Source organism: Aphidius gifuensis, linkage group LG5 (genome assembly GCF_014905175.1).
Source record: "Aphidius gifuensis isolate YNYX2018 linkage group LG5, ASM1490517v1, whole genome shotgun sequence".
NCBI lineage: Eukaryota > Metazoa > Arthropoda > Insecta > Hymenoptera > Braconidae > Aphidius > Aphidius gifuensis.
This window is the reverse complement of record NC_057792.1, coordinates 8548054-8836411: the sequence shown is the minus strand read 5'-3', so window position 1 is coordinate 8836411 and position 288358 is coordinate 8548054. Positions and strand designations below refer to the sequence as shown.

The window sequence follows — 288358 nt, the reverse complement described above, 5'->3', positions numbered from 1 at the left end:
TTCGTCCTCCTGTTCGGTCTCTAGACATGACATAAAAAAGTAAACAAATAAATAAACATCTCACCCAGGTTTCCGAAATATTTTGATATTAACCAAAAATGTTTGTTTATTTCAATTATAATTGAAGTATAATTATTTAAAAAATTGTAGCTTTCATGATTAATCATGAAATTACAACCGAGTTATTCGCCAGAGGATGTTATTGCTTTTTTCTGATGGTGGCGCTTGTAGCTTCTATGTAAAATCTATATAAAAAGTTCACAAGCGCCGCCATCGGAAAAAAAAGCCCTAATGAGAACATCCTCTGAATACGGGTGCAGGCCGAAACTCAAAAATCTGCAAAAATCTGTTTCTGCGCATGAGAGAAAAATCTACAGCTAGGGAACATTTAGTGCTATACCCCTGCGTCGGTGATTACTGATTGCCGATTGGGCGGCCAAGATGGTTGTCAATATTGATATGTGTAAAACTGTAAATCGCTTGCTAGTAATGAGTGTATAAATATAAAAAATAATACAAAATTAAGTGAAAAAAGTGAGACATTAAAATAGAGGAAATTTTTTATCAATTCTAGACTTTGTAATTTTTATCTACTAATAAAAAGTCTCAGTCTAGATTATGTAGCCCCATATCATAACGCTTAAAGCGTTGACTAAGGAGTGTCAGATACCTGACATCAAACAAAACCAAAAATATTATTGTAAAATAGTAATATAAAAAAGATTAATATAAAAGCAAAGGAATAAGTAATGTTGAAGAAAAGGTTAACTTTTTTTCTGTAAAATGAGGTGAGTAAATAAAGTAACAAGGTTGTCTCGTCGAAAGTTGTCCTATCGAGGAGGAACACCTTCGTTAATCGAGGGTTCATGTGCTGGTTAGAATGGCGGACAACGATGATCCTGAACAGGATATACGACGTGCACTTTGTGATCGTGAATCAATGATTGACATATCTGCAGATAGACTTGAGGGTTTGAGAACTCAGTGTTCAACAACTGCTGAATTGACTCAGCAAGAAATACGAACTCTAGAGGTAATGAAAAAAAAAATCAGTAGGTATAATTGAATCAATGAATTCTATTTATTAAGTATTTGATATACTTATACAATATTCATTTAATAAAGTTAATAATATAGTTAAATTTAAATAATTAAAATATCTTATAAATGTATTTTTTTATTTTGTGCATGTAATAAATCTACTAATAACGTCTTATTTTTTAAATAAAAATTTTAATAAATCAAAAATCCAAAAACTAAACAAACCCATAAAAAACTAAAAAATTAAACTACATTTATTTACAAATTTATTTTCGCTAATAAAATTCGCTCATATTGTTTATATTTTCAGGGAAAATTGATAAAACTTTATTCAAAACAATTAGTAACAAAATCAAAACTACCTCTAGATTCATTGCCATCCGAAATGCGACAATATCCTTCACTTCAGCAATGGCTTAGGGTAGTTGGTCTTACACAAGAGTCAATTCAGGTAAGTAATCTAAAAATTCAACTCATTCAAAAAATTATTATTAAAAAAATCATTATTATTATTTATTTTTTCTTTTTTTTTTGTCATAGATTGTATGTTCAAAAGCTCACACTCTCGAAGCACTAAAAGAAAAATCAGAACGTGAATTGAGTTTCATGTTAGGCGATAATAATTTGCGTCGTGAAGAAGAATTACGACGGCTTTGTCGTGCATTACACAATTTACGTCGTTATATTGATGTTTTATTGCATGGTGATAAAGATAATGTTGAGATGAATCTATATTGGGATTCATGGGATAGACATCATTTGAAAAGTGGTACATCTCCACATCCAGTACGCTCAAGAACAACAAAATTTCCAGTACCATCTGAAGATACTATTTCTTATAATAATAATAATAATAATAATAATACGAATAATGACACACTCGGTCAATCATCATCAATTATCTGTTTGTCAACAAATAGCCCACCATCAACCCTAGTATCAATAAAATATAGTAATCGAACAATATCAGAATTTTCAATAACACCACCATCGAGCAGAAAAAATCAAAAATGTCTACAAATAATATCAAATGAACCTGATGTATTTCCCTTAACAAAATCAAAATCTCATGAATCTCAATTAGCAAATCGTTTAGAAAATGGTGATACAATAAATTGTGGTAATAATACAACACAACATCATGTTAGTGCACGTCGTTCACGTTTACCAACTGAACCAGGTATATGTAGTAACACGACAGATATAATAAATGATAAATTAATATCAACATCGTATTCACCCATTATATCACCACCATATTCAAGTGCTGAAAGTGATGATAATAGTTTTAAAGGTACTACAACAAGTTTACAAATACCAAAATCACCAAGAACACCAACAGTTACACGTGGTATGGCACATATTATATCACATAGATTCACAAAAGCATTTGTCATGATGACGACATGTGATTATTGCGATAAACAAATATTTATGGGTCTTAAATGTAAAGAATGCAAATATAAATGTCATCGTGATTGTGAGTCAAAAGTCCCACCATCATGTGGTTTACCACAAGAATTATTTGATGAATTTAAAAGGACATTACAAGGTGATGGAATGGCTACTCATTCACCAGTACTCAATAAAGCTGGTATAATGTCACCAAATTATATATCAAGTTTAATAAATTCATTAAATCGTAAAGATCGTAAACGTTCACATCCACATCCATCAAGTCATCCAGCATTTCCAGGTGCTGATTCAAGTTCAAATACATCAAGTTGTAATAGTTCAACACCTTCAAGTCCAGCATTATTAACGGGTACAACAACAACACAACATCATCAAACAACAACAAAGCAACAATTTCATTTTCCTGATGTAACATTAAACGATAGAAGTTTAATAAGTAATCATGGCCATAAATTAGAGGGTACAATATCAAGTGATAGTGATCGTACTGTTAGTGTATCTGGTTCTGGTAGTGTAAGTACTGATTCTGAAAGAACACCAGTTAGAGTTGATTCACAAGATTCACAAGTATCTGATGGTGAACCAGGTGATAGTCGATGGCCCCGACAAAATAGTTTATCAATGAGAGAATGGGAAATACCATATGATGAATTAAAAATTGGTGAACCAATTGGTACCGGTAGATTTGGTACTGTTTATAGAGGTAATTGGCATGGTGATGTTGCTATTAAAGTTCTTAATATGGATTATTATTCAGATGATGATAAAACGCTCGAAGCTTTTAAATTAGAAGTTGCTACATTCCGTAAAACAAGACATGAAAATTTAGTGTTGTTTATGGGGGCTTGCATGAAGCCACCAAGACTTGCAATTGTAACAAGTATGAGCAAAGGCATGACATTGTATACACATATTCATTTAAGAAAAGATAAATTTAATATGAACAAAACAACTATTATTGCTCAGCAAATTTCTCAGGTAAAAATAGATATTCTTTTTCTTCATATTTTTTAATTAATTATTGTAATGAATTTTAAAATTTTATGAATTTAAATAATTATTAATAGGGAATGGGATATCTTCATGCGAGGGGTATTGTTCATAAGGATCTAAAGAGTAAAAATATATTTTTAGAAAATGGTAAAGTTGTAATTACTGATTTTGGATTATTTAGTGTCACAAAGCTTTGTTATGGTAACAGGTGAGTGCTTATTTATATTATTTAAATTATGAACAGGTCAATAATAATTCATTTAATTCATTAGAAAAAGTAATGGATTGAGCATACCACCAGGCTGGCTGTGTTATCTTGCACCAGAAATTGTACGTCGACTTCGACCTCAACAAACACGTGATCAAGAAGAACTTCCATTTACTGAATCATCTGACGTATATGCTTTTGGGTAAATATTAATTTACAATATTTAAATCTTTTTTTAAATAATATTTTCATTTTCACACATTATTATTAAGGACTGTGTGGTACGAATTACTATGTGGTGAATGGCCATTCAAGGGACAACCTCCAGAAGCAATTATCTGGCAAGTTGGTAAAGGCATGAAGCAAACACTTGCAAATCTTCAAGCATCTCGAGAAGTCAAGGTACTTGTTTTTTTTTATTAAGAAAATAATTTTTCAAGCCGTTCATTGAGTCGTTGTTTTAAAAAACGACTAACATCATATTTTTTTTTTTTTTTTTTTTCTACAATGATTCAGGATATCTTGATGCTTTGCTGGTCTTATCGTGCTGTCAATCGGCCAGATTTTTCAAAATTACTTCAGACACTTGAAAAGCTGCCTCGTAAAAGACTTGCACGAAGTCCATCACATCCAATTCATCTTTCACGTTCAGCAGAATCAGTTTTCTAAAGTTTTAACAGTTAAACTATTATGAAATTATTAAAAAAAAAACCAATAACAACAATAAAAATTAAATGAACTGAATAGTAACGGAACAAGAATAATAGTAATAACTTTCAATGAAGATTTAATTAAAATTAATTAAACAGTTATTTAAAAAATGTAAATAATCAAGATAGCTACTTAAAAATTTTTTTTTTCTCCGGTCTAGATAAACGTGCTTGTTTTATGCATAACGACTATAAAAAAAAATCTGAAATATAAATGTAATTGATTTAAAAAAGTTATTGACATATTATCAAGTGCTTGTTCGTAAAACAAAAATTAAAATAAATTCAGGTAGTCCTAGAATTTTTATAAATCTTTTACAATAATAATTAACAGTGATACGTATCAATTAAGGATTATAAAAGTCAAATAATATCTGTTAAAAAAATCTATGAATTTTTCAACACAAGTATTGACGAAAAGTATTAAAATTCTTAATTAACATTTTCGTTTTTAAGATAGAATTAAAATGATTTAATTGCTGATTTAATGAATCTTTGAAAGTTAATTTTGCCATTGCAATGCTCAGGTATAATTGACTTTTTTGCTGGCAAATATTATCAATATAAATATCCAATAATGGAGTAAATTTTACTGAAAGAAAAGCAAAAAGAATAAAAGTAGAAAGCTTTTTCAGGTAAATAAATTTTTTCTAAAGTCATTCACTCATTTACATGAAATTGATATGGATTGTTGAAAATTCATTCAACTACTTATGAATTAATAGCTAAAATATTATAATTATAATTAATTATTATTTCATTTTGGTATGATCATTGCATTGTGAGTTTTATTATATAACTGATCAAATAAACTTCCTAATTTCTATAATCTGACAAATTGCCATTCGATTCAATTGCGGTATGCTAAAATTAAATACAATTGAATCGCAAAATAAATAAAGTCAACATTTCAATTTGCAATTATAAAATAAACTTTTACTAGTCATTTTTTTTTTTATCTTTCATTGAAATAATGAATAAATTTTATTTATTAACTATAATTTAATTTTATATTTATGTACTATCAACTTCGTTATGTTTTTTTAAAAAAATGCATTTAATGCACATTATTAATTAGAAAAAAAAAAAAAAAATCGACGATATACAATAAGTATATCCGCAATATTTTTTAGATTTAAAATTTTATTTTCTTCTGTATATATAAGTATCTGAATTCATAGGTATATATATAAAATCAATGAAAACTTTTGCTATCAAAAAATACATCAATTATGTTGTCTTGAATAATCATGTAAGCAACTAATAAAATAAATTCACTTGCGATTTTTTAAACTATAAGTGAAGTTAAGAAAAAAAACTTCTCAACACTCCTGTCAATAAAAAATCTTTTCATCTAATCTAAAATTATTAAAATGTAAATATTTCGTAAAATCACAATATAAAAAATCAAATAAAGAATAAAACTATTTGAACCAGCTTCTGTGTTTTAGGTTGATTTTAAGGTGGTTTTGACTTTTGACGAGATTTAAGCGGTTTAAGATGATAAAACCGATCCCTAAACTGTATTATAAGGTTGATTCCAAGTTTCATCGTCGAAGTAATATTGATGCATTGAAGAGCCCGTATGTTAATTATCAATTGTTATCAGTCAGTAATTATGCTATTGTTTATCCCCTTGTCCTAAAACTGCCTAAAATTTTCGACATGGCTGGACCTCAGAGAAAGCTGTCATTTGCACATGCATATTAATAAATCTGCATAGCCTGCATAGTCTGCGCAGAAAAAACGTGGCTAAGGAAAGCGTTTATTGACGATGAAGATCAAGAGAACTAACTCCAGTGGTCGGGGTTATTAGAAATACGGCGGCTATCTAGAGTATGCTACTTTTACTAGAGTGGGTATAAGCAGAGTGAAGTCATAGATGATTTTTACCCCGGAAGTGACGGAAACTTCTTATACCCACACTGCAAAAACTGCGCCTTTGGATTATAGGCACTGTTCCATTGGATTCATGGAGCACATTTTATTGAGCGCTGCTCAATGATATTCAAGGAGCACCGATATCGGTCCAGTTGCTCTGTTAATTCAAAGGTACTGTTCAACTGTATTCGTTGAGCAGCCTGAGCCGTCACTCGAATTAAGAAAGAAACACGCATACACATAACATAACCTCTCTATATCAGTAACTATTAAACAATTAACATATATATGAATGCATATATGTTAATATCCGATTCTACGTAATTACAAAGATATAGGAACTTAGTAATAATTTATAAATAATGAGAATATTATGACGATAAAGATCGATACAGTAACAGTATATGCGTATTAATATAGTTTTGACATAGTACAATATGAAACGCAGACTCAGAAAAACTGATCATGATATCAAGTCATAGATAACTAAAGATATATAGTTATAAATGAATATTTATGATGTAAATATCATGACTAACAGATATAAAAGTACAATATAATGTATTTGCATGCCTCCGAAACGCCGAAATCTGCTCAACAAATATATAGGTACAGGACCAAGAAATCAAAGGAACAACTTTAGCGGAGCAGTGCTCCATGAATCCAATGGAACAGTGCCTATAATCCAAAGGCGCAGTTTTTGCAGTGCACTCCATACAACGAGCACAAAATGTCGGACTCTGGTAAGAATACTTCTCCGCCGTTTCTCCACTTTTTTCCGAAAATAATCCATGGTTGGAGAAACGAGAATGTTCCCTGGTGAAAATATTTCTCCGTATTTTTCCGAATTTCTCCGTGATTACTCGGAATTTCTCCGCGATTACTTCGAATTTCTCCCAAATTGACCCATGCGGAGAAATGAGTGGAAAAATTTTCTCCCCGTCGTTGATTTCGGAAGAATTTCTCCGCGGTAAAATTATTTTTTTCACATGTTTCTCCACGTGTGTTTTTTTTCACGAAGAAATATTTCTGAACGTTTCCTTATCGTTTCGACGGAAAAATTTCTCTTCATCGTTGATTTTAGAAAAAATAAATCATCTTGACTCAAGTACTTTCAATGGTTTATTAGAACTTAAAAAGCTTTCTTTAGATGATAATCATCTAACAACATTGCCAATAAATATATTTAACGGTCTTGATAAATTAAGTCCTAGACTTAAATTCAAACTCACTAAATGATCTTGAGTCAGGTACTTTTAATGGTTTATTGGAGCTCATAACTCTTCGTATAAACAACAATCATCTCACAACATTGCCAAAAAATATATTTAATAATCTTACCAAACTATCAGTGGTAGCCTTCGATTTTAATCGACTAAATCATCTTGACTCAAGTACTTTTAATGCCCGAGTGGAAATTTAGTTAAGGTTCTGATCAGAACCGGATCAGGGAACCTGATTTCAAATCAGAACCGGATCAGGAATCCTGTTCAGGAATGGATCAGAATGTAACGCTCTTTTTAAGGATTCTGATCAGAACCGGATCAGGAAACCTGGCCAGATTGTAGGGTTAGAGCCAGGATACCTGAACAGGAATGGATCAGGATTCCTGACTAGAATATAACCAGGAATCCTGTTCAGGAACGGATCAGAATGTAACGCTTTTTTTTAGGATTCTGATCAGAACCGGATCAGGAAACCTGACCAGGTAACCTGATCAGGAATGAAACAGGATTCCTGATCTGAAACGGATCAAGTAATTTAAAAAAAAAATTATTTGATGTTTTGTAAATCGGTTAACTAATTTACTATATAGCAATGTTAATGATGAAACAGATTGAACGATAAGATTGTATATACGTAACATAACTTATAAATTACATCAGCTAAAAAAAACTTAAATTAGAATTTGCGACGTAAATTTAACGTAAAAATAAAATATAACAATTTGTTAAATTGTCCGTTGTCATTTTGTTTTAGAATTAAAATTAAAATTAAATCCAAAAAATATTTATCCTGATAGCATTCTTGTCAGAATCTCATCAGGATTCCCTATTCAGAATACGTTAAGGTTTCCTGTTCCTTTTCTGAACAGGAAAATTGAGTAAAAAAAGTCAATTCAATTGATATATATATCCTGACAGTATTCTGGTCAGAACCTGATCAGGAAGCCTTATTCAGGATATGCTCAGGTTTCCTGTTCCTTTTCTGAACAGGAAAACTGTGTGAAAAAAGTCAATTTATTCAAAATATTTATCCTGATAGTATTCTAGTCAGATCCTGATCAGGAAACCTTATTCAGGATATGCTCAGGTTTCCTGTTCCTTTTCTGAACAGGAAAATTGTGTGAAAAAAGTCAATTTATTAAATATATTTATCCTGATAGTATTCTAGTCAGAACCTGATCAGGAAACCTTATTCAGGATATGCTCAGGTTTCCTGTTCCTTTTCTGAACAGGAAAACTGAATCGAAAAAAATAGATTTTTTTTATTCATTTACCCATAGTATTCTAGTCAGAATCTGATCAGGGAACCTTATTCAGAATTCGTTAAGGTTTCCCGTTCCTTTTCTGAACAGGATTGAATAAGGTCACCTGACTTAAGAAAATCTTCAGGTATCCTGACCAGATTCGAGCCAGAAATGAGTCAGGTTTCCTGAATAAGGAATCCTGATCCGTTTCCTATCAGGTTCTCAGGTCAAATAGGAAATCCTGAAAATTTTTCCACTCGGGTAAACTTCGTTACCTCAATATGACAGACACCAATCTAATAACAACTTCTAAAAATATATTAAAGAAAAAATATAATTTTTCGGAATTTTATGTGTGACGATATAAAATTGATAAAATTACATTATCAACAATTTTGACCTTTTCTTTACTTTCTTTTGAATAAATAACGAGATTAATTTAAAACAAAATATCATTTAAGGTTGTATGTAAATCGCATGATCGGGCGACTTTTTGGGTCCACAAGGGTGCTTATAAACTCATATTAAAAAAAAAAAAGATAGTCAAGTTCCCCAAGGTGCACCCTGAGTGTTCCGTAGGATTTTTTCTTTTTTTTTTTCTTGCTGTTTACAAAAATATTGTAAAAAAACAGTTTGTGACACTACATGTCGTTGAATAAAAAAAAAAATAAACGAACGTAAAATTTGAAAAAAATATCGTAGAGTCTACAGAGGATGCACCCGAATTCAGTGCCGTGGCCCCCGTGGTGAGGGACGTGACTTATCGTCCATACTGGTCTTCATGACCGTCCGTTGTCATTTTTATTTTTCGACTAGTTTCGTCTAGTTTTGCCATGTTGAAAATAATGTACTTAGAAAAAAAAGGAACTCAGCTTAGCCTTAGATGAAGCGAAGTGAAAAATCTAGCTAAGTAAAATAATGTAGATATTGATTGTTCGGCTACAATTACAGCTAATTAAAAAATCTAGCTAAGTGAAAAATCTAGCTAAGTAAAATAATGTAGATATTGGTTGTGTGGCTACAATTACAGCTAAGTAAAAAATCTAGCTACACTGAAAAAAATTTTTTCTGTTTTTAAGGATAAAACTTCTATCTGATAGTTAGGTAGAATTAGGTAATCGTAGGTTCGAATCTCGGTCGGAACACAAAATTGTTTATAAAATATTAAGCAGCTGAAAAATCAAACAAGTATAACACTCAAATGAATAAATTAATAATATGATAAATTAAATAAATAATTTTTTTTTATAATTAAAAAATTTATTTTATACTTTTGCGATTTGAATTATGACATAAAGTTATTGTATCGAGAAGTCAGTTGATTTTATTTAAGAAGCGAACTTCTAAAATTAAGGTAGATAGTGATTTGAATTGTTACATAAAGTTATCGTATCAAGAAGTGAGTTGATTTTATTCAAGAAGCCAACTTTTAAAATTAAGGTAGCTTTTGATTTGAATTGTGACATAAAGTTATTGTATCGAGAAGTAAAGTGATTTTATTTAAGAAGCGAATTTCTAAAATTAAGGTAAATAGTGATTTGAATTGTTACATAAAGTTATCGTATTAAGGAGTGAGTTGATTTTATTCAAGAAGCCAACTTCTATAATTAAGGCACTTTTGTCACAAATCAAGACATCGACGTATTATTTCGAATTATTTATTCTTTAATACAATACGTTTAATAGTCATTAATTCAAGAAGTTTTTCTTTGATACAAGAACAATATTATTCTTATCAAATGCAATTTACTATTAATTCAAATCAAATATTTCACAATTCAAGAAAATTCACGGTTTTAATTAAGAATTTTTTTTTTTGTTTCAAGACATCTTTTTCATAATTCAATACTAAAAATTTACAAGAACAAAAATTATATATCAGATAGAAAATTTTTTTTTCAGTGTAAGTGAAAAATCTAGCTAAGTAAAATAATGTAGATATTGTTTGTGTGGCTACAATTACAGCTAAGTAAAAAATCTAGCTAAGTGAAAAATCTAGCTAAGTAAAATAATATCGATATTGATTGTGTGGCTATAATTGAACCTAAGTAAAAAATGTAGCTAAGTGAAAAATCTAGCTAAGTAAAATAATGTAGATATTGATTGTGTGGCTACAATTACAGCTAAGTGAAAAATCTAGCTAAGTAAAATAATCCAGATATCTAAATTTTTTTTTTTTTAAGGGACTTAGTTTTTTTTGTAAAATTTAATTTTTTTTTCTAAGTCCATTGTTTCAACATGGCAAAACTAGACGAAACTAGTCGAAAAATAAAAATGACAACGGACGGTCATGGAGACCAGTATAGATGATAAGTCACGTCCCTCACCACGGTGGCCACGGCATTGAATTCGGATATTCCCTCTACAGATGAAGCGTCGTCGATTAAAACATTGCCGGAATTGATCGGTCAATATTTGGAATTGTGCCCTGTCCAAAAATGGGCATATTAAATCTAATACGGCCCCAAAATTGGAAATAAATATGACGATTGCTTTTGGCCAAAAAAAATAAAGAAAATGAGCATCTTACAAGCCAATTCGATTCAGGACTTCACGTTTTATCTCGAAATAACAAAAAGTCACAGAAAAGCGAAAACATAAGTGTCCTGCGGAACACTAAAAAAAAATTATAGCGCCCTCTCATGCCTAAAATCTTTTCACTTTACTGATGCGTCATAAGTAGTGTGAGTGTTGCCGGCTTATATTTACAGATACTAATACTATAGTCCAGCAATAAACATTCAGATTTTCAATGTAATTCAGCCGGCTGAAACCGGAAATATCGAAATTTAAATTAAGAGTTTTAAAAAAATACAAGTGCAAACGTACCTATACTCCCTATGCTTGCGTGTTAAAGTTGCCGACTTTGACACTAATTATCTGGATTTTCGCGAAGAGGAAAATTACGAAAAAATTCCACCAAATAGACAATTATTTCATTTAAACATTTAAAAAAAAAAATCGAAAATTAAATTCAGGGAAATCCATTTACATGCAACCTTAATTTTTACAACTTATTTTAATTTTTTCAACAAATTATATTTCATTATCGTATAATGGATAATAAAAAGTAGTGCAAATATTTTCATAACTTGTAAACCAAATAAGACATTTAAAAAAAAAAAAAATACAAGCAAATTTTTGAATTAAAAAGCTTCGATAGATCCATCATTAATTTGAGTGAAATAAATTTTTTTATTTTTTTATTCATACGATATATAATCTTAAGGCGACATGAAACGCGATTCTGCCTTACCACCTTGAAAATTTTCGAAACAACTTTTTTCAAAAACTACGCGTCAAATAATTCTGAAAATTTAGCTGCAGGTGTATTTTAGTATTATCTACTGCACTCAACTCTTTTTTTTTCAAAATTCAAAAATTTTTTTTCAAGTCGATAATTTTGAAAAAAATTTCGAAACAACTTTTTTCAAAAACCACGTGTCAAATAATTCTGAAAATTTAACTGTAAGTGTATTTTAATATTATCTACTGCACCCAACTCTTTTTTTTTCAAAATTCAAAAACTTTTTAATAATTATAATTATATAAGATATTGTCAACACAAGTTACCCTTTTTTACCGGCAAAGCCCATTTATTTTATATAAAAAAAAATTAATATAGTATTTTTTTGTATAGGAAAGTATACAGGACAGACAGACTTTACAGGAAAACTTGTGTCAATTGTTGAGTTTTTTTTTTAATTGACGTTTAAAAAAAATTTCGAATTATAAAAAAAAAGAGTTGAAAAAAAATAAGAAATTACCACAATGAGTTTTATTTTTTCGCGCATGCGTGATTGGATAATTGTGCTTTCTGTCTCTTTTTAACCTGTCAAGATGGCCGTCCAATTGACACAACGCTGCACCAAGCAGAGATACATGCTTATACTTCTCCAATATAATAAAACAATTAAGGGAGTTCGAACGAAAAAAGTACAAACAAGAAATGTGACCTAGTGGGCCTCTCAATGCTATAGTAAAAATTTATAAAATTTTATGCGGCACCCTTCACTTTTTTCTGCGTAGACGGTGCTGTTTTCCACCAATACATGTGCGATTGTGTGTATCTATATGCACACAAACGTATTTTGTTACCTCCACTCCTTCGCTCTTTGACTTTTTTTTTTTTTTTAAACAATGATTGTTCAACTTTCTAGCCGGGAATTTGAATTTTTTTTTTTTCTATAATTATTCTAAGATTTCAAAGTTTCATACAGATAGTTTTTTATTTAGGTGTGGAGACAAGAACACGGTAAAAAATTTGATATATATTGTTTTTTTTTTAACATTTCACGATTTTCCCGTAAACGTACACGCTAAAAGTTGTTGACTTTAAATATTAATAACTATTTTACTAGCGGGGATAGACTTCTGAAATTTTGGCATAAGATAGATAACTATTTCATAAACCTATACTCTGAAAATTTAAAAAAAAGTTAAAGATAATCAAGTGTCGTTCGAACTCCCTTAAAAGCAATAATTACTTGATATAAATTAAAAACTCATTAATAATAAAAGCGTCATTGGAGTATGTATTTAAAACATTAACCTGATGGAACAATCAAATCAACTTGAAGTGTCATTATTATTGTGTCATTGTATTTGGTGTCAACATGTTGTTATTCAATTATCAGTACATCAACAACAGCATACACAACATTAAAATATTAATAAAACAAATGAATTACATAAATAGATAAGTTAAATAATAGTATAAATGGATCAGTAATGTCATCAGTTAACAAAAAATTAACAAAAAATACTTGATATGTTATAGGTTATGTTGTGGAAAAATATGAGTTGTCAGATTGTATTGATCAATTTGGAAAATATATTTATTATAACAATTTATAAGAAAAAATTCATTTATCCATTAAAACAAAAGGTATTGGATGGATTAGTTGAACTTACAATAAATTGTAAGAGGTATGTTGAAAAATCCATAATTAATTATTGGTTGGACATAAATATTGAGTGTCAACATCATTATTTTAAATATATCATGGTTGTTTTGGTTCAATCAACAGTTGTGGATGATGAATTATCAATATTAAAAGCTAATGGTAATTTTAGTTATAATAATTGTACTTATAATATTGAGAATATATAACTAAAAGTTCATGTATACATCATATCAAAGGATTAGAAACTAAGTTACATAAAAAAACATCAATTCATTCATTAGAAGTATAATGAGTTTGTAAAGAAAAATAATTTAAAATAACGTCAGTCTATGAGTTGATAGATTGACATTATTATTTTTATAATTATTATTGATAAATAATAACTGTAGTAAACACAGAATTATGCATGTCGTAGTATTTGGGATTCGGAAAAGAATCATTTAATTAAATTATTGATATAATTATTATTGATAAATAATAACTGTGGTAAACACAGAATTAGTATTTGAGATGAATCATTCGTATATATTTTGATAAATTCTGGTAAAACAGAATTAGAATGGAATTTGAATTTGAATCAATTATAATATTATTATTGAGAAAAAATTACTGTAGAAAACACCGAATTTAGTATCTTGTAAATTTAAGATTCGAACAAGAATCAATGGCTCAATATAATTATTGGTAATCAATAATAACTGTGGAAAACACAGAATTTAGTGTCTTGCAAATTTTGGATTCGAAAAAGAATCAATGATTCAATATATTAATATAATAATATTAATAATTATTTTAATTAATTAATAATATTAATTATTAGACACTTGTCGCATATAAACAAAATTCATATGCTTTATTATTTTATTGTTGTTAATAATAACAGATAATAATTTTAATAATTCATTGTAAACAGTAATGTTTGTTTACAATAAAAATAAAGAGAGAAATCGCTCTTTCATTAGATCTTAAGTTGTCTCTTAACCGATCGGTAATACTCGTCTTTCCGATCGAAGTATAGGGTTCCAGTGATGCCACTGGGGACCTATAGATGGAGCGCACGGCACCCCGAGATAAGGCAGAATCGCGTTTCATGTAACAATTTTTATATTTTCAATAAACAGCTTGAAAAAATTAAATCTAATATGCTGTAATTTATTTGATTAATTTGTTCAACCCGAGTGGAAATTTCAGTCCGATTCGGATCCAGGTCGGATCCGGTTTACCTGATTACATATCCGAATTGGATCCGGTTGCAATAAGGACACCGTGGCTACATCGGATACCAAATTATGTATCCGAAATTACATTTAAATCGGATCCGATTTTATGCTTAAACTGGATCCGAATTTCTATTTAAACCGGATCCGAATTTTGTTTTAAAAAAATTTTGATTTAAAAAAAAATATATATTTGCTTTTTTCAATTATTTTTTTTAACAATCATTATTAACAATATTTTTATCTTAGAAAATTCAACCTAAACTAAACTAAAATTCCGGATTTTGCGGGGATCGATCTCGGGGCTATTCTGTTCAAAGTCGGCAACTCTATCCTATTAACCACGGTGGCGTACGTGGAATCGATGAAATCCTTTACAAGTGTAGAAAGTTATTTCAAAATTACAATAGAAAAACTCGATATGATTAATACTATATATATGCAACAATGTATTTATTATTATCAAAAAATAAAATGACATTGTGAAATTAATTTTTTTTTTTTTTTTTCAAATACTTCTAAGTTGGATCCGTTTCAAATCAGGGAAACCGGATCCGGCTTACCCTAGCCAAGCCTGACCGAATCCGGAAGTTAACTTTGAAAAAAAAACAAACTTCAATTAAAGTCCGACATTCCGGATCCGATTCAGATCAGGATAGAGTAAGGAAAACCGGATCCGCTTAGCCTTAGCCAAACCTGACTGAACCCGGAGATAACTTTGAAAAAAAAAATAAGGTCCGATTAAACTCCGGCAATCCGGATCCGATTCGGATCAGGATAGAGTAAGGAAAACCGGATCCGGTTAGCCTTAGCCAAACCTGACTTAACCCGGAGATAACTTTGAAAAAAAAAATAAAGTCCGATTAAAGTCCGGCAATCTGGATCCGATTTGGATCAGGTAAGAGTAAGGAAAGCCGGATCCGGTTAGCCTTAGCCAGAACGGATCCGAAAAGGGTCAGGAAACCCGGATCTGGATTACCTTAGCCATACTGGATCCGATTCGGATCAGGATCCGGCCAAGCCGGATTCAATTTCCACTCGGGAAGTACATATGAAAGACATTATCATAGAAAATAAAATTTGTAATATCGAATTAAAATTTTTTAATCAAGAAAACTAATGATAAAAACAAAAAAAAAATGTTTATAATAATATATGTGATTCATTTGAATAGCAAAGTTAACTTTCTAATATAATATTAACGTTATGTGATTAAAGAAGCTATTTGAATTGCACATAATTTAATTTTCTCAAATATATTTGACGTTCTATTTCAGCATCAGTAGAAATTTTAAGATGAGTAGATTTAGATATTCCCGAAGATTTCCTGACTAAAGTAACACCAGTTTTAAATAAATAAATATTTTCAATGTTAGAATTTTTAAATGAATCATCCTCAATGCTGCTTATATTATACTAGTGTTGTTGACGGCCGCAAGCGGCCGTTTCCGTTGGTCAACTGTCAATGATAAGACAAAAAACAATTAATGAAATTTTTTATACAAAAAAAAAGGATTCAAAATAAGTTGTGTTACCGGTATAAGACTTTGTAAATTTTAACTCGAGAAAAACGAAAAAAAAAAAAAAAATTACTTAAAAATGATCATATACAGATGCACACCTTTTACATTGAATATTTTCGATTGTTTCCCTATATTTATTTGAAGAGAGCGAGGGATCATTTGAACCACTAAAATCAGAATTTGATCCTAAATAACAATAACAAATTGTAAATTTAAATTCTGGAGTAAACTATTGTTTTTTGAATAATCTTAAAGTACGAATCCTGCTTTCATTGATTTAAATGAGCTCACGACTTTCTTTTCGAGAATAAATAAAAAATTATTCACCATTATTTATTATCCAAGGTGCCAAGCAATTGTTAATAAACATTTTCATCGAACAATTTTTTTATTATTTTCCATTGAAGGACAAAATCAGTTATTATTAATACAAATTAACCCACGACTTTTCTTCTAAGAATAAAAACAAATCATTTAATAATATTTTTTTCCGAAGTGCCATGTGATTGTTAATAAACAATTGCATGAAACCTCCAAAAAATAATCCTTTACAGATAATAGTTCGTTCTTCAGTGGAAAAAAAATATAAAAAATTGTTTATTAATGATTGCATGTCACCTCGAACAGCTGTTAATATTTATTAATAAATATTGTTGAATAATTTTATTTTTCATTTTTGAAAAGAAAGTCGTGAGCTTATCTAAACCAATAAATGCAGATTGCAGGATTCATACTTCAGTAATGATTTGAAAATAAAAATTGGTTACTTCAAAATTTGAGTTAACAAATTAACAAAACTTTTGGAAAAAATAAGAAGCCCTGTGGTCTAGTGGTCAAGGCGTTTGCCCGGAAAGCAAAAGACCCGGGTTCGATTCCCGGCGGGGGAACTTCGTTGTTTTTTCTAAGTTTCTGGTTTTTTTCAACTTCGTTATTGTTAATTATGTACAAATTTTGATTTCATTAATACAGTAAAAATATAAAAATAAAAAAATAAATATTTAAAAATTAATTTCCTTTTTTTTTTATTTAAAATAAATTTATTACTTTTTATTACAGAGAGAAAAAAAAATAATAAAAGATAATTCAGTGACGTCAGGCGGGAGTGCATAGTGAGCGCTAATGTTGTTTTTTTTTTAAGAAAGAGAAAAGAGAAAAAGGGAATGAGAAAGAGTGAGTTGTGTGAGTGTGTGAGTATGTAAATGACGACCAATAAAATGACTGGAAGCAGCGTTAGTCATCAACTTTTTATAAAGGGATTATTTAAAATTTTACAACACAAAATAATAAAAATTATAATAATAAAATAACAACAGCAAATAAATTGGCTCATTATAGTGTTGAAAATTTTATTTAAGAAATTAAAAAACGTATTAAATCACGTATAGAACTTTACAATGAAATTCGACAACTTGAAAAAGGAAATTTTATAAATTCAACTGTACAGCTAATGCCACAAAAAATAACAACATATCTTTATAAATTCACATCATTAAAAGATCATGTTTTTGATGATAATGCTGCTAATGAGGAATCATCAGTTGATATTTTTTTTTCGTTTATACATTATATTTAATTTAACTCCAGCACGATATTGAATATATCTAAATATTTTTCCTCTTTATTCATTCATTGTAATTTTAATCATTCATCTTTTTCTTTACTTTCCTCTGAATAAATAACGAGATTAATCTAAAATAGAAGATCATTAAATTGTATTACAACTTATTTTAATCTTTTCAACAAGTTATTTTATTATAATGAATAACAAAAAGTAGTGCAAATATTTCCATAACTTGTAAAATAAAAAATAATTAAGTAATCAATAATCATTAAAAGAGAACTATTCGTGAAATTCGATTATAACACCTCAATTATAATAAATATAGATTACAAAATATGAATACAATGTGTCTCGTATTATTCAAATAAATAATAATATCATTTAAAATGTATTCAATGTTGTATTAATATATTTCAGATAATAATTTTCTATTGAAATAATTACAAGGCTTTTTTCATCAATTCCTGATTAAATCAGATTTGATATTTGTTAATTGTTATGTTCATATGACGTATCTTACCTTGTCAAAAATATACTCGTTTTTGGTTTCATCTAAAAATTCTGTCAGTGTATAAATTACGAATTTAAAAAAAAATTTTCAATGGTCATCATTTTCATAAGGTTCAAACAAGTAAAAATAAAAAAATGCGTTAGTAAAATTTTATTAATTTCATGAATGTATTTATTTTTTTCAATTAACAAAGCTGGTTCTAGACACTTTTTTTATTATTACAATTTTAATGAACACTTTTACAAATTTTATCATTGTGTGTAATAATATATACCAGTGAATAATTGTAATGATTATAACATAATAGAAACATTGATTTAATCTTGACCGTTTACAAATGTTTTAATTGGCGGGAAAATTGAAAAGAATTCTGTCCAATTTACAGTACCATCAGCTCAATGTTCAAATCCAAAAAGTTGTTTGCTTAATTATTCTTTTATGGGAACTCCCATTAATTTTTGTTTTGCTGATGCAAGAATGCTGTATATACTTTCCATTTCTTTGTTTCGTACTATATCTGTGTTCAGACCGTTTTTTGACAAAGAGCCGTCAATATTAAACATATTAGGAGGACACGATTTAACTGTGCAAGCTATGTTGCGTCCATCAGCAGAACAAGCACAGGTATTGCAGTAGTGGTGAAAAAAAAGTAAAGGTGGGCAAGGTTTTTCTTTTCTAGTATCATTTCTATCTGGGTCATGTTTTAATTGTTTTACTTCAGTAGGTGCTGAACAACCGAATTTTATACTGCATTTAAATCCCAAACTATTTTCCAGACATTGGCAACTTTTGCAGGCCATTTCAGAAAAGTTAACTTTATCACCACACACAAGATCCACCATTTGCATAACCCCACGCACAAAACTTGGCTCAGTAACTTTGACAAGAGCATCGAAGATCGGTGTCACTGCCGTTCCAGTATGTATTAATGGAACTGAAATGAAATATAAATATAAAATATATTATATCTTATTTAAAAAATACAAAATAAAATAAAAATATTAAAATATTTTGCAAGAAGTTAGGAACACACTTTTGTTATTATTCATTGATTATCTGCAAGATTAATTATTAAATCAATCATTAGACAAAAGTTGTACAGTCAATACTAACACAATAGCAAGTAAAAAAAAAAACATCATTATACTAAATATTCGTAACATCCCCAAGTAGAAATGAAAGTCAATTTTTTGACTTCTCATATCAAATTAACATGCGAAGTCAATAAGTGACCTCAAATTGACTCTAAATTCTACTAGGGTATGCAGGGAAAAATTACAGTAGTATTTAGCATAGAATATAGCAATAATTCAAGTTTACAAATAGTCCTGCAGATAAAAGTTACAATCGAGATAAAATACAAAAAGAATTACTAAATTAATTTTTTTCTATTCACTTTTAAATAATATTGATTATTAACATGAAATAATTTTTTATTATGTTTATTATATTTTCAACTTAATTTTATCCTTTCATGAAGATTCAAATTCTTTATGGATAATGATTAATGACTTTTTTCAATTGCAATATCTTATCCCTTTCAATGTTAAATTTTAAATCTACTATACTTATAGCGCAGCCATGTATTCCGGCTCACGTGGTTACGCCCGCATGTTACTTCCTAATATCGAGCAGGATTTAGTCGCTTTAATAACGTCAGCTACGATTTGTACTACATCACTACAGTAATTTTTGCTGTGGTTTTCTCTCTGTGTATATCAATTTTGATTCTATTGTAATAACAGTATTGACGTTACCACAAATAAATGTCAAACGTTTCCTAAGTTCTGCCATCTCGAATTTTTTAGACGGCTTTGTAATTTAGTAATCTAAATCTTCGATCTTCCTTATACGCAGACAGTAATATACATTTTTACATGGCAAAATGTTGCAATAACGCAAATAAATATTTTTCAAAATTGTTGCAAACATGATAATTAGTAATCTTATCATTTTATCAATATGTAAATAAATTTAAATTGTAATTCAATGTAAATACATATTTATTAGGACGTGCCATTTGAACTCTTTTAAATGAGTTCGTTGGTGTGAGTTACCACGATACACCTTATTCTAAAATATTATTGAGTGAAATGATAAGATGAGAAAAATGCGGTTAGTGTCGAAATAAAAAAAAGTGTTGTTCACGGAAGACAATTTTATTTTTGATACTGTATCTCTATTAATAATAAAATACATTAAAAAAAATTAATATTGTTAACGAATAAAAATATATATAGGTATTAATACATAATTATAGCATCAAAACAATAATCTTTAATTTTTGTATTTGTATACAAAAAACAACTTATTTTTTCCAATTTTAATGACCACAATATGTGAAATAAAAAGTATAAATAAGAAAAATCAGGTAGTTACCTCAACATTAAATTTACCAATTATTTTAAGAATCCCACCTGAATTTTTTTTATTCATACTTTTTATTTCACATATTTTGTTTATTAAAATGGGGAAAAATGTTAAATGAATTACTTTTACGTAGGTGGGACGCTTCGCGTTACCTACGTATTGGTTTTGTCTACCGAAAATTAAAAAACGCTCTCATTTCTAAAGTAATTGTCAGAGATACTTCGTGTTAGAACCAAAAGAAGCGTATTTTCAATCTCTTTAATTTGTATATTTTCGATTTTTTCTCAAATAATTATTAAAGTTGCCAGTGCCAAAAATGTTAAAAACCTAGCCTTAGGCATATAATAGCTAATAAACAGCTATTTAAAATAGAAAAATTTTTGTTTCTAACAAAAGTGGCTAATAAGTAGGTAAATGTTAGATTCAACGATTAGATTCATTTTATTCTGAGCGCCCTCTGTAACTAGTACCACTATGATTATTTTGTATCTAAAATATGACCTATAAAATAGCTAATAAATAGGTAAAAATTGTACTGCTACATATTTGTTTAGTTTTAGTGCTCCAGAGGGCACTGGAGTAAATTTACAGACTTACAGAGGATTGTGTTTGAAAACTGCAAGAACTTAGAGTCCATTTACAGCTGTCAGCGAATAACATTAATTATTTTATTTAATTTACAATCAACAAGAAACATTACAAAATTATTTATTTTCTTTTGAAGGTGAAAAAATAAAGTAAGTAAATTTTTAATATGAATATTTTATTTAATCATTATTTTTTTAAATTTGTTTTTTTGTAAATTTTTTTTGCAGTTACTTGAGTAAAAAATTTGAAGGTTAAATGTCGTACCTACACCATCATTTACCATAGTAATATTTTTTTTTTAAGTGAAATTATTTGTCATTTATTGAAATGTGAGTAAATAAAATATTAAATACAGTTCAATCATTTTGAGTTTTTTAGTAATGTTGATTCCTGTTGTTTAGGTACAAAATATCTGGAAATAAAGATCCAACACCATGAAGCCTTATTTAATAAAAATCACAAGTGAAGGAAGACTTCTGAAACTGAATCTATTGAGCTACTAGTAGTTGTCTTGGAATGAAATATGAATGAAATGCAGCAAAAAATCAAGTGAAATATTGTAAATTTTTATTATTGCAAAATAAAAAGAAAAAAATTATTATCAGTATTTTTATTATTATTTAACCCATATGAAATACGAATTATTAGCTGAGAAATGGCTATTTATGAGTCTAATAGAAATAGCCATCTGATGGGAAGATACCGCTTACATTTCGCCCTCATAATCATCTAAGTATTCGTCTAAGAATTAGCTAACTGTGAGTTTGAATCTAATAAAAATAGCTAATTATTAGGTATGTATGAGACAGGATTTCTACCAGGGCTTTTTTTCTTTTTTTTTTTAAATATTAAATAACGTTTTATCTGTAAGCGTGATCGATTTGCACCGACTAATTAAAAGTTTCTTTTTATTTTGATCTTTAAATCGCCGCTACTTTGAAAACGATATCTTTAAAACTCATGGAGTTATCAAAATACTAATAGAAAAATTTGATATGACTGTTTTTTTCCCGATTTACATTGGAACCCAACAAAATCATGTTTTGTGGAGATTCGACGCGCAGTGTTGGCAGCCCTGCTTAGTTCATCTCACTCACACAGATAAACATATGTTTATGATAAAATTTCGTATTGTTGTGACTAAAAAATATAACATTTTATTTGAAAAAAAAAAAATGACACTAACTAATACTTGCACATAATCCACCGGAGTATTGAAAATTTTAATTTTCGTTATATATGATTTTTGTATACAATTTTTTTTCTCCTATTATAAAAAGGACACTTGACCGCTTTTTATTCGTGATGTGATTGGTCGAAATTTTTTAGCATTTGTTTATAACTAATATTTTATTATTTTCTCTCTCATACTAACACGTAATTGCTACGGGTTGTTATATGGTTGCTATGTTTGTTCATTTTCGGCAATTAATTTATTTGAGTTATCAAAAGTCATATTACAGCTTTTCATTAAGCTCTATATATTCGAATTGAATAAAAAAAGTATTATTATATTTATTTATATTTATGAATACAACTAATATATATTACTAAATTAATATTTGAATAAAAAAAAGTTAGGGTGGTTACTACGTTATGGTTACTATACGTTTATCAAAAACCTCATATTTATTAATATTATAATATTAAGTATACTTAGTTAAAATAATATATAGATTTAAATATTTATATAAATAAGTAAACAAGTAGAAAAAGTTAGTGTGTGGTACGTACGATTGCTAATTATATTTTTTCATCGAATATAATAATACAATTGACTTTATAAAAAGCTGCAATATGACTTTAAGGTTGATTCTGGAAATCTGAAATCGCAACAGATTTTTTTTTTTTTTATCTTATGTTTAAATGAAATAATTATTACATTGTCAATTTTTTTTTGTTCGGTTTTTTTGAGATATTTACTGTCAAAGTTGACAACTTTAACACGCAAGGTATAGGCGGTATCTCATATTTTTATTAATAACTTTTTCAAAACGCAACAGAAAACGTTAAATTTCTATTAGTTTGTACTGCTAGAAAAGACAAATTTTTTGATATAAATTTTTAGTATTTCGTCTTCTGCGTTTAAAAAATAAATAACTTTGAAATTCAAAAATTTCGCGAGAAGCGCAACACACAGACATCAACACAAGCATGGCTTCAGTGTACGATGTAATCTTTGCTCGCTAGTGTGTAGCCACGACACACATACTACTAAAGAATTTGTTTTTTTCATCAGTGGCGCCACAAAAAATTTTAGGACACGGGAATAAAAAATAGCGTTATTGATATACGGGCCCTTCGTGGCATAAATATTGGTTCGGTGATGCGACTGGGAATCAACCTTAACTAAACACAACTAAAAGATTTAATAATTGTTTATAATTAGATCAAATGATATTTTTATTCATTACGATAATTATAAGATTGATAATTAACTTCAAATAAATATAGTAATTCATGGAAATAACAGATAAGAAAAGTACTTCACGTGATTAATAAAAATTATAATTATGATGAAGAAAATAGTATTAATAAACATATAGAGTGAAACTGGCAGAAGAAGATCATGAGAAACCATATGCACATGCGCGAATATGGAAGCACACAAAGGCAAATTGTATATATGTGTGAACAGCTTCATTCCCCCACTCACAATTCTTGTACACACAGCATACAATTTGTCTCTGTGTGCGTCAATATTCGCGCATGCGCATAACATACCTCGTGAACTTCTTCTGACGGTTTCACTCTACACAATAATATATACAACCATGCGCCGGAGGTTTAGAGATGCCGCGATACGATACGATACGATAATTGGCTGATTATCGTGTCGCGAAAGATGATTGTCGTTATCGTATCGTGTCGTCTAAAAATTCGACAAAAAATCAGATTATCGTGTCGTCTTATTATCGTATCGTCATAGGCGTTGTCGTATCGTATCGTGCGTTATCGACATTATCGACGATATTTTTTTTTTTCGAGTATAAGTTCCAGTGAAATTTTCAAATATTTTTGACATACAAAAACATTATAAAAACAGGAAGAATCATCTTAAGGACAATAAGTAAATGAGATGAATGATCTAAGTAAAAATTATTATGCTAAAAGTTTATTATGTTTAAATTCATGGTTTAAAAGCTCATTGGCAAATGATATTGAAGAAAAACTTGAAAAACAAATAAACAAAAATATATTATAGCACATGCAACAACGTTTTATATAATTTATATAAAATTATTATCAATTATCATATTATTATAATTTATATTAATTTCATATTGTTAGATTAATATATCCAATATTATATGTTGCAGTAATATATTTTTTCTTTAATTTAACATTTTGTGGAGTTTAACAATACGAGAATTTTATCGGTTATTGACAGTCAAATATCGTATCGTGTCGTGACGATACGATAAAAAATAGCATTATCGTATCGTCTTGTCGCGATATTATCGATTATCGCGGCATCTCTACGGAGGTTTGATAATTCAAAAAAATTATAATTCTATGTATTGAAATAAAATAAAATTTAAAATAAAAATTATTATTCTTTGTATTGAATAAAAAAATTAACATTCAAATGATAAAGTCTGCCAATGTTAGTCTACCATTATGTTTTCTTTGAGATTGTTCAAGTTATTTTTTGGAAAATATAATAATAAATAATTTTTTTGAACTTATAATCTTTTGTATAATTTATATAATTGCTTCTTCTTTAATCAAAAAAATAAGCATCACAATTTGTCATTAGTTACAATTAAAATTTTATTTACCAGTTTCTGTACTGTCAATTATGTGATTATAAAAATTATACAATCATTAAATAATAAAGAAAGTGTGTTTCAAAATGTTGAAACTTTTGATCAATCGCTCATACTCGAGATATGTGTTGTGTTACATGAAATTACATAAAAAAACTTCAGTGTAAACACCCAACTTCATGATATACTTTAGATAAATAATACGAAAAAATATTATTTATACAAAAAAAAAAAAAAAAACATAAGCAAACACGCGCCGAAGGCGCGTAATCGGTTTCGTTGTATACAAAAATTAAGAATTTTTGTTACGATGTTATTTCACTTCTTTTGTTTAATTTAATTATTATTATTATTGTTGTTTATTTCATCAGAACAAAAAAAAAAAAAAAAACAAAGTTTTTTCTACAAAAAAGAGTCAAGTGTTCGAAATTGTCACTATAATTGTAAGTATATTAATTTAGATATGACACTAAAAATTCAAGAAAGAAATATATATTTTTGACGCATGTAATTAAGGAGGTTATGCACAAATTACTCTTTTTTTAAAAAATATAATGAGAATGTTCTGAAATTTTGTACACAAGTAGATCTTTTCATTCTGAATACAACGGTATAATTATTTTCTTATGTTGATCGGTTAAATTTTTTGTAATTAATTATTGAAAATAATATTTAACATTGGCTTTTATGGAGATTTCAACCATTTTTTTCGGATAGAAAAAATGATGAAAAAGTCTTGAAAAAATCACATATACTAGAAACCGAGTTTTATTAATTGCGCGAAAATATTTCATATGTTGATCGGTCAATTAATGAGTAATTAATTATAAACTTTACAAAAATTAGATGTGGCAACGTATGGCATGTTCAAACACACACACATACCCGCAATCCCATATATTGTATATGGGGCGCAGGCGCTTTTCACTTTATTTTTTTACAGTGTAGTCGGATTTCAGTTTTGTCTGTGACGTCAGAAGCGCCCCGCAACACCCGCAATGAATTTGTGCATAACCTCCTTAAGTCTGAACTATTGAAAAAAAAAAATCTTAAACTTGACCCCACCTGGTTTTTCCCAAATAAGATTTCAGTATTGAAGATATATATTTTACATCAGGTGGGGTCAAGTTTAACATTTTTTTTTTTTTCAATGGTTCAGACTTAATTACATGCGTCAAAAATATATATTTCTTTCTTGAATTTTTAGTGTCATATCTAAATTAATATACTTATACAATTATAGTGGCAATTTCGAACACTTGACTCTTTTTTGTAGAAAAAAACTTTGTTTTTTTTTTTTTTTTTGTTGTGATATGGGCCGGTTTTGTAATTCACAGTTACAGTTTTTGGTATAGTCAAACGTTTCGCTTCCCTATACTATACTATACCATGTTGACCTTTTCACATCTTTTTGTGAAGTCATTTGGTCATATCAAATTTAATAGATCCAGCATCAAAATTATTGTTTTGTAACTTTGACACATTTACACATTTGTTTTGAGTTCGACACATAATTCACAAAAAGTTGTTACCAAAGAAACAAAAGAATCTCTTGATACTAATAAATTAAAAAGAAGTAGAGAGAGAGATATAGCGAGTAATAAGAAAGTATGAGAAAGATAAAAATTTTTCTGTCCTTAAACGTGAAAACGCACAGTCGAAAAATTCATTTAATTATTAAAAATGAAATAAACGACTAAATAATTTGGTTTTTTTTTATAGCAAAGCTTGATACAATAGAATTTTAAATTATAAAAATCATTTATTTTTATCGTCATCATCATATTTTAAATAAATTTTTAAAAATTAGCGAGGGATGAGGAGGATGAGGGCACCTTTATTTGATGTATATTAGGCTCAGTAGTGTTTTTGCGCTTTCATTTTTTTTTTTTTTTTTCGGTATTATTATTTTTTTTTTCTCACACTTGACACGAGGCACTACCATGCCTCTCGATTAAAAAAAATTAAAATAAATAGTAGAAACTTAGAAAGGGATGGGCACGGTGAATGACAAAATAAAGATTTATTGATCAATTTTTGATCAAGTTTGAATCAAGACGCCCTTATCACGGACAAGTTGAAGTTTTTTTGATCCTATCTTGAGTAGGTTTTTCTTAATAAAGCATTTTAACTCGGGCCCTACCCAAGTAGAAATTTAAGTCAGGTCCTGATCAGGACCTGATCAGGATATCCTGATTTCAAATTCATTCCGGATCCAGATTCTGGATCCGAAATGGATCAGGATGGTAATGTTTTTTGGTAAGGTTCGGATCCGGAATGGATCAGGATACCTGATCAGGCTGTAGTAAAGATATATGATCCATAATGGATCCAGAATCTGGATCCAATCCTGGTCAAGATACATGATCCGAAATGGATCACGATAGATTATCAAGACCGGATCCGAAATGGATCAAGATGGTAATGTTTTTTGGTAAAGTTCGGATCCGGAATGGATCAGGATACCTGATCAGGCTGTAGTAAAGATACATGATCCATAATGGATCCAGAATCTGGATCCAATCCTGGTCAGGATACATGATCCGAAATGGGCCAGGGAACATTTGCATTTTTGAAAAAAAAAAATTTTTTTTTTTTCCATATTTTTTCTTATAACATATAGTGGTTAATATATGACGGATGTATGAACGTTACATTATGGAACTAACCTAAACCTGAATATTCTGCTCTTAAACCTGACCCAAATTGATTTACAGTGACCGGGTCTCGAACCCTCGAACGCGGAATTGAAAATATGCGGGCGACGCTCTACCAACTGAGCCATTCTGACAAACGATACTCGGGAAGATTTTTTCATTCGTATGAATTAATAAATAATAAATAAATGAGTTAGTAGATAAATAAACAAAAAATATAGATAAATAATAATTAACTATTAAAAATATAAAGAAATAATCAAAACATAAAATAATTATTTTGTTTGTACGTGTTCAGTCCGGAATATATAGAAATTACTTTATCAGTTTGAGATCAAGACATAATTACAATAAAAATATGAAATTCAGCCAATTTTTAAATACATAATTACATATGAATACATAAATAAAACATTATGTTTATGTATAATAAATGTATATGTTGAGGGTGTAATAAGTTATCCTGATACTATCTGTAACAAGAAGATGGTGAAAAATTAACTTATTCTTTCAGTATTTTTACTTCAGCAAGTCTGGATCAAGATTGGATCAATATATCCTTAGTAAGGATAAGTTAAGGTTATCCTGATCTAGAATGGATCAAGCAAATGGTATTGAAAGATATAAATTATGTGATAATTTTTACTTGATCAAATCTGGATCCAGATTGGATCAAGATGTCCCTGTTAAGGATAAGTTAAGATTATCCTGATGCTATCCGGATCAGGCAAATTGTTTTTAAAAAAATAAATTATCAGATAATTTTTACTTGATCAAGTCTGGATCCAGATTGGATCAAGATATCCTTAATAAGCATAAGTTAAGGTTATCCTGATCTAGAATGGATCAGTTTGTGATGGAGATACCTGAATAGGGAAAGCCTTATCATATCCTTATCCAGATTGGATCAGGATGTGGTAAGGATACCTGAACAAGGATAACCTTACGATTTCCTGATCCGATCCGGATCAGGGTTCAGGCTATCCTGAACACATTTCTACTCGGGTACCGGGTCTTTTGATATATTCAAATAAATAATTTATATAAATTGTAATATCTATTCCTATTTGAACTGTTTTGAATGTTGGTGTGTTAGTGTGAGTCACAATGATACAAAAAGCAGAGAGAGAAAAAAAAAGACAATAGATAGCGTTGCCAGATAAAAATTGTCAGTAAGGAGGGTTTAATAGAATAAAAAATTATGCTAGCTAGTGATTAAGAAAAAAATTATAGAACTGGAGGGAACCTTAACAACAACCTTAAATTTATGTAACTATACGTTCGCTTTTTTGACATTAAAAAAATGGTATATAGCGGAAAACTTCTAACTTTTAAAATTAAAGTTTTTGGCAAGAAATTGTTTAAAAAAAAAATATTTTTTCAATCAATCGATATTAACAAAAATCAGTTTGTTTTATAAAAAATGAAATGAACTTGAAAGAAAAATTTGTTTATATTATTCGGATTAGATTGTTATCTTAAATGATAGATAGAACGTGAAAAAGAAAAAACTTCTAAACTTGAGCTACACTATTATCATTATTACAAATGAATAACTTCTTTTAATAAATGATATACTGTTTGTAGTGATTGTTACAAAAAAAACCTTGAAGCGTCATCCACAATAAATTTGACAAAAAATTCTTGCCTACTCAGTTCAATAGATATCATGTTTGATTTGAAATACTGATTATTTATAACAAAAACTCTTCGTATGAGAAAAAATTAAATACTTTCAAGTATAAACAGTAAAAATTTTGTAAGAAAACACGTTCAATTAATTCAATCTTATTTTGTTTACTCATCAAATAAATGAAGGTTTAGACTGTATGTGAGACGCAAGGTAGGACGACTTCTCAGGTTCAATGAGGGCACCTTGTAACCATATACTTTCAAAAAAAAGCTATCACCTTCCATGTTTGAAACTTTTATACTTTACTGGCACGTCGTAACTAGAATGAGTGTTTTGGCCTATATTTACACATACTAATACTACTTCAGCAGACTTTTAATGCTTTGTTAGCTACCTTTTGACCATGAATTTTCAGACTAGTTAATTAATTTTTTTTTAAACAGCTCGGACAAAATAGGTCATTTCCAGAAAATAAATTACGTAATCTTTGAGAAGAATAAATAATAATCTGTAGTAAATAAAAGAAATTATAATTTCGTATACGTGAACGAGTTTGACAATATAAGTATGGACGTGATATACCTCCTATGCTTGTGTGTTAAAATTATCAACTGTGATTGTAATTATTTCAATTTTACTACTGACGAAAATTAAATTGATGTTTATTTCACTTAAATATTGACCCTAAGTTGAGTGAAATTACTGAAAAGGGAATTTTTTCTTGGATTATCGACATACAATCTTAAAGCTGAATGTCAAAATATTGAAAAGAAATTCCCTCTCACAGATTTTGATCAAAGTAGGCTCATTTTTTAAGTGAAATAAAAATCTATTTTATCAATTTTTTTTTGTAATTTTCTACCACGATTTGACCGAGATAATTAGAGTCAAAGTTGACAACAATTTAACACTTTAACACACAAGCATAGGAAGCACGTTTTCACTTCTATTGAAAAAACGCTCTCACAGAAAACCTTCATTTTACTACAGCTTATATTACTTTAAATTAGGGAAATAATAAAAAAAAAATCACCGATTTCTACCACGAATTTTAAAAGTTATTAATTATTTAAGACGAAAATTTAGCGTTAAAAACAGCCAAAAAGTACCGGGCGAAGCATTAAAAATCTGCTGAAGTAGTGTTAGTGAGTGTAAATACAAGCCGCCCACACTCATACTTCTAAAGACGCGGCAGTAAAGTATGAAAATTTTAGATATTAGAGGGCGCTTATTATTTTTTTAAACTATGGTTACAAGGGTGCCTCTTTGAACCCAAAGAATTGTCCTACCTTGGGACTTACATTCAGCCTTAATAAAACATTTATTGATTTAAATAACAGACAAAAAATTAATTTATTCGTATTTATTAAACAATAATCTAACTTTTGGAAAATTTCGACTGTTTTATAATAAAAAGTGAACATTTTTTTTTCCATACAATTAGTGCTTGTAATAACTAAACCGTCATTTTAATCAATTATAATTTCTATTAAACTAAGTATTCGAGAACTTTTTGTAAACAATAAACCTAGGTCCGCGGTTGAGTCAAATATACTTTAAGAACCGATTTTCTGGTAGCAGTTGTTTTTTTGTTTAAAGCAAAAAGCTATTTGTACTAATGATAACGGCGTTTGAGTCTAGAAGCAGTGTGGTACAAGTTTTATCTATCATTTAAACAATAAGCTATCTAATAACCAAATTTTTTACTAAAATTAGACTTTTTTTTTTTTGATAATACAAACTGATTTTTGTTCTTATCTATTGAATTTTGTAAAGAAAATCTTTACCAAAAATTTTCAAACAATCAATAATAATTTTTCTGAATGATATACTCACATGCCACTGCGACGGTGAAGAAAAAATATTTCAAAATCATCTTTGAATAAATTTTTTCTCAATTAATAATTACAATATAAACGTTCGTAGTTGATTGAAATTACAAAGGCTTGATCGGTATTTAAATAGTAAGAAAGGAGATAAATATGATTTGTCTTTAGCCAATCAGTAAGTTCGCTTCTATCTGTTGGATTTATTGTCAAATATATAAATATTTGCTAATAAGACATAGAACGAGATATTCGTATGTAAAATAAAACGTATTTCAGTTGTTTAAGCAATGCTGATAAGATTATTGCTTTGGTACTGCTAAAAAAGGGGTGAGATTGACAAATAAATATCTTTAATACTACTTCCTTATATTACACTAGTCATCTATTTCCACGTCACAGTAATGGGCTTCGATATGAGATGAGACCTATCAACTAAATGTTTATTAATCGCTCCACAAAAACACGTAATTGTTAAACAACACAGCAAAGCTGATATAAAAAGGAGCGAGCGTGAATAATCAATATTTATTCACCAAAAAGCGAGAGATAGCTGTGAAACATTTGGAAGACACGTAAAAATTCGTGATAAAATTACCCAATATTTTCTAAATATTTAAATAAGTCGTGGCACACAATTAATTCGATTGTGTGAAATCCCTGATTATAATAAAAAACATTAAGAACTCGAAGAAATAGTTAATAAAAATGAATATGAAGGCTTAAAAAATCCGTATCAAAAAGAACTACAAAGTGATAAAAAAAAAAACAGCAAAATTTAATAGAAATTTTTTTAAGGTATAACTTGCCAAAATGAAAAATAGTCTGAGGCTCATGAAATTAATAATTTAGATAAATGAAATAATAATGCATCTTTTTGTCAATTCAGTTTTTATGTTATAATACTTTTTTTTTTTTAATAATTATTCAAAGTTGACATAATTTAGAGAGGTTAAACATGGGCTCTTATGGGAGGAGGTGTTAGAAAATATCTACGAACTTAACAAAACAATACTTGTTTTAGTCTCACCTATCCCAAAAACTAATAGATAATAAAAGAAAAAATAAGGAATTTTTTGATATCAGGATGAAATGGGCTTATAAGACTAAATCTCACGTAATTAATAAAAATATAAGCTAAAAACACGATTTTTAGCAATTTTATGAGAACAAGTATTGAGGCTCTGGCAACAGCGCATTGAAGCGGGAAAATTTAAACAGCAAATTTAGCAAAATTTAGCATCCATGTTTAGCTTTTACACAGCATACACACACATACATTCATGAAATAGATATTAAGATGGCGTCAAGATCAGTGCTGCAAACTGACAAAAAAAGCACTATTGCCGGGGTCATTACGAGAAAATAAAAACTAATTAAAATTGTTTAAATTACAAGAATATGATTTATTATGCAATAAAATAGACGAAATGATAAGATTCTCTAGTAAAAAGTATTATTAATAAGCCACAAACCACCGAGAAAAATCTATTTTTTTAGTTATTTGGGGTTGGCAACGCAAAAACTATCCATGTAAAAGCATAGGCAGTATATTTAGGACACGCCCCCAAAAATTTTGGCAAGTTATACCTTAACTACAAGCGTAAATGTGTGTTCCGTACCTATCCCTGTGTGTTGAAGTTATTAACTTTGATATCAATTATCTTAAAAAAAAACTAGCACGAAAATTAAAAAAAAAAAATCATCAAAATAGATAATTATTCTGGCTTTCATTTGAGACCAAAAAATCAAAAATTTAATAGAGGGTAAATATCCTTTACCTTCAACCTTTAATAATTGTGAAATAATTTTTTTATTAAATCATTAAATTTTTGGAAGTCTCGGTCGGGTATTGGCAGTCAATGCTTGGTCCAGTATTGGTAGCCAAGTCTAAATTGATATCACTCCCCAAGTCTGGGTTGGGCATGAATTCATGTTAACCAAGACCTACAGCCAAGCCTTGGCAACATTTCGCCAGGCTTGGGCTATTGCTTGGCCATGTTGTATTCTCCTACACAGGAAACTTTATTTCATCATATGTATATTAAAACCGCCAGCTAAATTTTGAGATCAGAAATAAAACCGCAATAAGATGGGAACATATTTGCAATATATATAAAATTCAATTTGCTATATTCAAGACACTTTGATTACAGCTTGGAAACATTTTCCTTTGGATGTCGTTGCTAGTATATACTCGAAATCTTTAATTATATACTGTCGATCATTTGCAGACGAATATCGTATATTTCGTATGAACTTTCAGCCATGAAAATGAACTGAGCTGGAATCTGAAAATTGAGTTTTTGGTATTTAAATCAATGCCAAATACTCCAGTTATTGCGGGGGGAATAAAATTTATTTTAAAAATATAAGTTTTTTGTTTTAATTGTCCGTGAAGAATTACTGAGCAAACATGCCGTTATCTACACAAAAAAAAAAAACGTTGTATGATTAAATAACGGCACGGAGAAAAAAAATAGCTGAGGATTAGCGAATTTTTTCACGGAAATTTTAAGCTTTAAATATAAAAAAAAAATTCGTCTTGATTTGAGAACATTTTTTTATTTAATTAGGACAAATTACATTTTTTTTTTTAAATAAACATTTAACTCAACAAATAATCAGATAAACTTGAGGTAATTTTATTTTTAATTTAAAAAAACAAATTTTCCAATCAAATGATAGTTGTCTCAATTTAAAACAATACTGATATATATTTTAAGTAAAATATTTGATAATTTAAACAACTTGAGCGAAATAAATAAAAGCAATAAGCAATCAATTTGAGAAAAATTTTGTTCAAATAAAGTGACATTTCTCTTTATTGAAATAATTAGTCACACAACTCAAATAGTTCTTGTCTCAACTTTAGTTAATAAACAATCAAAAATAAAATTAATAAATTTTTTTAATGAACAGTGAAAAAAATTTTGAAGTTTTTGAGTTGAATTTTTTTTTTTTTGTCCGCCGACCGGGATCGAACCTATCTACCTACAAACTTAATACTTAAAATGTTATCAAAATTGCAAAACTTTGTAATTGTGCTCTTCTTTAATTGTGTACATATCAAGAATACTTTTAATTAATAATATATTCTTATTTTCTGCAAAATATAGTCGCGATATCATTTCTGGTTCAATACTTGATTTAAAAAAAAATAATATAAATTAATTTTGTTGTTATTTTCTCTATACATTCACTGAGAGAAATTTTAACTAAAAATTACAAACGTATAAGAAAAAATTACAAAGCGAATAGTAAAAACTGCGTTCCTCCGATTATTTGTAAGAATTATTCGTATATTGATAAATAATTTTTACAATAAAGTTATGTAAAAAATTTGGCCATTGACTATATACAATACTAAGCCATAAATTTTACAAGCAATACGTAATAATTTTTCTTTAAAAAAAATGACTAAATTCACGATACTCACAAGTAAATTCTAGCAGATTGAGAATTTACGCACTACCGGTTTTAGAATTTACTATATTTTATTATAAATTTTATTTAAAAGTTGGACATTTTTTGTGTTAAGTTCGGCAGTTTGTGCTAGATTCACGGAGAACGGCAATCAATTCCCGACAACATTTTTTCTTTTCTGTTTACACGCTCAAAACTCGAAAACTAATTGATAAATAGAAAAAATTCATTCTTGATAAATTGTTTAGAAATAAATTACCAACAATAAACCTCGCTTAACCCCATACCTAGCTTCAACAGATAAGGCTGTAGAAATACTTGAAATTACATGACAATTCAATCATTTGTTCAATCAGTCAGCCATCTTTGTATTATTTCGCCCCACAACCAGAATTTTTACAAAGCGATATAGTAAAAAATATTTAAGTCTATGCTAACTTTTATCTGTGTACATGATAAATTTTATTATATATATTAGAATATTTATTAAATTGTTCAGTATTTTTTATTCGAACTTATAATATTTTTTATCGTTTCCACAAAACATGTATGTGCTTTATTTTAATTAACTCATAAGTCATTTTCTAAGGGATTAATCGAAAAAAGTAATTCTTTATAAATTGTTTAGAATTGAATTCTCGACAATTAACTCCACTCAACCCCATGTCTATCTGCAATAGATAACGATGTACAGAGACTTAAAGTAACATAACAATTTTTTGACATTGTGTGACATTTTACATAATTTTATTGTAGAATATCATCTCTCGCGGCCAATCCCAGAAATAAAACAAAAATTACAAAGCAGTATAGTAATTTCTATTCAACATGGGTTTTAATTTTTAGTTAAAATTTCTCTCAGTGTTATAATTTTAATTATTTAATTTATTTATAAAAATATTTATCATTTTGTATGCATTGAAGGTCTTTCTTAATGAAGACTTAAATTGTCCCTCTTCCATGTTAACGTGCGTAGGCTCAGGGGGTAACACACTAGCTGATTACGAATTAGGATTCAGATAGGTTCGATCCCGGTCGGCGGACAACAAATAAAATTTAACTCAAAAACTTATAAAAAAATTATTAATTTGATTTAATTTGATTGTTTATTAATTAATTTGATTTGATATATATATATAAATATATTGTTTATTAACTAAAGTTGAGACAAAAACTATTTGATTTGTGTGACTAATTATTTGAATAAAGAAAAATGTCACTTTATTTGAGTAAAATTCTTTTCAAATTGATTGCTTGTTGATTTGACTTGATTCTAAAGTTATTATAATTGACAATATTTTATTTAAAAATAATCAATATTGTTTTGAATTAAGAGAAATGTCATTCTATCACAATCAAATTTTGGTATCAATCAAATGGTAGACCCCTCCCTGAAAATTTTCTAAGTCCCTTAATCTAAATACGATAAATATGAAAAATACCATTAAATACAAAGGAAAATATAGAAAAATCACAGAATATAAAGAAAAAAACGATAAATATGGGAAAATATCAGTAAATATAAAGAAAAAATTGCTGAATATAAAGAAACAACCGATAAATATGGAAAAATATCAGTAAATACGAAGAAAAAATCACTGAATATAAAGAAAAATACGATATATATGGGATAATATCAGTAAATATAAAGAATAATGTAGAAAAAAATAGGAAAATATTAAAGAAAAATCAGTGAATATAAAATAAAATTACGATAAATATAGGAACACATCAATTAAGTTCTCCCCCCTCCCCAACTATAGTAGATCCCTCGAAAATTTTCTAAGTCCCTTTATTAATCTGAACACGATATAATGGGAAAATATCAAGGAAACATCGTAAACATAAGGAAAATATAAAAAAACATAGCAAAATATCATGAAAAAATCAATGAATATAGAGAAAAATATGATTAATATGGAAAAATATGAAAGAAAAACCACTGAATATATAAAAAAAAATATGATTTCAATTATGTTACCCCCTCCTAATATGCGAATGGAAATCTAAAAGAAATTATCAAATAAATCACAAAAAAAAATAAAAATGAAATGACAAGTTTAAAAAAAAACAGAAAAAATAATACAACATATGTGACCTAAGATATAATAATGTAAAGAATAGTCAGAATCCATTTCAGTCAAATGAAAAACAACTTATAATAACCAAAAATTAATGACATAAAAATAAAAACAAAAACAATGCAACAACATCATATCATCAATAGAAAAAAAAAAATCTATCATTTTTAACCAATTTGAAAACAGATATAACGAAATTTTCAAAATTATAAGCCACTAAAATTGAAATGGGTAAAAGAAAACAAGAAGAGAACAATCCAAAAATGAGGAAAAAAAAAATAAAACTGAGTGATAAAAACACAACAAAAAATACATTGATGAAAAAGGAAATTACAAAAATAAATTCAAAATTAAACACAATATGGTAAGTCAAAAATTAGAAATGAATATAATTTACATAAAAAATTAAATTAAAAATTCAATACAGTGACACAATTCGAGCACGAATAATGAATAAAAGTGAAATAAAAGAATAGAAAAATGAACGAGGAACTGGTAAAAAATTTACGATGGATATATGTGATGAAAGTGACAAAATAAGATCTATTTTTTTTTTGAAGGAGCTGCAAATAAATATCATGAATTGATTGAGGTACCGTTATCAAGAAAATGTATAATACAGAAAGGAAAATTATTAACATATGATAAATTATTAAACATTCAAGTTGAACAAAATATATATGATCACTGGAGGATTAGTGAGAAAAGTTAATGAACAATACTCGTCAATAAATAATGAAGAAATAATGATACCAGTAGAGGCTAATATAAAATTCGAAGACGATGAGGAAAATGAATATATATTGAAAATTAATTTCGAATTCAAAAAAATACAAGAAATCATCTACCAATTATTTCATCTGCAGGTAAAATTATTTAAGCAAAAAAAAAAAAAATAAAATAAAACTTTTCAATACTGATAATGTTATTACATAGATATCACCGCAATCATAATAGCAATAAATGAAGTAGAATTTATATATGCAATGACAGGACGTTTATTGAAAAAAAAAAACAATAATATTAGCAGACGACAGTGATTATGAAGTAAAATAAAATTTGAATAAAAAAAATTTAATAAACCGAGTAAAGATACTAAATTTACTAAAGAAAATATGGAAGGAAAAAACAAAATGGATGAATAATTTTTAGTTGTAACAGTAATCATTGTAACAATAGAAAATAAAATAAATTTGTAATCACGAATTTCAATAAAGAAATTAAAATTCCCCCCGCAGGGCAGGCACAGTTGCTTCAGCAACTGTTTCATCATTTTTTTTAAAAATATAATTTGTCTCAATTAAAAAAAAAAAAAAGTTCTCAAATCAAGACAAATTTTTTTTTAATTGATAATTTTTATTTTATATTTAAAGCTTAAAATTTCCGAGAAAAAATTTACTAATCTAGAGAAAATATTTTTTCAACAACTGTAAATTTTTTTCTCTGTGGAAATATACATTCTCTGCAGTGTCTACGTAGGAGAATGCAACATGGCTGAGCAATGGCCCAAGCCTGGCAAAATGTTGCTAAGGCTTGACTATCAGTCTTGGTCGATGCTTGGAGATTGACACCACTTTAAGCTTGGCTACCAATACTGGGCCGAGCATTGGCCGCCAATACTCGACCAAGACTTCCGAAAATTCAATAATTAAAAGAAAAATCATTTTACAATTATTTAAACAATTTAGTTTCTTTTTATAAATATACAATGATTTATTAGAACGATATATTCACACTATAAATAATTGGCATCACCTGGACTTGAACCCCCGTGTAGGAGAACACAACACGGCCAAACAAAACTCTGCCATTAATGGGCCACTCATACACCAGGCCCGGAACACCATTTTAATATTGGCTGCCATGAATAGCCCATTAATACTTACCAAGACCCCCCACGAAAAAATATATATCCGAAAGTGCGCTACTGGTGTTATTCTTGAGAATTTCCAAGATATATCCGATTGGCGTATACCCTGGCGGAAATGACAAGAGTTGATTTCGGCGCTTTTACAAGAACGAATCAATAGCTATCCAAGAGCAAATTAAAATTAATATTACAGAACCCCTAATTATAATATGAACCATTAAATACCATAATAAAATATTAAAATATTCTATTGACAGTTTAGACACATTAATTTAACGTAAATTATCTTTCATTATTGATAATTTATACGATTCAAAAACATAAAATTAAGAGGTTAGGGAGCGAGCTGTCAAACAGATTTCAGACACAAAACACAAGACCTCCAATAGCGGTAATTTATGAAAACTTACCACTAAAATCAAAAGCAAATCAATAGCAAAACAAGAGCGAAACAAGAACAATGACATACAGTTATCAACAATAAGTTTATTTATTAATTTTTATGATTTTTTTTTTGTTCTTGTTTCGCTCTTGTTTTGCTATTGGAACGTTCTGGTTTTGTTCATGTTTTGCTCTTGTTTTGCTATGGATTGGATACTCCGCAGACTAGGTGTTCTTTTTTTTTTTTTATATATATATATATATATTTTTTTTTGGTTAAAATGACTAAATAATAATAATAAATATGATAAAATGACATACACTTATCAAAAAAAGGGTTAATTTATTAATTTTCATGATTTTTTTTTTTTTTTTGTTTCGCTCTTGTTTTGCTATTGATTTGCTTTTGATTTTAGTGGTAAGTTTTCATAAATTACCGCTATATTGGAGGTCTTGTGCTTTGTGTCTGAAATCTGTTTGACAGCTCGCTCCCTAACCTCTTAATTTTATGTTTTTGAATCGTATAAATTATCAATAATGAAAGATAATTTACGTTAAATTAATGTGTCTAAACTGTCAATAGAATATTTTAATATTTTATTATGGTATTTAATGGTTCATATTATAATTAGGGGTTCTGTAATATTAATTTTAATTTGCTCTTGGATAGCTATTGATTCGTTCTTGTAAAAGCGCCGAAATCGTTCTATAATAGCTAATGAATTGCTCTTGTGTGTTCCGCCAGGGTATCCAGGATATATATTTTTTTGAGGGGGACTTGCCCATTAATGTTTGCCCAGATTGGCTCATTAATTGCGATTTTATTTATTAAATTCTTTTTACCAACAAAATAAAAAAAAATCACATGTGACGAAAATTGAAATTTTCAATACTGCGATGGGTTATGTGCGATTATTGTGTGTAATTTTTTTTTTTTTTTTGAATAAAATGTCATATGCTTAAATAGGTTATGCCGTTCAGCCACTACACTACGAAATATTATTATAAACATACGTTCATCTGTGTGGGTGAGGAAAATTAAGCAGGGCTGCCAGCACTGTGCGTTGAATCTGTCTTCAATGTGATTTTGGAGGACTCAGGGTACAGGAGAGGGGTTTATATGACACCAAGAACAATGTTATTCAATTTGTACACCATTGTGCTTAATATCAGGCTAAGTCTATTTTGCCTACCTCTACCCTATTAAAGCCTCCATTACTTTCAGTAAAAGCCGTATCGCGAATATTGAAAACTTCGTACAATAACTTGCTGTCTTTTCTGCCCCCCTCGTCACATTTGCGACATGTGCCGTTTCGCACTAGACCTATCTTTATCAGATATGCCCTGTTAACAGTCCCACTACTAGCCTCAGTTAGTCATACTCAGTAGCTAGTGAGCTACTTTCCGGTCAGATTCACCTGAAAAACAGTGAGTCTGCTTCGCTTTAGTTTCCTCTCTCTTCATAGTTTTTTATGTACCACCAGACACTGCAGCAGTGGAGATAGGAGTCCCCCTTGCAGGCATCTTTGGTTAACGATGGTTCTCAGCGTCTCCCTCAACCCGTTCCATACAGATCAACCAATCAGAGAGCATGTTCTCATTGTGGAACCTATCCCAAGTTTTTTTGCCGCTCTATCAATGGCCTCTATCGGAGACTTGTTGAGGGCCCTCTCTATACTCATAGAAATGCTCACCTCCGGATCTCGTCTATCTTTAGCATCCTTCACCTTGCTCCAGATGAAGTGCCGCATCAAGTGACTTCCCCGGCTGGTAGGCGAATTGTAGGCTATGCAGCGGTTCACTGATCTGAATCTCATCTCTTAAATATCTATCCAGTGCCTTGAGCCTATAAGACTGATCGGTCTACACGGTCCAGGTTGGTCTATCAGCCCTACCCAAGTACCTGGTTTAGGTATGAACACTACTTACCTTTCTGACGGTATTGCCTCGGTATGTAACCTGACGCAATACACGCCCTGAAATTCTTACTAGGCGGAACAAGTGTATGGTTCAGTTCTTTTTGAAGCATGATCGGTAACACTCCATCGGTCCCTGGGCTTTTGTAAGGTTTAAAATCATTCACAGCTTATTCGACTCTATAGACGTTGGCTACCCTCAACGTGCTTTCCCAATCACGTCATCTTTTTTCGTGGTTAACTCATTTTTCTATCGATAATGTAGAAGCGTCGACTACTATGAAATCAACGAGGATTTCTCACTATCCTCATCTCTTACGAGCCAGCTGGTATATAACGGCAACCAACGGACCATGGGGTAATATCGGGAGCAATGGCCACCGACGGCCATTTCGGTAGCGACTAGTTCAGTAAGAAATAGTAGAGGGGCGCGGTCCACCATATTGGTTTCAAAACGTCACTCGGGGGCCATTACCAAAATGTATAGAGTTTTGGTATTGGCCGGGAGCGTAATAACCTAACCCCGCGGCAGCGGTTATTACCGTGAACATTAACTTTCGATTAGCTAACTCGCATGACCTAAGTCAATACGAGAATGAGGATATCTGTACCTCGCAGGCTTTACCAAATATCCTCCTGATGCCTACTCACTCTAGTCCACCAAGTAGTCAAACACAAAGTCCATCCGCAGCTTCGTCGGTCCTACGCCGGACCACTTTGTGCAACTGACTACTCGATTATATAAGTTACCCTGACAGTACCCTGGTGGAAATAATTTCTCCGTAAAACTCCGGAAAAACTCCGTAAAATTCCGGAAATACTCGGTAAAATTCCGGAAATACTCCGTAAAAGTCCGGAAACACATTTTTTTTTCTTCATTTTACACAGGAATTCGAGTATTTTGGAATTGCAACCGATTTTTCGAATTTTTTCTAAGTGAGCCAATTCCGGAATAATCCGGAGCAATGCCGGAATCGACCGGAGCAATTTGGAATAAACCGGAGTAATCCGGAGCAATTCGGAATAATCCGGAGCAATCCGGAGAAATTCCGGAGAAATATTTCCACCAGGGTAAGTAACTACACTAGTGCGAGAGAGTAAGTGACAACGTCCTACCTATGTAGCGTAGCGACATCGTAAATCACCCTCGGGAGCATGTACCATACATCGAGAGCAACATCAACTGGTTCCACCCTAGGAACCTATCGACATCACGCCCCCCTGGTAGAAATAATTTCTCCGTAAAATTCCGGAAATACTCCGTAAATGTCCGGAAATACTCTGTAAAATTCCGAAAAACTCCGTTAAATTCCGGAAATACTCCGTAAAATTCCGGAAAACTCCGTACCGCTCCGGAATTGGCCCATTAAAATTTTTTGGTCATTTATTTTCCTTCATTTTACACAGGAATTCGAGTATTTTGGAATTGCTACGGATTTCTCGTATTTTTCCGCATTTTTTCTAAGTGACCCAATTCCGGAGTAATCCGGAGTAATCATGAATAATCCGGAGCAATTCGAAATAATCCGGAGCAATTCCGGAGAATTATTTCCACCAGGGCCAAGTCGGCTAACTCCACCAAGAAGTCAGCCAGCTTCAACAGTGACATCAACTAGATCCACCATAGGAGCATGACGACGTCACCAAGAAGCCAGCCAACTACCGTGGCTACCCAGTCCGTACGAACTTCAAAATGGTGACGAAAAAAATGAAAATCCTAATAATGTTAAAAGTTACTATGATACATCACTATAGCCAGAGAGAAGTCCAGAGATTTATAAAAATTTAAAATATTAAGTATTACTATTTTTTTCAGGTTTAAGTTGACAGAGTTTTTATTTAATTATTTCAAATCTGTCAAATAAATTGGCTAATGTCAAATTTGATCAGATTGTTTTCAAATGAAAAAAAAGACCTGGTAACGTTTGTTGGGGCGTGTAGCCCGCGTTACCCGTTGAAAATTAAAAATTTTCAATACTCCGGCTAGGGCCATGATTATTTCAAATTATTGCTGAAATATAATTTAATGGTTTATCAACAATAACATTACTCGAATCAAGGCTTTTTTTTGGAGCCTTATAAACATTTTATTTCAACTCTATGATGACATTTTTTGGTCCGTTTTTTTGATTTTTTTTTCGGCGAGTCATAACTTTTGTTATAATCAAGATAGGAAGTTCGTATTAGGCTCAAATTATGCGCCTTAAAAAAATCTAGTGACGGCATTGGGGTTTTTTTTTTCTCTCAATAACAGTTTTCGAGCAAAAAAATTAAATATCCGAATTTTTTGTCAAATTTTGAAGTTTTTTTTTTTTTTCTCAAAAACTATTATAGATAGAGGAAAAAACCCATTATGCGGGCGATAGAGTTTTTTGAGACGCATAATATAAGCCTTATATGAATTCTCTTTTTTGATTTCGCGTTGAGTTATTCATTGCGTCGTTTTTCAGTTTTTTTTCGGCGAGCCATAGCTTTTGTTATAATCAAGATAGGGAGTTCGTATTAGACTCAAATTATGCGCCTCAAAAAAATCTAGTGACGGCATTAGGGGTTTTTTTTATCTTTCATCAACGGTTTTCGAGAAAAAAAATTAAATATCGGAATTTTTTTTTTCAATTTTATAGTTTTTTTTTTTTTTCTCAAAAAACTATTATAAATGGAAAGAGATTTTGCAAAGCGGGCGATAGAGTTCTTTGAGACACATAAATTGAGCCTAATACGAAGTCTCTACTATGATTTTGCGTCGAGTTATTTATTGCGCCGTTTTTATAACTTGTAAAATTTTCACATAAAAACGTATGTACTATTTTAAGTTACATAAATAATAATTTAAGAATAATGAAATATAAAACAGAAAAGATTTACGAACAAAAAACCTTTGGTGATAAATACTCTCTGATGAATAGTTTAGACACCACAAATTTTTAAGTAAGAAAAAAAATTTTTTCGAAATTTACATTTTAATTTTTTGATTAAAAACTATTATCAATAGAGAAAAAAACCTATTACGCGGGCGATAGAGTTTTTTAATGGGCTTCTTTTGAGCCTAGTACGAAGTCTCTCGGTTACTTAGTTCGTAAGTTATGAGCGTTTTTTTCTTTTCGCCGATGAATTCAAGACTGCGGCTGAGCCTATGGCTCCTAGCCTCCGTAAAATCAGGTCTACCCCAACAAAGGATCGAAATATTTCCAAAATCCGCCATTTTGAAGTTTGTACCGACTGGATAGCCATAGAACGCACCCCTGATGCGACTTTCTGGTGGGAGTGTCGAAGTCGGGGATAAGAATCTGACACAGCCAGTAGGCATCTGGATTATCCGCTTATGGTGAATGTCAACACTGATATTCAGGCGAAAATAGATGTCACCTCCGAAGCCACCCACCATGGAGTTTAATAAGGAGGGTAATCTGTGACGTCACACTGTGTATTGGCATAGGGAGCTGTTGAAGTTCACGGAATGGATCAAGTCAGTACATTTTTTTGCCGGTGATGACGCTAGTAGCGAGAAGATCCAAAGTCACATGGTGTTTTTGTTTACATTTTTTTTGTCAAGATCATGGAGTGATCCATATGATAGGCAAAATAAATGGACTACTATACTAACAAAATTCAATTTTCAATAATAAATAGAAAAATAAATTACGACTAGAGTAACTAATAAATAAATTGTAATTTTTATCTTTGAATAATTTTTTATATTTAATATTATTTTATATATAATCAATACTCATCAACATCATGAGCACCTCAGACCTGGTACACGGAGAGAAAAAAATATTATGTTTTACTATGCTACTGTAGTACTGGTGGATGTTTTCGGATTTTTGATAAGATATAATATTTTTTTTATATTTTTTATTATTTATTTTATATATTTTAATAAAGGCACATAGTAAATTAAATCATTTGTAATCAAACTATGGAACAAGATTTTTTTTACTGAAGACATAGTCAAAAGTACTAACGAAATCTTTTTTTTTAATAAACTGTAGATACAAAGTGCTATGTGTAAATTAATGTTTATTATGTTAGCATAGTAGAATTGACAATTGACGCTCGTTAAAATAATCATTCGGTACCTAAATTCGAACAATGTTATTTATACTACTCATCAATTTTAGAAAGATTTCGATTTAATTTTTATTGTGTGTTTTATATTAATTACGATATTTGAAGCGAATTTTACTATGTTCACATGGTAAAAAATGCAGAAAGACGAAATATCAAACAAAAGAGTCAATTTTACATTAATTCCAGTTTAGTCTCGTAGCTGAGCGGTCTAAAGCGTATCCGACACCACGTCAATACATACTTCGCCGGTTCGATCCCCGGTCAGAGTGTGAAAAAAAAAAAAAAAAAAAACAAAACAAAACAAAACAAAAGCTTCTGCGTTAATAATACAACAGAAAAAAAAATAACGAATTTTTAAAGTATTTTTTTAATCAAATATATTTTTGACTATACAACATAGTACTTTTTATTTTAAACATGGCCATTTTTACGATTGAGTATTATGATACTTACTACGCCTGATTAAAATTCTCAAACATAGTAAAACTCACTGTTTACATGATAAATGTTGCTAAATTTCCCAAAACATCCACCAGTACTATAAAACATAGTAAAATCCAGCGTTTTTTTTTAGTAAAACCTAATATTTTTTTCTCTTCGTGTACCTATGAGCTAAATGCTGACGGTTTGTTCATGTAACATTCAGAAAAATATATGTTCTGATTACCTTTATTTTTTATTATTTTTTTTAACATAAAAGACATGAATATAATACATATCAATATACTTGACTACTTAAAATTGCATACTATAATTTTGCTATTTTCGTATACATTTGCATTTTTTCTCTTTTTGATGATAAATAAATATTATTATAACGATGGCAAAGTGTATTCATACGAAATATTATAAAGAAGCTTAGAATTTGTGATCTTAAATCATGATCTTCACAGCCAATATGAGGAAACTGAGTATCTTCCATAAGGTTTAAAATTTGTGATAGCAAGTTGAAAGATAAATCTTCATCATATACAACACGAAGAATCACGTTTTCAGCTATTGCTATTGTTTGATATAAACTATCACTTGGTATTAGCAACTTTCCTCTACTTTTTAATTCTATCAGCCCTGGTGAAAATAATATGGCGGATTATGTCATAATATGCCATAAAATGACAGGAAAATTATGGCATAATATGACATAATCTGACATCTTCTGTCATTATTACTTTTCAGAATTTGTCGGAAAATGCCGGAATTTCTAAGGTTATTTGGACTTCCGACAAATTCTTACAAGATTTTTTTTTGGGGATTATGTCATATTATGTCATAATGCGCCATTTTTTAACGTCAATTTATGGCATTTTATGTCATAATATGACATAATTTACCAACTTTTTATGGCATTTTATGGCATCTGGCGAATTTCTGATATTTATTAAACATAACTATTTACGTATTATTCATTTTTACTTCTTTCAAACAATTACGGAAAACATTGATTATTTAAATTTTTGTATTATTATATCGTCATATTTTTTGGATATGAATATGATGGATCCATATCGTATATATAAGAACTAGTTGTGAGATGACCACATGCGAGAAACTTCAAAAAGCAATGTACAAGAAGAAATGTAAAAAAAATGGTATCACTCAAAAAATTTCTTGCGTAATAATTTAATAACAAAGTCACATAAAAAAACTATTATCAAAATGATTTTGCCATTACAAACTTTTTAGATGTCAGAATATGGCATTTTCTGGCAAATGAAGTTTCCATATTCTGACATATTCTTACATGATTTTTGAATGCCAGAATATGCCATTTTCTGGCAAATGAATTTTTGTCGGAATATGTCAGAATATGGCATATTCTCACATATTCTCACATGATTTTTGGATGCCATAATATGCCATTTTCTGGCAAATGAATTTTTGTCGGAATATGGCATATTTTGTCATATTATGTCAGATTATGTCATATTATGACATAATCCGCCAAATTATTTTCACCAGGGAGTTTGTCTCTAGTAGATGATACATCTGTTGTTAAACTTGAAATACACTTTTCACATTTTGTAAATTTTTGTATTCTTCTAGCGACATACCCTGAACTTAAGTCCGTACAATTATTTAATAAATTATTATTATCCGGAGTCATACAAATGTTTGAGGACAATGGGACAGCTTTAAGTTTTAAACGTTTTTTACCATAAGGTAAAGACCAAGTTTCTGATGGTAATTTTTCAATGTAATGTGATATGATATCACTTGGATAGAAATGTTTTTCACAAACATAACTTGATACACTAAGAGGTTTCCTGAGTCCTTGCAGATTTGATTTCCAGGCATCAAAAAGTACTGGATCTTATTGTTGATAAAAAAAATTAATATTAAATTTTATATGATATTAATTAATTATTGTCAGTATAAATTTCATTTGATTAAAAACCTCACCTTTGGGACAGAAAAAATAGCAACATTGTTTTTCGTTTTTGCTTTAGAACAACCACAAGCAATGCATGTTTTCACCATATTTCCTGTTGAACAGAAATTGAGCTAAAACTCCAAAAATATATAGACATAATTTAAATTTGTTTATTATTATGAAATAATTGGAATTCCACTCACACACGCAAACATACATACATACAAAATTATATATTGGAACCTGGTGATGTTGTTGACGATGGTGATGCACAAGACTTTGGTTGATCGGACCAAAGGTTGATGAACTGATTGATGATGGTTGAGTCCACAATAATTAACAATTTTTCAGATAATGTTGATGATACACGAATGGCGGTGATGTTCACCAGGAGCACGCCGTCCTGAGTTGCTTCGTTGATATTAATTTTGCTGATATAATTGTGTACTATGATTGACTATAATTCATGTTTTACACGAATTGATTATTATTGAATTAAATTTTTGTTCTTTGACAATTTGATTTCTTGTGCCGTGATTTTAGCTGTTTGCAACAAAACTTGTTGATCGCCAGCACAAATCAGACTGACTCCCTTTTCTTTCACACACATAAACAACTCACACTTTCATACTATTTGCTAAATGGCAGTACCATATGCATATGGATAACCCAGCTCGCTACAATTTTTGAACCTTTTTAGACACTTGATTTTCAATTTGCGTCAAATATGATAATAGAAGACGTTGTAACTCTCTACTAAGCCAATACACTTGTCATTATTTTTTCACAGTTCCTAATTATGAAAGATGCATAGAGTCTCTTACAAATATATAAATCACTCCCTGGTGAAAATATTTCTCTACGATTTCTCCTGAATTTCTTCGCGATTACTCCGAATTTCTCCCAAATTAACCCATGCGGGGAAATGAGTGCAGAAAGGTGTCAAAATTTTTTTCCGAATTTTCTCCGAATCGACTTGGGTGAGAAACGTTCGGAAATATTTCTCGGCGACAAAAACACGTGCAGAAGTGTGTGACAAAAATAATTTTACCGCAGAGAAGTTATCTCCGCGTGTCTTTTAAAAATAATGTCTTCGAATTTCCATTTTTATAAAAAAAAAATGAACATTTTCATGCTTTGCGTTATGTAACAATTAATAATTAGTCATTTTTTTTTGAAAAATTGAAAATTGAAAAAGTTGGAAAAAAGTTGAGCAAATGGTGGAGAAAAGTCGGAGAAAGTTGTCAGAGAAACGTGTGAAAAAAATAATTTTACCGCGAAGAAGTTCTTCCAAAATCAACGACAAGGATAAAGTTTTTCCACTCTTTTCTCCGCATGGGTCAATTTGGGAGAAACTTGGGGTAATCGTGGAGAAATTCGAAGTAACCGCGGAGAAATTCAGAGTCATCACGGAGAAAGTTGGAAAACTATTTTCACCAGGGCTACCATTAAATGATTATCTGAAAAATTCAAAGAAGAATGATAAAACGAAGATCGAGTGGAATGGTACATCAAATAAAGCATTTAAAGATTGTAAAAGATGTTTAGCTAGTGTAGCACAATTATCGTATCCCTCAGCAACAGCACCAGTGGTGCGTACATACAGGTTTATGTCAGAGAGTGAGGTTGGGCTAACTTAACACTAAACTAAGACCCCAGCCGTTCGTTAAAAGTAGAGTTAGTGTATTTAGTAGACGCATAAGAAAAGTCTTATCTTTTGAAGAACGGCTAGTGTTTCAGTCTGGTGTGAAGTTAGCCCAGCCTAACTACCGTATAAGCCTGTATTCAAGAAGGCACCACTGGTATTATTTCACTCGCCGATGACGTCCTGGGATAAAAAAATCATGTATTGAAAGTGTATTGAAAATCAATACCACTTTCTTTGTATTGATACAAGTATTCCTGGTTGCCAAATTCCATACTTTTCCAATACTGTTATAATTTAAGTTTGCTGTCTGGGTATTGAATCTCAATACTCATTCTTTACCCTGAATTGTAATTAAAAAAAAAGTTTAATATTCGGTATTTTATATTAACACAATATTGTATACTTGAAGATGACAATCTTACATAAATTTTTTCCTACCTGGATTTGATCTGATGGCTACCTAATCACGAAACCGATACCCTATCGCGAGACCGTTTTTACAAGTTGATTATATTTGAAATTTTGTTCACATAAGCTACGAAGTCCATCAATACCGTATAATTGATTTAAATGCATGAAAAAGAGGTCTTAGAGAGCATCTTTATTTTATTAATTGATATTGAATTATTCACGAATAGCTTTTAATTTATTAAAACAAATTAATTACCAATGGCAAATGGCTAAGGAAAAGATGTGGCTTACCTGTTAATTTTTAGAGTCAGTCATAAATACATCAATAATGTATTTAATATATAAATTGAACTTCTATTGGAAAAATGGCTGAGGAAAGGATTCAACTTACCTGTTGATTTATTTAGCTACATTATTATCTTAGAAATTAACACACTCAGAGAAGGATATGTTAACAGTTAACATACCAATATGTTTACATTAAACATACAAAAGTTTAATGTTAGGATATATATAGGGGAAAGCGGGGCAAAATGGAACACCCAAAAAAATATTTTGACTCACATTTTTTTTCATTTTTTCGTCACTCTTCGATTAAAAAAGCCGGAAGAAAATAGGTGCAATAAAAAAAAAAATTTTTAGAAAATTTTTTGAGTATTTTTTTTAAGAACAAAGAAAATTATTTTTTATATGTTTTTTTTTGTTCGTCGAGAAAAATGGTGATAAATTAATTTAAAAGCAATTGTTCGTAATTATAAATGAAGAACAATAAAAAAAAGTTGATTTTTGTGATTAATATCACATTTTATTAAACAACGATAAATAAATTTATAATAATAATTTTTTTTTTTAATTTTTAAAAATTATTTATGTTTTTTTTATTAATAAGTGAGAAAAACTAATCGGAAAATACTATTGTCATACATCGATTTATATTTTTTCCTTAAGTGTTCCATTTTGCCCCGCTTTCCCCTATTAACAATAAACATAGATATCTTAAGGCAGTATGTCAAAATATTGAAAAAAAATTCCCTCTCACAAATTTTGATCAAAGAAGGCTTATTTTTTAAGTGAAATAAAGATCTATTTTATCAAATTTTTTTTGTAATTTTCTACCACGATTTGACCGAGATAATTAGGGTCAAAGTTGACAACAATTTAACACTTTAACACACAAGCATAGGAAGCATCGGCACGTTTTCACTTCTATTGAAAAAACGCTCTCACAGAAAACCTTCGATTACTACAGCTTATACTTCTTTTAATAACAAAAATAATTAAATCATCGAAATCTACCACGAATTTTAAAAGTTGTTAATTATTTAAGACGAAAATTTAGGGTCAAAAACAGTCAAAAAGTACCAGGCAAAGCATTGAAAATCTGCTGAAGTAGTATTAGTGTGTGGAAATACAAGGCGCCCTCACTCATACTTCTAAAGACGCGTCAGTAAAGTATACAAATTTTAGACATTGGAGGGCACTTATTATTTTTTTAAGCTATGGTTACAAGGGTGCCTCTTTGAACCCAAAGAATTATCCTATATATACCTTGGAATTTACATACTGCCTTAACTGTTAACATACGTATGTTTATAGTTAACATACGTATCTTTACGCGGCCAAATATTTTGATGCGCCAGTCTACTTCTTGTAATCTTTTTTTTTTGACATTATATTGTGATACTATTCTAATTGTAATATAATATAATATGTACTCGTGTTGTCATAAATTTATTTAAATTTAGTTTTTTTGTAAATTCATTCTTAATTTTACATTAAATTTTCATATTTACATACGTAAATGTCCTCAACTATCAACCTAACCTTCAAATTGTGTCAATTACAGATATCTTAATAGTTAACATACGCATATTAACTATTAAGATACGTATGTTTAATGTTAATATATATATCTTTGATGTAAACTTATCAGCCACCACCTATTTTAACATGGCATATGTTAACATTAAACGGGATATGTTAACTGTTAACATATCCTTCTCTGTGTGCAGGTGAGCAATAACTATTTGTCACTATCTATTTAATTCATTAATTATGAAAATTATAGATAAGAAAAGGATGTAGCCAAATAAATTAACTTGTATAGTCTAGATTAATTCCTCAGCAATATTTTCCATAATTATTTTAATTTATTATGGAAAATATATATTGCTGAGAAATTAATGGACTACTAATTAATTTACTTGGCTACATCCTTTCCTCAGATAAATTTGCCAATAGCATTTTTATCCATTTTGCATGTATTATATGTAATATGTATTATTGCTTAATAATGATTTTAACGATAATAGTTTAATAATTAAACAACTTAAATTAGAGTAAATTATTCTCAGTTTTTCAGGGGACTAATACTTTTACAGTATTGAGTTTCCATATATTTTCAATACTCAGGATAACCGATTATACTGAGTTTTCTGTTTTCAATACTTTGAATCATTAGTTATACTGAGTATTGACTTTGAATACTCTTTCAATACTCAAGACGGGTCCTTGAATCACAAAAAAAAACCAAGTATTGAGAGAGTATTGAAAATTCATACTATTTCAATACTCTTTATATATTTTAATACTGTTTTCATACATTTCTAATACTTCTATATACATTCTATACTTTTTCAATACATGATTTTTTTATCCCGGGAAATGAATTTTTGATTGTCACTATTCGTTTCTTCTTCATCAATATTTTTTTTTTTCTCGTCATCTTGAGTTTTTGCTGCATTGTTCTTATTCTATTTGTTTTCGGTAGATTTCATTTTACCCTAGCGGTTTTAAAAATACGTTAATCATACCCAAAATTTACCGTTGTCATCAAGTATAAATAGCGTATATTTTTGGTATTTTACCGGAAAGATACCTAAAACATACCGAAAAACAACCGTATGTTTTTGACTTTTTCAGACCCAAATCATACCTTAAAATTGCGCATTCAATACCATACCCATTTCATACCTAAATTATACCGAATCAGAAAAAAAATGATAATATACCCAATTTTCTACCTAAATCATAACCAAAAAATGCGCAATGAAATACTAATTTCATACCCGAAATATACCTGAAGCAAAACAACATCTTTTTCAGAGAAATAAATCTTTTTTTTAAGTAAAAAAAGAACAATTGGGAAACAAATAAATTATGGGAAAATTATACATCAATGTTTTTTTCTTTTAATAGCATTTAGAAAAATACAATACATAGTACAAAATATTTAGCATAGTTTCTAATACTGTACACAGTACATAATATTTAGCATAGAAATTTCAATTCATATGAATTTTTTCAACATGCATGTTATAAACTAATCTTTTATTTTTACAACTTATGATACTGCTTCTCACATAGACAATGGAAAGTCTTGATTTACTTCGATTTCTTTATCTTGCAATATTTCAAAAACTTGGCTATCTGTACGTTCTTCCTCTTCTGCATTGTTATCTTCACTTACAGATCCGGTTTGCTCAACATCAAAATCGCCAGTAATCGTATCATCTTTCATAACTTCTATTCTATCAAGACTCGACCTTAAATTTTTATTAGTATCCTACAAAACAAATTTATCAATTTTAAATTATAATTAATAAGTTATTTCAAAAAAGATAAATGGTTTTATGTCATAGTGTAATGTCCAGCCTTATTTTGTTTATTCAAGCATTTGCGTATTTTCAATGCAAGTTCAGTTTGTTCACCACCACAATTTACATTATTACTATGATTTTGTAAAACCGCCATAACTTCCTCGTCTTCAATTCTACTGACAATCCACTTTAAACTTTTATCTTCATCCTGTAAGAAAAAATTAGGAATATTTGTCGTATTATTATATTGATAATTTTATTGAGGAAGAATAATTTCGAAATTCAGAGTTTAATTATGTTCAAACCTTTTTTGGTTTTACCAAGTTTTTGCGTCTGTTCATAGCCGCTAATGGCTTTATTGGTGTCAAACTAAGTCTTTTTCTAATTTGGATTCGTTTAGATCTGCCAAGTGATTCTCGATTGGTTCGAAGTATATCTCCTTTTGTGTCTGAAAGAGTATTGTTAAATTTATTGGATAAAGTAATAATATTGGATTTTCAAATTGTAAATGGTCAGTATTGTGAATAGAACTTTCAATTCCGATTAATTAAAAGAAAAAAAATTAATAACTGCTTACGTTTGTAAGTGATCATAGTAATAGGAATCTCATCAGCTCCTGACTTAAAAAACAACGATGCGTTAGAAGATGTAATATCTTTTTCTGTGGCAACTCGGACAATTCCATCGGAGTTTTTACAATAAACATTGTGTGAATATACGATCAAATTATGTCCAGTTGTTAAATTTTTTACTAAACAACGATCAGCTGTCTGCATCGTGCTAACCTGCAATATATATATGCAATATTACTATCGTGATTTGATGAATTTGATTAATTTCGTTGAAGAGCACAAAACTAACCTGTTATCTGTTATAATATGTTGTTGTAAAACAATTAGTCTTATTGTTTTTCTTTTTACTGTGCCATGAATTGTTATTAAAATATATTGAGTATTACGGCATGTACATACACTCCTTACTGTTCTTTACAATACACACATTACCTCGCAACGACTGGATGTAGTCAGTAGCAGTGCATAGCAGTGTAGCACTGTAAATAGCAGTCAGCTGTGTTCGATGGTCGTCTCGGCTCAGTTCCGTCTCACTTACGGCTCACTTATGGCGCTAGCGACGTACGGTTGTTTGAAGAACTACAAAGGCACAAAATCTCAATACAGGTGCTTATTTATATCATCAGTCATCACTGTATTAATGCCCCAATAAATATTGTTTATTTACTTTATGCAAACGGTGTCATCATAATAATCTATTACAATAAATTAATAAATATATAATCAACATGAATATAGATAATATAATTCAGGTAAGAGCAAATAGTAAATGAAAGAAATAGAAATAAAAATAAAAATTTTAGGGATGATATAGATAGGCACCTGTATTGAGATTTTGTGCCTTCGTAGTTCTTCAAACAACCGTACGTCGCTAGCGCCATAAGTGAGCCGTAAGTGAGACGGAACTGAGCCGAGACGACCATCGAACACAGCTAATATGGCGCATTCCAGACCGTTTTACTATAGTATGTTATCGTCAACAAACTATACTATAAAAAATTTTTTCATGTAGTTTCAATGGTCTGGAAATAGTTCACTGTGCGCCACCAGATGCCATGGTGAATAGGTCAGATCTAGAGTGGGTATAAGCAGAGTGGTGCCAATAGCAAAAAGGTGCCCAGAAGTGACGTCACTGTGCCTATACCAACTCTATACAAAAAGCACGATATGGCGGACCTGAACCCGCTGTTGGCACCACTCTGCTTATACCCACTCTAGTCAGATCCCTATAGTTCGGCTCTTTTCAGCTCTTTTGGATTTTTGCAATATTATACGCATTTTGTATAATATCTATTATACGCATTTTGTATAATATCTATTATACAAAAAAGAAGTCGGATTCGGTGATATCATATTTTTTGTAGCATTTGAATTTAACAATCAATGGAAGTCGGGAGTTTTTGTGAAAAAATTAATACAGTTGAATAATTTAAAAACAGCCCGATATATATTTCAAGTAAAACGATCCAATGAAATCCATTTTGTTGAGTTTAATAATATACTTGGTCCAGGTATGAAAATTGTACATAATGAAAAATTATACGCTTTTAAATTAGCAAACTATTGGTCAACTGATTAATTTTGAATATTGTACATAAAAACCGGAAATCGTCAAACTGCTTTTAATAAATATTGTATTTGAAACATCAAAGTATAAGAATTTTCATATTTCTTTATTAGTACAGTAATAAAGCCATCAACGAGAAGAAAAAAGATTTTTATCATCAGAAAAAAATGGAAACTATGAATTATATGTTCGATTTTAATCCATAATATGTGAACATATATGAAGAGAAATAAAAAGTGTTCACGGCGCATATATATGTAGATTTTAATAAATATTTGTGTTACTGCAGACCTTAAAACTATTTGTTTATCCGTATATATTTTCATTCAAAATTTTTATTGATTTAAAATGTTGATAATACCTTTAGTTATATTTTGAGTATGGAATGGTTCTAATATAGGTATAAAAATGGGTATACTATCATTTTTTTTCTGATTCGGTATAATTTAGGTATGAAATGGGTATGGTATTGAATGCGCAATTTTAAGGTATGATTTGGGTCTGAAAAAGTCAAGAACATACGGTTGATTTTCAGTATGCTTTAGGTATGTTTCCGGTAAAATACCAAAAATATACCCTATTTATACTTGATGACAACGGTAAAAAAAACTTACCGAAAAAATACCCATTTTACCGGTATTTTCAAAACTGCTAGGGTATCTGCAAGGTGTTTTTTTTTTAGCTTTAAAGCAGATTCAATAGCATGATTATTCCAGCGACTCATTTCTTTAGTTTTAGCTGCCCTTATGTAACCATTATCGTTTTCTTACAAATCTTCTTCTTCTTATCTTTCTTTTTGTTCACTAGAGCTTTGTTCATTTTTCTATATTTGTTAATTATTTCTTGATCTACTTTGTCAGTAACTTTTCTTTTGAAGCTCTTGATTTTCTAAAATACGAATTCAAAAAAAAGTATTAGTATAAATAATAATGTAATTATTGATATGATAATAATTTAGGTAATGAGCACTTTTCTTTCATTTTTTACTGATTCACTGTCAGACAAATCGGAAGTTGATACATTCGCCATCGGGCACTATCAATCTCTGAATTTGACAGTTTTGGAACGTGAAATCGTTGACTATTGCTGATTTGTTCATTATCAATAGCAGAGTTTTCAAATCGAAAATAATTCATATCGATATTTAATAATAATTTTCGAAAACAATGAATAAAAATAACATCAAGAATTATATTTAGCAACAAACCTGCGATAGCTAAAACCTGACAAGTGTCACGAGAATCATCCACCTGAATAAGTACATAAGGAACTTGAGATCTTGTACTTTTGGAATCGAGTTCGAAGCTAACCGTGTTGAATTTTTTAATTTGGTTAGCTTTTACACATTTGTGCGATTTCTTTCCGTTTTTTTCATGCACATATACGTACGCGAAGCTCATTTTTCGTCAGTTACAAATAAAGGAAACGTTTATCACAAAAATTAATCTTTAGTTTGTTGACTTCAACTGTCCCGACTGTCGACAATGACAACGATTCAAAATCATTAGTACAACACTGCATACCAAACTACAAGTGTGTGTTCGTTCACTATTTACACCGAGCGTATGCACACTCTGGTGGAAATAATACTACGGCATCACTCCGGCATTTCTCCGTTTTTTGCTTATTTCTGGAGAAATTACTCCGGCATGGAGTTGGTGGTGGAGAAATTACTCCGGCATGAGGTTGATAGCGGAGAAATTACTCCGGCATGGAGTTGGTGGTGGAAAAATTACTCCGGCATGAGGTTGATGGCGGAGAATTTATTCCGCCACTAGTTTTATTCCGAAGCATTTTCTCCAGCATTCATCTTATGCCAGAATAATTACTCCAGCATAACATTCATTTTTAAACTAACCATTACATTTAATGACTCAGAAAAAATTAAAATTTATATTTTTGGAATGTGGTACGTTTATAATTAACTGCTTTTTGAAGATCTGTAAATTTATCATCAACCATACAACGTACACGCCATGATGGATCAGCAGCACATTTACGTAATTTTGGCATAACAAGTTGTTCAACATCTTCTCATTTAGTGGTCTTCGATTTTTGCCGATGTATCGACAAGCCGATTTTAAATCGGAAAGTATCGAGTACTTTTACTCGATACTTTTTTTGGGCCGATGTATCGATTCTCGATACTTTTTTTCAAGAATCGGAAAAAAAAATCGTGTGTACTGAGCCAAGAAAAAATATGAAATCACTTGGTTAATTTTTTTTATTTTGGATTTGTTTTTCTATTTTTATTTGTTTGCAAACTATGGTTCTATTATATTAGAAAAAAAAAATAGTGTTTTTACCATTTTTCACTAAAGTGATGATTTCTTTACCTACCGAGTAACGTATGGCCTACCGTGAAATGGAATTTTTTTTAATTCAATAAACAAATCAATAAATAATTATATAAATAAATAAAATCATTTTTTTTTTTTTTTAAATTTTCTGAATTTTCTCATGAATATATAGTTAAAAAAAAATAAAAATATTATAATCAGATGATAATTCATTCGAAAAAAAAAAAAAAAAAGTACTCGATACTTAAGTATCGAGTACTATTTTTGGCCGATGCATCGATTTTCCGATTCTTAAAAAAAAAAGTATCGATACTCCGATTCCGATACTTTTTTCAAGAATCGAAGACCACTATTCTCATTGTAATAATGTTGCGATATACTAACGCATGCATCAACAGCAAATAAACGAACAGAATCTTGTTCATCTTGTGCAAGTATAGCAAACATTGGAATTGAATCGGATTTTAAATATTCAATTTCAACAACTTTTCGAATTCTCCCAATTTTAATGCTGCTAAACGTCGCCTCATTGGTGTATCATCTTGACATAAATTACAAAAATGATTCTTTAATTCAGCTTCTTTTGTTGCTGTACTTACACGTGCACAGTAAAAAAAAGTTGGTAATTCGTTTGTAATTTGTAGACTTCAGTCGTTTGTCAAATTTTTGTTTGTTAATTTAACAAAAAAAAATTTGTAAAATCTTTTGACAAATTTTATTTGTTAATTTTACAAACAAAACTCCGTTTGTTAATTTTACAAATTTTTTTGTGTTAAATTAACTCGTAACATATAAATGAAGATTTAATGTAAAAATAAGAAGAATATCTGAAAAAATCTCGCATACGGTCGGATTGAGTCGGACGATGTGTGTTTTTATAAGCAGCTGATAATAGACAACACGTGAAGTATTTTTTTTCTTCAAAAACAAATAAATAATTATTAAATTATAATTATATAAATAATTAATTAAATAATAATAAATAAATAATTCGTGTTTCCGATAACTTCATCAAGTAAGTTAATTTAAAGCGATTTATAAATCCCTTCAAGATTATTTATAAATGTTATTTTATATTTTTAATTAATTCTTAATTAATAACTTAATAACAATATGCTTTTTGACATTATTTTCGAAGCTACTTACTCGATAATTTATTAATTGTTAAATATCAGGTAATATTGTATGAATATGAATGGATTAGAAGAATTTCCTGATCAATGTCAATTCTCGAATTAGCAAATGTCATCTCCATCTGTTTTTATCATTGTTCAGTATAAAAATGAAAAAAAATGGGTACAGCTATCAGAGCATTTTACATATGCTGATATCATTCACAAAGGTTTATTACTTATTTATTTTGTTTAATTCACTCAAGAATTTGTTTGATTTATAAATATTTTTTTCAATTTTAAAGTATATAAAATATTTGCATTACCTGAGAAGCAAGATATTGAGATGACTGATCTAAATGATGTTTTAATTGATAAAGATATATTGTGTAATTTTATACGTTCAAGTGGTCATAGCTTGACATCTAAACTTAGACAGAAAATAGTCAATTTGCTAGATATATGTAAGATTTTTTTGCTTTTTTATTCTATTGAAATTATTTACTGAAAAATTGATTATTTGTTGACATTATCATATTATGTGATGTTTTTCATAAAAATAAAATTTGCTAATGTTACACAAACTCATGGATTAAAGCATGCTGATGGTAGTAGAACTGCTGATGTTATACCAGTACCATCAGATAAACCAATTGATCTCAATGATGACAAAGAGCCTTTACCAAAAAAACCAAAATTAAAAAAAAAAAATAACTGATGACGTGGTTTCAGCTAAAGTTAGTTGTTAAGAAAGAATTTGAATTGTATTTTTTTTTCTTCACTTTACTGAATATTTAGATATTTTTTTATTTTATCAAGCAATTGAAAGAACTTCTTATAATCACACTCATATGGAGATGAAATAGTTGAATCATACAATGATTTAGGATATTTAACAAAAAAAAATGTAGAAAAGTTATTGTCAATATTGTGGCAAGTGAACTTTTAAAACATAAAAAAATAACCCAGAGATGTGGTTTTATTTCAAGATAAATTTCATCAACAATGTTTGTAACTTTTGTATACGTTTTGTACTTAATAATTATTATCAGCAAATTTTTTAGTCAAAGATGGTAGTGTATTGAAAAATAATACATTTTTTCAAATAAATAAAATTTCAATTCATCTACAAATTTATTATGACGAGTTTGAGGTTTGCAACCCTTCGAGTCCGAAAGCAGGTATACACAAAATTGGTGCTTTTTATTTTTCCATTTTAAATTTACCTTTACATATGCTTTCAAAATTAGACAATATTCGTTTACTTGCCCTCGGTTATGATTTTGATATTTAAAGTTTTGGTATAAATCCAGTTTTAAAAATAATAGTTAATGATTCAAAAATTTTAGAAACAGATGGTATATTTATAGAAGGACTTAATTCTTTTGTCAAAGGTAGTTTAATATCTGTAAGTTGTGATAATTTGAGAGGAGCAAACATAATAGGTATGAATGAATCTTTCGTAGCCACGTATTCTTGTAGAATTTGTAAAATAACTATAAAAGTAAGCATACTGCTTGTATTTATATGGATAAACAGACGCGCGACCATAGGCGTTCACGAGAGAAGGGGCCGAAGACCACGCATATATAGTCCTAACGGCAGCTCGCAATTTGTTGTTAAATTAATAACTCGGTAAATAATTAATAAAAATATCTAAAAATTCGTATAAAACTTCTTGATATACTGCTGAACAATATTGCCACTGACAAGTTACTCAGTTTTTAAATTTCTTCGACTCTTTTTTCATTCAAAGTTAGACAGATTGAATTTTTCCTCGACGTTAAACAATCATATAATAAAAATTAAACAATATAAATAAATGAGTTTTTTGCTTATACCGTTGTAATTGGCAGCTTATAATAAAGCTACAGTCAAAAATTCAAGTCGATTTATTAATTTTTAAAGAAGTTGTCACGAGTTATATGATTAAAAAAAAGTATTTTTCTCAAAAAAAAAAATTTTGTTTTTATTTTTTATCACGTTAACTAATTATTATTTAAAAAAATTTATTTGAAGAAAAATATGTACTTTTCAATTCTATTAACGACTGTATTTTTTATTTTTCTGATTTATCAATTTTAATTTTTCTTATTTTCCACCCACCGAAACATAGCGTTTTCTTGTCTTCGAGCGCTCAACTGGTTATTGCATCCGGACCCTCAATTGTTTTTGCTCCAAAAGAAAGCTATGATATGTTAGATAGACTAACAGTTTTAATTAAAGATCATCATAGTCTTATTATTAATGAATTTAATTCATCATTGATAATGAAAGATCATTTGATAACATGTTATGTGCACATCGAAAGTAAAAATGGATTTTTAAAAAGTTTCGTATACGAGTTGAAAAATTTCAAAGACAGAACACATACATCATAAATGTATTCTACAATCGTGGAATAATAGAAAACTATATTCTGAAGACGAACCACAAATTAACAACACAAAAATAATAAGTTCAAAGTCAAGTTAATTTTGTAATATTATTAACAAAATAACATTAAATATAAATTCAAATAATTATATTTCTATAAGTAATAGTGTTGATATTCGAGGTGAACATTTGATAATACAAAAATTTATTTGTACATCAAATACTAATAGTTTTCGACTTTCGGAAAAATCCTTATGATTTTTTCACATAATTTGAAGTTTTATATCATTTGAAGTTATCAATCTACCTCATACAAAAAGTTGGAATATAGACGAGTCTATAGATAAAAAATTAGTTACTGTAACAGATTATTTTTTGTAAATTTTGTAATTGATAAAATAATAATTGTATAAATATTCATATGTATTGTAACTGATTTTTCCACCGATAAAGTAGAGGCCTCAGTTACTATGGGGTCAACGAGGATTTCTCACCATCCTCCTCTCTTACCGCCAGGAGGGAGCCAGCTGGTGTATAACGGCAACCAACGGACCGTGGGGTAGTTTCGGGAGCAATGGCCGCCGACGGCCATTTCGGTAGCGACTAGTTCAGTAAGAAATGGTAGAGGGGCGCGGTCCACCATATCAGTTCCAAAACGTCACTCTGGCACCATTACTAAAATGTATATGATTTTTAATATTGGCCGGGAGCGTAATAACCTCACCCCGCGGGGGCGGTTATTACCGTGATCATTAACCTTGGTTTAACTCACTCGCACAACCTAAGTCAATACGAGAACGAGGATATCACGTACCTCACCGGCTTTACCAAATATCCTCCTATTGCCTACTCACTCTAGTGCACCAAGTAGCCGAACATAAAGTCCATCCGCAGCCACGCTGGTCTTACGCCGGACCACTCTATGCATCTGACTACTCGATTATAGGTTACCCTGACAGTAAGTAACCACACTAGAGCAAGAGAGCGAGTGATATACAACGTCCTACCTATACAGCGTAGCGACATCGTAAATCACCCCCGAGAGCATGCACCACGCATCGGGAGCTTGGTTGGACTCATCAGTGACATCAACTAGTTCCATCCTAGGACCCAGTCGACGTCATCCACCAAGGAGTCATGCCAGCTTCACCAATGATATCAACTAGCTCCTCCATAGGAGCATGTCGACATCACCAAGTCACCAGCCAACTCCACCAAGGAGTCAACCACGGACTGTCACCAGTCCCGGTGCCATCAGCCAGCTCCGAGAGCCGGCCGACGACTGGCAGCAGGGGGGTAGCACTACGTGTATTTTTTTCTGGGCTTATTTTTTTCCCTAACTGAAGATTTTTCCCATGCGCAGAGACCGATTTTTGCGTTTAGGTGGAAGGAGGGGAGAATGTGGATAATATGACAATAATATCTTTAATATCGGCCCGAACTATGCTACCGACTGATTTATATTATAATTTGAAATGTGATTAATATTTTTTATTTTTATTTATTTATTTAATATCGTATGATAAATAGAAAGCTATTGGAAAAATGTCTATGGAAAAGATGTAGCCACATGTTAATTAATATAAAATTAATTTTGCCAAAGGAATTAACATGTAGGCATCCTCTTTTCCTTAGCTGATACTTTTCCCATAGCGTTTTATTAATTTAAAAAAATGAATGGTCATAGGAAAAATGGTAGCTAAGGAAAGGATGTTGTCACATGTTAATTTATACGAAATATATTTTGCCAAACAAATTAACATGTAGGGCAACCTCTTTTCCTTAGCTACTGCTTTTTCTTGGACATTTGTATTTTAGAAAAATAAATTTATATATGTATTTTATTTATAAAATAAATGAAAAATGTCCAAGGAAAAGCAGTAGCTAAGAAAAAGATGTAGCTAAGGAAAAGATGTAGCTAAGGAATTAATGTGACTAATGAATTATTTCCTTGAAATATAATTCTTTGGCAACATTAATTCCTTAGTCACATTAATTCCTTAGCTACATCTTTTCCTTAGCTACTGCTTTTCACTAGTTTTGTATTCAAAAAAATTTATGTGTATTTCATTTATAAAATAAATAAAAAAAGTCCAAGGAAAAGCAGTAGCTAAGGAAAAGATGTAGCTAAGGAATTAATGTGACTAATGAATTATTTCCTTGAAATATAATTCTTTGGCAACATTAATTCAACTATCTTTCCTTAACTATCTTTCACTTAGCTACTGCTTTCCTTGGACATTTGTATTTTTAAAAAATTTACATGTATTTCATTTATAAAATAAATAAAATGTCCAAGGAAAAGCAGTAGCTAAGGAAAGATGTAGCTAAGGAATTAATGTGACTAATGAATTATTTCCCTGAAAAATAATTCTTTGGCAACATTAATTCATAACTATCTTAACTATCTTTCATAACTACTGCTTTTCCTTGGACATTTGTATTTTTTAAAAAAAATTTACATGTATTTAATTTATAAAATAAATAAAAACAGTCCAAAGAAAATCAGTAGCTAAAGAAAAGATGTAGCTAATTCATAAATTATGTGAGTAAGGAATTACTTCCTTGAAATATAATTTTTTGGCAACAGAAATTCCTTAGTCTGTTCCTTATAGCTACTGCATTTTCTTGGACATTTTTTATTTATATTATAAATAAAATACATGTAAATTTATTTTTTAAAAATACAAATGTTAATCAAATTAATTGTATGGTTTCATTATATATTTAAATTTATTATCCATTCGAGGAAAACTGCAATTTAACTGGTAAGGAAGAAACGAGATAGATAACGTAGGAATTAAAAAGGTTTTTATCATGTGACTACAAAATGGCGTTCCGTTACTAGACTTTTTCTGGGGAATCGACTCATCTAGGGTGACAAACTACAGCCCATAAAAATACATGTAGTGCTATCCCCCTGACTGGCAGTGAGATGCCAGCGATCACCAGTTTTATGGACTCTCTATCCCCACTCCCGTTTGACCCACTCCATACGACCATCTGTGCGCACACCTCGATGCGACTCTCCGGTGGGAGTGTCGAAGTAGGGGATACGAATCTGTCGTAGCCAGGGTAGGAATTGATTATCCACTCGTGGTGGATGTCTACCAAGTCAACACCACTGAAATATAATAAAACTGGAAGGTGAACTCCTATGCTTAGCCAATGCACGGAGTGTCACTAGAGATAGCAATATATTGGATGGCTTTCCCTCTCACTCACGCATGCGCACATTAAATCTTGTACAGTCAACGTCAAAACAAACTAGTACTACACGATATAAAAGTTACATTATATTTCAGTACAGTCTCAACCAACTTTAGTTGACGTGACTGTACCGACAAGGACAAAAGCCCATCCATTGAATCTCTCTCTCGGCGACGCTAAGTTCGGCTTCCAGTTTTATTATATTTCAGTGGTCAACACTGACATTCAGGCGAAAATGGATGTCACTACCGAGGCCACTAACAAACCGGTGGTATTAATTAGCGTCTTAGTCGATAAAACCCCTCAGACCAGACCTCTAATTATTTTCGGGAGCGCGAGATCTGCCAAATCTCGTTACAGTATAGAGTGAATCATTTCGTTGTTTGGTTATGTGAAAAATAATAAAATTTACGTATCAAAAAATATTATATAAATGAATATACATTTATTTTTTTGCTTGTACAAAAAAAAAAAAAATTTTAACAGAAAGTATTTGTTAAATTAACAAACAGCTGTTTGTAAATTTCATTTTACAAACAAAAATTTGTAAAATTAACAAACAGCTGTTTGTAAATTTTATTTTACAAACAAATATTTGTAAAATTAACAAACGTTTTGTTGGTGGACCTAAATTAACAAACTGAATTTGTTAATTTTACCAACTATTTTTTACTGTGTAATAAAATGACTTGTTTATCATATTTACATTTTAAACAAATTGCCGGTCAACTGATATGATAAATTTAATAAAAAAAAACCGCCGCAGTTGTAACCTTATTGTTACAAGCACTTACTGGCTAAGATCGAGTTGTTTTTTTTTTTCAAATACATAAAAAACTTTGGTAATATTTTCAAAAATAATAATTATTGTACTTACTTGTAAATTTTCATTTTATAATCCGTCGATCAAAACTGCAATTGGATAAAGACTGTCGTTCGTTGATGAGTCGGCTGCAGCTATTTTGCTGAACTACAAATTTATCCAAGCAGAAGTTATTTATTCTTAGTGTTTTGATATAAGCCCTGGGCACAATACTGCTTTTTTTTATTATTTTATTTTGTATTGATATGATTTTCCATTGCCTTATACACTACATAGGGCACAAAATACGTATGGCCATCCATTAATAAAAACGTAGTTAAATGGGCCAAAGAATGTATTGAATGTCAAAGAGCAAAAGTTCAAAGACATATCAAAACAGTCTGAGAACAAATGGTAGTACCAGATGAACGATTCAGCCACATACACATTGATATGCTACCAAACGTAATAATGAATGTCAATACTAGTGGTCTTCGATTTTTGCCGATGTATCGACAAGCCGATTTTAAATCGGAAAGTATCGAGTACTTTTACTCGATACTTTTTTTGGGCCGATGTATCGATTCTCGATACTTTTTTTCAAGAATCGGAAAAAATCATTATTGTACTGAGCCAAGAAAAAATATGAAATCACTTGGTTAATTTTTTTTATTTTGGATTTGTTTTTCTATTTTTATTTGTTTGCAAACTATGGTTCTATTATATTAGAAAAAAAAAATAGTGTTTTTACCATTTTTCACTAAAGTGATGATTTCTTTACCTACCGAGTAACGTATGGCCTACCGTGAAATGGAATTTTTTTTAATTCAATAAACAAATCAATAAATAATTATATAAATAAATAAAATCATTTTTTTTTTTTTTTTTAATTTTCTGAATTTTCTCATGAATATATAGTTAAAAAAAAATAAAAATATTATAATCAGATGATAATTCATTCAAAAAAAAAAAAAAAAAAGTACTCGATACTTAAGTATCGAGTACTATTTTTGGCCGATGCATCGATTTTCCGATTCTTAAAAAAAAAAGTATCGATACTCCGATTCCGATACTTTTTTCAAGAATCGAAGACCACTAGTCAATACTGTCTAACCATCATTGTCAGGTTTACAAGACGGCCGGTAGCTATACCCCTTAAAAACATCACAGCTGAAACCATCACAACAGCTTTCTTTGACAACTGGATAGGTCAATTTGGTACTCCAGTCACAATCACATCATATCAAAGAATACAATTTGAGTCAGCATTATTCCAAGCCTTGGCAAAATTCGTCGGTGCACATAAAAACAGAACAACACCATATCATCCACAATCAAATGAACTGGTCGAGAGATGGCACAGAACATTAAAAGCAGCACTCAAGTTGCCAGAATTGACTAACAGTCCTGTGCCCTCACACCATCTTTTCCATAGTGCGATTCTGGATCTGCTACAGGCAGTAATCACGTCCTCTGTGGTCACTGCGATCTACTCAAATTGAATGTACTGGTGATCCAATAGCTGAGAGCTATGGTGCAGATTAGTTTGGACGAAAAGAATTCGTACTTCCGTTAGGTCGCCTGCTCCCCCCCTAAGTCCATCTTTACCGTGTTCTTAGAGCCCTCTTAGAGTGAAACCGGCAGAAGAAGATCATGAGAAACCATATGCACATGCGTGAATATGGAAGCACACAAAGGCAAATTGTATATCTGTGTGAACAGCTTCATTCCCCCACTCACAATTCCTGTACACACAGACATACAATTTGTCTCTGTGTGCGTCAATATTCGCGCATGCGCATAACATACCTCGTGAACTTCTTCTGACGGTTTCACTCTATAATGAATAACTCGGTTTCGTATTATTGTATATTCAGTTAATTATCTATTAGCGTGCGCACCACAGGATTGTTGGAATAGGAAGAAGGATGTACAGGTTGATAGAAGAAAATTATAATAATCAACATGGGCAAAGTAGAGAATCCCAGGAAAAAATCGCGTAGATCTACGTATATCAAATTAGATCTAACTAGATATAATAAGATCTAATTAGATATAATTAGATCTAAAAGCAGCAAGATCTAATTATACACTGAAAAATTTTTTTTCTATTTATAAGACTTAAAATTCTTAATAATAGAAAATTTCTTCTTGCAACAAAATGTATTTGGATTAAGAAAAAGTTGATTTGAAATTGGCTGCATAATTGCAAGGAGTCTCTGAGTTGTATGAGGTGGTAAGCAAGCCGTGATGATGTGGTGACTTTGAGCAAATTTAAGAATAACTGAGCTGCTAGTGTATAACTTAAGTGTTCATCTAACACCAGCATCACAGGGTCATTTTCAGTTGGTTGGACTTGTATTGTATTGTTTATCCAACCGGAGTCACTAACTATTGCCCAAGCTCCAGGCATTGTACCATTCAATAATTCAGTTTTCATTCCCTGGTAGAAAAAATATCCCGGCATATACCGTAATTGACCTATTTATCCTGCAAATATACCGCAAATTATTTGTATCGTTACTATTTGGCGTTGACTGTTAAAACGCACTCCTTGTATTTCATTTATACATTTATAAAGAAAAATATTTTGTGACGGCATATTGGCGGGTTATTGGTGGATACATAATCCACCAAAATTTTGTGGCGGGATTCATAACTCGTTGATATGTTGTTGCAAGATACATAACCCGCTAATGGGTCAATTACGGGATATGGCGAGATATTTTTTCCACCAGGGTTCTTTTTCGTGGAAAGATGAAAACTGGAGGCAAGAAATCACCATCAGCAGCTGAAATACAGTAATTGTCCTACCTCTGCCTGATACTGATCTTTTGCCCATTTACTTTTTTTCTTTTTTAGCAATGATCCTTCCAATTGTTTTTACATTGACTGAAACACTTAATTGTTTCATCAACATTGAAGAGTCTATTGCAAGGAACGTAAAACGTATTTATTTTGTTTTCATACAAAGTATAAAAACTATTAATAATAATTTTATTGAAATCTCTCGCTCGAGCTTCTGAGACAGCTTCAGGTTTACGTAATCTCCTGCCTGACCAACTTGAAACACATGGTCAATTCGGTTTTCTTCAGCCAACACTTAGAGCTCCTTAATTTCCAATCCATCTAACTCTTCCTTTTTCTTCAACAAATATTCAGCAAGCTTTTTTTATTGTTGAATAGTGAATACTGAGAGTTTACATCCCATCCCTTAAAAATAAAAAGACAAACATAATAATTAACAAGTGATCCCTGGTAAAAATATTTCTCAGAATTTTGACGAATTTCTCCACGATGACTACGAATTTCTCCCAAATTAACCCATGCGGAGAAAAGAGCGGAAAAACTTTCTCCTCGTCGTTGATTTCGGAAAAACTTCTCCGCGGTAAAATTATTTTTTTCACACGATTCTCTGCGTGTGTTTTTTTCGCGGGGACATATTTCCGAACGTTCCTTCACCAAAGTTGATTCGAAGAAACGACGGAAAAATTTCTTCTCGTCGTTGATTTTAGAAAACATTTCTCAGCAGTAAAATTATTTTTTCACACGGTTGGAGAAATGGCGGACAACTTTCTCCACCCTTTCTCCAGCTTTTCACTACCATGTGTGCAACTTTTTTCCAACTTTTTCAATGTTCGATTTTTCGAAACAAAATGACTCATTCTTAATTGTTACATAACGCAAAGCATGATAATGTCCATTTAAAAAAAAAAAAAATGAAAATTCGAAAACACTATTTTTTAAAACAGTTGATATACCTGAGGTACTTGGTCTAGAAAACTCCCGTGATCGTTTCATCAAATTGACTAGTGTGGGGAAATAAGTGGGAAAATTTTCCTCCGTTGTTGATTCCGGAAGAATTGCTCTGCGGTAAAATTTTTCTTTACATGTTTCTCCACGTATTTTTATCGCGGAGAAATATTTCCGAACGTTTCTTCACCTAAGTCGATTCGGAGAAAATTCGGACGAAATTTCTCTGCGTAAAAGACACACGGAAATCGGTTCTCCGCGGTAAAATTATTTTTTGCACACGTTTCTGCACGTGTTTCTAATTCGCGGAGAAATATTTCCGAACGTTTTTCACCCTAGTCGATTCGGAGAAAAATTCGGAAAAAAATTCGATACCTTTCTTAACTTATTTCTCCGCATTGGTCAATTTGGGAGAAATTCGGAGTAATCGTGGAGAAATTCAGAAGAAATCGCGGAGAAAAATTTTACCAGGGATGCTGAACAAAAAAACATAAGAACCAGTTAAAAAAATTCATTACCTTTCATAACAGCCAGTTCAATATCATTTGATTGTTGGAATAGTTTTATACGACGTCGTAATGTTGATCGTGGTACATAATAAGAGTCGGCTGCTGTTTTTAAATTTCCATTATCATTTACGACAGTGATAATTGCTTTTGCCATTTGTTCTTTTACCCATGATTGTCGGGTAAAAGATAGAAGTATTTGTTGTTAATTACTATAAAAAATCTTTTTAGGGTGTCCATTTTACCCCCCTTCTTCCCTACATTCATTCATACATACATACATATACATACATTCTCAAGCCACAAACCAATCAGGATTATTCTGATTATCATCATCATCTTCTTTATCCTCCGACTCTTCCAAACGTTGAACTTTGCGAGGGAGAAGATCTTCTGAAATTCCTTCTGATAGTGGAGTGGGAATTATAAGTTCCTGGATCTTCAAACCCGTGACGTCTTCCAGAATAGACACGTCTGATGTCAAGAAGAAATTGGGTTATCTGGAAACCAAAATCGTCTTCATACTATGTCTCCAATACCTGGCGCCTGTAGTGAAACAGACACATGTATTGGTGAAAGAGCTTATCAGTCCGTCGATTAATAATCGACTTTTTGAAAAGACGACTTTGGTTTCCCAAAGAATTGATCGTATTTCAGGGATCATTTTCATCCACATACTGTCCAATACTATGATTGGTAACAAAGTGCACAGTACCTTCGTTGAATAGTGCTTAAACATTATGGTACTATGCACGGCCACAAACCCCTCTCGCACTTCGAGGCTACCCTGAAAAACCGACTGCTATTTTGCTCGCGATAATACATCCCAAGTACTGTAACTGTCATTTGTTTGGTATGACGGCTTTTGTTGTACTTACGTTTTGCTAAAAACGTTGGGTCAACTTTTACCGTCATACCAAGACCCCCAATTTGAAGATCACTGTTTGATATGATTACTTCAGCTATTTCTCTCCAATAGCTGTAGTAATCAACAATTGTACCCGAACTTAATCCGGAATCATCGCGGGATAATTTCCTACGATGATTTCTTAAATGTTGTAGTTCATCAGTGACCTTCACTTTGAGGACAAAACAAATGATAGTTATCAGTACTTCGGATATAATAATACGGCATACTTTCCATCAGCCGGGTTGATGATTTTACCATAGCCTGTATTTTTGTTTTCTTCATCTTTTTTTACCTTTTTATAATCCTTGTAACAACGCCATACCCAACCTAATTTACCATGTCCAGGTTTTATAGCCATGAAAGGATCACAACACCTGGGGGGGGGGGGAGAATTTCGGTTGGGGATGAGCTCAAACTCTTCTAGAAAAGTTTGAGCGACAACGTCAGTTGAAATAAGATCATTAAAAGACGAAAAAAAGTTAAAGTGCTTCAATTTCTCGTGTGTCAGGGGATGCATAGCCATTTCATATTTTTTTATTATTATCAGTCTTATTACCAGTATTATTTCTTTTTGTTTTCCGAATTTTTGTAATTTGCTGGAACTCGGAGCAACTAAGTATCTTGGGTATATCAACTTTGAAAAAATGGTCTTCAAAAAAGAACTGGAAATGTCACAATGTTATCTGTCACTGGCTTTTTCAACTCTCATGAGTTAAATTCACCTGATTCGATTTCAGAATAGTTATATCTGTGGTCATATATAAAACATTTTTCATGATGTGTATTTCCTATAATAATGATGCTTGGTTGTTCAATAATTTTACCACAGAGAAATTATCTCTGCGTGTCTTTTACGCGGAGAAATTTTTTCCGAATTTTCTCTGAATCGACTTGGGTGAAGGAACGTTCGGAAATATTTCTCCGCGATAAGGATACGCGGAGAAACGTGTGAAAAAAAAAATTTTACCGCAGAGAAATTCTTCCGAAATCAACGACGAGGAGAAAATTTTTCCACTCATTTCTCCCCATGGGTCAATTTGGGAGAAATTCGGAGTAATCGTGGAGAAATTCAGAGTAATCACGGAGAAATTCGGAAAAATTTGGAGAAACATTTTCACCAGGGATAAAATTCTAGTAGCAAATGGAAAAATATATTGTATACAAAATTTTTATATTGTTTATCTGATATCATGTGTTTTGATAAAATAGGCCCAGCATATAAAGAGCCAAAAAATTTCGATTCTATTGTTTTATATTTGGGAAATTCTAACGACGTGCGTATTTTCATTAAAAACTCAAATGGTATTTGTTTTTTTATTGAATGAAGTCTCATGGACACCTCATATTTGTACCTACGGCTGGTTCTGAATGCTTTATTTCTTTTCTTTGAAAATCAGTATTCTAACAACTTAAACATTATTCTCGAATGCTATATATAGCATAGTTTTTTTTCAGTCACAAATTATCATCTGAAAAAAGAAGTCTGTTAATTTTAAAATAAATAATTCAAAATCAAATCCAGCCTAAAAGATTTTTTTTCATGTTTTTTTAATGTAAGGTATAATGAATTTTTATTGTTCTTATAATTAGAGTAATAACAATCACATATTGTGTCTAAGTATCAATCAACGATAGATAGTTCAACACACATGAATTTTTTTGTTCATGATGAGACATAAATAGGTAAAATCGCATCTTTCATTAGATTTTCACAATGTATATATTCATACTTTTTCATAATTACGATGCACAGTGTGCTTAAAAATCACGTAACATTGAAAATATATATATATGAAGAATATATATATGAATAATATATATATATATAGTATGTAAAAATTTTCGGGTCATTATTTTAATAATCAATTATATTTATTAATAATAATCAATCAATTGTTTTTATCTAATGTTTCAATTAATTTCTTTATGTATTTTTTTATTGCTTACAAAATAAATATTCATTTATAGAAAAAAAATTTCGCAAAATTAATCAATTAGTTTGATGATCAATTGATTTACAAATAATGTTTGTTCATTTTGCTCAATTTTTTCATAACTAAATTTTCGTAATTTTATTTTTTTTTTAAATTTATCATTATTTTTTTAGGCACCAATGGTATGCGGACCCTGTCTTTGGTACATACGACCGATTCTCTATTTAAAAATTATTATCATTATTATTAATTTAAAAAACAAAAAAATAATAAAAATTACAATTGAACAAGAGTCAAAGAGCCAACAATAACTTTGTCTCTATATATTGACAAACGAAAAAGAAAATAACTAGGGTGGGGACTTAATATATTTTTGTGAGTCAATTGTGTTTTTTTTTTCTTTTACTTTAAAAAATATATAGACTCATTTATCACCGACCACATTTTGTCCCGACATTTTTTTACTTTTTTTTTTTTTCTTTTTTTCTCGAAGGAATTATTAATATTACTGTTTACGGCGAGGACACGAATTTTTTTTTTATGTGGTCAAATCCAACGGATAAAGAAGGTATCTTTTGAAGTTTATAACACTAACAATGAAATGAATCTGATTGTAGTGAAGTTGGAAAATATATTTTTATAACATTTTTATTGAGACTTGAAAAGATACGCATTTATTAGCTGGATTTAGGCTAAACAAGGGACATTTTATATCTGAGCCGTAAAAAAACAATTTCAGTCTTCTTCCTTCTTCTCAGGTTTCAAGTCCACTATTGCATGAAGTTCTTCAGGACTGCATCTAAAAATAAAATATAATAAATTAATATAAAGTAAAATTTAATATTAAATATATATAATATAAAACTTGAAATTAATATTTACCCGAGAATACTCTGGAGATCACAAACAAAGCGATAGACGTATCTTTTACCAGCCGTTTTATGAATAATATTTTTATCATAATAATAGCGTAAACCACGACTGAGTTTTTCGTAATTCATTTTGGGCTTATTTTTTCGTATACCCCAACGACGTGCAACTTCATCAGGATCAGTTAATTTGAATTCCCATCCATCGCCAGTCCATGATATAAAGCCCTGACATGATTTATCAGTCAATAATTCAAGAAGAAATTGCCACAATTGTATTGGACCCGAGCCAGTAAAACAAGGACCAGCACCTTAATAATAAAAGAAACACAATAATATTAGGATTTATTATAAATTTTCAAAATAAAAATTAATTTTATCGAAATATTTACCAGCATAGCCAGTGAGCATTGTACTTTGTAAAAGTGGTTTTTGATCTGGATTATTGCCAATTGATGATGGATGATGTGAATTTGTCGTATCACGTGGTCCTAAACTTGCTAAAAATGCACCATGATGTGATATATGTTCACCAAGTTGTGAAACTCCCCATTGTTCACCGGTAACATTGGGACCATTTCCACTACTTGGATTACCACTACTAGGAACTGTTTGAAATGATGTTGTGTCATACTGACCATATCCATTTTCAGTATAACCCTCATGATAACGTCCTCTTGGATAATTTTTAAATGTTGGTGGTGGTTGATACTTTTGCTCAAGATGTATACCACTTGAACTATAAAATTCTGGTGAACCATCCAAATTATATGAATGAGGTGGTGGTGGTGGCGGTGGTTGTTGTTGTTGCTGTTGCTGATGTTCTTGAGGAAGATTGTGATATTCAGATGGCTCATCATAGCCAGAGTAGTGAGCTGGTGTCATATAACTGTCTGTTTGTGCACCATTATTAACTCGTAAATCATTTTCATTATTGCCAGAACCAAGATCATTGCCACCGTTATTATTTTGCAAATGTTCAGCTATATGATGATTGTTATAATTCGATTCTGCTTTGAGCTGATTTAAGTTTCGTAAATGTATATAAGCATTACTACTACTATTACTATTATTATTATTGTTATTATTATTATTGTTATTATTATTATTGTTATTATTATTATTATTATTATTATTTGCAGTTGGTGTTGATGTATGTGAATTTGGTTGTTGAGAATTGTGATTGTGTGATGGTGGTGGTGGTGATGTTTCATCTCTTTGATTGTCATCCTGACATACTGGACTGCGAAGATGACTGTAACCACCTGAAACAATGAATAGAAAAATTAAAATTAGATTTATGTTTGTTTTATACAAAGAAGGCGGTTAATTTTCATCAGTGGGCGGTGACCAACAACGATTGGTTAATATACTGTAGCTCCACCTCTATTCCTTATCCTTTCCCCGCGACATTACAGATACGCAATCATATTAAGCATGTGCAATTTTTTTATTATCTATTATTATACATATGACCATTTTATTATTTATTTTGTATAACTGTAATTCTGTTTAGACATTGTTTGATTAATCCAAAAAAAAGCCCGGGAAAGTTCAAATAAATCAGTTATACAATTTTTTTTTATCGCAGTACAAATACCTTTAATTTATATTCAATTATTTGGTATTTGTATAAGATTCAAAAATTTCATTATTAAAACATATTCAAAATTACGGCAAATATTGCTCCTTTTGTTACTTTGACTTTCACTCCATTTATTTTTTCAAAATATTTTATAAACTCATGAATGTATATGCGCATATATATATTCTTTTGATGCTTGGATGAAGTTGGTTTGCATGGGTCGGTTGAACTAAACACCTGCGTGTATGTAGCTGTTCTACCTTATGGACATGCCTTCCCACTTTTATATTTTTATTTATTACAACGAATTTAAATCAACCATTAAATTAAGAAAAAACAAAAATATATTTGTATATGTATTGATAAATAATTAAAAAATTTGAAATATTCGATTATATTTAAAGAATATTTATTCATTTGAAAAGATATTTATAAATTTTCAAAAAGACATATTGTTGAATTATATATTTTTGTCAGGTAGAAAATATTACTAAGAAACAAAGTTAATTCTTATGAAATTAATTTTTATTTAAAAATGATAGAGTGTGAAAGAAGTTATAGAGAATTTTGAGTTTAAAAAAAAATAAAATAAAAAAATGCAGCCCCGCATATCAGCTGGAGAACAGGTGCCAAAGGCATCGTCTCAAAAGACATCGAGAGCACGCGCCAAATGAACACAGCTGCTATATCCAATACACCAAGTCCAAGACACCGTCTGCCTCAACATTTTTTTAACTCAAAAAAAAACAACTATTTAAACTTTTACTTTTTATGAAATATCAAAAAATTAGAACACAGTAATAAATGAAAAAATAATTTAAGATTGAATATCTATAAATATGCAAAAGAATTGTTTAAATAAAAAAAAAAAAACGAATATTGTCCTCATCAGTCGACTATTGTTCTTCAGTCTGGTGACCCACGAACTATCCCACACTCAGTTCGTCGCATTCAAAGACAAAGAAATCTCATTATATTGTTATTTTATTTTTTTTTACTTTAGAGAAGGAAAAAATAAAAAATATAGCAAGAAAATCAAGTATATAAGACACAACTTTTTTATTTATTTATTTATTTATTTATTTGGAAAAAGCAGGTGATTAGACAATGGCACGTGGCTGATAAATCAAACAGATCAATTGCATACATAAAAAGTAAGTCGTTAAAGTAAAAATTGGTCTTGCAAAGTCGGCGCTTAAAAGATTACAAAGCTTTTTAGCCAAATATGATCAGAGTAATCTAAAATTTTTATGTATAGTTGATTTTTTAAATATACTATCACTATACATTCAATATAATTTTTTGGAATTATTTAGAAGATGTTTGTTTTTATATTGATTATGAAAGATGACTCCATTTGACAAACCAACGAGTCAGAAAAAATTAAAAAATTTTATAAATAGAATTCGAACCTGGTGTATGCGTCGTCGCATCAAGTGATCCTGGTAACATAATACCACTTCTTGTTAATTGATGATGTAGTTGATGATGACTAACAACATCGGATTCTTGATATGACGGATAATCTGGATAAAATGGTTCCTGGGCCGTTACCAGTGTATCTAACATTTGTAACACCATTTCCGAGGACGTTGTGTTTTGATGATTTGTTATTAAATCTGTTTGATTTACAAATGAACCAATTGTTGCCTCGTTTACTGTCAGCCGATGGTCCCGCGAATGGGACCCCGACGTATCGAGACTCACAACTCCCGCCGTGACAAAACCACGATTTAAAAATATTTCGATAATTATTTGAGACCATCAGTTGTCAAAAATATTCAAAAATTGTAAATACTAAGAAAAAAATATATATATATATCACTTTTTTATTTTCAATTACAATGATGAAAATATCACAATAAATATAGTAATCCTCTGAAGAATAATTATCCTCATAACTGCATAAATTAATGGAATATATGAATATATAATTTCTCAAAGACCAAAAAATAACACTTCACAAAATATTTCAGAAGAAAGAAAATTAATTCCAAATAAAACCACTAAATTATATATTTAATTAACTTTTTCACATAATCCAATAATTCCAATCCTGATGATTATACTTTTTAAGGATAATGGAAATAATTGCGTGACTGAGAGTAACAACTATACATGTAAATTTAAAAGTTTGAAGACAACCTCCGCTTGAAGTGAGTGCGCGTGTCACTGTGACGATCGTATAGATCGTTTCCGCTGTAAGGCCACTGCTGTTTTTCTCCCACCACCTTGCAACCACCTTGTCATGCCACCGCCCCATACATTTAGTCCTGGTGGTGGTAGTATCCCAGTAAGCTTGATAGGCATACACTATGAAATAATATATCTATAATATTCCATATATATATATATATATGTATGTACAACAAGTAGATGTTTGATTGCAATAGTGGTGGGATTTTGATGGAGGGACAATAACTGAGATTGTTTTTCTATTGTTTTCAGTGTATGTAGAGACTGGTTTTTATTGTTTTTTAATTTTCTATATATCATTCTTAAGTGTGGGGGTTGTGATCAAACACCTACAAATGCAGTTTTTACAACCACCTGCTGCTTCGAGCTACATCAACGAAACAATGACAATTTGCACGAAAATTTTTATGAATTTTTAGTTATATATATATACAGTTAATAAATATACATGTACAAGGTGAGCAATTTCAACCAAAATTACAACCACGACTCCAAAGTACTTTTAGCAAAGTCACTTTAGTCGTTGAGCCTATGCAAATGAATCTTTCAAACTATATCGAAGTGAACTAGAAGGTTTATCATTTTTCACCAACGTCGTTTAGTACACAAATGAGTAATGTAAATAAACATCGTACATTTCAAAATTGAAAATTCAGCGAATTTTCATAAACTGACTGCAGAGAAAAAAATTTTGAAAATCATTCTCTGTACGTTACCATTGTTACCAATAAAAGTTGAGTAATTTTTGCCCGATATTTCTCTCAGAATATGTATATTTTACCCAGCTAAATATTCTACATAAATGTATGAAAATTTTTTGCTATCAAAAACAATATATTTTGATTACATCTATGATCTTGAGATTTTTTTTACATTTTTATTTCAGATTGTTTAGCCGGGAAGTGTATCCAGCCACATCCGCTCCTCAAAACATGGGAATTTATTTTGGCTGGGCTTTCCGGTCTGTTAGTCCCAGTGTGTGTGAGTACATGAGTGCCGAGAGACCAGGCAAATATACCATGGGACTCATAATATATATTTAAAATCAGAAAGAGGAACAAAGTGCCTTAAATCATTACCGCTATGTATATTCGACTCATTTCAACTAAATCATCAAAAATTTTAAGTAAAAAAAAATTGTACGCTCATGACAAGGCAATAATATATCGAGAGAAGATTCTTCTTCTTTTTCTTCATAAAAAAAAAAACCAAAAAACCAAACAAAACAAATAAATAAGAGGATTAGTGCGCGGACACCCACAAAGTTTTCAAACGGATCCACTAAAATTAATACGTAGAAACGAAAATTAACAAAAAAATAAATAAATAAATTTGAAAATAATAAAAGTTTATAAAACATATCTATTTATTTTCCTTTGAATATAGAGTTTTGGGTCAAAATTAGGTCTAAGTGAGACAACGTTAATGCGAGTAATAACCAAGAAGCAAGACAAGATAGAATAAAAATTATGAAAAAAAAAAAATAAAAATTATTAGTATGGTGGGAGAGGGAAAGTGTTGGAAAGAAGGAGAAGCTCACCGGATGCGGGGTGAGCTGAAACGCAGGGAACTGTTCCCTTGGTGTACACATAAACACAGTGGCTCGCACGTGATACAGAGAGGCCACCGGAAGTCCTTACCCCCTCACCGCCTCTCTTCTATCTTTTATTGCATCGACAAACTTCTTATTCTTCTCTTTTTTTAACTCGCGTATATATATAATTTTTATAAAAAAATTTCCTTTCCATTTCGACCATGCACGTTTTATTTCGTCTTATACAAATAAGACTCACGTTTTTATGTATATATAAATACACCCTCTCTTCACCATCCCCTGTAAAATACTGCAGGCATGCCTATATATAGAAAAATAATATTCTCAGCTTATATAAATAATCTATAAATGTTTTCTAAATTTGTTTATCAATATATAATAAAAACAAATTTCTTAAAGTTTTCTAACTACAGTGTAATTAATTTTTTTCAGTATGTTTTACTATTCGAATTTATATAGGTTTTACGAGTGAAACCAATGGGATTCAATAATTCATAACTTATTTTTAAACGATCACTGTATGTTTGAAAAACATAAAGCTCAATACGTATTGTCATTCACAAAATTTCAAACGATATTTTCATATAAGTTTACTATTATTATAGTGAAATTAAATGAAAATAAATTTTTGGACTTCTGTCTCAAAAGTTCAACAAGACGTTTATATTGTTCATTGTTTCTTAAAAATGAAAAATCATATTTAATTAAATTAATTAATTTCTTTAGCTTTTTTTTTTATTACACTTGTAATTTTTTGTAATTGTCATAATTAGTCAAAAAATTTTCAATTATTTTTTTAGTTATTGTTATTTTACCGTTTAAATTTTCATCTTTCTACTATTATGATGGCTCATATGATTTATTGGTAATAAGACATATGTTTGAAGACAGTGCGATTTGAGTATGTATTTTTATTAATAAAATTTTGAAATAAGAAAAACGTATATATATATACTTATGATATATGCTTCCGTTGATTGGGCACCGAACAAGGGGAATACGTGGCAGGGATATATATATTATATATATATCTATATACTATACACTCGATGATGAATGAAAGGTTCTATCAGTATAGGGGAAAAGTACGAGAAGAGAGAGAGAGAGACTGGTCTAGAACGAACACCATTCATTTTCGATCACTCTCTTATACATCAATATATATATAATGGTCTCTCTTCTCTTATTATTTCCTTTATCGTTTGCAGGTTGTATTCAGCCGTTCTCTTCATTCATGAACCTTGGTAAACACCAGCTTCTATCCAAAACTCACTATAAACTAACCATCTCTTTTTTATTTTATCCATATATTTATTTTCTCTCTCTCTCTCTCTCTCTCTCTCTCTCTCTCTCTCTGTGCAAGTAATTTTTTTTTTTTTTCAACCAAAAAAAAGGCCACGTAAACGGCGCACGCTACGCGATTTCTATAATGTTCTATTGCGTTTGAATAAATAAACGTGATACACGTCTCAGATCTCGCATTACAACCGGAAGTAGAAAAAGAGGAGGAATTAACAAAATATACACATCAAGAGGGTAAGATAGTTTAATAATGTCCTCAAGTGCTCCACCCTTAATGCAACCATTGAAATCACCAAGTTCTCCAACTGGATGAGCTTCTTCCAATTGTAATGTTCACTTGGATTTCTTTTATTAATATCATATTTTTTTTTTAATTTTATACTCACAGTGCCCCGTGCCTGTATCGAAAAGGAAGAAGAATGAACTCCACCCCTCGAAAATCTAGCCTACTTTTTCATCATTATCATCATTTTATTTTGGGGAGTGGACGTAGAATTCCATTTTTTTTTTTTTTTTTTTCTTATCCCTCCTGCAAAGGAAGTAGCTGGAGCAGATGCATATAAAGACATGAAACTTGTGTGTCAAGCTAGGGCTTGTTTTTTTTTTTCTTTCTTATTGATGAATACGTTTTACTTTGGCAGTAAAGTATATACACGTGCCATGATTATTTTAAAGAATTAAAAAAATTATTTTTGAACGTTGATGAAGATAAGACTGTGATCGGGACATGTGTCTCAAGCTAACAAAATTCGTTTGATGTGTCTTGAGAGATGGTCGCTATAGAGATATACACGTCGCATTTTATTTTCAACTCAATATGGTGTTGGTGGCGTCATGATAACCATTCTTGGTACAAACTTATTTCGTTATTATTATTATTAATATTATATATATACGTGACTTTAGAATACGTGGTGTTGATGCCAATAAAAAAAAAAAATTTATATTAATAATAATAATTTACAAATAAAAAATTTGTCCTTGATCATCAGACATTGGTGGTTATTAACCTGTAGATTTGAATATTATTGTTATACTTGAAAAAATTATTTATCAATCCTTTTTATGATCTAATGAAAATAATTTTGATTAGGCTTTCTCTTTGAACATGTTGCATAATTGTAATAATATTATATGTCCATGGTCAAACTAAATGACGCAAGATGGTCTACGAACCAAATAATCGTTACCTACGCTACGTCGAGCCGACTTTGTAACGCCCCTATTCGCAACTTTTATGTTCATTGATAAATTCTTATTTTCTCTTTTGTTTTCATGCGATATTTTTTTTTTTTTCACATTCAATAACTAATATATAGGTTTTTTGTTTAACAAAGAAATAAAAATAGAGATGATTTTTTTATATTTTTTTATTTTGAAGGGGGGATAATGAAAGAGTCCTGTAGTAATATAGAGATCCTATCAAACTAAATAGTTACGTAATAATGAGAAACCTCGTCGCAATACTTTTGTTTGCAATTAAATAAATAATGAATGGATTTTTTTTTAAATGAGGTTTTTTTTTCAAATAAACTTGACTTACCATCGTAAGATCTTGAAGACAATGTTGAAAAATTAGTCAATGTTTGAATTCCAGAATTCTGTGAAGTTGAATTTCTTGAACCTGATGTTGATGATGATGTTGAATTTGCTGGTGTTACTGGACTCTTATTATCCGATGTAGCAACTGAATTGTTTGCACTTTGATATCCCAAAAAATCACCAAGATCTGGTACACATACACTCTCGTATAAATTTGCTGGCATATTTTCAAGTGAAGCTTTTTCACCTTCATCCTCTGTAAGATAATAATCAAATATTATTGTGAAAATAAATATAGAAAACATGTAAAATGCGAAAGCGAATCAGTGTGTAACATGCACGAAAGGGTGAATAGTTTTACTCGAAGGCCATCACTATTTCGTCTCTCTAAACCTTTATTATAATGTAATTATTTTTTTCTAAATCACATTAGATTTGGTAATATCCGTTCTTCTTTTGTAGTAATCAAGCCAATTATTTTGTAATTTTTTTTTTTATTATTTTTCTTTTGTCACTTTTATTTTATATATATGTCAAAACTAAATATAATATTTCATTATTGTGTTTCTATTTTCATTGCATTTTGGATTTGTTATTTAAAAAGAAAAGTGGTGATTTTAAGATTAATATTCTTGAAAGTTTATTTATTTTTATTTTTTTTTTAAACTTAAATTTTGAAGGAAAGTATATAGACAAGCAGTCGAGTGGCTTTGAAAGACACATCACTATTCACAAGCAATAACACAGGACATCCGGGGGGGGGGGTCGACAGGGAGAGTATATTATATTGCCTTTTTTTTTTTTCTTATTTGAACCACCCACTTATATACCCGCGACATTGTCCTTTGCAATTTTTCGTTTATTTATTTATTTTTCCAATCAGAAATATGTTCTTTTATTTATTTTTTTTTTCCTTGACGATTTTTTATGAGAAAATTTTTTCAATGTGTTTAGAATTTTGCGTGTAATATCGCAAGGACTATACACAAGAAGTGGCCTTTCATCGCCATGAAAATCGCTTGAATTGATCGTTTCCGGTTGAAAATAAAAAAAAAAACCAAATGAAAACCCCAGGTGTTATCTTGTGATCCGATCAGTGAAACACTACGATTTATGAAGGCATCAGACTCAACATAATGCCATTGTGAACGTAGAATATTTTATCGTATAATGCAATAAAAATAAAACAAGTATCTTAGCACTGTTAAATCTTAGAGATATACACAGAAAAAAATATTTAGTATACTAGCAGTGTAAACTTGTGTTACTACTCACTATTTTGGTAAACTTAACAATGAATCACATTTGTGGTATAATTCGTAATATGAATATATTTCAAATTATAAAACTGTCCGGATAAAAAAAAAAATAAAATTTTCAAAGACCAGCTACGGATCGGTAAAGGTACTGATTATGTCTACACTCTGCCCAGTCAACTACAATCTGACACAGTCTTAAAAGATCGACGAAGATCTTTTGATAAATCTATAAAAATTTTTGAAAAACACAACAATATCAAGACAAAAGCGAAGTTATTATTATTTTTATCAGCAGAAATTAGTCATTTTTTGAGGCATTCAATTTTAATCCAATATTTAATCATTTGTGTTGTTTGTTTATACAAATTTCACCGGGCTCAATACTTAATATTATTTCATTTGATATTACATTACAAATTTTGCAGTTCCTGCTTAGTAATTTTTATAGTGCTGCTCAATAATTTTCATATTCTATTATATATTTAATTTTAACGTCAATATAAAAATAATGATGATATATCATAGTTATAATAAATAAATAAACGAAGAAAAAACAAAATAAGAAAGCTCTGATATATATATATATATTATATATATAATTTTTTTCTTTGCAGTTGTCATTCTTTTTCTTGAATTTCAGAAAATTTCATTAAGCTGATAAATTTACGTTGGAAAATTTTGTTTCAAAAACGGTTTACATTTTTTCCAGTGTATACACTAGTCCGCGCCTTTGAAAAATATGTCAACTTTAATAAATATTTTCTAAATTTAGAAAAAAAAAAAAAAAAATCTCAGTCGAGGGAGACTCACTCTTAAAATCTGGAGTATATCAAAAAAGTTATCTCATGTAATTTAATTTTTCAGAGACCTATCCTAGATACGGTTAGAAAATAAAAACTTGATTTTTTATGTAATTGTTTGGGGTCTAACGAAATTCATTAGTTATGTACTTAAACTTTTTTAGATAACTTTATTATAGTGTGGTACAGTCGATTTCGTTCGTTTTCGTATACACGAAGAGAAATTTTTTTATCAAATGTAGCCTCTAAAGTCTAAATATTCATAGTGATGGATCAAGACTCTTAATAATCAATGAATGATTACTTGGAACCTTTTAAATTACCTATGTGTCTTCGTGATTAACTATAATCTGGTGTACAACAAATTAGCTACACTTTCTGATGGTATATATTTAAATTCATATAACTATATTTACCTTTTTGAAGAAGCTCCAAGTGTTCCCATAAAATGTCACCCATAAAAGCTGGGGCACGTGCCAAAAAAGATTCTTTGCCCATTGCACATATTTGTTTGCCTGTCAAGTGTTGCCAGGGTTGCATTGCAACACCCTCAAGTGAAAATTCACGAATTGCCCAGCGAAGCCAGTGAGAAACATCTGAATCCGTCCATTGTCTTGGATCTACAAGTAACAAACAAATAAACATAAACTAATAATAATAATAATTTTATTTTTATCAAAATATTATATAAAAGAAACCTATTGTCTCAATTGAATTTATCACAAATACAACAGGTACATATTGCCTAAACAAACAATCAATTCTCAAATAAATAAAATATAAAAAAATAAATAAAAAAAAAGATTTTATATTTCGATTTGTAACTCACACCTGTTCAATTTGCAAACATTGAATCACAGGTGCGAGTCTTCTTATCACGTATTTTTTCAGAACTTGATTCAACTAGACGTCTTTATTTTATTTTACTTTTTTTTGAAGCGTGAAAGCAGTCTGTTAACAATGAGTGTTGTGGAATAAAACGTTGGTCAAACATTGAGTCTCGATTCTCAAACAAGTTGTCGGTGTCCTTTGATCCATCCGTTAGACACTCTCAAGTGTTCTCAACATTTTTAAAAATCTTTGTTTACTATTTATCGTAAAACAACTCAAAAAGTTTAAATAATAAAAAATAAATAGAAAAAAAAAAAAAAGTTTCACTTATTTTGTTACGATCGTGCGAGTCTGATGGAGTTTCCATGAACCACTGGATTTCCATTCATAAAAAGCCCTCGTCCGAATCGAACAAGTTCCTTTGTTCTTTTCTGACAATTTGCAATCAGATTGTTATTATGTTTTTTTTTTTTTTTTTTTATTTAACAAGAGTTTTGGATTTTTATCAATTATTTTTTATACAAAAATTTCTCTTGAATTTTTTTTTTTTTTTTAAATTTCACAATTTTATCATAAATTGAAATAAATTTATTATTTTAATATACTATTTTGGAGAATGAATATTTCCAATTCAAAATAGTTTTTTTTTTTAATGTCCAGATTAATTTATTATTCCAATGTCAATGAAGCCAACCGAGGGCATCGGCTCGTCCAGTATAGTTATCTGACGACAGCGGCTGTACTTTAACACGATACCACGAAACAATGCAATACTCCCCTTCCCACATATATTTTACAGGCAAATATGGGCGCGATACTCAAATGGGACATTCTACATACTGATTCTCGGTATGACACTTTGACTCGAACAAATTTATTTACCTTTTTTTTTTTTTTTTCTGTATATAAAATAATCAGATATAATCGTTTTAAATATTGTTGATGACATTGATTTTAAATCTTTTTTTCTTTTCATCAAAGATATACTAAACTTATATAGGTATTTCCATATAAATATAAACATTTTTTCTATTAGACTTGCAAATATTTAGTTAATGATTTGTAAAGTTAAAAATAATCAATATTTAAAAACACATCAATAAAGCAATTTAACTGTTTTGTTTAAAATACTAATTTATAGGAAAGCTAGATAATTAATAAATGACAACACGCCTAGCTTGTTTTTATAATAGTTGAAAAAAAAATAAAAATATATGTGAGAGTTGATGACAATATTAACAAGTCAGTAAACAATAATAAATAAGCCAATTGGCTTGTGTATATGTGTGTGTCGTGCAATCTGTGTATATCGTGAATGCGTTGTTGATGGGACAACTCTTGATGGGGAGCCGATGCCATACATCCGGTATGCGCATTGAAAACCACACGGGTGTGACGTTACTTCCGGTCTACATGCCCTAACTCACTTGGTATATTTAACTAACCTTCTGAAAAAATACCTTAACCAAAAATTAAAAAAAAAAAAAAAAACACTAAATGAGAGAAAAATCAAAAATGAAAGAAAGTAAATTGCATATTCTTTTTACAATTTAAAAAAGTTTGCAGCAAGTAGTCTGATCAGATATATGTTTCTTTTTGTCCATAGCATCATGTACCCTTCTTCATTCTTTTTTGTTGTTTTACATTATACAATACAAATGACAGCACGTGTTCATGGACCATAAGATGTCGATCACCCTTTTCTTAATTTATTGAATCAAATTTCATTTTGTCAATTCAATTTATACGTAAGGAGCAAAAGAATTGGGAAATTTGAACTTGTTTCTTTGAAAAATAATAAGAATAATGAAAAAAAAAAAAAAAGGGTTGGCATCGAAACAAAAGTTTTAGAGATTCTTTAACAACTCCACTCAATAATTTTTCATTTATTTTTTTTTATTCTATTCTATACTTCTCCGATTGACAACTAACACTAGATCTAGACAAAAATTATTACGTCTTTGTATTATTATTATTATTTTACGAAAGAATAATTTTTTTTTTTTGAATTTAAAATACGATTGCAGCATGGATCATAAAAATCAAATATTTTTATGATGCAGCTTTGGGCTGCCTTACATTTCACCCTATTCAAGATAAGTATATATATACCAGATGAAATAATGTTTGTATTTTTTGCAAATTAAATTCTCTACAAATTAAAACAAATGGATATTTATATGTTTTTCGTTAGTTTTCAAACTATCGGAATACGAATTGTTTTTAATTTTATTTTTTTCACTTTATAATTCGTCAATCAAAAATGTCTGGTCTGTAAATGCATAAATGTGTGGTACTATACAGACTATACCAAATATTCGTAACATCTGGCTGGAAAAATAACCCGAGACTTTAGTAAATTTGAATACCAAGTATATATATATATGTATATATATATAGAGCATTAACTCGAGGCTTAAAGTTTTACTGAAAGCTATGATAAGGGTGCAGAGTACGTAGAAAAATTATTAAAATAAAAAAAAATTGGTCTCTTTAATGACATCAAAAACATGTCAGTTCGTTTTACTAAAAATTTATTTTCATTTATTTTTGATCAATTATCAAGAGACCCGGTAGGATCTGCCGCAATTTTTCAAAACACAAGTGTTCTTACGGGGTATTTTTCTCCTCATGCATATACGTTTATGTCTGAAGCATTTTTTTATGACAATAATTTTTGAATTTAATTTTTAATTATGTTGTTTTCGTTGTGACTCATTTTTTGTATCCATGTCGTGCATTGCTGAAGAAGAATATTTAAATATATATATGTATATATGTATATATGTATATATATGACGATTGAATACGTTAATTTTGTTTTATAGTAACAGAAAATGTATAGAGGAGGGTGATCACTATCCTAATAACACAATTTATTTTTTCATTTTTTGTATAAATAAAATCAAAAAATTTTCATCTATATACCTTTGGTGATATTCATACGTAGCTGCTCTTTTTCCCATGACGCAAATGAGGCTTTCAAAGCCTCTGTCATTTTTTTATTTGTTCCGGGCGTCAACGGTGGCACTTGGGCCGGTATATCTAAAACAAAAATAATAAAACAATAAATAAATTTAAAAACATGATAATTAAATGATTATTATTTAACACTTAGTTTAAATACACGATAAACATGGAAAGCTACTGTCGTGAGAAATTTTTTATGCAAATTACAGATCGATATATGCTAAGTGAAACCGGTGTGTCGTTTTCATATCGCGGTCAAGTATATATATATATATATATATTTTATAAACATATTATGTATAATTGCGTATACACATATAAAGTATAAATAATTATTGATATTATTTAATTTTGTTCGATAATAATAAATAAAAATAAAACTATTGTATTAAAAAAAAATAATAATTTTTGTTCGTTCCCATGAAAATAAATATAATGGAATAATTATTATCAACAGGTGGACAATATATATGATGGGATGCCTATATTTGACTATTTATATAGCAAAAAAAATGAAATTCTCCCATGTTTTTTGGATTGGATAAATAATAAAAGTGCGTCAGGTGTGACAGGGGGTTCAGGGGTTGTGCAACATATATACATGCTTGCGTTTGTGTGCAAGCAAGCACATGCTTGCTGTTGAAGCAATAATATATATAAGAGAGAAAGAGGCATCCTAGATAGAGATCGTCCTTTTGATTGGAGAGGAGGGGACACAACTGCCAGACAGGTGCAGGTGCATTAAATTATTTTTTATTTTCATATCTATTTCTTTATGACGATTCATATATATATATACTTTATTAATTTTTTTTCGTTGAGCACGATAATATTTGTTATATAATAAGTTATTAATTATTATTGATATTTTAATATAAATTTTTTGAATACAATAATAATAAAATATAAATTTTTAAAACTTCAGTTTTACTGAGACAAACAAAGAACCTATTTAATTATCCCAAGCGCATTTTAGAATGTAAATTAATGTTTGACCTGAACGATCCAAGTGACGCTCGACCCCGCCAACATATTCAACATAAATTTGCATATAACACTTGAAGGATTGCGTTGTTTTATAAACCTTTTATAAAATTTTAATATTCAAAAAGTAAATATAAAAACCAAACCATCGTGCTCAATAAAATTTTTTTTCGATGAAAAAAAAAGGGGAACAAAAATTTAATGTTATTTTAATAAATTTTTGATCTTGTGTGATAATTTGATATTACTTAACATGAAGGTATTAAAAAAAATATATTAGCTTAACCTGAAACTTGAGAATATTAATGAATTGATAGAGACCCAGATGACTTTAATCACTCGTTAAACATATATTTAAAAAAAACGGAGCTTCTGAGCCCATAAACCAATAGAGAAGCACGTGCTATTTAAAGTAAGAAAAACAGCAGCCCAACAACTGTTCCAGCTGTCGTTGCTGACCTCAACTTAGTCCTCAACAACATCCAGCTAGATTATAAATCCAACTTACGACATATGGCTCATCGTCGTCTTAAGGGGTCAAAGGGAATATAGTTTAAGTTGTCTCAAGACAACTGTAGATGAAATTGGTTACCCCTCAACGTTTCTCAGAAATAACTAAAACTTGAATAACCGTTTATTTGTAATTAATTAATTCATTTTGTTTTTAATTTATTGATGCAAATTATAATAAATTATATTATTTATTGAAAAAAACAAAAATTTGCACCTGTTAAATTTTAAAATTCATTTTATTATGATTTTATAGATAGCATATTGTTTTTCAAATAGATATTCAAATAATTATTAGGGAAAAAAGAAGTAGTAAAATTTCGGATCTCCTGATAAAAAAATTGCAATTTATAAAATTAGTAACCAAAAAAACGGCTCGAAATTTTTACAAAAAAAAAAGAACATCAATTAATTCCAATTTCTTTTTAGTTTAAATGTTTAACAAAAAGTAGACTTTTTTCACTTGACAATTTAAAAAATATCAACTTACCGAAAAAATCATAGAGATTGTTTATTATTATTTAAATTAATATATCATTATAATTTGTGAGGATAATACGATGATGTTTATTGTTTTAATTTGTACCAACTCGTCAAAGGTTTTTATAATAAACTTACGATTATAATTTATAACATTTTTTTTACACATAAGCAAGTTCATACACAAATTCAAAATTTCCGTTGAAAAAGGAAACTTTTCTTATCTCAGTTACAAGATCCTTTATCTTGTATTTCAAGATTGTGACGACAGGCACACATATGCAATAAAATATATAGAAAGCACAGTTCACTAAGCTGCAGGGTGTATTAATGACAACCCGAGATTTGTAAAACCAGTGTGACTGAATATTTCGTAGAAAATATCATGACATTCAAGTTAAACCATTTTTAGAAAAAATATATGCTTTTATTTGACATGGGAAATTTTTTTAGTGGATAAATCGTCAAAAAACTCGATTTTTCTGCCAAAGTGATTTGATACTAAAATGTAGCTGAGTTTGTAACTTGAGGTCGACACTAAACAGTAGATGTTGAATGACATAATTTATTGGACTATTTCAAGCCAGATGAGAAGAGTAAAATATAATAAATATAAATAGGGGTAATAACTGCAGTTGATATTATAATAAAGTATAAACAAACTTTTTGTTGTTGTTAAAATAATAACTTCCAAAAAATAAATTCACTTTTTTTAAAAAACACTTTTAATTCAAACGAATAAGTTTATTTCATACGGCTCAAATCTATTGAGGTCTGTTGAGATTTTGCAAATTTGATTTGTAATTGTTAATAAAAAGATTTGGGAGCGTAAAAAAAACCGCTGTCAATGTTTTTTCTTCCTCTTTTGTACTTGAGGCTCGTGATAAAATATGTAATCTGAGAATTCTTTTTTCATTTTCAATATTTGTTTGAAAAAACAAAAAATATTCTATATAAGAATAATTTTTTCTAATCTTAAAAAAACAGAACAAAAAAAAACCAATTATAATTTATTATCTTTTTTCCACACATGTTTATGGTAATCAAAACAAATGATTATCGTCATCGAAACAGACCATGATAATTTTAAATTGACTGACAGCTAATGTCACTCTTTTTGATATTTTTTAAAGTCGTAAAAATTAATCTAATATTATTATCGTAGTTTTAATAAATTTGACAACTAAATTAAAATTAAAATTATTTGAAAGTTTTTAAAGAAAAAATTAAAATTCAAATTATTTGAAAGTTTTTAAAGAAAAATTTTTAAATAAAAAATATAAAACAAAGTCGACTTTGTGTGACACAAAAATAAAGAAAATGATCAAGTTGGTCAGATTGATAATGGTGTTTGAGTGAAATAGCGGGTGTTTCACCGAGATATAATACAAAAAAACCACAAGTGTGCGGTGTTGATAATGGACAAATAAACAACATCAACTTCCGTCCAACTTGGCCTCGCAATACATTTACAATCTTGATGATAACATCAAAACAAGTTCTAAATTAAAACAATGAAGTCATATTTGATCTGCATTTACAAAAAACTGAGAACAATTTTTTACTGATATATTTATTCATTTTTTTTTTTCAACAACTACGTGGTAGAAGTTAATTATTTATTTATTGATAGAGCTCCCTCAGAAAGTTCTATTGTGCAAATACATCAAGGATTTTGAACAATGTGTCATCAATTGTAATATATATTGGGTTGGGTATCGATTTAAAAGTCACTCAATCATATCAAAATATATATGTATGATTTTATAGATTAAATCTGATTAACGATTCAAAATAATGACGATACAAACTCCCGACCTAAAAAATCCATATTAAATTTTGCTACTCGGTTCATTGACATAAATACATATTTTAATTAAATATTTTTCATCCTATTAACAATCAAAGAGGCAATATTTCATATAAAAAAATGCAACAGCAAGTCTACCAGATAAATAAGTAGAAGCTGAATAAAGTAGAGCCTTTTTGTTTTACTGTTTATGGCCTAAAATTTTTTTTTGTACATGCACTCCTCAGCAAATGTGACGTCACTATGAGAGTAATTAATTTGAAATTAATGCTTGTGATTTTTCCTTTTACTAGTAATTTTACATCTGACTAGTTAGTGATAAAACTAGGCTTGATGAACAATTCCCAAGTGGAAAAATATTCAGTTTTCCCTACTTGACGTCTGATTCTGATTTTTTAATTGAATCATATTATTATTACTTTAGATAATTATGAACTATAATTGTTTAAAAAAAAAAAGTTAAAAATAAACAATTCAATAATTTGGTATATTTGTTTTTTTTTAGTTTGCGTAGCAACACTTTTATCGTCAAAATAAGAAGAAGGAAATAATTCAATGTCCATTTTAACTGACGTAGTTTATGCATTCGAAAAAATCATACCAATCATTGATAGTCGAAATGACCCGAGCGAACTAAGGCCCGTCGTAGCCGAATCTTAAAATTGAGCGTTACATACCGATCCGATCCGCGGATCCAAATCTGACTTGAATTTCTACTCCAGAAAAAAACTTTACCGCTAAAAGTGCTCTTCACGGAGAGAAATCTTTTGTTGTACAAACTTTTACTGTGGTTTGCAGGAATATTTGAAGTCTTGAGTAAATGGTATATACTTTATGCTAAATATTAATGTAGTTTATAGTAATTTTTCCCGCCAGATGACATAAGTATTTAGTATAATCTAGTGTGTTCCTAACCTCTTTTAAAAAACTTTATTATTTTTATTCATGAATCTAAATAAGAATGCGGTGAAGCACATGACAATTATATAATGGTTTATTTTTTTTTAATTAATAAATACCCAGGTAGAAATGAAAGTCAATTTTTTGACTTCTCATATCAAATTAACATGTGAAGTCAAAAAGTGACCTCAAATTGACTCTAATTTCTACCTGGGCATGTTACATTTTTATTTTGATGGCTTAAATAATGAGTTCTTATTCAATTTTTTTGTGATTAATTTGTACCGAAGTGTAGTAGGAAATTTCAGTTAATCCTGGTGGCCTCTCCAGAGAACTACTAAATTTTACTGTATACTACAGTAAAATTTACTTGAGTATCTACAGCATTTTTTGTTGCGGATTTCTCTCCGTGTATAAATTTATAATTATAATGTATATGAGTTAACATATCAGTAAATTTTATTGCAAGGTGCTAATACGTTGGTTCAACAACGACTAGCATTTAAGGTATATACCGGGAAATAATGACACGCGTGAAGCTGGCTTTTTTCGATATCAAAAAGTTGAGAACATTGAAAATTATGTGCTATTTAACCGAGTATTGGATTGTATTTTTCCCAACAAAATTATCGTATTGATGCCCGAATCTTTTTTCCATGGCTTGCCATCTCTATGTAAAATTCGACATTTTTATGTTCATCGTGGGCCGTGGAATTTTGATCTCAGTGAAGTTGGCTACAAATTCAAGAGGTGGGAAATAAGACGGCTATAAATGCAAAATGTCATATCTATACTATGCCAACCGCAACGAGGATAAAAATAATGTACAAAGTCAAAAAGAAAAAATGTGACACTGCATTATTGACTGCAAAAATATAATGCTGGAAATATTATTTTGATGTATAAGGCATCAACGTTAGCGTGGGCCAAGCACGAACGGACATTCTTTTTTCTAGTCACGTACAAAACACAGAGTTACATTGAGTGTGTTCTTCGCTTTTCAAGCATCACCAACGACTTCTGTTTATTCCAACAAACGCAATAAAAGTAAATATTTTTTCATTTTAAGTTTTTTTATATTTTTTTTTAAATATATGAGAGAAATAATATTTTCAAACAGCCACCAAAAATATTCTACACTATACGCAGCATTGACGAGGTGCATTGATGCCTACAAATAATCAATATTCCAATTCTTGTAAATTATTGAATATTTATATTCGAATGCTAAGAAATATTTTAAAAAGTTTAGCGTATAGCTGGCAGAATCTAAATTTTCAGTTTACAGACGAGTTTGAATATGTATAGTCGAATTTCTTATAAAGCTTAACTTTAATTTTAAATTACTTAGAAGCTTTGATGACTATAATTTCAAAATAACAACCCAGGTTATCATAATTAACAACATATCAAAATTTTAAAACTTCCTGTGCATTTTCATATTTTCGCTGAAATATGATAAACAAATGTTAGTTTGAGTTCCATGTCAAGTAGCTATACCTCTTGAGATATCGAAGGTTAAATGCGAGCAATCGCATTTATTATTTTTTAATTTTTCCTTCTTTAGGGTGTGATCCCCACAGGCCGTTTCCGTTAATATCTCTCTCTTTCTCTCCCTTTTTTTTTCTACATTCACAGTACTTTGCCTTGATACTCATCGAAACGTGCTGGCGCACGTGCGCGCAACTCCAGCTCTCTAAATATATCCCAACGACGTACAAAAATACTTGTGTAAAACGAAACAAAAAAAGCAACTGAATGACACAAACCGTTCATGCGACACCGTTCTTTTTTCTTTTTTTTTTTCATGTATTTAAAAAAAAAATGTGCCTGGAGGTTATCATTAAATGGCTTTTCCTCTAAAATAAAAAGACAATAAAATAAACAAAAAGAAAATAACTAAAATTCATCATTTCTGCAGCATCTTAGTTGTTTTACAAGAATATAATATTAAAATTAAATTCTTTTTATCAGTTGTTTTATTTTTTTATTGATTAATTGGTTCTATCAAAATATTAAGTGTGTGTTTTGGTTATTTATCATCAACCGCACTAGGTTAGTCGGGTATGTTAGCCACGCGCCACTCCCACTTTACTTGCACAGCTTGACAGGAAGTAAGCACTGCAAGAGACTTCACCAACTGCATCATTGGTGCCCAAGTTATGAACCAGATTCGGCTAAATTCTGTCGATTTCTTTGTACAAATAATAACTAACATAATACTTGACTAAATTTAATGGAATAACCGGGAGACTTCTGTACAAATGAAAAATGATACAGAACCTTTGTACTTTACATAAAGTGATCAAGTTCAAGTTTTGTTTACCTCTTGGCCTGCCAAATGACTTCATGGCCTTAATTCCCATTCCGATATATTGTTGTGTCTCACTGTAATCGACATACATCTGTACTCATTCACTTTTACTAATATTACACAAAAATTTCTATAAAATTTCATCACAAAACTCATTTTTCTTTCATTGGCTTTTATTATTTATCCCATATTTGTTAATCCAAAAATGTAGTTTAACAATAAATAAAAATAATCACAAGTAATCACAGTGAAACTCTATAAAATGAGAATAATATTGCTTGATTTGTTTTTTTTTATTTTAAATAATAAAAAATAAAACACTCAACACAACAGTTTCCTCCGCTCTATTGCTGCTGCACAAAGAGGGCGCTAATGTTGACAAGAAATCACAACAATAAAAAAAAATAATGATAATAATAAACAACTAGTGGAGGGGGAAAATAATAATAATAATAGTAACAATAAAAACACGCGACACTGACGTTTCTTGTTCGGTTTCAACAGTTGTTTTTCCGATTGGATAAACTTTCTTTTAAAAACAAAGAAAAAAATAATTCACACTGGGAATGTATTAATTACAAGAACAAATTAATTTTTTTTCGATTTTATTGAGAATAATGAAAAAAGAATATACGGACTTGACATAGACGCGAACGATGAATAAATGCTGAACCACGCGTGTATGTGAATGCGAAGGGCAGAAAGGAGTTAAGAAACCAGCGGGGAGACCGCTTGGATGATTCTCGCGAGTAGAGAGGGAGTTTGTTCGGTCGGTGGGGAAATACGCCGATGGCTTCACCTGATCCTCCAAAAAAAAAAAAAAAAAAATACAAGAAAAAAAAAAAAGAGCCGAGAATGTCTAATGAATAAAGATGAAATAAAGGAAATAAGTAAATAAACAAAGAAAAAAAACAAACTATGAAAAACGATTTTTGTTGTCATTGAAATATAGCTGAAAAAGAATGAGAAATAAAAGACTGGTAGTCTTGAGCGTGCAGATCAGTGTTGGTGTACATTGGCTGACAAAAATACAGCAAATCTTTCAAGAGTTCTCTTTCTCTCTTTTTCTTTCTCTTAAAAAAATCTACTGGATAGGGAGGGAATAGTAAAAAAAAACATTGCTATTCGAGCAAAGTAACAAAGGAAGCGAGTTCACCTTAATGCGCTCTCAATCCTCTGAATCGCCTTATCCCCTTCCTTCACCAACGATCTATAGATCATCGCAAGTCTTTATTTTATGAATGAATTCACTAGCCGATCTGTTGTTGCCTTGCGATCACAGCGCCGCTCACCAAAACATACGTAATAGCAATCACCTGTTTTTATTTATTTATTTATTTATTTATTTATTTATTTATTTATATGTTAGTTCATTTGCAAGTTTTTCCTCTCACTCCTCGTTTCTTCAATAATATTTTTCATTCGTGATTTTATGTTTGACTCTAACGTACATGTACATTTTATTTTATATGCCTATGTGTATGTGCTCATGTATATGTGTGCGTCACATCCGTTTTTACTCCATCACTTTGCAATTCTCATGAATGAACCGAATCCCCGACTATGCCCGACTTTATTTCTGTGAATATAGAGAAATGTTTTTTTTTTCTTTTTTCTTCATTTTTTATAAAACATTATGTGTTGACTCGAACTTATTAAGAGTCATTATTGAGAAGTGGAATTAATGAAATTTTCTATTTTTTTCTGCACAATGTAATTTTTTTTTTAGATTTTTATTTTTCTGAGATACTCGGAAAGCGATGATGAAAAAAAATTCAAGTAAATATCTTTGGTAATAAAAATTGGATGGCTGCCAACTGTTCACGTATTTTTGGTTTTACATAAAATATAATCACACTTTATTGCTACACTTGGGGAAAATATTTTGAATAATGTTAAGATATTCCTAATTGAAAAATTAATAGTTTTAAAAGAGCTTAAATAATAATAGTTGAGACAAAATTTGTGAAAAATCTTTCACAGCATTGTAAAAGACTATTTAACGATAATTATAATTTTATGGAACTTTATGGTATTGTCAAAGGATTTTTGATACGTCTTTAAAAGGTCTTTTCAATCTGTACGAATGATGAATGAACAAGAATTCAAAGTAATCCTTTAAACAACATAATAGTTAATAATTAAATTTAGTTCTATACTCTTTTTTTTTCACGGATTAAAATGTAACTTTTTTTTATAAATCAAAGTTGTTAATTCAAGATTATTACTTTAAATTGGTCTATTGTGAGACTCTATTCGTTTATTATTATGACTTTTGTTTTGATGATAATGACTTTGAGTGATAATAAATGTAAAAAAAATTTATTGTATAATTATAAACTTTGTTTTTTAATTAAATCTTGTAATTTTTTAAGGTAACATTATATGTTTTGACTTTGTTTTAGAAATTGCAGTTGTGCAGTTAATTTACTACAAGGACAATTCAAATAATAACTTGTAATATAAAATAAACCGCAAATATTGAAATCATATAACTAAAATTAAATACACTAACTTTAGAGAAAACCATTACATTAACTATACATTCCATTACTTTCCTTAGTCTAAAAAATATTCATTTTTCCACTTTTTCTTCTCTTCTTTTGATATTATATTTTTCTAAAAATATATTCTGTTGATTCGATAAAACTTAATAAACTGATTACTTTTATTTTTAATCAACCTTCTCCAGTATTATATATAAAAGATCTTTAACAGATCATCGTTAAAAGATCTCTTGAAGATGTTAATTTTTTTTTTCTTAAAAATTAAGAATGATATACATAAAATAAATGATAATTGGTAATAAAAAAGGCAAATGAGATGTTTTAGAGTACTGTAAAAAAAAAAAAAATGAAAAGAAGTTTCATGTCAAGAATATATGAAATGATTAGTGAGAGAAAAAAATAAAATAAAAAATGTCATGGAAGTCGAAGTAAATAGTACCTGAGGCCAAACAAGTTTTTGCTATAATTTTTTTATCAACTTTTTTAGCACCTTCGTTACAACTAGGAAGCCAGAAAGTCTGCGTGTTCTTCAATATCTCATTTTCAACATCCTAATAAATCCAAAGATTGAATAAATACTACGATTAAATTTTTAATTTTTCTATTGATATTGTTCTTTCTCAATTAAGTGAACTATGCCCGAGTGGAAATTGAATCCGGCTTGGCCGGATCCTGATCCGAATCGGATCCAGTATGGCTAAGGTAATCCGGATCCGGTTTTCCTTACTCTATCCTGATCCGAATCGGATCCGGATTGCCGGAGTTTAATCGGACCTTATTTTTTTTTTCAAAGTTATCTCCGGGTTTAGTCAGGTTTGGCTAAGGCTAACCGGATCCGGTTTTCCTTACTCTATCCTGATCCGAATCGGATCTGGAATGCCGGGCTTTAATTGAAGTTTGTTTTTTTTGTCAAAGTTAACTTCCGGATTCGGTAAGGCTTGGCTAAGGTAAGCCGGATCCGGTTTCCCTGATTTGAAAAAGTATTTGAAAAAAAAAAAAAAAAAAATTAATTTCAGAATGTCATTTTATTTTTTGATAATAATAAATACATTGTTGCATATATATAGTATTAATCATATGAAGTTTTTCTATTGTAATTTTGAAATAACTTTCTACACTTGTAAAGGACTTTTGATTTTATCGATTTCACGTACGCCGCCGTGGTCAATAGGATAGAGTTGCCGACTTTGAACAGAATAGCCCCGAGATCGATCCCCGCAAAATCCGGAATTTTAGTTTAGTTTAGGTTGAATTTTCTAAGATAAAAATATTGTTAATAATGATTGTTAAAAAAAATAATTGAAAAAAGCAAATATATTTTTTTTTTTAAATCAAAATTTTTTTAAAACAAAATTCGGATCCGGTTTAAATATAAAATCGGATCCGATTTGGATGTAAAATCGGATCCGATTTGAATGCAAAATCGGATCCGTTTTGGATGTAAAATCGGATCCGTTTTGGATGTAAAATCGGATCTGTTTTGGATGTAAAATCGGATCCGATTTAAATGTAATTTCGGATACATAATTTGGTATCCGATTTAGCCACGGTGTCCTTATTGTAACCGGATCCGGTTCACCGGATCCGATTCGGAGCCTAGCCGGCGTTACATTTTCAGTCCGAATCGGATCCGGCCAGCCTGATCCGATTCGGATATGTAATCAGGTAAACCGGATCCGTCCTGGATCCGAATCGGACTGAAATTTCCACTCGGGTGGTTTTCGAATTACTAATATAGTTATACTAGTTTTAACAACAAGTATATTGATGCATCGTCATTATATACTTGCAACGATTTATCGTGATCAATCAATCTTACTTCAAGAGTGACATCCGGTTGTTCTTCATGACCTCTCAGTGCCCATGAACCTCACCTTCCGTTAAGTTTCAAATTTCGCTATGCTTTTTATTTTAAAAAATATATATCTTGTCCTAAAATTATATAGATGAATAACGATGGCTCATTATTATTCAGGTTGATTGTGGTTTCAAATATATATATCTTATTTATATTTTATTTTTTTATTTATATGCGTGATCGGAAAAGGAAGATAACGGTCTGATCGCACTGTGGGTATATTTGGTCGCTTCTTTTTTTACAAACAGAACAAGCTTATTTTTAATGGAGGACAAATTGCATGACATTTATATAAATAACATATTACAATAAGTAAAAAAAAAAAAAGACAAATCAATTTTGGTTATGAAAAGATTAAGAGATAAAAAAATGCACATTGTAATTATGAACAAAATCAATAGTCATGCAAAATCATTGAGACCCGTTACTTTCTGGATTTAATCTTATATGCAAATTTGTGTCGCGATTCGTTAAGACGCCAGAGCTAATTACAAGGCTATCAATGCGATCTTGATTATCATGATCAATCTATCGGGTCAAGTGTAATCCGGCAAAATTCAAAAAATAAATAAATTTAATCAATTATAATTATTTATCGATTGATTATGAACAGTTTTGATGAAGAGAGATAAAATGTTTTTACAAGTAACCTGTTAATTTAAATATATATATATATATATATTAAAAGAAAGTAGGTTTTTGGTCACAGGTTGAAAAAGGGATCAGCAGAGTGGCTTTGTCTATAGATGGCAGGAAATATATAGTATAGTATAATATAAAATGGAACGACGACCGGAAGCCATTGAGGGAAGCCTCTGGACAGTGAAGGGAGAGAGAGAAAGAGAAAAGAGAAGGGGTTAAAGACCGGAAGTGAGAAGAGGCATGTTATGAGACTATAACACTACACTGGGTCCCAGCAGCCAAAGAAAAGCAAATTTTATACCTCAGTATTTTTTGGTTTACACATTTTTTTTTTTTTCAAATATATGCCGCGCTTTCCGATTGCAGCAAGTGACATACACGCGATGCTCTTGAGTATATGTGTCTCAACGTGTTAAAAATTTGTTTTTTTTACATGTCATTCATTCAATTTGATTTTGATTTTTTTCTTTCAACTTTTTTTTATTTTTGTAAACTTGGGGAAAGTTTTAAGTGTTGGGTGTCAAAAAGATTTGAGTAGGGAATTTTTTTATAATAAAATTGGATAAATATATTTATGTTTCTCGCGATCAGATACATATCATATATTGAAAACTAAAATTTCTCTTCTAATTTATACTGTGATTTAGATTTGATTTTTTATTATTATAAACCTTTTTCTACATTAGCTCGTTAACGTAAAAATTATATATCCACAGTTTTTTTTTTTTTTTAATGACTTATAGTAATTGAGTATACATGAATTATTTTGTTTTGAACCGATTTATTTACATAGAAATAAAATTATATGAACTTATTTATCTATATTGTATAGAAAAGTAGAACAAATAAAATTAGTCAGAAAAATATAATAATTAATTAATTAATATTATTATTATTCTCTGGACTTGTCTGGTTTTCTTTACTGTATTGGTTTAATTTATACATATAATAGCAATGACTAGCTGTTGGATTAAATTTATTTTATCGTATATATACAATTGTGCAGTTGATGAAGCTGAGTTTTCATTAATTACTCCCAATTATAATCACTGGGTACCAATTAAAACTAACATTGGATGTGCAACCTTTGAGCATTAACAGAACAAAGTGATTAACTACAATAGTCGATTTGTAAAAATTTTTTTTTTATAAGTAATAAATTATTATTATTATTACTAATAATAATAATAATAATTAAATATATTACAAGTTTAAGTTGTTGAAAATCTTTATATATTATTCAAAGTTCATTTGTTATCTATATAGCATCATAAAAATTTATACGATCAATTTTAGAACAGGAGTAAATTTATTTTTTCCATTAGGATATATCAGCTATAGGTATAAATGAACGATCTGATCTTTGTCTTTATTGTGAATAGCTTTAGCACCCTGAAGCTATATTGACTATTTCGCGCCTCCCTAGAGGTAATTAATTTAGGTCGTATTAGTTAAAACAATTGCGTTGTTGTTGTTGTTATAATAAGAGGTTAAAAAAATTTTTTTTTTTTAATTTTTAATAATTTGGACGCACCCGAATTCAGTGCCGTGGCTCCCGTGGCGAGGGACGTGACTTATCGTCCATACCGGTCTTCATGACCGTCCGTTGTCATTTTTATCATTTTTATTTTTCGACTAGTTTCGTCTAGTTTTGCCATGTTAAAAATAATGTACTTAGAAAAAAAAAGGAACTCAGCTTAGCCTTAGATGTAGCAAAGTAAAAAATCTAGCTAAGTGAAAAATCTAGCTAAGTAAAATAATGTAGATATTGATTATGTGGCTACAATTACAGCTAAGTAAAAAATCTAGCTAAGCGAAAAATCTAGCTAAATAAAATAATGTAGATATTGATTGTGTGGCTACAATTACAGCTAAGTAAAAAATCTAGCTAAGTAAAATAATGTAGATATTGGTTGTGTGGCTACAATTACAGCTAGTAAAAAATCTAGCTAAGTAAAATAATATAGATATTGATTGTGTGGCTATAATTGAAGCTAAGTAAAAAATCTAGCTAGATATTGATTGTGTGGTTACAATTACAGCTAAGTGAAAAATCGAGCTAATTACTTAGCTAGATTTTTCACTTAGCTGTAATTAAAATAATGTAGATATCGATTGTTTGGCTATAATGGAAGCTAAGTAAATAATCTTGCTAAGTAAAATAATGCAGATAATGATTGTGTGGCTACAATTACAGCTAAGTGAAAAATCTAGCTAAGTAAAATAATCCAGATATCTAAATTTTTTTTTTTTTAAGGGACTTAGTTTTTTTTGGAAAATTTAATTTTTTTTTCTAAGTCCATTGTTTTCAACATGGCAAAACTAGACGAAACTAGTCAAAAAATAAAAATGACAACGGACGGTCATGGAGACCAGTATGGACGATAAGTCACGTCCCTCACCGCGGGGGCCACGGCACTGAATTCGGATATTCCCAATAATTTTTTGTAATCAGTTTTAGTTCATGTTGCCTGATCCTTTCCTGACTAGGCCGGACCTGAACGCTAGACAAAGCGTTAAATCCTGATCCGTTTTGAGAACCTGACCTGAATTTCCACTCAGGTTTTTTTATCTATCCAAAATAAGACATTTAAGAGAACTATCTAATTAAACATATACTTGGAAAAAAAAAATATATATATTCCACAGTTGTTTGGTGAGTTGAATAGTCTTTGATACGTAAATGTGTTTTGACGTAATTTTGTTTATACATTGAGTTGTGATAGAAAGGAAGATGAGCGTAGAGACAATGTACAATATTTGTTGGTGTCAAAATATATACTGTTTAAAATGCTTGAAATATTACAAACACGTTTTTTTTTTTTTTAAGTAATAGCACAGGAAATAGCTAGTTGTTAAACAATAATGTAGCGAGGTTAGTGAATGCAGTGAGTTATAGTGAATGAATGTCGTCAAGAAGCACAGGGACCTGTCATTTAATTCTCGGCATCAGACACAAATTGTCAGTTGCATACAAATAGTTTATTTGTTTATATTTACGTTTATAAACATTTTTTTTTGTAAGGACAACATATTATACATAAAAAACAAAATCCACAACTTGAAGATGTAATATATAAATAAAAAATTTCAACAATAATAAATTTTTTTTAAATATAATATTTACATTTCGCTTCTTTTTGTCAAAATTGTTATTAATGTAATAAATTAATGCAAATAAATATTTAAATAAAAAAAAATGAAATTAATTGCTTTGTATTGCACGCAATATTATAATGAAAGTATCAATTGGACAATTTTATATGACGTAACGGACTTTTGCTTCAAGAAAACGATGGTAAACTTAGCGAGGCATTACAGAAAAAAAGAGAAAAAAAAAGGGAACTACGTCATATTTCCACGCTTCTTCTTTATTATTGTTGTTATTTTTGTTTAGTGTTTCACGACAGCAGTAGACCAAAGAAAAATACAAACTTTACTTTCAGTTCAACTCATAATAATTGTCTTATTGACCTATTTATTTACTTTTCCATTTACTATTTAAATTATAATGATTTATTTATTGAAAATTGTACTTGAGCCAAAGTCCCTAGCAGAGCAATTTAAAATATTCGAATTTAATCAATTTAAATTAAAAATTAAATAAGATTTATAACTCGTTAACTCGAATATTGAAAAATAAATTTAAAAAATTAAATTACGAACTGGTTGAAGTTTAAATTTTTTTTATTTGTTTTTTTAAATGCTGATGCTGTATAATATCAAAGTTTTGTTATTAAATAAATAGTTTTAATCATCAATCATAAATTTGTAGTAGTTTTAAGCTGTTAATTTCAACAGACAAGCTGTTTGAAAATACAGTACTATATACTAATAAAAAGTGATTGGTGGTTGTTAATAGCTGCAGTTTTTGTATTTAAAAATAATTATAAAATGTCCTGTGTCAAAATGTCTTGGCCCGAACCTGACAAAAGTGGATGATAACATCATTTGGGTCTGATAATACTCACATGACTCTTGGCTCGATTCTAGCTTACTGACACTTATATACTAATGCTTGATTAATGACTTGTACAAGATGAGCTAGTCAAGACTTGGAACAGAAATCAGAGCCAAAGGCCCAAAGCTCAGCTCATCAATGGCTGACCACCCATTGACTTAATATTTATCGGACAAGTGTTTGTTGATCTCTATATATAGTTGGCAAGGGGCTTGGAACTGACGCCAGAGAAAAAAAGCATTCAAAAATTTTCTACCTAATTTTCCTTCGTGTGATCCACTTATCCTAATATTTATTGTTTCATGAATAAAATGTGGCATTTCACGTAATGATTTCCCTTCTTTCTTCACCATAATATTTTATAACAAATAATTTGTCATTTGATCCACAAAACGTTATTTGTTTAAATAAAAAATGTAAAACTCTTTTTTGGAATTTTCAACGAACGAATTTGAGGGAATATTGGTTGTAACGTTGGGTCACTACTATAATAGCTAATAAACTGGCAGCCGAAGTTATTGAGTATCATTACATATATAACTTACTCAAGCATGGACTAAAACTTGGCAGAATTTTTCCAGGCTTGGGCTATTGCTCAGTCATGTTTTATATTTTACACGGGTATTAGCTTTCCAACAGTCCTGGTAGAAATTTACCAGTTAAATCGACTTAGTATCGAGACAACGTGTTTAACCTAAAAATTTTTACGTATGCTTATATACATTTTATCTCGATGATAAGTCAGGTCCGATGTCGATTCGACAGAGCATTCCTGGCATTTCTACAATAGGAAGCATTTTATTTTTGTTTAAAACTATTCCAAATTTTTGACTACTTACACTGAGAAAATTTTTGGTTAAAAATAAGAAAAAATATTCTTGTAGTTAGAAAAAAACTTCTTGGCAATATTCTGTTTGAAAAAAGAAAAAAATAGTTTATTATAGGGATCTGACCTATGGGCGGGGTTTAGTAGCACGCACACACACTAACCGTGTCCGTGAGCCAATATGGCGCATTCCGGATCCTTTTTGGCGCGTCATTTGAATAACAAATACAGTATTATTTAAGTGTTATATTTTTATCATGTTATTATTGATCATTCTTGATAAATTTTTCCACACTAAAAGACGATCTACTGTTTTCAAGTTTTTGTTTTTGATTAGGCACTTATTGGGCTCTCAAAAAATATGAAATTCTAAATTAAAATTATTTTTAGCGTGACTGATAAAATTCTCTCCTGAACATATATATACCTATGTATTTATTTTTTTTTATACGCTCTAAAAATATACTAGCCTCGACAATCATTTTTTAATAATCAATTTATTTATTAATATTTATAATATTAAATCTGTATACACGTATTTTGACACTTGGCTACGACTCACTACCACCTCACTATTTGTGTGTGTTGGTATGTCCTGTACGTATTATATTATTATCATGATTCCCAGATCCAGAAATAGTTTTCTAATCGGCCACCAGATGCCATGGTGAATAGTCAGAACCCTATAAACAATAATTGGTTTGTAATAAGAAAATAAAAGTCTTGTTATAAACAATATTCTGTTTGTTTCATGAAGATGGTGTCTTGTTTGAAACCATAAATGGTTTGCTTCAAGAAGAATACTTCATCATCATTTACTTTTTACTGATATTTTAATTATGAATTAATTTAAAAAATTAGTTTTATTTTCAAAATAGTCATTTCTTAAAAAATTAAATTATGTCAGTTTATCTAAACTTGATGAAATTCGAATTAAATATCATTTTTTAACTGTATTGAAAATAAAACTAACTTTCAAAATAAATTCATAATTAAAGAATCCTTCCTATTATAAAAAAAACACTTGACCGCTTTTGATTCGTGACTTTGATCGAGCAACGACGCAACTAAAATGGTATAATAATTCTTTATAATTTCATCAGATGATATTTCTATTCATTACGATAATTAATATTGATTATTCATATGAAATATATATAGTTGTTCATGAAAATTAAAAATAAGAAAGGCAAGAAAATAAAATGGTTATAACGAACATACACAATAATATATACAACTACGCGCCGGAAGCGCGGGGTCGCTCTTGTCATAGTAAAAAGTAAATGATAATTATATATATGTTTTGTATGTAATTTATTGATTCTACCTAAACGTTCTTGATGTATAACAAATAAACTTCGTGAATCACGTTCGGTTCCGTGGCGCATCGGTAACGCGTTAGATTCCCATTCGGTTAGGCCCTAGTTCGATTCCTGCTCGCGGCAGTTAGGTTCGGTAATTCATAAAAAAAAAAAAAAAAATCGTCTTCATCAACTTGTCTAATCAATGTACTACAAAAATAATATCAATTAATTTTTTTTTTTTTTTTTTTTAATTTAAATATTTAATCGATATATTGTTTGTATTAAACATTTTGTTGTTTGAAATAAGTAGTTAATTATCTTGCTTTAAACCATCGACCGTTTGTAACAAGAAGCTAGTGGCATATTTTTAAAAGTATTCTTCTTGAAAAAAACCATCCTATCGTTTGAAACAAGACGCCATCTGCATAAAAAAAACAGAATTTGGTTTGTGTCAAGAAGAAATATGGTTCACGTTTAGAAGTATTCTTCTTGAAGCAAACCATTTATAGTTTCAAACAAGACACCATCTTCATGAAACAAACAGAATATTGTTTATAACAAGACTTTTATTTTTCTTATTACAAACCAATTATTGTTTATAATAAACTATTTTTTTCTTTTTTCAAACAGAATATTGCCAAGAAGTTTTCTTCTAAAAAATAGAAGAAATTTTTCTCAGTGTTATCAACAAAGAGCCAATCCGGGTTCTGAAAAAGAGCTGAAACTCAGTCAAAGATTGATGATAAAAAAAGCTGACCACCTCTGAATGAACAAAAAAAAAATCAGATGATATATACACGCTTGTATATATATTATATATATATGTATATATACCTATATATATATGTATATATATTATGAAATGAAGATACCGTCGGCATCAATCACTTATTTTTTGGTATTAAGTATCTCATATTTTGATTGCTGATATATTCATTGAAAATTTAAACAAGTTATACAAAGCTACGGCATCTGCGCTTTCTTTTCAAAGGAAATATCATTTTCCTTGAAAATTTGTGATACTTTCATCTATTGCTTTTTGAGTGTTTTTTATTTTCAATGAACTAAAGCGTTGTGACGTCATCAAAACCCTAAACATTTTTTGGCGATTTTCGGATGTTATATGGCGTCATGTTTTTTGGTGTTGATGTCACCGGCAAGCGAGAAAGAGAGAAGGGGGTTGAGAAAAAAAAGCACAAACAATAGGAATTAAGATTTCCTAAAAATTAATAAAATAGTTTTAAATAAAATCAACTGTCTTATTATACATTAAAAACAAAGTTTCGTGAGTTGGATTTATTAATGACAAATGTGTGTAATATAATGGAAGACATTAAAAATATACAGCAGCGGTCGAAGGTAGACTCTCCTGTTAAAGAGGGTGGTGAGGATAGACAGAAGAAAAATTTGCAGTAGAGTTCTGGCTGGGTGAGCACGCGTCCGGTTATTAACGGAGCTTATCTACATGAGCACACCTCGGACTAACACAACCTCGGTTGCTAGTTTTTATTTATTTATTATTTTTTTTATTTTTTTTTTAAACTTTGTTCACTATTATGAATATGGATGATGTTCTTTTTATAAAACATGAAATTTTAATTTTTCATAAAGAATATATTTTTTGATGTAATTTAAAATAATGACAACAACATTATTCTTTTTTTCTCTTTTTGTACGATATTAATACATATGTATATTCAAAATAATCATTACCAAAAATAATAATAATAATAATAATAATAATAATAATAAATTTTTTTGTAGTAATAATTTAAAAAATTCTGTTAATTAGAGCTCGAATAATATATATTTTTGAAAAATAATATGACTAAAGAAATTCCACAATCGTGGGCAGTGAATTTAAATGACTTGTATGTGTGGCTGGTTACGATGTTGACTATATACATTGTTGCTTTCGTGTACATAATGAAAAAGACAAAGACGAAGGTCAAAAGCAACTAGTGGAAGTACGCTTGGTTGCATACAAGCGGGAAAATAAAAGAAGCGTTGGTTTGAGCCGTCAAATAATAAAACTGGGTGCGTCATATATCGAAAACCAAATAATAATAGTGAATTATAATTTTTAAGAAAATAAAAAGAACAAAAAAAAATAATACAATTATATTCAACAAAACTAAAAACTTTTACAAAAAAAAAAAAGTTTACTTTGCACCTATACACTGTATAACGAACTAAAAATTCTTTGATAAGTATAGTGACATTGAATTTGACGTTAATTATGGTAGAAATTGAGAATGGCCCATGGGCATGTAAGCAGTGAAGTTACAAGTGTGTTAATTAAATCGTAGCAAACAGAGTCTTCTGACGAGAGATTTCAAAAATTGCCGTAAGGTATTGACGCTTGCTTTTGCACATATCCTATAGCCGTCATATTATCTAGTAAATGCGACAAACAGAAGCTTTTACACTACTACTAATCGTTACCCCTAAGGCAATCATTACTTTTCTACTATACAGTAATCTCTCTCACCACTTATTAATACTCGGTATATAACTGAGGTATAAGACCATTTTTTTGTTTTTCTTTTTAGTATATCAATTATGTTTTTTTTTGTCTATCATTTTTTATGTCTAATTATGTCAACCTAAATCTAATTTTTCCGCTGGTATTAGAAAATGAAAAATTGAATATTCATTCGATAAATCATTATCATTCTTATCAATACATTTAAATATATACATGAATAAATATGAATCCAAGATTATAAATACTTTCATCTTTTTTACTTTGTATAAAATCAAGCTGCAAAAGATCTAAATATGGAATCTTTACAAATTTAACTTCAAAAATTCTTATGATTCTTTTCTAATACCAAAAAATAAAATTATAATAATTTTTATAGGTTTTAATTTAACTTGAGAATAGAATCGAACTTGAGAGTATATTGTAGATTTTACAATAGTTATGTTGAAAATTGGAATGTCTTCATCTAAAAAATTCAATGCACCATAAAGCAATTTTCATCTACCACTTGCCGCGATTCTCGTTGTTACCGAATGCAGTATTCAAAGCCTATGTTAATATGGGCTTAGCGAAAATTCTAATGTACTATAGTAAAAAATTAAAATTACTGTGCGGCCATTATTCTGACCATTCAAATTCCAGATGATTTTAGCTTCGTCTGCCTTTGTCGATAATCGATTCTTCTGATCAGACGTGACACAGACATGAAATAAATTTTAACGGCGAAATGTAATGTGCTTGATTCAAAGTCAGCCAGTGTTACTTTTATTGAAGTTATCAAGGATTTTAAAAATATATTTTCTTTAATTTACAAGTGAAATTTTAATTTTATTTAAAAAAATATAAATGATATTCTATAGAATACCGTAATATGATTGATAACACAATACAGTTAACAATAACTAAAAGAAAATAAAAAGTTATTAGGATGAACACTTTGATGCATATAAATTAATCGACTCAAATGATACTGAACTAGTTTTATAGTTTTATTCCACACCACAAAATTATTGAGTATACATCAGTTATAACGTCAGAAATTTTAACATCTCAAGGTTTTTCTTTTATACCAAAAAGTTGGATGTAAAAATATTATTATTATTATTATTATTATAATTATTCTATAATAAATTATCGTCTGAACGTTATCTGTGTATTTATTTAATTTTTATTCTATTATAGTTACCATGTATTTACCCCGTACTGCCCTCCCCCCACGAGCGGGAGGGGGCGGCGCGGGGTAAAAAAATTTATAACTATTGTAAAATTTGCTATTGCCTATTTTAATTTTTATTATGTTTCAAACAGATTTTTCGAGTGTACATATTTTTTTTTTAATTTTCTACATTGTAAAATTTACGATTTGTCTCATTAAATATTAATATTCACTTCTTTAAAATTTGCATTGTCAATTTCCAATATTTAGTATTGGCTTCGTACATTTTTCATATGGCTGTTTCAAAAATTACTACGGTACAAGGGTAAAAGTCCAAATTGTCGTTAGGCGGCGCTCATCGAGAAAAATTGCTATGGCCCATATCAAATTCTAATACATTTCCCCCACGTTTCCAGATTGCTGTGGGCCATCGTAAAAATCGCGGTGTTTTTTTCGTAAAAAAAAAAGAAAAAATCTATCCGTGTATGTCTAATTATGTCAACCTAAATCTAATTTTTCCGCTGGTATTAGAAAATGAAAAATTGAATATTCATTCGATAAATCATTATCATTCTTATCAATACATTTAAATATATACATGAATAAATATGAATCCAAGATTATAAATACTCTTCATCTTCTTCGATCACTCTTAATACAAGCTCAAGCTTGCAAAAGATCTATATACTATTGTCTGCAAAACTTCAAAGCATTCTCATTGATTCTTAAAATCCCAGGATATATCCATAACCACATTGATCAGAAAAAATATAACATTATAATAAATACATACTGAGAATATAAATGAAAATGAAAAAAAAAATTATCATGTGAAGTTGGGAACAAGTCATTGAGTGGCGATTAATAAGCAAGAAAGCAGAGGGTTCGCGTTGATTCCCACACCACAGTTTCTCTTCTTCTACCCTGAAGGCCTATTCTCGCCGAAGAACAAAAGAGAAAATTCACATACCACGCGGTTATTCAACGAAGTGCACTTGGTTCGAATATTGAAGTTCGTTGACAAATGTCATCGGGGCTGTGTAAACATCATTTCGTGACCAATCAAATGTCTAGAATAAAAATGTTCAAGGTACCCCTATATTTGACCTCCAATCCTGATCAGGAACGGATCAGGCAACCCTATTTCAGGAAACTTGATTGAATTCTGACCCAGACTGAATACCTTAACTGAACCTGAATCGGGAAACCTGATTCAATCTTGAACATGATGACATCAGATATGCCTTAACAAATAACTAATATACGGTTTACCTAATCCATTCCTGACTAAAATATTATCAGGATAAATTTTTAAAAAATTTTATATATTTTTTCCTGTTTAGGATAACATCAGGCATACCCTATCAAATAACTAATAGACACAACTATATCGTTTTGTACATCACGCAGATCTACTGGGCAGTGACTGGAAAAAAAATTATTTCATTTTTTTTTTCAAACAAGCAAATAGGATATGTTTTCATACTTTTTTAAGAAAAAAACCAAAAAAAAACTTTTGGAAAACATTCTATGACATGTACAAAAAGACGAATAGTGAATTCAACTTGTGAATAAAGGGTTAGGTGGGTAAATAGATATATAGATATATTATGGACAATGCGGGATATTGTGGGAGCTTGTATGCAAACGCTCCCACGCTCTTTGTGTATATTATTTACACATTCTGAATTTTGATTTCGAGAAAATTCTTTTCAACTACATGATAATATGTGTAATACTTGTACTTTTTTTGTGATAGTAAGGGCTATATTTAGTTGTTAATTAAGCTGGTAGGAATTATCCCTCGAATCGAACTGGGATCGACCTACTATATTTTAATAAAGAAATATATAAAATTATTGAAAATCGTTTTTTTTTTTCAACTTTTCTATGAAGTTTATTTGTAAAAATAATTTATATTTTCCATCAAATTATGTCAAAATTTTAATTTAATTTTATAAACTTAAAAATTAATCATTTTACTGTTTTCATTTTTTTACAATTACACTGAGTAATTTAATACTTTTTGTAGCAGTTCAATTTATAAAGTCATGTGATCGCTTTAGAAAACCGATTTTGGTCAAAGTCTAATTCATCTGCTTCAGTACACTAGTATTGAATGAACAACACTACAGCCCGTGTAGGAATCGCCAAGCATGGAAACATGGCCATACACTGGCCGATAAACGGCAGCCCTTGATTGGTAGCCAAGCAAGGGCCATTAATGGGATATACTTGGCAAACGATCGGTCCATTATTGTGTTGCCAAGATTGGCAGTCTTGTCTTGGCCAACGTCTGGCCATTAATTGGCTGGCCATTCAATGGCTGCCATTCATCGGCCAATTCATGGTAAACGCATTGCTGGCCATTTAATGGCTGCCGTTCATTGGCCGATCCTTGGCAAATTCATGGCTGGCCATTTAATGGGTACCATTCATCGGCCAATTCATGGCTGGCCATTTAATGGCTACCGTTCATCGGCCAATTCATGGCAAATTCATGGCTGGCCATTTAATGGCTGCCATTTATCGGCCAATTCATGGCAAATTCATGGCTGGCCATTTAATGGCTACTGTTCATCGGCCAATTCATGGCGAATTCATGGCTGGCCATTTAATGGCTACTGTTCATCGGCCAATTCATGGCAAATTCATGGCTGGCCATTTAATGGCTACCGTTCATCGGCCAATTCATGGCAAATTCATGGCTGGCCATTAAATGGCTACCAACCATCAGCTAATTTTTGACAAAAAAAAAACAAGACAATAGAAAAAAAAAAATCAACAATGGAGCATTAAAATTAAATGAATAAATAAATATGTTTGTATTTGAATAATCATCTTCAGAAAAGTCTACCAAGTCTACGAGTGAACTTAATTACTACAAGAGAACAAAAAACTTCCGAAATATATATATCGCGCTCGTGGCTCAGTTAGTTAAAGCATAGGTTTGGTGTAGGTTTAGGTTTTCGGTCGAGAGTTCGCGCCCGGCGAGAGGCAGGAAAAAAAAAACATTTATTATAAAAAAAAACTCGAAAGAGAAAAGTTGGACTCGATAATCTATATATGCAATTGAAAAAAAAAATATTTTTTTTATTTTTATTTATAAAAAAATTGATTTCGCAAGTAATGGGCCAATCTTGGCAAATGTTAATGGGCCAATCTTGGCAAATTTTAATGGGCCAATCTTGACAAATGTTATTAAGCCAATCTTGGCAAATTTTAATGGGCCAATCTTGGCAAATGTTAATGGGCCAATAATGGCAGCCAATATTAGAATGGTGTAACGCGCCAGGCCCGGCGTATTAGTGGCCCATTAATGGCAAAATTTCGCCATGCATCGGCCGTTGCATGGCCGTGTTGTAGTCTCCTACACGGGAGCTGACATAAACGATAGAGTATAGGGTTCTGACCTATTCGCCATGGCATCTGGTGGCGCATAGTGAACTATTTCCAAATGATTGAAATCACATTGAAAATTTTATATGGTATAGTTTGTTAACCATAGCATACTATAGTAAAATCGTTTGGAATGCGCCATATTGCTTCACAGATATAAGCTTTTACACAATAAATGTGTGCGTGACCGGTCAAACCCCGCCCATAGGTCAGATCCCTATAGCAAGAGATCTCTACGAGCTGTTCACTGATCAGGATACATAGCCCAGGTAGGAAGTGACGACGGGCACAAGCCTGGGACAAGCCTGATTACCCGGCTCTCGGGCCTGTGTCAGGCCTGTGACACAAGCCTGTGTCAAGTCTGGAATGTTCACGATGTATTTACTGGTGTCGGACTAGTGTATCAGGCTTGGCACAGGCTTGTGTTCCCAGGCTTGACACCGGCTTGCAAAAAAAATTATAAAAAAATATAAATAAACAATTATTATTAATTTATTAATTTGACATTATTATTTTTTACGCGATACAATTTGAATTAACGATGATTATATGAACGAAAATAAACGGCGTAACGGGGGATCGATCCTAGGTCTCTCACGTGGAACTCCAATGCTCTATCAAGTCGACCACGGGGGATTCATGAAAGAGTCAGTCAAAATTTTTTATATGAATGAATTTATTCGAGAGTCAATACACAGTCCTTGTAAAAGCCTGGCACGATAGTCAAAACCTAATAATTTTTATTTAAAATGTCTATTTACAATTTATAGATCTAATTAATTAATTTTTTTTTTTTAATTGAATATATGCACAAGTCAAGTCCCGTGTGAGGCTTGGTAAAACGGGCTTGACACGAGGCTCGTGTGAGGCCGGGGAAAACAAAAAAAACAGGCTTGACACCGGCTTGGACGATTGAGGCCTGTGTGAGGCCGGTTGAAAACAACGGGGACAGTCTTGTGTCAAGCCTGTGTTAACGAGGCTCGTGTGAGGCCGGGGAAAACAAAAAACACAGGCTTGACACCGGCTTGAATTATTGAGGCCTGTGTGAGGCCGGTTAAAGACAACGGGGACAGTCTTGTGTCAAGCCTGTGTTAACGAGGCTCGTGTGAGGCCGGGGAAAACAAAAAACACAGGCTTGACACCGGCTTGAATTATTGAGGCCTGTGTGAGGCCGGTTAAAGACAACGGGGACAGTCTTGTGTCAAGCCTGTGTTAACGAGGCTCGTGTGAGGCCGGGGAAAACAATGGGCACAAGCTTGTGTCAAGCCTGTGCTCCCCAGGCTCGATACACGACCCTCGCACAAGCCTGGCACAGTTGTTCAAGCCCGAGAACTCCTACCTGGGAAGACTGAGCCATTAAAATATATGTTATATAAATTATTTAAGGACTTTTTAACAAATGATGATTACAAGTAAGAAAACTGGATTTACGCACCTTCAATATGTATAGAATGTGCTGTCAAATTTTCATGAAATGAGTCAGTAATTTCACAGCGGTAAACGACAAAAAATTATATATATGTATATAATAATTAACGAAGTTATATTTGACTTATTAAAATATCATCAAGATACCTAGAGATTCTGATTCTCAACAATTTTAACTACATCCAGAAAAAAGTTATTAAATATTTAAAAGCTTTAAAATCTAGAACCATGGTTGCATAAAAAACAAGAAAAATAAATTTAAAAAAAGCATCATCAATTGAAAAGTAATAAATTTCTTCGATCTTTAAATTTTTTAAAAGTTTATAAAATGACGTTGAGTTTGTTACACAAAATTAACAGGAGCAGAGACCACATAGGGTCTATTCAACATTAATCCCCCTCTACTCGTACTTTTACTTGATGGGGAAAAAAATGTATGTATATATGTTTCAACGGCAGAGCACCTGCAAAACAATTTCTCACGCATTATTATGCATGCATGTCCGCTTGAAACACCTGTAGCACATGGCATTAGGGGTCTCGCCAATACATATATATATATATATATATATGTACATACATACCCCTTTACATTTTAATTTTTAAATTTCTCACAGTTATTTATATGTCACTATTGTTTTGTTTGATTTTTTTTATTCATTTATTTATTTATTGCTTAATCATAATTATCAATCTGAAGAAAAAAATTTTTTTTTTTTTTTTAACTGACGATTTCAACGACCAATGAATTGGCGAAACTGGTCGAAAGAATAAAGAATATTACTGCCGAGCAATACACCGAGGTCGTCTTGCGTTTAAACAGTTTGTGTCTTGTTTGGTGACGTCACTGTGTCACGGCTGGCTGGGCACTAGTCACGCCATTAGCATCAACAGTCAACACGACCATAGAAAAAGATACATGAATCAACATGTAGTCATTTTTTTAAATTTATTTATTTTAAATAAAATAATTTTTGATGAGGAAAAAAAAAGTTTATCCTCAATTTTGAAACTTTAAATTTATTATCATATGTGTATATGAGTAATTTGATATTATTAAAACTTTAATGATAAATTTAATTGAAATATTATTTTGTTATCTTATAAAAAAAATGAGTGATTCTTGTGTGATTAATCTATTATTCCACCATAATGAAATAAATGATAAATAGAATAACTATGGATGCAGGTTGGACTGAGATAAAACGCGGGTGGAGTTTAGATTGTCCAATGGACGATGATCAATTTCCTCCACATGACTTTAACTAATTCCCCTTCTCCGATAAAATACATAAGCGCCCCCCTGTAGAGGCCCCTTGTTCTCCAATGCAAGATCGAGATTTGCGGTCCCGCCTGCGCGATCTCACATCACGCCGGCGCGATACAACAACACCTACGCACTTTGGCTTTTTATTTTTTTGTTATATGTATATGTATATACTCAATACAACAAATAATGTTGATAAACTGCAGCAAGTGATATATAACAACAATACCGTTGACTATACAGTATTTTCAATTTTTGTCTAACACGCAGATTTACTGCACATTTTAGTTTTTAGTGAGTGTTTCAAACTTAATACTTATGTATTAAACTGCAAAATAATATCTTTGTCAATGTCCAGGCAAAAGATAAATAGGGTCATAAAAGTATATTAACTTATATAGAACCGAGCTTCATGATGAGGGTCAGAAAATTCAATCAATTCATCCTCAGACGCTGGTATACATCTAGAAAATATATCAAACTTTGTTATATCTGAGGACAATATGCTTATTGACTCAATCAATATTCAATACAATATACATATATCTACAACATATGTACAGCAGCAGAGAAACTTATATAGAGCAAGAATTCATACCAGCATAATACTGTAGTTAGTATACAATGCATGAATTACCAACATCTTCAATACGAACATGAACAATAAACATCTTGAAATTTAACAAAAGGATTCTTTTTGTTAAATTTCAACATGATTCGTTCATGGTTTAAAGTTTTTACCATATTGACATTTATATCAATGTACAGATGAAAAAAATTTATTTTATTTCAACAATAAGATAATTTTTTTGATAAAGAATAAAATTTAATTGTCCTAATAAATAATAATACAAAGATTTTCTATAATTTGACACAAATATAAAAATCATTGAATTTAAATACTACTCATATTTGTGACTGTATAAATATAAATGAAAAAATGAAATTTATTTGTTGATTCTTGGGAATAGAAAGTGTGATAAGAATAGTGTAAAGAAACAGTGAAAGACGATGGGCGTGTAACGTTATATATACTGATTTGCCCTAAGGCAAGAGGGAGCCACCATTTGGGCCTATAACTCAATTGTATGATTCGTTTCAGATTATGTCTGAAGTATCATATAATTTTTCTATTGGATTGTAATTTTGTATTGCCAACAAATTATGATGTATGCACCTGTTAAATCCTATTTCTTCAAATAAATAATGATATCGTATTATCGTTGCTTCAATATAGATTTTTCATAAATTCAAGTGTATTAAATTAAGTTTAATTTTTGATTGATTCCAGATCTGGATTACGAAATAACTCGAATCTGCAAAGACCTGAACTTGATATATGCAACGTGACATATATACTTTATTTGGTTTGCATATATAATAAGTTTCAGTAAACTATACCTGAACTTGTTAGTTTCGAATAAAGTTCGACTGCTCCACTGATACATACAGGCAAACTACCTATTTTTTCTTTTCAATGAACTAGATATCGAAGGATTCATAAATTTATTTACTTATATTTCTTAATCAATCTGTATTTGTTATTACAGACAGTAGTTATGTTTGAACTTTGAATGCTTGATCAAGGTATTTGATGGGCAGGGGACTCGTAGAGATCTCTCTCTTGCTGGGGATCATGTCTACCACTGATTGAAATGACCATGGACTTGCATGTTGACTTGATGCTGTTCGTATAAACACAAGGCAGACCAACTTTAGTTGATGCATATATATCTATGTGGCTATGTATATACACACAAAATTCATAGATATTATCAAACACGCTTTAGCCAGGATAATTTTTCAAAAATTATTACATCACTTTAAAAATTAAACTCTATACAGATTGCTGATTTGCTTTTTTTCTTCATTTTACAAGTGCCAATACAGCAGCATGAACACACTGCAGAACCTGATAGCTTATAAAACCTGTTTTTCATTCGAGAGAGTAACACAACGCATCATCAAAGCACCACACAACGTTTATACACGCCAAGTTGATGTTAATTTATTTTTTGATTTAATTTGATATATGTTGTTTTTGCTTACAATATGTATAAGCTATAAATTTTATAAAAAAATTTTTATTTTTATTAGTTTAAGTGGGTTATATTGTTGATAGTAATACAAAAAAAAAACAATAAATGTATCATGTTTATATATATTGATAAGAAATACTCTCGATCCCACGATCGTATGTTATATATGGAGTAGTATTCATTTTTTTAAACCGGATATCGAAACGACGCAAGAGTGAATTATAAAGGATCTGTACGTCCGGAACAATTCTGATATATTTATACTGTATATAGTAGGCAATGAGACTAAAAATATATGTGAAATAATTTTTCTCAATATTTATTTTGCTTTCTATAGATAAATATAAACATAAAAGTTAAGACTTAACAAAGATTCAAACCTTTTTTTTTTAGATAATGATATTCTTTGTTCTCCATCTTTTTTGAGTAATAATTTATAGAAGATAATGACGAATTAATAGTTATGTATTATAATTGCATATAAACATGCACTGAGTAAAATTTTTCCATGATTGAAAAAAAAATCTTTAAAAGATTTTTAAAATTCAAAATACAATCATATTTTTGACAAAGATATTATTTTTTTTGAATTTTAGAATAACTAATAAGGTTTTTTTATTAATTTTTTTTAAAATAATGCTCTATAATTTTTTATGATAATGCTCTATAATTTTTTATGATTAAATTTTAATTGAGCTTCAGGTAAACTGAAAGATTCTTGAAAATAACAAAAATTTTATAAATGAATATCGTAAACTTTCAAAAACGAGTTTTTTTTTTTTTTGTTTTTTTGTACTTTAATTTTTGCAATATGAATTTGAATAATTTGAATGCTAACTCAAAGACTCAGAAATTTTCAAATTTCCTTATGAATGAAGAAATTTTTTTTTCAGTCATGAACAATATTTTTCTCAAGTTCCCTGGTAGAAAAATTCCGACTTATTGGCCCGACTTTACATGTATAAGCAATTAAGCATATATATGTATATGCTTGTACAGGTTAAGTCGGGCAGCGCTCACAAATTTCTACCAGGGTTATAACAAGATTTTTGAAATTTGATAAAGCATCAAGCTGCAATAAAACAATTTACAAATAATACAATTTATATATATATTTATATTAGTTACCGGAAATGCATAACTGCATTGAGAAAGCGTTTTCTATCGTGAATCAAGCAGTGCGTATATTATGTTGTGTATATATGTATTAACTATAAGAGTTGAGATAAATAAAAAGAAAAAAAAAAAAAATATGAGAGGTTGAGGAGAGAATTTTCAAGCAGATGTTGGCACACAGAAAGAACGAATTCAGCAAAAGGAAGCTGAAGAAAACGAAGGAAAAAAAAATGAGTAAATAAATAAGAATAAAAAATAAAAATAAAAGCAAAGAATATATACAGAAGAGCGGTGAAGTGAGCACTACTCGACTTGAAAATAAATCTCGATCGCGTGGCTGTCATCTCTTTTTCTCTCTGATCCTTGGATCCAATGCATTTCTGACCCCCTATCCTCCTCTTACCCCCCACTACGTGGAAAAGATCCACGCGGACGCAAATACCGCTTACTTTTTTGGTTCTCAAAGCCGGTTGAACAGGTGCGCTATTAAACGATGTAACCTCACCACCAACATCAGACCCCCTTTCCCTCTCCTTCACCGCCAGTATCATTATCATCATCATCATCATCTTTTTCTTTATAACCACTGGAAACAGCTCGATATGTATGCATGTTCATCGATATTTTAATCTTTGTCGCAGAAAAACTAAAAATATATCAGATTTATATCATAAAATAAAATATTGCTGTTTTGCAAATGTTTATTGCAATACAATAAATTGAATAGACTATATTTAAATTTAAAACATGTAACGTACATGTACACATAGTTTTGCATAGTATATTACACTATATAATATTTCATTGAATAAATTTCTACTTTAAATAAATAAAAAAAAAAAACATTCTATTATATTTTAGTTTATTTGTATATATAATAATTTTTCTAGATTATATTGAAATTGAAATAAACAGCTTTATAACAAATTTGATATTGTGAGCTTTTTTTTAAATAAATTTATAAATTAATGACTTGTACGAAAGATGATGTGTTTTTCACAATACTTGGTAAGTTAACACGAGATCTATATTCAGCCACTACTTTCTGGATGACCTTACACTCATCCTCTTTGAAAACCTGTTCGACTTCCCCTCAGATATACACAACACATAAATGCATCCACCTGAGTTTATGTATCTACTGCCGCACCCGGCTTTAAGAATCTGATGGCGTTTGCAAAATATCATATTCTTCTTGATGCACTTGCACACTTGGACGACTGGCTTGCGGCTGAATCAATTATGTATTTTGTTGCTTCATTTGAGCTCAAGAATATAATATCTAATAAACGACACCATATTCCTATAAATTATTTATCAGTGAAAATCATGGAATTATTGTAAAGTAACACCGATTGGTTATGGAAGAAATTATATATATAATTTTATTTAAAAAATTCATGAGTCAATTTCCAGCTATTTAAACATTTATGTGTATTTTTTGTCAATACAAGAAAAACTTAATCACTGAATCAGTCTGAAGACTGAACAATTTTTATATTCGCATTCGATAACTTTTAGTATATTATTAATAAAGTTGTGGAATATATTAGCTTGCGCTCATTGACAGTCATATTTTTTGTAATCATTTACCTATGTGTTGTCATTGTTTAACACCAATCACTGTGTTGAATTTTTTTATACTTTCAAACAACCTCACTAAATACTATATGTATATACTAAGTAAATTTCGCAACGCTTTCAGAGATATCTAAGTGAAATAAGCGATAATGTACCGCAGAAAATATAATAGGCCTGGTAATAGACAGACGTGTAATAATATATATATAAACTTATATTTTCTTTTTTATTGCTGTTTTATATCATTATTTATAAATTGAAATATTGAATAAACGAGAATATTGCTTATAAAGAGCTTAATGACAATGAAAAAGACTCTTTAAATTCATTTATATATATCAAACGGATGTCAGCTATAAGATATTAGACCAGCTCTTCGCATGAAATCCCTTTATACATGTATATTGGAATATAAAATGAGATAAATAAAGACAAAAAATCTTTTGCACTTGTTGAGGATATAGATGTATGGTCAACATCAAGACTATTGAATTGTGTTGCGCAATTGCGAAAGTCAAAGAGTATGAATGGTGAAAGGGAAATGACGTTTACCCGGGATACAATTCTCATGCCAAAAAAAAAAAAAGAAACAAAAAACGAATAAATAAAAAAGTAGCCAAGAAACTGTTTACATGAGAGCACGATTTTTAATGAAGAAAAATAATCTCGAAAAAAACGATGAAAAACTCGTTCAAGAGGAAGAAAAATGTCATATAAATTTGTAAATGTATTTGTCAATTTACACTCTGAAGTTATTGAGAATCAAAATTATTTTGATTATTCATATGATGAATAATTTTCAAAAAACACAAGCTATGTTTCTCATAGGAGGTGCAGTACAAAAAAATTACTGAACAAATAAGAACAAAACGACTATAAAAAAAAAAAAAACCTACTTGATAATTTTGAATATTTAATTTTGAAATAATATTAATGTTAGGATGAATAAATATATTAAAGCCTATATACTAGCTGTTAACATATCACGATTTGTTATTTTCACTGTCAATAAAAAATTCATTTTTCAATTAATGCTTCAATGATAATCTTTGAACAAGTTTTCATGTCACTTACTTTTTAATATAGAAACAGCTATATTTAGTTTTAAAACTTTGTTGCACAAATATATTTTTTTTTATACATTGATGATAAATTAATTAAGCCATCCACGCTTTTTCAAATTTTAAATCAGTCAGTATATGATAAAGTATAGATAAATCCACTATCTTGATGGAATTTTTATTCGAAAATTTTATTTTTTTCTTATTTATTTATTTATAAAAACAAAAAACAAAATTGAGCAATTTTTGCGTGTGATTACGTACGAAATGAGCATAGCAATGGAGGAAAAAAAAATAGAAGATAATCGTTAAGCCTGATTAAAGTATCCTCTTGACCATGAAACGAGGTAAGGCAACAAGTTTTATAAGTATATATATAGGTACATATTCTATATAGAATGCAGCAGCAAAATGGTAGCTAGAAAGAAAAAAGAGAGAGAGAGAAAGCGAGTGTGCAGAGTTGAATGAAACTCGGCGAGATCTGGAGCAGCACGTGGTGGTAGATATCCTCACTCACTTGTTCGTTTTTTTTCCTTCACCTTTCGTTTATGTATTATCAGAAGCTGCGGATACCAATATAACGATGGTAGCAGTCACGTAGGCATACGGCCATCAGGTCTGCAATTTTCCGTATCATAAAATTGAGTAAAAGAAAAAAACAGTATGGAATGAAAATAAAAATAATAAAAAACAAAAACAATTCACGACAATGCTTTGAGTGGTTACCTCTGGCTATTGAAAATTAAAACGTAATTATGGTACATATACATTATACATATATATATATATAGATGTTCCATACAGTAGCCTCAGGAAAAGCAATAGCTATTGCCATGGTGAATTTTGCACCATGCAATCATCTTGAAAATCCGACCTTTTGATACTCGCAACACAAATTATTATTCTCTCTTAATATTCTTCTTCTTTTTTTATGTTCAACATATATTATAAAAAAAAAGCGCGATCAAGTTTGATTAATAATTATTGAACAAGATCAAGAACTTCACGATTAAATAATATCAAAATAATATAATCCAGCACATTATAATTCTGAAAATTCTATATTTTATATATATTGAACTTATATTCATTTATTTTTTTTCTTCTATAAATATCAAACTGGATTTGAAAAACAGCTTCTGGTTTCGAAATAATTAATCTCAATTATTATAAGTGAACATAAAAGATCATGAAAAAAAAAATATATGTTATTTCAAGATAATTTTTTTTAAATCATTATTATAATTTGTTAAAGCAAATAAGTATAAAATTTACAGAAAAATTAAGATAGTTCATTCATCATTTGCACTCAGTTTTTCTTACTAATTTTTTTTATCAACAATAAACAATTTTTTATATTGAAAACATTCTTATAAAAGTTGTTAAGTTTCAACAGTTACTATCTAGGAAATATATTGATTACTGAAATACACAAAGATTTTTTTTTTTTTTTTTGGCATTCATTGTTAGTAAAAATTACGAGAAGTATTTTCAAATTGACAAAAGAATTCAACGTATACGGCCATATCAAAAATATAATTTCATTATTGTATTAGAAAAAAATTCAAGTAAATGTTTAAACATAAAATTGAGAAAATCATTAAAATTAAAAAAAATAATATTGAACACAAGAAGCAAGAAATTATTGCGATGCTAATATACATAGAGGGGATGATTTCAATGCTTCTACATATATATACGTAATTTAAAAGTTGATCGCTTCGAGGTACGTATACCAATACATGTATACAGATGCATTCATAAATTATAATACTAAGGAGAATCTGGTGTGGCTAGTTTTTTTCATTTCATTTATATATAGTATATCTAAGTGAAGTATAGGATGAATAAACCCAGTAAATTGTTGGAAGGAAAACAGGTGTAGAGATATCAATTTTACCACATAAATACTGTATACATATGTATGTATATGTCCCATTATATCTTGGATATCTGGTATTTTGCCTCATACAATATATATGTATACACATATCGATTGAAGATGTGATCGTTTTGTAAGTAATATCATAGCCGCAACAACTCGTTGTCGTTAACAACTACTATATATTTTTATCACATCAACTTATTTTGAAAACAAAGAGTCAATTAAAGGTTAATGTTTATAGCTACTGTGACTCTTGATTGTGCAGATGGTCGTGATTTTCAACCTTTTTGTCATCTCAATAACATATATATACATTACCATTTTTTTAAGTACAACTTTTTTATTTATAATTGACAACTTTATCGAAATAAAACTCTCTCTATATATATATATATAGGTACTTTTTAAAAATTTATTTTATATATATTTTTTTATAGTTTATTTTTTTAGAATGGTTGACGTGTAATCTTCAAAAAAAAAGAAAGGAGGAGAACAACTATAGATAAGTTTTAGTTAAAACTCTAACTTTTTTTTCTAAATATGAGATTTAAAAGAAAATTTGGCTATATATTTTTGTAAATAAAAAAACCAAGGTTATATTATTTGTTAGATATAGTATATATATACACTTAATGACAGAGATGATAAAGATAGGTTCCACATCAACTGATGAAAGCGGAACTTTGAAGGCGTTGTAGATGGGCCAAATAAAAGTAGAGGCGCCATGTCTACAATACAATCAATCACACTATATGATGATCAACCCACAATGCCGAAACACATTATTCCGACCACCGTGTTATTAATACCTGCTTTAATAGCATCTAATTCTTTTTTTTTTCCATCGGCACAAAAAACCATGTCATCATGTTTTAGGTAAATACCCCCCTTTGAACACACACAATTGTATAACTGGATTTTTCCGGATATTTAAAAAAGATTATGTGTAAACTCCGAAAAAAAAAAAAAAAAAAAAAAGAAAAAAAAATAGAATCGATGTGTGGGAACTGACTATACGTTTTCATTTTTTTTTTAAATTATAAAAGCATAATACCGATTACGATTATTTTCGGTTGATATACTGGAGCAAGTTATTGGCAAAAAACGATGGAGAAAAAAAAAAAAAAAAAAACTAACTCTGTTGTAATGAAGCCTAATAGCGGCATACCAAAGACGAGCATAAATATTGGACTCTTTGAATTGCCCAGATGCTATATATCTATACAAGAATATAATAAATATAGTGTAAAATCGTTTACATAGAAAAAAATATAAAGAAAAAGAATAAGCATTAAATTTTTCTAGATAATCATCCGAGTGATATTCTGCACTTGATGCATATATATATATACGAGTGAAGTTGAGGAGGCATTATGTGTTATAAAAAAACGGGTAATATAGCCTGAAGCTGCAGGTTCAATGAAGAACATGGAGATGATACTTTGAGCTTTATATATCTACCACGAGGGCGTGATTACCAGTCATGAAATAATGTATTTTACTAGTCAAAGTAATGTTCAAATAACTTTATGATTTTAAGTTTTGTCGATATACCAATTTTATTTTATTTTTTTTAATTTATAAAATAAAAATGGAAGTATTTAAAGTAAAGTGTCATTCTATTCATCTTTATAATAAAAAATAAATATAATAATAATTATTGAATTATTATATAATTGTTAATAATCAACGTATTTAAAGTTATATGATTGAAAAATTTTAAATAATTATATTATTTCAAAAAATTAATAATGTATGTATTTTTAAGAATGACAATGATTTGAATTTTTTTACATGAATTATTCATCAATTGATTGATATAAAAAAAAATGTTTTCGTTATTAAAACTATATGTTATATATGAAACAAAATGGATCCATTATCGATAATGATTCTATGATGGTATTTTTTATATTTATATTTAGTTGATTTCTTCCTAGATGACAAAATAATTGTGACGAATTATTTTGTGACGGTCTTTTTCAAATCCACCCAGTTAACTTTGTTTATATAGTAACTAAAACTATATAGCAATACAAAAAAAATGAATGTCCTGTGTGGTCTTTCTTATAGTTTATTTGCTGACCAAATGAAAAAAAAAAAAAAAAAAGGTATGACCGTCATTCACATCAGTCGTTACGTATATACAAAAAGAGACTAATCAGAGCTTTTTCGGCAGAATGACTCAATGGATATATGAAACAACTAAAAGTATATAATTTATTGCATTATATTTACTATAATTATAATATGCAATATTTTTAATGCGAAATATACATTATAATTATTCGGAGAAAAATTATTAACCTGTTAATTTTTTAAAAATTTATTTAAACTTTTTGAACTGAAATATGAAAAGAGAATAAAAAATAATTAAAATAAATATATATTAAACGCCAAGAATTCAGTGAGTTGTAGAAACCAAATACTGTGCTACTTTAACCGAACCGATTCTCTGCCACAAATTTTTTTGCAGCGATTTCATTCGATAAATATCTTTTCATGTAGCAATTGATTAAATTATCGATAATGTTATATATATATATATGTATGTATATAACAACGGTGTGACATATTAAATTAATTGAGAAAAAAAAAAGAGAAAAAAACAATTTAATTTAAACGGCGGATGTAAAAGGTCGCAAAATATCAGCAAACAAGACGTCCGTACAACAATGTTGGATGGCTTCCGGTGTGGATGTGACGTAACTTGTATCAGCCACTGTACCCAAGACTTATAAGATGGCAAAGAGGGTGGACATAGTGAACAGGTACATATAACAAAAGTGGGGAAATAAGGTAGGTTTACCATGTAGAAAGTTGAGGTGGGAGAGTTTGTAAAATACATGATGGAACAATAATGCGTTCCCACGATCTCATGAATGAACTCGCGTGGCCAAACCTGGTGTATAGGGCAAAGCAAGATGTCTGAGGAGAAAAAGAGAGGTTGAAACGAGTCCAAGAATATCAGTTTTTTTTTTTTTTTTTTTTTTTTGAACGGGACAGAACAAGATAGACCCTCAAGACATTGACGTGGTGTTATTTCTTCATTATATAAAATTTTCTCCTTAAAAATATAATTATTTTTATTAACTCAAATACATGATGCAATCAACAACCTGCTGTCTTTTTGGTATTACATTAATATAATTTGTGTTTATAATATTTTTTGTCAAGCCTTTTTTTCCATCAAAATCAAGATGTAATTAAGATTAACCCGGAAAAAATATTGTGTGTGAATATGAAGCAAACAAAGAAGACTTTGCCATCGATTCAGTAAAATAAAAAAATAATTAAAACTGGTAATATATACAATCAGGATTTATTATTTTTTATTTTTCTTTGTAGAACCGGTTTTATTTGACTAACAAATTGTCGTTGAGGTTGTTATATTTCTATGGATATTCGGTGCAGAGAAAGATATTGACGATATGCGACATACAAAAAAGCCTACCGGCATAAGTACTTTTTATGAATGAACTAGCTTCGAAAGTCACGTGGCACCGTCTTGTGACGTCACATAACCTGTTGCTGCGACCTGTGGTAATCTTCTATTCCTTTTTCACCCACCCTCAGCGCCGCAATCCGTAGATAATCGATTAAACTAAATAAACTACAGACAAATGATATAATGCTCATCAAAAAAATTCTAAAATCTAATACGATCCAAAAATGATTTTCTTTCTTTAAAAACAATTAAAAAATGTCGATAATGTAGATTAAAAATATACAAGTAATTTTTTTCTTAACATTTACAAATTCGTAAATAAATAATAAAAAAATAAATATAAATTGGCGCATTACAACACAATTTTCATGAATGAAACAAAAACCTGGAATTATAATTGAATATATAAATATATTTTTTCGTTTACACAACTTAAATAGAAAGTTGTAAATGCATTGAGGTCAATGTAGCAAATTTAATATAATCTTATATTACAATTTTTTATATTCTTTAATTTTCTTTGTTCAATTATAATTCAAACTTTATTCTGTAAAGTTGATAATTAAAAACTAAGAAATCCTCTTTACCGACGTGACAAATCGCTTTTTCATTTTCTTAACGCCGTCTATCGACAATTGGCTGAAGTTTGTTGAAAAAAAAACTACATCAAACTCATGATAGATGGCAATAAAAGCATTTTAAATCGGTCAAATGAATATATATACAATTACGAAACTTATTTCTAGACATTGATTGATCAATTTAAATAATATTCAAAAATGGCATTTCTATCAGTAAAAAAAAAAAATATAAATTCAGTTATAAAAAAAAAAAAATGATAAAATTTTAAATTTTCATGGTCATTGACAAAACATGTGGGCCTTGTTTGACTCACAATGTTTGTCTCCCTTTCAACAGTCTGATAATACAATTAAACAAAACAAAAAAACCAAAAGTCCTCGAAAGTTTTATTTGCGATTGTAAAAAGTGTTGACTGAGGTACTCTGTAAACTTTAAAAGAGAATTCAATCTTTTTAATATATTTATATTTATTATGAGAAATCTTAGTCGTTTACTATATAGGTCTGGGATTTGGAGATGATGCTCCTGATGGCATCATGATATATTTTTCGACCACGCCACGCACAGCTGTGGTTACATATTCCATGCAATGTGCTGACCACCTTGTATATATGCTCTTCACTTAACTTTTTCTTTTTTTTTTTTTCTTCTCATTTTTTAAAATCGACAGTTTCACACGATGATGAGAAGGCCCCTTGACCATACGCACATACTCGAGAGGGCTTCCAATCAACCGTTTAAAATTACTCTCTGACCATTTTTCACACGATCTCAAAATAAATTAAAAAATATATAATAAAATTTTAATAATGTATATATAATGTGGGATTGCAACCAGTATGTGTTAATTCACTGAAATCTCTAATAATCACTTCTTCGAAGTATATGAATCTGATTATGATTACTCAGAATTTAATTTAATTAAAAAATTCAATAATAAAACAAATAATCATTATTGCTTGAAGAGCTATTTGTTTGAGATGGTTTGTTTACACTTGAGATTATTATCTATAGTTTTTTAATAATAAAAAAAAATTAATAAAACTGAAAAAAAAAAAAAAAAAAAACCGAGTACCAAAAATTGTTGAAGGTAAAAATAAAATAATATCATTTTTAAGAGCTATATGTGCGCATTTTGTGCGCGTGATATATGAAACTTGTAGAGTGAGAAAAACGATCAAAGTGATATATGCTATGTGAGGAATAAAACAAACGTAAGCCAATGAAATTATAAATAAAATATGCACAAGTGTTTTTTTATGTTTTTTTTTTTATATAGAAAAAAAAAGAAAAGGAAAAAAGTGAATAAAATAAATATTATATTTTGTCAGGTAAAGTTTTAAACATGATGAAAACCCTTGGTTAATCTAGGCACGTAAGAGGACAGTGAGTCGTGTCCCCTTACCTCTTCATCCGGTGTGTACTATATGCTCGGTTGCGTTGAATAAATCGGTGCGTACATCATATCATACGTTTATGCCCTTTCAACTCGCCAGTCAAATGACACACACACATTGACACTAGGGCTATTTGCTACTCACATGGAAATGAGGAAGAAAAAAAAAAAAAAAAATAGACAGAGTAAATGGCTTCCCAGAATGACAAAACATCTACATTTTTTTTCTTTTTTTTCGGGTTTGTGCAGACAAACTATTTTTGATTTATATATTATATACCTCTTTTATTTTTCAAGATTTTTTTTTTTTTTATTTAACGACAAGGGCGTGATCTGGCTACGGATATAACACGGATGAATGATAAATTCAAATTTTATAAATTATTTACTGAATTAACAGAGAATAACAATGATTAGGTGTCAATTTCTTTGTTTTTTTTGTAGAGTTGAAAATCAAAAAAAAAAAAAAAAAAATCAAGTGATTTGTTTGCCAAAGGAAATAAAAAGACATTTGTTTTGATGTCAGTGTATTCTTGAGCTGAGACAATAGATAGAATAATCATAAAAAATTCAACAATTGCATAAAACATTTTGATCTGAGTTTTTCTATATCGATTTGTCCGATCGTGCATAACAATAAACAGAATATCTTTTTATGAATAATTCAATCAGTTAATATAAAACTGTTGATATATAAAGTAAAAGTGTGTATACCAGAAATTTTGTATAAACTTTAAATATTGTTTTAAAATTTATTTATTTATTTTTTCAAAGTTTAAAATAATTCTTATTTATTTTTTGTAAAAGAAAAAAAAAAAAGGAAAATTTAAGCTCTAAACATAAACTTTTATTGAAATTGGAAAATAAAAAAAAAGGAGTATTATATATTTTCAAAAAGTTGTAAAGATAAGATTATTTATTTATTTATTTATTTATTTTTCACCGGATGTTTTTTTTTTTGTTTAACATTATTTGGATCTATATACTACCTATAACGGAAAATTGAAGAGGCAAAAAAAAAACTTGAATTTAAAAAAAATTATAGGACGTGAGAAAAAAAAAATGTTGATAAAATTAAGAGAAAAGAGAAGAAGGTGGAGGGATGCATTGATATTAACACGAAACATAAGCCAAAACACCAGTGGCACAGACACACCGGATGCAACTTCTGGTCATGCCTTCAGGCACAAGGTTGGGCCACATATTATATATATATTTATAAATTTTATTTTATTTTTGAATTTTGATTCTTTAAATAAAACCTTCTATTTAATCAAAATTACAAAAAAAAAAAAAAAAACTATACTATTGTGTGTGATAAAGGCTTTATAAAATTTTGCATATAGAAAAAATTGAAATGATTATTTGAATAGTGAACAAGTGTGTGGACAACATATAATATTTAGTTGAAGGGAAGACGGAGGCGTATGTATTAGTGGGGGAATACTTAATGAGGATGCTGCTGATTATCCAATTTGTAATATTCTAGCTGTATATTTTCATTGCGTTAACAATATCGGGCTACTACAACACTCTACAACCATCAACTTGTTTTCTTTGTTGATTTCATATGTCATTTAAAAATCTGATATGTTCTTATAGAATATTATCTCCAAACTATACATGTATACTATAATTTTTAAATTTTTAAAATACAAATTATCTATAAGTTAATTTGTAACTCATGATATAAAACTAAAAATTATATTTTAAAAATATAAAAAAGCTTAGTTTGCTTGTTATCGCCTTGCTATATATATATATATAATATCATATCACAAATTCCTACACTAAAAAAAAAAAAAAAAATTCTGGTCAATGTCACGCTACATTTATGTAGAGTCAAAATGACTATGTTTTAATACATTAAAAAGTTGTTTTTATGGCTACAGTATAGTCATAGATATAATAATGGTAAAATATAAATTATTAATTGATTTTTTGAAGTAAAAAATTTGCACCTTTTGACCAAAAATTTCTCAACATTGTATATAAGATCAATATGCAGTAAGTGTATATCAATCATTATTTTTGAGCATTTTAGAAAAAATTATTATTATCAAATTATTAATTTTTGGCTTTTTAAGTTGATTTGGTAAAAATTTGACTTTTAATCTTTAATCTTCCAACTACAAATTGGCTATATAAAGTTGTACAAATTTAGAATTTTTTATAAAAATCATGACTTCTTTTTTTTACGAGTATAAGTCACACGTCAGGTTCAAGAAGCCCCAGAAGATACTCTATATTTGCATTGTATTGACCAAATATATGTGACTGGAGCAGACTTACTTTGAATCAAAACTCAGTTAAACTTTTACGTCAAAAGTCAAAACACAATAGCAAGAATCATGATACGTATATGGTATAACTATTTGAGTGTACTATACTTTTATTACCCATACTTTGTACCGTGACATTGACCAGAAAGTCAATAAGTATACATACACCAAAAAAAAAAAACTTCATAGCTTGAAAAAATAAAAAATATAATATAACTTACCTAGCGAACTGTCTGGATCCGACAAATCTGACAACGATGGTACTTTTCTCATTGATGTAAATCTTGCTGGCAATGTTGGTACCAAACACTCTTCTTCAGCATCAGATGCTAATTCTTGTTTCATGTATTTAGCCATCATCATCATAACACCACCACCACTGAGACTAGTACATCCCAAAACTCCATTCTGTCCACGTGCATCTCGCTATGAAAAAAAAATACAAATAAATATAATATATTATTATCAACAAAGAAATTATTTTAATTCATTTGTAGAATTTTTAAAATAATTACGAAAAACAACAAATTAATAACAACAAAATAATTATATTATCTTTGAATTGTGATCCAAAGTCTGTATTTTCTTATTAATTATAATCATTTTTGAAAAAAAAAAAAAAAAACAAGAATGATGGCAAGTGGCTGGCATGAATGAGTGAAGCTGCCTGCAGTGTATCTAGACACAAGAGGGGAGAATTTGTAAAAGTCTTGCAACTGGTCGAGTGTAAAAAAAAAATATTTCAACCGTTGCTGCAACCATCAACGACAAATAAAAGAGATAAAAAAAGAAAAGGAAGACGAAGGGCAAAAGAGGGATTTCGTGGAAAAAAGAAGGACTAGTGAATCGAATGAGAGTGCAGACGAGTACTGAAAAAAGACAGAATTATTGTAAAAAAAAAATTGACAGAAACGCACAACGAGTAGTAGCAACTTTCAACCGCTTGACCTTCATGTGCGCAACACTGAATGAAACACTTTGCTGAGACATATATACACACAGACACATACTTTTTAATATATTATATTTGTGACACAATAAACGTATGCCAATGTTAACTATCAAATGATACCGAAATCATTTAATTTCAAAGAAAATTTGCTCAACTAAAAATTAAAAAATTTAAACTGTCGATTTGTATTTCATGTCAAATATATCGGCTCCGTGAAGTTGGCGCACAACTTCAACGTAGAAACTTCATATAGGGCTTAAAAGAAAGCTCTTAATTTGTAGTATTTTAGATAAAATTAATTTCAGTAAAAATAAGGGTTGGGTTAAAACCAATTTTCTTCAAAAATTCGACTAAGGACGTTGTATATAGGTCAAAAATCTTTGTCAGAATTTGTAGTAATTTGTAGTGAAAAAATTAGAATTTGTAGTTCAATGGTTTTCCCGGAAAAATAATTTATTTATTAAGGTATTTATAAAACAAGTTTATTTTTCGTGAAAATTATCAAACTATAAATTATAATTTTTTCACTACAAATTGCAGTAAGTCTTTCTGCATTAAAAAAATATTACAATTTTCATTTTGGACAATAAACAAAAAAGTTATGCATTTGTTTATTAATATATCAGATAATAATTATTAATTAACCTTTTTATTTATTATTTAAAATAAAAAAAAAAATGTCTATTCAATGCAAGGAAACCTGCTGCAATTTGTAGTAAAAAAATTAAAATTTGTAGTCTCATAGTTTTCAAGAAAAATAAACTTGTTTATAAATACCTTAATAAACAAATTAATTTTCCGGGAAAACTATTGAACTACAAATCTAATTCTCATATTTAGAAAGCCTTATTTCCAACTGACATTATAGAATAATATTATATTGATAATAGTTATATTTATTAAACATTTTGAGTAAAAAAATAAAAAACCTATCTTCCGGGGAAAATTTTTTTCCGAAAGATAGATTCAACTACAAATTTTAATTTTTTCACTACAAATTGTAGCTGGGCTCCCTGCATTAAAAAAATATTACAATTTTCATTTTTGACAATAAACAAAAAAGTTATGCAATTTTTTATTATTATATCAAATTTTAAATGTTAATTAACTTTTTTAATTATTGTTCAAAATCAAAATAAAAATGTCTATTCAATGCAAAAAGACCTGCTGTAATTTGTAGTGAAAAAATTGAAATTTGTAGTTGAATCTATCGTTCGGAAAAAAATTTTCCCCGGAAGATAGGTTTTTTATTTTATTTTTTTTTTACTCCAAAATGTTTTAATAAATACAACTTTTTTTATTATCAATATAATATTATTCTATAATGTCAGTTAGGTGCAGGAAGGCTTCTAGAAAATTGTAGTGAAAAAATTATAATTTGTAGTTTAATAGTTTTCCCGGAAAATTGATTTGTTTATTAAGGTATTTATAAACAAGTTTTTTTTCCAAAAAAGTATCAAACTACAAATTCTAATTTTTTTACTACAAATTGCAGTAAGTCTTTCTGCATTAAAAAAATATTACAATTTTTATTTTGGACAAAAAACAAAAAAGTTATGCAATTTTTTATTATTATATTAAATTTTAAATGTTAATTAACTTTTTTAATTATTGTTCAAAATCAAAATAAAAATGTCTATTCAATGCAAAAAGACCTGCTGCAATTTGTAGTGAGAAAATTATAATTTGTAGTTGAACTATCTTTCGGAAAAAATTTTCCCCGGAAGATAAGTTTTTTATTTTATTTTTTTTTTTACTCCAAAATGTTTAAATAAATATAACTATTTTTATTATCAATATAATATTATTCTATAATGTCAGTTAGGTGCAGGAAGGCTTCTAGAAAATTATAGTGAAAAAATTATAATTTGTAGTTTAATAGTTTTCCCGGAAAATTAATTTGTTTATTAAGGTATTTATAAACAAGTTTATTTTTCTTGAAAACTATGAGACTACAAATTTTAATTTTTTCACTACAAATTGCAGCAAGTCTCCTTGCATTAAGTAGACATTTTTATTTTGATTATATGATTAATAAATAAAAAAGTTAATTAACATTTAAAATTTGATATATTAATAAACAAATGCATAACTTTTTTGTTTATTGTCCAAAATGAAAATTGTAAAATTTTTTTAATGCAGAAAGACTTACTGCAATTTGTAGTGAAAAAATTATAATTTGTAGTTTGATAATTTTCACGCTAATTTTCTATTAATAAACTCGTTTTATAAATACCCTAATAAATAAATTATTTTTCCGGGAAAACTATTGAACTACAAATTCTAATTTTTTCACTACAAATTACTACAAATTCTGACAAAGATTTTCGACCTATATACAACGTCCTTAGTCGATTTTTTGAAGAAAATTGCTTTTAACCCTTTTTTTAACCCTTTATTTTTGAACTACAAATTCTAATTTTATTACTACAAAATACTACAAATTCAGACCTTTCTTTTGTGCCCTATATGAAGTTTCTACGATGAAGTTGCGCGCCAACTTCACGGAGCCATAAATATCTGATTATATCTGATTAATTTCATGTTTTTTTTTTTATAATCAGCTCCAAAATTTTCTGAATTATTTTAAATAGTATAACTCCAAATAAAGCTAATTTAAAAATACAAAAAACATTTAGGGTTCAGAAAATACAATTTCTCAGTGACCCAGATGGGGTAAATTTGTTTTAGCACCAAAAAAAAAACTTTTAAATCATTAGAAAATAGTTTTTTAATTCAATAGATACAGAAGAAATATACAAAAACAATCTTAACAAAATTATTTTACCTTGATCTTTTTTTTTTTTTATCGTGAAAATAAATTTTTTTTAATAATCTTATTTAAGATTTGAGACTAGACATATATATGTCAAAAGATTATTTTAAATAATTTTTTTTTTTTTTGGCAAAAATCCCAGATAGTCACTTATAAGTAGGAAATTATAAAAAAAACAATTAGAGCTCGATAAAAATAAAATCATGAATTTAATTAGCAAGGGTTGCGGGAAATGACTGCCATTTTTCTTTATATACGTTCAGTGCATGTATATAAACAACGGTATGTACATACATGGGGTTTTCTATACCAAAATGACGAGTAATTTTTATCGTCTATCGAAATGAGATATATTTGTACAGAAATTTTTAACGATCCCCTCTTTAGATGGATAGAAATTTTCCATTAAAAATACTTGGAAGACAATATTTTTAAAATTATAATTTTCTTTTTCAACAGTAGGGTGTATTCTGAAGCTTTTCTGAGTCATAAATATATAAGAATAATATACATATTTATAAATTGTATTTGATGTTATTTTATTTTTAATATTTACCTTTTTAAATAAAATTATCAAAAATTATAAAAAAAGGTCAAAGTATTGTAGAATAACGTCAAAAAATTTCACATTAATTTTAGAATTTTATCAAATTCAAATTAGTTTTAGTAAAATGCTATATATTTAAGTTTATCAAATTATCAAATACTTTAAATACTATTCATTTAATTTTAAATATTTTTTAGTTATAAAGTTCATTGCTCTACACTAAGAGAATTTTTTATAAATATGTATATAGAATAATATATTTATGTAATTATTTATTAAATTTATTTTTAAACGATTGAAAACAAAACACGCTCAGTTTTTTTTCTTCTTTTTTTTTTTTAGTATAAATTAAACCACTCAAGTATCAGGTATTACGAGTTTTTATATACTATATATAAGAGCCCTAACGTTGGGTTCATTTGAATGTCAGTATGGACGATTATATGATCACTCGGTCTACTGCTGTAAGCAGTTAGGAAAATTTTTATGGGAGGGTTGAAAAGCCAAATGAAAAAAAAAATAGTCTTAAAAAAAAAAACATAATTTTAAAATACGTTCAGATACAAGCGTTGAACCTTGAAGACGTAATTTTTATTACTTTATATTATTTTTAAGAGCACAAAGCAGTTAAGTTAAGTAAAAAACAAAAAATAATTATATGAGTTATTTCAACAGTTACCGTCCGTTTTGAAATAAAATGCCACATATATATATATATATATAAAATTAATTTTTTTTTGTCTATTTTTCAAATATATATTTTTAAGGAGGTCAAAAAACTTGGTTATTCATAAACTATATTTAAATGTACGATTTTTTATCGTTGTTTTTATTTTTTTTTATTTTGTGATAAATAAAATATAAAAATAAAAAAAGTTAATAAATCGCTTGAAATTATATATATTGACTTAAAAGCTATTCATGATAAAGATGATGATGATGATGATAATTATTTTTTTTTTATGATTATTATTATTTTTATCATTATTAATAAAATAATTTTTTTTAGTATTGAGGGAGGTTTGTGTAGTGCAAAGCTTGAGTCAAACTTAAAATCTATTTTTGAATGTAACTATTAATAACTGAAGAACGAATGTGCATTTAAAGCAGCAGTTTTAAACCAAATAAAATAATCAATTCAAGAAATAATTGAAGCAGAAAAAAAAATATTATTTCTTTTATTTTTTTTTATCCAAAAAATTGTGAGTAACACACAAAAAAAAACAAGTAAAGAAAGGGATTTGAAAATAAAGACGGATGTTGTGTGTTGCGTTGAATAAACAGGGTTGTTAAAACGTGACGATTTCCGCAAGATAATAACTAATATATTTAGTTATATATAAAGGACAAAATGATCGTTATTAAAGTCGTTAAAAATTTGTCATTAAATAAAAAAAAAATTGTTCGATTTAAAAATAATATTTATGTCATTTACAAAATTTTGTTTATTTTTTTTAATCGTAATCTCAGTAGGTCACCAAAAAACTTGACACATTTAATTTTATTTTTAACTATTATTTCGACAATAAAATAATTTATTGGTATCTTAATATTACACACAAACATAAAAAAAAATTTATTGATAAGACTGGCTGTGAACAAAACTTGAATTTAAATGAGTTTATCAGTTTATTGTATCAAAATAAAAAAATAAATCTATATTTTGCTAATTAAAAATAAACTAAAAATATTTTAAAGAAAAAAAAAGACATTGTTCGTGCAAACCAAGTCAACTAATAACTATAAAACGTATACATAAAAATAATATTACCCTGAGCTTGATTTATTCATTTTTTTACTTTAAACAAATCAGAACAATAATATAAAAAAAATTAAGTTATCGCATGAGAATAGTAACACATGGGGTATGAAAAATAAATAAAACAAACTGCAAAATTATGTGATGAATCGTCGAATGACAAAAATATATATATATATATATCATCGTAATAAAATCGCTACTAAGTAAAAGGTTTAAGCATTGCATATAATCAAACCATTTATGGAACAGTGATTCTGTATTTTGTATACAATTTTCTATAGATGTATGATGTCTCACATAAATGTGTTCAATTACACGCCTAGATCGTAACCAACACCTGCATATGTATGCACATTTTGTTTATATTTCTCTTTGATTATATCATTATTTCAATCTTGTTTTAATAATAATTCAATCTATATATATATATATATTCACAATTATCGATAAAATTCTGTATAAAATAAAATCATTCACTTTATTTTGAAAATAGATAATTTAATTATATATTTTTTTTTTTAATTAAAACTGAGGTCGTTGTTCGCTTTGTCCTTATTAATTTTTTATTTTTCACTTATATTATTACTATCGATCGTTTTTAGCTAAATTTAATAATTCATATTCATTCAAGTATCTCAAATTTGATTTCGTAGGTAGCTACAGATTAAAAAAAAAAATTAATAATAATTATGATGATGGTTGGTTGACAGTAATCTGAAATAGACTATCCCCCTACTTGAATTATATATATTATACATACACATACACACACATGCACATATATAAATAATAATAATAATAATAATAATAATAATAATAATAATAATAATAATAATGTGCAGTTTAAGCATCTAGTCATTTTAATATTAGGCAAACAGAAAGGAGTGAATAATGTGTGGGTGAGTTAAAAACGAAAGAGAGAGAGAAAAATAACACATATGCACACACATGAAAAATTATATTTTAATATGTCGACATTAAAAAGAGATAATAAAAAAAACGTATGCATAACAGAGGCTACGTTCATTCAAGAATAGAAGAAGGTTTGATCGTCACAGCACAACTTGAACGTATTACTATATCAGCCAGCAACAAGCCAGATTTAAATATGGTATAAATAATTATTGATTTATTTGATGATAATAATGATAATAATAATAATACTTTATATCGGTTTTTTAAATATTTTTTTCATGATAATATAAATAATTGATTTACAAAAAATAACGAAATATCCTTTTTTGTTTTTATAAGAATTACGAGTATTAATGATATTGTATATTCAAATTTATTATTTATTATTTATTATTGAATTAGTTATTTGGATCAAAGACATATACTAATCTTACAACTACAAACAGTTTATAAATATTTGAAAAATAAAATATAATTACCTTGAGGGCTCGATGATCAATTGGATAGCCTTTTCTAGCAACGTTTTCTTCATAAAAATCTTGTTCTTCTTCTTCGTAATCGTAGATGGACTCGATGTCCATTTTTTCTCAATTAAATCTGCAAAAATAAAATTATTATTTTTCAATATATTGAGATTTAAATTTTTCAGAAGACACTACAGGGTTTTTTTAGAGAGTAGAGAATGAAGAAAGAAAAAAAAAAAGAAGACAAAGTATCATGTTACCCAGACACACCACCCGTACGACAGATGGTAGATGTAAAAAAATGCTTCAAGTTTTTTTTTTCTAATTTTGTATACTCTGTCCATGCATCCTTAAAAACCTGCCACTATTCTCACGGGCTTTAACTCGATACATTTATGCATTACGTTTTATTTTATATTATATTATTATATACACGATAAAAAGAAGATGAGACAGAGGTTTGCCACTTTCTTTTCCAGTCTTTTGTGGTTTTTTTTATTTTAAATCATGTGATCGGATATTGGGGGGTATGTCATTACATATTTCTAGATTTATTTACAATTTTATCATTATTTTTTTTCATACGAAAATTTTTATATTTTGAAAAATTACTTAAAATAAAATAGTGCAATATGATGTTACTATTACACGATATTCCGTTAACAAATAATCCAGTATGACCTAAACTGATCATGAAAAAAAAAACAAGAAAAAAAATGTAAAAACTCGTCTTGCTTATTTAGAGAAAACAACAAGCCAAATCAATCACGTAAACTTAGAACTGCACTTGATCTGAGAAATTCTGAACAATAATTGTTAGAAGCACTTTAATTTGTAGTTGAAAAATCATTTAACGGGATAATATTGACCTTTACGTTAAATCAACTTGAGGAGATGAAAATAATAAAGTTATAATTTATATAGTTTGAAAATATAAACTTAAGAAAAATTAAAAATAATTGTTTCTTTTTTTCAATATTCTCGGTGTTTAAACGCACAAAAAATTGACATCATCTCGACCGTCTTGACGAGGTTTTTATCCATATCGAATACATCAAAAATTTTCGTATCGCAATGAACTGTTTTTATAAATAAATAATAAGTATATATCTCCTATACTTCTATATGATATGATTCTGTGCTCTAGATATGATGATTACAAAATTCATATTTATCCGTTTTTCTCATTTTTTCGAGGTATATATTTTTAAAATTAATAGTGCAGTGCTTTAGAAATTAAATATACAGCAAGAACATTTAAGTTTGCTGATTTAACAAAATTATATCTTTATTTCCAAAACACAGCAAAAAACCAGCAAAACTAAATAGCAACTTAATTTTGACACCCACTTTTAACATCTACTTGGCTAAATACGCTCAGTGTTCTAGAAAATTTAACTTAATGACATTTATTATTTTTTAGAAAACTAAAAAATATATAATTCAATTTTTATCTGGATCAGATTAAGGTTGCTTGCAAGGGACATAGACCTTATTTCATAATAAAAAAATGTTTATAGACTTATTTTATTTAAGTTTATTTATCCAAAATATCATTTACTATAACTTAAGGTTGCTTACAAGGGACATAGTCGTACTATTATTTAGGCTTGGAGGACTACGTTTATTTTGTGGCCTCTCTTTAAAAATTTTGTTACGCTTTTATCTTAAAAATCGTAGTGTGTGTGTAAACAGATAGGCACCAACACTATTCCAGCAAGCAAAATGGAAATCGTGAGACACTGTATTTTTTTACATACTACCACTACTACAGAGCATCATTGTGTATGTCACGTTGGTGTATAACACCCCGCTCGGCAAGTGAAAAGTAAACAAGGAAGAAGAGAGCAGTGTTGCCGGATCGCAATTCTTTCATGTCCTCTTGTTGCGAGAAAGACGAAAATTTCAAAATTTAACATTAAATATCTTTAAAAATCAACGTCAGAAAAAATTCAAATTTTTTTATCGTATTCGTCTTGCCGAGCACTACAACTTGATAGTAATTTAAAAATTTTTTAGTGAAAAACGAACTCGTTAAAAATAAAAATGTACGGTATATCAACTTATAGTCCTATCCTCGCGTATAAAAGTTGTCAACTTTAACATTAATTATCTCAAAAAAACGACGTCAGAAAAAATTGAAAAAATTATTTATTTCATTTGAAAAATGAGCCAAAAAAAAAAAAAAATTGAGTGACGATTTAATTATTTATAAGCAACCTAATTAATACAAGTTTTTTTCGGTAAGAATTAATACACTGATAAAAATTTATACTATGATTGGAAAAATTTTCCTTTGTTGAAGAAAAACGCTAAAAACTTTAAAGGCCCAACTTTATAGGAGATAATTAGTAACGAAAAAAAAAACTTCTAAATCCAAGGATATTAGAAGTGGCACCAGGGGGGCTATTCTCGAATTCATACGAGTCGACTCGTTCACACGGATCGAGGTCCGTGAACGGATCTCACATCTCTACTCAAGGCAAGATCCGTCCACGGACCTCGATCCGTGTGAACGAGTCGACTCGTATGAATTCGAGAATAGCCCCCCAGACACGAGAGAAACGAGACAAGACGAGAAATCATTGGCAAGAGACGAGACAAGATGAGACGCTGTTTTTTAAATTGAGCCGAGATGAGAAAAGTAGACAAAAATGGCTGACAAAATATTGATTATTAATATCAGGTTGAATAAAAATAAATTTGTTAATGCTAAGGAATTGTTTTATTTAACATGAGTAAAAAAAAAGATGAATTTAATAAGCAAATATAGACACAGTTTAATTTTTTAATTAATTTTGTTTGTATTATGTATCATATTTTATTCTCACTACATGAAAAAAAAACAAAGACAGCACGTAATTCAACAGGGCCCGCAAGTTTTGGTCTTTGTCTGACATATATATGGGCAGTCTCAATTAACTCGATCAATTTTTTTTTCCATTAGGACACAGCAACCGTCTCTATCTGTGCTTATATATGGGGCATTCTGAGTCAATTTAGCTGGTCATCTGCCTGACCCTCTCGGATTGAGTTGAAAATTTTTTTATATGTTGTTTTTGGCTTCTTATGCAGCCTGAATTTTTTCGAAAATTTTGTGACGTATTTTAGTCGGTAAAGTAGAGTGTTTTAATGTTATTTCTCTTCTTTCATAAAAAAAGCCCCAATTTAAATACATGAAATTTTTTTCATAAAATAAGGTACTCAATCCACGTGTGTTCGATTAAAAATTAGAGTGGGCCGAGACGTTTTTATGCTTTTTTTTTTTTTTCAATTTTTTTTTTTCAAAATATTTTGAAAAAAAAAAAAAAAATTAAATTTTTAAATACAAAAAAATAAAACAAAATTAAAACATATCTTGGTAAAATTTCATTTTCGACATATTTTAAAACTAAAAAGTGGAAAATTTCACGAACATTTCGTCAAAAATTGAAATGAAGATGAGAAACTGCCTTCTTGTTTCACAGAATCACAAGTTAATATTATCTTTTTGCAAGAAACTTTTTTGATCTGAGTAAAAACTACGAGCTTGAAAATAGAGAAGATATTTTCAATTAAGTCCTGATTCAGAAAAATTGTTCATAAATGAAAAATACTATTTAATTCAGGAAAAACATTTTTCAATTATAGAACAAATTTTTATCATATGTCTTTAGTTAGCTTTCGAAAAAAAAAATCATTTTTCTTGGGATTTGTAATGTAAGAAATCATATTCGTAGTTTCAAAAAAAATTCATTCATTTAATTAGATATTTATGATTAAAATAAAAAAGAGAAATAGTATTCGATTCGATTCGAACACTATTCGCACAGCTCTAAAATATATTTTTTTTCATTAAAAAAATTCATGAAAAATACATAATGAGTCTATATTTAAGTATCAAAAAACGAGCGAATCAAAAAAAAAAAAAAAACTGAGTAAATCGAAGAAAAGTATAGTAAGCCAGAGTAAATTGAAGAAAAATTAAGATTGATCGGCCAAAAATCAAGCAAATTGGAGAAAAATTGAATATAAATAAAGAAAAATTATGGAAAAAAATCGAAGCGACCCAAGGCCATTAATATTCATGGTGTCACAATCGCTGGAAGCCGACTGCCAAATGGTTGGCAGTATGGACAATTTTTGTGACATCTATTTGACGTGATGACGTCACAGTGGAAGTCATTGATGGTCTTTGTTTTTTTTATACTTGATGGACATTAAACTATATTATGTTTTAATTTGAAATTGAAGCTTAATAATTACTATTATAAAAGGGACATTAAAAGTTTTTTAAGAAGTCATTTTGGCAGTCATTGATGAAAAAGTGAAAGCCGACTGCCACTTTGCAGTCGTGGTATCCCTCGAAACTTTGATGAATAGCCCTTCAGATTTTTTGTCCGATCCAATTTTATTTACTCTATTTTTCTTCGATTTACTTAATTTGGTTTTTGTTCAGTGAAAAATGTGATAAATAAAAAACACAAAAATCAGAGAAATTATTTTTACCATATAGTTGTAGGACCAAATCATTTAAGAATTCAATCAAAGATTGAACAACACTAAATAATCCATTTAATTTTTCAAGTTATTAAAAAATTATTATTTTTTGTTTTTATAGAATATAAACTAGTATATTATAAAGTACTTTAATTAAATAACTATGCCAATCACAAGATTTATTTACAATAATACAATAACATCAATAAGTTTTGTTAAAAAAACATATATTGATGTAAATATATATTTACTTTATTATTGCATCGACCGATTTGTCATTTTAAAACTTATTTGATTAGATAAAATGACCATCAATTTAATCTAATCTATACTTAAGTATCTCATTTTTTTGTATACGAAAAAAAAAAACTACACAACTCATATTAATAATAATAATAATAATAATAATAATAATAATAATAATAGATGAATAAATAAATAAAAGGGGGCGAGAAGGGTACGTGAGGATTTTAAGGAAATTAAAATTTTCAAAAAGTAGTAAAATACAAAAAAATAAATAAATTATCGTGTTTAAAAATCAGGAGGGACCTAGCCAGGTAGTCGTTTACAGGAAAAATTAACCTTGCACATGATTATATCGACGAAAAAAAAAAATTATTATCAATTCGTATGCAGGACAGTCAACAAAATGATTATCAATGTGTTTTTTTTTGTCTGGATAAATTTATATAGATTTAAATGATTAACAAGTAAATATTTTCTAATGCACATATTGTTTTAAAGACATATTATTTTTTTTTTTTATTCAATAGGGATCTTTTTTATTTATTTGTTTTTTAGACTCATGTTGGCCAGATGCGGGCCAAGTAAGTATTTTTTTTTCCAGCAGTTAGACGCTACAAAATTAAAAACAAATTTTTTTTTTCTCTTCAAACCCCTATTGTGGCTATCAAAATTTATGATTTTCCAACCAAAATAAGTACAAATTAATAAAGTATTTAAACATAAGTAAATTGTTTTCTTTTTTTTTTTTTTTGTCTATTAAATCAACCATGTTGGAATATAAAAAATAAATAACAAAATTTTTATTTAGGATACACGAAGCAGCAGACAGAGAAAAAAAGGAGCAATCTTTTTTTCTTTTTTTCCCATCTCTTGGTCGTCTTTCATTCGTTTCGCCTTTTTCTCCTTCATCATCATCATCCTTCTCTAAAGCGAGATCATCCCGTCTCTGAGTTTTACTGTAAAAGCATCATTCAACACAAAAAAAAAAAAAAAATCCAAGAAAACTATAAGTTGTGTGTGCCCCGCAGCGTTGCCATGCTGAGCGCCGCAACATCCCGAGTAAAATTTGACAAAAAAAAAAAAAAGTTAGATAAAAAAAAACACAATAGTTAAATATACTTAATTGTTGTAAAAAAATATTCATTTGTTTTAAATGCAAGAAAGAGGTGTGTTTGACGCAAATTGATAAAAATGGGATAATTTTATTTGACCTCAGCACGCCAACTTTAAAAAAAAATGAAAATTCATTGCGAAAAATATTTGAATGCATGTGTCATCATGATTTTTTTTATCCCAAATTATTACGCAATTTAGAAATATATATATTTACTTATCGATTTGCTCGATCAACATGAGGATATTTTATTTATTTATTATTTTAAATAAAAATATTATTTACCTTTGTTTGAGTATCACAATTTGACGTTTTTTTTTTTTTTTTCTATTTTTTATATTTTGGAGTAAAAATAACAACACAAAAGTTTTTATTAGTTTTTTAATCACGTGAGATTATAAAAACAGATACGCAACACATCAGCAACCGGTCACAAGAAAAAATAATAATAAAAAAAAATAATCACTTTTACTCTTATTTTGTTTATAAACTTATTGATAAAATTGGTATGTTAGTAAAACTTAATTCCCAATGCATGCACTCACACACATACACAATGCACTTTTGAATGACTTTTGAACAATGATTGACAATTGTTATTTAATGGTTATAAATGCAAAAAAAAACTAATATTTTTATTGTCCACAGTGCTGATGACGATCATGAATGAAACTGAAATCCGAGGCAATCGGCAGAGGCTGGGAACAAAATTTTCGAGTAGGGATAAAAAGAACCAGCTTGTGATTGGTGAAAAATCACAGCCGCGAAACAATTTCATTGGTTGAAAAATTAAGAGTAGGAAAAAAAACAGTGTTACCAAAGTTGTAAAATAAAATTATTTTTTTTCCCTATTAAATAATACAAAATAATAATTATGAACAATTATGAATAACTAATAATAAATATTACTTGAAATATATTTTTAAATATTTTATTTTTGGAATAAATTATTAGATAACAAAAAAAAAATCTTTAACTTATAAACAAATACTGGTTATTTATTAATTATTAAAAATAAAAAACGACAATATATAGGTTATAAATTATTTTACTAATATGATTAATTTATTTATATTGATGATTTTAATATTTCTTTTACATGAGCTGGTGTTTTTATTCTTTTTCTTTTTCTAATTTTGCCTGAATCACTTGATTCAGGTTTATTATTATTTATCTTATTCTTATTATTTTTTTTCTTCAAGCAACTCAATGGATTTGGACCTTTTTGTTTACGTTTTTTTATACATTTAACTGATTGTGGTTCAACTAAACCAGTTTGTTCTTTCAAAGTTTTCAAGGTTTTTTGTTGATCAACAGTCATGACAAGACCCTTAATTACTTCTTGAGCAGCTTTTTTACTTGCTTCAGATGGTGCTTCAAGTGTTGGTGTACATCCATGGAGATAAAGCAAGGGAACACCTGGTATTTTACGCACTTCTTCTTGAAGTTGTCTATCTTGAGTAGCAATCATATACCTAAATAATAATAAATAATAATAAACAATTTGTTATAAAAATATTGTTGTATTTGTTGATACAAAAAAAATATAATAATTTACCTTGATGAATTGTTATCACCAATCATTGATTTAAGACACTTGGAACCACTTACTGGATTTTTATCATGAAGACATTTGTGAACTGGAAATTTTTTAGTAATCAACATTGCACCGTTGACTTTTTTTCCTAATTTTTCTGTTTCCATTATAATACATGGTGTTGTTAATATTTTTGTTGTTGCATGAAAGTATGTTGGTATTTGGTCTTGGATATCAAATTTATTCTAATAAAAATAATAATTAGTTTGATATTATTAACCGACACGTGGATTTTTATTAAAATTTTTATTTACCTCAATTGCTGCATGACAAAATGTTCCATCAACAAGTACCTGATATGGCTCATGAAATTTATAATTATTTTTATAAAATGACAGAGTTTTTTGGGATTTTCTATATCTTACTATCTTCATTGTGTTTATTTACGTATTTATCAATGATTTTTTAACAATTCCAGAAATGTATTTAACAACACAATTTAGTCGACATTTGCCATTACCATTTACCATGTGACTGGAAATTGGAATGCTTTACACAATTGGAAAATTTACACAGCTTCACATGGCTTTACAATAACTTGTTTTTTCTAAAGTTGGTGCACATGCCGGTACGTACTACAAAAGACAATTGAAAAATAATAATAATAATACTAAAAATAATAATAATTTTATTAATCATTCATTTCCAAAAAAATTAATTTTTTTTTTCCTTGTTTTCTTTAAGCATAATTTATATTATAAAAACAAATTATACTGTTTTAAACTATTGTTGACTAGTATAGTTGTCAACTTGTCAGCCATATTTTAATTATTATTATTGTATTTATGTTATAGCACATATCTACAGCTGTGAGCTGATATTAAAGTCAAAGTAATTTCCAATATCAGTGAGTAATAAGTATTATTATTAAATATAATAAATTATTTTGAATTATTTATTTATAATAGAAACTAATTTTTTAAATTATTTAAGTGATTTTTTTGTAAATTTTTATCTCAATCAAACTTAAAAATAATTTATTAAAAAAATTGTTAATATAACCTCAAACTGTTATTATATAATATAAAAAATAAAATTTTTATTAAACTTATTATTACAGAAATCATGTTGAGTCCACGTATCTACAGTGAATTGCCAAAAATTGCAAAACGTAATTTTGGAATAATGGTACCAGCTATGCAAAAAGTATCTGATCCAATTCAACAACTTTTTTTGGACAAAATTCGTGAATACAAGTCAAAAAGCTCGTAAGAAAATTGATAAGCTTTCTAAATTTATTGATTATATTTATATATTATCTTTATTATTTAATTGAGTTATTAATATTTGACATTTTTTAAAGGGGTGGTAAAATGGTTGACCCAACACCAGAAACCCAGAGACAATTGAAAGCTGAACTTGAAAGAGTAGCTGCCCAATACGGTGGTGGTCCAGGTGTTGACATGACTAAATTTCCAACATTTAAATTTGAAGGTAAATAATCATAAAATTTTAAATAAAGTTTTTATCTAAAATCAATTGAACTATTTTTTTTTCCAGACCCACAAGTCGAGGTCAATATAACATCCAAGTAAAGAATAAAATTGTTTGTTAATTAAGAACAAAAAAAAAAAAATCAATAATTGTAGCATTATCATCGAAGAATAAACAGTATGGAAAAATAATTTAAATCTTACAATTTGAGCAAAAGCATTTTATTTACATATAAAAAAATAAATACATAACAATCATAGCATGGTACATTTAATAAGATCAGCAAGACGATTCATCTGGCATTTTTTTGATATCGCTCTCAATATTTTGATAGTTTTTAACATGTCATCTTTAGACATTGTAAGTTTAAATTCACCAGCACAAGTACAATTACTCATTATATTTTCTCGTTTAACTTCACCACATTTTTTACATCTTAAATCTTGTAATAAATAAGCCATGCTTTTTCTGTTTAACATGTCAATTAGTAACATTTCAATTTCATTATTATCGTAACTTGTTTCACAACCAGGACAAAACCAAATGTGAATTCCTCCAATGATCGTTTGATTAATATCTTTGCAAAGATCAACATCACGTGTATGATTACATGCTTTACAGATAACTTCAGGAATAATAAAAGATATACATGGATCTTTCCATTCACATGTTGAACTAAAACAACCAATATTTATGATTCTCAGAAGATTTTTTTTTAACTCATAAACCTCGTTTTCAACTTCTTTGTCCAAGGAAAATACTTTACATATTGACTTGATAAACTCTAATGCTGGTACAATTTTCATGCTGTCCGCACCAGAAAAATTTAAGTTTGGACATTCTTCAATTGTCAACAAAGTTTCTGGATTTTTTTTGTGAATTCTTTCGACAATTTTTAATAATTTTAGGGTAAGTTCACCAGATATTAAATTTTTAACATACTCAGCAGTGTTTTCAAGTGATCCAAGACCATTTTGAGATCCAATTTTTTGTGATAAAAAACTCTGTCTTCGTCTTTTTGGTTTAGGTGTACCAAAGACTGGATCAATGTCATTCATAACTTCTTTAATTGCCTCGATATAACCACCAATAACTTTTTCAAAATGATTATAACACGATGGATTTTTTGATAATATTTCAGCTAAATTCCAATTCATTGTAACTGGTACTTCATCATCTTCATCTTGATCTTGATCACTTGTTTCTTGGCTCATTTGCTCAACTTGACCTATAACACCAGCAAAATTTGACTGATCCAACCACAATAAAAATTCCCATGATTTTAACAATGATATTCCAATACCATGTAAAAGTTCTTTATCACATATTGTCTTTAACACAAATTTCGTATATTCAAGTGCTTCATTTATTTTTCTTTTTTTTGTACAAATAAGTATTCTATTAAAATCAGAAAATACAATGATAGATCCAAGTCTTTTGAATTCAGCAATTAATTGGACAAATAATTTTTTCATGTAACTATGAAGAGTACGACGAAGTGCAGGATCATAGAGCAATGAATTTGGTGATCTGAGCCATCGATAAAAATGAATAAGTTGTTCATCAGCAAATACATTTTTGTACTTAACAACGGCTTGGAGCCATTGGCTAACTGTTTGTTTCAATACGCCAAATGCCTTGGAGCATAAAGCCGTTTCATCATAAGATGGCAAAGCAATATTACCTTCACCAGTTGCAATGTCTTGGAGACTAGCCTGTGGTTGATTATGATAAGCAACAAAATTACTAGTTCCATCAATATTATTAACTTTTTGCGATTGTAAAAGAGCTGTTATTGCTAAACTTTCAATTTCCAACTCAATGCAAACATTCGAATAGGCACCGGATTTATTGGTGACACATCCAGATGCTTCTTCAAATTCTGTTAGTAATCTGTTATCGTCATCTTCACTGCCACCAAGATCTGGTCTCTCAGTTTGTGAACACCAAGTAACAAAATTATGACTTTGTAAATTTCTTGCATAAAAAAGATCAGCTGAAAATAATGTTGAATCAGCTGGTATATTGCCAATTGGTGATGAAAAAAATTTTGATTGTTCAATTTTTAAATTTAATATATCATTAATTTTTAAAAAATGTTTAATCATTGATTTTGCTCCAGTTTTTTGCCATTCCAGTGTACTAAATAATTTATCTGGCTCTTGTATGTTTGTATTTATCACAGGATAGTCAGCAAGACCAGGTATTTCAGTCAATAAATTTGTCATTTCCATTGATGATTGAAGCAAGACAAAAGTTGCACCTTTCATTTCATTTTTATAAGACTTCAATGCTGTTTGTAGATGTTTGTTAACCGATTGTTGACTTGTTTCAACTCGAACTTCAAAATGCAATTCATCAATAATATCAATATCTGGATTTTCATTTCTAATTAATGATTTTTCTGTATTATACAGTGTTGACATATTTGGCATTTGATTTGTTCTAACAGAATCGACCACATAAATATGAGCTCTTTTGCTTGGACCCAAAAATAATCCAAACATACTTCTTTGCTTGTTAGCTGACCAATGATGATACAAATAAATATATTTAAATGAATTTCTATCTCTGAGATAGATACTATTTGTCTCTTTGATAACAAGTTGATGTAAATGAAATGTATCTGAACCATCAGCCATTGTTTTTGCTGTTCGAGGATCAACAGTACAAACACAACCAAGATTTAAAATTGCTCGAAACATAAGAGGCATTTGTGTTTCATAAATTCCCTCGTTCTCTGGGTTGGTAACATCTTCCATTAAATTTTCACTGTGTTTTAAATAAAGTTCCTCTGGGACAGTGTACTGATAAAGATGATAAACAGTTCGAGACCTTGGCAAAATTTTTGAACACTTAGACCAGAGTTCATTGGCTTTTGGGGCATCTCTTTCTTTTTTTGTATTTAAATAAAATATCCTCGGAACAATTAAACGAATTTGATTTAATTCATTATCAATAAGTACCCAGAGACGAAACATACCTGGTTCAGATGTTTCGGATATTTGTATTATTTGCCATGGTGATTCCAATAATTTTCTTTGATTTCGTCGAAAAAATCCAGTAATAGTTGATGGTTCAGAGTGTCTAATAAGACCCCTAGGAATTTCCATGTCATTTTGTACCATTTTAGCTCGCTTACGGAGTCTTTGACTTCTTTGTTGAGCCTGAAATGCCCATTTTTTTTTGTGAAATTCTAACCAAGCTGTTTGCTCTGCTCGTGTAGACCCCTGTGATGGTGGAGAGCCCAATACTTCTTTCCAACTTTTGCTCAAATCACTATCCTCCTCTTGAGATACACGTTTACGTTTTGTCACAACTGGAATTGGTCGATTTACAGTTGATGAGCCACCAGCAGAGTCTTCAATGTCTTGAATATCTTGGTGTTGATCATTTTCATTAGTTTCTTCAACTTGTCTTGGTTCAAAGCTAAATAAATCTGTTATTTTACGCTGCTTATTAGTATTATTTTTTTCTAAAAGGCGCTTGTGCAACCAGTCTGGATGCTTGACTCTTGGAACTGGATTTGCAACACCCTGCATTGCTGCTGGTATTGTAATGATTTTTTGAATTGTACTACTAAGTCGCTCGATATAATAATTCCAATCAAGTACTTCTCTTATATCAAAATTTTCTAAACCAGGTTCTTTAAGCCATTTTCGTAGATAATGCCCTTTGACATTGTTGTCAGATTGGAATATTGCAAGAGGAATTGCACGCTCAGCAACAGGTGCACCATATGGTTTTTTCGATATGATAAATTTACATGCCAAACCAGCATCTTTAAGCATTTGTCCACCAAGAAATTCAGCGAGTCTCTTGGCTGTTGATATTGACGTTGATTTTTGAGATCCATAGTCTTCCAATTTTTTTGACATTGATTTGTTTTCTGAGATAAGCTCAAAAAGTTCAGCATCTGGTATATCAGTACCCTTGCTGTATAATACATCCAGCCAGTAATCAGCAACTTTGGCAACAGACTGATAACACTCTTCAAGTGTTTTACCTTTTAAAAATGAATCAAATACAGAAGATTGAAAAATTTTAATTAACTGCAATTCACCACGTCGTTTTACTTCAAATCCTTTCAGCTCAGCAAGAGTTCCATCAAAATTAAAAACAGCATAGCGTTTTTTCAATCTTTTACCTTCCTCTTTAGATGATGGCAATACCATACCAAGATATGGTCCATCAACTTCAAAAAAAATTGAATTTTCCTGTCGTATTTCATATGTTCCTTCAATGGGATCAACTAGTTCATGATATTGTGAATTTGTAAATTGATCTTTAACCATAAAATTTAAAACCGCATTTGGATATGATATTGTTACTTTTGTTTTTTTTTTATGATTTGTAGTAATGACATAATTATCAGGAAATGATGCAGGTAAAATACACCAAATTCCATCTGTATCAAGTTCAAGTGGTCGACCAATTTTTTCAACAATTTCACGAGCTTTCATGATAATATGGGCTCCAGTAAGACAAACAATTCCACCCATTTCCATACTGAACCAACGTGATCCTCGTCTCATTACGTAGCCATAAAATGAATTTAAAATACACTTGTGAGCAAGCTGAAGTGAATCATATAAAACTTCACGATTTTTAGCTGATTTTATTTCACTTGCATCGTTTTTTGCTGTTGCAGCAGCAACCTGTTGCTTGGCAACTTTGGTTAATCCTTTGTACTCATATCGACGATCCCTGAATGCCCTGACCGTATCAACATAAAATGAATTTTCTTTTTGACATATTGTTTGTTGACGTTCCTCAATTCTCTGGACTTTTGTTTTTTTATAAGCTTTTTTGCAATAATCTGTGAGGCGTTTTTTTTGAAAATCTGCCTGTTCCTGTTTTGAGAGTGTGTGAAATGCACGTCGTGGTCCACCGGGAAATTGAGGAGGAAATTTTTCAGTTTCAAGCTGCTGTTGAACTCTCTGATATTCACCAAGACTTGCTGATAAATAATCACCACGCCATTGCCAGGACATGGTTCTCTTGCATTTTGCATTACTTGTGTTGAAGTCACATGCAGCACAAACTGTCTCGTCAACCATCGCCGACGGCTGAAGTCGGTTTGTTAAAATGATATTAGGATACATAGCACCAACATCAAGATGATAAATTCTCGGTTGTTCTAGTCGTAATGGTTCAGCCTTTAACTCACCCAATTTTTGTTTAATTGCATCAACAATTTCATCAAAATTTGTCACCAAATTGAGATCTAATTTTTCTTCTTCTTGTATCGTGTGTCTTAAAGTTTTAGGTACACTCTCAATGAGTTCATCAAGTGCCGTTGTATCAAGCTTAAAACGATACGGTATGTCAGCACGAAAAACACCAGATTCCAGTGCCTCAACATGACCACCAACGTAAGTTTCAGCATCAAGTAAATGTCCATCACTTGTTAATTTATTTAATTCAGCTTCTTGCTTATTTGGAAATATAATATTTGCCCGGAATGCTTCAACCATTAATAAAGTTTCACATAGTGTTCCAGAACCTTTTCTCAAAACTTCATCGGGTTCCATTGGAATAATTGTACAAAGTGCAAATATAAATGGATGAACGTATTTTTGATATAAATAGTAAGTTGCAACTGCGTCGGAAACTGAATAATTTGCCAGAGTAACTGGATCTTCAGCAGCAAGTCGACACATTTCTTCAGGCTCTACCTCAACTGGATTATATCGAAGTTTGGCTTTAGTTACAGCTTTAAGACCTTGAGATCCAACGGGAAGATACGAATCTCTTCTGACCCAGCTCAAGGCATCCATATGAATTGCGGGGCGACTAACATATACATCTTCGCGACTCTTTGACCAACCAATTAATTCTTTCATGTTCATTCCATGAATAGCAGCTCTTGTTTCAACAAATGGCCAATCAAAAAAATCTCCATTGTATGTGACAAAAATATGAGGACGAACATCTAAAATGTGATCAAAAAATTTACGAATTGTTGCTTTTTCATCAGCCTCATTGAATACTGTGAATAATCCTTCCATTTCTGGTTTGGGTGTATACTCAAAACTTTCTATGTCTTGGGAAATTATTTCACGATTTGTTATGAGAAAACCCTGACCATCAATCATATAAGATATCATCATAATTTGATCGGAATTAGCATCCGGAAATTTAAGGGGTAATTTTGTCGTTTCAATATCATAAGCCAAAACAATTGGCTCAACTGGTTCAATAAGATCTTCACGACGAACGATACTTGGTGGCTCAGTACCACGATACTTGACAGAGTACCAGGTGCCAACAAATATATTAAGATCAATCGAGGCTCTGACATGATGTTGGACATCAAATTCTCTAATGTCTATAATATTTTCCATGTGATCAACGTTGGTTTTCATTGAAGCTTCTTCTTTATTTGTCTGAAATGTACTTGTTAATAATTCCGAGTAATGTGTGCGACTTTTTGCACGTTCTTGATTTAACTTGACAGCTCTTTTTATATCCATTCGTACCTTTTGCATGTCAGCTTGATTGGCAAACGACAATTTCAAGTATTTTTGTTGGAGTCCAATCAAATGATTTGGCAAGTCTAGATCTTCTTTTTTAACACACTCAACTTTAACAAGTGTACTGGTATATTTTTTTGATAAATATGTTGATACCTCGGCTTCACAGTTTTGTGTACATTTTATGTAAAAGTAGGGGTAGTATGGCATGGTTACTTTAAATCTCGTGCAGTCTTCTTCAAGGAAGTAATAATCAATACCACTTATGATCCTTTTGTCTTCCTCGGCTATTTCAGAAGCGTGCATGTTGATGAGGTAACCGACACGTTCTCTGACATCGGTGAGACGCTCAAAACCGTATAAACTGTCAACTCTGATATTATCTTTTGCCTGTTCAAGGCGCATTTCTGCTGTGTTTTCCCTGTTTAATAAATAAAAATAGGATGAATTTACTGTCTAAGTGACTCATTTAATTGAAATTATAGTAGGTAATTGTAATCATACCTTGATACATTTTTGTAATTATTTCTTTTTGCTTCGGGTTGCTTCACTAGCTTGCCAGAATTTCTCAAAGGAAACATTATGTATATAACCTTTTGTTTATCACAGAAAATATATACCTATAGATCAGCTAATGTCGTTAATCAAATGTTTACTTAATATATTCAACAATGCAACATAGATATCTTTACACAACAATAGTAGTGATAAATTTTAATTGTTTATTGTATCTGTCATTTATTTTGTCAAATATTTCAATAGCTCAAGCCAAACGATTGCAATCAATGACAACAAAAAAAAAAAAAAATAAACATACTTTTAGCGCTTTTAGCGCTAATTTTACGTTCAGTATGGACGAAAAATAAAAAACATCAAGACTATATATCAATTGTCAAATGTTCCGAAAAACGTTGCCGGCTGAGGACGCTGCACGACATAATAGGCTGTTCCGAACGCTTTCGTTAATGTTCGTAGAGTGAATCCAGCAGTCCAATTCACAGCACCCGTATTCACAGGGTATTACAATTTAGGGCTTTTTTCATCCACCGGTGACGCTCGTGGAGCTTTTATATGTAAAATCTATATAAAAAAAAATTTATAAGCGCCATCAGTGGCAAAAAAAAGCTCTAAATTGTATAAAATTTGCCCTGTGAATACGGGTGCAGGGCATTACAATTTAGGGGTTTTTCCTCCACTGGCGGCGCTTTTGGAGCTACTGGGTGCATTCCTTTAATAAAAAATTTTTTTTCGTTTTGCAATTTCGCCCTGTAATACCGACTAAAAACTAGAAACAGAAAAAACGACAAAAGTGATAAATTTCTCTATGCAATATTCCAGGCTTTACAGTTTACGATAATGTGTGGTATGAGCTATGGGACAATAACAAACAATCACAACAAGTCAATTTTCTATTTATTTCAGTTTGATATGAACATTGAACAGTTATCCATCTAATAATTGGAAGCCAAAAAAAATAATGTCATGTGCCAGTACTGCCACTACACGAAACAGCTTTTTCCTATAAAATTTTGGCCGGTATTACAGGGCGAAATTGCAAAACGAAAAAAAATTTTTTATTAAAGGAATGCACCCATGTAAAGGCTTGTGGCCACTAGCATAGTTTTTCGACCAAGTTCTATGCCATAGCACTATGGAAGAAAAAGTTCACATATAACGGCTATAGGGCGGCGTTTTAATCGTTTCTTGAAATTGTTTCAGCTGTACCAACTTGCTTACAAACACATAAAAAATAAATAAGAATATAACCTTTCTTATTTGTTGACAATTTGATATTTTGACAGTCAATCATTATATATATGTACTATACATGTGTAAATATAAACAAAGAAATTTATTAACAACGCTAACCATTGTTGTTGTATTTTTTAATGTTATGCTTTAATAGCTAAAAAAAACTAGTGTGAAGTTAGCGGTTCTATGCTGAAAATGCTGCATGCAGCATTTTTTCAACATAGACCTCGGCGGCCATTTTCTAGTAAATTTCTAGTTAGATATAGTGACACAAGTGCTATGGCATAGAACTTGTTCGGAAAACTATGCTAGTGGCCACAAGCCTTAAGTCTTTTTATTTTTATTTTGATATTCTGCACCCGTATTCAGAGGATGTTCTCATTAGGGCTTTTTTTTTCCGATGGCGGCGCTTGTGAACTTTTTATATAGATTTTACATAGAAAAGCTTCACAAGCGCCACCATCGGAAAAAAGCTGGCATCTCTGAATCTGATATATTTTGTCAGTAGAATAGTTCAAAAAATGAAATGTAAGGGCCTCTTTAGTGGATGGCGTATGAAACCAAAGATGTATCATACACGCCAGTATCATACATACCCAACGCTGTTTCGAGTCGTCATTTTGGTCATTTTGGCTGATTTCGCAGAGCTCTTTCACACCGGGATCTGATGAACAATATTGTAATATTTTTTTGGCGGGTACAACAACACCACTATCGTTTGACAATTAATTGAAGACAAAAAAACTTACATAAACCAATAATAATCACATAGATATTATAAATAATAACTACAAATGGGTGACAAAGACGGTGGTAAGTTATAAACAATTAAATTAATTTTCAAACTATCAATTTTCAACAAAAATAACGAATTTTTGCTTGATGCTTTGCATCTTAAGACGTCATTAAACCGTTATTAAAATTAAATCATCACGAATTCTACTCGAATTAATTATATTTTATCTAATTTTTTGTCAAGATCGTATCAACAAACACAGTTAATCAATTCATACTAATTTTTAATTGGCGTCTGGCTACGTAACCTCAAAATTAATAATTCTCTTATAATTAAGTTTGTGAAAATTTACAAATTTATAACTAATTATCTAGGATTTTGTATTTGAATAATGAATTAATGAATTTTCGATTTAAAGTGTCAATTGCAGAGACATTTGATGATGCTGTTGAGGAGCGTGTAATTAATGAAGAGTATAAAATATGGAAGAAAAATACACCATTTTTGTACGATCTGGTGATGACCCATGCATTGGAATGGCCATCATTGACAGCTCAATGGCTTCCTGATGTCACTCGTCCAGAGGGTAAAGATTATTCTGTTCACCGTTTAATCTTAGGCACACATACATCAGATGAACAAAATCATTTGCTAATTGCAAGTGTACAGTTGCCAAATGAGGATGCCCAATTTGATGCATCTCATTATGACAATGAAAAGGGTGAATTTGGTGGTTTTGGATCAGTCAGTGGAAAGATTGAAATTGAAATAAAAATAAATCATGAAGGTGAAGTTAATCGTGCTCGCTATATGCCACAAAATCCATGTGTCATCGCAACAAAAACACCATCAAGTGATGTACTCGTATTTGATTATACAAAGCATCCAAGCAAGCCTGATCCAAATGGTGAATGTCATCCAGATTTGCGTTTGCGTGGACATCAAAAAGAGGGCTATGGTTTGTCATGGAATCCAAATTTAAATGGTTATTTGCTCAGTGCATCTGACGATCATACTATTTGTTTGTGGGATATTAACGCAACACCAAAAGAAAATCGTGTTATTGATGCAAAGACAATATTTACTGGTCATACTGCTGTTGTTGAAGATGTTGCTTGGCATTTATTACACGAGTCACTTTTTGGCTCTGTTGCTGATGATCAAAAACTCATGATTTGGGATACAAGATGCAACAACACCAGCAAACCAAGTCATACTGTTGATGCACATACTGCTGAAGTCAATTGTTTAAGTTTTAATCCATACTCTGAATTCATTTTGGCAACTGGTAGTGCTGATAAAACCGTTGCTCTTTGGGATCTTAGAAATTTGAAACTCAAGTTGCACTCATTTGAGTCTCACAAAGATGAAATTTTCCAAGTTCAATGGTCACCCCATAACGAAACAATTCTTGCTAGCAGTGGAACTGACAGACGTCTTCATGTCTGGGATCTCAGTAAAATTGGAGAGGAACAATCTGGAGAAGACGCTGAGGATGGTCCACCAGAATTACTGGTAATGCATTTTTTAACAAATTTAATTGATTTTATTTTTGTTTTTTTTTTCTTCAATTATTGTTTATGTATTTATTTTTTTTTGTTTAGTTTATTCATGGAGGACATACTGCTAAAATCAGTGATTTTTCATGGAATCCAAATGAACCATGGGTCATTTGCTCAGTTTCTGAGGACAACATAATGCAAGTTTGGCAAATGGCTGAAAATATTTACAATGACGAAGAGCCTGATACACCAGCCAGTGAACTCGAAGCAGGAGCATCATAAATTACTTTAAAAATTTTTTTTTTTCTACTACTTAGTTAATAAGCCAAAATAATGATCATAATTCAGTCGACTGATTTGATATTCCAATAATAATAATAATTTTGCATTTTTGTAAAAGGTGAAAAAAGTATAAAAACAAACCAACAAACTAACAAAAAAAAGCTGTGTATTAAAATAAAATCTTAGTTCGTTTGGCACACAAAAAAAGGCAAAACTTTATTCGAAAAATTTTTTGTTAATTAATTATTTAGCACCGATAAGACAAAGGTCTTTTCTACCCATTTGATACAATCAATATTAATTAATAAATAAAATCCATTAGATATGTTTTTTGACTTTTTTTTAAAGACACATAGTTCCATTTTTAATAAGCAGTGATCGGTATATCGTTTATTATTCATTGACAGTCATATTTTTCCACCATATAATCACTGTAAATTAAAAATATTTATTAAAATTAAAATAATTCATAATTTTAAAGATTTAAATTAAATAATTACCATTCTAATAAGCTAGTTCTCTATTTACATAGCTAGACCTAATTGATTTCATAACAAAACAGAAAATTATATTTTATTACTTATCAAGATTAATTTCGTTTCGTAAAATGTAAATTAACAGTAATAATATATTTTAAAAAATACCTTGCGCTATTATGTCTCTTAACACCTTCCAAAAGTCCGACAATTGATGGTGTCACAATTGGTGCAAACATCTTGATAAAAAATATAAAAAAAGGTAATTAAAAAATTTATTTTTAAAATATAGTTTATTGATAACATAAAAGCGTATTTTTATTATATCTTATGACTTATTATTTTTTTCAACATAAGCTTTTTTGTTATCAATATTATCGAACAATAATAATAATAATAATTTAAATAAACAAACTGTCGCTGGCGCATGTCGCATTTCGCGCAGATCGATATTTCGAAAAAGGTCATGTATCAACAGCTCTTCAATACTCGGGTAATACCCAGGTTGATTGAATATAAGTTTCATCAAGTCTGCGACCTATAATAACATTTACTTATTAATTGAAATTTATTTATTTTTATATTTATTTACCAGTGGATATTTATCTAAATCAGCCATATGAATTGGTGATGGTTGAAATGAGCAAAGTTCATATCCAGTACACATTTCAAACAGCATATGGCCAAAACAAACACAATCAACTGAATTTTTTGGTACATATTTTGATGTTATAACCGAATGAACTCGACTAGTGAATCCAAAAAGTGAATTTTCAAGACCAGTGATTCTAGCAACACCATTTTGAATTAAAACATTTCCTGAATGAAGATGTGTTACTGTTGGAAAGCCTCGTTCGCGTAAAAATATCAATGCCTCAAGTACTTGACGACCAAGACGTTGAATTTGATGTAGAACAAGACCAGAACCTCTTGAAGCATACTTAACACCCCAATCAGCATTCCAACAATTTTTTTCGATTCCATAAATTAAATCTTTGAGACTACCTTGATTGATTGGCTGAACCATAATAATGAACTTGTTTGACTCAAAGTCAATGAATTCAGAATCAAAAACTGGACAGACATATGGATGTTGAAGTGCCAGAAATAGTTTATTTAATATTTCTCGAGTGGACGGAGTTACAATTACTGGACAAAAACGATTCAATGGTACCATTGTCAAGATCCTATCAGTTTTTAATAGTGTGTCACGAACAGCAAACCAATTTTTATCAATTCTTGAGCCTACACAAACAATTAAAATTAAAATACAATTTATTTAAATTTTCTATTCTTTATTGGCTTACCAAGTAGTGCTAATTGTTTGATGACACTGTAGCGATCAGTTCGTTGAGTGTAAATTTCACAAATTACTAAAGCTCGTGTTCTTGTTCGTATTTCTAGTTCCATGCATTCTCCAGAATCATTTCGAATACTGGCACCTTGATCCAATGATTCGTACTGATTTTTACCATTTCTAAATAATTGAAAATAAAATTTAAAAAAAATCATAAAATTATAAGTCATTGTTGTTTTTTTCTTTTTTCTTTTTCTGTAGTATATTTAACAGTTGTTGTGATATTATTGATAAAATTGACACTTAATCCTGTTTCAGTTTTAACGGTGAAAAGGCTTCTGATCCAATGAAATATATTTTTTTTTTTTTTATTTTCAAAAAAATTTTACTAATGTAATCAGAGTGATTGAATTATTATTTTTCATAATTTAAATTTAATAATAAAAATTGTTACAAATACTGTTTTGATATTTAAAAAAAAAGTTAAAAACTTTTGTAAAAAGTTTTCTAATAAGGTGCTATTTTTATCAAGATGAGCTTGACGATAAATATGTTAACTTACTTAATTTCATTGTCCCGGTTGGCTTTAGCAACAGATACTCGATTAAACAAAATTTTAGCAAGACTATCAATTTTATTTGTCAGCTGAAAACCATCATCGTTGTCATCTGTACTTTCAATACTGGCACTTCTATTACGTCGTGTAAATGCATTTGTTGAACGTGCCGTTACCATTGCATCTGAATCAAATTCAGTTGCACTTCTTGTACGTCTACTTATTGGACGACGTTTACGTCTTGAACGTGGACGTTCTTGATAAAATCTGTCATGACCAGTTACATCAGACACACGACGACGTGGACTATCACCTTCTTCTTTTTTATTCAACGTTTGATACAAGTTGAACATTTTAAATACTTGAAAATTTACCAAATAAATTAATAATTCTTTGAATGAACAAATTTTAAATGCTTTATATAAAAAAAAAAAACTTTTTAAATCAGTAAAACTATTTTATTCGATGTATTATGTTTTATTAAAATATTTTTGTTTTATAAGAATACATAAACTTACGCTTTTTCAATTTGACAAAAAAAAATAATAGTAGAGACCTATCTCGACAAGTTGGGGTTGTTACTTGTTAACTGAGATCAGTGAGCTCAAAAAAATACCTGGTAGTAACCACCCCAACATGACACAGTTTCAAACTTGTCGGTTTTGGAGCTGCGCGATGGAATGATAGGACAATGACATAGAGACCCACTGAATGAGGTCACACGGTCACAATTTAATTAATCAACAACAAAACAATTTGAAAATAATGATTAATATTTATTGCCATATGCCTTAGTTTTAAAATAATAATAACCATTTGATAAAATAATTAAATAAATAATTTTCATTTGAAAATTAATCTAAGAAACGTATTAATAAATAAATATAATTTCAAAATTTTCAAATACGAGGTATGTAACTTGAAAACAACAAAAGTATTTATCTTTTTTCACGGACAGTTTTTTTTTTTTTTTCGTTCAATTTTAAAGTTGATCAAATGGCACTGGTATACAAGTAAAAACATCGACGTTTTCACCAATTCTCGAAACACATGTTGAGAATATTGAGGACTGATGTTTTTTTTTTTTTTGTTATTATTTGAAATTTAATAACATCAGATGTTAAAATCTATTAATCTTTGTAGATGACCACGAAGATTCATATTCTATGAATCATCCTCATCACCTTGATCATCTTGAGTAACTATTCTGTACTGGGCTGGCCAAGAAGTCGCTGGACGTTTATGAACCTAAAAAAAAAAGAGAATAATTATTTAATTATGTCAATAAGTGGTTAGATAAGTTATTATTATTTACCATTGCAACAAACTCGAGAACTTGACCTTTGTCAATTTCTTTTTCAGCTCTTGATCCCCATTTGTATTCTTCGATAGATGCTTCATTATTGGAAACTTTGGACTTTTGCAAATAGAGTTGGTGTATGAATTTCTAGCAAAAAAACAAAAAGAAAAAAATAATTAAAGTAAGGTAAAAATATTCATTATTATGATAAGATATAATATAAAAAATAAACAAGATTTACATTATTGATCAGATCGGGTATGTTACCAAAATACTCATGTCTACGATCATCGGGAATTCCAGCTTCTTGAAGAAAAGCGGACAAATCATCTGGAAGAATAAAATTATTTTTGTTAAATTTGTTGAATTTTTTATTTGACGATTGAATTGATCAATTAAATATAAACTTACAGGTAGTACAACTGCCACCAGCCATGAATATATGAGCCAAGCATAAAAATAATAAAACGGTTTCACCTCGTTCATTTTCAGGATAAATTAACCCTGGATTGTGATGATTGTTAATAAGTATTTGTTTTCCAACACCAGAGCCAGCATCAACAAGTGTCATTCCAAAAATAGTATGAAGTTTAGATCTAACTTTTCCCATAACCGATTTGTAGTGAGATCCATGATCTGGTAAAGCATTTTTTTTAATGTTGGCTGATGTTACTGGAATCTTTAAACGATCTGCTGCAAGAATATAACGAATGACAACGCCAGCAAGAGCTTCCAGTTCTATATCAGATAGACTTCCTGCCGATTGAGATGGAATGACTTCTTCTTGACGATGACGTTGCGATGCTTCTTGAGTTCTTCGTGACTGAGATGGACCCGGCAGATTCGGCTCCTCGATCTCCATACGAACATTATTTTGACGGGTTTTTCTTTGTGATCTTAGTGACATGATTGTTTATCTTGAGAATATATAAATAACTGTTATTGACTCATCAAATAGTAACGTTTTAATGAATGAATAATGTTTTAACAGTATATTAATAATGTTTTATCGTGGGTCGAAGAAAAAGAAAAATTAAACAAAGAAATACCGATGTCGTTTTGTGTCTTTTGTTCACTTTTGTTATTTATATAGAGTGAAACCGGCAGAAGAAGTTCATGAGAAATCTAGGTTACCTCTGATTCGTTGTATTTAAAAAGCAAGAAGACTAGAGGTCTCTAGGGGTGCGTTCCGGTAAGGGGAGCGCGGTTCTTTTTGGCCATAATCAGAGTGGATCCATGAAAAATAAAAATTTCCCTAGGAATCCCTAAAAAATAACGAGTCGGTGGAGTCGGTAAAGAATAAGTTACTAGAGGTTACGGTAAATATTGTAAGCAACAAAAACAGCCATATTGCATATGCCATTTACTTTTGTTACTTATTGCAGTTGTGAATAAGTATTTTCATAATTATTATTAATTCATAAAAAATTCATGAAAAAAAAACATGTCTACCACAACCACTGAAATATAATAAAACTGGAAGCCGAACTTCGTGTCGTCGAGAGAGAAACTCAATGGTTGGGATGTTGTCTTTGTCGGTACAGTCACGTCAACTATAATTGGTTGAGACTACTGAAATATAATGTAACTTTTATACCGTGTAGTTTGTTTTGACGTTGACTGTACACGATTTAATGTGCGCATGCGTGAGTGAGAGGGAATGCCAACCAATGTATTGCTATCTCTAGCGACACTCCGTGCATTGGCTAAGCATAGGAGTTCACCTTCCAGTTTTATTATATTTCAGTGACCACAACAAAATAACAAAAATTTTCTATGATCGCAATCTTGAACTTCCGGGCTTCCGAGTGAGTTTTCGAACGGAGCCTATTTATTTTGTTATTTATTTTCGCACATGCGCAGTTGAATGTGCAGTCAACAAAAAGTCAGTTTGCAACAGCGTAGGACATGAAAGGCTGGGATAGCCATATTTTAATTCTTATTTTTAAAAAATTATTTGCTCGACGCCACTGTTCTCTCCTTAAGTTTGCACCACTTGCGCATGTGCATAATCATGCGCATTAGGATAAAAAAAATAAATACACAAAAGAAAGCACCTAACACCTAAAAAAAAGCAGCTATCGCCTATCAGCAGTCCAATTCACAGGGTAAATTTTTTACAATTTAGGGCTTTTTTTTGCCGCTAATGGCGCTTGTAAAAATTTTTTTTATATACATTTTACATACAAAAGCTTCACAAGCGCCGTGAGTGGTGAAAAAAAGCCCTAAATTGTAATGCCCTGTGAATTAGACTGCAGTGTTCTGGGGGCCGTTCAGAAAATCTCCTTTTTCGGATCTTCCCTAAATCTTACCTAAATTGCTGGGCTAAATCAGGACAGGGATGTGAATATAGTGAGATTTTGAGTTGTTTATAATTATTCATGTTCTTTTACCATATAATTTTTTTAGATACATTAATTCCTTAGCCACATCTTTTCCTTAGCTTCGGCTTGTCTTTAGTAAATTTAATTTGTATAATGTATGTTATTTTTTAGATACATGAAATACTAAAGACAAGCAGTAGCTAAGGAAAGGATGTGGATAAGGAATTAATAGGGTGCATTCCTTTAATAAAAAATTTTTTTTCGTTTTGCAATTTCGCCCTGTAATACCGGCCAAAATTTTATAGGAAAAAGCTGTTTCGTGTAGTGGCAGTACTGGCACATGACATTATTTTTTTTGGCTTCCAATTATTAGATGGATAACTGTTCAATGTTTATATCAAACTGAAATAAATAGAAAATTGACTTGTTGTGATTGTTTGTTATTGTCACATAGCTCATACCACACATTATCGTAAACTGTAAAGCCTGGAATATTGCATAGAGAAATTTATCACTTTTGTCGTTTTTTCTGTTTCTAGTTTTTAGTCGGTATTACAGGGCGAAATTGCAAAACGAAAAAAAATTTTTTATTAAAGGAATGCACCAATTACCTCATAATATCCTTGGCTACATTAATTTCTTAGCTATTTGCTAAAAGTATTTAAATTTACTTTGGCAAATGCTAAAGAATTAATGTAGCTAAAAAAATTATATAGTTACCTACATTAATTATCTTAGCTTGAAAAGCAAGCAGGAACTAGTAGAACTATATTCTCGCAAATAATCAGTGTTGAATGCTGAATAAAATACATGGGTGCATATGGGTGCATTCCTTTAATAAAAAATTTTTTTTCGTTTTGCAATTTTGCCCTGTAATACCGACTAAAAACTAGAAACAGAAACAACGACAAAAGTGATAAAATTCTCTATGCAATATTCCAGGCTTTACAGTTTACGCAAGAAGACTAGAAATACAGGAGGACGAACTTGCCTCAAAAAACCGTTCCGCTATGTGGTCGCCGCATAATTGAGGGGCGCTAGTAGTACCCGGGTTTCGTGCGCGACTTGTATCGCTTTTTTTTTACAATGCGCACAATACAAACATACTCTGACAAACATCATGTGTATATGCTCTATTAGTGTTTGTCAGAGTATGTTTGTATTGTGCGATATAAAAGTCGCGCACGTCCTGCTACTACTAGCGCCCTTTTGCCTAACGGGGATACGGTTATTCAGGCGAGATAGGGAGTAAGTCCTCCTGTATTTCTAGTCTTCTTGAGTTTACGATAATGTGTGGTACGACCTATGTGACAATAACAAACAATCACAACAAGTCAATTTTCTATCTATTTCAGTTTGATATAAACATTGAACAGTTATCCATCTAATAATTGGAAGCCAAAAAAAATAATGTCATGTGCCAGTACTGCCACTACAAGAAACAGCTTTTTCCTATAAAATTTTGGCCGGTATTACAATGCACCCCATTCCTTTAATAAAAAATTTTTTTTAGTTTTGCGATTTCGCCCTGTAATACCGGCCAAAATTTTATAGGAAAAAGCTGTTTCAACAGTGGCAGTACTGGCATATTTCATTTTTTTAGCTTCAGACATTAGATGCCTAGATGGATATCAATGTTTATATCAAACTGAAATAAATAGAAAATTGACTTGTTGTGATTGTTTGTTATTGTCACATAGCTCGTACCACACATTATCGTAAACTGTAAAGCCTGGAATATTGCATAGAGAAATTTATCACTTTTGTCGTTGTTTCTGTTTCTAGTTTTTAGTCGGTGATACACACTGAAATATAATAAAACTGGAAGCCGAACTTCGTGTCGCCGAGAGAGAAACTCAATGGTTGGGATGTTGTCCTTGTCGGTACAGTCACGTCAACTATAATTGGTTGAGATTACTGCAGTCCAATTCACAGGGCAAATTTTTTACAATTTAGGGCCTTTTTTTGCCGCTGATGGCGCTTGTAAAATTTTTTTTATATAGATTTTACATACAAAAGCTCCACAACCGCCGTCAGTGGAGGAAAAAAGCCCTAAATTGTAATGCCCTGTGAATTGGACTGCTGAAACATAATGTTACTTTTATACCGTGTAGTACTAGTTCGTTTTGACGTTGACTGTACACGATTTAATGTGCGCATGCGTGAGTGAGAGGGAATACCAACCAATGTATTGCTATCTCTAGCGACACTCCGTACATTGGCTAAGCATAGGAGTTCACCTTCCAGTTTTATTATATTTCAGTGACCACAACAAAATAACAAAAATTTTCTATGATCGCAATCTTGAACTTCCGGGCTTCCGAGTGAGTTTTCGAACGGAGCCTATTTATTTTGTTATTTATTTTCGCACATGCGCAGTTGAATGTGCAGTCAACAAAAAGTCAGTTTGCAACAGCGTAGGACATGAAGGGCTGGGATAGCCATATTTTAATTCTTATTTTTAAAAAATTATTTGCTCGACGCCACTGTTCTCTCCTTAAGTTTGCACCACTTGCGCATGTGCATGATCATGCGCATTAGGATAAAAAAAATAAATACACAAAAGAAAGCACCTAACACCTAAAAGAAAGCAGCTATCGCCTATCAGCAGTCCAATTCACAGGGTAAATTTTTTACAATTTAGGGCTTTTTTTTGCCGCTAATGGCGCTTGTAAAAATTTTTTTTATATACATTTTACATACAAAAGCTTCACAAGCGCCGTGAGTGGTGAAAAAAAGCCCTAAATTGTAATGCCCTGTGAATTAGACTGCAGTGTTCTGGGGGCCGTTCAGAAAATCTCTTTTTTCGGATCTTCCCTAAATCTTACCTAAATTTACGTTCGATAGCTGGCCGAGGCCACAAATTCGGCCAATTTTTTATCATGGTTTATTTTATATGTTCGTAGTGTCAGCACTGCTACATTATAATTTCAAATATTTACATGGGATTTTCTCATAGTGAGTTTTTGATTTATCAAGTTGTCTTTCCGTTGGCCCAGGCTGAGGCCCTCGGCCAGCTATCGAACGCTCCCCAGTGGTGATACAGGGCGAAATTGCAGAGTAAAAAAAAATTTTTTATTAAAGGAATGCACCCCTTAACAACATCTTTTCCTGAGCTTCTGCTTTTCCTTAGACATTTTTATTTTTGAAAAATAAATTACATGTATGCAGCTCCGCCATATTATACGTTTTATCCGTATAATACGTGTATTATACGTAATGCGTATAATATTGCAAAAATCCAAAAGAGCCCAACACTGCCCATCTCTGCAGTCCAATTCACACGGCAAATTTTATACAAGGTGCTTTCTTTTGGGTGTTTATTTTTTTTCCTATTTATTTTCGCGCATGCGCCGTTGAATGCGCAGTCGGTTAAAAGTCAGATTGCAACAGCGTAGGACATAAGGAGCTGGATCAGCCATGTTTTAATTCTTATTTTTTAAGGATTATTTGTTTTGCCGCCATTGCTCTGTCCTCAATTTTGCATGACATACGCATGTGCATGATCATGCGCATTTAAGTGAAAAAAAATAAATACACAAAAGAAAGCACCTAGTATTTAGGGCTTTTTTTTGCTGCTGATGGCGCTTGTAAAATTTTTTTTATATAGATTTCAGATACAAAAGCTTCACAAGCGCCGCCAGTGGAAGAAAAACGCCCTAATGAGAACATCCTCTGCAGCCCAATTCACAGGGCATTACAATTTAGGGCTTTTTTCCTCTACTGACGGCGCTTGTAGAGCTTTTGTATGTGAAATCTATATGAAAAAAATTTGACAAGCGCCATCACCGGCAAAAAAAAGCCCTAAATTACGGAAGCCGGGTAGGGACATTGAGTGCTTACGTGCAATCGTACGAACGCACCAAGAAGACTAGAAATACAGGAGGACGAACTTGCCTCAAAAAACCGTATCGCTATACGGTCGCCGCATAATTGAGGGGCGCTAGTAGTAACACGGTAACGTGCGCGACTTGTATCGCTTTTTTTTTACAATGCGCACAATACAAACATACTCTGACAAACACTAATAGAGCATTATACACATGATGTTTGTTAGAGTATGTTTGTATTGTGCGCATTGTAAAAAAAAAGCGATACAAGTCGCGCACGTTACCGTGGTACTACTAGCGCCCCTCAATTTTGCGGTGACCATATAGCGATACGGTTTTTATATACAGGCGAGATAGGGAGTAAGTCCTTCTGTATTTCTAGTCTTCTTGGAACGCACACAGAAAACACCAAAGTTTTCGTACGCACGCAAGAAAAAAATAAAAATCGGCGCGCGCATGCATTATTCGCCATATTATATTTAATATTGTTATTATTATTAATAAACAAATCAAAACAAATGGTTTGTGTATGGTCTGTCATATTCAGTGATAATTGTTTATCGAATTATTTTGTTTAAATTGATAAGACGGTGAAAACAACTTGGATAATATACAATATTTATACCTAATAATTCACGATTGACGGAAATTATCATAATAAATGTATGTGCTTGGGATATTGTTAAGACGCTGTCAACAGCTGTGTCCATGCATAATCATTTCAACATCTGAACTTCTTTAGGTAGACAGTTCAACACAAAACTATTTAAAAATGAGCTCAGTGACTTAGTTACACCGTAAGTCAATATTTCTTTAAATACTATTGCTTAAAACTATCATTTATTCATTATTTACTATACATTATTTTATTATCTGTTTTTTTCAGTAAAGAACGATGAAAGCTATTTGTGGCCACAACCAATACAAATTGACATTATCTTCAAAGAAGTTAACAGCCATCTAAAATTGAGTGATTTTCTAAATGTAATTTTAAATCCAACTGGTCTTTCATATTAAGAAAAAGATGGTGAAGATATTGTACTTATAAGTTATAAGTAACGCATGAAACGTCACTTTTATTTTTAAAAAGTAAAAAAAAAAATTCATAATAAGAGTTGTATTTTTAGATAATTTTGATAAAAGTTGATAATAAAAAATTTATTTTCATTTACAATTATATTATATAATTTCATTATACAATTACATTATCTTTCAGCTACTTGTCTGAGGTGGCCAGTATACAATGATGATAATTATAATTATTTCTAATATTTTCATCACAATTATTCCTCTGTTAAGAATGCTAGATTGAATTCATTGATTTAATCTTTTCCTGTGATAATTTCGGCGATAGTTTATTCTCGTCTTCAACTACATTATCATAATCAACCTTGCCAATTCCAATTATACCAGCACCACCATAATCTGTTTCCATAATTAATATTGTATAATCATAGATAGAGCAGATATTAGCTACAGCATTAATTAAAAAGTTTTTAATGAGATTTTTTAAATTAAGAAATCAATATTTTTATTTATACAAATTTAAATTCATATCAATATTAGAGTATAGTCCTATAGGTTTGGAGCAATGTTTATTATTATTTATTGGCGGAACATAATAATAATAAATAATGTGGCGGATTAACCATGCGCGCGCTGATTTTTATTATTTTTTCTAGCGTGCGTACTTGCGATCGTACGACTGCAAGTACGCAAACTTCGGTTTGTCTGCTTGCGTTCGTACGATTGCACGTAAGCACTCAATGTCCCTACCCGGCTTCCGTACTAAATTGTAAAAAATTTGCCCTGTGAATTGGACTGCTGAATACGGGTGCCGGTGCTGGCTCAGGGGGACGTTCCAAAAAGCATTCGGAAACCCGGAAGTTCAAGATTGTGATCATAGAAAATTTTTGATACTTTGTTGTGGTAGACATGATTGTTTGTTCATGTATTTTTATAGGCACAAATCAATAAATTATCATTGTTTAATTATTAATAATAATTATAAAAATACTTTTCACAACCGTATTAAGTAACAAAAGCAAATGGCATATGCAATATGGCTGTTTTTGTTATTTACAATATCTACAGTAACCTCTAGTTACTTTTAAGTTTATTTTATCACTATATTTTTTCATCTACTGCGCCGGTCCGGGTTTCCGAGTGATTTTTGGAACGTCCCCCAGGACGCGATTGCAGCTGTGTTCGATGGTCGTCTCGGCTCAGTTCCGTCTCACTTACGGCTCACTTATGGCGCTAGCGACGTACGGTTGTTTGAAGAACTACAAAGGCACAAAATCTCAATACAGGTGCCTATCTATAGCTGTGTTCGATGGTCGTCTCGGCTCAGTTCCGTCTCACTTACGGCACCCGTATTCTCAGGGCAAATTTTATACAATTTAGGGCTTCTTTTTGCCACTGATGGCGCTTATAAAATTTTTTTTATATAGATTTTACATATAAAAGCTCCCAATAAATATTGTTGATTGACGAAATGACGATTGTTGTTGTTGTTCGTTGTCGTTTCAAAATTTATTGTTATTTATTAAAACTTTAATTTTGTAATAACAAAATGAGTTCATAATATTATTTTGATTGTTTTCATCTATTTCCTATGTATGAAAGATAAAAAATTATTGTTCAATAGCACAGATAATAATTCCATCTCCAAAATTTGTATTTTCATTTTTATTTCTTTCATTCACTATTTGCTCTCACCTGAATTATATTTTCTATATTCATTTTGATTATATATTTATCAACTCATTGCAGTGTTGGGTAAATGGTCGATTTTTGGGTTTAATACTTTCATACCGGTATGAAAGTATTAAACCGGTATAATACCGGTATGAAAGTATGAAAGTATGAAACTCAGGAACGCCCCCTATGGCATCAAAATTGTCTACCATACCAGCATAAAACTCTCGAATGTCAAATTTTTTGTTGATATATTAATAGATGTATTACAGAATAAACAAATAATATGAACAATATTTGATTATAAAAACAACAACAGTAATGTATTTTAATTTATTTGAACAGATAATAAGCTATTGACAAATGGCTAAGAAACGGATGTAGCTTCCCTGTTAATTTCTAAAGAATTAATTCAGCCAAAGTAATTAACATCCTTTCCTTAGCTACCATTTTCCCTATAGCTTTTTATTTATTCAAATAAATAAATGGTCATAGGAAAAATGGTAGCTAAAGACAGGAAGTTGTCACATATTAATTTATACGAAATTAATTTTGCCAAAGAAATTAACATGCAGGCAACATCTTTTCCTTGAGATATATTTTCCCATAGCTCTTATTTATTTAAATAAATAAATGGTCATAGGAAAAATAGTAGCTAAGGAAAGGAAGTTGTCATGTTAATTCACTGAAATTGTTTGCCAAAGAAATTAACATGCAGGCAACATCCTTTTCTCAGCTACCATTTTCTATGACCATTTTATTAAATAAATGAAGAGCTATGGAAAAAATATTATCCAAGGAAAGGATGTTGCCTGCATGTTAATTCTCTGTCAAATAATTTCGTATAACTCCATGCTATTTTCTTTTATTTGTTTAAATTAATAAAAAGCTATGGGAAAAGTATTAGCTACGGAAAGGATGTTGCCTGCGTATTAATTTCTTTGGCTAAATTAATATTTTATGAATTAACATGTAAACAACATTCTGTCCATAGACATTTTTACAATTGTCCAATAGGTTTTTACATAAATAAAAAAATAAAAAACTATGGAAAAAATAACTAAGGAAGGGTGTTGCCACATATTGATTTATAAAGAATTAATTGAGCCAAAGAAATTAACAGGTAAGCCTCATCCTTTCCTTAGACATTTGTCAATAGTTTTTAATATATTCAATAAATTTATTACTACTGACAAAAGTCTGAGAAAAGGATGAAGATTATTACTATTATGCTATAATTAAAGGAATGATATTCTTAAATTTAAATTATGAGCAATTCAAAATGGTGTGTGACGTAATATACGAAAAATTCCTACAGATGGCGCTACTAACGTGGTATGAAAGTATGAAAGTATGAAACCTCCGCGGTATAATACCGGTATTATACCGAGGTTTACGACCGGTATGATACCGCGGTATTATACAAACCCAACACTGACTCATTGTAATAGATTATTATGATGACACTGTTTGCATAAAGTAAATAAACAATATTTATTGAAGCATTGATACAGTGATGATATAGATAAGCACCTGTATTGAGATTTTGTGCCTTTTTAGTTCTTCAAACAACCGTACGTCGCTAGCGCCATAAGTGAGCCGTAAGTGAGACGGAACTGAGCCGAGACGACCATCGAACACAGCTTATGTATGTATCATGGTAGAAATACTACAGGTATGGCAGTGCGCAGCCTGGCTTGGCCGCTGTGAATCGACCAATCAAAAGATCGCCTTCTCGCCACAAAAATGGAAGACTTTATGCGCGCGCGATACAAATTTGTTAAGAAAATTTTCAAGTTTTTTTTAAATTTCTCAAAAGTTATCATATTTATTCAACTAATTTGGTATATTTTGCTAATGATTCACATACATCAAAAATAAAATTAATTATTTATATTAAATAATAAATAAATCAAGTATAATAAATACAACCAACCTCTATTGTTTGTGGCATAAAAATAACAATAGTGAAAATATTATAATTTATTTGTTAAACTGTCTTGGTTTTATTTTCGATTTTTATAAACATGCTCACATATATTTATTAGTATTTACAACAATATAAAATGATTGTCAAAATGTATGTTAGAGAGAGGCTCTTATAATAGAGATTGCGTGTTAGAAAGAAATGCAAAACAGCTCGATGGCGCGTTGTTGATTGGTTGAAAAAATAAGGCTGCGCAGAACGCGACGAAAAAAGCATGGACTACTGCCATACCTGTAGTACTTCTACCATGGTATGTATCATCCTTTATTTATTTACTTACGAATACATAGTATCGCGTACATGCATAACAATATAACATATAGATATACCATCGACTTTGACAATTCCCACGTCATAATAATTCGTTGAGCATCTAAATACTTCTTATCCCGGCGTAAATAAAATAATCATCAAGGGGTTTTTATATTTATAAATTAAAGTCCAAGGATAATGATTGCTCATGATAAAAGTTTATAAAGTTTTTAATATCATTATTGAATAAGTGATTATTAGAAAATTTGTATAATACTATATTTGCAGAAAAAATAATATTAAACCTCCATTTATTTAAGCGGTTCAATAATATATAGCATCACTTGGAAATGTTGATTAAAGAAGAACCCCAGTGGATGGGTAGTGGCGATACAAATTTTCTAATGCATCCAGAATTTTCTTCTATTGGTATGTTAAAATTGATAATAATTAAAATAGACGTATTTCAATTATTTTTATATCAGTTGTTGATATAGGTATATTCGTCAGTTATGTTGAGTATACAGTGTCATAAATTGTACAAAAAAAGAAATGGTCATTGGTCATTGTTGTTCCTTTTATTTATTGATATCATTGAATTTTTCTTTATCATTTTCATTCTGCTATGAGAAGCGAATCTTATGAAAAAAAACCATTGAATCATGGTAAGTATTCTTTCTGTTAGATGAGTATTATTTTTAAGACTATTTTATGTATCATATTTATTATCAACCGTTTGTTTGATAAATAATTTTCGACTGCAATAGTTATTAAATTTTAAAGCTGTAATTTCTCATTAACTATATATTAGTTTATTGTTCAATGAAAAAGATACTTTCAAAAAATATTGATAGCTATGTGAACTAATGAAAGAGTATTAATTGTCGCTTATCGAGAGAAACTATGGTGTTTTCTTAACATAAAAAAAAATACGAATCGTTAGTTATTGTTTTGTAAATAAAAATACAATTTTCATACAATCTAATATTTCTTGTTTTTGTCTATTAGATCAAGAATGTTCACTGCCGTCTAACGACTTGCTTGAAGTTTTGAGTATGGAGCCAGATATTCAAAATTTACTTGGTGGTCCAGATCCTCTAAGTTGCGATGAAACCACTGTTGAACTTATGAAAGGAACATCATTTGACTCATTTTCATCAATTGATAGTTTCACAAATTTTCCAGTTACTTTTAATGAGTTTGAAAATGTATTTCCAAACATTTACGAAACAGAAAGAAATTTTACTAATCAAAATGATGAAGTAATGGAAAACGAAATGAAAAATCAAAATTTTCCATTGAGTCCAAGCCCGAGTCATTCAGAATCTAGTAGATCAGAATGGCAAGTTAAAACTTTCAATCCTATTGGCGTTAAAAACGAATCTTTTTGTTCTTCAGCTGATACAGGACTTTCATTTGATACACCACCAATATCTCCTCCACAAAATGAATCACCAACTGTATCGCCAAAATCAACAGAAGCTTCTATTTTATTACAACCACTCAATCATAATTTATTTAATAAAAATGATAAAATACTTGATTATTCGATACACCACAATCAACAGCTTGACTTTGGTTTATCTAATAATAGTAATAATAATGGTAAGCGAATTTGTTCTGATATAGATTTACAAAAAAATTCAGAAACTGGTGAACAGCCTAGAAAAATGATTGTTTTGAGTCCTAAAGATTTTGCCGCATTAACAAAAAAAGTGAGGCAAAGTAATTTAACAATAGCTCAACCAATAAAAATTCAAACTGTTAATGCAAAATCTTCGGATAATCAAAATTCTGCAACAATTAAACAACAAGCTGAAACAATTAAACTCACGCCATTTAATGGTTTCAGAGATTCAAATCAAGTAAAGTATATTTATTTTAAAAAATTATGTAATTTTTTGAAGCATGCTTTAACATAATGTAATGGTACAATAATAATAATGATAATAATGATAATAATAATAATTATTAAAGATATTATTCAAATGCATAAATAAAATATAATTAATTAATTTTTTTTTTTTTTTCAGATCAAAATTATCAATGCATTTCCAACTATAAAAATAGAAAATAAACCAGAAATCATTTCAACTGTTTCTGAGATAAAATCAAACATAACTTGTCCATCTTTAATGATTAAAAATGATAGTACAAACATGACACCAATAATAATGAATAATTCAATTCCTCAAGAATTGATAAGTTATTCAAAACGTGAAGAAGGTGAAATAAAAGCTCTCAAAAGACAACAAAGAATGATAAAAAATAGAGAATCAGCATGTCTTTCACGAAAAAAAAAAAAAGAATATGTAACATCACTTGAGAGTCAAATATCAGAGCTTCAAGAAGAAAATAAAAATCTCAAATTCGAAAATGCTTCATTAAGAGAAAGACTCTCGAGTCTACTAGAAACTTCAACAAAATGTGTTGAAAGTAAATTTAGTAATGTCAATATTCAAATAAATAAAAAAAATACAACTATTCTTTTAGCTGTATTTTGTCTTTTTTCATTGAATTTTACGTCATTTTCATTTGATGATTCTCGATTAAATGAAATTCAACATCCTTCTTTCTCCAAACAAAAACCGAGAATGGGACGATCATTATTATGGATCAATACAACAGAGGAAGACATCGCAAATGATGTAGTTATTGATGATGATAATAACAATAAAACAAAATCATTTCGTTCACTCGATGAAAAATTAAGACAACATTTAAAAATTCATGGAGGTTCATTAGACAATGAAAACTGTGAAAATGATATTATAAAGTTGGATATCAAATTGAATAATAATTCATTATTAGCAGGAATTCAAGAAAATAAATTTCAAAGACAGGATGATACACATTATTTTTTTTGGTTTAGTGATAAAATTTTTTGTTTTTTAGCGTCATTGCGAAGTAGTGAAGTTAGACCAAAAATAACAATAGTTTTTCCAGTTATTCCAATGAATGAAACATACAATAAATCACCAAATGAAAATGTGACAATGATGCAAATTGAATGTGAAGTTACAAATATATTAACACCTTTCAATTTAAGTGAATCATCTATTCAAAAATATCAGAAAAAATGCCAACCAGATATTCCTAAGATACCTGCTAAAAAAAATCGAAGAAAAAGAGGATTAAATTTTTAAATTGCTTGAAAAGCTTCAATTTTTTTTTTTTTTTTTTTTTTTTGTACGTTATTATTTCAAATTGAATATATAGAATTAAATTGGCTGCTAATTATAAGCTAAAACAATTTCAAAGAGTTATAGAAAATCAAATATCTAATATAATGAAAAGGAAAAAAAGATTTATTATTTTAGAAATATTAAAAATATTACGAAAAAATAAGTAATATATGTGTAAATAATTCATGACTATATTTAAAAATCGAAATATTTCTATTGTTGCAATATTAAAAAATATTTTATTCATTTTGATAAATATTAATTCGACGAAAATTATCAACATCAGTATTTAATACATTTAAAAAAAAGAATAGAATATCGTTTATAGATTTTTTTTTTTCATGAAAAAAAAACTGCAATATACTTACTTATACTGGAACATAAAATGCGCGTAGTATGAATGTAATGTATTATTAAGGTCGAGGGTAGAATTTTCAAGTCATGTTTTTAAATAAAATAAATTAATTTTACTTTTATAGTTTTCTTGACTTTTTTATATGCTGTGTATAGATAACATCAAAAAAAAAAAAAAGCAAATAATTTCTATCTTTAAGCGTTTTTGTAATTGGCTTGAAAAGTTGTAAAAAAATAAAAAATTGATCAGTTTTTAAGTCAAACATATGTGTTTATTATTTAAAATTGCTATTGACGAACAAAATATTATTATTTCAACATAATAGGTCTGTTAGCATGTAACAACAGCTCACAGTAAAATGTTAAAATATTGTTGAATAATTTTTAAAAGAAATTATAAAAAATATTTTCTTTTAGTTTAATATCTATTTTATATCTTTCCGAGGGGGAAGTCACTTGTGTAATCTAGTGTACATCGGGAGAAGGATCCTCAATAACCTCTTGTAATCGTACAGAAATGATTACGGAAAAATCATGTAATCGATGTAATCTAAAGTACTCTTGTAATCTTTTATAATCATCAATAATCTTTGAAAATTTTATGTAATCACCAGTAATCTTACGTCGTATATCTGTAATCTGCGAAAATTTGCTTGTAATCTTGATATGATTACAGAAAATCTCAGTAATCTTCCCTTCTCTGTTTTCAGATCGCGCATGCGCGTGTATACATGCACATGTATAGTATACTAATTTTTTTTTTCTTTATTCGTTTTTCATTAATTTTTTTTTCTTCTTTGAATTTTAAGTGTAATCATAAAAGATTACAGGGAATCTCTGTGATTACCAAAAAAAAAAGTAATCTTGTGTAATCATCGGGAATATTGCATGATTTCAATAATCTCGTGTAATCTTTTTGAAATCTTTGAATTTTAAGTGTAATCATAAAAAATTACTGGGATTCTTTGTGATTACAAAAAAAGTAATCTTGTGTAATTATTGGAAAGGTTACATGATTACCGGTAATCTGTAATCTGGTGTACACTAAATTTTGGAGTGACTTTCCCCTCGTATCTTTCTATAAATTATATCCTAACAAATATTATTAGTTTCATATATATGAAGTATTCCATGTCACTTCGCTGGATCATTTCTCTCAACCCCTTGTATTGACTCATCAATTTTTTTTACGTTCTAAATTTGTAAAAAAATACCCCCTAATTTTAATATAACCAGAATAAGAATAAAAATAGGTCTAAGGAAACCCTACAGTTTGTTCGTGCAATTTGAATTAACAGGACATCAACAGTAGCCACTAAGTCAGATGTTTTGGAGTTGTTTGGAGTTATTATTTAACTGCATTTTATTCTCATTACTCTCCCTTTTGATCGATAAGACAATTCATGAATTTTAGCGTTAGAATTCGAGTAAATTCAAACTTTTAACTAGATTGATCAAGTGTTTATTTTAATTTATTAAATAAAATTAATTAATTGATTTCACAAATATATCAATATTTAATTACGGTTACTAGGTCTACTTTGATTTCATAGAGCTGTTAAAAATTTTACTTGACAAAGTAATGATTATTTACAAAATAGATTTTTTAATAATTTAATTATTTGGATGTAACAATTTTTATATTAAATATACAGTTTTGTCCATTTTATTTCATATGTGCAGACAATTTCATAAATTGGATATATCAGTTATAAAATACTTATAATTTCATGTTTATTAGTATATAAAAGTCTTTATATATTATTATTTTTTTTTTTTAATGCATGCTAATTTTTACTCTAAATTAACCGGTTGTTTATTTAAAAACATGATAACATTATCTGCCAGATTTTTGTACAAATTTGTTTGTGTTGAGTTAACTTTTGCAAGAACAATTGGTTTTCCTGAATCACCACATTCTGATGTTTCTTCGTCAAGTGGAAATTTATTTAAGACATCGATACCTTGAAAAGAAACATATGAAATAATTTATGCATTGTCAATATAAATTTTGATTAAAAAAAAATATTTATACCTAGTTCTTTAGCCAACGTGTCACCACCACGGCCAAAAAGTGGTACATTTTCATGACAATTTGGACAAGAAATGCTCGTCATATTCTCAACGAGACCAACAATTGGAATATTTAATTTACGAAACATCATAGCTCCTCGATGAGCAACATCAAGAGCAGCTTTTTGAGGAGTAGTAACAATGACAACTCCACTTATTGGTATAGTTTGAATCAAAGAGAGAAGAGTGTCTCCTGTTCCAGGTGGTGTATCAATGATTAAATAATCTAATGGTCCCCAGGATACTTGACGAATCATTTTGTTGAGTGCACTCATTACCATTAAACCTCGCCAAATTATGGGATCATTTTCTTTAACGAGAAATCCCATTGACATGCTATAATATAACAATAAAAAAATAGACGTTGTTTTTGCTTTTTTCTCAAAAAATGATTGTCGTCAGATGAATTTATAAGTAAATGGTAATTTTTGTATTTTTTTCCATTTCAAAGAAAGGATTAAATTACCATTTAATTCCATGGTTCACCAAAGGTTCCATCAAACCTTCATCATTTATTAGAGGTTCTTGATGCAAATTCATCATAAGAGGAATAGTTGGTCCGAAAACATCAGCATCTAGCAGACCAATTTCTTTATCTGGTTTTGATAATTTCATAGCAACTGCTAAGTTGACGCTCGTTGTAGATTTACCAACTCCACCTTTTCCGGAAGCAACAAGCAAAACTTGTTTAACACTTTTGATTGGTTTTATACGAGGAAGTCCTCGAGACATTATTTCTTTTTGTCGGCTTAAATCATCAGGTGTTGGCCTTTTTGCGCCGGCTCCAGTTGCCATCGAACGTAAAGTGTTCATAAGAAAATACCGTTTTCTAATAAATACTTTTTGACTAACCATTTTTTTTAATTCCTTTTTTTATTTAAATTATTATTTCACAAAGTTTTTATCCACGATTTATGATTTCTTCTAACGACAACAAAGTGGAATTTTAATGAATACTGCTCTAAAAGTCAGAGATGCCTGGAGATGCCAGGGGTGCATTCCGTAGAGGACCACGGTCCTTACAGGTCCTTAGAGACTTAGAGTGAAACCGGCAGGGGGGTAGCACTACGTGTATTTTTTTCTGGGCTTATTTTTTTCCCTAACTGAAGATCAGAGTTGCCAACCCGAGACGATGACAGGATGGTAGTGGGACACTGGGAGGGCATTTGGATGGTATCTGGGGAGCTACGATGGTATCGGTCAATAAGGAATCTTTTTTTCGGTTGCTTTAAAACACTTTAAAAATATTTGATATTAATATTAATAAATTAAAATTACTAATTGACTTATTTGAATATTTATTTATTTAATAAATAAAAATGTCCAAAGAAAAGCAGTAGCTAAGGAATTACAGTTGCTAAAAAAATTATGTGTGAAGCAATATTATTTCCTTAAAACATAATTCTTTGGCAACATTAATTTCTTAGCTACATCTTTTCCTTAGCTACTGCTTTTCCTTGGACATTTTTATTTATTAAATAAATAACATACATGTAATTTTATTTTTGAAAAATAAATATGTCCAGTAAATAGCTAAAAAAAAGATGTAGCTAAGAAATTAATGTTATCAAAGAATTGTGTTTTAAGGAAATAATGTTGCTCAAAATATAATTTTTTTGGCAACTGTAATTCCTTAGCTACATCTTTTCTTTAGCTACTGCTTGTCCTTAGTATTCCAATTATTTACTAAATAAATTGCATGGATTTTATTTTTTTTATTATTTGACGAGATGTGTTTTTTTTTTTTTTCGTTCAAATATATATACACAATGCGATACCATCTACCATCCTGGTCATTATGGTAGATGGTATGCAGTCATGCAGACCCTCGAGGATGGTATCGATACCATAATTATTTATCCCATGCGCAGAGACCGATTTTTGCGTTTGGGTGAAAAGAGGGGAGAATGTAGATAATAAGACAATAATATCTTCAATATCGACCCGAACTATGCTACTGACTGATTTATATTATAATTTGAAATGTGATTAATATTTTTTATTTTTATTTATTTATTTAATATCGTATGATAAATAGTAAGCTATGAGAAAAATGTCTATGGAAAAGATGTAGCCACATGTTAATTAATAGAAAATTAATTTTGCCAAAGAAATTAACATATAGGCAACATTCTTTCCTTAGCTAATACTTTTCCCATAGCTGTTTATTAATTCAAATAAATAAATGGTCATAGGAAAAAAGGTAGCTAAGGAAAGGAAGTTGTCACATGTTAATTGATGCGAAATTAATTTTACCAAAGAAATAAATATGCAGGCAACATTCTTTCCTTAGCTATGATTTTTCCCATAGCTTTTTATTAATTTAAAAAAATAAATGGTCATAGGAAAAATGGTAGCTAAGGAAAGGAAGTTGTCACATGTTAATTTATACGAAATTAATTTTGCCAAAGAAATAAATATATATATTTTCCTTGGACATTTTTATTTTTTTAAAATAAAAATACATGTATTTTATCTATTTAATAAATAAAAATGTCCAAGGAAAAGCAGTAGCTAAGGAATTAATGTGACTAAGGAATTATTTCCTTGAGACATAATTTTTTGGCAACATTAATTCCTTAACCACATCTTTTCCTTAGCTACTGCTTTTCTTTGGACATTTTTATTTATTAAATAGATAAAGCACATGTATTTTTATTAAAAAAAAATAAAAATGTCCAAGGAAAAGCAGTAGCTAAGGAAAAGATGAAGCTAAGGAATTAATGTTGCCAAAAAATTATGTCTCAAGGAAATAATTCCTTAGTCACATAAATTTCCTTAGCTACTGCTTTACCTTGGACATTTTTTATTTATTTTATAAATAAAATACATGTAAATTTATTTTTTAAAAATACAAATGTCCAAGGAAAAGATGTAGCTAAGGAAAAGATGTTTTTTACATGTTTATTTTTTTTAGCTGAATTAATTTTTTATAAAATAATATGTGGCTACATTCTTTTCTTAGACCTTTTTTCTATAGCTTATTATTCATTTAAATTAAACAATTACCTAAATATAGTTATTACAATCATCAAAAAAAAATTCAATTTAGCGGGTAAGAAAGAATCGCGACAGATAACGTAGAAATAAACCGATTTACCATCTCAATACAATATGGCGGGCTATACTTATACTCACTAGACTCAGTCTAGGGTCCCTTATGGCAAATAAGCCCACATAAAAATACATGTAGTGCTATACCCCTGCGGCAGAAGATCGAGAGAAACCATATGCACATGCGCGAATATGGAAGCACACAAAGGCAAATTGTATATCTGTGTGAACAGCTTCATTCCCCCACTCACAATTCTTGTACACACAGACATACAATTTGTCTCTGCTTGCGTCAATATTCGCGCATGCGCATAACATACTTCATGAACTTCTGACGGTTTCACTCTACTCCTTTTTAGCCATAATCAAAGTGGATCCATAAAAATTAAAAATTTCCCTAGGAATCCTTAAAAAATAACCAGTCTCTTGTATACTCTTTTTTACACCTTTCTATGTATGTACTAGTGTTGGGTAGGTAAGATACCTTGGTATCTTACATGGGTAAGATACCATGTAAGATACTGTATCTTACATCATTGGTTTCATACATCAAGGTATCTTACACTGCGTTCCTAGCGACTCCTATGATTTTTTAGTGGAACCTTCATGCCACAATTTTTTTTTTATTCGATAAATACATGTCATTTATTTATTAAATAAATAAAAATCCCAAGAACAAGCAGTAGCTAAGGAAAAGATATAGCTAAGGAATTACAGTTGCTGGAGTGGGTATAAGGAATTATTTTTTGAGCAACTGTAATTCCTTAGCCACGCATCTTTTCCTTAGCTACTGCTTTTCCTTGGACATTTTGATTTATTTTATGAATAAAATACATGTAAATTTACTTTTTAAAAATACATGTAAATTTATTTTTTAAAAATACAAATGTCCAAGGAAAAGCAGTAGCTAAGGAAAAGATGTAGCTAAGGAATTGAGGTTGCCAAAGAATTATGAAAATAAATATTTGCTGAAAATATAATTCTTTGGCAACCTTAATCACCAACTACATCTAATAACCACTGATTTTCCTTGGACATTTTTATTTATTTTATGAATAAAATACATGTAAATTTATTTTTTAAAAATACAAATGTCCAAGGAAAAGCAGTAGCTAAGGAAAAGCAGTATCATACATTGTATCATACAGTATGATACATCTCCAAAATTTTTTTTTTGTTTATAAATTTTACAAGTTTTTTTTATATTTTTCATTAATTTTTTTATAAAAAAAATACAAATTTATTGATAATAAAGTACATTATAATGTTTAAACAATTTTAAACAATAAAAAATGAACAAATTAGGCACCTCTCAATTCGGTGTCGAAAGCCTGTCGAAAGGCGGTCGAAATGCTGTCGAAACGCGATCGAAACGGTGTCGAGACAGAGTCAACCGGTATATAGTGATATAAAATTGAAAAAAAATTATTTTGGCGATTGTTTATACTTTAAATGCTTAATTATACTGTTTTATTATGTTTTTTACATGCAATTGTTATTAACAATCAATTTAAAAATTATAAACAAAAAAAAATTTTTTTTTTTAAATTTTTTTATATTTTCTATTATTTTTTTATAAAAAAAATGCAAATTTATCATTAATAAAGTCCATTATACTGTTTAAACAATTTAAAACAATGAAAAATGAATAAATTAGACAGCTCTCAATTCGGTGTCGAAAGCCTGTCGATTTAGTGACAAAATATCTCGGTAATGATGACCGAGTCAATTACCGATGAATGGTCTGAGGCTCGACAGCTTTTTGACTCCAGGGGTGCGTTCCGTAGGGGGACCGCGGTCCTTTTTGGCCATAATCAGAGTGGATCCATAAAAATTAAAAATCTCCCTAGGAATCTCTAAAAAACAACCAGTCTCATGTATACTCTTTTTTTACACCTTTCTATGTATGTATTGTTAATGTTGTGATGTGGTGCTTACTGAATTTTGTACTGAATAAAATTATTAAAACAATAAATTTGTTAATAACAGTTAACAAAAAGAAAAGAAAAATTCCACTTCAAACACATTATATATTGACTGATGTAATGTTCTTGTTGAAAATGAACAGCAACATCAGCCAGTTTAAGATCTTGAAAGATAACAAAAATATAAGTGCTGTCCTAACCTTACATTTGAGTTATGATAGGTTTTGAAGCATTAACTTTGAAAAGAAATAAAATTTACAGTCTAAATAATTGAGATAACAACAATATACACCTACTATTTTAATTGACAATTTTTTTTTTGATGCCAAATTATTTTTTTCTTTATAATATGTTAATCATATTTTTCGGTGTTTACGTTTGCTTATGTTTGTTTACGTTTTCTAATACATAGCAGTGCTGACACTACAACGAAATTAAATTCACCATGATAAACCACGCCTATTTTCGGTAGACCGCGGTCCTCTACGGAACGCACCCCAGTAGATATTCGAATCCTTTCAACCTAACCTCTCTACCGTATGTAATTTAAACTCTTATTTAATATTAAATACATATACTAGTCAAGGTTTTCTTCAGTTTAAGTTGTTGTCATTATAATCTTATATTTATTTTATATTTTTCCAATTCATTTTGATTATCCGGCGCTCGTGGATTACGTTTTATATATGCTGTCGAATGGCTGTCAAATCGCTGTCGACTGAGTGCTACATTGGAGAGTCGAATCCCGATCGAATAGGTGTCGACGCATCCGCTAGGGTAGCTCACAAAAAAAAAAATAATAAATACAGTAATTATGAGATTATAATCACACAGATAATTTAACATTATTCAATATCACAAATATATTTTCCCTGCACCCGTATTCACAGGGCATTACAATTTAGGGCTTTTTTTCTCCACTGGCGGCACTTGTGAGCTTTTGTATGTGAAATCAATAAGAATAAAAATTTGAACCAATTTTTCAAATAAGTCATAGGGGCAGCGTTCTTTCGTCAATTTTTTTTTAGCGCATCATGACCACGCATTTGCGCAAAGGTGAAAAAGCACGTGAGTTTTCAAGTGTTTGTAAGTGTGTGTAACGCACACACATATACTTTAAAAATTTTACTTGATTCCTTTACTTCTGCGCAACTGCGCGGTCAGAATGCGTGAAAAAAAACTGGCCGAAGAACGCAGCCAATAGGTGCTTTCTTTTGGGTGTTTATTTTTTTTCCTGTTTATTTTCGCGCATGCGCAGTCAGCAAAAAGTCAGTTTGCAACAGCGTAGGACATTAGGGGCTGAATGAGCCATGTTTTAATTCTTATTTTTGAAAAATTATTTGTTCGACGCCTCTGTTCTCTCAACAAGTTTGCATGACAGGCGCATGTGCATGATCATGCGCATGAAAGTGAAAAAAAATAAATACACAAAAGAAAGCACCTAATATTAACTGTTAAATTATTTTCTCGTATAATGTTTTAATTCTAATAAAATTTTTTATACACGTGTACGTTGATGAATTTATTTATTATTTATCGTGTAATAAAAAAAAACAATTTGACAGCTGTGTACAGTAATGTGAGTGAGAGTTTAATAAATGATTTAATAGCCCAGATAACCACTTACCAGTAATCTACTGATAGCTACCGGTAATTTTCGTTGGAAATCTACTAGTAAGACCTACCAGTAGTCTACTGGTAGATTACTAGTAGGACATACCGGAAAGACTTACCAATAATCTACCGGTAGTTTACTGGTAGTTTTTGCCAGTCAATTAATTCACAGTTTGAAAAATAATAAGTTGCTATTAAATGTATCAATAATTGTTATATTACTTTTATATTACCAGAACTAAATCCATTGAATTTTTTTTTTATTTCAAATTTCATACAAATGAAATTAATGCAATTTATTTTAAGAAAGAAAATCCGAAAAAAAAGCTAAGGAAAGAAGTAGCAACAGATCTGGCCAGAAAAATTATGTTTTAGGCAACATTAATTCCTTAGCCACATTCTTTCCTTAGCTACTACTTTTCCTCAGACATTTTTATCTTTTGCAAATTGAATTACATGTATTTTATTTATTTAATAAATAAATATATATAGAACAATCAGTAGCTGAGAAAAAAATGTAGCAAAGGAATTAAAGTTGCTTACAAAATAAGTTTTCTGGCCACATTAATTTCTTAGCTACTGCTTTTCCTTGGGATTTTTATTTATTTTAATCATAAAATACATGTAAATTTTTTTTTTTTAAATAAAAATGTCCAAGGAAAAGCAGTAGCTAAGAAAAAGATGTAGCTAAGGAATTGAGGTTGCCAAAAAATTATCTTTGGAGAAAATAATGTTGCTTAGAATGTAATCCTTTGGCAACGTCAATTCCTTAGCTACATTTTTCCCTTAGCTACTGCTTTTCCTTCGACATTTTTATTTTAAAAAAATAAATTTACATGTATTCATTCATGTTGTATTTTATTCATGAAATAAATAAAAATGTCCAAGAAAAAGCAGTAGCTAAGAAAAAGATGTAGCTAAGGGATTGAAGTTGCCAAAGAATTATGTTTTAAGGAAATGATGTTGCTTAAAATATAATTCTTTGGCAACCTCAATTCCTTAGCTACATTTTTTCTGTAGCTACTACTTTTTCTTAGACATTTTTATCTTTTAAAAATTAAATTATATGTATTTTATTTTTCAAATATTTATAAATATATATAGGACAAGCAGTAGCTAAGGAGAAAATGTAGCTCAAGAATCAATGTGGCTCAGCTTAGCTACATCTTTTTCTAGGACATTTTTGTTTTAAAAAATATAAATTTTCTCAGCTGCATTTATACTTTAGCTGTATGCCGTAAAATATTAATTTATTCAATAATATAATTACAAGCAAGCGTGTTATTTATTACAGCAAATACTCTAATTCTGAGGCTTTCGGGTTTATCAAAATAATTTACCAGTAATCTACCAGTAGACTACTGGTAGTTCTTACCAGTAATTTTGTACTGGAATTCTACTGGTAGATTACTGGTAGTTCCTACCAGTAATTTGTAACTGAAATTTTACTGGTAGATTACTGGTAGTTCCTACCGGTAGTATCTACCAGTAGAATTCCAGTAATATACTGGTTTGAAATTAGTGGTAGGAGCTACCAGTTACCTACCAGCACCCGTATTCAGAGGATGTTCTCATTAGGGCTTTTTTTTTCCGATGGTGGCGCTTGTGAACTTTTTATATAGATTTTACATGGAAAAGCTTCACAAGCGCCACCATCGGAACCTAAAAAACATCTCTGAATCCGGGAATACAGCTGAATGAGATGATTCGCATTCGCGTCGTGAGTCGCTCGGCACTGACGCAGGCACTTGCGACTTTTCTAAAACGAAGACGCAGAATGCTTGCGGCTTGACGCAGAGCCCGCGACACCACCTTCCGTCTTTTTCAAAATAATAATCCGCCATTGTTGTTGACATATTTATTATTTGAGGGTTAGGTTGTTGCACAATATGTAAACAAATAAATATATGTCAACAACAATGGCGGATTATTATTTCGAAAAAGACGCAAGGTGGTGTCGCGGGCTCTGCGTCAAGCCGCAAGCATTCTGCGTCTTCGTTTTAGAAAAGTCGCAAGTGCCTGCGTCAGTGCCGAGCGACTCACGACGCGAATGCGAATTATCCTTTACCGGTAAGCTACCAGTAGATTACCGGTAGCAAATCGTCCTACCAGTTGTGGTTATCAGCACCCAGATAACCACATACTGGTATGATACCGGTATATAAGTGGTAGAAAAGTAGTATTATACAACCGGCATAAACAGGTATTATAGCGGTATACTGTACTGTCACAGCGTACCAGTAAAATACTGGTAAAATCTCAGACTTTTTATGACAAGCTGTCTACGGAATGTTTACTGGTATGATGCCGGTATTTTACTAATATATATAGAGTAAAAATAATACTAGCAAATACTGGTGTTTTACGGGTACTTTGTTAACGATATAGTCTAAATTTATAATAAATAATTTGTGATTTATCAAAAAGGAAATTCTATCAATTATATCAATAAGAAAAAGTCCAAGGGAAAGCAGTAGCTAAGAAAAGGTGTAAGGCTAAAGAATTACAGTTGTAGGTGTAGGTGTAGGTTATAGGTGTAGCGAAAGAAAAGATGTAGCTAAAGAATGACAGTTGCCAAAAAAATTATGTTTTAAGCAACATTAATTTCTCAGCTGCAACTTTTCCTTAGCTACTGCTTGTCCTTGGTATATTTTATTTATTCAATTAATAAAATACATGTAGTTTCAATTTAAGTGAATGAAAATCCCCGAAAAAGAGCAGTAGCTAAGGAGAAGATGCAGCTAAGGAATTAATGATTCTTGAAACATAAGTTTTCTGGCCACCGTAATTCCTTAGCTAAATTTGTTCCTTAGCTACTGCTTTTCTTTAGACATTATTATTTTTTTTGAATACAATGACATGTATTTTATTTATTGAATAAATAAAAAATACCAAAAATACAATATGACGCTAAAGCTGGCGTCCGAGCTGGCGTCTGAATCAGGGGCGTAAAAGAACCGGTGCCCCGAACTGAAACTTTTTTTGTTTTTTTTCTAGACTTTGTTAGGGTTTCACGTAACAATAGGTGCTTTCTTTTGTGTATTTATTTTTTTTCCTGTTTATTTTCGCGCATGCGCAATTAAATGCGCAGTCAGCCAAAAGCCAGTTTGCAACAGCGTAGGACATTAGGGGCTGGATCAGCCATGTTTTAATTCTTATTTTTGAAAAATTATTGGTTCGACGCCACTGTTCTCTCAACAAGTTTCCATGACAGGCGCATGTGCATGATCATGCGCATGAAAGTGAAAAAAAATAAATACACAAAAAAAAGCACCTTATGCAAAATCGATTTCCCTTAAAGTACCCTAATGAGTTTAGGCACTGTAAACCATATTCTGAGTAGTAAAAATAAGATGACGCTAAAGCTGGCCGCCACTCTGGCCGCCAAACGCTGGATAGTCAGGGACGTATAGGGGCCCCGTGCTTACAATACCGAAAATTGCTTCGTTCTCATGTTTCACTACTTAATCTATTATCTAAATCATAAACGAAGTAGATAAAACCTGGAAATACATTATTTACCCTCAGCATAGCGTTTAAGGGGGTAAAAAAAAGGTGAAAACGCGTATACCGGTAAATTAATTTTTAAACTACTTTTGAACGAAAATTGGACTGAACCATTATTTTCAAATTAGTATTGAAACAATACAAAGCTAGATAAAAAAAATCAACCCTTAACATAGCGTTTTAGGGGGCAAAAGGGGGGTAAACACGAGAAATTTTTTGAAAATAATTTTTTTAACTACTTTAAAACGAAAATTGGACCAAACGGTTATCATCTAAATCAATATTAGAACAATACAAAGCTAGAAAGAAAAAATTAACCCCCAACATAGCGGGGCCAGGGGGGACGGAAACTTTAATTATTTTTCTTACTAACTTTAAAATAAAAATTGGGGCATGAAAATATTATCTAAATTCAAAGTCCACTAATAAAAAGTTAAAAAAAAAATTACGACCCTTAACATAGCGTTTTAGGGGGTGAAAAAGGCAAAAAACGCGGATTCTAGACAATTTAATTTTTTTTTCTATCTTAAAATCAAAATTGGGACATGAAAATATTATCTAAATTCAAAGTCGACTGATTAAAAGCTAAAAAAGAAATATCAATCCCCAACATAGCGTTTTAGGGGGTGGTAAGGGGGATTAAAACTTTAAGTATTTTTTTTACTTACTTTAAAATGAAAATTGGGGCATGAAAATATTTTCTAAATTAAAAGTCAACTAATTAAAAGATAAAAAAAAATATCAACCACTAACATAACGTTTTAGGGGGTAGTAGAGGGGTTGGAACCATTAATTATTTTTTTTACATACTTTAAAATGGAAATTGGGGCAAAAAATTATTATCTTGATTGATATGGGACTAATAAAAAGCTAGGAAAAAAATTTTAACCCTCAACATAGCGTTTTAGGGGGTGGTAGGGGGAACTAAAACTTTAATTATTTTTTTTACTTACTTTAAAAAAAAAATTGGACCAAACGGTTATTATCTAAATTAATATTAGAGCAATAGAAAGCTAGAAAAAGAAAATCAACCCCCAACATAGCGTTTTAGGGGGGCCAGGGGGGACGGAAACTTTAATAATTTTTTTTACTAACTTTAAAATAAAAATTGGGGCATGAAAATATTATCTAAATTCAAAGTCCACTAATAAAAAGCTAAAAAAAAAATTACGACCCTTAACATAGCGTTTTAGGGGGTGAAAAGGGGTGAAAAAGCGGATTCTAGACAATTTAATTTTTTTTTCTATCTTAAACTCAAAATTAATCCATGAAAATATCATGTAAAATGATAGTCGACTAATTAAAAGCTAAAAAAAAAATATCAACCGCCAACATAGCGTTTGAGGGGGTGGTAGGGGGAATTAAAACTTTAAGTATTTTTTTTACTTACTTTAAAATGAAAATTGGGGCATGAAAATATTTTCTAAATTAGAAGTCAATTAATTAAAAGCTAAGAAAAAAACTACGACCCTTAACATGGCGTTTTAGGGAGTGAAGAGGGATGAAAACGCGGATTCTAGACAATTTATTTTTTTTTTCTATCCTAAAATCAAAATTGGGACATGAAAATATTATCTAAATTCAAAGTCGACTGATTAAAAGCTAAAAAAAAAATATCAACCCCCAACATAGCGTTTTAGGGGGTGGTAAGGGGGATTAAAACTTTAATTATTTTTTTTACTTACTTTAAAATAAAAATTGGGGCATGAAAATATTTTCTAAATTAAAAGTCAACTAATTAAAAGATAAAAAAAAATATCAACCACTAACATAACGTTTTAGGGGGTAGTAGAGGGGTTGGAACCATTAATTATTTTTTTTACATACTTTAAAATGGAAATTGGGGCAAAAAATTATTATCTTGATTGATATGGGACTAATCAAAAGCTAGGAAAAAAATTTTAACCCTCAACATAGCGTTTTAGGGGGTGGTAGGGGGAACTAAAACTTTAATTATTTTTTTTACTTACTTTAAAAAGAAAATTGGACCAAACGGTTATCATCTAAATTAATATTAGAACAATAGAAAGCTAGAAAAAAAAAATCAACCCCCAACATAGCGTTTTAGGGGGTGGTAAGGGGGATTAAAACTTTAATTATTTTTTTTACTTACTTTGAAATGAAAATTGGGTCATGAAAATATTTTCTAAATTAAAAGTCAACTAATTAAAAGATAAAAAAAAAATATCAACCACTAACATAACGTTTTAGGGGGTAGTAGAGGGGATGGAGCCTTTTTTTACATACTTTAAAATGAAAATTGGGGCAAAAATTTATTATCTTAATTGATATGGGACTAAAAAAAAGCTCTTTATTGTCCCTATATTAACTTGAATAAATACGGCTTGGTCCAATTTCGATTTTAAAATAGAAAAAAAAAATAAATTGTCGAAAGTCCGCGTTTTCACCCCTTTTCACCCCCTATTCATTTAGATAATAATTTTCTGCTTTAATTTTCATTTAAAAATAAAAAAAAAATAAATTGTCTGAAATCTGCGTTTTTACTCCTTTTTATCCTCTAAAACGCTATGTTAGGGGTCGAAATTTTTTTTTTAGCTTTTTATTACTTCCATATTGATTTTAATAATACTTTTTTGCCTCAATTTCTATTTTAAAGTTAGTAAAAAAATGATTAAAGTTTCCGTCCCCCCTGGCCCCCTCTAATACGCTATGTTGGCGGTTGATATTTTTTTTATTGCTTTTAAACAGTCGACTATTAATTTACATAATATTTTTATGCCCGAATTTTGATTTTAAGATAGAAAAAAAAATTAAATTGTCTAGAATCCGCGTTTTCAGCCCTTTTCACCCCCTAAAACGCTATGTTAAGGGTCGTAGTTTTTTTCTTAGCTTTTAATTAATTAACTTCTAATTTAGAAAATATTTTCATGCCCCAATTGTCATTTTAAAGTAAGTAAAAAAAATACTTAAAGTTTTAATCCCCCCTACCACCCTCTCAAACGCTATGTTGGGGGTTGATATTTTTTTTTTAGCTTTTAATTAGCCGACTATTATTTTACATAATATTTTCATGGATTAATTTTGAGTTTAAGATAGAAAAAAAAATTAAATTGTCTAGAATCCGCTTCACCCCCTTGCTATGTTAAAATCATGTAAATTTTAGCTTTTTTTTAAATGGAAGACTGAGCATAGAGTTTAAATAATATTCATTTTAAAAGATAGAAAAAAATTAAATTGTCTAGAATCCGCGTTTTCACCCTTTCACCCTAAAACGCTATGTTAAGGGTCGTAATTTTTTTTTTAGCTTTTCATTAGTGGACTTTGAGTTTAGATAATATTTTCATGCTTAATTTTATTTAAAGTTAGTAAAAAAAATATTAAAGTTTCCGTCCCCTGGCCCCTAAAACGCTATGTTGGGGTTGTAATTATTTTAGCTTTTATTAGTTGACTTTAATTTAGAAAATATTTTCATGCTCCAATTTCATTTTAAAGAATAAAATAATTAAAGTTTCCGTCCCCTGGCCCCTAAAACGCTATGTTGGGGTTGATATTTTTACTTTCAATCACTCGACTATTGATTTACATAATATTTTCATGCCCCAATTTTGATTTTAAGATAGAAAAATTAAATTGTCTAGAATCCGCGGTTTCTCCTTTTTCACCCTAAAAACGCTATGTTAAGGGTCGTAATTTTTTTTTTAGCTTTTTATTAGTGGACTTTGAGTTTAGATAATATTTTTCATCATTTTAAGATAGAAAAAAAAAAAATAAGTAATGTCCGCGTTTTCACTTTACAAAATATATGTTAAGGTAAACTATTTTATTAGTGGACTTTGAATTTAGATAATATTTTCATGTCTCAATTTTCATTTTTTTGTTAGTAAAAATAATAATGTTTCCGTCCCCTGGCCTACGCTATGTTGGGGGTTGATATTTTTTTTTTAGCTTTCAATTAGTTGACTCTTAATTCAGATAATATTAAACAGGCCCAATTTTGTTGAATAACAAAAAAAAAAAAAAAAATAAGCGCAGGGCACCCGACACACCATATGTTTTCAGGTCCAATTTACGTTTGGTGGCCAGAGTGGCGGATAGCTTCAGCGTCATAAAATAAGAAAAAGGATATCTTAGTAAAAATAAAGAAAAATTAATTTATCCGAAAATACTCGTAGCTACCTCGAAATTTTTTTACCGTAGATTTACCGATGTAGAGGGATGAAATTTTGGTAGGGGGTTAGAATTACATCGATAACAATTACGGTAAAAAAATTTTAAGGTAGCTACGAGTAGTTTCGGAGAAATAAATTTTTTTTTGTTTTTATTAAAACGTGTACCTTAATTTTACCCCCCACAACACGACGTGGATCCTAACCCCCTACAAGAATTTCATCTCTCTACGTCGTGTTTTAGGGGGTGAAATTAAGGTACACTCTATATTTATACAAAAAAAAGTAATTTCTCCGAACCTACGCGTAGCTACCTCGAAATTTTTTTTCCGAAATTATTATCGATGTAATTTTAAGCACCTACAAAAATTTCATTCCTCTACGTCGTGTTCTGCGGGGTGAAATTAAGGTACACGTTCTGATATAAATAGAAAAAAAAAAATTTCGCAGAAACTACTCGTAGCTACCTCGAAATTTTTTTACCGTAATTGTTATCGATGTAATTCTAACCCCCTACAAAAATTTCATCCTTCTACGTCGTGTTCTAGGGGGGTGAAATTAAGGTAAACACTATATTTATACAAAAATTTTGAGGTAGCTACCGGTAGTTTCGGAGAGTCTAATTTTTTTTGTATAAATATAGTGTGTACCTTAATTTCACTAAACTGACGTAGAAAGAATAAATTTACAGGGGAATTTACATCGATAATAATTACGGAAAAAAAATTTCGAGGTAGCTACGAGTACGCTAGCTATAATCACGCTAAAAGAACGCTATCCTTAGCGTCTATACAAAGGACAGGTATTATACCGTTATGATACTGGTATTCTATACCGCTACAGTGTACCGGTATTTTATAGGTAAATTTCTTCTCTTTTATTCTCTGCAACATCTTGGTAATATGTACTGGTATTTCACCGGCAATATAGCTTTACTAGTTCCTAGTATATTATACCAGTATTGTACTAGTATTATACTAGTAGTAAAATCCACTGCCATTTTGTAATATTCTGTACCAGTAAGATACCGGTATATAGCTGATACAAATTCCTAGCGGTACGCAGTGGTTATCTGGGGCACCCGTATTCACGGGGCAAAATTGTTCTCATTAGGGCTTTTTTTTTCCGCTGATGGCGCTTGACAAAATTTTTTTTATATAGATTTCATATAGAAAGGCTTCACAAACGCCACCATCGGAAAAAAAACGCCCTAATGAGAACATCCTCTGAATACGGGTGCTGGGAGTTCATTTTATAAAAAAAGAGGGCAGTTTCAACTATTATACACTTTATGTAGTATGATACGTATCATACGTATGATTGTATGATATCCCGAAAATCGTCGAATTACGATGTACCCATCATTGAATGGGACATGTAACATTTTTTCGTGCAAGATCTTGCTGCAAAAACTTGCCGGAGATTTCTATAGCGTGGAGACACCGCTTAAATAATCATAAATACATAAATGCATAAATAATGATCTGGTGCATAACGGGTCATGGTGTGGCGCTGAGGGGGCCACTGGGGGCCATTTTAGATTTCATAGAGAGCCAAAAGAGCTAAATTTGAATAACTAAAAAAACAACAATAAAATTTTTTTTAATACAAACAATGTTTATTTATTAATAAAAAATGTATACTTTTCACATAAAAAAATGTATTTTAAATAGAAAAATTTTTAAAATACTACTATATGTATTTTTTTATTACGAGTATTCATTGGTATTTTATATGTTGAAGAGCTCGGTCAAACATTTTAAATACTTCAAGGACATCTTCATGTGATTCAATTTCAGGTGTTGTTGAATTCGTTTGATACATATTTTTGTTGAAGCGATCAAGCATGTCTTTTGTTGGCTTGTAACTCATGCAACAAACTTGATTAACAATTATATGCATCTTGATGCGAATAAGTGCTACGAGCAACAACATTTGCTTCCTGTTTCTTATTTTTGTTTTCACAGCTGCCATAATACTGAATACTCTTTCAACTTCAGCATTGTTGATGGGGAGAGAAAGAGCTCTCAGTGCAAACTTTGCTATATCTTTAAAGGTTCTTTCACCATTGGCCGTCTTCATCTCCCAGACTGCAATCCAAAAGTCAATAACTTCAGTAGATTCATCAATATCTGAAGAAATATCATCGAATCTGAGAGTACGTAAATGACGCCATTGTGACTCAATGTCACCTTCATTAATATTTCCACCAGCCAATTCCCAAGGTAAATCTGTTACTGGTATATGGCTTTGTGAGAGACATATTATTGGTGAAAAGTACTTGATCTTTTCAATGACACTCAGATTTTGTGGAAGTCTATTTTTAATCTCTTTACATAAACGAATAATAAAGGCTGATGCTCTTTTTTTTAATGTTATTAAGTTGTCAGTGGATATAAAATATTTGTTTGGTAGCACAAGTTGTTTTTCTTCGACAAGTTTTTCAAATTTTCTTCCAAAATCCATTGAATCAAGAGGAAGCAAAGAACAACCAAACTCTTCCTTTGATTTTTCAATTGCTCTTTCTATTGCATCGAGATCAGCTTGATCCAACACTGTTAAATTACTTTCTGATAAATTTGAAAATCTCCTTAAAAAAGATGGCTTGAACACACGTCTAGCATTAGACACCAGCAGCATACAAAGATCTGCATATAATTTTGTTATATCTGCATTGTGTTTTTGAAAAGCTAGGTTTATACTATGAAGATCTTCCAAGCTTTCATCTAAAAATGTCAGATACAAATGATTTAAATGGTCATTGTACATATCTGCTAGTAACATAGCTGTATAACATTTTTTATAATCTGGTTGTTCATGAACATGGTTGAAAAATCCTCCAAGAGTCTCATATTGGTTTAAAATAATAGCATTTGCTGAGTAAATTTGCTGTGTTGTTGATAAAGAAACTAACTTTTTAGGCTTGTTGCCATCATGACGATTTGCATAATAAGACTCATACATTGCCAAACGTAAACCACTGTGAGCAAACCAATTGTTAGTTTCTCGTAACATAAACATTAAATTTGATGGTAACTCATCAATTGCATAACCTGCACATTTGTCAATTGAATGATAAGTATATTTAATCAATTGCAAGCTTGATACTTTCTTCTTCAATAAAGTGTAAAGACTGTGACTATTTCCACACAAGTTTTCTGCTCCATCAGTGCTGATTCCAATTAAATTTTCAATTTTAAGACCAATGTCTTCTAAAAATTTGCAAAATACATCATATAATTCAACAGCTGTTGTTTCAGTAACTTGACTAAATCCAAGATAGTTAGTCAAGATTTTCTTGTTCTTGATACTGAAATATCTAATGCAGTATGTCATGAATTTATTAGTGGAATCATCAGTTGACTGATCGTCTAAAATTATTGAAAAATCTTGCTCTCCAATATCATCAATAAGCTCTTTTAGAAACCCTGGAGCTATTACATTTTCAATTAGCTTCAAAGCTTTTGTACTATGGAGTTGTAATTTTTCAAGTGGTGTGCCTTCACCACATTCAATCAGAATAGCATTTAAATGGTCCAAACTGTTGATTGTACCATGTACAGCAGCATGTAATACCAGACAAATGTTAATTTTACCTTGGTCCGTACCTCGACCAATACCTGAAAAATGTATATATATATATATATTTAAAAATTGATATTATTATGTAGAAAACTATGCAATATTTTACCAAAAGAAGCCAAAGTTTTTTGAGTCCTTGACATGAATGATGGACCTCTTTCTACATGAGCTTGACTGATACCATGACGTTTTAAAGTAGCTGCATGAGGACGAAGTGTTTTTTTACACCACTTGCAATATGCTTCATCAGGCTTGTTGGTCATTGGTGGAGCCTTTGAAATCCATGCTAAATAATGTAATATAGAAATGTCATTGTAATTTTGTTATTTTGTTATAGAATATACAAAAATAAAAATGAAAATACACAAATAAAATCAAGTACTGAGTTACTGAGTAAAAAATAAAAAAATTAATATTGAAAAAACAGTAAGAACTTCTATTGTTTGTTTATGTACAAAAGTATATTAATATAATTTATACATATATATATTTTTAAGAAGATACCCGAATATATGTATACGCTAATGATTACCTTTGAATTCACTGTCACTTTCCCAATTTTTACGGTATAATCTATTATTTGCCTTTGTCATTTTTATGCTATTTTATTTCAAAACAGCTAAATGTTTTTTTTGCTAAATAAAAAATAGTTGAGTGTTCAAAAGTAAATATAATAATAATATAATATAATATAATAGCTAACTGAGTGGATGAGTAATCATTTGTGAATCACGTTTCACGTATCAGTTCATGAAAATATTTATGTGTATTAATGTAAACATTTCCAGTTAGGCGCCAAAAAAAAAAAAAAAAAGTTTATCGACCATCGGAGCCAAGTTGGTGTTATACCCAAAAAGAGCCATCTGGCTTCTCTGTAACAAACCTTCACGGAAAAAAATTTTTAGCTGCAGCAACGAGCTGGATAGCTGTCTCTCCTATCCACGGCTAACTAACCTTTGGATAGTTAGCAGAGGATTGTTATTTTGGCAATCCACATTTGACAGGTTACTATTCTTGTGAAAACAGCGTGCCTACTCGTTACATTAGCTACACTTTGGATAGCTGTGGTAGCTATCCAAAGCCTGCAGTCCAATTCACAGGGCATTACAATTTAGGGCTTTTTTCCTCCACTGACGGCGCTTGTGGAGCTTTTGTATGTGAAAACTATATAAAAAAAATTTTACAAGCGCCATCAGCGGCAAATAATAGTCCTAAATTGTAAAAAATTTGCCCCGAGAATTGGACTGCAGCAGACCAATTCACAGGGCATTACAATTTAGGGCTTTTTTTCACCACTCACGGCGCTTGTGAAGCTTTTGTATGTAAAATCTATATAAAAAAAATTTTTACAAGCGCCATCAGCGGCAAAAAAAAGCCCTAAATTGTAAAAAATTTGCCTTGTGAATTGAACTGCCGACAAGCTGGTATCGCTGTAGTAAATAGCTATTTAGGATTGCGTATATGCATAACTATAAGTATATAGACATACGAAGTACAAACAATATATTAATGTACATTTACTAATTTTTAAAATTATTATCTAATTAATTTTATACTAAATTTGATGCACCAAATAAACGCCAACTTGAATACAAAATCTTATGCTAAATTTTTAATAACTATATGGATTATTTTAGTCATTGTTAATAATAATTTGGTGGATCTGTCAAAAAAGAGAGGTTATGAACACAACAGCTGTTGACATTGAGATTATGTCGAATCTGACGAGTTGGTTAGCCACGCTAGCTATCCAGTCGGCTGGAATAACTAACCGATTGTCTTTTTAATATATCGGGCTTGATTATTAAATCAACTATCCTTTTTTAACTATCCAAACGCCTCGTGACTGCAGCTAAAAATTTTTTTCCGTGTTTGAGGTGCTTTCTTTAGGTGTTTTCTTTTGGGTGTTTATTTTTTTTCCTGTTTATTTTTGAGCATGCGTAGTTGAATGTGCAATCAGCAAAAAGTCAGTTTCCAACAGCGTAGTACATAGAGTGCATTCCTTTAATAAAAATTTTTTTTTCGCTCTGCAATTTCGCCCTGTAATACTGACACATGGCACATGACATTATTTTTTTAAGCTTCCAATTATTGGAAGAACTACCCAAATGACTGTTCAATTGTTATATCAAACTGAAATAAGTATACTTAAGTATAGAAAATAGACTTGTTGTACTTGCTTGTTATTGTCACATAGGTCGTACTAGACATTAGTAAAGTCTAGGATATTGCATAGAGAATTTTATCACTTTTGTCGTTGTTTCTGTTTCTAGCTATTTGTCGGTATTACAGAGCGAAATTGCAGCACCCGTATTCAGAGGATGTTCTCATTAGGGCTTTTTTTTTCCGATGGCGGCGCTTGTGAACTTTTTATATAGATTTTACATAGAAAAGCTTCACAAGCGCCACCATCGGAAAAAAAAAAACATCCTGAGAACTCTCGAATACGGCTGCAGGTAAATTTACATTCCTTTACAAAATTTTTTCGTTTTGCAATTTCGCCCTGTAATACCGGCCAAAATTTTATAGGAAAAAGCTGTTTCTTGTAGTGGCAGTACTGGCACATGACATTATTTTTTTTGGCTTCCAATTATTAGATGGATAACTGTTCAATGTTTATATCAAACTGAAATAAATAGAAAATTGACATGAGGTGTGTTCGTTCACTTTTCACACCGAGCGTATGCACGGAGCGTATGCAAGGAAGCGCTAGCGTTTTGCGGTCATTTGAAGAAACTGTAGTAACTAAAATTTACTATTTATTTATTGCTATTCGTTTTTTCCAGTTCTTTCGCTCTCTTTCATTATTATTAATTGGTAATTTGTTCTTGCGTCTGAGAAAAAATTATTAAATTAACAAAATAAACACAATGACTGAAAATAACGAATTTTTAGTAAATTTTAGTTACTAAAGTTTCTTCAAATGACCGCAAAACTCTAGCGCTTCCTTGCATACGCTCCGTGCATACGCTCGGTGTGAATAGTGAACGAACACACCTATGTTGTGATTGTTTGTTATTGTCACATAGCTCGTACCACACATTATCGTAAACTGTAAAGCCTGGAATATTGCATAGAGAAATTTATCACTTTTGTCGTTGTTTCTGTTTCTAGTTTTTAGTCGGTATTACAGGGTGAAATTGCAAAACGGAAAAAAAATTTTTATTAAAGGAATGCACCCATTGGTGGTTTTCTTTTGTGTATTTATTTTTTTCCTATTTATTTGCGAGGATGCGCAGTAAGGAAAAGGTCGGTTTGCAACAGCGTAGGACATGAGGGGCTGGATCAGCCATGTTTTAATTCTTATTTTTCAAGAATTATTTGTTTGACGCCACGGTTCTCTTCTCAAGTTTGAATGACATGCCCATTAAGGTAAAAAAATTGAATACACAAAAGAAAGCATCTTAAGGGAGTACCTCCATCGATTACAATTTTCCTAATTTTTGGATATATAAATCTTGAAATTCCCCTGCGTCTAATGATCTTAATTTTGTAATCATGAACAATCTAGTATTAGAGATAACCGAGTCTAAACAGGTGAACTTTTTACGTGGTTTAACATTGCAGGTATAGGATTTTTTTTTTATTTTTTTATATTTTTAGTACTAACAAAAAAACGGTTCTTACAAATTTGATAAAAAATGAATATGTCAAAATTAATATAATTTAGAAAATTTTGAAAAAAAAAATTAAATGTTTGAACTTTCTAGAATCAGAGATATTGTTAATTGAAGTTCGAAAAATTTATTAATATTTGACATGAACGTGAGGCTGAGTGGCAATGATGCGTACGGAAGCCCGGTCCGGCCATTCCAAAATATTATACATGGTGCAGGAAGCGGGGTAAGGGGCAGTAACTTTAAGGTGGGTTTACAAAAAAGCATCTTTAATATTTTCATGTAAACACAAAATATAACCTGATGTTATTGTTTATATGTATTAAATGTCACCTGTACATTTCTAATATTATTTTTTAAAATAGACAAAATTAATTGATTGAATAGATAAAAATGAATAAACTAAAATCTAGAGGTCACAGGAGCTTTAATATCAACAAAATTAAGTAAGATGTACAATATAAAATAATATAGGTACTCAATGTTTTTATTATAAATAAATAATGACTTGCTGATATTTTATTTACTTATTTTATGTTTTTTTTTCTCTTCAGAACAATCACGATAAAACCTTAGATATTTTTGCTAATTGATTATTATAAAAGAAGAAATTGGTAATATATTATTTCTAGTTGAACAAATGGTAATTGAATAATTTTTTTACATTCATAAAAAAACCCTATTATTTATGAAAACAATTTTTGTTTATTTTATTACAGTGTATGTTGTGGAGTTGGTATTTGGCTGATGATACATAGTTTGATATTATTGGAAAAGTTAATTTAGTCGTTGAAACAAATCATTTTAAAATTTCAGCATTTACAGTTGTTACTTTGTTGATAAGTTCATGGATAATAACTGGTCTCATAATCTAGAGGTCATAAAAATTAAGTAAGCAATATAAAAATAATATTCAAGTGTTTATCATAAATAAATAATAACTTGCTGGTATTTTATTTACTTGTTTTCATGTTGTTTTTTTTCTCTTCAGCACCCGTATTCAGAGGATGTTCTCATTAGGGCTTTTTTTTTCCGATGGCGGCGCTTGTGAACTTTTTATTTAGATTTTACATAGAAAAGCTTCACAAGCGCCACCATCGGAAAAAAAACGCCCTAATGAGAACATCCTCTGAATACGGGTGCTGAACAATCACGAGGAAATCTTAGTTATTTTTGCTGATTAATTATTAAAAGAAGAAACTGGTAGTACATTATTTCTAGTTAAAATAATGGTAATTAAATAATCATTTTACATTAATAGAAATAACGACATAATTCATCAAACCATTTTTTGTTTATTTTATTAATTAAAGTAACAACTCTGTAATGAAAAAAAAAACAAAAATAAATAAACGATACGTATTTATTTGAATTATATAATAAATAATAAAGTTATTATTTACTCTGTATGTTCTTGAAAAACAGATAAAGAATGTAATGTATCTAATACTTCTTTTGGTTCCTTCCACTCTTCACTTAATCTATTCAAATATCTTTTTTCTTTTTTTTTCAACTAGAAAAAAATTCAATAAACAATAAATAATTATTCATAAATAAAATCTATAAATATTCTTACCTCAATATAAAAAATTTCTTGGTGACGTTCTTTCCATGCTTCGAGTTCATCAATAATTTTGTAAGTCAACCTGTCATCAAGAATTGATGCTCTAAAATTATCTTCTACAAAAAAAAAAAAACCAAATAAATACTGTTTATTGTAATTATTTGATTATTTTATTTCTTTTGTTACCCCAAGTTTGTAGATCTGTCTGAATTAAAAACAATACGAATAAAATAAAAAAAAAATACAAATATGTATTTTCAATAAATTACCTCTTTATAATAAAACAATATCTCAACATCAAGAACACCCATACAAATTTTATCAGATGACAATACGAAATATAATTTACATTCAATGTCTTTCAATTTCAACTGACTGTCAATGGTAACTGGAATTTTTGAATGTGTTGTTGACATCTTCTCAGCTTTTGAATGATAAAATTTAATAAAACAAATAATACATTTAAATTTCATTTATATTTAACAATTAAACATTGTCAATTAAAAAAATTATCCAGACTATTCTGTCTGACTGATAATCCTGATTTTGATTTGAGACTATTTATGGTATTTTTAAACAATAACAATGATAAATATCTGGATTTGAACTACTTTTTTTACTACACTGGTGTACCAGGCTACATAATTATGTGAGCTTAATGTTATAAATTATTGAACAATTTATAAATTATATTAGATATTATTATTTACCAATTTCTTCTTTTAATAATCAATCAGCAAAAATATCCAAGGTTTCATCGTGATTGTTCTGGAGAAGAAAAAAAAACAGTAAATAAAATATCAGCAAGTCATTATTTATATATGATAAACATTGAATAATGAATATTATTTTATATTGCCCTACATAATTCTGTTGACCTCTAGATTTTTGTTTATTTATTTTAATTAATTTAATAAATAAATTTTATATATATTTTATTAAATAATAACAAGAATATGAGGTTAGTTGTACTGACGTATAAACAATACCAATACGTTATATTTTGTGTTTACATGAAAATATTTAAGATGCTTTTTTGTAAACCTGCCTTAAAGTTACTGCCCCTTACCCCGCTTCCTGCACCATGTATAATATTTTATAATGGCTGGACCGGGCTTCCGTAGATGCGTCAAGCGCATCTTTACAACTTATCATACATATATATCACACACATTCATACATACATCCTGCACCCGTATTCACGGGGCAAAATTGTTCTCATTAGGGCTTTTTTTTTCCGCTGATGGCGCTAAACAAAATTTTTTTTATATAGATTTCATATAGAAAAGCTTCACAAACGCCACCATCGGAAAAAAAACGCCCTAATGAGAACATCCTCTGAATACGGGTGCTGATCCTTAAATAAAAAAAGCATTGGTGTCATGGCGTCGCATTTTGCGTGCGCATCCAAATTTGAACTTGGCGCTTCATTTTTCAAACTTAGCGCCTCATTTTTGAATTTACTGGAATCTGATTGGGGTATTAGAAGGTCACGTGCATGTCGTATAAATTGATATAGGTGGCGCTAATTGCATATACATATGTATGTGTGTGTTGACATATGTGATTATAACAACATTTTATATCTGTCAAAAAATATTAATGTCCATAACCTTCAAATGATTTACCAATATTTAATTGAATTGTTATAAATAAAAAAGTAGCTAATGTGTTATAAATAAAAAAATAACGAAAAATTGAAAAAAAAAAACTGCATCCAAACACAAAAAAAAAGATAGATTCATTTTCAAATAGGGCGCATGCGAACCTGTAAGAATGAAATCAAGATTTGTACATAATTAACAATAATAACAAAGTATTGTTAATTAAAATTTTGAAGTAATCAGATTTTTTTATTCAATCATTATTGAAGTACGAAACCTGCATTCATTGGTTTAAATAAACTCACGACATTCTCTTCAAGAAAAAAAAATAATAATTCAACAATATTTATAAATAAATGTTAACAATTGTTCGAGGTGACATGCAATAATCGTTAATTAACAATTTTTTATATTATTTTCCACTGAAGTACGAATTCTGCTATTATCAGCCAACGTTTTTCTCTCCAAAGATAAAAAAAGAATTATTTAAAAAGATTATTCTATTATTTTGAGGTGTCATGTAATTGTTTAATAACAATTCCATGGTGCCTTAAAAAATAAATGTTATTGAATGATTTGTTTTTACTCTTAAAGAAAAAGTCATGGGTTAATTTATATTAATAATAACAGAATTTGTCCTACAATTGAAAAGAATAGAAAAAAATTATTTGACGAAAATTGATTATTAACAATTGCATGGCACCTCGGATAATAAATAATGATAGATAATTTTTTTCTTTATTCTTGAAAAAAAAGTCATGAGCCTATCTGAATCAATGAAAGCAGGATTCGTACTTTAATAGTATTTAAAAAAAAATAGTTTACTCGAGAATTTAAATTTACAATACTTTGTTAAATAATCAGAATATTTTGTACTAATTTGTACAAACATTGGATTTTTACCTCAAAAACAACGACAAAAATAAAATATTTGCTCTAAAATGTTCATATACAAACGCATGGGGTCTTTTTAATTGAATTCTTATCTAATTTAAAGAAAAGAGCAGAATAGCTATTTTGCACTCATAAAATCGGAATTCATACATCAATAATAATAACAAATTATTGTGAATTAAAATTTAGAGTAAGCTATTTCTTCTTACAATAAATAGCAGATGATGACAGACCATAGATGAAAAAAAATTGTTGAACGACAATTATTTATTAACAGTTGCATATTGCCTTCAATAAATTTTTGATGAGAAAGACGTGAGCTGAAAAATTTTAATTTACAATCTATGTTATTGTTATTGAGGTGTAACTTTTTATTTTATTGATACAAGTTGTAGCTTTTCCCTGGTGGAAATATTACTCCGGCATTACTCCTGCGCGGCTCAGTTCCGTCTCACTTACGGCTCACTTATGGCGCTAGCGACGTACGGTTGTTTGAAGAACTACAAAGGCACAAAATCTCAATACAGCAGTCCAATTCACAGGGCATTACAATTTAGGGCTTTTTTTCACCACTCACGGCGCTTGTGAAGCTTTTGTATGTAAAATCTATATAAAAAAAATTTTTACAAGCGCCATCAGCGGTAAAAAAAAGCCCTAAATTGTAAAAAATTTGCCCTCTGAATTGGACTGCTGGTGCCTATCTATATCATCCCTAAAATTTTTATTTTTATTTCTATTTCTTTCATTTACTATTTGCTCTTACCTGAATTATATTATCTATATTCATGTTGATTATATATTTATTAATTTACTGTAATAGATTATTATGATGACACTGTTTGCATAAAGTAAATAAACAATATTTATTGGGGCATTAATACAGTGATGATATAGATAAGCACCTGTATTGAGATTTTGTGCCTTTGCAGTTCTTCAAACAACCGTACGTCGCTAGCGCCATAAGTGAGCCGTAAGTGAGACGGAACTGGGGAGCGTTCCGTGGCTATCCAGTCCGTACGAACTTCAAAATGGCGAAGTTTGGAAATATTTTGATCCTTTGTTGTGGTAGATCTGATTTTTTTCATTTGAAAATATCTGATCAAATTTGACGTTAGCCAATTAATTCGACAGATTTAAAATAATTAAATAGAAACTCTGTCAACTTAAACCTGAAAAAAATACTAATACTTAATATTTTAAGTTATTATAAATCTCTGGCCTTCTCTTTGGCTATAGTGATGTATCATAGTAACTTTTAACATTATTAGAATTTTCATTTTTTTCGTCGCCATTTTGAAGTTCGTACGGACTGGATAGCCACGGAACGCACCCCTGAGCCGAGACGACCATCGAACACAGCTATTGGTACAGTATTAGGCAAAAACTTTGAACTACAATATAGACTTTTTGTTTCAATTATCACTACGCTGTGAACGAAACTTTCTATTTCGATTCTCGCGGAGGTACTCCTTTAAGGCATGTCCAACGCCGGTTTTAGAGTGTTGTGGAGGGGAGAATGTCCTATCTATTTTATATTACAAGAAATGCACTGCCAACCCCAAAAAAATAATTTTTTTTTTTTTAAATCAATCATAACACGTTATTTTTACCATATTTGACCTTATTTCACAATAAAAAAATGTTTATTATCTTATTTTATTTAAATTTATTTATCCAAAATATCATTTACTATAAATTAAAAATTATGTTGAAATTTAATGTTGGCCAACTTGAATATAGAGTGAGACTGGCAGAAGAGATCACGGCAATTACGTGTCTGTGTGACCACACATGCAAACTTCTTCTGTCAGTTTTACTCTATGTTCAAACTATGCCGACAATAATATGTCAAAATTCCTAATTTTCGCGTCTATTTTTATTTATTAAAAAAAACCCACCGACAAAACTTTTTTCATATACGGCTCAAAATTTTCGTCTTTTTTCATTTTATAATATATCAGTTTTTCGAAATAGTCTCTGTATTTTTTCATATAGTTTCTAACCAGGTTTGTGTGAAGTGTACTCGGCTGGCCATAAGAGCCTATGTATAACCTCCTTCGAAAATGTCAACTTTATTAATTAATTTAAGAAAAACCACCGACAAAAAAATTATAAAAAAATTAGAGATTGTGTATTATTACATAAATAATCTACTGTCGAAATTTCAAAAACTTCTCTGTATTTTCGTTCCGCGTTGGACATGCCTTAAGAAGAACCGGATTAGTGATGTTTGAATTCTTATTTTTTAAGAATTATTTATTTGACGCCACTGTTCTCTCCTGATGTTTGCATAATATGCGCATTAAAGTAAAAAAAAAAATACCCAAAAATAAGCACCTAGTTTAACAAATTAAAATTTTACATGTCTGCACCCGTATTCACAGGGCAAATTTTATACAATTTAGGGCTTTTTTTTGCCACTGATGGCGCTTATAAAATTTTTTTTATATAGATTTTACATATAAAACAATATAAAAGCTCCACAAGCGCCACCGCTGGATAAAAAAAGCCCTAAATTGTAATGCCCTGTGAATACGGGTGCGGTGGTATACCAGCAAAAATAAGTATAGTTCATCATGGAAAATTGAATATTTTTGTAGTGTTAGCACTGCAGTCCAGTTCACAGGGCATTAAAATTTAGGTATTTTCTCCGAATTTCTACGCGTCTGAGACTTCCAGAGATATTTTTCTGGAGTTTTTCAAATTATTTTTCAGATTTTTCCCGGTTATTTTAAAAAAAAATTCCCTATTTATTTCCTATGCAACCTCTTATTTTTCGTTTTTTCATTCATTTTTCCATTTTTTTTCCGTTGGTTTTTTTAAGTGAAGATTCCGAAAAAATATCAGTGTTATACACTTTTTTTTTGGTGGCAGCCTTGACTTTACGTTATTTGCCATTTTTATAATCACAATAATAATTTATTCGTTTCATGGAGGTGAATATATAATAATATAATATAATATATAATTCACCTCCATGATTCGTTTATACTTATTTCTGATATGAAGAAAAATAACCGACTGATATTATTCTTATTTGTTTACTGAAAAAACATCAAGTATCAACTGACACTTATCTAGGAAAGTAAATAGGGATTTTTGAAATTTTTTTAAATTCAATCTTAATTGCCGCCATTTTGGAGATCACGAACCAACTGAGGTTTTGGAACTTATCCTGGAGTACGTTCCAAAACCTTCGTTCAGTTCGGTATATCAAGAAGGCGGATTTCAGTGTTTTTTTGCCATTTTTTTTATCGCAATAATAAGTTAATCACTTATACTTATTATTGATAAGAATAAAAAAGAGCTAACTAATATTATTCTCCCATGTATATTATTTATTTAATAAATAGAAAATGTCCGAGGAAAAGCAGTAGCTAAGGAAAGGATGGAGCTAAGAAATTACTGTTGCCAAAAAATTATGTTTCAAGCAACATTAATTCCTTAAAACTGGTTTTCCTTGATATTATATATATTTATATAACAAATAAATTACATGTACCAATATATATCGAGCAATAAGAACTAATTGTCGAGTCGACAGTCAATAAGAATGTTCAAAATGGCGTCAGAGGTATCTTTAGTGATGTGCAAATACCGGTATTTTATTTTTGATACCAAATACGGTACAAAATACGGTATTGATACGGTAATTTACCATTCAATACCGTATCAATAATCTGTATGTAAAAATACGGTATCAGTGAAATTTTCGATACCAATACCGTATTTACAACTATAGAGATGTTACTCATGGTATTGAAAAATAAAAAATATATGAACATAACTTGATTTTATTGTATAAATAAAATTAAATACATACGAAGTTATAGATGATAAATAAATTCAATAAATAAATTCAGTAAATAAATTATATAGCAAAATTAAAATATAAAAAAAAAAAAATATTTGTCCTTAAAAAAATAAGGTTTTTTTAAATAAAAAAAGTTAGTATTATTGGAAGAAGTATTTATATTAATAAATTTTCATTACACTTAAATAGTTTCTTTGTTATTATATCGACTTTAAAAATAATAATGTCAATGTGGAATGTGCAATATAATAAAAACAGCTGAGCAATTGACATTTGACAATAAAACAAAATATCAAATATGGCCGCTATTAATGACCAGTGCCACGGTTGATAATCTAGAAATTACTTATATGAAAGAAAAAAAAAAAAAAAAAAAATTTTTTTTTTGCTGGTACCAAAAACAGAAAATACCGTATTTTCACCTATATAGTTGTAAAAATACCGTATCGAAAATTTTACTCGTATTTTACGGTATTTACATGGAAAAATCGGTAAAAGGCATATTGGTATGGTATTTCAATTTGATACCAAATACCGTATTTTACCGTATTTAATACCGGTAAAATACCAAATACCGTATCAGTCGACATCACTAGGTATCTTACAGTTTCTTACAGTATCTTACAGTATCTTACTGTAAGTGTATGAAACCTCAAAAATCGACCATTTACCCATCACTGTCTCTTGGACTTTGAGCTTCTCTATCATGCCATTTTGGCACTGATTGTCCTCAGCCGTACATGCGCTTAACATTCTCAATAAATATTGTTATTGCGCAAGCTCGTCTGGAATAGCGTTCTTTCTTTTTTTTTCTTTCTGTGATATTATATATACATATATATTGTGATATTATATTTTATAATAAAATTTATATAGAAGTATAAAGAATAGCGCGGAGCGAACTCCGTAAGTAAAAATAATGTATAAAATGGCTCGGAATTATTTTAAAATACCAAAAGTAAGAAATAACATTGTTGAACCAACAACTACAAAAAAGAATTCTGACGTATTGTTTTTGTTTATTTATGTTTATTATTGATAACTAATAAATAAAGTAATCATTTTTATTATTTATTATTTTTACAAAATAATAAATAAAATTAATAAGATTCATAATAAAAAAATTAATAATAAATTATTAAACAACATAAAATTGATTAGTTATTACTCTTTAGATTATCAATGTAAACAATCTTGCCTAATGAAGATAAAATAAGTACATAGTTTTTTTTTTATACATATATTCATAATAATATAATAATAATAAAATAATGAAATTTGTCAAAGAAATTAATGCATATAATTTTAATGATAATTACTATGAGTTTAGGTATAGCTACTAAAATAGTATTCATTTATTGACATATATATAAAAATAAACTTTAAAAATGTTTTAAACTATAACAATATCCAACTAATTTATTATATTAAGGTAACTTACAATTATCTGTAAAATAACAAACTAAAACAAATAATGATTAACTTATAGTTCAAAATTTGTTTTAAATCACTTTATTTTTGTTATTATTTGATAGATGTTAAATTATTAATATTTGAGTAATATTTTCAAAGCACTTATGATTGAAATATAGAAAAAAATAAATTCAAAAACCAAGAACATGTTTATCAGTATTTATTCACAATATTATTTTTTTTTTAAATTAATTTCAAGATTTCTTTTTTGATATAAATTCAATTGATAAATATTTTATTATTGTCATGATCAATTGATTTTTAATTTTTTTTATAATCATGTATTTTCGCGCATACTTTTCCGGAAAATTGTAATTTTTTCCTTTAATCTATTCAATATAATTGTTAAAAGTTATTAATATATTGTTTAATAAAAAACATTAACTTCACACATTGTATGATAAACATAAACATTCACCTACATGTAAAGATACCGTTCATATATTATCACACGTATAACTACCACAATAAAATTGGTATGCAGCAAGTATCTAGAAAATAGAACTAATTCACCTTGTTGGTTTTTGTAGCGTTTTTTTGGCTCATATATTTTGAATAAATTTTGTTATATATTTTCATATAGAAGTATAAAAGTATGGCGCGAGTTTGCTGTATTAAAACTACCGGCAAAACCAAAACAAGAGGGCATCGAGCGCTTTTTCAAATACCAAAAGTAAGTAAATCCAACATTGTTGAACCAACACTTTTATAAAAAAGAATTCTTAACGTATTCTGATTTTTTATTTATTTATGTTTTGCAAGTTTCTAAAATCATTGAATTGAACTTACTCATAATCATTGAATTTTTATACTCAGGTACTCTTGTCATCGATGAAATGAAAGTTAGTGCAGGATTTTCATTCAATAGAAGTTGACTTAAATTTACTGGTTTAGTTGATCTGGGGGAGTATATTCCTAAACATCAAGCGAGTGAGCAAGGTGATCATGCACTAGTGGAGTTTTTTCAAGCAAAGGATGTGCAAGTGGTACAGTTCTACAACATTTAGCGTTAGAATGCACTATTTTACTTGAACAATCAGGCTTCTACGTTGATAACATCACAACTGATGGTGCTACTCAGAACCGAAAAATGTGGAAAGATTTTGGCTTGAAAGATGATGATAACAGTTGTGCCCATCCATGTAGAAATATTGATTTTAATGATGGCTCATCCACTAGGAGTCATGAACGTTTATACTTTTGTTCAGACTATTCACACTTACATAAGCTTGTAAAAGGGCTTCATGTAAATCACTTATCTTTTTCTTCTTTTCTTGATTCATCGTTCATTTGTTGGTATTTTTTGCTTATTACTTGAGCTCGTTAAATAGTATAAATATTAAGTATTGCTTTCGTGAGAGATTCTTGGTGATGAGAACATCCTACAAAAGAGGTTTCTTTATTGAGAATGTTATCAGCTATTTTTAAAAAGCTATAAGCTATCTTTAAAAGCCCTTTCAAGGGCACTAATGAGGTTGTAAAGTGTTGTTGATGGATACTTTAAATAGTCATGGGACAATTGATCAATTAGTTTATCTTTTTCCAAGTCACCGCGCTTTTTTGTCACAGACATGACGCAGTCTGGACAAGAAGTAATTTTTTTGCAATTCAGAAATTTTTTATTCGATAAAGAAGAAGTATGGGTGAGAACACACATATATATTATTCATTTCTTACTAATGAATTTAATCATATCAAGTCTTTAAAATTTATAATATTTTTATATCTGTCACAGACTCCTGATGGTGTAATAAGAAAAAAACACTGGGAAGCAGTCATAAAATTAGACAGTGGGAAGACAAATATAGGGCTGGAGATAGCTTATAAATTAACACCAGATCACCTTAATCCGAAGTACTGGCAAAAAATGAATGTTGGAATGGCATTTAAGGTTTATAAAATTTCAACTTATTTTTCAATAAATACACCAAATTCTTTTTTTTTACAACTGGTTTTCATTTGCAATGTACAGGTATTTTCTGAAAGAGTCGTTGCTTCAATGAAAATACACAAAAATAGCTGTCCTGAGTTGCATAACTGTGAGTCTACTATCAAGTTTATCGAACGTATTCAAAATGCAAGAACTGCAATGCCCTCACGTTCAATCAAGAACTCTTTACAATATGGCAATGAGCATTACTATGAAGGTAAATTTATTTATCATTTTATGAACATTAATTTACAATGTTGTTGATTTCTTTTCACAGGTCATCGTTGATTTTCGATTGTACTTGCAAAACTGGAACAATGTAGCTAAAGAAAAAGAGTACCGTTTTATATCAAACAGTACATACACTGGATTTTTAGTTACGCTTCAAACAACTATTGATGTCATGGATTTTTTAAGTGAGAAATGTGGATATTCATATCTTATGACTGCTCGCCTAAACCAAGATGCTTTGGAGGTAATATTTTATAATATACATAACTAATCTATATGTTAGACAATAACTTTAATATACATTTAATTCCTGTTGTTAAACTTACTGAAATATATATTAATTTTTTTTTTGTGGTTCCAGGCTTTCTTTGGCATGATTCGATCAGTTTATGGATCAAGTGATCGCCCAGGCTCCTTGCTTTTCATACAAGTGTACCGACTGTTAAGCTTCTACTCACTTATAAAACCTCCAAAAAAGATCGAACGTAGAAAGAATCGGTATATTTGAAATTTTATTTAATTCAGATCATCTTGATGAAGATGAAAATCAATTGCAATGGTCGAACATACTGAATAAAATAATAGAAAAAGAGAACAACCAACCCAAGCAGTGTGATGGCAAAGACGACCTCATGGTCATCCTTACAACATGGATACTTCAGAAGAATATGTGGTTGAATACATGGCTGATTTTATAGCATATAAATGCAAAAAAATTATTTCTTGTCCAGACTGCGTCATGTCTGTGACAAAAAAGCGCGGTGACTTGGAAAAAGATAAACTAATTGATCAATTGTCCCATGACTATTTAAAGTATCCATCAACAACACTTTACAACCTCATTAGTGCCCTTGAAAGGGCTTTTAAAGATAGCTTATAGCTTTTTAAAAATAGCTGATAACATTCTCAATAAAGAAACCTCTTTTGTAGGATGTTCTCATCACCAAGAATCTCTCACGAAAGCAATACTTAATATTTATACTATTTAACGAGCTCAAGTAATAAGCAAAAAATACCAACAAATGAACGATGAATCAAGAAAAGAAGAAAAAGATAAGTGATTTACATGAAGCCCTTTTACAAGCTTATGTAAGTGTGAATAGTCTGAACAAAAGTATAAACGTTCATGACTCCTAGTGGATGAGCCATCATTAAAATCAATATTTCTACATGGATGGGCACAACTGTTATCATCATCTTTCAAGCCAAAATCTTTCCACATTTTTCGGTTCTGAGTAGCACCATCAGTTGTGATGTTATCAACGTAGAAGCCTGATTGTTCAAGTAAAATAGTGCATTCTAACGCTAAATGTTGTAGAACTGTACCACTTGCACATCCTTTGCTTGAAAAAACTCCACTAGTGCATGATCACCTTGCTCACTCGCTTGATGTTTAGGAATATACTCCCCCAGATCAACTAAACCAGTAAATTTAAGTCAATTTCTATTGAATGAAAATCCTGCACTAACTTTCATTTCATCGATGACAAGAGTACCGGAGTATGCACACGAAAATTCAGGGCTATATTAAAAAATAGTATGAGTTGTTTTTTTTTCAATTTCAAAATATATTAAATTACCACGTCGATAAAATGGCTGCATTTCCAATGCTTCTGCTTTCATGAGCTTGAATATTTCATCTTGAAACCCATATGATGGTTTCATTTTATTCATAAATTTATTAAGAGTGGCAATTTTTGGGACTTGCGAAATATGATGCTCTCTAATATGTTCGTATGTTCGTCGACTTTTAATTCGTAGTAAAATCGCGAGAAGATTTGGCAGCATCGAAGCACGCTTTAACTGCTTCTCGCTGGCTACTATGGAGCTTTGATAAAGCATTTTAAATAACTTCTTCTGAGGTTGAAGCCCATTTCAGTTGGAGTTGTTTCAAATTGTCTTGTACCTCTTTTATCTGTAAACAATTTAATTTTGAGTAATAAACTTATATGAAATTTAACAAATCAATTTACCTTTTATTTTTTAAATAAATTCAAAAAAATTGAAAAGAATATTATAAAAAATACTTACTGTATCATGAAATTAAAAAAAAAAAAATTTTTTTAACTGTAATTTAAATAGTTGCAATCATTGAAAATACTTGGAATAACTGCAACTTCCTTGCAATCTTGGAATTAAAAATTCAATAATGCAATCACGAACTTCACGGAATCTATGATTAGAAAAAATTTTTTGTATTAGCTTTTGTCTAATCTTCAGGTGAGTTTATAATAAATATAGTGATGGAGATGGAATGGTGTTTGAAGAAAATGTTTATAAAAAAATAAAATCTTACTTTTGATAAAAAAAAAATTTATAGTATTTCAAATACCTTCATAATTATAAATAATTATAAATACTTTAAAATAATATATAACCATTAGTATATAAAATAACATATTTGAATTAATAAATAAAGAAATTACATTTATAATTTTTTTTTTTACTTGCTGTAGTTATTGGTTTTATCAATGATTGCAAGATTGAAAAATCACGTGAAATAACTTGTGATCACTTGCAATAGGTGAGTTTATTCATTGCAATCATTAAATATTTAAATAAATTTCAATAATACTTGCAATCACCTGAAATAATGACTTGTGATATTGCCATCATTGAACCACTAAATTATCTGGTGAATAACCCTTTGTTTTTTTTTCAGGAAAACAAAAATAATCACCTCGAACGTAGTAAATGCAGTGTCATTTTCACGACGTGGATCTAAATTCTTTTACAATTTCCATAAGCAAAAAAGCGTTCACTGAAAGCTTACCAGATAATCAAATCAACAAATAATCATGCTTATTTGTAACACTAAAAATATTTAATAATTTATTAATAATATTTAATAATATATTAATAATATTTAATAATTATTCGATTTATTATTGAATCATAATATTTACACATATATATACATATATAATTTAAGTACATTTTTTATTTTTTTTAATCAATAAATATGTATTTGTCAATTTTTCATTCATCTGTTTATTTGGTATTTATATCTAGTTGTAAAATAAAAAATAAAGAACAATGTGAGAGCGAGAGTTAGAAAAACGACGACCAATAAAATCCGGTAGACTGATGACAGTAGTTTTTTATATTATAGGAAAAAATTGTGAATATCTTTTAAACGACGGAGAAGAAATACTTAAATAATTAATTTTTGAAAATTAATTTCATAATTTAAAGAAGTACAAATCTATATAGGATAGATTTCCAAAATTTGAATTTGTGATTTAGGAGATACAATTAAGCTTAAGCTTAAGGAGGTTATACACAAATTCATTGCGGGTGTTGCGGGGAGCTTCTGACGTCACAGTCTCAAGTGAAACTTGGCTACACTGTAAAATAATAAAGTGTAAAGCGCCTGCGCCCCGTATACAATATATGGGATTGCGGGTATGTGTGTGTGTTTGAACATGCCATACGTTGCCACATCTAATTTTTGTAAAGTTTATAATTAATTTCTCATTAATTAACCGATCAACATATGAAAATTTTTCGCGCAATTAATAAAACTCGGTTTCTAGTATATGTGTGATTTTTTTCAAGACTTTTTCATCATTTTTTCTATCCGAAAAAAATGGTTGAAATCTCCATAAGAGCCAATGTTAAATATTATTTTCAATAATTAATTACAAAAAATTTAACCGATCAACATAAGAAAATAATTATACCGTTGTATTCAGAATGAAAAGATCTACTTGTATACAAAATTTCAGAACATTCTCATTATATTTTTTAAAAAAAGAGTAATTTGTGTATAACCTCCTTAAGCTTAAAGGTTCCTATATATATATATAGTATACCTATACTCTTTATGCTTGAACCGAAAAGTATGAAACTAATTTTTTAAATAGATCATTATTATATTAAAAAAAAAAAAAAGTATCAAAATTAAATTACGGGATAATTTACTCATCAATAACCTCATATGTCTATAACAAAAATTCTATAGATAAAATATGTATATTCAAACGAATTGGTATACTACACGTAAAAATATATTATACATATATTAAAAAAATTTTTTTTTGTGTTTGCTATTTCAATTTTTTAATCGAGTCAAATTTTAATCTTCTGGGACCGAGATTTGAATTTGATTATTTAATTAAGTAGAAACTTGTCTCATAAGGATAATAATAAAATAACATTATTTTTTTATTGAATATTCATTTATTTCAATACTAAGTCTAATCCTTTAAGTTTAACATTTGTTCAATTAATATTCCAATAAAATAACTACTACTCACCGGACTCAATTTTCAATATTAAACAAAAAAAAATCGTGAATATTATTTTTCAATTGTATATCATTGTATATGTAATATATAATGGTTTTCAAGTTTTTTCGATTTGCCGTAAGTCGAAATTAATTTCTTGTCTCACTCCAAAGCTAGTAAATCAAATGCGCGCTCTCATTTTCTCACTGTTGATATTATTTCCCTTTCTTCTTTTTCTTTCTCTCTCTCTCTCTCTCTCTTTCAATATGTGGTCTTTTGTTGCTGGTTATATCGAACACATGCATATAAAATGCACATGTAATATATTACATGTATATAGATATATATATTTCAATCGTGAACAAGTAACTGAGATGAGCCGAACTAAGCCGAATGTATCCAATGTTCGGTTCGCACCGGCCGAGCCCGGAGGACAATCGTGTATAAACATCACGTATGCCTGTGTTGCTAAGCGCTCCAGTGGGGTTGTCAAAATCAGCAGGCAATACTGCGGTATGAAGAGTGAAGGGTACGAGCACGAGTATATAAATACATCGCTAGTACCGGCACCCATCAGTTTACAACAAAGTATAAAGAGATGTCCATGTTAAATTTTTGATCGATCTCGACGCTGATGAAACAACAAATATAGTTTCATACAGTTTTATTAATTTTCATTAGTTTACCAATTAATAAAAAGTAGTTTCAAATTTACAATTAAACTTGATATTATTCATAAATAAATATATAAAAAAAGTAGTGCCTTTTGTGATAAAGAAAAATAAAATAAAAAATTTCTTTTGTTATAAATTTGTCATCAATAAATTGTTACAATGGAAGTGTTACCATGTCCAGTAAATGTAAATTTTAATAATAATAGAGGTAAGTTTATCTTATTATTTTAAAAAATTTACAGATAAATTATGATATATAATTAAATAATAATAGTCAAGTTCACTTAAGAACAGTTAATTTTGACGTTGTCAGGGTCGCATGGAGACAAAGAAACTCAGCTGACTGAAGTATGGCCGGGTTCTCCCGGCTCATCAGCTGATATATATATTTTTTTCATTACGTTATACGAATAATAATATCATATTTTATTTATTTTTTAATACTGAATAATCAACAATTAATATTAATTCGTAATTGAAAAAAAAAAATTATCTAATTAATTAGCAAAAACGAATTTAACTGATTTTATTTCATCTGTCATTCAACTAACAAAGGATTTATTTTTGTAGATCATCAAACTGAGCCTTTGACATTTTTAAATAAATATAGTTATTTTTATTTTTATTAATATAGTTAGTTATAAAAGTTAGATATTATAAAATAAAAATTTAAACAAATTTGAGCAATATATACCTCCCTTCCCTTTTGTCTCTAAACTGCTCTAAACCAGCTCTTTTCTCATGTTTTCTCACCACACATATAGCCGGTTCAATACATGTTCGTGCCTGTCTGTACGTCAAACAACGCGTTGAAACTCGCTCAAGTAGTTACATCAATCACATTTTCGCTACATGTTTTTGTCTGTCACGTATATACTCCCCGTTGATTTTTCTAAACTTTGAAATGTTTAAAACAGGCCTAGAAAAAATAAATAAGAAAAAAACTTAATTACTACAATGATTAATAGCATTATTATTAGTATTATTATTAAAATTATTTGTTTATTTATTTATTAAAATTATTCTCAGCTGGATACGTGACTGACGAATTGGACGGTGCATGTCAAGCACTAACAAAAAGGTTGGAGGTCGAGTTAAGGGCAGCCAAGCATGCTCAGCTGACTTGCGGTGAAGTATTATTACCGGCTGATCTCTTGCCGAGAATCGCCAAAGATGTTCTTGCAATGGCAGAAAATGAGCCATGTGGTCTCAGGTATTTAGAATATATATTTATTTTTTTTATATATATTCAAAAATTTAATATTTTAATAATTCAATTTTATTAATATAGGGGTTGTACGCTGTTTATAAATTTTGAGACTGATAGTATTTGTCGAAGGCTTACAAGAATACAGTGTGATCCAAATACTGTTTCAACATTCGAATTATATCTTACACTTAAACAAGATCATACGTCGTGGCACATACTTTTACCACAGTTTTTAAAGTAAGTACAAATATTTTTTTTTTTTTTGTATAAAATAATTTGTGTGCAAGACATAATTTTAATATTGAATTTTGTTTTTTTCTTTTTTATAGAAATCTTACCCGTGGTGGTACAGTTATGATTAGCCGATTTTTCACACTCGAAAAAAAGAAACTGTTCAGATCGTATCAATAAATAAGCACCAAAATGAATTCTCTTACGGTGATGATAGTTAGACTCAATAATACAAATTATTTACGATGACAATCGTACGAGAATTTTAAAATTCAACAAAGAATCTACAGACATATGACGTAGTAAGTGTATGGTACAATTCATTTTTCCATTCTTTTTTTTTTTTTTTTCGCATTGTATTAATAGTTGATAATACAAATTATCAAAGAGTTTATCAACTAAATCCTGCTGATGTTAATTATTAAGTGAAAAAAGCTAATATATTTCGGCGTGCCTGTTTTTTATAGAATGGAAAAAAGTTTATTGTGATAGCAACTTAACAAATATATTATAAACAAATTTTATATATCATAGATGGTAATAATTAGTTTGTAATTAGCCCTTTGACCAGGGGATTATATATATATACATTATTCATAAACGTATATAATTTATGATTTATTATTGTTATTGAAGTTGAGTCCGAAAAGAAAAAAAAAATTCGTGATATGTAGTCTTATGTTTTGTACAAATAACATAAAAAGAAAAGACAATGCTTTGCAAGATATGTTCAATATATGAAAAGATGAGAAATTAGTTTTCAAAATTTTCTGGATATTCAAACTTATTAAAAAAGTTTCAATTTCAATGCCTACACTAAATGTGAAAATCGAACAATTTATAGGCAGCTAAAAAACTTTATATTGGCTATACTACACTTTTCGTTTTTACTTCACAGTTCATTTTTTTTTTATATCTAAATAATTAATTTAATTTTCATTTTTGTACTTAAGTACTTGTCTTTTGGAATTAATATTATTTTATTTTGATGTCGATTTTATTAAATAAATTCGCCATAATATGTCGAACGAATATTGATAAATGTTTAACTTCACGAAAATAATATAAAGACTCATTTTTTTCCATTCTATTTTACGCCTATATAAAACAAAATTGAATAGAATAAAAAGGTCAAAAAAAACTTTTTTTTCTCCAAGTTATTATATTGTAACAAGTTTAATGATGAATAAACTTGTTAGTGTTTTTGTGATATTTAAAGAAAGATAAATTAACAATGAATCATATGTTAAAATTATTTATAAGCAAGTGTGATTATTACTATAAACTTATTGAAAATAAACGATATTATTATATACTGAATAATGATAATTTCAATCTTGATGGTTATGAAATTTTCGATTATCGAAATTGCATATAACATTATAATTCATAAATTGCGAAACATGAGAACAAACTAACGATCTTAAAGCAACCATCAAGATTCGAATTCACCCAATTACGTGCGTAAAATGCAAATAATTGGAAGGCGTCCAGACAAATTAAACTTGATGTTTTCTTCTTTTTCATTTAAAATATTTTGAGTGATCATGAATGTGATTTGATTTCATCAACAAGTTTTGTATTAAATAGAATAATGATTATATTATTATAATTTATAAATTATAAAATTTAGAATATTCTTAATGGTTAAGAAATATATATATAAATATATAGTAACAAAGCATACTAATGTCCTGCATTTTTTTACACACAAATATAATAAAATAAACCGTATAATTAAAATGATTATTGAAAAAACAAAAAATTCATTTCTAATATTAGACAAATATCCAATGAAAATAATTATATTATTGTGATTACAATACATATCCTCATAAATGTGAAATTTTCCCCAAGTATTTGCTACTAGTAAATTCATGACTATTGTTATTTTCTCAATCAACTCCATCAAAAAGATCTTTATCTCTAGATATTACTATTATTTTATGAGTCTACATGTTGACTCAATAACAGTATTTGTTAAACGTTGCTCCATTTAAAATTTGTATCCAGTTTTAAAACTAAATTGTTTTGTAGTAACGATCATTTTTTTTTTGTTTTGTATTAATATCAACACTTTTTTAAAATAAAAATTCAGTGTAAAAAATTGTAAGGAAAAAGTGGAATATATAAAAAAAAAAAAAATAAACAAATTAAAAAAAAAAATGTGTTTTTGTATTTTATATTTTAGTATTAGTATTAGTAATGTTAAGATGACGGTCTTGTAACCGTATCGTGACGTCATTTCTTTTTATATGACAAACTCTGTCATGTTATTCGTCACTTTTCAAACCGCCACATGAAAAATGTATTCCCGAGAAAAGAGTGGCCTCGGTAGTGACATCCATTTTCGCCTGAATGTCAGTGTTGACTTGGTAGACATCCACCATGAGTGGATAATCCGGATTCCTACCCTGGCTACGACAGATTCGTATCCCCTACTTCGACACTCCCACCGGAGAGTCGCATCGAGGTGTGCGCACAGATGGTCGTATGGAGTGGGTCAAACGGGAGTGGGGATAGGGAGTCCATAAAACTGGTGATCGCTGGCATCTCACTGCCAGTCGTCGGCCGGCTCGGAGCTGGCTGATGGCACCGGACTGGTGACAGTCCGTGGTTGGCTTCCGATGAAGCTAGCTGACTCCTTGGTGGAGTTGGCTGGTGACTTGGTGATGTCGACATGCTCCTATGGAGGAGCTAGTTGATATCATTGGTGAAGCTGGCATGACTCCTTGGTGGAGTTAGCCGACTTAGACGATGACGTCGACTGGGTCCTAGGATGGAACTAGTTGATGTCACTGATGAGTCCAACCAAGCTCCCGATGCGTGGTGCATGCTCTCGGGGGTGATTTACGATGTCGCTACGCTGTATAGGTAGGACGTTGTATATCACTCGGGCGCTCGCTCTAGTGTGGTTACTTACTGTCAGGGTAACCTATAATCGAGTAGTCAGATGCATAGAGTGGTCCGGCGTAAGACCAGCGTGGCTGCGGATGGACTTTATGTTCGACTACTTGGTGCACTAGAGTGAGTAGACAATAGGAGGATATTTGGTAAAGCCTGTGAGGTACGAATATCCTCGTTCTCGTATTGACTTAGGTTGTGCGAGTGAGTTAAGCCTGTTAATGATCACGGTAATAACCGCCGCCGCGGGGTGAGGTTTTTACGCTCCCGGCCAATACTAAAACAATATACATTTTAGTAATGGTGCCAGAGTGACGTTTTGGAACTAATATGGTGGACCGCGCCCCTCTACCATTTCTTGCTGAACTAGTCGCTACCGAAATGGCCGTCGGCGGCCATTGCTCCCGAAATCACCCTACGGTCCGTTGGTTGCCGTTATACACCAGCTGGCTCCCTCCTGGCGGTAAGAGAGGAGGATGGTGAGAAATCTTCGTTGATCCCATAGAAACTGAAGCTTCTACTTTATCGGTGGAAAAATCAGTTACAAAATGGCTCCCAACGTGGGGCCTGCCATGGCAGGTTTCGAAGCGACACTCACGGCAAAATGGGGAGTCTGGTACGGTAGTTCCAACTTTTGCCGCATCAGGGCTCGGCGTTAGTGCGCTCCATTCTCATTGGTCATGTGAACCCCTCGCGTGATTGGTGGGGAAGACGGAGTTGCGCAGACGATCGATACTTGTTGTAGCGAATTGGAGGGGCGAAATATCGAACTCCCACGCGTATATAAGGAGCTGCTTCGAGTGAAGAAGCTCATTCCTTGTCCGGTTACGACGAGGGATACAGCTCTGGAATAAGCTTGTGTGATAGCGAATTCCTAAGCTGTGATATGGAATAACGTTGGTTATTGGTTCTCGTGACAATTTGTCAGAGTTCTTGCAGGCTGACTGCTTGTACTCGTGTGGTTGTTGGTTCCCGATGTATCTTTGGATACAGGACTTGGTAGTTCTCGGACACGGTCGTAACTGTTTGGTACAGTATGCGATAGTCTAAAGAACTACGTTCTCGGTAGTCCTCGGATAGTCTTAGTCGTTAAAAAACTAAGATAATCTATAGGGCTACGATCACGGTAGTTTCAAGAGATAGTCTTGGCTGTTTAACGCAGGCTGAAGACAGTCAAAAGAAACTACGCTCTCGGTAGTTCTCGGACGCGGTCGTAACCGTTTGGTACGGATTCGACAGTCTTAAGATCTACGATCTCGGTAGTCTCTGAAAACGATCTCGGCTGTCCTCGTACAGGCTGAGATATTTCAGAAATCTACGCTCTCGGCTATTTCCGTTAATGTTCGGTGGATCCCCACCTACGGACATTAACAGATGGCGCTGGCATCATTCCCCTTCCACGGAAAGATGCGCTCACGGGCTTTGCGCAGGAGTAGAGAGGAGGGATGCAAGACTCCCACCACTCAAAACTGGGTATATAAGGCCGATCCCGAGTAAAGAGAAATCACTTCTGGCTTCAACGAGCTGGAGGAAGGTTCTCTGAACGCTCTCGATATGGCTGATGACCAAAAACCAGGTGCCTCTGGCGAGAAACCAGGGGAGGCTCCCGAGGTAGAAGTAGTGAATCCACCATTAATAGGAGGCAGCTCCGAAAATGTTGGGAACACTCTACTGTTGAAGACAGTGCAGGCTCTCCTAGATGGAATGCGCAGTATAGAAACTCGTCTTGAAGCTTTGGAGCCTCGTGGTAGAGGCAGACCGAAGAAAGACGGGAGTCGTGCGCCCTCTCCTGGAAGGCTAACACCAGAGCTTCGAGTGGAAGAACCCCCACAACCGAATGGTCGTGTGGTTGACCACGTGTATATTCCGGAGTTGGAGATTCCGAGAATCGACTTGGAGCGTCAAGGGGGAAACCATAATCATGGGGAACCTCGAACGATGTCACCAACGAAAGTCTTCGAGTTACTAAGTCGCTGGAACGTACAGTTCTCGGGTCAACGAGGCGAAGACGTGGAATATTTCCTGTCTCGTATCGAAGACGCTCTCGAAAGTTTCCCTATACGGGAAGAAGACCTTTTAGGAGTATTGCGTGGGTGTCTACGCGATACAGCCCTATTATGGTTTAGAGAGAAACGATTCGGTAGCTGGCGTGCTGCTCGCACGGCTTTCAGGACTCGTTTCTCTGATCTCGATTTTCAAGCCACCCTGGAGATGGAGATATTATCCCGAACCCAGGGGAGGTATGAAAATGTCTGCGAATACATTTCTAAGATGAAAGCGCTATTCGCAAAGACGCTCCCGCCATGGCCTGAGACTCGTAGAGTACAAGTACTCTATCGAAATCTGTTGCCCAAATTCCGATTGGGTTTACAGTTCGATGAATGTTTATCTCTAGACGTACTAGAGCATAAACTGCGAAGACAGGAGAAGAACATGGAATGCTCCCGTAGTTGGCAACCTCCGCGTAAACCGGAGGAATCTATGTGTCCAAGCTTGGCTTATCGAGAACCTCCTCGACTGGCCAAAGATGTACGACACAATGCCCACGCTCTCGAGGAAGATGGAATCCTCTATGACGAGGAAGCTATCAATCCTGATCTCGAAATGTTGGATGCTTTGGGTCGTCCGAGGTTCCAGGGACCAAGGCATTGCTATAATTGCAAAAGCACTGAACACCAGTTCAGAGTTTGCCCAGAACCACCAACATTGTTCTGTTACCGGTGTGGAAAACCGGGGCTCACGTTTAAAGAATGCTCCCGTTGCAACCCGGGAAACGCCAAAACGGTCGTGTAAAGCACCCTGTCGTATCGACCGTTAGTATTACCCCAAGACAGGGAAATACATTGGAATTGGCTACCCCGGAACCTAACCCTATCTGGGATAGGTTGCAAAACACTCTCGGTCCTGGTCGAAAGATTACTTTCTACCTAACGATTAAAATCGGAGGACGTTCGATCAAAGCGTTAATGGATTCTGGCGCGACTCGTACCTTTGCAGGTCACAGAGGCATCGAGTTGCTCAGGAAATCAGACATTGAGCCGATCGATTGTCCGGGTAGAAAGGTTCTGGTTGCCAACAAACAGATAGAAATCATTCGACAAATATCGATGACACCTATCTCGTTGGGCGGCAAGACCATTCTCGTGGAAACTCTATGGATGCCATCTTTATCGGAAGATTTTATCATAGGGATCGATTTTCTACGAGAAGCAGGAATCGTGGTCGATTTCTTTGGGCAAGTCTGGTATTTTCGAGACCAGCCTACGGAAATGTTCTCGTTTGCTCCCGTTGAAACCATCCATCACTTAACAGTGTGTAATGGTCTCAAGCTCCCGAAAGAAGATGAGCAGTGTCGTCTACAGGAACTGTTAGACAAGTACATTGCTCCGCCTCCTTCTTTGCTCCCGTGTCGCCCCGGCCCATGTTATTAATGTGGGCGCTCACGATCCTATCAAACAGAGGATCCGTCCTATGTCTCACCACAAGAAAATGGCGATATGGGCGGAGACTGATAGTATGCTCTCGAATAGAATCATAGAACCATCCACTAGCGACTGGGCCAGCCCGGTTGTCATGGTAAAGAAAAAGGATGGTACGCTAAGATTCTGCGTTGACTTTAGACAAGTCAATGCGATCACGAAAAAGGATGCCTATCCCTTACCGAATATGGCGGTCTTGCTAGATGAGTTGCGCCATGCGAACTATATCTCTACGCTTGACCTTAGTAAAGCATATTGGCAGGTAGGGCTGGCTCCTGAAAGTCGTGAAATCACGGCTTTTATTGTTCCTGGCAGAGGGCTCTTTCACTTTCGAAGGATGCCATTCGGCCTGTCGAACGCTCCCGCGGCGATGCAGCGATCTCTCGACAGATTGCTGGGTCCGGAATTCTATCCTCATGTCTTTGTCTATTTAGACGATATCATCATCGTGACGAAGACATTTGAGGAACACATAGAATGGCTCACGAAAGTTCTCGTCAAATTGCGTGACGCGAATCTCACGATCAATAGAGAGAAAAGTGAGTTTTGCCGATCGCAGGTAAAGTATCTGGGGTTCCAGATCAATAGTGAAGGACTCCAGGTAGACCCCGAGAAAACCTCGGCTGTGCGCAACTTTCCTGCGCCGCAGTCAACTAAGGAGGTACGGAGGTTTCTGGGTATGGCTTCTTGGTATCGTCGGTTTATTCCAGACTTTGCTTCGATAGCCTCGCCAATATCCAAGCTAGTGAGAAAGCAATGCAAGTGGCATTGGAACTCCGAACAGCAAGAGGCGTTCGAGATCCTGAAGTCAAAACTGACTGCAGCCCCAACACTAGCTTGTCCAGACTTTACGATCCCGTTCACACTGCAAACTGATGCGAGCAGTGTAGGTCTTGGCGCTGTACTCACCCAGGTACAAGATGGCCAAGAAAGAGTTATCGCCTACGCAAGTAGAGGGTTAACTGCTCCCGAAACAAAGTATACCGTCACGGAGCAAGAATGCTTGGCAGTCGTGTGGGCTATCAAGAAATTTCGTGCATACGTGGAGGGATACAAGTTCACGGTCATCACCGATCACAGCAGTTTACGCTGGCTTCATAATTTGAAGGACCCTGGTGGTCGACTTGGTAGATGGGCTCTCGGACTGATGGAATATGATTTTGAGATAGTACATAGGAAAGGTGCACTACATCATGTTCCAGATGCGCTCTCGCGTGCTCCCGAAGGCGGCGCTGTTCTCGCGACGATAACCACGATCACGTCTACGAAAGATCGCTGGTATATCAGACAGAGAAAGGCAATACGTCTTGCTCCCGGTAAATACCCCAATTGGACTATTGATCATGGTCAGCTGTATTTTCATCGTAGAGGACATCTAGCCTCTGCAGAGAATATAGATTTCGATGCATGGAAATTAGTCCTACCAAGGGAATTACGATCTCGTGCTTTGAGAGAATGCCACGATGACCCTCAGGCGGGACATCAAGGCGTACTCCGAACTTATGAACGATTGGCAGTAAGATACTTTTGGCCAATGATGTATAAAACCGTGGTAAAATACGTCAGCCAATGTATCACCTGTCAGCGTTGTAAAGTGGAACAAAGGGCTCCCGCGGGTTACATGAATCCCAGAAAATTCATGGGGCCTTGGTCTCGTATAACGGCGGACATTATGGGTCCGTATACGAAGAGCCAAGCCGGTCACGGATATATCTTGGTAATACAAGATACGCTCACGAAATGGGTAGAAATAGCTCCCTTGAAAAATGCGACAGGTAAGGCTATCTGTCAAGTTTTACAAGAAAGAGTTATACACCGTTGGGGTGTTCCCCATGAATTGCTCACGGACAATGGGACCGAGTTCAGAAACAAGGACCTGTTGTCGCTCTCGGAAGAAACGCAGATGAAGTTATCGACGACTCCGCCGTATCATCCTCAGGCTAACCCTACCGAACGGGTTAATCGGAGTATCAAGATGATGGTGCGTGCGTTTCTTGATCTCGACCATAGAGAGTGGGATAAGTATATGAGCGAAATACAATTCGCTTATAATACTTCGTACCACAGTTCTCTTATGGCGACCCCGGCATTCGCAAATCTTGGGCGAGAATTAGAATCGAAAGGTTCTCTCCAACGAGATTTGACGAAGGATCTCGAAACTGTTGAAATCGGGTCTGAGGAGTGGATTGAACACATGAAGTGTCATGACGCACTAAGACTAGCTTTCCGGTTTGCTCTCGATGAGGCTAGTGATCGACAAGCTGAACAGTACAACCGAAAACATCGAAATGTCGAATTCGAAGTTGGTCAGTTAGTACTGGTGCGAAATCGAGAACTATCCAAAGCCCAAGCGTATCGAACGGCCGCCTTGAACAAGCCATTCATGGGGCCGTGGGTTATAACGCAGAAGCTATCGAGGACAGTCTATCGATTGTCCGATCTCGGCGGTAAGGATAGAGGTAAACTATCAATAGTTGACCTCAAACTTTATCGTGACCCAGGAGGAGACGAGGAGATGAGGAGAGAGGAGCGACCTGAGAATTGACGATTGTTAAGTTTCGGGTCGAAACTTCCGCGGGAAAGGTGGTGTAACGAGATTTGGCAGATCTCGCGCTCCCGAAAATAATTAGAGGTCTGGTCTGAGGGGTTTTATCGACTAAGACGCTAATTAATACCACCGGTTTGTGAGTGGCCTCGGTAGTGACATCCATTTTCGCCTGAATGTCAGTGTTGACTTGGTAGACATCCACCATGAGTGGATAATCCGGATTCCTACCCTGGCTACGACAGATTCGTATCCCCTACTTCGACACTCCCACCGGAGAGTCGCATCGAGGTGTGCGCACAGATGGTCGTATGGAGTGGGTCAAACGGGAGTGGGGATAGAGAGTCCATAAAACTGGTGATCGCTGGCATCTCACTGCCAGTCGTCGGCCGGCTCTCGGAGCTGGCTGATGGCACCGGGACTGGTGACAGTCCGTGGTTGGCTTCCGATGAAGCTAGCTGACTCCTTGGTGGAGTTGGCTGGTGACTTGGTGATGTCGACATGCTCCTATGGAGGAGCTAGTTGATATCATTGGTGAAGCTGGCATGACTCCTTGGTGGAGTTAGCCGACTTAGACGATGACGTCGACTGGGTCCTAGGATGGAACTAGTTGATGTCACTGATGAGTCCAACCAAGCTCCCGATGCGTGGTGCATGCTCTCGGGGGTGATTTACGATGTCGCTACGCTGTATAGGTAGGACGTTGTATATCACTCGCTCTCTCGCTCTAGTGTGGTTACTTACTGTCAGGGTAACCTATAATCGAGTAGTCAGATGCATAGAGTGGTCCGGCGTAAGACCAGCGTGGCTGCGGATGGACTTTATGTTCGACTACTTGGTGCACTAGAGTGAGTAGACAATAGGAGGATATTTGGTAAAGCCTGTGAGGTACGAATATCCTCGTTCTCGTATTGACTTAGGTTGTGCGAGTGAGTTAAACCAAGGTTAATGATCACGGTAATAACCGCCGCGCGTGACGTTATTACGCTCCCGGCCAATACTAAAAACAATATACATTTTAGTAATGGTGCCAGAGTGACGTTTTGGAACTAATATGGTGGACCGCGCCCCTCTACCATTTTCTTACTGAACTAGTCGCTACCGAAATGGCCGTCGGCGGCCATTGCTCCCGAAATTACCCCACGGTCCGTTGGTTGCCGTTATACACCAGCTGGCTCCCTCCTGGCGGTAAGAGAGGAGGATGGTGAGAAATCCTCGTTGATCCCATAGTAACTGAGGCTTCTACTTTATCGGTGGAAAAATCAGTTACACCGTATCGTGACGTCATTTCTTTTTATATGACAAACTCTGTCATGTTATTCGTCACTTTTCAAACCGCCACATGAAAAATGTATTCCCGAGAAAAAAATGTAAACGTAGACATTGTCCTGGGTACTATATACATCCTTTCTCTAGCTTCACTTGGTCTTACTATTTTAATTTATTAAAATAAATGACGGGCTTGCCTGTGATCAATTCAAAAAAAAAAAAATAAAATACAAAGCAGTAGCTAAAGAAAAGATGTCTACATAGCTATAGCTAAGGAATTAAGGTCGTTCCCATCCTAAGTCAAATCGTTTTGAAAATTTATACAGAATGTTCCAAGTGTTTTTACCGTGAATAGAACTAGATATTTAATTTCAAAGTTGATAACTTTTATAACACGCAGGCTTACGTGAAAAAGTACTCTTTTCATTAACAGAAAAAAACGCTCGGTGAAAAAGTTTTCAAATAACGATATATTTTTTTCTCATTTCATGGCAGTTTTTTAATTTTTTGGGGTTTTTTGACCATGAAATGAATCAGTTATAATATTTTTAATTAACGGATTATGGCTTGTTTCTGGCTATGACGGCACACCTACATTCAGTTCACATACGACGAACAACAGTTTTCTCTACAGTAGTGCACTATATATTTTAATTCATGGGACTTTTTTTTTTTTTTCTTTATCGCGACTTCGCGCCTCTGATTACGCCTTATTTTTGTTACGGGCATGCAGAGTGAATAAAGAAATTTTGATGGGGAAAGGACTACATCCTTTTCTGAGCTATTGTATGTCCTTAGTATTTTATCATATTAAGAAAAATTATAGGCTTGCTGCATAAAATTCTTTTTTTCTTTTTTTTATCAAAGTGCGCATATACAATAATTGGAAAAAATTTTTATTTTTAAGTACAAAAGCTCTATTGGATGAAAGCTTGCAAATGATTTATTGGTGTGCTGATGAGACAAAGACTTTTTTAATCCAAAATCATGTAAAAAACTTTGAATCATGAAAAAACGTCTTGATGTAAACACTAAATCATGTTTCTTTTAAGTATACTTTTCGGACAGAACAAAAGCGTCTGTCCAGCAGAATTGTTCATGCGTTTTGATACCTCTGGGATTGAGGCCAATGTCTGGATCGAAGACGAACTGTTCATGTTTCGCTCTGATTATGTTACAAATGTATCTTGGACGAGACGTACTGTTCATGCTTTTTATGCCATGCTTTCTGGATTATGAATGCTCGTTCGTTGTTATCATATTGATATGATTTAGTATTATTTGCTTATGAAATTGATATAAATCTTCGGTTCGGCAATATTTATTTGTTTAACATTTATCATATACTGAAAATAAAAATAGAAAATTTTTCAATCACAAACTTTGGCTCTGCAATTTTTCCGCAATTTTTTATTTCATAATTTTCCTGTTAATTTCCAATGTGATCCCGAACCTATGACCATGTGCCCATTCATACCCAAACTCCATGTTTCAGTCGTTACCGGATGAGCAGAAACGAAAGTTATTTACCTTAAGTGACAAGATATTTTTTTAAAATTTATTATACAAATGAACTTGAAACTACACGTATATATATATTTTTTATAATTAATTATTAAATTACTATAATATCATTCTTTTGTTATATCGAAATGATACTTGGCATTTTCCAAATAATTGTTAAATTATATAAATAACATTTTATCATTATTATTATTTAAGAATATATAAAACAACAATAATATATAATAGTGTTAGAATTATTGAAAAATTTAAGATTTTACTGACTGTAAAGAAAAACTTAATTATAATTGCGTACCTAAAAATGTATTATTTTTTAAGTTTTATATCAGTACACTTAAAAATAAATTAAATCAAATAAATGTTAAATTTAATTTATTAAAATACAAAATGTGGCAATATTGAATCGACTCAAAATACTAGCATTTAAATTGTTTATATTCTTAAATAATACCCTGGTAGAAATATTTCTCCGCCGTTACTCCGGCTTTTTCCGGCTTTCTCCGGCATTACTCCGGCTTTCTCCGGCATTACTCCGTTTTTATTCATTTCCGAGAAACTACATTCCGCATGAGGTTGGTGGCGGAGAAATACCCGGCATGAAATTGATGGCGGAGAAATTATTCCGGCATGAGGTTGATGGCGAGAAATTACCCGGCATGAGATTGGTGGTGGGGAAAATACCCGGCATGGTATCGATGGTGGGGAAATTACTCCATGAGATTGATGGCGGATAAATTTTCCGGCATGGGATTGATGGCGGAGAAAATATTACAATTGTTATTAATAAATACTATTTTTGGAGCAGACAAACTAAAAGTATTTTTCATCGGTTGAACATTTTATAATATGACAATCTATTCTTTGTGCCTTTTTGGTTCATGGAGAACCACATCTAACCCCGCACATACACATGCTTTATAAAAAAAATTGTCAAGTTCGCTCACACATTTATAATCTAACTCGCCGAGTCGCCGACGGCTGCCAGAAATACCACCTCTTACTGTCACCATCGCTACTCATATACATGTGTGCGCTACTGTAGCATAGCAGTGGGAAGCAACGTAGATTGTTTTATCCATTATCTTGTTAAAAGAAAAGTTGTAGTGTTGTGCCCTAGTATATAAAGCAAGGCAATGAAAATCATATCAATAAACAAATAAAATAATAAAAGCCATATTGTGCCCAGGGCTAATATTAAAACACTCAGAATAAATGATTCTGCTTGGATAAATTTGGTTCAGCAAAAATGGCAGCAGCCGACTCCACCAACGGACGACAGTCTTTATCCAATTGCAGTTCTGATCGATGACTTATAAAATGCAAATTTACAAGTAAGTACAATAATTATTATTTTTTCAAATATTACCAAAGTTTTTATGTTTGAAAAAATAACTCGATCTTAGTCAGCAAGTGTTTGTAAATAAATGAGGTTATAACTGAGCGGTTTTTTTATACACTTCATCATATCAGTTGACTTAAAATTTGTTTAAAATGTAAATATGATGAACATTTTATTTTATTACAATTAATGAAATATATTTTTATTTTATAGCTGCGATTAAATTCAATCAAAAACTTTCAACGATTGTCTTGGCACTTTGTGCTGAACATACTCGTTGTGAGTTGATACATTTTGTTCCATTGGTACAACGTCAGTTTGGCATTCGGTGATTGGTTTACATCAAGAACATCGACATGTGGTTTAATAAGTGTATCTTATCCACGTAGTACAGCAACAATAGCTGAATTAAGAAATCATTTTGTAATTTATGTCAAGATGATACACTAATGGGGCGACGTTCAGCATATCATCAAAATTAGGGAGAATTTGCGAAAGTTGTTGAAATTGAGTATTTAAAACTGATTCAATTCAATGTTTGTTATACTTGCACGAGATGAACAAGATTCTGTTCGTTTATTAGCTGTTGATGCATGTGTTAGTATATTGCAACATTATTACAACGAGAAGATGTTAAACAACGTAAGTTATGCCAAAATTACGTCAATGTGCTGCTGATTTATCATGGCGTGTACGTTATATGATTGATGCTAAATTTATAGATCTTGGAAAAGCAGTTAATTATAAACGTACCACATTCCGAAAATATAATTTAGTTTTTCTGAGTCACAAATGTGATGGTTAGTTTAAATATATTTGATAAAATTGATGAACATATAACATTTCTACATTGTTTTTAGTAATCTCATGCTGATACTGATTACTCCGGCATTAATGTTATGCCGGAGTATTATTCTGGCATAAGATGAATGCTGAAGAAATGCTTCGGCATAAAACTAGTGGCGGACTGATATTTGATTATTCGCCATCAATCTCATGGCGGAGTAATTTTTCCGCCGTCAATCTCATGCCGGAATAATTTTGTCGGCATGAAGTTAATGTCGTGAAAAATGAATCCGCCACTCAGTTTTATGCCGTAAAGTTTTTCTCCTTCACCGATCTAATGCCGAAATAATTTCTCCTCACTGATCCCATGCCAGAATAATTCTCCGGCACGAATCCTATGCTGATAATTCCTCCGCCATCAATCCCATGCCGAATAATTCCCTCCGCCATCAATCCCATGCCGAATAATTTTGCAGGCATTAATCCCATGCCGGAACAATTCTACGGCATGAATCTCATGCCGGAATAATTTCTCCGCCATCAATCCTATGCCGGAGTAATTTTTCCGCCATCAACTTCATGCCGGAATAATTTCTCCGCCATCAACCCTCATGCCGGAATACTTCTCCGCCATAAATTTCATGCCGGAGTAATTTTTCCGCCATCAACTTCATGCCGGAATACTTTCTCCGCCATCAACCTCATGCTTGAATAATTTCTCCGCAATTATAAATTTCATGCCGGAGTAATTTTTCCGCCATCAACTTCATGCCGGAATAATTTCTCCGCCATCAACCTCATGCCGGACCAATTTCTCCGCCATCAATTCATGCCGGAGTAATTTTTAGCCATCAACTTAATGCGCCGAATAATTTCTCATTTACGAATCTCATGCCGAGTAATTTCTCCGCCATCAATTCCATGCCGGAGTAATTTTTCCGCCATCAACCTCACATGCCGGAGTAATTTCTCCGGAAATGGGTTAAAAACGGATAAAATGCCAGTAATGCCGGAATAATGCCGGAATAATGCCGGAGTAATGCCGGAGTAATATTTCCACCAGGGTAATACTGATAAAATGTTATCTAAATGTTTAATAAAATTTAGAAAACATAAAATAATACAATAGTACACTAAAGTAATACAAATTGATACGTGGTAGTTTTAGTTCATTTGTTCATGTAATAAATTTAAAAAAAAATATCTTGTCACTAAAGTAATACAAATAACTTCCCGTTTCCATATCGCGCCCGTGGTTGCGAGCTAAGGCACAGGTTTAGATTAGATAGGTTTTACGGTCATAGGTTCGGGTCCCGCTTTAGGTAAAAATTGTAGGAAAAAAATTATAAAATAAAATTGCAGGAAAAATTACAAATTACAAGTTTGTAATTGAAAAATTTTTTTTATTTTTTTTATTTTCAATCCTATTGAGAATAAATGTTCATAAATAAAAACAATATTGCCTTGAACCGAGACATATCGATTCATAATTCAAGAAGAATACTTAAAAATATGAATATATGTCTTGAACCGAGACACTTTTGTTCATAATCCAAGAAGCATACTTCTAAAAACATGAACAGTTTGTCTCGGTCCAAGACACATTTATCCATAATCCAAGAAGCATACTTCTAAAAACATGAACAGTACGTCTCGATCCAAGACACATTTATCCATAATCCAAGAAGTATACTTCTAAAAACATGAACAGTTTGTCTCGGTCCAAGACACATTTATTCATAATCCAAGAATCATACTTCTAAAAACATGAACAGTTCGTCTCGATCCAAGACACATTTATCCATAATCCAAGAAGTATACTTCTAAAAACATGAACAATTTGCCTTGGACCGAGACACTTTTGTTCATAATCCAAGAAGTATACTTCTAAAAACATGAACAATTTGTTTTGATCCAAGACTTTTTCTTCATGATTCAAGAAGTTTTTTATGATTTGGATTAAGAAGTCTTTGTCTCAATCCAAATCAACTTTTTCTTAATCCAAATCCATTTTTTTGCAAGAAGAAAACTTCTATCTGACAGAAGTTTTTTTTTTCAGTGCAGGAGGTCAATTCTCGACGTTTAACTTACTATGGGTTGTAGGAGAATTTTTCGCCCGACCACGTAGAGAATTGAGCTCCAGCTGTATAGATAAAAAAGTGACGGTCACACATTCAAAATGCCACACATCCGTCATTCCAGGTAGGAAGTGACGACGAGCACAAGCCTGGGACAAGCCTGATTACCCGGCTCTCGGGCCTGTGTCGGGCCTGAGACACAAGCCTGTGTCAAGTCTGGAATGTTCACGATGTATTTGCTGGTGTCGGACTAGTGTATCGGGCTTGACACAGGCTTGTGTTCCCAGGCTCGACACAGTCTTGTGTTCCCAGGCTTGACACAGTCTTGTGTTCCCAGGCTTGACACCGGCTTGCAAAAAAAATTATAAAAAAATATAAATAAACAATTATTATTAATTTATTAATTTGACATTATTATTTTTTACGCGATACAATTTGAATTAACGATGATTATATGAACGAAAATAAACGGCGTAACGGGGGATCGATCCTAGGTCTCTCACGTGGAACTCCAATGCTCTATCAAGTCGACCACGGGGGATTCATGGAAGAGTCAGTCAAAATTTTTTATATGAATGAATTTATTCGAGAGTCAATACACAGTCCTTGTAAAAGCCTGGCACGATAGTCAAAACCTAATAATTTTTATTTAAAATGTCTATTTACAATTTATAGATCTAATTAATTTTTTTTAATTGAATATATGCACAAGTCAAGTCCCGTGTGAGGCTTGGTAAAACGGGCTTGACACAAGGCTCGTGTGAGGCCGGGGAAAACAAAAAAAACAGGCTTGACACCGGCTTGAATTATCGAGGCCTGTATGAGGCCGGTTAAAGACAACGGGGACAGTCTTGTGTCAAGCCTGTGTTAACGAGGCTCGTGTGAGGCCGGGGAAAACAAAAAACACAGGCTTGACACCGGCTTGAATTATTGAGGCCTGTATGAGGCCGGTTAAAGACAACGGGGACAGTCTTGTGTCAAGCCTGTGTTAACGAGGCTCGTGTGAGGCCGGGGAAAACAAAAAACACAGGCTTGACACCGGCTTGAATTATTGAGGCCTGTGTGAGGCCGGTTAAAGACAACGGGGACAGTCTTGTGTCAAGCCTGTGTTAACGAGGCTCGTGTAAGGCCGGAGAAAACAATGGGCACAAGCTTGTGTCAAGCCTGTGCTCCCCAGGCTCGATACACGACCCTCGCACAAGCCTGGCACAGTTGTTCAAGCCCGAGAACTCCTACCTGGGATATGACGATTTTGTCACAATTTGTATACATTATAACAACATTGATTTTCAATGATTCATTTAAAATAAAATATACGTAAATATAATATAATATAATATAAATTTATATATATATATATAAATAAAATAAAAAAAATAAAAATATATTAATGTACCTATATACTATTTTATATCTAAAAAATATAAGTATAAAGATCATGAGTATCATTTATTTTTTTCTACTATAAAAATAATTTGAATGAGTTTCAATTTTATCTGTAACGTTCACGTATAATCTATGTTCAAGAGTTGAGATATTTTTTTTTTTTTAATCATATATGAATCATATTTTATTTATTTTTTTGTTTAATATAGTATCAACACTCAACGAGTTACCCTATATGTCACACAGCTCCACGTGTAAAAGACTACTATAACTTTGCTTTGATAACATAAACATTGGTTACTCTTTATTTTATTATTTTTTTTTCAATTTTATTTATTCCATTTCAATTTATTATCATGAATTTTATATATTTTATTCTGTTTTTAAACTGGGTATATTGTATACAAGCTCGTGGAAAACAGTGCCGATAGTTTCTTGTACGAACCCGCTTTAGTCCCGACATGCCCATATCAAAATTAAAAAATAATTATACCGATACCGTCAAAAATCTCAGGTATCGTCTTGGTGTTTTTCTACGCGGTGTCCAGCCCTATTCGTGACCATGTCATATGAAACCCGTTACAAGAATTTCATCATCACTAGTAGGGTCTCGCATCAGTTTTTCAACTTGAGAGATTACCAGATAAAGAGTCTTTTAAGTTTCAATGAGCTTACTTTTAATTTTCTTTGCCAGATTGTCTTGGTCCGAAAACACACTCCGCGCTCAAACTAATTCAGATCGTAGTGTAGAAATTGCTGATTAAGGCATGTCCAACGCGGAACGAAAATACAGAGAAGTTTTTGAAATTTCGACAGTAGATTATTTATGTAATAATACACAATCTCTAATTTTTTTATAATTTTTTTGTCGGTGGTTTTTCTTAAATTAATTAATAAAGTTGACATTTTCGAAGGAGGTTATACATAGGCTCTTATGGCCAGCCGAGTACACTTCACACAAACCTGGTTAGAAACTATATGAAAAAATACAGAGACTATTTCGAAAAACTGATATATTATAAAATGAAAAAAGACGAAAATTTTGAGCCGTATATGAAAAAAGTTTTGTCGGTGGGTTTTTTTTAATAAATAAAAATAGACGCGAAAATTAGGAATTTTGACATATTATTGTCGGCATAGTTTGAACATAGAGTAAAACTGACAGAAGAAGTTTGCATGTGTGGTCACACAGACACGTAATTGCCGTGATCTCTTCTGCCAGTCTCACTCTATATTCAAGTTGGCCAACATTAAATTTCAACATAATTTTTAATTTATAGTAAATGATATTTTGGATAAATAAATTTAAATAAAATAAGATAATAAACATTTTTTTATTGTGAAATAAGGTCAAATATGGTAAAAATAACGTGTTATGATTGATTTAAAAAAAAAAAAATTATTTTTTTGGGGTTGGCAGTGCATTTCTTGTAATATAAAATAGATAGGACATTCTCCCCTCCACAACACTCTAAAACCGGCGTTGGACATGCCTTAATATAAATATCAATATAGCATTCAATATATTTAATACGTATTATACAATATATTTATATATTGTAACGAAATTTATCTGATCATTTATTTGTTGTCGCTTGAATTATTAATAACTAATGGGAGTTGGTTCTTAATAATTCAAAAAGATCCCTGTTGTGTCAGTAGTGGCAAATAATGCGTAGAGTGGGTATAAGCAGAGTGAAGCCACCAAGGTCCCATTAGTCCGACATTTTGTGCTCGCCGTATGGAGTGGGTATAAGGGGGTTTCGTCACTTCCGAGGTAAAAATCATCTATGGCTTCACTCTGCTTATACCCACTCTAATAATGCGTATATATTCGATATCCAGTGGTGGACTCGATATTTTCAACCTCATCGTAGTTAAAGGTTCCCCTCCATCCGCCACATCGTAAAACTCGAACTCTCCAAAAGCTACGGGCCGAATCGTATATGTACATACCAAGAAGACTAGAAAGAAGGAGAGTCAACTCTCTGTAGTGGGGGATAGGCCAAATGGGACAAAATATGTACGGAGTTGACTCTCCTTCTTTCTAGTCTTCTTGGTACATACCTATTCGCGTTGTTGTGGGCTCGGAAAGCGTGCTGCGCATGTCCGAGGTAATAGGTGGGAGAGCGCAAGAGTCGGAGCAGAGAACCCGCAGTAGCTCAAGCATTTACCGTGTCGTTAAACGACACAACTTGTCTGGCTCTCGAACGATCACTACCTTCTCTTGACTGGTTCTCTATGGTTCACTACTGGTTCTCTCTATATATCGTTTGGATATCTTGTGAGGTTCTCTCTTTATTAGACGTAATGTCACGGTGAAACTCTGTCCGAATTTCCTATGATATTACAATACTAATGATCACGCTGGATCTCTGTATGGCTCACTTATAATAATAATGATTATTATGACTACCACTACATCATGATGGATGTGTGTGATTTTAGTTCACGATGGATCACTGTAAATAATAATAATAATATTATTGAGATATATTATTATTGTAATGGCAACGCAAGTGTAAGGCCTGGTCCCGATGACTCACTGTATGGTTCCCTATAAAATACTCATTTCTTATGTAGAGTACTTGCTCCCGCATCTATAATTCGTGTAGACGTCATTATTTCTAGTAGATATAGTCGCGTGTTAAATAGGCGTATGTAATACACGATACTTTGGTTTACGATAACTCTCTTCAACGTTTCGTTACGTATTTCATAATTTAATCAGGTGGCCTCTCTACTATTTCTAGACTAAGTTTTAGTTCTCGTTACTCCCACGGCTTTAGGCTTCTGAGATAACCAGCGATGGCTTTTCCCGGTGATTTAGAGAAAGATGGTGAGAAATTCTCGTTGTAAACCTTGGCCGATAGTTCTCACCGTGTAGGTCAGGAAACCGGTTACAAAATGGCTCCCAACGTAGAGCCTGCCGTGAAAAGATTATGAAATAGGGATTACCTAGTGAGGAAGCTATAAATTAAAATTATAGTTGATTGGTTATGTTGTTCGATAAAACTAGTGATTGGATACCGTGGTTACTGAGGGATACATACAACAAGATGGTACCGTTGAAACGCAAATTCAAATTTGTAATTTTTAAACTTTCCCCGGTAAAAAAGAGATAGTATATAGAAATTCCCATAGATGGCTCTGTATTCTAAGACCCATCGGTACAGTCAATCTAAGGAACTATTTTCCGATTGGCTGACGCAAAAAAAAGTTTGTCTTGGTTCTCGTTTGCGATTGGCTCGCACTCATTATTGGTCAAATAAGACAAGAAGTTGCGCAGAAGTCCATTATTTGTTCTCGAGTAGTGGGAAAACAGTAAAGCACAGTAAAGGAAGGGATTTTGGCCTATATCAAGAGCTGCCTCGGCCAGAGCAGCTCATACTGATTTTGGCTCTCTTACGATTTGGATCTCTACCTTAAATTGGCTCGCTACTTGAATTGGATCTCTACATTGGCTCAGATCTCTTGAAAATGGATATCTCAGTGAATAAAGACAAAGCTTTTTGTGCAGTGGATCTCGAAATTGCTAACGACGTTCTGGAAGTTGACATGGACCTGGACACCATGATCGACGAAATGTCCAAGGATCACGAGCAGTATTCAACGGAGGCCATCACATCCGCAGAAGTGTTACTTCCTGCTGCTTTACCTGCTTCCGGGACAATAAGCCTATTGACTGGTTCTCTGGCCAACCTGGGTCTTGGACAACTAACTCAGTTTACCTTGGGGCAAGCTGTCAAGGAGATAAACGAGCAGAGTCAGCTAGAACCTCAAGTAGAACAAGAGGATCCCGTAGACACTGAGGTCGACGAGATCATGTCTCGTCGTTCGACTGCCTCTTGTAGTAGTTCAATGTCTAACCGTTCTGTGGCATTCAGTCCGGAAGCGTTAACACCATCATTAGATGGCGGATATCCGAACGCCGAGGTACAGTTGCTGATCGAGCAATTTGCGAAGGATCCCGTATTATGGTCTCAAGTATGCAGAGGAGTCATGGCTGTAAAACGTCTTCGAGATGAAGATGACATAGCAGGTGATGCCAAGAGAAGTCATTTGGATATCGAAGCAAGTTGTAGTCCCTCCTCAGACAGGAGTTCTCCAAGAGATCAACGAACTTGCTCACCTAGGATCCCGACGCCAACTTTCACTCACCCAGAAAGGTTTCTCCATCAAGGCACAGCAGCAGGGGTGAGTTCACCTCGCAAAGTTCGCCGCCACCGTGGCTCACGTCGTAAGCCCTAAAGATTGCCGACAAGAAGGATCTCGTTTGTGTTCTCGAATAATAAGTTTAAGTGTTGATTATGGAAATAAATGGTAAAAACGAAATCATTTGTTCTCTGGTTATCTATTATTCCCTCCATCTTTTCAGGTTATAGAGGTCCACTTAGTATTTTCTCGATTTTAGTCCTCATTCGATATACCTTTTTTTCGATTCGCGCAAATGTATCGATCAATAGATTCCTCGTAAATAGATCTTTCAGAGTTAGGTCACGTCACAAGTCAACTCAGCGCTGGAGTCTAGCGACTTTGCGTCAAGCTGTGCAGAAGACCACTGCGCCTTGCAGCTTTAGGCGTTACTCTCTCTACTCTCGAAATAGGTATATAAGGCCGATCTTAAGCTCAGGTAAGTCACAATCTGGGCTCTCTTTAGTAACTACAGATCACGCAAAAAGTTTGAAAGCTGCCTTTAAATGGAAATGAAAATCTTATGTTTTCACGACGACGGCCATGTTTACCCGCTAAACATTGTCGAGCGGGTAAACATGGCCGTCGAATTTCCTAAATACATAGGATTTTCCATTTAGAATTACGGCAGCCATGTAAAAACGCAAACTTTTTGCGCGTCGTGAGTTTGAGCCCTAAGAATGTTTTCAAAATAATACAGAATGGCTAACTCTGATGAACGGTTCTCTGATGAAACTTCTTGTAATGAATGAATTTTCTTGAAACAAAACCTCTGGAAAGAGAAAAACAAGCAAGTCCCTCTGGTTCTCGTGATGATAAGGATCTTTTTATCTCAATGTTGGAGGCTTTCGTTAATACCGTGCATGATCTCGCAGAAAATCTTGAAACTCGCTTAACAAGCTTGGAACGTCGTCCGTGAGAAAGGCCAAGAGAAGATGGCAGCTTCATCAGCAAGTAGAGTCGCTCTAACCTAACAGGTTATCGAGCCAACTCTTTCAGCTGGAGATGACGAATTTCCAGAGAATATCGAACCACGATTGCATGATTTGCTAAACTATCGTGACGATATTCGTAGAGGATCTCACAACAATGGTGAATCTTGTACCATGCCGGAGCTAAGGTATTCGAGCTATTCAACGAACAAAAAATCTCTGAATCTAAAATACGTTAATAACGAAAATAATTTCTTTATAAGAATTATATCTGGGGTGCTATTCTTGGTCCCGTATTGCGGGAGTTATTGCGGGTCAATTCCGACAAGAGATTTTAGTCACGATAGAAAAAGATGAAGGCACTTGTTGTTACTTTGATGTAGTGAAGCTGCCATAGTGGTATGCAAATGCAAAAATAAGGTTTGAATTTACATGAAAGCAACAAAAAACGCCTTCATGTTTTTCTATCGCGACTAATATTTTTTGTCGGCGAATCCTTATTGCGGGACCCATATAACTCCCGCAATACGGGACCAAGAATAGCGACCCTGGACTCATAAATTTTTTCTACTTTGCCGAATTTACGGAATATTCCGGATTTTAACGGAGCAGTCCGGAAGTTCAATAAGCCGAACCCGAAGCATTACGGAGCTTTCCGGAGAAATGTGGAATTTTACGGAGTGATTTTGGAAAAATCTGGAATAATACGAATCAATTCTAGAAAAATCCGGAACGATTCCGGAGAAGTTATTTCCACCAGGGACTCTATATCATATTAAATTGTTTGATTATTATTCTTAGCGTAATTATAATTGTTTTAACAGGAACCACGGAAAAATAGTTCTTAAGAATTATTATTTTTCAATACTTTTAAGTAACGAAAAACTTGAAATTCTGTAAGTACCATTTTTAAGTAATTTCGAAAAGCCTTATTTTTTTATTCTTTTTCCATACTTGTAAAAAGTCGTGAAAAAGTAGTGATTTTGGCAACTATCAGTACTTCCCTGGTGAAAAAAATCAGGCAGATTCTGATAATTTTTAGCAGATTCGATAAAAAATGTCAAAATCTGGCAAATTCTGTCAGATTCTGCCAGTCAGATTTTCGTCTCTTAAAAATCTGACCGATTCTGCCAAGTTTTGGCAGATTTTGCCAGCCACATATTCGCTTTCCAACAGTCTGCCAGTCAGATTTTTGTCTTTCAAAAGTCTGCCAGAATCTGCCACATATTCGCCTTTCTACAGTCTGCCAGATTTTGCCAGGTAAATTTATAAATATTGTTTTTTTTTTTTTTAAATTGATTTTTTGAAATTACTGCGATTTATTATGAGACATCAAGTTGTCATCGAATTATTGGTCTGTTATAATTTATTCTTTAATAGCTCATTTGTGATTATTTTACATCAGTTTTCATTCGAAGGTTCTCGCACGTGCTATTGTCAGAGTCAATTTTTATATATATAGAAACTGAGATTATGATATTTATAAAAATTTACAAGTCATACTTAAAAGTATGAAAAATCTGCAACACATCGACATTAAAGTTTCTTGATACTGTTCAGTGATGTTTATAATAAATTCAATAATTCAGTCGTGATTTTTTTTTTTTTTTTCAGAATTTCCCGGTGAAAATAGTCTGGCAGAATCTGGCAGATTCTTACACATACTTACAGATTCTGTCAGATTCTTACAGATTTAGACCGGTTTTTGGAACAACTGCTATAGATTCTGCCAGATTTTGTTTACCAGGATTGCCATATTTCTAAAATTTGAGTCTTATTTTGCAAAACTTTGTCCGTACCTATATAGATTTTATTTCGGATGAACGATGAGCCGCTGACTAGGAAAATGTACAGGTTTTGTTATTTGAAGGTTGCCCTATATCATGATACCTAAAGTGGTTCCGAATAAGGTTGCCTGGTCCAATCTCGACCAGAATACTATCAGGATAAATTGGTCAAATGAATCCTTTTATTCTTAACTTTAGCATGTTATAAATTTATTTTTATTTTACCGGTAAGGCCATATTATTATTATTATTATTATTATTATTACTGCAAATAAGTATTAACTGGTTGTTTAAAATAAACAATTCAATAATTTTTTTTATTATTTGCATTGCAACACTTTTATCGTTAAAATTAGAAGTTTTAAGAACCTTATGTCCTTTTTAATGGAATGGCCGAGCGTATGAAGGCCCGTCATAGTAATCGAAAAGGTAGGGTGAGATCACACCTCGTCTAAGGTAAATAATTTAGGTCGTTTAGCCATACAATATTTCTTCCATGACTTTGCATTGATATAATAGATGAACAAATAAATAAGTAAACAAACAAATAAAAAAAAAAATTTTTTAAAATTAATTTATAATATTTTTTACTAATCATTTTTGGTTCAGATTTCCTGATCCGTTTTCTGATGCGTTCCTGACCAGGTATCCTTAGTCTAACCTTACGATTCTAACCCTATGTTGATCTAAATCTTAAAATTAAACGTTACATACTGATCCGACCCTGACTAGGTTGTCTGATCTGGATTGGATTTGAAATTGGCTTCCCTGATCTGACCTGGATCCAAACCTGACTTAAATTTCGACCCGGGTACTTTTCTTCTTTTTATAATAGGATCATAAAATAAATACAACAAATGTTGTTTTTTGTTTTAAATCGATTTATTTTTTACAATTAAAGAACTTTTTTAGAAATAGCAAAATTTATTATTCAATTTAATATTCATAAAAATAATCATCAACAATAAAAATTGAACAAGAATCGATAAACCAAGAAAAAAAAACTTGTAACCATATGTAAATTGATAAAATAAATTTCACATTGAAAAATCAACTTATCAATAATTTATATGACGATGACATTGCTGATATTTGGATACCATCACGAGCAACATGTAATAAAGATTTATTTCCTAAGAACTATACTATAGAAAATTTAACATTCGTCTATCTTAATTTACTCGGGAATGAATATTTAAAACAAAATTTAGAATAAAACAATTAATGAATATATATAACTATATAGTGTACAGAGTACGAAACTTTATTTTTTTTGTTAGTTTTACACTTTTTTATATATATTTTTTTATCACGCTTCTTCAAGAGGTTCTTTTAAATAAAAATCACTTTTTTTACATTTTATATAGCTTCGTACATCATACAAATAATCAACTATCATCGATAGCAGTATATCTGCATGTTTTAGTAAGTTCTGATAAAGCATTGATCCCGGCAATGGCTGTATCAAAACAAAATTTCGTTTTCGAGCAACTCATTTAAGTACTTGTTAGAAAAGTGTTATTTGTAAGATTTTTCGAAAAATAAATTGTAAGTTTCATAATTGTGTTACTGTACTTGTCCTTCGGATAATGAAACTTAGTGTTTTCTCTTTTTTAAATTTATAGATTCTGACAAATATATAATTTTCATATGCATGTTTCTGTTACTGTGAATAATCGGCTTGATTACAATTATTTTCCAGTTGTGTTTGCGCAATTTCCAACCGTTCGATTACGGTTTAAAAACAATTATTAAACCGGAGATAAACCGAATTACGAAAGAGCAGAACTTGTTGATGCTATTTTTTCTCTTCAATGGGAATTGAACAAATCACCACTAATTTTCTTTCTAGAATCTCTTGACGTTTATTCAAATTACTTTCTCTGAGTAAAAATCAGACTAAACGAACATTCAACTTGTTAACTTTTAATATCGATATTCATAACTGAATTTTTAAACCAATATATTATTAACAACATTTTTATTTTTTAATTAATCCCTTAATATAATTCTTTTCCCTATATAAACAATCAAAAAAATTAACGTTTCTTAAAAGATGTCATACTTATATATGTACTTAATATGTTATGTATAATTACTCAATAATATTACTCAATAATATTATATTACTTATACATGAATTGAAATGTATTCACAAAAATGTTGTATCTTCAGAGAACAGTCCTGCAAGGCGAAAGCAATCTTTTTTAAGACACGCATATAACCGGTGAGTTTGAGGTGGGATTGTTGGTGATACTGCTCGCAATATAAATTCTTTGCATGTGGGCTCTGGTAGCATTTTTTTATTTTTTTCTTGAGACATGTTTTCATTAGTTGAACTTGTTAAATTCATCATCAAGTTTGCCTACAAATAAAGATATATAAATGAGAAAGTTACTGAAGTTCTGTCTGTTTAGTAAAAAAATTGAAAAAAGGCTGGATTAATGTTTACTTTTTGAGCATCTCGAAACATTGCAATGATTCTTTTTCCTACAGTTCCTCTTGAGCCAGAAGGAACTATAACCTCTTTGCCCCGCATTAATTGTATAATAAAAGAAGTTAATTCATTTGAATTATTATCACTACAAAGTTTGTGATAAAGTGAATTTATTTGTGCCACGAGTGCTTCGACACTTTCAATGTCTTTTGATATTTCCTGAGAACAAATAAATTCATAAATTATTATCTGCATTGTGTTTTCAATTTTTGTCGAAGCTATTTAATGTGTTTTACCTCGTATAATTTCAATGTCTGGTGAATCGATTTAGTTGCATACTGTAATTTATTAAGAATGCTTTGAATAACATCGGAAAGAGCTGGAAGAGCATCTTGTTTTTGTTCACTTAGTGTGTAAAGTGCAGCATGAGTTAATACTGGCAAAAGAAGTCGACTGATCTGGCCGAGGTTTTTTGAAGCTAGGTAATGTACTGCTTTTTCAGCCTCTCTAGTATCATCAAATAGACGTCTTTGTTGATGAGCTGGCACTGGTTGAGCTGATTTCCACGTTGTTGCCCATGGATTATTTGGAATTTTCATTCGAGGCGATAGATTGCCTGAAAGAGTATCAAAATATTGTATATTCTTTTCTTTTACGAAAAGCTGTTTTATAAATTTTATCAATAAATTTCATATTTGTTTTTAAGTAAACTGACTTATAAAAAAATTCAAAAAAACTACATTGATAATAAATAAATTTAATAATTTTTTTTTACCAGTTTTTTGACCCGATTTATCAGTAGCATCAGTCTCAATCCAGTCACGAGGTGAATACCAACGAATAAAGTCCTCTAGTTCAGACCCTGGATTCGCAGCCTGAATTTTATTCAGAAATGAAAATTAATGATATTAATTAAATTTATCGGTACAAAGTATTCTTGCTGTTAAAAAAAAAAAATCCTTGGCAATATGTTGCTTGAAAGAAGAAATAAATGGTTTATTAGGAACAATAATCGGTTTGTAAAAAAAAAAAAAAACTTCTAAAAGTAAACTACACTGCTCCTTGACACAAATTTTATTATGATTGTTATAATTAACTAGCTTCTTGTTTTAAACAACAGAAGGGTTTCTTTCAAGAAATAACCTTCTGAAATTATGCCAATATAGCTTTTTGTTACAAATGATCGATGGTTAATAACAAGAAAATCAACTGTTCATTTTAAACGATAAAATTTTTGTTATAGAAAGGATTAATTGTTCAAAAATTTGAACATTTAAATATTAAAAAACAAATTTTTTTTTATTATTATGATTTTTTCTTTCAGTAGAACAATAATACGAGTTAATGACGACAAATCGAAATTAATGTTTGGTATATTTTCATTTTTCTCATCGTCATCGAATTTTATATTAGCTTCTACTGGTATCATTATTTCTTTATTATTTATTGATGGGTATTGTTCATTAATTTTTCTCACTAATCCTCCAGTGATCGTATATATTTTATTTAAATTGAATATTTAATAATTTATCATGTTAATAATTTTTTTTTAAATCTTTTTGTTGAAAAATCTTGTTGAAAAATATGATTTTTCCATGATATTTTGCTATACTTTTCTTTTTTGTTTACTGATATTTTCCTAATATTTTCCTATAATTATCGTATTTTTCTTTATATTCAGTGATTTTTCTATATTTTTGTTTATTCGTTTATATATTCTTTATTTTCCTATATTTTTCTTCATTTTCCATATTCATCGTGTTCAGAATGATTAAGGGACTTAGAAAATTTTCAGGGGGGGGGGGGATAATTGATATGTTCCCTTATTTATCGTTTTTTTCTTTATATTCAGTCACTTTCCTATATTTTTCTACATATTTACTAATATTTTCCCATATTTATCATTTTTTTTCTTTATATTCAGTGACTTTTCTATATTTTTCTTTATATTTTCCATATATATCGTATTGGTTAAGATTAAGGGACTTAGAAAATTTTTTGGGGGGGTGTCTACCATGGTTGAGATTAAAGGACTTAGAAAATTTTTTAGGGGGGGTGTCTACCATGGTTGGGGGGGAAGGGGGGTCCAGAAGAAAAGCGAAAACAATAGGAAATTAAAATTCCCTAAAAAAAGTGTCAAGTATTCGAAATCGTCACTAGTTGTGAATATATTAATTAAGATATGATACCAGAAAGTCGAGAAGGAAATATATTTTTGACGCATGTAATAAACTCTGAATCGTTGAAAAAATTTTATACTTGACCTCACCTGGTTTTTCCCAAATAGAATTTCAGTATTAAAGATATAATTTTACATCAAGTGGGGTCAAGTATGAAATTTTTTTTTAAGAAAAGCTTGATATCGATTCATGAGATGGGTCTAAATAAAACTTCAATATCATTATTTTGTATATTTTAAATTAGCGATCCTAGGATTAGCAAAGGCAGAGGTTACCTCTGTGCGGTGAATAATAGGCTCGGTAGTGCTTTTAAGCTTTCATTTTTTTTTTTAATAATATATTTTTTTTCTCATACTTGACACCATTCTTGATAAAACAAACAGAATACTGTTTAATTCAATAATCTTTTTTTTTCTTTTTACAAATCAATTATTGTTTCTGATAAACCATTTATTTCTTCTTTCAAACAACGTATTGCCAAGGAGTTTTCTTCTAGATAAGATAAAAGATCTTAGTGTAGATCTACAATATATGAGATATAAATGTGATAAACTGAAAATGCTATCTATACCTTGAAAGACTCCATGTCAGATAACAGAGAGGCACTCATCAACTTCGCACGCATTTCTGAAGCATGCTTATCCGTTCCGAGCTGCATCATTACTTCAGCATCTTCTTCTAGTTGGTCTTCAGTTTTTGGAACTGGATCCTGAGTAACCGGTAGATAAAGAGCATCACTATTATTGAGAAGACGAAGAGAAGGATGCTTAGCAAGCCGTCCTTTGGGTCTATTCCATATTAACTGTTTAGATTTTTGTTGGGTTTTTTTAATTTGTAATTCTTCTTGTTTCACAGCTTCTTCTTCGGTGCACTCAAAAAATTCTTCTTCTGATTCTGCAAAGCAAACTATTTATATACGTGATGTTTTTTGTTTTACAAAAACGTAGTGTTACCGCGTTCGATTATATCAATATATTAACTGAGGCGTTATTCATCACCAAATTTAGTGATATCATGACTACGAAATGTAGTCAAAAAACACAAGTACTTCATCTGACTTATCTTATACATAACGACAATGACTACACCAACAAAATGTGATGACTACACTACTACACTGACTACACTTCAGTACATATTTATTAGATATTTACTACATTTTTCACGAGTCAATGATTACATTTTTTAAGTTTTTACGGAGGCTAGGAGCCATAGGCTCAGCCGCAGTCTTGAATTCATCGGCGAAAAAAAAAAAACGCTCATAACTTACGAACTAAGTAACCGAGAGACTTCGTACTAGGCTCGAAAGAAGCGCATTAAAAAACTCTATCGCCCGCGTAATAGGTTTTTTGCTCTATGAATAATAGAGCAATTTTTAATCAAAAAACTAAAATGTAAATTTTGAAAAAATTTTTTTTCTTACTTAAAAATTTGTGGTGTCTAAACTATCCATCAGAGAGTATTTATCACCGAAGGTTTTTTGTTCGTAAATCTTTTCTGTTTTATATTTCATTATTCTTAAATTATTATTTATGTAACTAAAAATAGTACATACGTTTTTATGTGAAAATTTTACAAGTTATAAAAACGGCACAATAAATAACTCGACGCAAAATCATAAAAGAGACTTCGTATTAGGCTCAATTTGTGTGTCTCAAAAAACTCTATCGCCCGCTTTGCGAAATTCCTTTCCATTTATAATAGTTTTTGAGAAAAAAAAAAAAAAACTATAAAATTGAAAAAAAAATTCTGATATTGAATTTTTTTTTTCGAAAACCGTTATTGAGAGAGAAAAAAATCCCTAATGCCGTCACTAGATTTTTTTGAGGCGCATAATTTGAGCCTAATACGAACTTGATTATAACAAAAATTATGGCTCGCCGAAAAAAAAATAAAAAAAACGGACCAAAAAATGTCATCATAGAGTTGAAATAAAATGTTTATAAGGCTCCAAAAAAAGCTTTGAAAAACTCTATTGCCTTTCTTTTAAATATGAATAATGTTTTCGTTAATTAACGGTTAAAATATGTCTAAGCAATAAAAATAACAATGGCCCTAGCCGGAGTATTGAAAATTTTTAGTTTTCAACGGGTAACGCTGGTCACATGCCCCAACAAATGTTACCAGGTCTTTTTTTAATATTATTATTAAATGATTATTAGTATACTAATAATATGATATAATCCGCCAAAAAAAATTCTTGTCGAAATTTGTCGGAAGTCCAAATAACCTTGAAATTCCGGCATTTTCCGACAAATTCTGGAAAACATAAAATGTCAGAAGATATCAGATTATGCCATATTATTTTCACCAGAGTTAATAGTAATATATTATGATTATTTATGAGGGGTCATAATAATAAAATTAAATCCTTTGTAAAGTAATTAATGGTCTTCATTGTTATATTTAATAAATTTTTAATAACATATAATATTGCTGGGATTAAATTCCCTAGCGAAAATGCCGATAGTCGGATTGTGCACTGATCTCATACAAAAACGACACAAAACCGACACACGACTATAAGAATTTCTAAGTCACAAGGATAAATAGTAAGAAGCATTTAAAAAATTAAATATTATGTCTAAAAATTTCTAAATAATATTTTTATAATTTAAGACATATTAGAATTTTTTTAAAATAATTTTTTTATTGAAAAAACTCAATTCTGTTTATGTATTAAAAGTGAGGTTAGCTGTCAGAATCATGTGTACACGACTGTGAGATTTTACAATTCTCACACAATTCCGACACACGACTGTGAGAATTGTAAATCCGACACAAATCCGACAGACGTACGACAGTATATTTTTATTTTGTATTTAATATAAAAAAAGAGCATTTTATGAATAAAAATTTTTGTTCAATATTGAAGTTATAATATTTTAATAATTTTAGGCATATTAGATTTTTTTTTTTCGAATAAATTTTGATAAAAAAAATAATTGGAATCGTCTGTGAGAATTTGCGATTTGCAAAAATTTTTGTTCAATAATAAAATTATGATCTTTTAATAATTATACGCATATTAGATTTTTTTTAAAATTATTTTATTAGAAAATTATCATTTTTTGGTTTTTTTATGAGATTAAGAAAGGTTTTTTTTTAAATACTTTTTTTTCAAAACTAATACATTTAATCAGTTTCCCACGTATTTGGTATTTTTGTAACTCGAATGTAATTTGTAATGAAACCATGTATTTGGTTTCCCATGTTTCCCATTATTTTTTTTGTCAAAATTTATTCAAAGAAAAAAAAACTAATATGCCTAAAATTATTAAAATATTATAACTTTAATATTAAACAAAAATTTTTATTAATAAAATGCTTTTTTTCATATTAAATACAAAATATAAAAATATACTTTCGCGTACGTCTGTCGGAATTGTGTCGGAATTGTGTCGGATTTACAATTCTCACAGTCGTGTGTCGGAATTATGTCGGAATTGTGTGAGAATTGCAAATTCTCACAGACGATTCCAATTATTTTTTTTATCAAAATTTATTCGAAAAAAAAAAATCTAATATGCCTAAAATTATTAAAATATTATAACTTTAATATTGAACAAAAATTTTTATTCATAAAATGCTCTTTTTTTATATTAATTACAAAATAAAAATATACTGTCGTACATCTGTCGGATTTGTGTCGGATTTACAATTCTCACAGTCGTGTATCGGAATTGTGTCGGAATTGTGTGAGAATTGTAAAATCTCACAGTCGTGTACAGATGATTCTGACAGGTAACCTCACTTTTAATACATAAACAGAATTGAGTTTTTTCAATAAAAAAATTATTTAAAAAAAATTCTAATGTGTCTTAAATTATAAGAATATTATTTAGAAATTTTTAGACATAATATTTTATTTTTTAAATGCTTTTTACTATTTATTTTTGTGACTTAGAAATTCTTATAGTCGTGTGTCGGTTTTGTGTCGTTTTTGTATGAGATCAGTGCACAAACCGACTGTCAGATTGGTGTCGGATCGGTGTCGCCATTCTCGCTAGGGTTTAATATTTAGTATTTATCAATAAAATATTTGTTTTTTTTCTTTTAATTACAATATTTATCATCTAAAAAATCTGTTCTATTTTTTTTTTAATGGCGTGACCTCATAATATTCTTCGGTACAACTACGAATGACTACATATTCCTACAAACTACGATACCGGACTATTTACATAAAACTACGAATGACTACATTCAGTAACTACGAAAGTTGTATTTCAAAAAATTTAATACAATGACTACGCCAATGATATGAACAGTATTTAAAAAAATACTCTAGTAGTGAAGTGGTTACGGACTTCGCCTGACATGCAAAAAATCGTGGGTTCGAATCCCGACGGAGTTACTTCTTATTTGTTCTAAAGCTCTTATTCAACATTCTTAAAAATGTATATACTTCATGCGTCACTATCTGCGATCGTTTTGTCACTTATATATCCATAAGAGCTAATGTAAAATAATGTTTTTAATAACAAATTATAAAAAGTTCAACCGATCAACACGAATATAAATTGAAAAATCGAACTGTATTTGCAAAGAACATTCTTATTATATTTTAAAATAACATAGGACTGGTACACAACTTCCTTAAGACACTTTGCCCGGAAAGCAATGGGCGTTGGTATGATTACTATTTGGGCTACCTCTTCTTAAATTGTGATCATTCAATATACTATGCAAAAAAATCCAATGTTTTGAAAACTATTCATTCATCTAACATGATTCAAAATTATAATATTTAATTAATAAATTCCAACCTGAGTCCAAGTCATCATTTGCATTTTGTTGCTTATAAGCGTTTGCTTCCCGATTTTTTTTTCGTTCGATGCAACAATTTATCATCTGTAGTTTTTGATGCAGCAAACAAGTCCGTACTGAATCTGGGAAACCAGCTGCCATCCTAGAAAAAAAAAAAAAGTTGAGTCAAATAAAATACGTCTTCTGTTAAAATCAAACTGTTCTTAAATTAAATGTTTTTAAGGGAGTTCGAACGAAAAAAGTACAAACAAGAAATGTGACCTAGTGGGCCCCTCAATGCTATAGTAAAAATTTTTAAAATTTTATGCGGCACCCTTCACTTTTTTCTGCGTAGACGGTCCTGTTTTTCACTTCAAATCGCTTACTACCGCCTCTCACTCGCTGAGACACCATTTGACTTCATTAGACACACGGAAATAAAATATATAATTTATATATAAAATTCTATATAATAATTATATATAACAATTATATATACATTATACTATTGGGCGAAAACGTGTATATAATTTATATAAAATTTATATATAACGATTATATATAATAGTTTATATAAAATTATATATATTTTTTATATAAAATTATATATAAATTTTATCACATTCCCCCCTTCTCCTCCCCTCCCATGAATTGTTTTTATTTAAAAATTTTCTTAAATTTTAATTTAAAAAAACCAAAAACAAATCTTCTATCAGGACTCGAACCCGGGCCTTTCTGGTTGGGAAGCAAGTACTTTACCTCGAAACCACAAATCTTATGGAAAATCTTTGCAAAAATATAAATAAGAATATGACTTTTCTCAATTTTTTTACTTTGTGGTTTTAATACCGATTTTATCTTTTTTTTCATAAAAATATGAACAAAGAGATGTTAAAATTAATATTTTATATATTTGAATAAAAGTCAGTAATAGAATTATGATTAAAACAGCAAAGTAAAAAAATTGAGAAAAGTCATATTCTTATCTATATTTTTACAAATATCTATCATAAGATTTGTGGCTTCGAGGTAAAGTACTTGCCTTCCAATCAGAACGGCCCGAGTTCGAATCCTGATGGAAGATTTGTTTTTTGGTTTTTTTAAATTAAAATTTAAGAAAATTTTTAAATAAAAACAATTCATGGGAGGGGAGGAGGGGGGGGGGAACTGTGATAAAATTTATATATAATTTTATATAAAAAATATATATAATTTTATATAAACTATTATATATAATCGTTATATATAAATTTTATATAAATTATATACACGTTTTCGCCCAATAGTACACGGAGAGAAATTCGCAGCAAATAATGCTGTAGAGTATCAAACAAATTTTACTGTAGTCTACTGGAAATTGAGAAGTTGCGTGGGGAGGCCACCAGGATCGACTAGAATTTCCTACTACACTACAGTAATTTTAATCAAAACAAAACAAAAAAACGTCACAAAAAATTAAATAAAACCTTATTATTTAAACATCAGAATAAAAATGTAATGTGTTTATTAATTTTAAAAAAATAAACCATTTTATAATTTTCATGTGTTTCACCGTATTTTAATTTAAATTCATGAATAAAATAAAAACAATAAACTTTTTTAGAAGAGGTTAGGAACACACTTGATTTCCAATAAATATTCGTGTCATCTGGCGGGAAAACCTGCTGTTCACTACAGTAATTTCTGGCATAAAGTATACCATTAACTCGAGACTTCCAAAAATTCCGGTAGACTACAGTAAAAAATTTAGATGAAATATAATAATAATCATTATAATAAGTAGGAATTAGTCGCTTTAATGATTTTTACGATACCACTACAGTAATATTTGGTGCGGATTTCTCTCCGTGTATATATAATTGTTATATATAATTATTATATATAATTTTGATATAAATATATATATAATTTATACGATATATAATTTAATATATAATTTTATATATAAATTATATATTTTATTTCCGTGTGGGCGGTTGTGTGTATCTATATGCACACAAACGTATTTTGTTACCTCCACTCCTTCACTCTCTGACTTTTTTTTTTTTTTAAAACAATGATTGTTCAACTTTCTAGCTAAGAACTTGAATTTTTTTTTTTTCTATAATTATTCTAAGATTTTAAAGTTTCATACAGATAGTTTTTTATTTAGGTGTGAAGACAAGAACACGGTAAAAATTTGATATATGTTGTTTTTTTTTTAACATTTTTCGACTTTCCCGTAAACGTACACGCTAAAAGTTGTTGACTTTAAATATTAATAACTATTTTACTAGCAGGGATAGACTTCTAAAATTTTGGCATAAGATAGATAACTATTTCATAAACCTACTCTGAAAATTTCAAAAAAAGTTAAAGATAATCGAGTGTTGTTCAAACTCCCTTAACTGTTAAAAATTAGATAAAAGGAATTTTATAAAAGTCGATTTCGACACGTCTTGTAGCAACATTAAAAAAAAATAATCATTTTGTTATTATCACTTTAATTAGTTAAATCTTTAATATTTCGGGCAGCTCAATAAAATTTATTTATATAAAAAAAAATTAACTAACAGTCTAACTATACTTCGATGATTGATATGGTAGAATCTTGAAATTCCAAGTGAAAGGCCCGGGTTCAAGACCTCGCCAGATCAGTAATTTTTCGGTTGTACAAATTGTCAAATAAAGAAATATTATAAATATAACTAATTAAAATAATAACAATAAATTGATTATTTTTTTTTAAATGTTGCTACAAGCCATGTCAAAATCGACTTGTATAAAGTTCTTTTTATTTAATTTTTAACACTTCATTGGCAGCCGAAAACTTAAAAAAAAATAAATTGAAATAAAATAAATATCGTTTTTTTTTTTTTTTTTTTTGCATTATTGCTGAGAAAGAGAACCATACTTTTTACAAATGAACATAGTAACATTTACAATGTAACACAGTACTTTATACTAAAAAAAAAAGATAACTGTCTTTACTTAGGAACATGGTACTTTTCACTCAAGCTAGATAGTATTTATACTGAATAAAGTATAAAATGTACTATGTTTTCATGGAGGTCTACAAGGAGGGTAAACTGTCTGATTTTACTGAAGCTCACGTAATGGAGCAGGTCAGTACTTTTTTTTTTGCCAATGATAGCACTCGTGTTCCGACGGTTTTATGGTCACGTATTATTTTTGTTTACATTTTTTCATGGAGTTTTTGCACATGATAATGTGACAAGCCAAAGTATAATTATTTAATAATTAATGTGACGATTTGAACTATAATTATTGATGTTGATGTACCCATAGAATCTAATGTTCATGTGCCAATTAAATCATCATTACATACTCAGATGGTGGACCATGAAGAAATGGAAATCCAAGAACTACCAATAATTGAATACAGTTTTTGTAAAGTACCATTTACTTTTGATACTCTACTCACTAACCCAGATTCCAATTGATAATATATTGCGTCGAGTGGAAATATATGATAATTTAAGTTCTTGAGTTTCAATTACTATTAGGAAAAAAAACAATGTTATTATTAAAAAATTACAATGGGTCATAGCAATTTTTGAAGAATTGATTGTGAAAACTAAAAACTACAGTACATGATGAAATATTTACTATATTTCTGTTGAATAAAATATCATGTTTCTTTTTAAAAACTACAATGTACCACCCAGGTAGGAATCGACGATTGGGACAAGCTTGTGCCAAGCTTGGATTTGAGACTTTGAAGCTTGTGTCAAGCTTGGTAAGAGCCTGGAATGAAAACCATGTATTTGCTTGTGTCAAGCTTCGAATCCAAGCTTGGCACAAACTTGTGTCTCGGGCTTGTGAATCCAAGCTTGACACAGTCTTAAGAAAATTTCTTAGAGAAATGCATATTATTAAAAAAAAAAAAACACATAAAATTGAAATTATTTTTTTTCTATCAAATCAAGTCAAAAATTTAATTTATCAATATATATTTTTTGTTAAATGTTTAACATTTAATATTGTTTTAATTTTTTTCATATTAAATGTAAGTTCATAAAATTAATACTTAATTCTTAAATGTTATTTAATAATTTAGTTGTTAAATATAATATTTTATGTTAAATGTTCAACATTTTTTTTTTAATTATATCAATTATAAACTTATTCAATTGATATTTCATTTATTGTGTAATTAAATAAATTTATATTTGATATGAACAAAGAAAAACAATAATAAATGTTGAACATTCAACACAAAATATTAAATTTAACAATTAAATCTCAATTTAAAAAATTAGTTGATTAAATAATTTTTTATTATTATTTTTTGATAAAAAAAAAATTGTTAGATGGCATTCTAGATGTAAAACTGACGGTCAGTCGATAAATCGTCATAAATTTGGTCACAAAAGTTTGGTCATAAAAATGGTCACGATTTTGCCCGCGTCACAGACCGTCTGTGACTGCGTCACAAAACGGTCATGTGAGTTGTGACGGTCACAAAATTTTTTCACATTCCCAATCCTAGGTCTCTCACGTGGAATTCTGATGTTCTATCACGTCAACCACCGGGGTATTCATAAAAGACTCACAAAAATTTTTTGATATGAATTAATTTATTCGAGGCTTAATACACAGTCCTTGTAACAGACTGGCACGATAGTCAAAACTTATAATAATTGCTATTTAAAATTTCTATTTACATTCTATAGATCTAAATATTATAATTTTTTTTTTTTTAATTTAATATATGCACAAGTCAAGTCTTGTGTCAGGCTTGATAAAACGAGCTTGACACAAGGCTCGTGTGAGGCCGGGGAAAACAAAAAAGTACAGGCTTGACACAATTATAATGCCTGATGAATCGAAATAAATATATGTCATATTTACGCTTGGTATACCAAGCTTGTGTCAAACTTAAAATCCAATCTTGACACAAGCTTTGTTAAAGACTGATTTTCAAAGCCTTGTGAAAGCCTAGGGTCAGACCATCGTGACAGGCTCGACACAAACTTGGGACACAGAGTTGGTAATCAAGCTTGTACCAAGCCTGTACCAAGACTGATTTTCAAAGCCTTGTGAAAGCCTAGGGTCAGACCATCGTGACAGGCTCGACACAAACTTGGGACACAAGGGTTGGTAATCAAGCTTGTACCAAGCCTGTACCAAGCCTGTTACAATCGTAACGGCTGGGCGAATACTTCCTGGGCATAGCAATTTTCATGAGTCTTCAATTTTTGCTTAGGTATACTTTAAATTTGGTACAAATAATATAGTTTTTACAGTGGTTATGTTGAAAAAATTGAAATTTCTTCATTTAAAAATTACAATGTACCATAGTAATTCTTTATCTTCTACCTTTCGCGATGCTCGTTGTTACCGACTGTAGTCTTTAAGGTACATTCAAAGCTAGATTTTGGGGGCGTGTCCTAAATAAAATCCTATGCTTTTTACATTGTAGATTTTGTCATACCAACCCCAAAAAACCAAAAGTTTGAACTTTTTGTGATTATTTTTTTTGCGCAAACCATTTATTTTTTTCATTATTTATCAATTTTATGCAATATATTTCAATAAAATCCAATTATATATTAATAAAAAAAATTATCTTCTGATATTTATTCATTTCAATATTGCACACAAAAATTTTTTTTTGTTAGTATGCATCACTGATTTGCACTGATATTAAGTTTTCTATTTATATCTAATTAATATCAATATTCATTATCAACCTTAATTTTATATCGTTAATAAAAACATTTTTAATAATATTTTTATTAACACTTGCATTTATGATGCTCCATTATTTTGTAATTGAGTTTCTTTTGTGCAAGTTTAAATTTTCCCGCTATTTCAATATTGCCTAGTTATCATGGCTCCTCATTGAAAAATCAGTAAAATCCGTGTTTTTGACAGATAATTTTAATTATTACTCAAAAAGCAGCATTAAAACTCCATGTGAACCAAACATTAAAAAATTCCTTATTATTTTTACTATTATTGATTAGTTTTTGAAAAAAAAGTGATTGATAGAAATGTAATTTAGTTATGTTCAAAGAAATTTTAAACATAGCCTCCCATAAGAGCCCATGTATAACCCCTCTAAAAGTAGTCAACTTTTAAAAATTATTAAAAAAAAAAAAGGTTTATATAAAAAAAAACGGATTTTACAAAACGATGCATTAATATTTCAACTATCTACTGTATAAATTTTAAGAAATTCTGATTGTTTGGACGTAGCTATGAATGTACCTTAAAAGTCTATATGCAAGTGTGGACAGTGAAAGTTCCAGCGGGCCATAGTAAAAATGATCGGATCACCGCGCGTCAGTTATTCTGCGCATTACAAAAATCTAGGATATTTCCATCTTTTTCAATATTCAATTATGAGTGTTAGATGTGGTTAGATAAATTTTAACCGCCAAATGTGTAACGTATTTTATTACAATTCAGTGATTGTTACAAGCTATATTTTCATTAAAGTATGAAACTTATTTTCGAGGGGGAAGTCACTTGCAATCTTTTATAATCATCAATAATCTTTAAAAATTTTATGTAATCACCAGTAATCTTACGTCGTATATCTGTAATCTGCGAAAATTTCTTGTAATCTTGATATGATTACAGAAAATCTCAGTAATCTTCCCATCTCTGTTTTCAGATCGCACATGCGCGAGTATTCATGCACGTGTATAGTATACTAATTTTTTTTTTCTTTATTCGTTTTTCATTATTTTTTTTTTTTCTTCTTTGAATTTTAAGTGTCATAAAAGATTACACGGAATCTTTGTGATTACCAAAAAAAAAATTAATCTTGTGTAATCATTAAGAATATTGCATGATTACAGGTAATCTGTAATCTGGTGTACACTAAATTTTGGAATGACTTCCCACTCTCTTAAATATCAATATTGTGTGGTCGTGAGTAATCTTGCGTAATCTTCAATAATCTCGTGTAATCTTTTTGAAATCTTTGAATTTTAAGTGTAATCATAAAAAATGTATAACAACCTGAAAATTTTTGTAGGGTGCAAACTCACGACATGCTTTCTTTTGAGTGTTTATTTTTTTTCGCTTCAATGCGCATGTTCATACACATTATTGATAAATTAAAACACCATGGAAAAGCAGTAGATAAGGAAAAGATGGAGCTAAAAAATTAATGTTGCTTACCACATAATTTTTTTGGCTACATCTTTTTCTTAGCTACATCTTATCCTTTTCCTTGGAGATTTTTATTTTTTAAAAATAAATTACATGTATCTTATCTATTAAAGAACTAGAAATACCGAGTAAGCAGTTGCTGAGGTAGTAGCTGAGAAAAAACTATGATAATTGAACAAAGGAATATTAATTTTAGCCAACTGACTTAGAAGAGACCATCCGTCTTAGCCAACTGACTTAGATGAGACCAGACATCTTAGCCAACTGGCTTAGATGAGACCAGACATCTTAGCCAATTGGCTTAGATGAGACCAGCAATCTTAGCCAACTGGCTTAGATGAGACCGTCCATTTTAGCAAACTGGCTTAGATGAGACCAGCCATCTTAGCCAACTGTCTTAGATGAGACCAGCCATCTTAGCCAACTGGCTTACATGAGACCAGCCATGTTAGCCAACTGGCTTAGATGAGACCGTCTATCTTAGCCAACTGGCTTAGATAAGACCGGCCATCTTAGCCAACTGACTTAGATGAGACCAGACATCTTCGCCAACTGGCTTAGATGAGACCAGCCATCTTAGTCAACTGGCTCAGATGAGACCAGACATCTTAACCAACTGGCTTACATGAGACCGTCTATTTTAGCCAACTGGCTTAGATGAGACCAGCCATCTTAGTCAACTGGCTCAGATAAAACCAGACATCCTTAGCCAACTGGCTTAGATGAGACCAGCCATCTTAGCCATCTGACTTAGATGAGACCAGCCATCTTAGTCAACTGGCTCAGATAAGACCAGACATCCTTAGCCAACTGGCTTAAATGAGACCAGCCATCTTAGCCATCTGACTTAGATGAGACCAGCCATCTTAGTCAACTGGCTTAGATGAGACCAGCCATCTTAGTCAACTGGCTTAGATGAGACCAGCCATCTAAGTCAACTTAGATGAGATCGTCCATTTTAGCTAACTGGCTTAGATTAGACCGTCCATCTTAGTCAACTGGCTTAGATGAGATCGTCCATCTTAGTCAACTGGCTCAGATGAGTCCAGCCATCTTAGCCATCCGGCTTACATGAGACCAGCCATCTTAGCCAACTGGCTTACATGAGACCGTCCATTTTAGCTAACTGGCTTAGATTAGACCGTCCATCTTAGTCAACTGGCTTACATGAGACCGTCCATTTTAGCTAACTGGCTTAGATTAGACCGTCCATCTTAGTCAACTGGCTTAGATGAGACCGTCCATCTTAGTCAACTGGCTTAGATGAGACCAGCTATCTTAGCCAACTGGCTTACATGAGACCAGCCATCTTAGCCAACTGGCTTAGATGAGACCGTCCATTTTAGCTAACTGGCTTAGACCAGACCTTAGATGAGACCAGCCATCTTAGTCAACTGTCAAATGTGAAAAAGACGAGAAACTCGAGACGAGACGAGACGAGAAAATGTGGGTTTTTACGAGAAAAAATCGAGACGAGACCAGAGAAGGCACATTCTCGTCTCGTCTTGTCTCGCGGCATACTAGACTTTTGGTGGAAAAACAATAGTTTGAGTACTTGATAGCACGTTGCCTGATTGAATATTCGTACATAGCACTTGTTTTAAATGGAATAGAAGCATGCAAGAATACCCATGCATCTTCATTTTCGAAATGTTGATCCATAATTGCAAGGTGATAAGAACGGAGAGATTAATAATACGCCAGATGAACTGGTTGTTTTGTGAAAAAGAAAAAATTTATATAGGTTTAGAGTTTTTCTCGATTACTAAAACAATATCAGACTTTAATTTGAAAACTGCATAATTATTTCATGTTCTTTTATAATTAAAATAAAGTAGAAGATGAATTTTGAGCCTTCAGAAAGTCCTCCCGAGTAGAAATTCAGGTCAGGTTCGGATCAAGCCCTGATCAGGCTTGCCTGATTTCAAATCCAATCTGGATCCAGATACTGGATCCGAACCTGATCAGGATGTAACGCTTTTTCGTAAGGTTCGGATCCAGAATTTTTTCTTGATCAAGATTTGATCCAGAATGGATCAAGCTACTCTATTAAGGATAAAATACAGATAGCCTGATGCTATCCTGATCAGGCAATTTGTAAAATTCAAAGACGCAAATTTGATACTTTTTTCTTTATCCATTTTGGATCCAGCTAGCTTTACTTATCTCTATTGATTTGATCCATTCTGGATCAAAACCCTGATCAAGAAAAGGTTTATTTTGAAAAAAAAAAAATTAAATCTTATTGGCCAATTTTTATCTATTTGAGATATGATAGCGATGGATGATAGGTTATTATAGATATATATATCTGATCAGTGTTCAGGCTATCCTGAACAAGTTTCTACTCGGGCTGAGGGAAATGAGCTGTATTAGAAAAACACGTACGTGATTTTTTAAATTCCTCAAAGGTTTGAAGCTTTTCTAAGATGTTATTAATTTTCTTGAACATAATAAAAAACAAATATTATATTTCAAAAATAATAAATATTTTTATTTATTTTATAAACCATCAAGTACTTGATTTTTATATTTCAAATTTTTTTTATAAATTTATATATTTGCTCTGAAGCACTCTGAAACACTCTGACCGAGTAAAAAATACCTCATAAACATTCAAAATACCTCAAAAATTTTATCCCGGGGTATCTTAAAGTATATTTAAAAATTTAATATATTAAATATTATTTGTAATAAGTCTAGTTAAATCTCATTTAGTTTCATGGTAAGTACATTTTAACTGCTTAGATGAGACCATTATCTCAGCCAACTTGGCTTAGACCAACCAATAATGCACGACCTGACTACTGATGGTGAAAATTCAGTGCAAGTAACAACGTCTGAAAGTAATGAAATAAATAAAAATTTCTCAGGTCGTATACCGCTTATGATAAATGGTTTGATATTGAATTAATAAATGTCAATAATAATTGGATTAAATGTGCAATTTGCAAAAAATGCACACAGAAAAATATTGTTACTACTGCATTTGACTCGCTGAGACATCATTTGACTTTATTTGACGTCAATGACGACTCAAGCCTCCACCGTCTATCAATTCGGCAATTTAAAAATCGGTGTAAGATGACACCTCCAGTCAAAACATCCTCAGGACTATCTTGAACTATGTCTATCGTATTAAAAATTTTTTCAGCTATTCTCGTCTACTTTTCTCGTCTCTCGAGCAAGCTCTTTCGTCTCGTCTCGTGTCTCGACTAAATTTGAAAAACAGCGTCTCGTCTCGTCTTCCGTCACCATTTTCTCGTCTCGTCTCGTTTTTCTCGTGTCTTGCGGCATCACTACTACGTCATCGCATATTCATGAATTAGAAATATTATTACTATTCTGTTGTCAATATAAATATTTCATAAAAAGAAAATTAGAAATTTTTCTATAAAAATTTTATAACATAATATTTGTATATAGTGAAAAAGAAAGGGCGAGTCTGAATCATAAATCTACAGTTACTCTCTTTCTGAATCATGATTTTGCTTATATATATTTACCTCTGTCATACTTATTAGCTTACTTGAGGTGCATGCACTATGAAGCAAAATGTATGAAAAATATTAAAACTGATTCGTTTATTTGATGGTTGAATGGGAAAATTTTTCGTTAAAGAATTAATTAATAAAAAGTTTTTTTTCACTTATGATGTATAATTATTTTCTAATTTTTTAAAATATTTCTATTTGGAAATAAATAATCTGTTTTTCAAAAAAAAGTATTCCGTCGATTGTGTTATTAATTTTATTTTTAGAAAAACAATTTTTTTTTCAGGTAATAGTTTTTATGTCGAAAAACACTTACAAAAAAAAAAAAATTACTCCATCTAAAAGAATCTTTTTACTTTAGACACTATTTCTTTTGTGAATTTAAAGAAAATTTTCTAAACTGGGAAACATTTTTTCAATTGTTTTTTTTTTTTTTTTGTCTAGTTATGGAAATTCTTTTTTGTATATTTTGTTACATTTTTTTTTTCTTTCTTTTCAGACAATTATGAAGAAATGAGTAGTTTATGAATTCTTTTCATAATTATGCAAGACTACAAACCCTAGATGGAATTGTTACCTCACATACATAACCATTGGGCCTTATCTATCTTATTTATCTATGTTGTGGCTGATGCATTGCCCCTTTCAATGTATGCGCTCTGTTGGAAGACTCTCTTCGTATGTATATACATATATATATATTATAAAGAAGAATAAATGGGGAACGGAAGGAGCAGAGGCCACATACCGAAGACATGAGAAGTGGTAGTGGGATTAGATTGGGCAAAAGAATGACAGAGAAAAGCGGTTGAGTTCCACCGATTTAAAAAGCATCGCTTGCTCGGCCTTCTATTTCTACGCTTCCACCTTCCCACCTTCAACTATACCTTCCACTTTTCACCTTAGATTGCTCCTCAGAAGTAAAAGACCGGCAAGTGACTACAAAACTGGAAATTCTATAGTCTGTCGTATTTGGCTACATGATATACGTACATCGTGAAGTCGCGTCCAGTCACATCCAAGACACGACAAACAGTGATGTTGATCCTATTACCAACTTAAACATTAATATTTTATGTTACATTAAAAAGTTTTTTTGTCTATAAAATTGGTGGAATAAACAGTGTTTTCTTTTCCTTTCTTTTTTTTTTTTCTGAGTGCAGTGTTTCAAATGAAAAATTTTTTTAGTTATTTAAATATGTGTTTTTCAGGAGTGTAAAAATTAATTCCAGAACAAAAATGCGTAAGTTTATATAAAGACTGTTTTTGATTTAAAATGCTATACTGATATTTATATTAGTCGTATTGAAAATAACAACAAAAATAAAATATAAGAAAAAAAAAATAAGATATATGCATAAAAAAAATGGAACTTTTTTCGTGGTGAACGCATCAGTAACATTCCTAAATAAATTTAAGGTATCAAACAAATACTTGTGAGATGAATTCACAAGAATAAAATATATAAGTCCCAAGAATTATACATTAAAAATCAAATGTCGACAAATAGAGTGGGGTGCTGCCATTGCACTGTCAGTGTACAATAATGTATATAGATAATCTTTATATATAGGTGCTGAGGGGTGAATGCACTTATGTGCAACGAGAGTATGTATCCACAAAGGTATATAATATATCGTTCAAACTCTACTGTCGAGTACTATCCAACCTTGAATCAAATCTTGGCAAAATACTCCACGCCAGATATTACAACAGCGTATATATATAAATATATATATATATTACAGTTTTATATATATATGTAGTATATTTACTTATAATAATCATCACAAGCATATTTTTTGTGTCTCTTGGCTAAAGTCAAAACGTTATTTTAAAAAATACCGTTTTTTGCAAATTTATTTTATTATATACTTTAGTAACTGGAAGACATATTTGACCTTCTCAATAAACCCATGCGGATTTATTCGTTTTTGTCTTAAAATTTGAATAAACTTGTAATTCTATCATGAGATGCTTTGAAATAGTAAAAAAAATAAACAGGAGACAGAGGGAGGATCAAGTATTTGCAATTATAAGCATACAAGTCAAAGTTAAAAAATCAAAAACTCATTAATTCGTTTATATATTTATAAACTATAAAGTAGCCCAGCACGACATATTATTGATAATACTCACTATTTCAGAGACTTTTAAGTAAAATTAATACCGTTATATTCTCAGTCAATACAAACTCTTTACGTTAAGTTATTGAAGACCCGTTGAATGTAAAAAGTAAACTTTTGAATAAATCGTGAGGTTAGACACTGGTCATTTTATAGTGGATAAGTGACTAAGTGATTTTATATATAAATATAATTTCAAAACTTAGTGAATTATACATATAAGTGACTTTACAGTTTACACGCATGGATTCTAGTGACTTTATATGATTTTGTAATCTTGAAATTATCTATCATAATAATATTAATTTTTTTATGGAAAAATAAGTAAATTTTCGATAATTTAAATTAATTATTTCCATCATTATTTCAATGTTTTCATTTTCAACTGAGCTGAATGCATCAAAATAGTCATCAACATTTCAATAACTGTAGTCACAAATATTTATTTTTTATAATACGTCTGACATTTTAATATTATTATATTAAATATAGCTCGATTGATGTTTTAAATGTTTCGTTTAATTATTAGTCGAAGAAATAGTCAACTGCAGCAAAAAAATAACGTTCGGTATAAATCCATCATGAGTTCATGATAACATTCATGACAAGTTTATCATATGAAACACTACCAAACGTGCGGGATCATCATCATGTAATTTTTATGTCCGTTTCAATGTTTATTTACTTCATTATAATTTTTCACTTCTTAAATACTATACTACTTTTTTTATTTCATTAGTTTATATATATCTATAACTCTATCTATATCTTTTAGCCGATATATAATTCTAATTCTATGAATTTTTTACAAGCTTCTTGCAAATTTTGGCCTCTAAATTAAAAAAAAAAGTGTTCCGTTTTGAGTGAAAAGTCATTTCGATTTGATAACAGTGTCATTCGTTTCAAGAGAATAAACAGTAACCTTAAGAAAAAATTTACTAGACTGAAAACTTATGTCTTCTTATTAAATGAAGAGTTATACTTTCCAAGTATAAATTAATATGAAAAAATTTTAATTGTTTACGAATAAAACACTTGTCAATTGAAATATTTTCAATTTCAATTTAATAATTTAAAACAACAAACGATAGATTTGAGAAAAAATTTGCTAAAATCAAATGACATTTGACTCATTAAAAAATAAATTTGTTTGAATGAAATGAATTATAAAGTGAAATGAATAAAAAATTTACTTTTAATTCAAATTAAATAAATTTAATTCCATTTACTATTACAAATTATTGTAAATATATAAATTAAAGAACTTATTAATAGAACAATTTTTTTCTATACATAAAAAAAAATGACAGTTTTATATAAAAAGAAATTGTTAAATTAAATATTATTGATGAGTTCTTTGACTTTTTCAAACGTTTTTTTTTTTTTTAATAATAATCATAATAATATATAATTAACTAGATACACTTGCTTTATTTATTATCGACTATATCGATCAATATTAATTTGTATTTTAACTCGAATACATCTGGAAATGTAAGAGAGTTGGATTAAAATTGAAGCGTTTTATGCATAGATTCAATAAATTTAAAAAAATAATAAAAATTAAAATCTATTTTGCTTGAGTATTTTTTATGAAATATATACTTTAATACTTATGATTTTAATGATATTTAAATAAAACCAATAAGCATGCAAAATATAAGCCTATAAAATAAAAACAGCATGAAAAATAAACCTTGCGTATCAAAAAAAAAAAAAAAAAAGTTAGAGCTCAAGATAGTTGACCGCATAATCCAGAACTTCATTCATGAAACTCATATTATTAACTATACAGCATCTTCAATATTTTCGTTATTCCGTGTGATAGTATATTTATATGCTTATTTGAAATGTGCACTAGGTATGACTGGTAACAGCGAAAACGTAGAATCTGTGTATAGATATAGATAGTCAAGTGGCCCGGTTAACAAGTGTTCCGCGTCCTACTAGTTTCATACATGACAGAATAACGGGATCGTCTGTCATGAATTAATTTGTCTTGATTTTATATTTATAATTTTTATATAAGATTTTTATGAAAATTCATTTTGCTGCATTAGAAAATTTTGAATAACAAAAGAAAAAAAATTTTAGTAACGGATTCGTTCTATTGAAAATTGAAAATTTTCAAAACTCCGGCGAAAGCCCGTGTGGTTTCTCTTGATTATTCCAAATTCATTTTAGTTTTTTTTTTTTTATTAATAATTTTAAATTATATGATTAAATATTTTTTGTTTTTTTCGCGCTGTTTTTCACCTGTCAAATTATGTACATAAATCAAAATACAGATGAAAAAAATTTGAGGTTATACCACTTGTAATTAATAATTTTATTAGATTCGTTCAAAAAAGAAATCAATACAAATATAAAAAAAATAAATCGTTCAATTTACTTTTTTTTAAACTGAACAAATCTTTTTTAGAACCATTTTGTTTATTACTTTTATTTATGAAAATTTGTCCATGGTAGTTTTTTTTTTTCTTTTTAATAACATGGTAATATAAATAACTATTTTATCGATCAAGCAAATTGTAACCACAGCAAAGAAAGTTTTACGCATGCGCTTTAAACTCTTTTTTGAAGAAAAAATGTTCAAAATAAAAATCGGTAATTGTTTATATTTCGGATAACTTTTGAACAAATTAACATAAAAAAGTTTTATTAAGCTCAAAAAATTTGATATTAAATTCCTGAGAGCCACCCTGTCTTGATAAAAATCGCTAAAATCACTCCTTCGTTACTATTTTTCGACTGTAACATAAAGGCTGATAGTGATTGTTATAAACAATTGCTGATATCTAATTAACGAATGATCAGAGCAAATTTTATCAAGAGAGGGTGGCTCTCGGTATCGAAAAGACAATTAATTTGAGCTATAAACAAAGCTTGTAAGTTAAAATTTTAAAGAGTTATGCAAAACATAAAAAAACAGCAATTTTGTTTTTTTGTTTATTAACAATCTTCCAACGACATTAAAAACAATTTTCAACTCGATTATTATAAATTCCGTCATTCTTAATATCCTGGCAAAAAATCGCATCCATGATTTGTTCTTAGTTTTCTTATTATTTGACTTTGAAAATTACACGGTGATCGTTTTTTGTTAATAATAAATTAACTAACAATTAAAATTACTTTTAGTAAGTCCCTGGTTTTAGTATTTTCATAGACGAATAATTTGGTCCTAATACGATCCTTCTACCTTTATTACTTTACAAGATATGATCATTTTAAAAAAAACGTGTATGAATTTAATACTATAGGCTTCGCCTACGTAATAACTTACATAGATTCCCCGAATCTATTCTATACAGTCACACGGTCACAAAAAATAAAAGAGGCAAATAAAAATAATTCTTCTATAAATAAAGAAACAACATCAACGACAACCTTACTTAATAATTTTAGAAGTTTTCTTGGTTTTGCAAAGATTATAAAAAAATAAAAATAAGAATCTTTCAAAATCTGATAAAAGGCTGTGTATTCAAAAAATTAAATCTTTATTGAATTTTACTTTTTGTTTTTAATTTTAAATAAGATAAAAATTTAATACATACATTAGCTGTAGATTTTGTACCCTTTGCTAACGTAAGATAAATTGTTCTGCAAGTCCATTTTTACACGAAAATCGTATTCCCCATAAGTGACAACATTAAAAGTTGATAACTTTGCTAATCAATATAAAAATAACGAGCTTCCAAAAAATTACATAAATGCATCAGTATTATTACTATAGTAAAAATTTTGAATCATTTTCATATTTGGTTCAACATTGAGGAAATCTCTTAAAGAAATTGTTGGCAATGGCATTTGTCATTAGCTCGATTTCAAAAAGGTCAAAAGTTATGAAATTTTCGACCAAATAAATAATCATTCCACTTAGCCATTGACATCAAATTTAGCGAAATGGGTGAGAGGAAAATATTTCTTGGATTATTGACACTCTGTCTTAATTTCCTATACTAAACATTTTTTTTTTCTCTAAGACAAAAATAAATATAATATATATCAGTATAATGTAAATATGCACTCTTTTTGTATTTCCAAATTAGTATTGTAATTGATGAAATTACAATACAATATATACACATAAAGAAGAATACATATGACTCTGTTTCAGCTTTTCTAAGAAAGTCACTGGTGCTGCTCACCGTCTTACTAACAGCATCTGCAACATCACCCTGTCCATGGGCAACACAGGTGCCCGGACTCGAAAATTCTTGTATATGTGATTACAATTTGGCACACACTTTATCTATACAATGTGATATTGTTGATTTTAATCAACTTCTGTCAGCAATTCGAGGGCATGCTGCTAAAACTACAGTAGATCTGTTTTACATTAATAACAGTACAATTTCAATTTTAAAACATTCTTCTTTATCAACAATTCAAATCAACAATATGCAGTTATCTGGTTGTAAAATCAAAATAATTGAAGATGATGCCTTGATTGGTCAAGAAGATTCTCTCAGAACACTCAATATGAAAGATAATGAGTTGAAAGAAATTCCGACAAATATTTTCAAAAATTTAAGAAATCTCACCGTTCTCGATCTTTCACTAAATAAAATTACTCATGTTGATGATAATGCATTTCATAATTTAAAATTAGTTACTTTGAAATTAGCAGACAATGAAATAACATTAGCATCAGGAGCTTTTAAAGGATTGGAAAAAAGTTTGAAGAATTTGAATTTAAAAGGCACGAAACAACGAAAAGTGCCTGAATCTTTGAGAGGATTAAAATCTTTAGCATTCTTAGATTTATCGCAAAATAGTATCAGAGAATTACCGGGTCCAGGTGGTCAAAAAGTCTTTGAAGAACTTTCTTCTTTAACTGGATTAAATTTAGAACGTAATTTGATACAAAGCATTGGACCTGATGCTTTCTATGGAATTAGATCTACACTAAGTTCATTGAGTTTACTTAATAATCTCATTCCGGATTTTCCAACTGATGCAATAAGCAGCGTTCATGATCTTCGTGTAAGTTTATTTACATAGAAAACTAGAAATCTATACTTGCAAACAAAATCATTTTTTATTAAGAATTATTGTTTCATAGGTTTTAGATATTGGATTTAATCTAATCACGCAGCTACCAATAAACGCATTCAGCAAGAACCCTTCTATAACATTATTGGCAATTGATGGTAATCCATTGTCAACAGTTCCTGAAGAGGCCTTAGCTTCTCTCAATGGAACATTACGTGGATTAAGTCTCGGTGGACGATTTCTTGTGTGCGATTGTAAATTACGATGGATCACAAATTGGATACGCACCAAAGATTTGCAAGTAACAAGTCGTGAGCGGAAGCCTCAATTTTGCGGAAGTCCTCTCAAATTACATGAAAGAAGTTTTTATAACATTGAACCAGAAGGTATTATTATACCATCATTTACGTACCAATTTTCATTTAATGTTAAATTTATTCTAATTTTATCAATTTATACTTCGTTTTTTTTTTTAATTTTATTATTTCATTTTAGAAATGGTTTGCGAAAGACCATCAGAAATAATTGGTATTGGTACAGTAGAGAGTGTTGACACAAAAGAACCAATTGGTGCAGTCAATGGAATGGTAGAAAATATTTTAGCTACAACTGATTTTCCACTATTTTCAACAACAGCTTTTAGTACGTTTCCACAATACCCTAAAAATGTTACAACACAAACAACTTTGTTAGACAGTCCAATTTCTACCAAAATGACAACAATCGTAACAACAACAGAATCTACAAAAATTGAAATACCATCAACAACAATTGCAAGAATTACTAGGCCAACTGTGAGAACTGGCAATGTTGCAATTGTGAGAACAACACAATCTCCATCAAAAGTTCTTCCAGATGCAACTTTTCCTCAACAACGTCTTAAATATCCTATTGTATCAACAAGCTCACCCACGGGCTCATCCCTGTACAAATCAAAAAGTACAGAAAAAGGCATTATTGTGAAAGATGTTCTTAGACAGGATAATACTGTTATAATATACTGGGACTCTGAAACTCCAAATATACTTGGATTTAAAGTTGTTTATAGAGTTTTTGGAGATACTAGTTTTAAACAAGCTCCACCATTGGAGGCTAGCGAACATGAATTCAAAATAAAAAATGTTCCAAATAATGTAAATTCAATTATTTTATAAATATTTTTATATATGTATTTAGACAACATGATAAATGCTCAGGTTTTTTTTTTATTCTAGGAATGCATAATTGTTTGCGTTGTTTCTCTTGACGAAGTTAATGTCACTCCAGCCAACGTGCCTTACAATCAATGCAGAGAAGTTCGAACTGAAGTTTCTCCAACATCAAACATGGATAAAATAACAATTGCTGCAAGTGCAGCTATTTGTGCATCAATTGTAGTTGCAGTGATTATTTTTGTGGTTGCAAACCGTCGAAGAGTGCGAAAGCTTCATACACTTCATAGTATTGATCAGACAAAACTAGGCGGACCAATTTCTGGTTTACCAGTAAATTGCTGTGCCAATATTGGACCGACACCGAGTCCCGCTGGACCACTTGCGTCTATGGCAACTTTGAGTGCTTACAATTCTCAAAAAGAATGGGATCAAGTGTCTGCATACAGTAATCGAAGCATACCACGCCCTAGAATATTTCCAATTGATCGTCAAGGTATTTATGCAAGTTATTAAAACATTAATTGCAATATAAATTGATTTTAAAAAATGTTAAATAAAGGTTTTATTTAAAATACTTTTACAGGTTCGATGACTAGGGCTTCGTGTATCGACGAAATCAGATCTCAAGCAAGTCATTATGGTGGAAAAATTACACGTTTAGTAGCTGATGGACAATCGCAACATAGTTTTTCGAACAATTCGCGACATTTTGCAAATGCCACTTTAACGAATAATCTGGTGAATTCACGACCAGGTTGGTAGTGAATGAAAGATGGATTCATTCCTTGATTTTTTATTTTTTTTTTTTGATAAATATTTTATATAAAATAACTGCTTTCTAACAATGGCAGAAATATAATTTTTTTCTATCGGTAATTGGTAATATTTTTTATAATATCTCTTGACTAAAATCTTTAATAACCATAAATAATTTTCAAATTGTAAAAATTAAGCTTCAGTCGCAACTAAAAAAACAAAAATATAATGCTTTTTCTGCATGATTAATCATTAAAAAAACGCTGCTTTTGCTTGCTGCAAAAAAATATTTTCATGATCAGGACAAGATCGATGTCGGCTAAATGCTAATGGAAAATATTGTTCGCGCCAGAATTACGCCAGTCCAGACAGTCTTTGGCCGGTACTTCAGATAGAATGTCACGTAATGGATACCCAGGAAATCATCTACCACCCCATGCATCAGCACGCCGTCAACGCCCAAGGTCACGAAATCGTGCCATGGAACAAAATCCACCACCCCGTCCTGGAAGTAGATACAGCCTAGCTGATTCAACTCAAACGCTTAATTATGATGAGAATAATTGGACCGATCATGACATGGACATTTATATGTCACGCAATCCAACGACAAGAAGTGGTCTTGTTCCACTTTAAAGTTTATTGTATTATCTATTGCTCAAAAATATCGGTTAGAAATTTAAAAGATTTAAAAATTATGATTCAAAATAGAAAAAGAAAAAACAAAAAAAGCGCATGTGACGAAAATTAAAATTTTCAATACTCCGGTGGGCTATGTGCAATTACTAATTAGTGTAATTGTTTTTTTTTTTTTTTTTTAAGTAAAATGTCATATTGTTTAAATTATGTCGCTTAGCCACTATGTATACTACGAAATATTATTATAAACATATGTTTACTGTGTGGATGAGGCAAACAGAGCAGGGCTATAAACACTGCGCGTCGAATCTGTCTAAAATGTGACAGATCATAATGTTAATCGGCTAAGACAAAATAACAGGAGTTTGTAGAAAAAAATAAAAGGAAATATTAAATTAGTCGGTGCAACTCAATCAGATTAATAATTTAAGAGTTATTAATTATTTTTAAAAAAAAGACAAAATGACAGATTTTATATTTTTGGTATTTATGGCTCTGATAGTGATTTTTGAAAAAAAAACGAAGATATACAGATTGTAGATATTGAAAATACGCTTATTTTCCTTATAATATAAAATGTCTAGGTTTATTGGCTATGGAGCTATGACGGTTTTTTTTTGTTTTTTCTTAGACAAATTCAATACGTAGGTGACGCGGAGCGTCCTACCTACGTAAAACCAGACGAAACTTGAGACAAACTCAGAAATTTTTACTGTCTTTTCACTAAGAATCTAGATTTTTGGTTTTTAATGATTTTAGTTTAGGATTTTGTAAGTGTATGCGCAAAAGTGAAAACTGTAAGTCGCTGTATTTCATCCGTTTTCTGTTTTTCTAAGTTCTTTGTAGCAACAATCTAACAAAAAAAAAAAAATCTCTTGAAGGTGCGTTTCCGTTCAAACTATTTTTTGTCGTCGACAACAATTAAAGATATCACAACACGTGATTATTATAGATAGGTATATTTATTAAATATCGAAATATTATTATTTATAAACAAATACATTCACCGATACATTCAATTTAGTGAAAACAGATTTTAATATGAAAGTCGACTTTTAAATTTTTATTTAGGCGAATACGACGGATTAATAGGCAAGATAACATGGTGATATATGAGTTTGAACAATGACAAATCTCTCACTTTTAAAAAGTGATGATTTAAAATAATTATTTATCTGGTTTTTCATTTATAGGTATGTACCTAGATAAAACTCGAAGACTAAACCCAATAAGAATACAGGGATTTCTGTCAATAGATAGTCCTCTGTCTCTCTTTGTATAATTTTAAGTCTAAATTTATGTAAGTAAAAAAATTGTAGTTAAAATAAGGAATGAAATAATTTGAATGTTCACTATAAGTTTAGTTTTATAGCTGATCATAGGAAGATCTTAAACGCTTAAAAAATTAAAAATCTTGTATAATATTTTATTTTAAATAGCATTATTTTACATCCTAATTATAAGAAAAAAAAATACTGAAAAAACAAAATAATTTGACTCGTTTTTTGACGTTGAAATTTATTAAATATATAACTCGAGATGACATATAGTACATAACACAGCAAAGGAAAATAGAGTCATAGAGGCAATGAGAAGTCTCGTGGAAATTGACCAACTCGGGAGAAAGACTGACAATAGAGAGTATTATATATCTCTGACAAGAGAAGAGAAATTAAGATGTGATTTAAAGTGAAATCCATCTCGAACGATGATGTTCCAAAAACCTGAAGCTTTATTCTACAGGTGACTCTTTACTGCTTCTATTTTTACGAACTATTTTATTTATTATTTGTTACCTCAACATGTGCAAAACTTTGCGAATTATCAGCTGCAACTGCAACGGTGCTTTTTTCCTTTCTGAGAAACTTAAAATTTATTGGCACAAGCAGCTAATAAATTATTAAAATTTTCGAAAACTATTACTGAAGTACTAGGGAAAATGAAAAAAATATTTTAACGCAATAAAACTACTAATAGTACGGATAACTGTCAAGTAAACTTCATCATTAAGTTGTACTTTTATATCAACTTTTTTTTAAATACGATTTCAAAATGAGTGTAATAAATTTCTTATTGATTATTTGTTAAATAAAAAATAAGTAGCATACTGGATTTATCCAATGTATGTATGTATGTAAAAATCAAACTTACTAAGTATTTTAATAAAAAAAAACAAATGGGTATTTTCACTTACCCAGGGATGAGTATACTTTGTTCCCATCGAAAACGTATTTCCTGAACAAACTCATGCCAAAGCTGAGCTAAAGCATTAGCACCTCCAAGATTGTGCGTGCAATGAGCTGCGACTATTGATAATCTCCAAACTAATCCATTTGGAACGCAAGTTTTTATGCCTTTACAGAGCTCATCGTCAATATTATATCCATTCACATCACCATACGGTACGTTCTAAAATAAAATATATATGTATGAGTTGATAAAATGGAATAATTTTGAAAGTTTAAAAATCAGCTTATAAAATTCAATAAAAATAATAACTATAGAAATTAAAAAATGTATATATTTGTTTTTTAATATTTTTTACCCGCTTTTGATCAGCATCTGGGAACAAAAAATAAAGAATTTGAATCATGACATCTTCTGGAATTGGTCCATCAACATTTTTACTACTCTTTTTTGAGGATGCTTTCGACATTACTTTTGAAATCGGTGGAATTTTAGATTCTGTTAAGGCATCAAAAGCTGTACACAATATTTGATCTCCATTATCTAAATACGCTGCACTATTACCAAGAACATCAACCAAATTCTTTTCATTATGGCACATTGCAAGAAAATCAGTTAGATATTCGCCAAGTAAACAGGCTGGAGTTTGAATCATTTTAACTCGTGCAGACCATTCAGGAGCTAATTGAGGCTCAAGATCTGTAAAACTTTCGCTATCAACGACGACATTTTCACAAATTTGTGGCCATGTAGTAAACAGTTCAAGCTCTGCAATTGGATCAAAAGAGGCACCAAAAGGAAGTTTTCCCAACTCAGTTGCACCAATCGTTTCTCCTTGCATAAGTTCAAAGTCAGGTGGTTCCTGAGTCCACGTGTAATTTGTCCAGTCTGTCAACGAATATGAAAATCTGACTGAAATTTTTATTGGATCTAATTTGATGGTACTTTTTTCACCAATTTTTTGTTTGAATATTGCAATTAATCCTGTTAAATGTCGGCAGTGAGAAGGTGTTTTTTTTAGGTGCACCATTTCAAAATGTGTTGATAGTCCTCGGCCAACGCCAATACCCAAATAATATTTCTGCCAAGGCTCTTGAACCTGAACAAATGCTGGAATTTCAGACTTAGCATTGTTTGAGGCGATTGTTAATGAACTTAAAAGTATTTTTATTTTTGTTTCATCGGAAATTCCAGTTTTCTTCGTTGGAACGAGGATAAGAAATTCATGAATGCCATAGTACTGAGCAATCAGTAAATAATCTTGAACGTTTTTATCAATATCATTAAGTTGATTGAAAGAGTCAATGTTTGTCTGTATTTGTGAACTTTCATTATCGTCTGTAATATTCTCATTTTCTTTTTCAATGTGGAGTTTATAGTGTTTAAATGTGAATCCAACATCTAGAGAAATTGATGCATTTTTATTTTTTTTTAGTTATGTCAAAAGTTATTGTTTACAATTATAATATCGAAAACTAACCTGCAAAATTAACTTCTTCACTTTGTTCTTTCCAGTTTGAATCGATTAAATTACATTGTTTTACGTTACTTTCAAATTTTGTATGCATTAGTTTCCATTCGTGAATGATCTCTTCAAGGCGAGCTATGAACACTTCCCAGTCGGAAGCTGTTGTAAAATCATGATGATAGAAGTCTTCAATTTCAACGTTATGCACAGACATACTTAATTACATTTACGTTTGCTTTTTTTGGCTATAGATTATTATTATTATTATTATTATAGAACAGGCTTATCTACTAATAGGTATATAAAATAGTATATACCTAATAAAGTTATCTAGTATTATTTTTTGTTATTTATTATGGGACAGCTTAGCTGTATTTATTTATTTTACTAATAAATATCAGCCGATATATCGGCAGACCTGATATTGAGCAGTATTTTATATCATCGGTGGCGCTCAAAGAATAACAAGGGCCATCTTTAAATATCGACAAGAGCCATAAAAAAGAGCCAAAATTCAAATTACAAGAAATAATATAGAAGAAATATTTTTTGGTTTTATTTTTATTATAATTAATTAATGACAATTGGCGCATGTAAAATTTTTTTTATAGAGTGGGTACAAGAAGACTAGAAAGAAGGAGAGTCAACTCCGTACATTAGAAATGGGACAAAATATGTCCTGTACCTCGAGCTTCTCAAATTCGCCAATTTGGCGCTGATTGTTTTCAGCCGTACTTATGCGCTAACTATTTTTAATAAATATTGTTATAGCGCAGATTCGTTTGGGATAGCGTTTTTGATTTTTTTTTTTTTCTGTCATGTAATTTATATATATGTTTATATCAAAATTATACGTAAATATTCCACGAGTTTGTTGCATCAAAAAGTGCTCGGAAAACCAAAAACAAGAGTGATTTGACGGCTTTTTCAGATACCAAAAATAAGTAAGTTCAACATCGTTAGACCAACACTTTGATAAAAAAGAATTCTTGCCAGAATTAAATTGTTTTTGTTTATGTTAACAGTTTATCATTATTTGATGTTTAAAAAATCATACTTCTTGCATGCTTATAAAATCATTGATGTATTTGTTTTTGTTAAAACCCTATTTATTAACTTTTCTACTGATAATCATTGAATTTAAATTTTGTTTACTATTTTCATGTTTCTTATTTTCTGCAGGATGCTCGTGTAACATGTGTTAATGTGATAGTTGTTATTTGTTAACAATTTTTGTGAACTATATTTTCAAGAAGAAGATATAATTTGATTATTTCATACAATAAATCCCAAACATTGTTGATATAATGTCAATAGTGAGACCAAAACGTAGATGTGCAGCAAGACAAACATAATCATAGTTTTGATGATCCATGTGCTGTATTATCTAAGTCAGCAACTTAAAAATCGTGTGATGCTGCAGATGAAAATAAGATTGAAATTAAAATTATGCTGGCTGATCGTATACAAATAACTGATTTATTAAATAGTCATAATAAAAAAGTCCAAATAATATATTGTTGATTTTTAGGAATACGAAATTAATAGTTATAATTAAAAATATTGTTATTGAATAACAACATTGAGTCTTGCTACGAAAAATTGAGCACTTTCAAAAATATTTCTACCATCAAAATCATTATTTTTTTTATATAATTGCTTCGATAAAAATGTACACAATATTACTGGATATAATTTACAACGTCAGCTAGGTAACTTAATAAAGAGTTGAGTTCACTATTTATAATTTGAGCTTTGTTACATTCAATCTTTTCTAGCATCCCAAATTTTTGTAATGTTGACAAATAAAATTTATTGTCAAGTGAACAAGTTGATATGATTTTATTACAGTAATATTTTTTATGTTACTTGTTAATTTTTAAAAAATATATTCCTTTGACATTGCTCTAAGATGATCGAATAATAAGCCTGCGCTATAACAATATTTATTAAAAATAGTTAGCGCATAAGTACGGCTGAGAACAATCAGCGCCAAATTGGCAAATTTGAGAAGCTCTAGGTACAGGACATATTTTGTCCCATTTGGCCTATCCCCCACTACAGGGAGTTGACTCTCCTTCTTTCTAGTCTTCTTGAGTGGGTATAAGCAGTGGTGACTGGTGAGCACTGAGCAGCTGTCATATGGGCTGGTAGTGGTACCCACTGAAATATAATAAAACTGGAAGGTGAACTCCTATGCTTAGCCAATGCACGGAGTGTCGCTAGAGATAGCAATACATTGGTTGGCATTCCCTCTCACTCACGCATGCGCACATTAAATCTTGTACAGTCAACGTCAAACAAACTAGTACTACACGGGATAAAAGTTACATTATATTTCAGTAGTCTCAACCAATTATATTTGACGTGACTGTACCGACAAGGACAACATCCCAACCATTGAGTTTCTCTCTCGGCGACACGCAGTTCACCTTCGGGTGCCTTCCAGTTTTATTATATTTCAGTGGTGGTACCCAGCAGTCCAATTCACAAGGCATTACAATTTAGGGCTTTTTTCCTCCACTGGCAGCGCTTTTTTCGCTCTGCAATTTCGCCCTGCAGTCCAATTCACAGGGCAAATTTTTTACAATTTAGGGCTTTTTTTTGCCGGTGATGGCGCTTGTCAAATTTTTTTTATATAGATTTCACATACAAAAGCTCTACAAGCGCCGCCAGTAGAGGAAAAAAGCTCTAAATTGTAATGCCCTGTGAATTGGACTGCTGTAATATCGACTAAAATTTTATAGGAAAAAGAGCTGTTTCTTGTAGTGGCAGCACTGGCAGATGACATATTCTTTTTTTGGTTTCAATTATTGGAAGAATAACCTGAATGACAGTTCAATGTTTATATCAAACTGAAATAAATAGAAAATAGACTTGTTGTACTTGCTTGTTATTGTCACATAGGTCGCACTAGACTGTACTTGACATTAGTAAAGTCTGGGATATTACATAGAGAATTTTATCACTTTTGTCGTTGTTTCTGTTTCTAGCTTTTTGTCGGTATTACAGGGCGAAATTGCAGAGCGAAAAAAAAATTTTTATTAACGGAATGCACCCATGCATTGGCATACGAATCACAAAAATACATGTATAACATATTTGTACACACTTGTATGCATACAAGTGTAAACGACGTCAAGATTTCCAACGGTTTTTACTTATATATCATCTGTTGGTACAGAATATTGAGGGAAAAAAGGCAAAAAAAAAGATGAATAAAAATTTTTGTACTTTTCTGTATTTTTTATAAAAAGTCTGGAAAAATATGGTACAGAATCTGTATTCTGTACTTGAGTCCAAAAGTCTAGAAAAATACAGATTTTTCTGTACGTCTGGCAACGCTGGGCAGGGTTATGAAAATGAACAAGTAAGATATAGAATGATTCTCATAATTTATGAAAGCATAGTTTAATTAATATTAAAGCTTATTGCGCATGAAGCATGATTTAAATTGGCTTTGCATGGCAAATTAGCAAACTTGCATTGTAGACGTTGTAGACACTCTCCTTAAAGAGGTTATGCAGCTATCACTTTTTTTTTTTTTAAATATAATGAGAATGTTCTGAAATTTTGTACACTTAGATAATTAGATCTTTTCATTCTGAATACAACGGTATAATTATTTTCTTATGTTGATCGATTGAATTTTTGCTAAGTAACTATTGAAAATATTATTTAACATTGGCTCTTGTGGAGATTTCAACCATTTTTTTCGGATAGAAAAAATAATGAAAAAGTTTTGAGAAACACCCCACATATACTAGAAACCGAGTTTTATTAATTGCGCGAAAAATTTTCATATGTTGATCGGTCGATTAATGAGTAATTAAATATAAACTTTACAAAAATTAGATGTGGCAACGTATGGCATATGTTCAAACATACACACATACCCGCAGTCCCATATATTGTACACGGGGCGCAGGCGCTCTTCTCTTTATTTTTTTACAGTGTAGCCAGATTTCAGTTTTGTCTGTGACGTCAGAAGCGCCCCGCAACACCCGCAATGAATTTGTGCATAACCTCTTTAAGGACTAAAGAAATGTCATGACACCATAAGGCTATGATATTTTTTCATATAGTATTAATTTTGTTTAATTAAATATTAATTAGTAATTTACTTGAAATTCATGATAAGCGCTTATCAAACTGGACCAACAACTTATACATCAAGTCTAACAATGCGTTTGAAGTTTTGCCACATGAAGTTATTTATATGAAAACATATAAACAAAACAAAAATGTACAAAATTTATGATTTAAGAAATAAAGCAATGATATTTATAAATAGCATTAATGCTTCAACACAATATTATACTAAATAGTATGAATTCAATTCATGTATAAAATTAATTTAAGTTAAAAAAAATTATAATTTTTCTAAATTAAAATTATTAATTTCTTCTACAAGAAAGAAAATACAAAACGGAGCAATATTGCAAGTATATAAAATATGTCATAATAATAATAATAACCATGACAGCTGATTAAGTATGCGCATGCGCACTCACTCTGTCTCGTTATTAATTGTTGAGCTTTTTATTATTATTGTAGTTAATTAATTATCATCAGGCAAATAACGAGACAAGGAAATTCGGATCCAGCAAATCAAACTCTACAAATTAACGATAAAAAAACTTGCAATAATTAATTAGAATTATTTTTTCGGCTAACTTTCACACTCACTTTCAATAATTAATAACAATTAAACAATTTTCAGGCAAATTTTTTTATTTCCATAGCAAATTCAGGCAAATGGCCAGGTATTGAAAAAAAATTTCCAAGGTCAGATATTCCATACCCTCTCGGCCAACTGTCCACCGCCCACGAAACGGGTTGGGCCATACCGTTAGAGTTTACTCTGAAAAAAAATTATTGCTTTCCAATTTTCATCTGGTTGATTTGTGAAGATTAAAGACGAGAGTGGATTATAGAGTAACGGCGAAAAAAGATACTGGTGCGTGATGCCAGTGTAATGCGCATGCTTCATGCGCAATAAGCTTTCGCGCATACATATAGTGAATATTAACCCTTTTTTTAATTATCGAATATTAATTAAACTATGCATTCTTAAATTATGAGAATCATTTCCCAAACGTTCCCAAATCATTCCCAAACGATTCTATATCTCAGTTTTTCATTTTTCATAATCCTGCCAACCAAGTATACAGAGACAGCAGTAGCTAAGGAATCGATGGAGCCAAAGAAGTTATGTGGTAAGCTCATGGAAGTGAATAAGGAGTGTAAGCTTTGCTTTTTTACTGTGTTAAGGAGGTTATACACAAATTCATTGCGGGTGTTGCGGGGAGCTTCTGACGTCACAGTCTCAAGTGAAACTTGGCTACACTGTAAAATAATAAAGTGTAAAGCGCCTGCGCCCCGTATACAATATATGGAATTGCGGGTATGTGTGTGTGTTTGAACATGCCATACGTTGCCACATCTAATTTTTGTCAAGTTTATAATTAATTTCTCATTAATTGACCGATCAACATATGAAAATTTTTCGCGCAATTAATAAAACTCGGTTTCTAGTATATGTGTGATTTTTTTCAAGACTTTTTCATCATTTTTTCTATTCGAAAAAAATGGTTGAAATCTCCATAAGAGCCAATGTTAAATATTATTTTCAATAATTAATTACAAAAAATTTAACCGATCAACATAAGAAAATAATTATACCGTTGTATTCAGAATGAAAAGATCTACTTGTATACAAAATTTCAGAACATTCTCATTATATTTTTTAAAAAAAGAGTAATTTGTGTATAACCTCCTTAAAGCATAGGCTGTCACTGAAGCCTAAATTTCGGAGTAAGTCAGTTCAAAAAACTACCAGCTGCAGCGCTGACATCGACCCTTGACCGAAAAAAGAGATAGAACAAAAATATTCTTATTCACTCTAGCCTGTACAATTATGTTTAAATATCTGCTTGGACCATTCAGGTGCATGCAGTAAACAAAAGATTACACGTATCTGTCGTTCGAGTCCGATACCAGCGCCCTCATTTACTCCGAAATGTCGGCTTCAGTAAAAAAGCAAAGCTTACACTCCTTATTCACCTCCATGGGTAAGCCACATTGATTACTTAGCTACATCTTTTCATTAGCTACAACTTTTCTTTAGTCATTTATTTATTTAACAAATGAAAATACATGTGCTTTTTTTATATGAATTAAAATGTCTGAGGACAAGCAGTAGCTGAGGAAAAGATGGAGCTAAGGAATTGATGTAGCTTTTCGGGATCGTAATTCATTGTGGTTACTTTCGAGGTTTGTTTCAAGTTTCACCGCTAGAGGGAAATGTTTTATACAAACGGATAAAACCAAGGTCATGTTTTTTTCTTGCTCATCCCTGGTTGTGAGTCTGGATTTTTTACCAATATTATTAACCGCAGTTTTTACCGGTAAAAAAAAAAATTTTTTTAACCACCAAAAGGCGGAGCCACAAAGTTTTGCCGATTCATACTGCGCACCAGTGTTGGGCTCTGTATGATACGCGTATTATACAGATAAAACGGATAAAACCTATAATATGGCGGTGCTGCATATACATGTAATTTATTTTTGAATAATAAAAATGTCCAAGGAAAAGCAGTAGCTAAGGAAAAGATGGAGCTAAGGAATTAATGTTGCTTACCACATAATTTTTTTGGCTACATTAATTCCTTAGCTTCATTTTTTCGTTAGCTACTTCTTGTCCTTGGGATTTTTATTTATTTAATAAATAAATTACATGTATTTTATTTTTACATTTTTACCAATTTCTTTTTTATCGATCTCCTGAGAAAACGTATAATACGACAGCGAAAATAACAGTCGTATAATACGCGTATAATACGGCCGGATAAAATGAGCCCAACACTGCTGGAGTGCTGGTGGGATGTAAATGTTGACTAGACCCCTAATTCTAATTATTTTGTGAAAAATGAAAAAAGCTGAAGTGAAAGAGGAAATTGACAATGAAAAAGGTAAAACAACAAAACATAAAAGAAAAGCAGTTTGAAATATTGATTATATGACATGAATTAAAATTGCAGATTCTGTTGACAATCAACCTGGACCATCTTCTACAGACGAACCTAAAGGAGAAGTTGACGGAGATTTTGAAATGGATAAAATACGTAAATTCCTAACAAATTTAAAAATATTTGATACTGGAGATAAATTGCCAAAGAAACAAATTTTGAACGAATTAACACTTGATGGCATCGTTGAGTTTATAAAGAAATCTGGTTGTAAAAAAATAATAACAATGGTTGGTGCTGGAATCTCAACGTGTAAGTAAATATAATAGATCTGTTCGACATAAAAAAGTAATTGCCAATTAAATTTCTGACATGGAAATAGCTGCAGGAATACCAGATTTTCGTTCACCATCCAGTGGCCTTTATCACAACTTAAGCAAATACAAACTGCCGCACCCTCAGGCCATATTTGAGCTAGAATTTTTCAAAGAAAATCCAGAGCCATTTTTTGTGCTAGCAAAAGAATTGCTTCCTGAAGGATTTAAACCAACACTTAGCCATTATTTCGTTAGGCTGCTTTGGGAAAAAGGACTTCTTCTTCGACATTACACACAAAATATTGATACTTTAGAGCGAGTTGCTGGATTGCCTGATGATAAATTGGTTGAAGCACATGGTACATTCCACACTGGACATTGTCTCAAGTGTAGATCACTCTATGATTTTACCTGGATTAAAAGTAATTTAAAGCATCATCCATTTTAATTTTTCATTAATTGTAGAAATAATTGACTCATCTTTTTAATTTTTCAGATAAAGTCGTTGAAGGAACAATTCCAAAATGTGAAAAATGTATCGAAGGTGTAGTTAAACCAGATATTGTTTTTTTTGGGGAAATGCTCCCAGAACGATTTCATCAGTTGTCTGATTGTGATTTTGACCAAGCTGATCTTCTGATCATCATGGGCTCGAGTCTTGTTGTCCAGCCTTTCGCTTCACTTGTCGACAGGTAATAATTCTACTTAAATTTATTAAATGTTTTGTATTTTAAATAATTTTTAACAACAATATGTGTATACATAAAAAAGAGAAAATATATGTTTATTGTTCATACAAATATATTTTGTATTGAAAAATGATTTTAAAAAATTATAATAAACACGTTATCTAAAAATTATAGAGTAAAAACAAATTGTCCTCGACTTTTGATAAACATGGAAAAAGTATCCGGAGGAGACAGGTTGTCTAGAATGTTTGGCATTCGTCAAGGATTTGATTTCAACCCAGACGATCCAGAGTTTGGAAGAGATGTTGCTTGGATCGGTGATTGCGACACTGGATGTCAACTGTTGGCTGATAAAATGGGCTGGGGCGTAAGTCATTTAACAATTAAATTTATATTGTAGTAAGATACTTTTTTAATTTAGTATTTTTTATATCAGGATGAGCTGAAGGCACTCGTTGCTAATGAACACAAACGACTTGACGACGAAAAACATCAAAAAAACAATAATGAAACTATTTCATTGTAAATGGTTTTTCAACAACTTCTAATGCTTCTTGTTGATGAAACTTGCCAACTCCGACAGCTGGTGCTGCTAGGGTACCTCGACCGCAATATTTGATCTGAAACATATCTCAAACCACGTGTTATTAGCGTGTTAGTAGATTGTTTGCAAAAAAAAAACTTGATTACTTATTTACCTGTAGTCCACAAAGGTTTTCAAACCTCGGTTTTATGAATGTCCAAGCCCCCATATTTCGAGGTTCTTCTTGACTCCATACAAAACCTTGGAAAAAATATATTTAGAAAATATAGAAATAAGTTTTTGTAAATTTGTTTTAAAATTAAATATAGACAATAAGTTACTCTTTGCATTTGGAAATTTTTTTATTTCTCCATTAATCTCGACCAGCGGAAATGGACAAAGGCTCTCAACACGAATGATCGCTGTATTATTTCTAGCAAGTATTTTACGTTGCTGCTCAAGTGCATAATAATGTTTTCCACTGACGAAAATAATTCTTTCAATTTTATCTGGTTCAACAATATCGTCACCTATAAAATAAAAATTAATTTATATTGAATTTTTATTTAATTTCAATAAAATCAATCATACCGATAATGTTTTTGAAACTCATTCCAGGTGCCATTTCTTCGAGTGAAGATGTTGCAGAAGGATGCCTAAGTAAAATTTTTGGAGAAACAACGACAAGAGGTTTTCTAAAATAGCGAATAATTTGTCGACGTAGTAAATGAAAATACTGTGCTGGTGTTGTTGGATTAGCAACTTGTATATTAATATCATCACCGTCAGGTGAGTTTTCGTTACTATCGGTAAGCTGGAGGAATCTCTCTAAGCGACAAGAACTGTGTTCTGGTCCAGCTCCATCATAGCCATGTGGAAGAAGCAGAGTCAAGCCACTGTTCATCATCCACTTTGTCTCGCCACTCGATAAAAATGTGTCGATCATTATTTGGGCACCGTTAAAAAAATCACCAAACTGAGCCTCCCATATTGTCAAGGTTGTTGGTGATGATATGCTCATTCCATACTCGTAACCGACCACTGCTTCTTCTGACAATATACTGTTAGCTAATTCAATTTTTCCTTTTTGGTTGTCAATCATCGAATTCAATGGAATATAAATTTCTAAAGAGAAATTTCAAACATTTTTAAAAATATTTACTCGTATTTGATATTAAAAATATATTTATAAATTATATATATGGGGAAGGGCAGTTTAACTTACCGGACTAAAGAAACTTTTATATCTTCTGAAATAGTTTTTTTTTTTTTTGTTTAGCATCTCTAGAATACTAAAAAATCCTTTCCCCCCTCCACCCTCATGACCTTGTTTTTTCTGTCAAAAGGTAAGTACAATAATTGTAACCACTTTTATTTTGATGAAATTTTTCCCCAGATTCTATGATGAAAATATTCTTATCGATTATTTTTGATAGAAAATTGATTTTTGAAGTTTTTTTTATCCCGCGTGATATGAAATTCATACATTCTAAAAAAATCTATTTTTTATACAAAATAATCGATATATCGAAAACATAATTGTATTTCGAAATTTCTTAGTTTTCAATATCACGAACGTGCAAAATTTGTAAGAAAAAAGTCCTTCATTTTCATCATATCATTTAGGAAAAAGTTTCATAATAAAAGTAAACACAATTTCACTCACTTCTTGCGAGAAAAAAACAAAAAGGTTTGAGGAAAAAATAAAGATTTGAAAAAAATAATAAAGTGATGAAGTTCTGGGGTCTTAAAAATATTAAAAAAGAATAATTCTAATTATTATTGATTTTTTTTGAGGGGGTAGAAAGGTTTTAGTCCAGCGAGTTGAGTCGTCTCTCTCCATATATATATGTATATATGATTTGAAATATTTTTCAAGACTCACCTCCGGTTGATTGATCAATCAACATGATATGTCGTTGTGAAAATGTACCTCGTCCTACATCTTGTCCACTGAGTCTGATATTATAACCTTGGTACATGAGTGTACCAAATGCAACTGTTTCTGCCGTTGACCAATCCAAGTATTTACCATTATCTACTTTTTTGATTCTCGTCTGAATATAATTTTTTAATAAAGTCGGATGAATTTTCAAATTTTCTCTTCTCTCGACACTTTTTTTTGCAACAAATTTGATTAAATTGACGTCAACACCGGTGTCCCAGGTTGTTAAGATTGGCTTGGCTTGTTGAAAACCAGTCCATCTGTCAGTAAAATAAGTTGCTTGTGGCACATACGTTTCAGCTTTTTTTGAAGCTTCTTCCAAATAATTTCTGTATTTACTAATAATTTCTTCGCTTTCTTCATTTTTTAGTATTTCTGATTCTTCGAGTTTCTGTCGGTACATATCTGGTATGGATTGACGATTATTTATAATTTTATATAAAAGTGGATTTGTGAATGTCGGATCATCCATCTCGTTGTGGCCCCAACGCCTAAAGCAGTTAAGATCAATGAACACGTCTTTACGGTATTTCCGTTGATATTCGAAGGCAATTCTTGTGGCCTTGACAAGCATCTAAAATAAGACAAATATAAGTATTCAATTATTTAGAAGTTTATGTAAATTTGAATTTATTAATTAAAAAATTCTGCATAACCGTTCTTCTTAAATGAGCACTGAGCAGTATATCAATTAATAAAATTAAATAAAAGATTCATTTTTACATATAGTAATAATGAGAATCTGAATTCTTTTAACAACCATAGGGCAACCATAGGACTTGGCAAACATAAGAACTTAATTTTTTAACTTTTTACTCTTTTGATAGTGTTTTTTTTATGGTAAAAACCTTATGGTAAAGTCATTTGGTACATTTCCACCATAATCTCGGATGAACAAATTTTTTTTACTTGGAAAGAATCACTTGTTTGTGGAGTCGAGTGATGAAGCTTTACCAATTCATTAAAAATAATATTTTTTTTCTAGAAGTTATTAATACTTATTTGTTAAAAAATGCTATATCAATACTTCTGGTGCATCGCCGTTGACATGAAGCACTGGTGCTGATATAAATTTAGCTAAATCAGTGCAATATCTTGATGATCTGCCTCTGCTGGGTGGCGTTGTAAAGCCAAGTTGATTGTTAATAACTAGATGTACTGTCCCACCAATTTCAAAGTGTGGAGCTCTACTAAGGGCTAATGATTCTTGATTAACACCTTGTCCAGCATAGGCCGCATCTCCATGAACCTTTTTAACAATAATTTTTTTAGATTATGATATTTAATTTTAATAATATTATATTAGTACCAACCTGTAAATTAATAACTTTGTCACTCCATTGTCTACTTCCAGACTCGCAATAAGCACCATCTTTCACAGCTTGCATAATCCCTCGTGTTTTTCCCATTGAAACCGGATTCACAGCTTCTAAATGCGATGGATTATGTAGCAGCGTTACATGTAAATTTTTACCTTTGATATCTAGATCTATTGATGAGACCAAGTGACTGGCAACGTCTCCAGTTGCCTTGACATCATCCGGAAATTCAGGTAGACCTTTGAGCTTTCGAAATAATTTTTCTGGAGGAAATTTTAACATCCCAATTAAAAAATTTAAACGGCCACGATGAGGCATGCAAATGACAGCTTGTTCAAGACCATCTGAAATATTTTTACAAACAATTTAAATTTAGAAGTTTTTTTCAGTGAATAATTAACAAACCTTTTCCACATAGCTCAAAAAATTCTTGAAAAAATGCCATCATAGATTCGGCACCCTCACAACCATAACGTTTAACACTGACAAATTTCTTTGCCAAAAAATTATCAAACGCCTGGCTTTTCATCATCTCGAAGGCGATAGACTTTTTTGTTTCGTCAGTAAGTTTTTCTTCGTTGAGTTTTTCAAATTTCAAGGAAAACCATTCTCGTTCTTCTTGACTCTATATATCAAAGAAAAATAAAATCAGAATTAGCTTGCAATCCAGCTGATGTAGCTAATGAAAAAATGTCAATTAACTTCACCTCAAGGTAAGTAAATTCAGCTCCAATTTCTGAGGTGTAAATGTTTTCGAGGATTTTTAATGCATCTTTAACCGTTCCCTGCTTTTTTTCGATATTCAAAATGCCAAAAAATTCGACTATGTCATCTAATTTCAAACCATACTGTTGATGATCCAATTCGATAAGTTTATCAGATTTTTCTAAAGTTATTGGATTTGTATTAGCAGATTTGTGAGCATGTTCGCGGTAAGCTGTTACGAGTCGATAAAAGTTGCTATATTTAGCTCGCATAACAAGATAATTATCTGGAACTAAAATTCAAAATTATTTTAACACTAATAACCGAAACGTAATTTTAAATGAATACATACCCTTGTAGGAATTTTTATTTTGTGGCATATAGCCATAAACTCCATTTTCAGTATGATAGTATGCAACATTTTTAACTGAATTACGACAACTATGCTTTCGAAACACAAATTTCAAGTTTTTAAACATGATTATACAATACTGATAAGCATGCGGTTTAGCTAAGAATAAGTAGAGACTATCAGCAAATTTTTTGCGTCCACATTAATAAACTGTTATTGGTTCATTCAGAATTATAAATCACCATATACTGTCGGCTAATATACTTAAGTACTTGTTATCTGTTGACGTCTTAGTTGAATAAGAAATTGCTTGTGTGTGTGAATATAATATTCTTGCTGTCTGGTGTTGATTTTTGACGCCGAGACTTTGATAAGAATTAAAGGCAAATTCGTTTTGTTTTTGTATTTTCACACGTTCTCAAATTTATAATTAATTTACGAATATTTTAGAACTTAAGTTATAAAACGATATAACTCTTTGTTATACTGAATTGGATTATAGTTTTTATTAAGTTTTCTGAATAAAAATCAAATTCTGTATACACATGAAAGCGATAATGAATATATACAAAACAGAAAAAAAAAATACGATAAGTGCACGGAACAAGATAGACATATAAATATCTTTTATTTGTTGTAAATTTTACATGAAAAATATGTAAATGTTGATTTACAGGTTTATTCTGTGAAATTTACATGTTTTTGTAAAAAAAATTACTCTGTAACAATGTGAAGTTATCATACAAAAATCAAATGTAAACTTTACGCTTTTAAAATGAATTGTACATGCACCTCGATATATAATACCATGGTATTATATATATATCGTAAGAATGTCAAGTTCATAAGCTGCAGTTTATGAACTTAACATTTTGTTTTATTTTAAAATATAATACAACTTATTTATATTTACCTATACCGTTTGAATTATTTGAGTATACTTAAATATCCAAAAAAAAAAAAAATTTTGTGAGCCATCTAGACTCGCGGGTTTATTATGTGTAAACATCTTCGGCGTGTTTCTACGAAAAATTCCTACGAATGCGCAAAGTGGTTAAAAATGAAGTTGAAATATGAAAAAAACGGCTATTTATCGGTTATATGTCGTATAGTTATTGAAAT

At 30.5% G+C, this 288358-nt stretch overlaps 18 protein-coding genes and 6 long non-coding RNA genes across 37 annotated transcripts; 11 read left to right on the top strand and 13 right to left on the bottom strand.

The window, feature by feature from the left end:
* The first annotated feature begins 401 nt into the window (after nucleotides 1–401).
* On the top strand, nucleotides 402–5804 carry LOC122857493 (kinase suppressor of Ras 2). The gene is made up of 7 exons (XM_044159686.1): nucleotides 402–1033; nucleotides 1352–1492; nucleotides 1582–3435; nucleotides 3525–3658; nucleotides 3723–3860; nucleotides 3931–4060; nucleotides 4175–5804. The coding sequence occupies exons 1-7, from the start codon at nucleotides 881–883 to the stop codon at nucleotides 4325–4327; spliced, it is 2703 nt and encodes a 900-aa protein (XP_044015621.1). The 5' UTR covers nucleotides 402–880; the 3' UTR covers nucleotides 4328–5804.
* A 12832-nt stretch (nucleotides 5805–18636) lies between these two features.
* Nucleotides 18637–20620, bottom strand: LOC122857510 (pacifastin-like protease inhibitor cvp4). Its single transcript, XM_044159721.1, has 2 exons — nucleotides 20196–20620; nucleotides 18637–19372 (listed from the first exon to the last, which is right to left on the bottom strand). Exons 1-2 carry the CDS (start codon nucleotides 20230–20232, stop codon nucleotides 18867–18869), a joined length of 543 nt encoding a protein of 180 aa, XP_044015656.1. The 5' UTR covers nucleotides 20233–20620; the 3' UTR covers nucleotides 18637–18866.
* A 32221-nt stretch (nucleotides 20621–52841) lies between these two features.
* LOC122857511 lies at nucleotides 52842–54038 on the bottom strand. Of its 2 annotated transcripts, none has more exons than XM_044159722.1 (4): nucleotides 53918–54038; nucleotides 53634–53841; nucleotides 53362–53504; nucleotides 52842–53264 (listed from the first exon to the last, which is right to left on the bottom strand). In XM_044159722.1, exons 2-4 carry the CDS (start codon nucleotides 53830–53832, stop codon nucleotides 53088–53090), a joined length of 519 nt encoding a protein of 172 aa, XP_044015657.1. In that variant the 5' UTR covers nucleotides 53833–53841; nucleotides 53918–54038; the 3' UTR covers nucleotides 52842–53087. The 2 variants fall into 2 exon arrangements, with proteins under 2 accessions (XP_044015657.1, XP_044015658.1); XM_044159723.1 differs by having other exon boundaries at nucleotides 53377–53504.
* An 18430-nt stretch (nucleotides 54039–72468) lies between these two features.
* LOC122857496 (ETS-like protein pointed) lies at nucleotides 72469–144157 on the bottom strand. Of its 2 annotated transcripts, XM_044159693.1 has the most exons (9): nucleotides 143769–144157; nucleotides 137660–137777; nucleotides 130450–130654; nucleotides 86966–87082; nucleotides 83623–83826; nucleotides 81149–81403; nucleotides 73360–74232; nucleotides 72981–73278; nucleotides 72469–72897 (listed from the first exon to the last, which is right to left on the bottom strand). In XM_044159693.1, exons 2-9 carry the CDS (start codon nucleotides 137759–137761, stop codon nucleotides 72834–72836), a joined length of 2118 nt encoding a protein of 705 aa, XP_044015628.1. In that variant the 5' UTR covers nucleotides 137762–137777; nucleotides 143769–144157; the 3' UTR covers nucleotides 72469–72833. The 2 variants fall into 2 exon arrangements, with proteins under 2 accessions (XP_044015628.1, XP_044015630.1); XM_044159695.1 differs by lacking the exons at nucleotides 130450–130654; nucleotides 137660–137777; nucleotides 143769–144157 and adding an exon at nucleotides 94018–94692.
* Nucleotides 144158–144529: 372 nt separating this feature from the next.
* Nucleotides 144530–145706, bottom strand: LOC122857509 (rRNA-processing protein UTP23 homolog). The gene is made up of 3 exons (XM_044159719.1): nucleotides 145335–145706; nucleotides 145042–145265; nucleotides 144530–144958 (listed from the first exon to the last, which is right to left on the bottom strand). Exons 1-3 carry the CDS (start codon nucleotides 145452–145454, stop codon nucleotides 144553–144555), a joined length of 750 nt encoding a protein of 249 aa, XP_044015654.1. The 5' UTR covers nucleotides 145455–145706; the 3' UTR covers nucleotides 144530–144552.
* An 87-nt stretch (nucleotides 145707–145793) lies between these two features.
* On the top strand, nucleotides 145794–146716 carry LOC122857514 (ATP synthase-coupling factor 6, mitochondrial). Of its 2 annotated transcripts, none has more exons than XM_044159727.1 (4): nucleotides 145794–145911; nucleotides 146141–146288; nucleotides 146384–146514; nucleotides 146581–146716. In XM_044159727.1, exons 2-4 carry the CDS (start codon nucleotides 146146–146148, stop codon nucleotides 146613–146615), a joined length of 309 nt encoding a protein of 102 aa, XP_044015662.1. In that variant the 5' UTR covers nucleotides 145794–145911; nucleotides 146141–146145; the 3' UTR covers nucleotides 146616–146716. The 2 variants fall into 2 exon arrangements, with proteins under 2 accessions (XP_044015662.1, XP_044015661.1); XM_044159726.1 differs by having other exon boundaries at nucleotides 145798–145927.
* Nucleotides 146647–153758, bottom strand: LOC122857488 (DNA polymerase epsilon catalytic subunit A). Its single transcript, XM_044159673.1, has 2 exons — nucleotides 153495–153758; nucleotides 146647–153411 (listed from the first exon to the last, which is right to left on the bottom strand). The coding sequence occupies exons 1-2, from the start codon at nucleotides 153569–153571 to the stop codon at nucleotides 146769–146771; spliced, it is 6720 nt and encodes a 2239-aa protein (XP_044015608.1). The 5' UTR covers nucleotides 153572–153758; the 3' UTR covers nucleotides 146647–146768.
* A 1603-nt stretch (nucleotides 153759–155361) lies between these two features.
* On the top strand, nucleotides 155362–157589 carry LOC122857502 (chromatin assembly factor 1 p55 subunit). Its single transcript, XM_044159708.1, has 3 exons — nucleotides 155362–155555; nucleotides 155897–156993; nucleotides 157083–157589. The coding sequence occupies exons 1-3, from the start codon at nucleotides 155537–155539 to the stop codon at nucleotides 157260–157262; spliced, it is 1296 nt and encodes a 431-aa protein (XP_044015643.1). The 5' UTR covers nucleotides 155362–155536; the 3' UTR covers nucleotides 157263–157589.
* LOC122857499 (slowpoke-binding protein) lies at nucleotides 157578–160452 on the bottom strand. Its single transcript, XM_044159703.1, has 8 exons — nucleotides 160110–160452; nucleotides 159598–159952; nucleotides 159046–159215; nucleotides 158331–158983; nucleotides 158154–158276; nucleotides 157907–157977; nucleotides 157763–157800; nucleotides 157578–157693 (listed from the first exon to the last, which is right to left on the bottom strand). The coding sequence occupies exons 2-7, from the start codon at nucleotides 159942–159944 to the stop codon at nucleotides 157767–157769; spliced, it is 1398 nt and encodes a 465-aa protein (XP_044015638.1). The 5' UTR covers nucleotides 159945–159952; nucleotides 160110–160452; the 3' UTR covers nucleotides 157578–157693; nucleotides 157763–157766.
* Nucleotide 160453: 1 nt separating this feature from the next.
* LOC122857523 lies at nucleotides 160454–160830 on the top strand. Its single transcript, XR_006374212.1, has 2 exons — nucleotides 160454–160501; nucleotides 160735–160830. It is a non-coding gene; the product is annotated as an uncharacterized LOC122857523 (long non-coding RNA).
* LOC122857506 (non-structural maintenance of chromosomes element 3 homolog) lies at nucleotides 160643–162048 on the bottom strand. The gene is made up of 5 exons (XM_044159712.1): nucleotides 161941–162048; nucleotides 161303–161808; nucleotides 161133–161221; nucleotides 160907–161038; nucleotides 160643–160839 (listed from the first exon to the last, which is right to left on the bottom strand). Exons 2-5 carry the CDS (start codon nucleotides 161796–161798, stop codon nucleotides 160756–160758), a joined length of 801 nt encoding a protein of 266 aa, XP_044015647.1. The 5' UTR covers nucleotides 161799–161808; nucleotides 161941–162048; the 3' UTR covers nucleotides 160643–160755.
* A 9328-nt stretch (nucleotides 162049–171376) lies between these two features.
* Nucleotides 171377–175354, top strand: LOC122857497 (cyclic AMP-dependent transcription factor ATF-6 alpha). 5 transcript variants are annotated; one of them, XM_044159698.1, is made up of 4 exons: nucleotides 171377–171393; nucleotides 172273–172413; nucleotides 172993–173849; nucleotides 174018–175354. In XM_044159698.1, the coding sequence occupies exons 2-4, from the start codon at nucleotides 172335–172337 to the stop codon at nucleotides 175128–175130; spliced, it is 2049 nt and encodes a 682-aa protein (XP_044015633.1). In that variant the 5' UTR covers nucleotides 171377–171393; nucleotides 172273–172334; the 3' UTR covers nucleotides 175131–175354. The 5 variants fall into 5 exon arrangements, with proteins under 5 accessions (XP_044015633.1, XP_044015631.1, XP_044015632.1 ...); XM_044159697.1 differs by lacking the exon at nucleotides 171377–171393 and adding an exon at nucleotides 171999–172201; XM_044159699.1 differs by lacking the exon at nucleotides 171377–171393 and adding an exon at nucleotides 172482–172649 and having other exon boundaries at nucleotides 171999–172413.
* A 1936-nt stretch (nucleotides 175355–177290) lies between these two features.
* Nucleotides 177291–178777, bottom strand: LOC122857505 (iron-sulfur protein NUBPL). The gene is made up of 3 exons (XM_044159711.1): nucleotides 178063–178777; nucleotides 177559–177932; nucleotides 177291–177487 (listed from the first exon to the last, which is right to left on the bottom strand). The coding sequence occupies exons 1-3, from the start codon at nucleotides 178449–178451 to the stop codon at nucleotides 177318–177320; spliced, it is 933 nt and encodes a 310-aa protein (XP_044015646.1). The 5' UTR covers nucleotides 178452–178777; the 3' UTR covers nucleotides 177291–177317.
* Nucleotides 178778–193419: 14642 nt separating this feature from the next.
* On the bottom strand, nucleotides 193420–196487 carry LOC122857495. 3 transcript variants are annotated; one of them, XM_044159691.1, is made up of 4 exons: nucleotides 196289–196487; nucleotides 195938–196040; nucleotides 195515–195691; nucleotides 193508–195443 (listed from the first exon to the last, which is right to left on the bottom strand). In XM_044159691.1, the coding sequence occupies exons 2-4, from the start codon at nucleotides 195996–195998 to the stop codon at nucleotides 193543–193545; spliced, it is 2139 nt and encodes a 712-aa protein (XP_044015626.1). In that variant the 5' UTR covers nucleotides 195999–196040; nucleotides 196289–196487; the 3' UTR covers nucleotides 193508–193542. The 3 variants fall into 3 exon arrangements, with proteins under 3 accessions (XP_044015625.1, XP_044015626.1, XP_044015627.1); XM_044159690.1 differs by lacking the exon at nucleotides 196289–196487 and having other exon boundaries at nucleotides 193420–195443; nucleotides 195938–196217; XM_044159692.1 differs by lacking the exon at nucleotides 195938–196040.
* Nucleotides 196488–199141: 2654 nt separating this feature from the next.
* LOC122857519 lies at nucleotides 199142–199984 on the top strand. Its single transcript, XR_006374208.1, has 3 exons — nucleotides 199142–199496; nucleotides 199577–199665; nucleotides 199742–199984. It is a non-coding gene; the product is annotated as an uncharacterized LOC122857519 (long non-coding RNA).
* A 451-nt stretch (nucleotides 199985–200435) lies between these two features.
* Nucleotides 200436–200793, bottom strand: LOC122857521. The gene is made up of 3 exons (XR_006374210.1): nucleotides 200773–200793; nucleotides 200599–200702; nucleotides 200436–200535 (listed from the first exon to the last, which is right to left on the bottom strand). It is a non-coding gene; the product is annotated as an uncharacterized LOC122857521 (long non-coding RNA).
* Nucleotides 200794–200819: 26 nt separating this feature from the next.
* LOC122857520 lies at nucleotides 200820–201568 on the bottom strand. The gene is made up of 3 exons (XR_006374209.1): nucleotides 201451–201568; nucleotides 201297–201354; nucleotides 200820–201010 (listed from the first exon to the last, which is right to left on the bottom strand). It is a non-coding gene; the product is annotated as an uncharacterized LOC122857520 (long non-coding RNA).
* Nucleotides 201569–208930: 7362 nt separating this feature from the next.
* LOC122857516 lies at nucleotides 208931–212527 on the top strand. Its single transcript, XR_006374204.1, has 6 exons — nucleotides 208931–209044; nucleotides 209188–210014; nucleotides 210107–210262; nucleotides 210344–210518; nucleotides 210579–210776; nucleotides 210894–212527. It is a non-coding gene; the product is annotated as an uncharacterized LOC122857516 (long non-coding RNA).
* Nucleotides 212528–212565: 38 nt separating this feature from the next.
* LOC122857522 lies at nucleotides 212566–213333 on the top strand. The gene is made up of 3 exons (XR_006374211.1): nucleotides 212566–212752; nucleotides 212989–213056; nucleotides 213195–213333. It is a non-coding gene; the product is annotated as an uncharacterized LOC122857522 (long non-coding RNA).
* A 1574-nt stretch (nucleotides 213334–214907) lies between these two features.
* LOC122857512 (protein charybde-like) lies at nucleotides 214908–217325 on the top strand. The gene is made up of 4 exons (XM_044159724.1): nucleotides 214908–215643; nucleotides 216465–216648; nucleotides 216727–216882; nucleotides 216975–217325. The coding sequence occupies exons 1-4, from the start codon at nucleotides 215595–215597 to the stop codon at nucleotides 217054–217056; spliced, it is 471 nt and encodes a 156-aa protein (XP_044015659.1). The 5' UTR covers nucleotides 214908–215594; the 3' UTR covers nucleotides 217057–217325.
* A 24632-nt stretch (nucleotides 217326–241957) lies between these two features.
* LOC122857490 (rab3 GTPase-activating protein catalytic subunit) lies at nucleotides 241958–274840 on the bottom strand. 2 transcript variants are annotated; one of them, XM_044159678.1, is made up of 9 exons: nucleotides 274428–274840; nucleotides 273306–274348; nucleotides 272955–273169; nucleotides 250486–250628; nucleotides 246288–246622; nucleotides 244312–244411; nucleotides 243833–244152; nucleotides 243552–243755; nucleotides 241958–243464 (listed from the first exon to the last, which is right to left on the bottom strand). In XM_044159678.1, exons 1-9 carry the CDS (start codon nucleotides 274627–274629, stop codon nucleotides 243252–243254), a joined length of 2775 nt encoding a protein of 924 aa, XP_044015613.1. In that variant the 5' UTR covers nucleotides 274630–274840; the 3' UTR covers nucleotides 241958–243251. The 2 variants fall into 2 exon arrangements, with proteins under 2 accessions (XP_044015613.1, XP_044015614.1); XM_044159679.1 differs by having other exon boundaries at nucleotides 246288–246610; nucleotides 274428–274812.
* LOC122857492 (leucine-rich repeat and fibronectin type III domain-containing protein 1-like protein) lies at nucleotides 261859–271042 on the top strand. Of its 4 annotated transcripts, none has more exons than XM_044159682.1 (7): nucleotides 261859–262330; nucleotides 267334–268202; nucleotides 268282–268597; nucleotides 268707–269344; nucleotides 269426–269858; nucleotides 269949–270119; nucleotides 270474–271042. In XM_044159682.1, exons 1-7 carry the CDS (start codon nucleotides 262327–262329, stop codon nucleotides 270755–270757), a joined length of 2715 nt encoding a protein of 904 aa, XP_044015617.1. In that variant the 5' UTR covers nucleotides 261859–262326; the 3' UTR covers nucleotides 270758–271042. The 4 variants fall into 4 exon arrangements, with proteins under 4 accessions (XP_044015617.1, XP_044015616.1, XP_044015619.1 ...); XM_044159681.1 differs by lacking the exon at nucleotides 261859–262330 and adding an exon at nucleotides 262660–262711; XM_044159684.1 differs by lacking the exon at nucleotides 261859–262330 and adding an exon at nucleotides 262660–262711 and having other exon boundaries at nucleotides 270424–270758.
* Nucleotides 274841–281253: 6413 nt separating the features above from the next.
* On the top strand, nucleotides 281254–282945 carry LOC122857504 (NAD-dependent protein deacetylase sirtuin-2). The gene is made up of 6 exons (XM_044159710.1): nucleotides 281254–281389; nucleotides 281459–281698; nucleotides 281769–282125; nucleotides 282200–282395; nucleotides 282567–282759; nucleotides 282829–282945. The coding sequence occupies exons 1-6, from the start codon at nucleotides 281347–281349 to the stop codon at nucleotides 282916–282918; spliced, it is 1119 nt and encodes a 372-aa protein (XP_044015645.1). The 5' UTR covers nucleotides 281254–281346; the 3' UTR covers nucleotides 282919–282945.
* LOC122857491 (probable 2-oxoglutarate dehydrogenase E1 component DHKTD1 homolog, mitochondrial) lies at nucleotides 282905–288143 on the bottom strand. Its single transcript, XM_044159680.1, has 10 exons — nucleotides 287237–288143; nucleotides 286887–287176; nucleotides 286585–286804; nucleotides 286174–286523; nucleotides 285888–286109; nucleotides 284801–285434; nucleotides 283507–284040; nucleotides 283257–283445; nucleotides 283091–283176; nucleotides 282905–283012 (listed from the first exon to the last, which is right to left on the bottom strand). The coding sequence occupies exons 1-10, from the start codon at nucleotides 287361–287363 to the stop codon at nucleotides 282905–282907; spliced, it is 2760 nt and encodes a 919-aa protein (XP_044015615.1). The 5' UTR covers nucleotides 287364–288143.
* Nucleotides 288144–288358: the final 215 nt, after the last annotated feature.

Bases quoted from the DNA above. Each gene is read 5' to 3' on its own strand.
- LOC122857502 (XM_044159708.1), top strand. The intron at 156,994-157,082 runs GTAATGCATTTT...TTTTTTGTTTAG, and splicing joins ATGGTCCACCAGAATTACTG to TTTATTCATGGAGGACATAC.
- LOC122857510 (XM_044159721.1), bottom strand. From the start codon at position 20,232: ATGGCAGAACTTAGGAAACGTTTGACATTTATTTGTG. The intron at 19,373-20,195 runs GTAACGTCAATA...ATTTCATTTCAG, and splicing joins ACGTTTGACATTTATTTGTG to TTCCATTAATACATACTGGA.
- LOC122857496 (XM_044159693.1), bottom strand. From the start codon at position 137,761: ATGGACATCGAGTCCATCTACGATTACGAAGAAGAAGAACAAGATTTT. The intron at 81,404-83,622 runs GTAAATATAGTT...ATTATCTTACAG, and splicing joins CTTGGAGCTTCTTCAAAAAG to AGGATGAAGGTGAAAAAGCT. The intron at 72,898-72,980 runs GTAAATATTAAT...TTTTATTTTTAG, and splicing joins GATCTCCAGAGTATTCTCGG to ATGCAGTCCTGAAGAACTTC.
- LOC122857506 (XM_044159712.1), bottom strand. From the start codon at position 161,798: ATGTCACTAAGATCACAAAGAAAAACCCGTCAAAATAATGTTCGTATG. The intron at 161,039-161,132 runs GTAAATCTTGTT...TTTTTTTGCTAG, and splicing joins TACCCGATCTGATCAATAAT to AAATTCATACACCAACTCTA. The intron at 160,840-160,906 runs GTAAATAATAAT...TTTTTTTTTTAG, and splicing joins TTCTCGAGTTTGTTGCAATG to GTTCATAAACGTCCAGCGAC.
- LOC122857490 (XM_044159678.1), bottom strand. From the start codon at position 274,629: ATGTCTGTGCATAACGTTGAAATTGAAGACTTCTATCATCATGATTTT. The intron at 274,349-274,427 runs GTTAGTTTTCGA...CAATTTCTCTAG, and splicing joins TGAAGAAGTTAATTTTGCAG to ATGTTGGATTCACATTTAAA. The intron at 250,629-272,954 runs GTAAGTGAAAAT...TTTTTTTTCTAG, and splicing joins CAAAGTATACTCATCCCTGG to GATGGCAGCTGGTTTCCCAG.
- LOC122857495 (XM_044159691.1), bottom strand. From the start codon at position 195,998: ATGACAAAGGCAAATAATAGATTATACCGTAAAAATTGGGAAAGTGAC. The intron at 195,692-195,937 runs GTAATCATTAGC...TACATTATTTAG, and splicing joins AAGTGACAGTGAATTCAAAG to CATGGATTTCAAAGGCTCCA. The intron at 195,444-195,514 runs GTAAAATATTGC...TACATTTTTCAG, and splicing joins AAAAACTTTGGCTTCTTTTG to GTATTGGTCGAGGTACGGAC.
- LOC122857514 (XM_044159727.1), top strand. From the start codon at position 146,146: ATGTTGAGTCCACGTATCTACAGTGAATTGCCAAAAATTGCAAAACGT. The intron at 146,289-146,383 runs GTAAGAAAATTG...CATTTTTTAAAG, and splicing joins GAATACAAGTCAAAAAGCTC to GGGTGGTAAAATGGTTGACC. The intron at 146,515-146,580 runs GTAAATAATCAT...TTTTTTTTCCAG, and splicing joins TCCAACATTTAAATTTGAAG to ACCCACAAGTCGAGGTCAAT.
- LOC122857493 (XM_044159686.1), top strand. From the start codon at position 881: ATGGCGGACAACGATGATCCTGAACAGGATATACGACGTGCACTTTGT. The intron at 3,659-3,722 runs GTGAGTGCTTAT...TTAATTCATTAG, and splicing joins AAGCTTTGTTATGGTAACAG to AAAAAGTAATGGATTGAGCA. The intron at 4,061-4,174 runs GTACTTGTTTTT...ACAATGATTCAG, and splicing joins AAGCATCTCGAGAAGTCAAG to GATATCTTGATGCTTTGCTG.
- LOC122857509 (XM_044159719.1), bottom strand. From the start codon at position 145,454: ATGAAGATAGTAAGATATAGAAAATCCCAAAAAACTCTGTCATTTTAT. The intron at 145,266-145,334 runs GTAAATAAAAAT...TATTTTTATTAG, and splicing joins TTTGTCATGCAGCAATTGAG to AATAAATTTGATATCCAAGA. The intron at 144,959-145,041 runs GTAAATTATTAT...ATTATTATTTAG, and splicing joins GGTGATAACAATTCATCAAG to GTATATGATTGCTACTCAAG.
- LOC122857497 (XM_044159698.1), top strand. From the start codon at position 172,335: ATGTTGATTAAAGAAGAACCCCAGTGGATGGGTAGTGGCGATACAAAT. The intron at 172,414-172,992 runs GTATGTTAAAAT...TTTGTCTATTAG, and splicing joins TCCAGAATTTTCTTCTATTG to ATCAAGAATGTTCACTGCCG. The intron at 173,850-174,017 runs GTAAAGTATATT...TTTTTTTTTCAG, and splicing joins GTTTCAGAGATTCAAATCAA to ATCAAAATTATCAATGCATT.
- LOC122857504 (XM_044159710.1), top strand. From the start codon at position 281,347: ATGAAAAAAGCTGAAGTGAAAGAGGAAATTGACAATGAAAAAG. The intron at 282,396-282,566 runs GTAATAATTCTA...TAAAAATTATAG, and splicing joins TTCGCTTCACTTGTCGACAG to AGTAAAAACAAATTGTCCTC. The intron at 282,760-282,828 runs GTAAGTCATTTA...TTTTTATATCAG, and splicing joins CTGATAAAATGGGCTGGGGC to GATGAGCTGAAGGCACTCGT.
- LOC122857491 (XM_044159680.1), bottom strand. From the start codon at position 287,363: ATGTTTAAAAACTTGAAATTTGTGTTTCGAAAGCATAGTTGTCGTAAT. The intron at 286,524-286,584 runs GTTTGTTAATTA...AAAATATTTCAG, and splicing joins TTTTGAGCTATGTGGAAAAG to ATGGTCTTGAACAAGCTGTC. The intron at 283,177-283,256 runs GTAACTTATTGT...ATTTTTTCCAAG, and splicing joins AAAATTTCCAAATGCAAAGA to GTTTTGTATGGAGTCAAGAA.
- LOC122857505 (XM_044159711.1), bottom strand. From the start codon at position 178,451: ATGGTTAGTCAAAAAGTATTTATTAGAAAACGGTATTTTCTTATGAAC. The intron at 177,933-178,062 runs GTAATTTAATCC...GTTATATTATAG, and splicing joins GTGAACCATGGAATTAAATG to CATGTCAATGGGATTTCTCG. The intron at 177,488-177,558 runs GTATAAATATTT...TTTCTTTTCAAG, and splicing joins CACGTTGGCTAAAGAACTAG to GTATCGATGTCTTAAATAAA.
- LOC122857499 (XM_044159703.1), bottom strand. From the start codon at position 159,944: ATGTTCAACTTGTATCAAACGTTGAATAAAAAAGAAGAAGGTGATAGT. The intron at 159,216-159,597 runs GTAAGTTAACAT...TCAATTATTTAG, and splicing joins AACCGGGACAATGAAATTAA to AAATGGTAAAAATCAGTACG. The intron at 157,801-157,906 runs GTATTTTTTAAA...GAAATCAATTAG, and splicing joins AAGAGACATAATAGCGCAAG to GTCTAGCTATGTAAATAGAG.
- LOC122857511 (XM_044159722.1), bottom strand. From the start codon at position 53,832: ATGCAGACAGCTGATCGTTGTTTAGTAAAAAATTTAACAACTGGACAT. The intron at 53,505-53,633 runs GTAAGCAGTTAT...ATACTCTTTCAG, and splicing joins TACTATGATCACTTACAAAC to ACACAAAAGGAGATATACTT. The intron at 53,265-53,361 runs GTTTGAACATAA...TTTTTCTTACAG, and splicing joins ACTTGGTAAAACCAAAAAAG to GATGAAGATAAAAGTTTAAA.
- LOC122857512 (XM_044159724.1), top strand. From the start codon at position 215,595: ATGGAAGTGTTACCATGTCCAGTAAATGTAAATTTTAATAATAATAGA. The intron at 216,649-216,726 runs GTATTTAGAATA...TTATTAATATAG, and splicing joins AATGAGCCATGTGGTCTCAG to GGGTTGTACGCTGTTTATAA. The intron at 216,883-216,974 runs GTAAGTACAAAT...TCTTTTTTATAG, and splicing joins CTTTTACCACAGTTTTTAAA to AAATCTTACCCGTGGTGGTA.
- LOC122857492 (XM_044159681.1), top strand. From the start codon at position 262,675: ATGCACTTATGTGCAACGAGAGTATGTATCCACAAAG. The intron at 268,598-268,706 runs GTATTATTATAC...ATTTCATTTTAG, and splicing joins TTATAACATTGAACCAGAAG to AAATGGTTTGCGAAAGACCA. The intron at 270,120-270,473 runs GTTGGTAGTGAA...TGTTCGCGCCAG, and splicing joins TCTGGTGAATTCACGACCAG to AATTACGCCAGTCCAGACAG.
- LOC122857488 (XM_044159673.1), bottom strand. From the start codon at position 153,571: ATGTTTCCTTTGAGAAATTCTGGCAAGCTAGTGAAGCAACCCGAAGCA. The intron at 153,412-153,494 runs GTATGATTACAA...TTTATTAAACAG, and splicing joins AATTACAAAAATGTATCAAG to GGAAAACACAGCAGAAATGC.